The following is a 224,157-nucleotide window of genomic DNA, read 5'->3' as shown; positions in this document are numbered from 1 at the left end:
CCAGGTACCCTTGTGTGGTCCCTCCCTGGGGCGTCAATGTCCGCCATATAGAATTTGGCAGCAAACTCCTGATTTAAAAGAGCTTAGCGGTGTTGCTGAAATGGTTCAATAGCAAGGCATTCAGTGACTTGCCTCCTCAGAGCCATCTTGCCTCTGGCAAGATGGAGGTGCCCATTAAAAAATAAACACGTTTCTAAGAGAGTCCCTCCAGACCCTCCTAAGAACTCTGGGCTCAACCTGCAGGTTGAATACATGTACTGCCAATGGAAACCAGATTTTTAATCACAATGAGAATAGAATCGGGACCACAGATAAGGGAAGGAATTGTAGTTCAAAGAAACAATGTTTCAGTAAATCTTGGAGGAAACTTTCCTGATAAAAGTCCCCAAGAGGGATGGAAATATTTAAGCTTGTACTTAGCACTATGCTGATTTAAATGCAAAAAATCCTTGGTGTGCTCTTTTTTGATTTATTTATCTTGGCTTTAACATTTTTGCGGTGCTCGTGTTTAGCTATAATTTTCTTCTCTCTTGTTTAGTGCACCCACACAAGTTGTATATTTTTTTTTTAATGTATTTCAAACAGTTTATTCGTTTTCAAAAATAGTGCTTATTAATAATGCATTACTCTACTTACAGGAAGCAGTGTTGCTTATGAAACTGTTATAATTCATTGTTCATTACTTCTCTGAAGTTGTATATTTTTTTTCCAGAACAAGAAGGGCTTTCATTAGATACCCTTTTTTATCATATCTAATTTCCTATAAACAAATAATAAAATATGGTGACAATTTCAATAGAAAGCACTTTTTCTGACTTGTATTTAAAAAAATGTTTTTTACTCATCTACAAAAGCTAATGAAAAAACCTGCGGAATACGTTCTAATATTTGTCCTTAGTTTAGAAATACCAAATGCTTTTTTTGCAAGTCACAGGGCAATCAGTACAAATAGCATATTGCTATTTCAAAACTTTTTTTTTTCTCAAAACTGGTCATTCTGTCCCCATGTCCTACTTGGGACATCTTTCAAGCTGGCAAGTTTAATTAACCCAATCAAACCACATATGTTTGAAAACTAGACACCCCAGGGTGTTTCAAATGCTAGTATTTTTACTTTTTCCATGCACTTATTCTGCTACCAGCCTTTGTCAAAGCTTGTGGCAGTATTTTTTATTTTTTTTTCTCACACGCATTATACTTCAGGTATGAATTTACAGCTCCTGGTAACAGCAACATCTCCTCAGTACAGTGATACCACCCATTCTGGCAGGTAATGTTACAAACAGCTTGCTCCCACTGAGGGCAGCAGAAGGTGTTGTCTCCTTCCGCTGTAGAGAGAACTTTACATAAGAAAACAGATCCCTGAGTACCTCATAGGGAAATAATAAGTCACGAAGTAGAACCAACGTCGCACAGGTTACAATTCAAATTATATCGTAAAAGCATTGCGCCATGAGTAGAACACTGTTTCGCCTTAGCGGGCCTAATCATGAATCTGTTGATCTGTGATCACGTACACACATCATCAAAAGTGGTCCAAGGAAGGAAGGAAGGAAGGAAAACCAGTGAACTGGCCATGGTTCGAAGATGCACGAGAGGGTGAAGGTTGGCCCATCTTGTCAGTTAATGCTGGTTCTGATAGAAAGGTGTCGGAACGAACAGTTCATCACAGTTTGTTGCGTGTGGGGCTGCAGAGTCGCAGACCAGTCAGGGTGCCCTTGCTGACCCCTGTTCACTGCCTTTGTGCTTACAATGGCCATGTGAGCATAAGAGCTAAACAAAGTTGCAATGGAAGAAGGTGGCCTGGTCTGGTCTGGTGAATCACGTTTTATTTTACATCACGTGGATGGCCGGATGCATGTGTGTCACTTACCTGGAGAACACATGGCACCAGGAAGCATTCATGGAGGCCCCACCTTAAAGGATCTGCTGCTAACATGGTGCCAGATACCACAACACAGCTCCAGAGGTGTAGTGAACTCCATGGCTTGATGGGTCAGGGCTGTGCTGATGGCAAATGGGGGCCTACACGATATTAGGCAGGTGGTCATGAGTCACATTACACATACCGTCACATACACATAAAATACATTTTACATATATATATCCCACATAAGCACTGATTTACATGTGCACACCGTCACACACAAATACATTATATATATATATATATTTACACCGTATTTGTTCACTTAAAAGACGTTTTTTCTCAGAGCAAATGCGCTGAAAAATATCCTTCGTCTTATATTCGAGGTTGTCTTATAATCAGACCTCAAATAGAGGTGTGACTGTAAGACTAAGATCCAGATCCCCCACAGTGCTGCAGGGGACCTGGATCCTCCTTTCTGGCAGCCGGTGGGCATCTGAGTGATGCTTTTGTTTTTTGACAGGACCCGCATCCCAATGCAGTCCTTTACTTGGAAGTACCGAGGCAAGCTCCCAAATCCTGGGACTGTCCTGGGAAAACATGGACAGGTGGCAATTACGCTATGTGCACAACCGCAGACCCAGCCGATTTTTTTCTTTTGGAAAGATGTCCAGTAAATCATTCTTTAGGGTAATGCTTCATGACATAGTCCAGCACAGTTGACATCTACCCAGCACCATGTGTCCTTAAAGACATCACAAAGAGGGGTAAAGCTTCCCACAGTGCTTAACCCCTTAAGGACAATAGGGGTTATTACTCGTAGTATATTGCGGGACAATGGCTCTTTTAACGTTTTTCAGTGTTACTGTTTAGCTGCGATTTTCTTCTTCTCATTTCGTGCTCCTGTTTTTTTCAGGACAAACAGGGCTTTCTTTAGATACCATTAATTTTATCATATCATCTAATTTAATATTGAAAAAATGATAAAATATGGGGATTTTTTGTTAAAAAATAACTTTTTCTCACTTTTTAAACAAAAAACTTTTACTCATCTGCAAAAACGAATGAAAAAACCTGCTAAATAGATTCTACTATTAGTCCTGAGTTTAGAAATACCCAATGTTTTTATGTTTTTTTGCTTTTTTCTGCATGTTATGGGGCAATAAGTACAGGTAGCGTTTTGCTATTTCAAAACCTTTTTTTCCAAATCTGGTAATTCTTCCCCCCATGTGCTATTTCGGGTATCTTTGAAGCCGGCCAATGCAATTTACCCCATCAAATCATATATTTTTAAAAACTAGACACCCCAAGGTATTTGAAATGCTGGTATTTTAACCCTTTCTATGCACTAATTTTACCACCAGCCTTTGTGAAACTTTCTGGTAGTAGATTTTTTTTGTTGTTGTACTTCAGGTATAAATTTATCTCTCCTGGTTTATGTCTGTGCCCGACAACACCCCAATATGTGTTCGTTAACATCTCCTGAGTGCAGTGATACCCCACATGCATGGGTTTGTAGGGTTATTTGGGAGGTAAAAGGCCGCCTTTGTGAGGTGTGTAATTTTATGCCATCTGATCCTACTTCCCCCATGTCCCATATTTGTGACATCTTTGAACCCGGCCAATTCAATTTACCCCATCCACTCATGCATTTTTTAATACGAGACACCCTATGGGCATTTGTAATGTAATGTATTTTAACTCTTTCAATGCTGGAATTTTTGTAAAGATAAAGAATTTTAGGACTTGCTTATTAACAATATTTTTTATTAGTGAGCTGGGCTCCATTGACCTTGCATGGTTGGATGCAGTACCTGCATTCAACCTGCAGGAGGAGCTGGAGAGTTCTCAAATGTGTATGGATAGACCCTCTGTGAACTAATTTTCTATTGTTAATGCCATCCTGTGACTGACGGCAACGTCATTTACAGGATGGCAGTTGTGGTTGCTCCTCGGAGCAATCACAAGGCTATCGGGGTAGTGTTACTGACATGCCTCAATATCGAGGAATGTCAGCAACACAGTTTATGCTTAGGAAGCGATTCCGATTGGTTCCTAAGCTGTTTTAGCCGGGCACCGCCCCAATCTTTGATGATCGGTGCGGCGGCCATTTTTCTTCCGTGGAAGACTTTCCTCCCCGGATCCACGGTCAGCCTCACTTGTGAGGCTTCCGTGGATGCTGCAAAGCCGCCGATTGCTATTTAACGGCAGCCCATACATGTACGGGCATTGTCGTTATCTCGTTGCACGGCAACCCCGTACATGTACGTGGATTGTGGTTAAGGGGTTAAAATAAAGGATTAACAGTATTTGTTTACTATATTTAGCCATTAAGAACAGGGCTAGATCACACATAAATTACTAATATACAGCTGCCTCAAAACAGTGTATCATGCAAAAACTAATACGGTTTTCTAAAAGAAAAAAACAATGTTTTTGAAAAGCGGTGGACGGCAATTTTTGAGCCACCATATTTTAGCAAAATTATATATGATAAACATAACAATCTGAAAAGAAAGGCCCTCTTATCATTAAAAAAAACACCCCAATATAATTTTTTGGTGGGTACAGTAAATGGGAGAAAAGTATAGTTAAAATGATACCATTTATTGGCTAACTGAGAGCTTTCGAGACCAAGTTGTTAGGTCCCTTCCTCAGGCATTAATGAAGCTAACACAGACTATTCTAAATGGGAAAATACAGTAAATAATACAGTAAATGGGAAACAGGAAAATGACAGCTAAACATGAGAACTGCAGAAATGATAAAAGAGCCGTTGTCACGAAGGATACCCCCCCCCAAAAAAAAACCAGTCTTGTCACGAAGGGGTTAATCAGGTTAATTACTACAAGTAATATAAAAATTGGTTGGCGTTCCTCTTTAACTTTTCGTCTTTAAAGATTATAGCTCGTAATGTAAATCATAACTGTCAAAGCAACGCTCATCCGAACTAAACATTACCAACGTACTATATAACGTGCTCACAGGATGCAGAGAACCACTTCCTGACGGTCCTGTTTGTCGCACGGTTATGACGTCACCCAGAATCCGCCAGTACAGCTATACGGTACGTATATTACCGTACTGTGTGTTGCCGAAATTCGCGAATGAACAGGTTATTGTGAGTTGCAGGTAGGTAGCGGCAAATGTTAAAATAAGTTAAAAATACTTATCCCTAAGGACGTATTCATTTATTTTTATTTCGTAAATATAACGAAATAGGAATTGGTTCCCTGGCCGTGTAAGCCTTTGATTGCCTTGTCTTTATCCCTCGTTAGGGTACATGTAAACCCGTGTACACCTTTTACAGTGCGTTTTACTATGGCTGCTCAGATGGCTGTCCTCTTCATATGGGGTAATCATGAATAGTAGTACTGGCTTCATCTTCTAGCAGGCATCCTTGAAGGGTATAGTCTGTGCTTATCTTAGGGTCACATATTTAATGATTGTTCACAGGTAGAGAAATTGTGCCTTGGAAATTGGTTTGTAGAAGTCCTGGCTAAAAATATACTTTTAGCCTTTGGAATTAGTACCTGATATTCCAAATGCCGTTAACATTGCGATATTATAGCATGTTGCGAAAGTCATACAAATAGTGGCTGCTGTTTCCAATAATGCTTTGTGTGTTTTTGTTTTTATCTCTGTATGGTGAGCCTTATGTGGTATGGATGGGTTTAGTTCATGACATCAATAATGCAGAACTGTGTGTTAATTTTACCAGTTCGTCTCAATAGTATTATTAATGTCTGACACAGAATTCTTGCACGATTAACAGGCCTAAAATATCTAATTCCTTTTTTAAATATTGTCTGATTCTGTTAGAGGTCCAATTGCCAATATGTGGGATAGAGAGGAAAAAGTAAAAGGAATTCATAAATATGCATATTTTTGTTGTGTAGCCAGTATATGTCTGTGTAGATCAGAGGTCGTCGTGCTATGTGCACAATTGCAGAGCCAGCTGAGTTTTTCCTTGACATTGAAAACGGTTATCAGCTTTAATTTGTAGAATTTTGGAAAGGTGTACGGCAAATCATTCATTCTTTCTCACAACCTGGAGACCTTGTAGATGATATCATACCACAGAGCAAAGTTTACAATGGGCCATTGAAAAGTGCACATAGCCCTCGCCTGTCCTTTCCTAGCCGAAAAGAGTACGTGACAAGAAATGTCACTGGGAGCAGATATTTGGAAATGGGTCTGGAGAGAATACAATGTAAAAAAATTGAGGAAAGAGGAAATTAAGAGTGTTAAGCGACTCCAGTCCCTAAATATTTTTGGTGCACATGATGCTTCTGTTAGCATATATGGAGGTTTGTAAATTGAACGTCTGTTGAATTCCATGGAAACCCAATGTGTAAGTGATGCTGTTGTAGAAATAAATATTTGAAGGGACTCCATTGGCATTGTATACTGTGTACTGTGTATTTGAGTATGCAGTAGAATATAAAGAAAAGTGGTAGAATGTCAACATTTAAAAAAATATCAGAATTATACTTAAAAGTGGGCTTGCCTTGATGCTGCAGAGTTTGAAGATTTTCATTTTGCAGCCAAGTATTTTTAAGGACTTTAAATCACATTCTATGTACCTTGTGAGTGGCTCAGAATAAGATGGTTTAACAAACATGTCTGTTTAGCTTCTGCAGTCTACAGATCAATATTATAATATTTGTGTGATTTATTCCATTTTATTTTTAATACTTCTCTTTCAGTGACAAGGAACATGTACCTGAAAAACAGACCACCCGAAAAGGTTAGTTAATAAGGAACTCGGTGTGTGTGTGAATAGCTTTACGTAGTTCCTTACATTTTTAGCTACATTAACATGTTTCACAGTGTACTAGATGTTGGCATGTTGAAATTGTCAGACAGGGGCTTTTGTTTTTGTTGCATATATCAATGAAACCCAATCGTTATCTTTAGTTCTTAGTCCCATCCTCCCCTTTCCTCCTGTGCTTGTAGACTTGAAGCATTTCACTGGACCAGGGCCTGTCTCAAAATCCAATCCTCCTTTAAGCCTACATTTACCAAAGTAAATTCAGTTCTACAACATGAAAGAAAGCAACTTTGAATAAGATAGGAACCCCCCTTGACATTAGAGTATCCAGAGTCGTATTGTTGATGTCCTCTATCATATTGGTCTTTACAGCATAGAAAATTAACAGACTTGATGTGACAAATGGTTCTTATCTGCTGTCAAGCTTCATGTCATCAAGTGCACTTTAATGCATCTGATAGCTTAGCGGGTCATTTCAATTTATATTTAGCAAATGCATGGGGGATTCTGCACTTAGAGTACTTCAATATGCCTTGTTCGTCGGTTCGACTGTTAGGGGTTTTAAACTGTACGTTTAATACGCCCTGTGGTTTCAAAATGGAGGCAAATGGTGACTTGGTCTCCTATTTTCTCTGTATATTCTTTATGATGCCCTATATTTGTTAATAATGACTTTGGAATATGCTGGAAGTCAAAATCTAAATTATCATGACAGTTCTGTAGAACAAAGTTTGTGATGACATTTTTAATTCTTTTTCCACAGAAAAGTCAGTATGCCCATGTGTGTGAAGTAAGTACATTTTTCATCCCACTATCATATGAAATCAAGTACTTGGCTTATCACAGTGAGCTCACCCCGACATCAAAAAAGTGTCCTAACAAAGAGTTAGTGGTTAAAACGAGCAAGTGCTCCTCTTACACTGTCGTCATGGGGTAATAACTGTACAGCATGAGAGGACCGCACATGAGGTCAATTCTTCGCAAAATATCCATACATCAGCTGTCTATAACATGATGCAGTATACCACAATCCATAACAGAATCATAAGTATAGTTAACTGTCTTAAACTGAAGGTGAACAAATAGTTGGGGCGCAGGTACATGTAAGGGAAAAAATATAAAATATAGTGTGAAAAGTATAAGTGCTAATTGATTAAGTGATGTTGTGGTTGCACTCAAACGGAATGATGCTTCAAGCCCATCAGAGTATGTTGAAAAAGTGTCTTTAATTTGTCTTCATATGGAATCTATAAAAACAAAACTGAAAATAGTGCAGTATCTTCAATAAAAACAATTGTGGCTGATAAGAATGCACTCACAGTTTTTCCATGCACAGAGTGCATATAAAAGCGTAAGGTTAAAAGTCCACCAAAGCTCGATCGAAGGAATGTCCCGTGTGATCCTTTTGACGCGTTTCTCCAAGTCGGCTTCTTCAAGAGAAAGTAAATTCGATCGGTATGACGCATATAGATTCCATATGAAGACAAATTAAAGATACTTTTTCAAGATACTTTGATGGGCTTGAAGCATCATTCCGTTTGTTAGTGCAACCACAGCATCACTTAATCAATGTAATAATTAATAATTAATGTACCTGCTCCCCAAATATTTGTTCATCTATATATCTACACCCTGAGGAAGAGTGTTTTTTGGGCTGGTGCGGTCAGTGGGGAAGTATTGTATAAATGTATCACTTTTTATTTATTCTGAATAACACCTACACCCGCGAGAATTAGGTATACTACACTTTTCTGTATTAAACTGAAGGTGCCCTCATCATCTAGTCTAAAAACAATATATGGCAGAACTGCATAGTGGGAACAAAGCTAACCACTCACTCGTCATGTATATATGAAAAGAAGGTGCTAGTTCATTAGGTTTCTCTAAGCCAAAAAATCCATGTTATCTCTGGATTAAAAATGTCACTACTGATGTTGCCAGCAAATGAAAACTAATTATGTATGTATAATTTATACATAAGTAACAAGACGTCATCTGCTTACTAGGGAAACTGTCAACGGTTTTTAAATGCATTTATGAAAGCTAGTTATACATTTGTCAGTTGTGTAATAGTTTTGAAAATACGGGTATTTGTTTTTCAAAGCTGCATGAGATGGCCAAACTAGAGTATCTGATTAATTTCCTGAAGCAACGGCTGAGCTTTACAGGGGTTTAGAATCTTTTTAGATCGCTACTACTACGTGTTCATAATGCAGTAAAATAAGAAGTAACTGTATGTATTTCTTTTAATAATCTTTTCCTAGATTTGTAAAATTGGCTGCACATCTGCTATTCAGTTAGATGAACACTTTAAAGGAATGAAACATCGGGTGAGTTTAATGGAAGTTAGTTACATGCTTATTGGAATGAACATGATGGAAGTAATTATAAGTTATGACTGCAGCAACTTATAGCATGGGTACATTATTGAGCTGCCATGGCTGGTTTGGAGAGCAGTCTGCTAAAGTAAGATACATTTTAAAGAATGACCGTTACTCTGTATCGCATCCGTGGTAAAAGTCATCAATGCATTAACATTATATCCTTCTGTATTAAGTTAGATTGGAAACCTCTCTAGTGTGAACCAATCTGTTTATTTTTAGATGTGCAACTTTAATGTAGATATCATTTATTTTATCATGGCTGGCGACTGTCAGAGAAAAGAATTATGGTAAAAGCTTTTATATAATACTCTGGGGGTAGGACACTTAGAGTATGTATTATACATACATATACACATAGCAGCACATACAATGAACCCTGTGTGAGTAATATGCACGTAATAGAAGCTCACCTTTTATTAAGTACAAAGGTGGGTCTGATCAATTAAAGTGGAACACCCACCACACTTTTCTATGTTTTGGTGATTGTGCTATGGTTGTATGGAATATATGCTATTAACTTTTATAATTTTGTTTCTCATGAGTACTCGCCTACCCATTATCCATTTACGAAGCTAGTTCTCATAAATCGGAAATCTCTTGGATGTTGAAACACAACACTAATTATGCCACACATGACACCGCGTGCAGCATAATCACATAAATAGTTTATGCCACACATTTCACGTTGTCCTTATGCAAGCCACATATCTCAAAAATAGCAAAATATATTTTTATTTGGGATAGACAAAAATTTTAATCACAACACACAATTTCCATGGTAAAATTAGAGAATATTGACATCACTCTCTAATCAGGAACAATATGCCAATACATCAGGTATTAACAGAATATTCCTTTCTTGAGCCTCCAACAAAATGCACTTGGTCTGGTCGATAAAGGAAATATGGAGATTAATCCAACTGTATATTGTGGCTTTTGTTATCTTCATGCTTTTCCAATTAACTCTAGATTAGTCTGTCAATTCCAGTTTCAGCATACCCTTTGAATGTATGTACAAAATTTGTTGTCGCTATATAAAGAAGGCTGTTAGTAGGTTAGCCTTTCTCCAGGGTCCCTGGCTAAATAGATTTCAAATCAGACTACGCAGATGTTTATTTTTGTAAAATAGCTTCAACAATTGTAGGTCCCAGGCCCATGCTGTTAAGGAAAGAGTATATTAGTACTATTTTGATATTGTTTGGTACAGAACTTTTTCTGCCAGTTGCTCTAGATGCCTGTTTCTCGTATTTACCATATTGTTTTCTGATTGGAGAAGTAAAACTTTTCTCTGCGGTTGACTGCAATGATGCAAATTCCTCCAAACAACAAACACCACTAAATAACTTATGGGCAGATTACACTCTTGGATACTGAGGCCTTGCTGTCTTTCCTTCCATGTGTTCTCCCCAGCAAGAACATTGTCTACCCTCAAGTACTTTTGATGACCTGACTAAATAGGTACATGTAGCTATGAATTTTTCAGGTCTATAGTGCTCATGAAAGAATAAGGTGACATAACTTTCATTGTGAACTTCACCGTTTTCATCTGAAAGTCCTGAATTAAATGGTTGAAATGTCAAAGGACCACAATAAGTAAATGTGATTGGATCTAGGATAATAGGGGAGTTGTACCTTTTGCCCCTGATTTTATATTGTTCGGGACGCCCCGTACCCTGACTGGGTACTCCCTGCCACACGTTGCTTCTTCCTGCCAGGATGCCAACCAGAGCCAGTGTTGTAGAGAGAACGAGGGATGCCGCTGCATTGGCACTGGCTAGCCGAAGCTTAGCTACACAGTGTGACTATTGTCCTAAAAAGAACAATAAAGTATCATAGCAGCCCACCCCAAGCATCAGAGAGCACTCGTGTTGAGGTGAAAACAGGACTCAGTTTTATTGAAAACACACCAGTATTTAAACAGTACAAGGGGGTAATTTACATACAATAGACACGGCAAACCACACACAGTTTGCCATCAGGTCCTCCTTCGCACAGGGCTCCGTTTTTGTATTCGGCTCACCTCAGCCCAGTAGGGGGTCGCTATTGTAGTCTGTGGGGAGGATGGTAAACACGGGCAGTTCCCTGACTTTTGGCTGAAACCTGCTGGATATCAGATCCTGGTGCAAATACTGGCTATGGAGCTCTCTGTCATGTAAGTCCTGACCCGATGGAGACTAACACACCACACATAAACCCCTTCCCAAAATGCAAGTGCCCCAAATCTGTGTCTGAGCTCCACAGTCTTTAGAGTCTCTGTTTATTGGGAAAACGTGGCACTCGGTACCAGGGGAAAGAAGTAGTCCTAATGGACCCGGTGTACCCACCTCCCCAAAAACAGAAACTAATTAAAAAGTGGAAGATGTGATGAGATTATATTCTATAGCAGAATTGCATTTTTTGTAGGACCTAGGGGTGCATTGTTATATCCCAGAAGAACAGACAACCTCTCACAGACCTCTCTCAAAGAAGCCCAGAAAGTTCAGTAACATGTAGAATATACCCCTAATAACAGCAGTTTAATTAGCCACAAAATCAAGCGCACCAGCCTAGGCCTTTGGGCCCATCAGCTCTATATCTGTAGTGTCCCGAAGAAACAATAAGTACAAAACAAGAAAATGCTTAGGTAACAAAAAAAAAATACTAGTTTTGTATTCAAATTTGTCCCACCAGACACTTGAAGAAACAAAACGACAATAAGATGGATTGCCACACAAGGCCTTTTATAAACCACAAAATCAGTTCCTCTAGGGGCCATGAACTCTGGGCAGTTAGAGGGGGGTACATCATCCCTTAGCATCCATCCTTGGGTTCTATAGAGGGGCAGCGAATTATGATAAAACCCCAACCGAGGGGCTCCATAAATATACAAAAACAGAAAACTGTCAACTAGCAGCATGCCTTGTCTGTCTCACTTGTAGCAGGTGGAGCTTCTGCCTATTGGATGCCTATGAAATACCTATGTAAACATATGAACAATAATTAATTATTTAATGGTGGACAGTCTCATCATAATTTTTCTTTTTTCCAGCTAAGAGAAGACTTGATAACAAGTTCTGGAGGTAAATAATTATCTTTACATATCTGTCAATCCAATAACTTCTCTCAGCAAATTTATTTAGAAGAGATTTTGTCTCCTAGTTTATATCCTTGGTTGTTTTCTCATAGACATTAATATGGAGGTGGCCCCCACTTTGCAGCTGTAACAGCCTCCACTCTTCTGGGAAGCCTTTCCACAAGACTTTGGAGTGTTTTTTTGCCCATTCAGGAGGTTTTTTTTGCTCATTCAGCCAAAAGAGCCTTTGTGAGGTCAGGCAGTGATGTTGGACGAGAAGGTCTGGCTCCTAATTGGTGTTCCAATTCACCCCAAAAGTGTTCAATGGGGTTATGTTCAGGGCTCGACGTACAGGTCACTCTAGTTCCTCACCACTGAATGCTGGAACAGGAAAGGGTCTCCCCCAAATAAACTAGGTAATTAGGAGGGGAGTCCACATAATTTTGGCCATACAGTATATTTTCTCCTGTAGTGAATCTTGGTGACACTTGTGTGTCTTTTGTTAGTTTAACACCTTCTTTCTTTCTCTGTTTCCTAGATCCACTTACCAGGAAAAGAAGCAGGTCCTCATCAAAATCCAGTGATCTCCAATACTCATCCTATAAAGATTACAATAGCTATCCTGATCATGCTCGCAGTAGTGAGCATGCCTCATCTAGCTTTGGTAACTATAAATTGTAATGCTTTATATCTGACATTTTCAGATGAACACATTTACACGTAAAGCCATGACCCAATGATCCAGAGTGATACATCGATAAAATGTATAAAATGTATAAAAATGGATAAGAGTTTAGGAGGCGATCAACGATCATCTCCTAAACTTCAATGGTTTCCACCCCAGGACGCGTCGTGACCGCTCCGGAGAGAGGTCACAACTGCCACTGCAAGTGATTTTGCCACTCACAAGATGGCGGCACACTTTAAAAAAAAACAAAAAAACAATGAAGTTGAAAAGAATCCTCAGTAGAGTCTTTTCAGACCCTCCTGAGAATCTGGCTCCACTTGCAGGTTGCATACAGGTACTTAATTCAACCATGCAAGTCAATGAAGCCCAGCTTTTTAATCACAATGTGATTAGTAAAATATTCAAAAATAATAATAATGTGCTAACGTTTAAAAATAATTATGCAGTGATGTCACCAGAGGAACCATTCAGTACTAGCAAAAGTCCAAAAAAGAATAGAATAACTAAAATAAAAAGTTTATTATTTTGAGCAAGTGCTAAAATTTGTGCTTTATCTTCTCAAAAATCTCGACATAGAAAGAGTTAAAATAAAAGCATTTCAAATACCCAAGGGTTGTCTAATTTAATAAAAAATGAATGGTTTGATGGGGTAAATTGGAGTGGCCGGGCTCAAAGATAGGGCATAGGCACAGACTGACCAAAATGGAGAAAAAAAGCGCACTTCCCAAATGTGGCATTTAAAATTCCAAACAACCTGACAAACCCATGCGTGTGGGATATCACTGCATTCGGGAGATGTTGCATATGAAATACCTTGGGGTGTCTAGTTTTCAAAAATATATGGTTTGATGGGGTAAATTTAATTATCCAGCTTCAAAGATGGCCCGCTTAGGACATAAAGTTCCAAGTTGAAAAAATTTGGCATTTTAAATCCCAAACAACCCGCCAAACCCATGCACGGGGTATCACTGAACTCAGGAGATGTTGCTTAACACATATTGGGGTGTTGTTTGATAGTGACGCATACCAGGAGCTATGAATTCATTCCCGAAGTACAATTTGTGGGGGAAAAAATACTACCACAAACTTTGGCAAAGGCTGGTGGTAGAATATCATGCATGAAAAGGGTTAAAATACCAGCATTTGAAATACCTTGGGGTGTCTAGTTTTCAAAAATATATGGTTTGATGGGGTAAATTTGAATCAGCCGGCTTCAAAGATGTTCCAAAGAGGAGATGGAGGTAGAATGACCAGATGCTAAAAGTCTGTGTTGACAACCTGAATTACTCATGTCCCAAAAGTAGACTTTTACCAGCCAAACAATCTGACGAACCTATGCATGTGGGGTATCACCGTAGATGTTGCTGAACACATAGTGGGATGTTATATGGTTTGGGGATAAATTGAGTTAATGGCCAGATTTGGAAATCATAAAACGCCACTTGTACTTATTGCCCTATAACTTATAAAAAAAAAAAAAACAGCAAAAAAACATTGAGAATCTATTTCGCTAGTGTTTTTTACTTCCGTTTGTAGGTGAGTAAAAGATTTTTAAAATAATTCATAAAGGCCCATCTTGTCCTGGGTACACTAAATGAGTGAGGAGAAAATTACAGCTGAACACAAGCACCGCAAAAGTATTAAACAGCCTCAGTTCCAAGGGGGAACAAAAAGAAAAAGATGAGAGAGAGAACTTTGCTGTGTAAGACTGCCAATAAGCTATTCTCTGATAAAGTGACTGTTTACACTGTTTAACAAACAGAAAGCTCAGGTAGTTTTAAAAAAAATGTATTGCTTGCTACGTGTTATGATAGTTGCTCTTTAAGTTGGTTTACCCTTGTTTGCAGCCCACAGAGACCTTGGTTTTAATGTTTTGGAGAGAATGGATGCAGATAAAATGAAGCTGTTGTAAAAGTGTAGCTGTTTATTGGTTTACCAAATAGCCTTAACTGACCGTGAATATGATAACGCAAAGGACCTCTATCCTCTTGTATTTTATTAGCAAGTCACTTTCTTATGTTTTTTCCCTAAGATAAATCTCCCAGAAGAAGCTTATCGAGACACAGTTACACAGGTAAGTATATTCTATATCCTGCTATCAGTGTACCATATACAGTAGATGTAACTGTACAAATAAATGCCCTATACCCAGTGTAATATTTTATGGATTAAAGTGGTGCTTGTTGCCTAGTATTTTGTATTCTTGGTTATACACCACAGCAGCTGCTGGAGGGGAAATCCCAGGTTGAAATGGATGGACTCTTCCATCATTGCATGTCTGAGGTAACCTGGATTATGCAAGTCAAAGAGTAAAACTTGCTGCCAAATTGACTAAGGAACTATCTTTGTGGAATATAAGAAGATCTTTGTGTCCACCTACACGGTACACAAGCACACAAAGACTCATAGAGGAAAGGCAGTCCTTCTGGCTAAGCAGGCAGCTGCAGCCACTTTTGGGGCTGATGACATTCTCCATGTCAGCCTCCAAAAAGGTAGATTATAATTTAGATCCGTTTTTGTTCCCTTGTATTCTGGGAACAAAATAGCTTGAACATATTTTGTTAGTATACCAAAGCATGTCCACATAATGAGAAAACAGGACAACAGGACTGATAATCTACTGTTAATGGTGTGTGTGTGTCTTTAATTCCATCCTGCCAGCTGATAAAGGAGGGTGTACAATTTTATAATGCTGTCAATCCTCAAAATATATACTCAAGAACATTTTCATGGTACAGAGATGTGTCTAGTCACATCCCTACATGTTACATTGTTTTGTGGAACTTCAAATCATAGGACCTCTTTCGGTATCAGCCATGATTCCCTTTCTGAATAATAATCCTGTTTCCTGCTCCATACAAACTTCTATTTGTTCTGCATGTGGTTTTATTAATTGTCTCTTTTCTTGTATATACTTTACATAAGCTTACTTAGATGTTTGTTCACTTTTAAGACCGCCATTTGTGGAAAAAAAGAAAAATATCTTCAAGAGATGAGCTTATCGGAGATGAAGGTAATGCGGAGGGAGTAACGAAAGTGATGTTCCTGTTCTAAAAGTATTTCATTTCAATGTAATGCTTATTGTTAAAGGCAAATGTGTAATGAAACATGCATTGTTATAATTTCCCAGAGTTCATATGATAACCAAGAGAGTTTTGCAGAAAGGAAGAACATGACATTTTTAACAAAGATTACTAACCCCTTTTTTATTATTTTTTTGTACCTTTCGTGACAAAGGCTACTTTTACATTTCTGCTGCATGCTGCCAATAAGCTATACTCTTGTAAGGTGAACCTTTAGCTATTTTGGGAACATTTACACTGCTTAACAAACAGAAAGCACAGGTTTCAATTAATGTATTTGCTTGCTACACCTTATGACTCTCTTTAAGTTGGGTTACCCTTGTTTGCAGCCCACAGAGACCTTGGTTTTAACCTCTTTGAGAGAATGTATGAAGCCGTTGTAAATGTGTGGCTTTTGTTTATTAGTTTACTAAATAGCCTCTCCTGACGGTGAATATGACCTTTAATTAATCCTCTTGTATTTTATTAGCAAGTCACTTTCTTATGTTTTTTTCCTAAGATAAATCTCCCAGAAGAAGCTTATCATCGAGACATAGTTACACAGGTAAATATATTAGATATCCTGCTACCACACAATCTAATCTATTTTATGGCTTAGGGTGATGTTTATTGTTACAGAGGTATGTTGCCTAGTATTTTTCTATTCTTGGTTATACACCAAAGCAGCATCACAAGAGGATGGACTCCTCCATCAATGCATAACCCTGATTATGTAAGTCAAGGAGTAACATTTGCTGCTGAATTAACTAAGGCATCCTCTCTGCGGAATATGAGCAGGTTCCTTTGTCCAATTGACGCCAAGGGTACCTAAGGGTACCCAAAAGACTCGGTCACATGACACATGAATGGGTCTGTATTACCTGATGGCTTGCAATAACGTGGGTTTGCTTTTTCTGTGACAAGAAGACCAAACCCTTCACATTGTGAAACGCCCAATGAAAGTTTATTCTCTGTGAAGACACAATGGCTCTTGTTTAAGTTGATGGCCTAAGTCAGTTGCTCTGTAATATAATGTGTGTGGAGAGATAAAAGTTCTGGTCATTGGTCCATCAAGTGTTTAGAATATGTCTTTTTCCTTGCCATTCCAGGTGGCACAAAGGTCTGCGCCCCTCAGGTAATGCAGGGAACCTATAAAAAATTCAGAACCTCCCCAGGTCCCCAGTTTAGTTTCCTGCCTTGCTCAGGAAGGTACTGGGGACCAGGGGACATGGTCCCAGAAGTTTTTATTATTTTATTTGAGGACCCCTGGCGGGGTTCTTTGCTTTGTGATCTGGCTGCCGATCTCACGCGGCATAACGAGCCAGGACGCAGATGGTGGCTCGGCTCAACTTCCTTCCCTGCTACAGCGAGCATAGCGGCGAATGGATATTGCAACCGCTACTAAGCAGTGTTCTGGTTTCTATAGGCTTTTTTTCTGTTTCATGATGGCTGATAAAGCTCCTGAGACTCCTCTCCTCCACGTAAAGCTCTCAGAAAGTCTAAGCATAAAGTTTTGCTTCTTGCCGTAAGACTCTTCAGGATCCCTCTGCATCCCTCTGTATTTTCCTGTATTAGAGCCAGCCATTCCCCTGCCTCTGATTTATCTGCCTGGCTTAAGAGCGAGCTGCAAGCTACGTTTGAGTTTTTTTAAACCTATGGTTTCCTCTCAGCAAGCCCAGTCTCATCTGGTGGATCCCCATAGCTATGATCCTGCCCTCATGAGGCTTATTAAAGAAGAAGATGAGGACTCGGCTTCTAATACAGAATTTATTTATGCCCCACTCATCAGAGGAAGAAGGCGAAGTCGAGGAAGAAAATTTATTTTTTTTCCAGTAGAAGAAACAGGACGCCTTATTTCTACCCTAAATCTGCGGGAAGAAAAACCTTCCCGTACATGACTCCCCCTCTACTTTAATAACGGATCAGTGGAAACATCCAGATAAGAGGTGTGCATCATCAAATATATGTTTTTGAACCGATTTCCTGAGCAGACATTTAGTTCTCCCCAGAGAATGCAGCCTACACAAGGATGTCTTTCAGATGATAATAGACAAATGGGGGCCGCCCGAAATAGATCTCATGGCATCCTGCACCAACAAGCAGACAGATTTTTTTCTCCTTCTCTCCACAGGTACATCCAATGGGGATAGATGCTCCTGTGACAAATGTGGAATTTCAGTCTGGCTTGTATTTTTCCCCCCTTTTCCACTTCTTGCAAGAGTCTTGAAGAAAATAAGGGAGAGTGCCCTTCAAGTCGTTCTCATTGCTCCTTACTGGCCAAAGAGAGCTTGGTTCGTAGATCTGGTTCAGTTGGCCTGCAACAGGCCTTTTCATCTCCCAGTTTGGCAGGACCTTCTTCTGCAAGGTCCTATTTGTCATCCAAACCCGGATCACCTAAAACTTGCAGCATGGATTCTGAAAGGAATATCATGCAATCCAAAGGTCTGTCCTCAGCTGTTATAGAAACCTTGATCGCCAGCAAAAAAACAGCCACCACTTCTAGATATCATAAAATCTGGACTGTTTTTCTCTCCTGATCAGGGGCTCACTCTTCCTCTGCCGTTGACATCCACTCCGTGCTCGATTTTCTGCAGTCTGGTTTTGACCAGCCACCTTGAAAGTTCTTGGAGAAAATATAGTTCTTTGTTTCCTTTTCGGGTCCTCATAAAGGGAATAAAGTGCCTAGAGCCTCCATAGGCCCTTGGATCGGGGAGGCTATTTCTGAGTGTTAGGCCCGTGCAGGGTTGGAACCTCTACTTAATTTAAGAGCTCATTCAACTAGATCAGTTTCCACATCCTGGGCTGAACTGGCATGTTTAAACCCTTCAGCCATCTGTAGAGCAGCTACCTGGTCTAGTTCTCACACTTTCTGTAATCATTACCGTCTTGACCTCATGGCTGTGGAAGGGGCCGAGTTTGGCCGCAGAGTTGTTCAACAAGCAGTGCTCCCATCCCATTCTCGCTAACTCTCCTTTGTGTCACCTGGAATGGCAATTGAAAATAGAATTCTTAACTGGGAATTCCCTTTCCTTGTCCATTTACAGGTGGCACGCTTTTTCTTCCCCTACCCATGCACTGTTTGTCTGTTTATGATGTTTAAGTCTTTTTACCTAACTGGGGATCTGGGGAGGTTCCGAATTATTATTATTTTTTTTTAATAGGTTTCCTGCCTTATTCTATTTTCCATCAGAGAGAAAACTCTTTGAAACCTGCCTAGCCCTTCTTGTAAGTCTCCTATCATACCGATCCATAAATGAAACGCCCTCATCTAGCGGAAAGGCAGTCCTTCTGGCCTAGCAGATACCTGCGGCCATATTTGGGGTGGTCTCCATTAGGGCTGCAACAACTAATCGATAAAATCGATAATAATCGATAATGAAATTCGTTGGCAACGATTTTCATTATCGATTAGTTGAATCGATTTTTATCGATTATAAAATGAGGGTTTTTTCAGAGCAAACGCTCTGAAAAATACCCCTCATTATATAATCTGTTTAGTCTGACTCACAGCAGCAGTTCCTACTTACCAGCCCCTCCCTGTAATCACTGTGACAGCTGGCCCCGCCCCTTCCTTCTCCCAGAAGGCCAGAACCACAAGGCTGTGACACTCATCTAACTGTAAATATAAAATTAATATTTGGGCTGCTGAAAGTTAGGGGAGTTGGGGGTTAATTTAGGGGCAGTTATGGTTAATGGGGTGTTTAGGGGCAGCTATGGTTAATGGGGTGTTTAGGGTTAATTTAGAGGCAGTTATGGTTAATAGGGTGTTTAGGGTTAATTTAGGGGCAGCTTTGGTTAATGGGGTGTTTAGCGTTAATATAGGAGCAGCTGTGGTTAATGGGGTGTTTGGGGTAAATTTGAGGCAGTTGTGGTTAATGGGGTGTTTAGGGTTAATTTAGGGGCTGTTGTGGTTGATGGGGGTCTTTAGGGTTAATTTAGGGGATGCTGTGGTTAATGGGGTGTTTAGGGTTAATTTAGGGTAGTTGTGTTTGATGGGGTATTTAGAGTTAATTTAGGGATAGTTATGTTAATGGGGTGTTTAGGGTTAATTTAAGGATGAGGACTGAGGGTTAATTTAATTAATTGAATAAAGTTAACTTAAGGTGGAGTTAGAGGTAAAGGGGGGCAGACTAAAGGGAATCTAAATCCTGGGGGCAGTGAAGATTAACCCAGTGCTTATTTATAAAAGTATGGTGTCAGTGTGCTGTGAACGGGTCTGTGACTCTATGAGAGGACTATGAGATATCTGGGGGGTATAAGGCATATCTGGGGAGGATGGAGTGACATATCTTGGGGTATATACGGTATATATAAGGCATATGTGGGGAGCGTGGCATGTCTGGGAAGCAGTGTGGCATGTCTGGGGAGGATGGAGTGGTATATCGGGGGTATAAGGCATATCAGGCACAGTGGCATATGTGGGAGGCAGCGTGGGGTGGTATATGTGGGAGGCAGCGTGGAGTGGTATATGTGGGAGGCAGCATGGCATGTCTGGGAGGCAGCATGGCAAGCCTGGGCTCAAATGTGCATAAATTGGGGGGCCTGGTTGGGAAATAAAGACAAGAAATGCATTTTATCAAAGTTTTTTTTTTATTCTGCTGTTTGTATTTAACATCATTTGTTTATTAAATTATTTAAAATAAATGAAAAATGTACATTCATTTTTTTTATCCGATTAATTGAAAAAATAATCGGCCAACTAATCGATTATGAAAATAATCGTTAGTTGCAGCCCTAGTCTCCATGTCAGCCTTCAAAAAGGGTAGATGTGAACCAGCTTAGAATTCAGATACCCTTTGGCAAAAAAAATATCTTGACACTTGTTTCACCAACTGGAAGATTGGCTTCATCACTAGAGCGGTTTAATTTGACTCAGTAACCCTATGCTTGCCTTGTTTTTTCATATTTTGTTAACAACCCAAAAGAGAGCATGTCCTCATATTGAGAAAACTGGAAAATAGGACAGATAATCTACTGTTAAAAGGGTGTGTTTTCTCATAGTCTTTCATTCCATCCTGTCGGCTGATAAAGGAGGTTCTAAAATTATGATGTTGTCGCAGTATTCTCAGAATATATACTCAAGAACATCAATCCCCACAAGGTGCATTGTTTCCATAATGTGTTTCGCGGAACTCCAAATCATAGGCCCTCTTTCTGTATCAGCCATGATTCTCTTTATGTATAAATAATCATGTTTCCTGCTTCATACAGATTTCCATTTGTTCTGCATGTGGTTTTATTATTGGTCTCTGTTTTCTTGTATATACTTTACATAAGCTTACTTATGTTGGTTCCTTTTTAAGGCCGCAGTACGTGGAAAAAACGAAAAATATCGTCAAAAGATAAGCGTATCAGAGATGAAGGTAATTCATACAGAGGGAGTAACGAAAGTGATGTTCCCTTTCTAAAAGTATTTCCTTTCAATTTAATGCTTATTGTTAAGGGCAAATGTATAATGAAAAATGCATTGTAGGGATGCGCCGTGGGTTATGTTGTGGAAAGCCGCTGAATGTTTAGGGATGATTTAAATTAATTTTGTTGTGGTCCTATGTTGCTGCTGTCTGTACATTTTTATATTATCTTCATCTGAAGAGCACCGTTTCCAGAAACAAAGCAAATCGCCAACACACAGTGATGATACACACCGTGCCAAGGAGGAACCTGAAGATGAATATTCTGCTATTCCTGCATCTTGCGACTCTTCCGAATCTGAAGACTCCCCTTGCGGTCCAGGTAATGGTACAGGTTTCCTGTACATCTGGGCATGCCAGATGCACCATAACATCAAAACAATTGCTTTTCAAAAATCAGAGAGTAGCTCAAAATATATAAAGATAAACCATTGGAAATTAGGCACTGAAATATGTCAATGTGTTAAAAATGAGTGCATGAAGAGGACAGAATGCTGACAGGTTCTAGCTGTTACTGAATATCTTGGGAACACGGGCTATATAGCGCATCAAAACAAAATGTGAGTGATGGGGTGATTTGTCCCCACAAAAATGATTTATCAGTGTATGGCTTTTGTCTTTTTCTTATGTATTATCTGATAAACTAACACAGCGGTAGACAATGGCAAGTTGTTGCCATAGAAACGGGGGAAAAAAAACTCAAGCTCAATGTTTTGTGGGAATGGAAAATGTAACTTATAATTTTGGGTGGCATCACCATGTACTGGGATATGTAAACACCAACAATCTAGTAGTTTCCATTTCACCGAAATTATCACTTTATTAACATTTGCCATCTTAGTATGTATGTGCAACAACTTGTCATTTTTAAATCAATGTCCTTTTTTTTTTTTGTTTTCTAGACTAATTTGGTTTCTCATTTTCTCCCTGTAGGACCAGAAAAAAAGAAAAGACCAGAGGAGGACATGTAAGAAAGAAATCCTTTAATGACTATGGCTCTATTTATTCAAAGCTATCATTAACGTTTCACATCCATGGAAGATTTGTCATATGCCATGACACTGGAATCTATGCAAACTCTATTTGTGTTTGATTTTTTTTTATTTAACCCCTTAATGACAATTGCTGGTTCTGGCACATCATTTACTAACATCCGGTTAGTGACAACTGACGTGCCAGGACCGTCATGGCTTTAAATGCTTGCAGGAAGCGATCTACGCTCGCTTTATGCACCTTAACGGTGTTGCTGTAATGCCTCGATGTTGAGGCATTCAGCAACACCGAGATCTGCATCAGGGGCCATGTCTGTCCCCTTCCCGGGTGTCAACGTCCGCCATACACTGTGTGGCGGTGGATGCCCTTTGTAAACTCCCACCCCACTCGCAAGATGGCGGCATCCTTTAAAAAAACCATTGGAGTTGAAAAGAGTTCTCAGGAGGGTCTCTCCAGACCCTTCTGAGTATCTGGCTCTACTTGCAGGTTGAATACAGGTACTGCATTCAACCATGCAAGTCAATGGAGCCCTGCTTTCTAATCACTATGTGATTAGTAAAATAAATGAAAAAGAAAAAAAATAATATAATAATATGGTTAAATAAAAAAAGGTAACATGTAAAAATAACTGTCCACTTATGTCACCATCAGGGGAACCTTCCAGTTCCAAAAAATGTTATGATGATTTAATGGGGTAACTTGAATTGGCCAGGTTCAAATTAACACCGGGGGAAGGATGACCATATGTCTAATTTCCAATTTGAAAAATGCACACGTCCCAAACGTGGCTTTCAGCCCCCAAACAACCCAGCAAACCCATGCAAGGGTGGTATCACTGTACTTATGAGATGTTGCTGAACACATATTGGGGAGTTGTGTGACAGTGAGATGTACCAGGGCCTGTAAATTCATACCTTAAGTACAACGTGTGTGGGGAAAAATACACACAAAAAATACTACTGCTAACTTTGACAAAGGGTGGTGGTAGAATAAGTGCCTGGAAAGAGTTAAAATACCAGTGTTTGAAATACCCTGGGGTGTCTAGTTTTCAAAAATATATGGTTTAATGGGCACCAGACTCAAAGATGTACCAAATAGGGCATGGGCACAGGATCACCAAATAAAGTTCAACAGTGAAAAATGTGCATGCCTCAAATGTGGCCCTTTTGCCGCCAAACCCATGCATGGGTGGTATCAATGTACTCAGGAGATGTTACTGAACACATATAGAGGTGTTATGTGACAGTGACATATACCAGGAGCTATAAATTCATACATGAAGTGAAATGTGTGTGAAAATAAACCACAAAACAATGACTACCACAAAGTTTGACAAAGACTGACGGTGGACTTAGTGCATGGAAAGAGTTAAAATACTAACATTTGAAATACCCTGGGGTGTCTTCAAAATATATGGTTTGATGGGGTAAATTGTATTGGCCAGCTTCAAAGATACCCGAAATATTACATGGGGGAAGAATTACCAGATTTGGAAAAATGGTTTTGAAATAGAAAAACGCTACTTGTACTTATTGCCCCATAACATACAGAAAACAGCAAAGAAACATAAAAACATTGAGTATTTCTAAACTCAGGACAAATAGTAAAATCTATTTAGCAGGTTTTTTCATTAGCTTTTATAGATGAGTAAAAGATTTTTCAAGTAAAAGGTATGTGGGTTCAGTAAACGAGAAAGAAGAAAATCACAGCTAAACATGAGCACCGCAGAAATGTTAAAACAGCCTTTGTCACGAAGGGGTTAATAGTATATGGCCTTTTCCTTTCGTAAGGCTCTAACATTTGCTTTTTTTAATAACATCTAACAATTTTTTTTATTCTTAATACTTCACAGTAATAAGGCGGAGATCTGTCTGCCAGAAGACAGTGATGGTGATGAGGTAAGAAATTTCTACTTCTCTTGTCCTTCGTGCTTTTGTTACCTATGCCAGGTAATGTTCATACTGTTTAAGACACCAAAAACTTTACAAGTCACAAGTGATTTATATCATCAAATTTGTTCAACTCATGTTGTATATGGTCTGTTCTCGTTAATGCTAAACTGTTTGGTTTGGGCTTAATCCAATGCTTGGTTCAACAAGAGCATAATCAGGAATCCACTTGAGTGCTTCATCTCTCTATTGTTATGTCAATTGGTAAGCAAATGACGCTGCATAATGGAGAAGTCAGGAGAAAGTGTTACTGTCCTCTTTTACTTGGTAACGGACTGCGGCAGGCCAGTAATTAAAACCTGGGATGCTCTGATTTAAAAGTGTAATCCAGGGCTTGACACATTTGTTTTGAATCTAGGAGCCAGCTAAAAAAGTTAGTTTTATTTTCAACGACAAAAATAACATCTTAAACTTACACTTAAAAAGACTAGAACCAAACGTCATGGGCGTTTAAATTATGCAGATAATTTAATATATTCTGTGACAAATTTTCTATATAATATATTAGTGTTTTTTACTTGGCTTTTTGTGGCCATGAACATGCCTTGTTTTTGTCACTGCTTTGTCATTAACCCCCCTTTTATATGTTTGCCCTTTGTGTATTAATGCCCTAGCCAGGCCCACATTTAGTATTAATGTGTTCCGTCCCACAACCTTGTGTATTGCCCCCCCTTTGTGCATCTATACCACCGCACTCATGTGCATTGATTTGCGTTGCCCTCAGCCAACCCTCCTCCCTTGTATTGATGCCCCCACCCCTTTTATAGTGGTTAATGGGACGCCCCTCCTTTAGTATTAATTTATATGATGCCCAACCACCCTTTTGTCTATTGATGCACCCACTGCCATGTGTATTTGCCCAGACTGCCATGTGTATTTGCCCCAGCCACACACAGCCCTGTTTTATATTGATTTTGTAATTTCAAAACCCAGCCATCCCCCTTTTGTATTATTTAAGTTTTAATGATGTCCCAAGGGAATTCCCCCTCTCCCTTAAATAAAGGTCAACTTTCCTCGAACCCCCATTTTTTTTTTTAAAAGTGGCAGGCGTGTACACACAGCTGTCTTACCACCTCACCCCCACGGCTGCACTACTTGAACGTTGGTCTGCCGGCCCTGGGATTTGTCGAGCCCTGGTGTAGTCTACTTGCAGTCCTTCCTTTAGCCACATGGATGTCTAGAGTAACACAGTCCTAGTAAGGATGTTCTGTTCATTCCCGTTTTGGGTTGGACAGGAATGGATGCTGCTTCTCCTTTCATATAACTCCATATTAAGAAGTCCATGATATTACTATTGCTAGTTGTGTTGCTGCCGCACACTGGAGGGAGGGTAGGGGGGGGGATTATGGTTCTGGTAAATCTAAAAGCACTAAAACTACTTGTTTTTATAACCTCACATTTTTTTTCAAGTGCATATACAGACTATGGGGACTATGGGGTCTATACCTATACCCAATAAATGCATTATTCATGGACCTAACACACAGAGCTTTCTTTCCCCCCCTCTCTGTTTCTCAGTAAAATATTTTGTCTGGAGAAAAGGCAGATGTAATATAGAACTAGAGAGACTTGGCGACAAAAAATTGTACAAATACAGAAAACATACACACATACACACATACACACATACATACTGTAGGGGACAGCTCACGCATGGGGCGGCAATGACAGTTTCACACAGGTTTCCAACGTAAAAGCGCGTTTATTTAGATGTTGTAGTCACAGAGCACCTTGTAAACAAAACAAACTATAAGCCTGTCCGGCTCTAACTAAACAGCAGGATACCTCTCTAGCAGCCTAAGGTCTGTCACAAAGCAAAGTAACCAGTTTTGTATGGGGTAAAGCTTCATACCTGGTGGGCTGCAGCGCTGGCTGTAGCTGCTCCTTCATTCAGGTTCTCCCTCCACCTGCAAACTTAACAGCCCTCTCTTTTAAGGCTTCCTCCCCAGTAACGAGCTTAGGAAGCCTCACCTGAGAGCACCTGGGTTTGCTACCATGCCTGGCAGAGGTAACCAGGTGAGATATATATACCATCAACCACGCTCCCATACACTTTACCACATATCCCCCCCGTCGACTCCAGACCAGAGGTCTGGACAGCGTCAGCAACCATACAGTACACCCTGGACAACGCATCCGCATTCCCATGTAACTTCCCTGGTCTATGCTCCACTGTAAATCTAAAATTTTGCAAGGAGAGAAACCATCTGGTCACTCTTGCATTCCTCTCCTTATTCTGTTTCATCCATGCCAGAGGAGCATGGTCAGTCACCAACACGAATTCCCTGCCCAGGAGATAATATCTCAGGGACTCCAACGCCCACTTGATGGCGAGACACTCCCTTTCCACTATGGCATAATTTTCCTCGGCTGGGGTCAGTTTCCTACTCAAGTACAGCACTGGGTGTTCTTCCCCATTAACCACTTGTGACAAAACTGCCCCCAAACCTCTAGCAGACGCGTCTGTCTGAACCAGAAATGGTTTCCTAAAATCAGGGGAAACGAGCACTGGCTGGTCACACAGGACAGACTTCAGACTCTGAAAAGCCCTTTCTGCCTCGGGGTTCCACTTTACCATCACTGACTTACCACCCTTTGTTAAGTCTGTCAATGGTGTGGCCATGGAGGCAAAATTGGGCACGAACCGACGGTAGTACCCGGTTATGCCAAGGAAAGCCCTCACTTGTTTCTTTGTTACTGGCCTAGGCCAGTTCTGTATCGCCTCAATCTTATTGATCTGGGGTTTAACCAGCCCCCTACCAATGATATAACCCAGGTATCTTGCTTCCTCCAGACCCACTGCACATTTTTCAGGGTTTATGGTTAGGCCTGCATCACTAATGGAGTCTAACACGCCCTGTACCTTACCGAGGTGACTTTTCCAGTCAGACGAAAAAATTACCACAGCGTCCAGGTAAGCAGCAGCATAATCACGATGTGGTCTCAAAATCAGATCCATCAGCCTCTGAAAGGTAGCAGGGGCCCCATGTAACCCAAATGGCATCACAACATACTGGAACAGGCCCTCTGGAGTGGAACAGGCAGTCTTCTCTTTAGCCTCCTCAGTTAACGGTATCTGCCAATAGCCCTTTGTAAGGTCAAGTGTTGTAATGTACCTTGCCTTCCCAAGCCTCTCAACCAGTTCATCCACTCGGGGCATGGGGTACGCATCAAACTTTGAGACCTCATTTAATCTCCTGAAGTCATTACAGAACCTCCACGTCCCGTTGGGCTTTGGGATTAGCACTATGGGGCTTGACCACTCACTAGTAGATTCCTCAATAACACCTAATTCAAGCATGCGCCTGACCTCCGTGGATACCGCCTCTCTACGGGCTTCTGGTATCCTGTATGGCTTCAGGTTCACTTTACTGTGAGGCTCAGTTTTAATATGGTGTTTTATGAGGTGGGTACGGCCAGGTAGGTCCGAAAACTTTCGTCTGTTTTCCTGCAGGAACTCCCTCACCTCCTGCTTCTGGGGCACTGACAGTGCCTCTCCTATGGTTACTGGGGGAACTGGTTGCCCCACTTCTTTGACCCCTGCCTGGGTCGCCCCCAAAGACTCCCGATCTTTCCACGGCTTGATCAGGTTTACGTGGTAAACCTGGAAGGGTTTTCTCCTGCCCGGTTGATGGACCTTGTAGTTCACCTCACTCATCTTCTCTACAACCTCATAGGGACCCTGCCACTTGGCTAAAAACTTACTTTCAACGGTGGGCACTAAAACCAGGACCCTGTCCCCAGGATTAAAGGCCCTCAACCTGGCAGATCTGTTATAAATTCTGCTCTGGGCCTCCTGCGCTCTTTGCAGATGCGTTTTAACTATAGGCATCACCGTCGCTATTCGCTCCTGCATCTGAGCCACATGTTCAATGACACTCTTATATGGGGTGGCCTCGGTCTCCCAAGTTTCTTTGGCAATATCTAACAAACCCCGTGGATGTCGGCCATACACTAACTCAAAGGGGGAAAACCCTGTAGACGCCTGGGGCACCTCCCGGATAGAGAACATGAGGTAGGGTAATAGACAGTCCCAATCCCGACCATCCCTTTCTACCACCTTTTTTAGCATATGCTTTAGGGTTTTGTTAAACCTCTCCACTAACCCGTCTGTTTGAGGGTGGTACACTGAGGTACGGAGGTGAGTGATTTTAAACAACTTACACAGGTCTTTCATGACCCGTGACATAAAGGGCGTACCCTGGTCAGTAAGAATTTCTTTAGGGATCCCCGTGCGAGAGAACATGTAAAACAACTCCCTAGCAATATTTTTGGAGGCCATGTTTCTTAAGGGTACCGCCTCTGGGTACCGGGTAGCATAATCCAAGACAACCAAAATGTATTGGTGTCCCCTAGCAGATTTGACAATGGGCCCTACCAAATCCATGGCAACTCTCTCAAATGGTACTTCAATGATGGGAAGTGGCACCAAGGGGCTACGGAAGTGTGGTGTTGGGGCACTCTTCTGGCATGTGGGGCATGACTCACAATACCTTTTTACTTCTTCATATACCCCAGGCCAATAAAACCTTTGGAGGACCCTCTCTTGTGTTTTATTAGTCCCCAAGTGCCCCCCAAACACATGGTTATGGGCTATGTCCAGCACCAGGTGTCGGTATGGTTTTGGCACCAGAAGCTGTTCCACAATTTCCTTGTTAACTTTGGTGACCCGGTACACTAGATCCCCATTCATGGCAAAATGCGGAAATTTCTGGTCAGCTTCGGGTTCCTGTGGTACCCCATTTACTACCGTGACATTTGCCCGTGCAGTTCCCAGAGTGGGGTCTCTCACTTGCTCGGTCCCGAAGTTACCCCGAGACATTTCTAAATCTAAGACCTGTTGGCCGGGTAGGGAAGTTTCTTCTTCTTCCTCCCCAGCTAACACCTGCAAGGGGAAAGAATCTTCACTATACATTTCAGGTGGGCCTAGATCCTTTTCATCATGCCCCTTACTGGTATCATTGTTCCCAATGGCCGTCTCACCTGACCCATTATTTACAGGGAGGGTTACAGACTCTGCCGGAGTTTGTTCCCCAGCTGCAGAAACGTTCCCCCTTCTCCACAACTCCCAGAACAAGGGGAAATCGCGGCCTAAAATAACCGCATGCATAAGTCTTTTTACAACTCCGACTTCGTAGGTCACAGTTCCAGATGGGGTCACCAACTTAATGGGGGCCACAGGGTAAGCTACAATATCCCCGTGGATGCATAGCACTCTTATGTGCTTGTTCGGCACGTAGTCCATAGTCACAAGGCCAGCCCGAACCAAAGTCACCAGGCTACCCGAGTCCAAAAGTGCCTTCACGGAGCAGTCACCTATCTTCACCATACAAAAATGCGGCTCAGTCTCTGATTCTGGAATGGCTGCACAAACAGGTTCTGCAAACAGGGACTGACGCCGACTAGCGTCACACACCATGGGCTCTGAGTTAAGAGGGCAATAGGCGGCTATGTGTCCCCACTCATGGCACCTCCAGCACTGGGGGGTCCCTGGCCTCCTTAGTAGGGAGCCCTTTCTAGGATTGTGGGGTCCCAGGGGTTCAGGATCAGTCTTTTGCCCTTGCCCAAACTCTAGAGCCCTGCTCTCTCTCACATTTTTCCATACACCTCCAGCTGGAACTCTCTTACCCAAAGATGTCGCGGGTCTGACAGTCTTGGAAGGTGTTGGTGCCGCAGGGACCTCACGGAGGAAGTCCTCGGTTGCTATGAACCTTTCCACCATGTTGACAAGCTGCTCAGCAGTTCTGGGGTCTCCATGCCCAACCCACCGTTGTAGCTCCGCCGGGAGGGCGCGGAGGTAGTGGTCCACTACCACCTTTTCCACAATCTGGGCTGGTGTAGTGGATTCTGGTTCCAGCCACTTGCGTACAAGATGAATCAGATCATACATCTGGGACCTGGCAGGCTTGTCCATGGTGTATTTCCAACAGTGGAGTCTCTTGGCCCGAACAGCGGGCGTAACACCCAGGCGAGCAAGGATCTCCATTTTTAGTTTTGTAAAGTCCCGGACATCCTGCTCCCCGAGGTCATAGTAGGCCTTTTGCGGTTCACCAGTCAGGAAGGGTGCAATCACTTCTGCCCACTCTGCAACTGGCAGTCTCTCTCTCTCCGCCACTCTCTCAAATACGGTGAGGTATGCCTCAACGTCGTCGTCGGGTGTCATTTTTTGTAAGCCCCGCTGAACGGCCCTCCTCACGTTAACAGTCTCAAGGGGGCTTGCCTCCACTTGTTGGGACTGAGCCACAACAGTCTCTCTGAGCGCAGCAATCTGCTCCATTAACAGGCGATTCGTTTCCTGTTGTTGGGCCATAGTCTGCTGTTGCGCATGTTGCTGGGCGTGAAAAGCCTCTGCATGAAACTTCCGTTGCTGTTCCAAGGCCTGCTCATGTCTCAGGTTAGCCTGTATCAGCTGCTTTATCACTTCCTCCATTGTGCCGGATGGGCCTTAAAGTGCTGCAGCCTTCACTCAGGACATATGCTTCCGGCCCTTTAAATGTCCACAAAATTCAGATGCTGTGTTTTGTCCTGCCGTTGCTCCTAGCACAACTGTGCCCGCATTCTCCACCAATTGTAGGGGACAGCTCACGCATGGGGCGGCAATGACAGTTTCACACAGGTTTCCAACGTAAAAGCGCGTTTATTTAGATGTTGTAGTCACAGAGCACCTTGTAAACAAAACAAACTATAAGCCTGTCCGGCTCTAACTAAACAGCAGGATACCTCTCTAGCAGCCTAAGGTCTGTCACAAAGCAAAGTAACCAGTTTTGTATGGGGTAAAGCTTCATACCTGGTGGGCTGCAGCGCTGGCTGTAGCTGCTCCTTCATTCAGGTTCTCCCTCCACCTGCAAACTTAACAGCCCTCTCTTTTAAGGCTTCCTCCCCAGTAACGAGCTTAGGAAGCCTCACCTGAGAGCACCTGGGTTTGCTACCATGCCTGGCAGAGGTAACCAGGTGAGATATATATACCATCAACCACGCTCCCATACACTTTACCACAATACATACACACATACACACACACAAACATGTCAGCACCGGCATACTAACCAGGTCCACACCACAATTCAGGAGCGCGATGGCAGTCTTACGAAGATATATGTGGTGCAGATTTTGACATTATTAATGGAGTTACCACCTTTCAATCAAAATGTATTATGTATATACTTTTTGTTTACAGGACTATAAAATGTCATTATTACCACTGCAAAGCAAAGAAGAAGTGTTACTTTTTTTGGTATGTATTGATAGTTTTGTTAAACTTGATTAATATTGAAATTATTGTACCTTTGTACCATCTTCTCAATTCTAAGGTAGAGAATGTTGGCAACATTATGGAGCCCATAAGTTATGTGAATAAAATATTGTATCCATATCCTGTACAAGGAAATGTTTTTAGGTGCTGAAAACTACTTTTTTTCAATCTCTTATGGCATAACACTTTAACTCAATGTTATCATTTACCATTCATAATATAAATTAGTAGAATTTAGCTTTAAAATTCTTGATAGTATATATTTCTTTTCTTTACTTTCATTAGAAAAACTTTGAGATAGCAGATAATTCAGATGTGGAATTCCTTACAAATGTGACACAGTTTTTTTCCAAGGCTGTAAAGATGTATTGGACAGATGCTCATGGTAACAAGGTAAGGTTCAAATGCTTCTTTTTTCCTTAATGTGCCAACAGTATCTGCTAGAAGGATGGCCATGATTTTACACTGTTAAATTCATCAAATAAACTGTTTAAGATTCTTTGCTAGGAAGGTTGTTGTTACTTCACATTAGGGCTGCAACTTTTATCATAGAAACCTCAGCAGAAGTGCAGGCAGCAGCAGAGGTTGTCTACGTGCATCGCGCTGACATCCACTGGCTGCTAGAGAAGAGGATCCTGCAGCGCTGCGGGGCATCTGGATATTAGCCTTATAGTCACTATAGGACGAGGGGTATTTTTCAGAACATTTTTTTGCAACAGCTGGGCATCTGTCCTCTTTGTACCTGTAGGACACTGGATCTAAAAAAGCACCTTCCCACAACTATATACCAATTGCTTGTTTTTTTTGTTTTTTTTTTGTGGCCGTTTTCTTTTTTCAGCCTATTATAAAATACCCTCGTTATGGTAGTACTGGTCATTCTTATTGTCCATTTTGGCCCTAAGGGGTGTGTTTTTCCCATCTTCAGATAATAAAGGGGAATTACTGGACACCTCTCATTGTTAAAATTCAGCTTCACGCCCTAGATGGCATTTTGGTTCTGCATAAAGGACTACCGCTAACAACTTTGTTTCTGAAAGGAATTTATTAAGGCACCAAGGCTTATGCTTAAGGCAAAATAATTTCAACTTCTGGAGTCTGGATTTTATCAGTTTTGAATATGGGGCCCTTTAAGAACATTGCACAGTGTTTCAAGGCATAGAGCAAAAGTAAAAAGAATAAATCAATTTATAAATGGGTACCACAGACAGCTGTTTAATCTTTTGTTATGCTCCCTTGAGGAAAGAGTAGCAATTAAATTTTTCAGTATGAATACAAACGTTGTCTAAATATTGAACCGTGCATTTCTTCTATGTTGTTTTGATACACTTTTATTATTCAGTGTCATTATTTTATCACTATTCTTTACAGGAACATAACAAGGCTGATCTCATTACTGAAAAAGAAAGCTCCAGAGGCCAAACATGTATGTATCTTTTAAAATATTTTTGGTCTGTGCTATATATAATAATAAAAATACTGTTTGGAGCCTTTTGGATATTTTTTCTTTTAATCCCATATCTTTTTTAACATGTATCAGTAACTTTTCAAATTCTGTGTTCTGTGGCTTATTGTACAACAAATTTTCTTTGTTAGTAACATTCAATTGTGTTGAATATCCATCGTATGTTATGACCCACACATCTTGTTGAATGGCCTCCCTCTTCTGCTCCGTGGTCTGCTTTATTACATTTGATATGAAGATTTTTTCCCTGGGGTACAGAGATGTACACTAAATGACCAAAAGTATGCAGACGCCGGACCATCACACCTATATGAGCTTGTTGGACAACCTATTCCAAAATCGGCATTCGTATAGAGTTGGCCCACTATGCAGCTGTAACAGCCTTCCCAGAGGAGCAGAATGTGTTTGTGGGAATTTGCGCCCATTCAACCCAAAAGAGCCTTTGTGAACTCAGACACTGATGTTGGGACGAGAAGGTCTGGTTCGTTATTGGCGTTTCAATTCATCCCATAGGTATTCAGTGGGGTTAAGGTCAGGGCACAGTGTGCAGGCTAGTCAAGTTCCTCCAAACTATGTTGTTACAGAGCCTGTTTTGTGCACAGAGGCACAGTCATGCTGGAACAGGAAAGGGTCTTCCCCAAATTGGTGCCGCAAAGCTGGAAGCATACAGTAGTCTAAAATGTCTTTGTATGCTGTAACATTACCCTTCACTGGAACTAAGGGGCCTAGCCCAAACCCTAAAAAACAGCCCCAGGCCATTATCGCTCCTCCAAAAAACTTTACATCAGGCGCAATAAATTCCGGCAGGTAGCGTTCTGCTGGCATCAGCCAAACTCTGGTTTGTCCATCATCCCTGCTGTGTGATTGTGAGCTGTTACTCCTAGATGCTTCCACTTAACAATAATAGCACTTATAGTGGACCGGGTCAGATCTAGCAGGGCAAACATTTTGGTGGCATCTTATGACTGTGCCAGTTTTAAAGTCTTCCCCCTTTTGCAGCTATAACCGCTTCCACTCTTCCTGAAATTTGTGTTCATTCAGCCGAAAGAGCATTTGTGAAGTCAGGCACTGGTGCTGGATGAAAAGGCATGACTCGTAACTGGCTTACAAACACAAAGGTGTTTAACTTTCCCAGCTTGTGTGCTGATATTGCTTCCAGAGGCAGTTTGGGACACTGTAGTGAAAGTTTCAGAAGACAGGAGATCTTGGGAGGAGAACTCAATAATTATGAGTGATGTCCACATATTTTTGGTCATGTAGTGTATACATATATACATAATGTACGGTAATCATTTGGTACACAGTCAACTATTGGCAAATACATTGGCCAATAAATTTACTTATGGACAAAAAAATTGCAACAGCTTTGTATGCTTATTTTCAGATGATGTGAATACTGAAGTGGATAATCCATTAACGGAGAATGAAATCATGGGATGCCTAACAGCCGAAGCAGCCAGCAGTGATGATGAGGGTTGATAATGAATATAAGCAGATCCTGTCAATGCATATGCACACGATTATATTTTGTTAAGATTTCCTCTAGAAGTTTAACATGGATATCTGTCCAATCCATGTAAACACCCCCCCATGTTTGGGGGGTGTTCCCACAGAAAAGAAAAGAGGAAATATTCAACTGTCACTGATCCTACTGAATAAAAATACCTTTGTAATTGAACTGTTTTTAGGTCTCAGTGAGGAAGCATGCCCCGAGTACTTGCCATAGTCATAAAACAGATGGTTTTGGAGATAATTACCTAAAAGGTGTTTGGTAATTTTATAATTTGTCTTGTTTTTTCCCCCTATTTAGAAACTCTGCAAACTCATTTGGTAATTTGGTTTCCAGTGAACTTTTACACTGCGGCTCCTTAAACTCTTAATATGGTGAAATAAAGATCTTTGTCCCGGTTTTTGACAGGCCCACATAGAGATCTTGCATTACTTTAGGTGTATAAGATATAAATAGTCTGTTGTGCTTAACAAACACCAAACATAAATTGAATGGAGTTAAACAAATTAAGTGTATCACTTATGGTAAGAATACGTTTCCAGCATTTGATGAATAAACCCTGCAGTGTTTAATATAAAGTTGTGCGCTGAATTTAAGTTGCTTGGTTTAACAGTGGTTATATGTGTTTCTTTGGCTAGGTAGGTTGTCTATTTATTACAATAAGAAATATTTTATAGGTCGATTTTGTTACAATAAGAAATATTTTATAGGTCTTAATTTACATTTTTATGAAAATGGCAATCATTTAACCCCTTAAGCATCATGGCTATTTTACACCTACCAGATAGGAGCAAACTTTAGTGTTTTTCTGTGTGTTTATTCAATCTCAGTGTTTCCTTTTATTTAGTATGCCCACACAAATTTATACTTTAATTTGAAACCAAATGGATATGTGAGTCTTTAGTTGCAGTTGCTATCTTTTATTTGGTCAATTTAAAGGTGCTGTTGCATTTAGGTGACCTCTTGAAATATCTCCAGATAAGCTTTCTGGCCTCGAAGGTCTTTTTTTTCTCTCTCTGAGTATGTATATATTTTAACAATTGTTTTGTACTAATAAAAAAGTAATATAATGCGCCTAGAATTTTTACATACTTTGGCACTTATAGAACAAATATTAAGGGACATCTTACACACACACACACACACTGCTGCGAATTTCTTGCAAAGGATATGTGTAACAGGTAAAACACAAAAATGAAAATAACTCATTTTGTATACTGCTATATCTGCAGACTACGGGGATGGTTTTAAGTGTGGAGTTTGTTTGCTCTGATGGCCATATGATCCATTAGAGTCAACTTAACAGACCCCAAGTATATATATTTCTGAAATGTAGATATCTCAGGGGATTTCACTAGGGCCATCTTCCCCAAATACCTGCATTTTAAGTACCCAGGGGTGTCTAGTGTCTAGAACATGGGCATAGACTTAGCAGCCCCTCTTAAATGTGACCTCTGAGCCCAAAAACATGCTGAACGCATATCGCGGTATTGTTTGGCACTGGCATATACCAGGAGCTGTAAATGTATACCAGAAGTACAGTGTGTGTGTGTGTGTGTGTCTGGGGGTCCACTATCAAAAGCTGGTAGTAAAATTGGTTGAAATCTAAAAAACAAAACACAAAAAATGACTACTACAAACTTTAGAGATGGCTAGTATTATAATTAAATGCATGGGAAGAATTAAAGTACTAGCATTTGAAATACCCTGGAGTGTCTAGTCAAAAATATATGGTGTGAACTGAATAGGCTATGTACAACATGTCCCAAATAGGACATAAGGTTTTTTCATTAGCTTTTGTAGACGAGTAAGAGATTTTTCAAATGAGTCAGAAATTTTTTTTTTCCTAAATGTATCACATTTTGTTATTCTTTTAAAGTAAATTACCGTATTTGCTCTATTATAAGACAATACCCCTCGTCTTATAATCGGGGTCGTCTTATAATCAGACCTCAAATAGGTCTAACTATGAGACTAAGATCCAGATCCCCTGCAGCGATGCAGGGGACCTGGATCCTCCTGTGTATGCCCCCCCCCCACTTACCGGTGCGATTCGCGTAGAGCTCTGCACGCTGCCCGGACTAAGCACCTGGGACTCAGATGCAGGGGGACCTGGATCCTCCTGTGTTATGCCCCCCCCTCAACTTACCGGTGCATCTGAGTCCCCGGTGCTTAGTCCGGGCAGTGTGTAGAGCTCTAACACAGGAGGATCCAGGTCCCCTGCATCTGAGTCCCCGGTGCTTAGTCCGGGCAGTGTGTAGAGCTCTACGCGATTCGCGTAGAGCGGAAGTTGTCTACGCGAATACACGCTGCCCGGACTAAGCACCGGGGGACTCAGAAGCACCGGTAAGTTTGGAGGAGGGAGGGGGAGGGAGTGTTAAACGGGGGGGCATAAGGCATTTCTGGAGGCAGAGTGCTCTGTGAAATGCCTTTTAACCCCCTTAGTGCCACTCTGCCTCCAGAAATTCCTTTTAACCCTCTATACGCCACTCTGCCTCCTGAAATGCCTTATACCTGCCTATATGCCACTCTGCCCCATAATATGCCTTTTAACCCCCTAAATGCCAGTGGCATATAGGGGTATAAGGCATTTCTGGAGGCAGAGTGGCACATAGGGGGTCAAAAGGCATATCATGAGGCACAGTGGCATATAAAGGGTTAATAGGTGCATCATGGGGCACAGTGGCATTTAGAGGGTTAAAAGGTGTATCATGGGGCACAGTGGCATTTAGAGGGTTAAAAGGCATATCATGGGGCACAGTGGCATATGGGGTATAAGGCATTTCTGGGGCAGAGTGGCAAGCCTGGGGGCACATGTGCATAACTGGGAGGGGGGCAGGTTGAAAAAAAAAAGGAAATAAAAACAAAATATTTTTCTCAACCGTAGCTTTTATTAACAAACAATTGTTCACATAGTTTACATGAATTAACATTTACCGGTAAAACTTTTTTCCTATAGGGTCGTCTTATATTCAGGCTTTTTCTTTTTTTCATAAATTAATATTCAGATTTTGGGGGGTCGTCTTATAATCAGGGTTGTCTTATAATCGAGCAAATACGGTGTATGATGTTATGAAAAAAATGGTATCTAAAGAACACTTCTCATCATGGGAAAAAAAAACAATATGTAACTTGTGTGGGTACACTAAATGGGAGAAAAGAAAATTACAGCTAAACATAGCACAAATGGTAAAACATTTGTTAAGCCATTGTCACGAAGGGCAAATAGGACCTCGATCTTGCTGAATTACATGTGTATACGGTTCAGAGCTTCTATTGTACCATCCCTAGTCTCTCTTCTGTGAATGAACTCTACCTGGTCAGGGTGTGCTATCGGTGGTAATACTAGAGCAAGTCCGGTTGCCAGAAATTTTGGCATGTGTTTTACATGGTCTTATCCCTCCTTAGGTATTAAAATTATGTGCACCTCTGTTGATGTAGGGGAAGAACAGTGGCCATCTGTGACGGGATGCCTGTGTACTCCCGCCAAGCTGCACTTCTGCCAAGACACCAGTCGTTAACCCCTTTCAGGGGGGTGCCGCTGCGCTGGCACTCTGGCTAGCTGTTGCTTAGCATATTCAGCACATGTATTGTCCTAAAATGGACAGTGGGGTATTACAGCAGCCCACCCAAAGCATCAGACAACACCAATATTTGAACCACACTATTATTTAAACAGTACAAGGGGGTAATTTACATATAATAGTCACAGCAAACCACACATAGTTCTCCATCAGACCCTCCTTTTCACAAGTCTCTGTATATTTGCACTCAGCCCTCCTCAACCCAGTTGGAGGTAGTTATTGTAGTCTGTGGGGAAGATGGTAAACACACCACACATAAACACCCCCTCCCCAAAATGCAGGTGTCCCAATTGTTGTCCAAGCTCCACAGTCTTTAGTCTCTAGTAATGTGGCACTCTGTACCAGGGGTAAGTAGTCCCAATGGACCCTTTGCACCCACCTCCCCAAAAAGAGAACCCCTTCCAAGGCCAGGGCCCATAGTATGTAGGGAGGAGGCAGGGCTTGTATTCTCTTTATAACACCATGAAGATCAGCTGTATGCGTCGTTTAAGTCTGCAGAACTGTTAGATAAGATGCCCTTCCATAACACTCATACACTTCTGTAGAGTTATAGAGGAAATATCAGTGGATGTAATTTCACTAAAACAACGGTCTAGAGCTTCTTGTATTTTGGCGTGTGCAACTACATCATTCAGTATGTGCTTATTGAGTCTCAACATGCTTATTCTATGTGAAACATGAAGTGTTCACAAAGTCCAATTGGTGCACGATCCGAAGTGTGTGCAGAGGCTCCACCCTTTTGCAGAAGCAACCCGGGAGACCTGGGTAACGCAACGAAATAGCAAGAAGAAGCGAACCAACAAAGAAGACAGGAGAACAAGAAGAAAAGGCAACACTAGAAACACAGCTACAGGAAAGGAGACAGGTACATGGAAGTAGATGGCTAAAAGGTATGGACGCATTGAGAGAGATTGAGAAAGAAAGTGAAAAACGAAATGCAAATTTTTTTGTTTGCTTAGTTGAGGATCTCCTTGTTAGAGATTTGTACAAATCAACTAAACAAATCCAAATGCACAAGTCTATATATTATTAATTAACATTTAATAGACCCAGTATAACCTACAATGGTAGCAAACTTATGAGAAACTGTGAGACTCCCCTAGGGAAGTGCCAATAATTGTAACAAACCAATACACCATCATCTGTAATAAAACTATTAAATTATTTTATTTCCACAAGTTAGTTTAGCACAAGCATTAGTCTCTTTAGTGGAGAAAGAATACACAACTATTTAACTCATTCTTAAAAAGCATCACTGCTATTTTTGTGCTTAAATAATCAGAAAACCGAAATTGCTGTTGCAGGTTCAAGACATGTGAGACTCACAACCACCACACAACTAGCACACCTGCAGCTAGAACTTATGTTTAAAACAGAAACTGTGATGGGCCGCCCTGTACCCCGACTGGGTACACCCGCCAGTTGCTCGTTGCTTCCTCCGGAACCACAAGGGTTAACCGCTTCCAGCGCCAGACGATACTGAGAAGAAGGGATCAGGAACTAGCTTGGTGTCCTCAATGTAATAGCACCCACTGAGATGTAGCCAAATACGGTGCTATAATTGTCCTGAAAAGGACAATGAGTGATCTAGCGAGCCCCTGAAGCATTAGAGGAGACTAATGTCCAGGGAAATAACACTTTATTGGGAAGACGCATTGTTGTTGATATACAGTTTAACAATGAAAGGGACATAAATCACAGTAACATATCCCCACCCTGCCCAGACAGACTGACATTTTTGACGGGTTTTCATGGCCGTGTCACCACTCTAAGTAACATTCTATAACATCAATAGGGTAAACATTACACACACAAAAACTGTGCGGATGCGCTACTTAATAAGAAAATCATTATAATGTAGGACTGTGAAAACTCAGACTACTCTCTATTCACTAAAGAGTGTGTTGATGCATTGGCGGCTGGTGGGTAATTCCAGTAGGGGTTCACAATATATACATTTTGAAAATGAAATGTACATTTATGATGTAATGTACATGTTAAAATACATTTCCCTAAATTAACCCTAAAGACCCCATAAACCATAACTGCCCCGTAATTAACCCTCAAGACCCCATCAACCATAACTGCCCCTAAATTAACCCTAAAGACCCAATTAACCATAACTGCTCCTAAATTAACCCTAAAGACCCCATCAACCATAACTGCCCCTTAATTAACCATAAACATCCCATTAACCATAACTGTACCTAAATTAACCTTGAAGACGCCATCAACCACAACTGCCCCTAAATTAACCCTAAACACCCCATTAACCACAACTGCCCTTAAATTAACCCTAAACACTCCATCAACCACAACTGCCCCTAAATTAACCCTAAACACCCCATCAACCACAACTGCCCCTAAATTAACCCTGAAGACCCCATCAACCACAATTAACCCAAAACACCCCACTAACTATAACTGCCCCTAAATTAACCCTAAACACCCCACTTACTATAACTGACCCTAAATTAACCCTAAACACCCCACTAACTATAACTGCCCCTAAATTAACCCTAAACACCCCACTAACTATAACTGCCCCTAACTTTCAGTAGCCCAAATATTAATGTTATACTCACCAGTTAGATGAGTTCTTGAGCCATGTCGACGGTATACGAAATGGGTGGGGCCAATTGGCACCCTGGCCCTGCCCCCTTATTGCTCCCTGTCCCTCCCTGCAGTCACTGCCGATTGGCCCCGCCCCTTTCTCCCTGTCCCTCCTTGCAGCCAATCGGCAGTGACTGGAGGGAGGAACTGTAAGTAGGAGCTGCTGCTGTGAGTCAGGCACTAAACGGATTATAAAACGAGGGATATTTTTCAGAGCATTTGCTCTGAAAAAACCCTAATTTTATAATCGATAAAAATCGATTCAACTAATCGATAATGAAATTCGTTGGCAACGATTTTCTTTATCGATTTTATCGATTAGTTGTTGCAGCCCTAATTTTAATGAACATGTGTGTCTGGGTATGTTAATGAGTGAACATGTTTCCTTGAATATGTTAGTGTGTATCTGTGTATGTTAGTGTTTGTGTGTGTTAGTGCGGTAACATGTGCCTTTGGGTATGTTGCATGTGAACATTTGTCTTTGGGTATGTTACTGTCTGGGTGTGCTTGTGTGCCTGTGTGGGTCTGCTTGGGTATATTAGTATGTGTTTGGGTACATTAGGGGTAAAGTGGGTGCAATGGGAAGTAATTTTTTTTCGAAAAAAATGTGATGTGAAGCGAGGGTTAATCAACAGAAACAGAAATATGCATGTTTGTGTACATATAAGGGAGAGCAGGGGAGGGCTGGCTCCTGTGAGTTCAGTGGGCAAACAAATGGCCCAGAAGTAGGGCAGGCTTACATGGGTCCAGGCGGCACTTAGTTGGGGGCAGCATTGGCGGGGGAGCACCAAAGCAGGTGCATACCGCGGTAATAGGGCAGCAGGAGCTCGTGCGCTGCTGTTGACTCAATGAGAACCACATGGAATCATAAATATCAACTGAATATCACATGCGACCCCCGTATTGCTGGTATAGATCAAATGAGAAACATACAGGATAATAGCAATTTGTATAACTTTTTAAAAATAAATATCCTAACAAGATCTACAAACTTAATAAAAATACATTGTATGTATGTGTAAGTGTACAATGATCAGAGAGAGGGTGGGTACGTGTGCATAATTTTTGCCACTTTTACAGGGATTTGGTAGCTTGTCCTGGGAAATTGGTAGTTCCGAATGTTATTCCGTTTAGAGGGAGATATGTGAAAACTAAAGGAGCGCAAGGTTTGTTCCTTCAGACCTGTGTCAGCACTGTGAATATTAATTCACATATAAACTATATGTTCACATTTAATAAAAACTATGATTGAGAAAAAAAAATATTTCCCAAGCTGCCCCTGCTCTTAACTGCCCCCTCTTCTCACATGACTTGTAGAGGAAATGCTTCCCCCGTATTTTGCTTTTTGCCACTTTAAATGCAAACAATGTGGTGAATACAGACCCCTGTTCCCCAAAACAGTGATCCCCTGCCTGAGGCTGCACAGTGTTTGCATCAGATGCCATCACTAACTCCCTTTTAAGACATCTCTCCCTTTTATAAAATCTGCTTAATTGATTACTCGCTCTCACTTTCTCATGCATTCTTGATGTCTGCCAACCTTTGCTGCTGGCCACTTCCATGTCCCTGTCTCCTTTACCGGAGGCTCTGTTCTTTTGAAGAAGTTCTCATAGAGGCCTGATTCATGAAGAAACAGACATATAAAGAAGACGGAAAAAGAAGAGTACCAGTGGTAAAGGAGACAGGGACATGGAAGCAGGTGGAGGAGATGTAGTGCATTTTAATAATATGACTCCTGGGCCCTGTCCCGATAGGGTTAACTAGTTTAGTATAGTCATACGTTTTGTGACTTAGGCGTCAACACGTGTAGACCATTCTGCTAAATAGATAAGGGAACGCCCAGGCGCATAAGAACAAAACAACCTCTTTTTAAGGTGACCGGCCAGCATCTTAAGATGGAGGGCCAGCCTACGTCACAGAACAGAAGCCACCTGGAGATAACACCATGATGTAAAGATGCGCGTCACTGGAGGATTCTGGAAAGTCCCCACGACGACTATAAAAAGCTAAGGCCGCGACCACAATCTTTGGAACCTCACCTGTGGTGTTTGCAAGAACGTGCACGGGCAGCCCAGGACGGATCCAGAGATCCTTGCGTCCAAGACAAGTGGCTCTTCGTAAAGACTGTTCTGAGGGGTTTCCCATAGAGCCCTGCGCGGGACTGCTTTTTGAATCCCGCTCCCGCTGTTTTGAATCCCGCTCCCGCAATGTGGGTGTTCCGCTCCCGCCACATTTGTGGCCACTCCCGCCCGCTCCCGCCACATTTGTGGCCAATCACGCCTGCCTCCTTACCTGATTTCCCGCGCAGTCCCGCAAGGCTGCCCTCGAGTTGTTCCCTCACAGCGTCTCTTCTCTTGCTCCGCTCAGGAACAAGGCGGAGTCACAGGAAGTGACGTCACATCGCGTGACTCGGCCTTGTTCATGGGTGGAGCAAGGTAGGAGACACTGTAATGGAGCAGCGAGAAGGCATCCTTGTCCAATGCAGTCCTCTAGTTTCCTAGTCTCTGCCGAGTTTCTGATTAATCAGCTAGAGGAGTGATAACTACTTGGCTTTGTGATGTATTACTGTATTGACACTATAGCACTGCTATTGTAAGAGTTCTATATTTTGTTTTGCTTGATCAAATTGCTGTTTGTTGTGCTGTCATTCCGTATCCTCATTGATTGGGCAAAAGAGGAGAGGGTGGTGAGACATTGACAGAGAGGATTTCCGGGAGAGTTGAGACCTGTGTGTGCCAGTGTGTCACCCTGTGTGAGTGGCACTCGGGGTGGACCCTCCCAGGTATGCTACTGTTATTATTAATCCAGAAGAAGGTAAACACCCCCCCATTAAGGTGGTTTCCAATTCTGTCTCATAAATGAGTAAAATTCGGTTGTGTTGTCCCTGTATATATTTATATGATGATATTCTATGAAACTCACCTACTCTAGTCTCTCCATAACATTCTGTTCCTCTTATGAACTTAGCAGCCGGAGTCTGCACGTCTTTAAGCTCCATAATGTCCTTTTGTCTTATCGTTTACTTACACTTAAGCAAAACATTTTCTTTCCATCAGTAAATATCTCTCTTTATCCTGACATTGATAACTTAATGTAAAAATGTACTTAATGTAAAATTTGCACATTTATTTCCCCCCAAATGCATAACCTTGCACTTGTCAAAAAGTCCCATCTGCCACTTGGCTGCCCAGTCCTCCAACCAAATTTACTTGCAAGTAAAGAACCTTCAGTTTTGACAGTATTTCGTTATCTAATGTTTTGGTGATCTACACACCCAGACATCGCCATGGGAAGAACATTAATAGACATTAAATAGAAATGGGATGAAGATAGAGCCCTGAGGAACTCCATTTTTGTTCTGCTCTAGTTTCCCAGCTGATATTTTGATAAATTCCTATCACAACTACATATTACCACTACTCAGGACCGATTCAAGGCTCTGGTGGGCCCTGTCTTGTAGTGGGGCGTACAGGGGCTGTAGGTGGGGCGTACAGGGCTTGTAGTGGGGGGGCAGATAGGGGCTTGTAGTGGGGGGCCCACTAGCCCTGTTCCCCCCACTACTAGGCTCTATACCCCCCACTATAGCCAGCCCCTTAGGGGTGAGGGAAAATTAGTTATAACATTCAAAACAATTTTTTTGAAAAATAAATATTTGAAGATGGCCGCTGGACGTGTGGCCATCTTCAAATTCCACTGCCGCGGGTGATTAAAAGTGCAGAGGGTGGCCCCAAATAGAGAGCATTTGCGTTGAAAAAACCTTGTCTTATAATCGAGCAAATACGGTATGATTTTGAACTATGCAACTTGTTAACAGCTTGCCCCTTATACTGCTTATATCCTGAACTTATTTAGTAGGGGCTATGGAAGTGTTCAGCTTCTAGGGCAGAGGTGTGTGTGTGTGTGTGTGTGTGTGTGTGTGTAGACGACCTGACAGCAGACATGGCAGAAACCACTGCCTTACCACCCAACAATTCCAAAGGTTCTGCACTGTCACAGGTAGCTGTTAATAGGTTTGCACCCAGTGAGGATCATGGGCTAGTTGGGGAGATTTCATCTCCATTGACCTGCCAACAGAGCTGTTACATGAATGGAGGTCCGTGCTCCAGCTATACAGACCTTTACTGCAGCTGCCACGTGAAAACGTTAGGATGACTATTTGGGTAAGTGTTCTGATGCCTGGAAAATAATGTATTATAGCTCTTTTAATGTTTAACCCCTTTGCGACAATTGATATATATATTAACTAAAAGAAGACAAATGAATGAAACTCACTGTAGAAGAAGTTAAGCCTGGCCAGGCTGGCGCCAAAACGTAGGACGCGTTTCGTTTAGGAACTATGCTGCCTCCTGTCAGCAACGGAGGTTCACAAAATACCAGGGAGTCGGGAGAGAGGCAGAGTGGTGTATGGGAGGGGGGGAGATGTCAGAGGGGTGTATGGGAGCCACCCTCCCATACACCACTCTGGCTCCTCCCCCTCCCATACGCCACTCTGCCTCTCTACCGGGCTCCCTTGTGTCTTGTGAACCTCCGTTGCTGACAGGAGGCAGCATAGTTCCTAAAAGAAACGCGTCCTACGTTTTGGCGCCAGCCTGGCCAGGCTTAACTTATTCTACAGTGAGTTTCATTCATTTGTCACACAGGAGGCAGAGTGGAGTATGGGAGGGGGGAGGAGGCAGAGTGGAGTATGGGAGGGGGGAGGAGGCAGAGTGGAGTATGGGAGGGGGAGGAGGCAGAGTGGCGTATGGGAGGGGGGAGGAGGCAGAGTGGAGTATGGGAGGGGGAGGAGGCAGAGTGGCGTATGGGGGGGAGGAGGCAGAGCAGTATATGGGGGGGAGGCAGAGTGGTGTATGGGAGGGGGAGGAGGCAGAGTGGTGTATGGGAGGGGGTAGGAGGCAGAGTGGTGTATGGGAGGGGGGAGGAGGCAGAGTGGTGTATGGTTGAGTTATAGTGGTGTATGGGGGGTATAATGAATTTCAGGGAGGCAGAATGGCATATCTGGGGGAGTTAGAGTGGTGTATAGGGGAGGTAGAGTGGTGTATGGGGGGTATAATGAATTTCAGAGTGGCATATCTGGGGGAGGCAGAGTGGTGAATCAGGGAGAATTTCAGGGTGGTGCAGGGCATTTATGGGGAGCGAAGTTGCATATCAGGGTGCACAGTGGCATATAGGGAGGTATAAGGCATAAATGGGGGCGAGTGGCATATTGGAAGTTATAAGGCATATCAGGGGGGCATAAGCATATCTGGGGGTAAAAGGTATATCAGGGGGCTCAGTTGGATATCACTGGCATATAAGGAGTATAAGGCATATCGGGGGCACAGTGGAATCTCTGGCATATAAGAGGTATAAGGCATATATGGGGCAGAGTGGCAAGCTGGGGGTCAGATGTGCATAACTGGGGGCAGTTTGGCAAATAAAAGAAAATATAAACAAGGCTTTTTTCTCAGTTTTTATTAACCCCTTAACGACAATCCACGTACATGTACGGGGTTGCCGTGCAACGGGTTAACGACAATGCCCGTACATGTACGGGCTGCCGTTAAATAGCTGCATCGCCGCGATCGGCGGCTTTGCAGCATCCACGGAAGCCTCCCAAGTGAGGCTGACCGTGGATCCGGGGAGGGCAGCCCTTGGCAGCCCTCCCCGGAAGAAAAATGGCCGCCGCCGCACCGATCATGAAAGATCGCGGCGGCGCCCGGCTAAAACAGCTTAGGAAGCGATCTGAATCGCTTCCTAAGCATAAATGGTGTTACTGACATGCCTCGATATCGAGGCATGTCAGTAACACTACCCCCCTACCCCGATCACCTTGCGATTGCCCCGAAGAGCAACCACAAGTGCCATCCTGTGAATGACGTTGCCGTCATTCACAGGATGGCATCAACAATAGAAATGAGTTCATAGGTCTATCCAGACCCTCTTGTGAACTCTCGAGCTCCTCCTGCAGGTTGAATGCAGGTACTGCATCCAACCATGCAAGGTCAATGGAGCCCAGCTCACGAATGAGTGATTAGTAAAAAAAAAAAATAAAAAAAAAATTTAAAAAAATGTTTAAAAAAAAATAAAAATAATATGGTAACATATAAAAATCCCCACTGTCACCAAAAAAAAATAAAAAAAAAAAATTAATAAGCAAGTCCTAAAATTCTTTATCTTTACAAAAATTCCAGCATGGAAAGAGTTAAAATATTGGCATTACAAATGCCCATAGGATGTCTCGTATTAAAAAATGCATGAGTGGATGGGATAAATTGAATTGGCCGAGTTCAAAGGTGTCCCAAATATGGGACATGGGGGCAGTAGGATCAGATGTCTAAATGGCCAAAAAATACACACCTCACAAAGGCGGCCTTTTACCTCCCAAATAACCCAACAAACCCATGCATGTGGGGTATCACTGCGCTCAGGAGATGTTACTGAACACATATTGGGGTGTTGTTTGACACGGACATATACCAGGAGCGATAAATTTATACCTGAAGTACAACGTGTGTGAAAAAAATACAAAAAAATTTACTACCATAAAGTTTCACAAAGGCTGGTGGTAAAATTAGTGCATGGAAAGGGTTAAATTACCAGCATGTGAAATACCTTGGGGTGTCTAGTTTTTAAAAATATATGACTTGATGGGGTAAATTGCATTGGCCGGCTTCAAAGATACCCGAAATGGCACATGGGGGGAAGAATTACCAGATTTGGAAAAAAAGGTTTTGAAATAACAAAACGCTACCTGTACTTATTGCCCCATAACGTGCAGAAAAAAGCAAAAAAACATAAAAACATTGGGTATTTCTAAACTCAGGACAAATAGTAGAATCTATTTAGCAGGTTTTTTCATTTGTTTTTGCAGATGAGTAAAAGTTTTTTGTTTAAAAAGTGAGAAAAAGTAATTTTTTAACAAAAAATCCCCATATTTTATCATTTTTTTTATAGTAAATTAGATGATATGATAAAATTAATGGTATCTAAAGAAAGCCCTGTTTGTCCTGAAAAAAACAATATATAATATGTGTGGGAGCACAAAATGAGAAAGAAGAAAATCACAGCTAAACAGGAACACCGAAAAATGTTAAAATAGCCATTGTCCCACAATATACTACGAGTAATAACCCCTATTGTCCTTAAGGGGTTAAATATGAAAAATAGTTAACATGAATTAATATTTACTAATAACTTTGTATTAAAACCTAGTTTGAGAAACACTGTGTTTGGGTTCTTGTAGCTTTTATTATTATGTCAGTAAAATAAGAAGGTGAATCGAGCGAGAGAGGCCATTGCAATAAAGAGATGAAAGTGTAAATTGTACGTTTTTTATTACATTATTTTAAATAAAAAAAAAATTGCATTTTTTATCTGATTAATCGAAAAAACAATCAGCCAACTAATCGATTATTAAAATAATCGTTAGTTGCAGCCCTAATCCGATCTCAAAGTATAAAACAAAAAGTCACGGGAGAAAGACAGTCAGGAACCAAATGACAAATTCTTACGCACATCGGACATTCTTATTTTGTGTGGCTGTCTGACTTCTGTCAGTCTGATCTCCTAGCAGATCATGAAGTCACTAGGACCTGGTGACATCCCAGTTTCTGGAGGTCTGTATCTCCCTGTATGATTCACGTTTGGATTTATAGATCTGTTGTAGAGTGAAAACAACTCAAACACAATATGGATTCCATTAAAATATTGAGGGAATAATCCACAAATCCCATCTGCAGCATTCACTGGGTTAATAGGTGTTATCCAGGGACGTCTTAACGCACGGGGACAGTTGTCTCGGGGATACCAGCAATGTCATACGTGGGCCGGACTGGCCTACCGTGATAGCAGGAAATTTCCCGGTAGGCTGCATCACCTGGGGTCGGTCTTGAGTCCGGTCATCCGACTAAATGTGCGGCTACAACAGATTGAGGCACAAATCTCCCCTCCTGCATCTCACCAGAAATGACATCATATGTGGCGCTGACAGTCTTCGCGCAGTGGCAGGCCGCACTACCTATCGGAAGGGTTGCGACTAGTTCCTTTCCAATAGAAGCACCATGTCCTTTCCAGGGAAATAGCTTGCTCAGGGTGTGTGAGATATTTTTGCCCCCTAGTGGTCAGGTCCTGTACAGGGATAGGAACTATCCAACTCATGTAAAGAGCGCCGGTTTCTATCTCGGTAAAGGACCTTTTGCTCCATCGTTGCCAGGTCCTGTTAAAGGATAGGAACTAGATGGTTCATGGTAAGAAATATACCTCCAGCTCACACAGATCCTTATACAGCCAAGAGACAATTATATCTCCAGCTCACACATGTCCTTTACAGGGATAGGAACTTGACGGTTCATAGTGTGAAATCAAGTTTCCATCCAAGGACTTTTATACCTTCAGCTAACAATGGTCCTTTACAAGGATACGATCTCTTCTTCTTATACTGCAAAGAGACTCTTGTATCTCCAGCTAACACAGGTCCCTTACAGGGATAGGAACTAGACGGTTTATAGTGAGAAATCTAGTTTCCATCCAGCTAAAGGACTTTCATACCTCCAGCTAACAATGGTCCTTTACAAGGATAACAATCCCTAGTTCTTATACAGCAAAGGGACCTTTATACATCCAGCTCACACAGGTCCCTTACAGAGACATGAACTAGACGGGTTACAGTGAGAAATCTAGTTCCCATCCAGCTAAAAGGACCTTCATACCTCCAGCTAACAACGGTCCTTTGGAAGGATAACAATCCCTACTTCTTATACTGCAAAGGATTCTTTGAAGCTCTAACTCACACAGCAATTCCTAGTTCTTATGCTGCTAATGAACCTTTATCTGCTTTGATAAAGGGAATGATTTGAATTAATCATGCTTGCTGAGATCTTAGCTTGTTACATGCACAGACCTGCTGCCTTTGCAGCTCATTATGACCAGATCTACTCTCCGGTAGCTCGCTCTCGATCTGCACTTGCTCTCCGCTCGCTCTGCCCTGGTACTCTGTGCTCACTCTGCACCCTCTGCACTGGCACAGAGAGAGACACACACTCATTAGCACAGAGAGAGATACTCACTGGCACACACAGAGAGAGAGAGAGAGAGAGAGACACTCACTGGCAAAGAGACACACACACACACACACACTCATCGGCACAGAGAGAGAGAGACACTCATTGGCACAGAGAGAGAGAGAGAGAGAGAGACACACACACTCATTGGCACAGAGAGAGAGACACACACTCATTGGCACAGAGAGAGACACACACACTCATTGGCACAGAGAGAGACACACACACACTCATTGGCACAGAGAGAGACACACACACACTCATTGGCACAGAGAGAGACACACACACACACTCATTGGCACAGAGAGAGACACACACACACACTCATTGGTACAGAGAGAGAGACACACACTCATTGGCACACAGAGAGAGACACACACTCATTGGCACAGAGAGAGAGACACACACTCATTGGCACAGAGAGAGAGAGACACACACTCATTGGCAGAGAGAGAGAGACACACACTCATTGGCAGAGAGAGAGAGAGAGAGACACACACACTCATTGGCACAGAGAGAGAGACACACACACTCATTGGCACAGAGAGAGAGAGAGAGAGAGAGAGACACACACGCTCATTGGCACAGAGAGAGAGCGAGACACTTACTGGCACCCAGAAAGACTCACTCACAGATTCAAGTTTAGCTTCGAAGACTGCAGCGTTCAATTAAAGCTTCATCCTCACATCCCACGTTGTGAAGCAGCTATATCAGCTGGGCACAATATCAGCCCATTTGCAAGCATTTGCACGCCCCGCGCTGCCGCTTCTTGTAGTTCTTTGTACCATGTGACCAAACAGTCACATGGTCTGCTGACATCACCAGAGTCCTTCTACTGGGTAGGAACTTGCCGATACCCAGCCGGGAGGTTGACATCACCAGAGTCCTTCTACTGGGTAGGAATTAAGCACTGTCCCGGAAAAATGGGAGACTTACTAAATTTCCGGTCACAGCTATCAGATATACTTGCTGTCATTGGAATTGACAGCTCTTTGGTAAAGGGGTACTTCCGAAATGCTGTGTTTACTTCCGGTTGGAGTTGCTGCTATTTGCGTCCCTCGTGTTTCTGTGGGGCAGCAGTTGGGGTTCACCATACGGTTTTGGGTCCAGTTCTGTTGTTTTGTGATCCGTAACGAGTCGCCGGAGCTTATCACGCTGTATGGATTTTTACTTTTCATTTTAATGGCTTTCCATACCATTTCTTACCTTAACATTCTGTCTCTCAAGATAATACATTGTACAATTACAAGCTACCTTCTCATTCGCCTTTAATGTATTGCTAATTCATTGTTGTTCCAAACATTTAGCTGCGTTTCTTGCATGAGATCGTGTAATTTGATTTAAAACATCTGCAGCTTCAGTAAGATATAGAGTTGAGCAATAGTCCGAGAAGAACAAGAAATGTAATTTAAAAAAACAACATTTCTGCTGATTTGATATTTTATTGTGTGCACCGAGAAGAATCAAATATATTTGGCATAGTTCTTGAAAATAATATTCAGTATTCTAGTGTAAAATGTTATTTTTGAAATATCTGAATAACTGTTTTGACTAAATAACATGTAACATTAATTCCATTCATTCAAAAATTGATTTACACAAGAAAAGAAGGTTGCTTTTAAATGTATTGCCATAACAAAAAAATGACACTGTTATATGATTTATTTTTACACTTGTATACTATAGTTATTGCTTTTTAGCATGGTCAGTCCTATAACAGTGGTTCCGCAAATTAGGTGTGGAGGATAAAATATTCCTGCTGTTAGTTCAGATATATTTCATCATGTAAAACTTTGTCCTATGATGAGTAATTATTATTTCACGTGACGCATAAAGAGGCACTGCTAGGTTGTTGCCATAAAGCTGAAACACTTCTTCAAAGTTGTTATTTTCACGCGATTAGATCTTTAGAGTAAATAACACATTGACAGAGTTACAGTGTGGCTAAATGCTATAATGCTGGGTAGTCGAAACTTATATCTCAAAATAATATTTGTTTTTGTGTGTTTGGCTCTATGCAGTTTTCAACATAAGCATGGAACGTTTACTATCTGAAAATGATCCGCCCCCGTTTTGGTGTCATGTAAGTATCCTTAAAGATTCACATTAGAAATACATGCTTACTATATTATAGCTGTCAGTGTTGCTTTCATACAAGAGTAAGTAACGTGCACAGTAATTAATGCTCATGCTCAAGTCCTATACCAGACCTAATCATATCATACCATCATAAGGAAGATCTTCTCCCCTTTTTTAATGAAGAGGTGTGGATAAATAGAATACAACGACAGGAAACTGAAAATTGTCGTTAACAAACACTGTTCATAGCAACCTCGGTTTATCGGTGGGATATCTCAGCGTTGATTCATTGAAAACACATTAAATGAGACTCCAAATAATCTTACTCCGGCTGAACAAACAGCCTAGAGAACTTAAAATCCAGATTTGACATTGTTATAAAACCCCGTGACAAATGGGAGCAGGTGGTATTATTGTCACAATGGAAAGAGTACAATATATATGCAAATGTAAAAAAAGTTATAGTCGTTATGTAGCATGTTCTCTCTGGAGACAACTGCAAAACTAAGCACCTCTTATGGTATGCTATATAAATATTTGCCAGTTGGGTAAATATAATGATAGATCAATTTTATTACTGCAAAAAGTGCTTTTTTTAAAAAGTCATTAACCATACTCTAAACATTACACGGATGCATATGCATATATTATCCCACACTCTGTGATTCATGGTATAACATCTTCTGGGATGCATTTGCACTATGCTGTGCAAGTATTTTCTCAAAAATCACTTATGGCTAAATACTTTTTCTCTCTCTTTTTTTTAGATCTGTAAAATTTCCTGTGCATCAGCATTAAATCTTCATACCCACTTTCTGGGTGCAAAGCACAAGAAGGTAAGTCTTATTTATTTGTGTATTGCATTAATCATAATCTCAATTTGCTTAGGTTTCAGCATCTATTCTAAATATAATGATAATAAATATATATATTTTATATAAGCTGCTTTTGCATATATTTTTCTATGCCGTTTTTAAGTCAAGGACGGGAGATATATCCTAACATGATGTTGTACTAAGTAGCACCAACACAGTAAATAATAAAGTTATGTTCTTTTTCATTCAGGTGGAAGAATCTCTTAGAAGTTATGTATATGGTACGTGAAAAAAAGAATACCTAATAAGTGCATTTGCATGTGTAATAAAAACATGTACTAAACCTTTATGTGCTCCAAAACACTCTAATATTGTTAATTCATTCAATTTTATTGCATAAACTCTATTTTTGTTTTTTGTAATCATTCTAAAAAAAAGAAGAAGAATCAAAAAAGGAAGAAAACGAAGTAGAAAATAAAGAACTAGAGCAAGCGGCAGTGCCTGGAGAAACACTGATGGATCTTCTCAATGCATGCAGAACCACAGAACCTGCAGTTGGTATGTCAAGAAAAAAGTACCGTTATAATTGCCGTCGTTAATATCACACTGAAATCACTGCAACAGTAATAAAGTTCCTAAGCACTATAGATTTTCATAGATTCATTTAACAATTATTTTAATTGCTCATCCACTGCATCCACAGTGAAAACATGTCTTCTGTCATTCTCTAAAAAAAAATAATAATGATAATAAAACTCCCTGCAAACATATTGTCTCTCCTCTTACAGGTCTTGAGCACATCTATGAGTACCACACAGAAGGAAGGGAAGGATTTTGTATTTATGAGTGCCGAATGTGCCACTGCCAGACTGGAGTTTCAAACATGTTCATGCATGTAGTTGGAGCTAAACACAGAATTATGTACTTGGTAAGTTTTTATAGTTGAAAAGCTTTCAAAATTTCAGGTGTCCAAATTGAGACACCTGTGTTGGGTGGTATTTTTAGAGTCTGGAATGGATGGGGTTATGATCACCCACCCACCTTACCCGTAGAGCTCCATTGGTTGGCAACTCTCTGGGCTGATCAGGGGAGATCAGAGCATCTTTCAAACCAGCCCATGATCCCCACTGCCCCAAAAAAGCAGGATAGAGGGGCAGCTATTGGGGACATTGACACACTGGGAAGGGGCCCACACGGGACCCTGCAGTAAATTTTTGTGGGATCAATGCATTACAGCAATACCGTTTAAGTGACGAAATCAATCTTAGGTTGCTTTTGAACTGTCCTGTGAAAAAAGCACTTGGGAGGTATTCCATTTTTTAGGAATAAAATAAAATTAGGAAATAAGGAAGTTTCTAGACTAGAATATTGTAGACTGGGTTGGCAACAGTTATGGGTGATTTATTAGCCAAAAAGAAAGCTGTGTGTAGGTTTATAATCATGCTATGTTTTTCTGTGTGCTGGAGCACTAGTTTTTATTTTCAGGCACAAAATCATATATGTTTAGAATAACTTTTTTCTTAATATTGTGGCTTTTTTGTTTAGGGTTTATTTCTCTTGTAGAATCTACACAATGTGCCTTGCCTCCTAAGTGGGCAAGTTCTAATCAAAGCACAAAGAGACAGATATGTGTAAGATTGCTTTCTGTAACCACCTTCCTTAAGTCTTGGATGTTTAAGATTCTATATATTTAATGTTCTTCTTTTAGAGCAAATACCATCCTGATATGGATATCCCGAGCACTTTTCAAGTGAAAACACCTGCTAGAAACAAGAAATTAAAGGATGCCTGTGAAGCTGTTGAAAAAACTTTTGGAAGGAAGCAAATTAATGTAATGTTGTTGACTGCACACATGCATTTAAATTTGTACTAGTATAATATATATTATTTTATTCAACCCTGAGGTTCCTTCGAACAAACAAATTTGTTTTTATCTGAATTGATTTGTAGAATGTGTACCTACATGTATTTTAATATATAAGTGGATAGATTTTAAAGATAAAAGTTCAAACACCTAATTACTATTAAATCATTGCAAGATGACTTGATATCTGAGCAAGTCATGAACATTTTAAGCTTTTGCTTACATTTTGCTGCATACCATATGAATTCTTAGGCATTATTTTACTTGTAAAGAAAAATGTTTTGAATACTGAAGAATGCAATTGTTCTTCATTCATGGATTTGATAATTGAATAAATAATAAATAATCATGATTATAAAAGTGAATAAGTTCACATATCTGGGTTCTACTAGACCACAAGGTCATATCATCCGTTGTATCTGCAGTTTCCATGGATTCAATATACTAAGACTATAATGAAATTCAATTTATGTTTAATATCAGTAGTACACTGTGCAGCATATTTGAAGTCTTTTTATTTAGTTATTGTTTTGCTTGGACCAGGTCATGAAGGGATCACACGCTCCCAGGTCTTTCATTAGCGGTAAGTATTAAACCTATGGCTCAAAGCCATTCTATTTAGCCTTTTTTCTTTTAATTTGAATTACAAAGAATTGTTTTTCATGATGGGCAGAATCAGTATGTATGAAATTATGGGAGCAATTACACCCTGTACTGCTGTGTCTTTTATATAGCTTCCAGGGTATGTAGATGTTGTTAACCTTTAGGCAGCATTTACATTTCTGACATGATTCTTTCCATACTCACTGATCGCTGCTGACCTTGCAGCCCTCCTTGAACTGGCGCAAGATGCCATGCTACTACCCCACCTCCACAAGTGGGCTAGACAGAATCTGGACAATTGCACCCCTGCAAGCCCACCCCTGATAAAAATTCAGCCATGTATAAAACATTCTGTCAATGATGTCTGCCTTTAAACCATCTTTTTTTATCGTGCCCAACATCTAGGTCCCGAACCTTTCCCTGCAATTAATTATCGACCGAACAATGAGCTCCAGTACATTGACTTCACTGCAGATGACTTTGGGGTTAAAAAGAAGGATCCAGAGCACAAACGTGAAGCAACGTTTCGAGGTGATTCTTAATCATTTAGACTCTCCCTTTTCTTCTCTCTCTCTCTCTCTCTCTCCTCTCTCCCCCTTTTGTGTTCCAAGAGTCCTGTAAAAGCAGAAGAGTATTATATCGAAGTAAATATCATAAAAACGGCAATATCGCTTCTCCCACATCCATCCTCATTAGGTTTAATTACTTTCATTACTGAGTTTAGTTGTTTCTATCCCTCACAAATTGGTTGTTCTGTTTTAAAAGCCTAGTAACTTGTTTAAGATGTCTTTTTTTTTCTCCTTTTCTTTATATTACCTCAGAGTTAAAGGCAGCCCATGAAGCAAAACTACAAGCTAGGTAAATATGACAACATATCTTTACAGCATTTAAATATTTAAACATTTTTATTAAAGTGCATTTTAAACTATTTTTTCATAACAAAGAACTTATCTGTATTGTTTAACAGAAGAAATGTGCCTTCACTGCACTTAGATTTAAATTGAATTGAACTACTCGTTGGATCAATTCTGTACCGATTGATTACCTAAACATAGCAGGTATTCCTTCTCTATGTACAACTGTCAGAGTTGGATCGCCCTTGACTGGCTGCTAATGGACTGCAGCATTATTTCTGCCGGTTTTTTTAAAATATATATATATAACATTCAGGCCGCATATGATTTATTATTTTGTAAAGTTAGTAAAAAAAAAAAAAAAAAAAAAAACTCTCCTCTTAAGGGGAAAAATGTAAAATGTAAGTTTAAACATTAATATATTTCCTTCATTTTTATGTACCATATGTAGTGGAGGTCCAGCACAGTCCTGTACGGATGAACAAGTAAGTAGCACATTCCTCCATAAGGTTTGTTTTTTTCCACACTACAGATTTGAAACATAATGTTGACCATAGAAACAGAGATATAAACACAAGCATGTTTTTTTTTGGTTTTTTTATGGGGCGTATTACGTGTATTTAAAGTGTGATATGTTTGGAAGCGATAACTATTCAATAACAGTGTGCCAATAATGAATAATGTCCTTTCTACCACATGCATTGCAGGATGACTGTGACAGTGATCGTGAAGTCATCAGTATGGTAAGATGCAAAAATATAAATGTAAGAGCTGCTTCATCATACATGTGTGCTTTTATTTTTTTTGTAAATCATTGATTTTTTTTTTCTCGTCTTTCTTTTCTTCCTTAGGACCTTAGCGAGTGTGATCCAGATGAATTTCTGTGCAACAATGAGCTGTTTGATTTCTTGGTAAACTTTTTTTCTTTGCCCTTTCAGGACTATTTCCCCCAGTTACAATTGTTAACCCCTTAACTACCAATGACATGCCTGACATGTCATTAAATAAGCTTACAGGGAAAAGAAAAAATGTCGATGCGCTAAGCTAGTCTCAGGCTCAAATGATACAAATGTATAATACGAGGCCTACCAAAAAGGTGTAAGCATGCTGCAAATACAGTGTATTGGCTGTACAATGTATACAAAAAACAAAAACATAAACGTAATATAAATAAGCAGTTTTTTGTGCCCACTATGTAGGCGGTGAGAGTAGGTTCTTACCCTATTGAGAGTGCGCCTTGACGTGGCGGGTGAGCTTAATTATGCTTTGGCCAATTCATAGAACCAAAACCTCTCATTTATATTATGTTTATATATTTGTTGCCAACTTTATTAGGGTAAGAAGCAAAGACAGTTTTTGTTTTTTTGTATTAAATAAGCTTAGAAAGCAATCTAAGATCGATTTTATTTGCTTAAATGGTATTGCTGTAATGCCACTGAAATTTACTGCAGGGTCCCATGTGGCCCCTTCCCTGGGCGTCAATGTCCACCATATACTATATGGCGGCAGATGCCTGATTTAAAAGATCTTAGGTGGAGATCAATGATCGGCTCTTAAGCTTTAGTGGTGTTGCTGAAATGCCTCAATAGCAAGGCATTCAGCGATATTGAAAAACCACTCCGGGATGACCACTCGAGATTTTGCCTCTCGCAAGATGGTGGTGCTGTTTAAAAAAAATAAATAAATAAATAAAGAAGTTTCCTTCTCTTCAGACCCTCCTGAGAACTCTGCATTCAACCATGCAAGTCACTGGAGCCCAGCTTTCTAATCACAAAAATAATTAAAAAGAAAACAAGAATGGTAACATTTAAAAACAATTATGCAGTCCTGTCATCATCAGGGGAACCATCCAGTTCCAACAAAATAAAAAAAAAAGTCCAAAAACATAAAACAAAGTTTATTTTTATGAGCAAGTGCTGAAATTAGTGGTGCATCTTCCCAAAAATCCTGGCATGGAAAGAGTTAAAATACTAGTATTTCAAATACCCAAGGGGTATTGTCTAGTTTAAAAAGAAATGTATGGTTTGATGGGGGCAAATTGAACTGGCCAGGTTCAAAGATATCCCAAATAGGGGATAGACGCAGACTGCCCAGATGACACCTCCCAAATGTGGCCTATTACCCCCCAAGCAACCTAACAAACCCATGCATGGGTGGTATCACTGTATGCAGAACACAGATTGGGGTGTTGTTTGACAGTGACATATACCAGGAGCTGTAAATACCTAATGTACAGTGACTACCACAAAGTTTTGACAAAGGCTGCTAGTAGAATTAGTGCACAGGAAAGGGTTACATACCAGTATTTGGGTATTTCTAAACTCAGGACAAATAGTAGAATCTATTTAGCAGTTTTTTTCATTAGATTTTTTTTTTCATTAGATTTTTTTTTTTGTAAATTAGATGATATGATCAAAAATGGTATCTGAAGAAAGCCCTTCTTGTTCTGGGAAAAAAAATATAACGTGTTAAAGTGTTAAAACAAAGGGTACAAAAAATTAAAAAAAACAGCCTTGTCCTTAATACGTAGTACTTTTAACAGTTGCAGTTTTCTTTTATTTAACAGATGCTTATGGTCTTGTTCCTAAGACAGGCTTTTCGATCCTTATTTAATTATGAATGAAGTAGCAGATAAAATACATTTTAGTTCTTGTCTCACATACATAGCACTTAATTCAATCTGTAAACTTTCTCTCTTTTATGAAAAATAACATCTCATTTTAACAACAAATAAACGAATAACTTTTATTGTTTTATTTTCTTCAGGATAGTTTTAAGATACTAAATAATGGTGATGTTCAGTTTGTCTTGAAAGTTACAGAGCGGTTTTCACATGCTTTAGTAAATCACAAGAAATCTGAAGAAGTCAGGAACACAATGGTACGTACCTCATCAAAAGAATGACATGTTAATATGAACTGTTTTCTCTTGCACATTAGAAGGCATTTGCGGGGGGGGGGGATATTAATCAAAATTGTAGGCTATTTTGCTCTAAAGCACAAAATATATATCTAAGTAAAAGGAAATTGTTGTGAATTTTCCATTTTGTAGTTTGTTGCACTATTTGAATTAAATTAAAGAGTCTCGGCTCATAACTTATTCCTTCATTGGCATATAGTGTAAGCATCAGATTTATTAAATTTAAATTGAGGCTTGATTAAGGTAAAGGTGTAGAAAATCAGTAATTAAATCAGGAAATCAATCATGTTTGAGTAGGGTCCTGTGGTTGATTTACCTCTGGAAATGTTTATATAATGCACCACGTAATCTTGGTTAAAGTGAATATTTTGTCACTGAAAATTGATATTAGAAAATACTGTCTGTTGTGTTTTTGTAGATGCATGATGTTGGTAACAAACCTCCATACCAGCAGTCATATGACCGGTCAAAAGAGCGACTAAACAAGAATCCAGGTAAAGTATACTTTTTTTGAAAGGAAATTATATTTCTTGCATCATTACCCTTCCTTTCATATCTTGTATTGGTTACATTGAAGCTGCTCATCCAGACACTTGTTGCTCACCTAATGAGCCATCTTTTGTGTCATGCCCAGAAACTAAAATCTGTGAACCTATATATCAGCCATAACATTATGACCACCTGCCTAATATTGCATAGGTCTCCCTATTTTACTGCCAAAACAGCCCTGAACCTTTGAGGCATGGACTCCACTAGACCTCTGAAGGTGTGCTGTGGTGTTTGTCCAGCATATCCCACAGATGCTCGTTTGGATTGAGATCTGGGGAATTTGGAGGCCAAGTCAAAACCTTGAACTCGCTGTTGTGTTCCTCAAGCCAATCCTGAACCATCTTTACTTTGTGGCTGAAATAAGTTAATGCCATCAGGGAATACTGTGTCAATGAAAGGGTGTACATGGTCTGCAACAATGTTGTGGTAGGTGGTATGTGTGAAAGTAACATCCACATGAATGGTAGGACCCAAGTTTTCCCAGCAGAACATTGCCCAAAGCATCACACTGCCTCTGTCTGTTTGCATTCCTTCCATGAATGCGTCCTGGTGCCATGTGTTCTCCAGGTAAGCGACGCACACGCACCCGGCCATCCACGTGATGTTAAAGAAAACGTGATTCATCAGACCAGACCACCTTCTTCCATTACTCTGTGGTCCAGTTCTTTTGCTCACGTGCCCATTGTAAGCACTTTCGGTAGTGCACAGGGGTCGGCATGGGAACCCTGACAGGTCTGCGGCTACACAGCCCCATAGGCAACAAACTGCGATGAACTGTGTTTTCTGACACGTTTCTATCAGAACCAGCAACAACTTTTTCGGCAATTTCATCTACAATAGCTCTTCTGGGCAAGCCGTTGTCCCCAACGTGCATCAATCAGCCTTGGCGGCCCCTGACCCTGTAGCCGGTTCACCGCTTTTCCTTCTTTGGACCACAATTGGTACTGACTACTGTATACTGGGAACACCACACAGGAACTGCAGTTTGGAGTTGCTCTGAGCCAGTCGTCTAGCCATCACAATTTGGCCTAGGGCTGCAAAAACAAATCGATAATGAAAATGTCATTATCAATTAGTTGATTATCGATTATAAAATGAGGGTTTTTTCAAAGCAAATGCTTTGAGAAATACCTTTCGTTTTATAATCCATTTCATTCAGTGTGACTCACAGCAGTTACTACTTACAGTCCTTCCCTGCAGTCACACTGACGATTGGCCCCGCCCATTTCCTATAGCATTCACATGGCTCAGCAATTCATCTAATAAATAAATTTACATTTATTTTTTTATCCGATGAATTGATTAATCAAAAAAATAATCGACCAACTAATCGATTATGAAAATAATCGTTAGTTGCAGCCCTAATTTGGCCCCTGTCAAAGTTGCTCAGATCTTTACGCTTGCCCATTTTTAATGCTTCTGACACATAAACTTTGGGGACGAAATGGTATGGCTCATTGGTGTTCCTTGCTGTATATTAATTATAAGGGATTAGTTTAACATAACGTCAGAACGGTGGTCATAATGTAATGGCTGATCTGTGTTCCTTGCTGTATATTACCGTATTTGCCCGAATATAGGCCGCACTTTTTTCCCCCCACTTTAAGCCTTTAAAGTGGGGGTGCGGCCTGTATTCGGGGTCTAGCGCCTGGGACATGCAGTTCCAGGGGGCCGGGCAGGCGGGGGAGTGCCGGCACGGGAGGCTGTCTAAGTGCATCGCGCAGAGGTTCACCGACAGCGGCGATGCGCATAAACAACCTCCACTGCCGGCACGTCTGCTCGGTGTGCACATCTCGGTGGGGGGGGGACAGAGTGGCAGTATATCTAAGGGGACACACACACAGAGTGGCAGCATGTCTCGTTGGGACACAGAGTGGCAGCATGTCTTGGGGGGGCACCTAACTTTTAGGGTGCGGCCTATACGGCCAATACGGTATTTATAAGGGATTAGTTTGACATAACATCAGAACAATCTCATCTCTAGCTTACAATAAGGTCAATCTTTGACATATATAATTCTTTGCCTCTAAATGCCAAACAATGAAGATCTGTGTTAGTGTTTGGTGCTACATAAATTCTCACTCTCTCAGACTCTCACTCTCGTTCATGAGGTTTATTGTTGGTCCGGGTGGATTGCCTTGTTACTGTGTACACGCTTTTGTGTATTTGTGCAACATTATCAATGCCACTGTGGGGTGGGCAGCCTTGCGTTTTCTTTTTTTCTTTCTTAGAACACGTTCTTAATTTATAACAGATAGTTACCCACAATAGCTTACATACATTATGCTTGATGCAGGCATATTTCTGTCACATTGCTAGACTAGTTTATGTCTGAAAAATCTTATGACATGTATACATGTCTGAACATTTAGTTATGGTTATAATGTATTGCTTTAGGAACAAATTACCAACAAAACCTACAAACTGATTCAAGCTCTAACAGAGGACCTGTTAATGAACAGAGATTGCACACTCAGTATCCATCAGGTATACTTGGGGTATTTATCTGGTTCTTTATACAACTTATACTAGTTTTGTTGACGTCTGTTAACTCACATTTTATGTATTTATCTTATTTGCAGAATTTGGCAGAAATTACAATCAAAACAATGAGCAGCCCAATCCTCAATATCAAAGAGGACATGTTACAGGGCCAAGACCAGCAGGGAGGCTGTCTACAACAACACATGATGGTATTTATCTAATTGTTTGAATGAATGTATACATTAACCCCTTAAGGACAATGGGCAGTCCCTAAACCCATTGAAAACAATGCATTTTGAGCCCCTACATGTACGGGCTTTGTCATTAAGGGGTTAATGATGTACACAGACGTACATATTATACTTGGTTTCCATTTCCTTTGCAGAACTTGGAAATTTTAATCAAAGGAAAAAGGTTCCCGATTCACAGTTTAATGGGGGGCCTATTAGGGAGTCAATGCCTTTGTTACACACTGCCCGGCCACCTTCTTCACATGAAGGTATTTAGCCCTCCTTTAAATGACCATCCACTCTTTCCTATTGTGTACGTTTTGGTTTTTTACAACTTTGATTTATCACTATACAAAAGGTGAACCAAATTATGGAGTGATTGCCCATTCAAACTTTAACAAAGGGACTGACTGTGGACCAAGGCCTCAGTTTCCTAGCGGGAGACCTTCAAATTTACATGAAGGTATTTCATTTTTTGATAAGTATCTGCAACATCATCTATATTATATGTATTATTTTCTTCACTTTTTGTTTGTTTAATATTTTGCCGAAGGTGGGCCAAATAACAACCTTAACAAGCAGGTTCCCAATGCGGAGTTTAACAGAGGCCCTCAAAGAGAACCAAGACCTATATTTCCCACTGCACAACCATCTCATATGTATAAAGGTGTTTATGTTTTTATTATTATTATGAAAAAATACAAATTTTTGTTTTTTTATTGCTGAGTATTTTTTTATTTTATTTGTATTCATATTTTTCAGAAGGTGGGCTTTTTACTTGGCTAGAGAAAAATATTTATACTTTAATTCTTTCTTTTCAGATGGTGTAACAAATTACAACCAAAACAAAATGGTTCCTAATTCACATATTAACAGAGGTCCTACGAAGGAATCAGGGTCTCGGTTCTCGATTGAGCGGAATCCTGATATGCAAGAAGGTATCTTTTTTGTTTTGTTTTTTAAGTTTGTTTTTATATTTGCATTATTGTGTACTATTTTTATAGTTCATCTACTTTCATGTACCCCATTTGTTTTGCCAAAGGACAAGTTAGAATATTTAATATTATGTTAGAAGTAAAAGCCCCCTTCCCAAAAAGACCTGAGTGTGGGATATGGATGCAAAAGGAACTGAGTTCAGGTGATTATTGGATGACCCTGCTAATGCATTGCCTTTACATTAAGTATACCTAGCCAACCACTAACTGTTATGCTGTTTTTCACTTTCCTGTGGCCTACACTTTGATGGCTGCCCAATAAAAATACCATTGCTATATAACTACAGTGGAGAGTTTATCCTGTAGGATAAGCTTGGTTGGCAGTGTCTAATTGGTCAATTTCAGTTTAAAAAAAAACCTTGCTTATTGACCTATACATTTTGTAGGGCCTGATAACCAGACTTATCTGCACTGGCTCTTCATAATGCATTACATTGGTGCAAACTCCTTGTTTACAGAATAAGGACATTCAAAACATTGGTATGTTTTTATCAAGTCAGACAAGTACCAACATGGAGCATTTTTGTCCAACCTTAGTGCAACGTTCAGTTGTAGAATTAAGAAATAAATTATAAATTATCGTTATAATCTAATCTGTATATTTTTATACATGATATAACCCTGAATTTTTTTTTCTACTACTTCCCCAACTTCAGGATAGCTATTTTTATGCTAACTCTTGTACCTTAAAAACTAGGAATTCCAATGCCATTTATTTGTATTTTATTCCTGCAATTTCCATTACGCTACAATCAGATTTTTAAGAAATATTTATATTGTTCAAAATATTGCAGTGCTACACCAAGATCTCACTTCTTTTTTTTTTTCTTTCTTTTTTTTTTTATAAATTGATCTTTAGGCAAATCATGTCTTTTACATTTTTTTACAGATTCTAATTACAAACATAATGAGAGTTTTCAAGCACCCCAGTTAAATAACAGGCAGCCTACTGGACCAAGATTTCCATCAGTGGTACCTCGTGCCCAGGGGCCCAACCTAATGCCACCTCCTATAGGTTCCTTCCCTTGCAGAGCTCCATTTCCTCGTGAAGTACAAAAAGAATCAGTATTTCGACCAAAGGGGTTGCCAACAGGATTGCCCACTGGCAAAGATGAAAACACTGCCAGGTTTTTTGATAGTATAAAGAACATGGAGGTTTCGGAGGTGGTTTCCACACTGAACAACATAGCTGCTACAAATCCGGTTTTCAAAGGTAATCTCAAAAATTGATTAGCACACATGTGAAGAATTATTCATGATCACACTAGATTGCAGTGATTGGCACATTGCTCAATAATATATAATGCTGTAATTATGTTGATTTGTTTGACCCTTGTTGGTTGATGGGCAAGTGAAACAGTAGGAGAGAACTGCTTGGATGAGGATGAGTTGCTTGAGTCAGGATGAGCTGTTGAGGTTGTTCAGGTGGCTTAGACAGGATCCTGGCTGATAGTGTTAAGAGGAAAGTTTGTATGCTTCTTAAAAGTGGTGGGTTTTCCGAGAGCTCTTCAAATTTACATATGAGGGAGAAAATCTGACAGAACAGGGAAGGGAATTCCAGAGAAGGGGGTACCGCAGGGGTGAAATCCTGGATATAGGGAACAGGAAGAGGTAATGATGGTAAAAGAGAGATGAAGGTCATGAGAAGATGTATTTGGGGTGTATTTGCAAAGGATGGTAGAGATATAAGTGGGTGCTGAGTTGTTGTGGGCGCTGTAGGTCAGGGGTTTGACTCTGAAGGGTATGGGGAGCCAACACTGGCAAGTTTCTCCATCCCCAAGGGTTTAGCCGGCCCTGTATAATGCGTAATTTATTTGGTGAGAATGTCAGAATCATTGACTTAACTATGTATTATACAGGGCTTGCCAAGCTGTTGTGTAGTGAAGTCAAGGATTTGATTCAACAGGAATCTGAGGATATTCCATAAACACTTTTTTTTTCCTCACACAGGAATTCATGTGCCAACAGTGATAAATTATTTGAAAGAAACAGGGAAGCTGAAAACTTCACGTGGACCCAGAAATCTTCAGTAATAGTTACAAACTATTAGGTTTTTTTTTCCCTTTTTAATCAGATGGTGGGACAATTTGTTTGTGCTTATATCTTACCAACAGAAAACATCAAAGCAATTATTTGCCTTGAATTGTATTTAAAATGTAATTTGAATTTGTTTCAGCAAAATGGTTACAAAAACTGTATTTTTAAAGAACTTCATACCTGCAATTTCTTTCTTATATAAAAAGTTGAGTTTTTATTTTTTTTTATGGAAACGACGATGTGCTATCTCTTATGATCTCAAGGGAAAGCTGGGTTATGAAGGGAAAGCTGGGTTATGAAGGTATATAGCATTTTTTCTAGGTCCCCTAAGTCTTATTTTTTGGTTCTCCACGCATATATAAAATTGTTGAAAGCTAAACCTTTTCTACTCTTGTGGTGTCCAGATTTCTGACACAGTTGCTACTTGGTTTATATGTACATAAAAATACAATTCTTTACAAAAAAAAATTGATTTTCTATTTTAGTACAACTGGTGCAAATCTACATCTTTTAAGCATGCCAGTCAAGGCAAGGTGGTCTCATGATGCCAACCATATCTTACACAGTTTTCTTTTCTTTTATATAGTGGAGATAATTAAATGTCTGTTTGCCAACTTTGTACACAATTCACAACTACTGACAGAATGCGGTCCTAGTCAGCGCACAATAGGTGTACTGTATCCAGTATCTCCATGGGATGCAGTATGTGAGCTACAGGGGAAAAACACTAACTGCTCCTGTAGGTATAACCCCGGCAACTTCTTCTGTTCCTACTACTATCATTGGAGATAGTGCTATTGTATTCGGAGGTAAGAGCAGACCCAGACACGCTTCCTAAGCCCCCAATCCTCTCTCTTCTTGGGGACAAGATATGTCTTCACCCTCCTTTCAATTTTGATTCATCTTGAGCCAGAAAAGGTTAAAAATGTTGACTACAATAGGGGTCTCTAAACTTGCGTAGGTAGGCAGGGTTTGAAAGTGATTCTTTCCTCAGGACAATATCAACAAGCTGCATAAAATCTGGAACTTTTGCCAATCTATTCTTCCAGCGCTGCAGAGGCCCCCACCCAGCCAGGGAAATTTTACTCTGGAATCTGCAGTCATCTGCAGAAAGTCATCTATAAAGCAGACGTTTCCCAAATCAGTTTATTCCTCCCTTCTGCTTGGAGACCACCTTCTATTCATTCAAGAAGCAATGGCATGCCATTCAGGGCAGTTCCAAAACAAATGCTCAGGTGTTTACTTATAGGCGATTCAAACTCTCATGGGATTGAGCTCTAGATATGTCCCTATGTTTTCAAAGGTGGTGGCATCACATCATGGTATCATGCTGCTCTACAGCTAGGTCATTTCCATCATTCATTATTTAGATTATTTTATCAGGGCACTGCTGTACAAAATGTGCCTTTGGGCTATCCAGGCTGCCCTGTGTAATCAACTGGAAACGAATATTATGGTTTCACTCCAATAAATTACATTTCTGGGTATGAACTTTGACTTTTCTACTTGATGACAGAATGCCTTATTCTTAGACTATACGGAGGCAGAATTCCCTGGTCAACAAGACATTAACCTGGGGAAATGGCTGCCCCATGGCATCCAGGAGTAACCCTCAGTCTTCCCCTTTTTATATACACTGTGCCTGTGTCACACTTTCCCAGTCACATGCATATATGCGTGCACTATTATTAGTGATGGGATCATACGGCTGAAGGAATAGGTCTTAACACAAAGAAAGGAAAAAAAATATGCAAACAATTCCACGTTTTTTATTCTATTTAACATGCATTATTACTGGTTGTTTCAGGCAGAGTTTTCAGTCGACCAGTTTCTTGCAACGTTCTTATTACAGCATCAACATCTATCCCTGTATTTAAAAGAAGAAAAACTTTAGGTACAATACACATTTCCTATAGGACCATGCTCTGAAATCTAAAATAAAATAATGGTTCAATTTGAAATACATTCTTGTAATGTGTCATTATTTGTACTGGCTCTTTTAATAGCTTTAACTATTATATATAGTATCTCACAAAAGTGAGTACATCACTCACATTTTGTAAATATTTTATTATACCTTTTCATGTGACAACACTGAAGAAATTATACTGTCATGTACAATGTAAAGTAGAGTGTACAGCCTGTATAACTGTACATTTGCTGTCCCCTCAACATAACTCAACACACAGCCATTAATGTCTAAACCTTGGCAACAAAAGTGAGTGCACTCTTAAGTGGAAATGTCCAAATTTGGCCTAATTAGCCATTTTCCGGTATCATGTGACTTGTTAGTGTAAATGGGGAGCAGGTGTGTTATCGCCCTCACAGTTTTTTTTTCATGTATTTTATGGATCTGTTTTTATGCATCTGCATTGACTGATACACGTGCACTGTAGTATAGCTATATACTAATATATATTATACACAAGCATGCTATTTGATCTTAGTTTTTACTGTATTTAAAACCTCCTCTAATCTAGGTTTAAGATAAAACATCTTGGAAAATGCTACATGAATCACAACTTCATATTACATACCTTTAGAAGCATTCATTTTAGAAAGCGCAGAAACCACTTCTTCAATTTCCAAGTTACATCGGTTTCCAAAAAAATAGGAAATAATAATATGTTCAAAGCATGGTGTCTCCGACGACACAATATTTTTATCATCTTGAAGTTTATATCTGGAGTTTTTAGAAGAAAATGATGCAGAGTCCTGTTTTCTATCTGGAGACTCTTTAAAATTCTCTTCTCTATATTTCTTCATTATATTTGTCTCCGTTGATGGTGAAACAGGACGCTTTCTGCTTGATGTGCTGGTTACCAAGTTGCCTGTAATTATAAAATTAGAAACGATAGCTTATCCCATGTACCGTGGCATAAAGAGTAACAAACGTTACATTTAGAGTCTCATTTATCTGCTCAACACACACAGAAGATCATAAGGACACCATAAACCCTGAGCTGTTTAATTTATTAGAAATACCATTATCTATTTTCTTAAAATAATCTTAAGCATATTGTAGGCTCTGGAGAATTACTGTGTCTCTTCTGTATTTAACCCTCCTGGAGGATGCAAAGATGACCAATATATGACTGCATGTAACATAGGGTTAGTGTGAGTATGCCACATGATGTATCAAGCCATGTGCCAAATGTATCCATCATGCAAAACCTCATTAAAATAAACTAGAAACAGAATTATACAAACTAATTCTGGGATGGACTGTGATTAAAGAACACAATATCTTCCAAGTCAGCTGAAAGGTCACCAGAAAAAACAAGTCAGTGGGGATTGTCTTTTGTGTAGCTAAAATAGCATGTGTTGTTATATATAACTATATTGTATGCATTTGCAATCAAGGTCAATATAACTCTGATCTGTTATTTATGATCTTCATCCCAGCTAGTTATTCTAGTCTACACCTCACTTGAGAGCCAATAAAATGTTTCCCATATATAAAACCAATTGTTAAGCTTTCTACTCTATGGTTTCACTTTTGCAAGGAACAATTTACCTGTATTATTTATAGAAAGGTCTTCTGACAATAGTTCAGTGGTTGAAACATCATTACTGCCTTCATCTGTACTATGTACTGTACCTGATATATTCTAAAAGATAAACACAAAATGTAAGATCAAAAGAAAGTCAATGGCTGGTAACGTGCGACCCAATAAATAGTCCATATTTTAGGTATTTTGTAAGTACTTTAACGTTCATTCTTTAGCCAGCCCAGTCACCTTTAGTAGAAGCTGTAGTGCATGTAGTGATTGAAATCAATGGGACAGCTTTACGTGCATGCATGCGCAAGGGGGGGTGTTTTTTTAGACTCCGTGGAACTCTTGCGAGAGCCAGTGCTGGAGCAGGTTAGTGGTGAATATCCTGCAGATGAGCTTTGGTTGGCCAAACTCATCTCCTACAAGCCTAGGAGCTGGGTGGTGGGGAAAGGGGCAAATGCATGGCATAGGGGTTGTGAGGAATCCTCCTGTGTATCTACAAGGGGACACAGATGGAGGCTGGAGCGCCATCCTTCTATTTTATAAATCGTGGGTTAAAATTCCATCTTTATGCTAGAAGTTGCTGATCTTTAAGGTGCTGGTGATGCCCAATCTTGGCCCTACAGCACTTACCTTGGAGCTTAAACGATTTTCCTCATATTCTGTTAAGGCGGCGGTGATGCGGCTAATGACATGTAAGACGAATGAAACGTCTGAGCTTTTTGTAATCTCAAAATTTTCCTAAACACAAAAAAACCCCGCAAATTACTTTTAAGTATAATTCGTTCATGAATCTGTGATGAACAAGTGAGCTGAAGCACTTCAACTTTTGTGCGGCTTACAACACATCATGGATAACATGGCTAGATCAAGTAGAGACAAATATTTTTGACATTTATAACAAATGAATTCAAGCAGCAGTAAATTAAGGTACATTAAACTACATCCCATGCATGTTTAAATTCCTTCACTGTGTTAGCCTCTAGCGTTTTTGCTGCGGCACCGTCCCACTTATCTAACATCATCTGACTAAAATAAATGTTCTTTACGTTACAACCCACAAACTTAAATTAAATGTCCTTATCAACATGAGGTAGGGGATAAGGTTTATAGGATACTGAAAGCCAGTTATTATAAATAGAAATGCTGAGAAAACTTTATTCGTGTTTTTTTTTTTTTTAAATATATAAAATGTAAAATCCCTACGCCAAAAGAGAAAGAAAAGGCTGTACCATGGACCTAACACATAAGAGATCCCTTCCTCCCTGGACACTGTATTAAGCCTGCCAATGCTAACTGGATATATATCTGGGGCTCAACAAATCCCAGTTGCCAGGTCGCCACGATGACAAGACATCGTTTCATGGCTGAACCTCCCATTTTCCCTCCCCTCAGTCCCAGCATGTTGAGTCTGAAGGCATAGATATGACATCATTCCCAGTGGGAGAAATGAAAACCAAAAAACAGCTCCTACATTTTTTGACTGGCTCCTAAATCCCAACCAAAATTGTCCACCTGTATTTATATTTTAATTGCTAAAGCTATCGTATGAAAAATGTTAACACTAAATCTGAAGATCACTTGCTTTCCCTATTAAATATAAACCATGGTAGAAAGGCTGTTTGAGGGGTAGAGAAGAAAGCACAATGCACGTTTCACCACCAAATACTGTGGCTTCCTCAGGGGGAACTTAAAGCGTCCCACTCTTTTAAGGATATCAGGGCAATCATTTGTAGGAGGAAACATGTCCTCACAGCATAATTAAAGAGGTGTTGCTGAAACTAACAGCTGAGTTTAAATTACTTTATTTTATGTGATGATCAAGTATATACTACATAATGAGGAAGAAGTACTGTGACAGCCACTCTATAGGTAGTTATTGCACTGGTATTTTCACTTGGTTCAAATAATAAGCTCATTTCCATAATTGAAGGTGCAACCTCCTATTTTGCATTTTCAATTGACTGACCATAATGATTTTCAGCTAGAAAAGTCTATTTCTCACCATTATATACGTTGCTCACTAAGTTGCAGTTATTGTGCTTTGTTGAAATGATCACCTACATTAGTGTTTTGCCACACACAAACACAGCACAGAAACAGAGCGCATGCTCATGATTAATACGTCCCTATCCTGTGCTCATAAAAATTAAAAGAGGTAAGAAGTGGCGACACAACCCCATCCCAACAAAATAATCAAACACGCTTACCAAGAAGTCCTTTAAATCTTTATTATTTCTAATCGAGAATCCATCATCCTTATCAGGAACCTACAGGAGCATTGAAAACAGAAATGTGATAAACCTGTCCACATAAAAGCACAAACTATATTCTGGTGATAAACACAAGCATGTGCTACATGGTTAAATTGAACTTGGAGAGAGGAGCTGTTCCTGGCACTGTTTAATGTGACACTAAACTTTTAACTTAAGGGTTAGGGTAACACGCAGTCTGCCTGCCTGGTACGGACACAGTGAGCTTCGGTACAATTGAAGACCAACTTCTTCAGAGTACAGCAGGGAAAAGGTAGCAAGGGCATTAGCAGTTAAAGGGACAGTTTTACCTTCCTGACCCCCCTAATTAAAGAATAATACATATTAAACTATTCTGACTACTAGTACTACTAACTAGAAGTTGCAGCCGTTTTGCTCCACCTCTGTGGCTAGGCCGTTCTGGTCACTGATTGGGTGCTTGAAGCAGCCAATAAGCGGCAGGAAAGTGCTCCAACTGAAATCAACGGGATCACATAGCTATCATATGCATTAAAGTGGAACTATACTGCAAACCTTACTTTTAATATATAAGCAATGTTTGCTTAATAGTTTTCCTTAGGGTTAAATTGAAAGTTTAGTGCCACTTAAAAGATCAAGTATTTTTAAAGTAGGACAATAGAGTTAAATAATTGTACTACAATATATTATTTTAACCACATGCCAACGTAGTCAAGTGCAGTTCACATTAATTAAAAACAGTTATACATAAAAAGGTCAACTGTCTCACCAGACATCCCTAAGGGAAGAACATAAATGGAAATGAGCTATGTTGCCTAGAAGCCCTACATTTTGCCACTAAATGAAGCCCTCTCAAGGATTTCTTTAAGATGGGCAAAGTCAATATGCATGTCAGGCTCCATTTACCTCATTGTCTTTGTCTTTCACGCATGGAACCTCTGTGTATAACGAACTATGGACATAACAAAAAATACAGAATTCCATTACACGAAAATGAAAACATCACAACTATTTTACACCAATATTCTATTTATGTGGTATCTCTCTACGAGTGGTTTTAAAACATAGCTTAAAGGGAACATTTGCCATCACTTATGTTTATAATATCTTACATGTAGGTATTTAAGCTTCACTTGCAGAAAACATTATAACCAATTTATGTTATGACAACAGGACCATGTGAATACTATGATATTTCCATGTATAAAGAGAGCAACACCAATAGCCCATTACCTAATTTCATGGTGCCAGTGTGCTTTAAAGCCACAAAGCCTGGAAGCTAAGAAAATAAGTAAACCTTGACTTTACATCTCCGTTATCAAGGCATTTCGCATTGGTATAAAATATACTCTTAATACATAAGTTTAATGAAGTACAGGAACAGGTTGCCTATCATATAGGTCAAAAGAGATTGTGTAAAAGACTGAAGCATTCCTTTACTGAAGAATTGTTCTAAATGCTCTAACCCAGGGGCGTCCAACATGTGGCCCTCGAGCTGCCAGGGCAACCGATCTTACGCAGGACGCACCTCGAGCCCTGCTACAACAAGAGCCCTGCTACTTACCTGTGGGAGGGTATTTTGTACTGCACAGAGGAAGCGGAACCCAGCAGAGTTCACGTGACATCACATAACTCTGCTCCAGTCTTGCTTCCTCTGTTCAGTACCAGAGAACGTAGAGGGAGGCCGCGCCCCCTGCTGAAGTCTGTGAGCGGCATCGAGGAGCTGCAGTGCAGGTAAGGGGGTGGGGAGGGTGTTTGAATGAGTATGCGTGATTGAGGGAATGAATCTGAGAATGAATGAGTATATGAATGAATGAGTGTGTGTGTGATAGCATGGATGTGTAAGTGCTGGAACCTAGGCATGATGGGACTGTGATTGCTGTTAGCAATCACACTCCTATCACGCCAAGTCAGCCAGCACATGCTGAAACCTGGCTAGCTGCCCCCCTTGTGTATTGATGCTGCCAGCAGTATGGGGTCTGCACATCACTTACAGCCACCCTGTACCAGCATGTACTGGCTGACTTGGCATGATAGGAGTGTGATTGCTAACAGCAATCACAGCAAGCACAGTCCCATCAAGCCTAAGTACCAGCATTTACTGGTTGCCTGGGTATGATAGGAGTGTTAGCAATCACACTCCTATCATGCCAAGTCATATTGCTATTTTTTTTGTCCAATTGCGGAGTGTTACCTACTTTTATTAAAAATTTGAGTTTTTATTATTATTTTTAAACCGTGAATGTTTTGGTCCAGAATTTTCATTTTGGTGCATCCCTAGAATAAATAGAACTATTTCATTTTTAATTATCCTGAATTTGTAGTCACAACACTTTCTAGGCCCAGAAATCAGTGAGAGGAAAAGTAAAGGTTTTGTGTCATTTACTTTATTTTAATCTGCATATTTTATTAAAGGCCATATTTTCTCACAGTGAAAAATGAGTGCGGCCCTCGCACCCATACAATTCTGATGAAGTGGCCCACTGCAAAAAAAACCTTGGACACCCCTGCTCTAACCAAAACACATAGGACTATGCTTACAAACAATCATTTCCTCGGTATCAGAAGACCATCTTGTTGTATATTTTTTAAAATGTATAAATGGTGTCAAAAGTAAGGGATGCCAGGGTTTTTCTATTTTAAGATATGTTGAAATTGGTTAAAAGAAACATTAAGCAATATTAAGTCCAGACCAAATTTATCAGAGCAACTACCACCAAGTCAGCCCAACAAACCACTTCCTTAACCCGAAAAACACCCAATCCATTAGCAACATTTCAGTTTTACACTAAAACCTATTTTGTATAGTATTTTAAAGCAGACTTTATTTCTTACAGCAGAATTCTCAAATTGAAAAAGGAGAAAATTTCACCAGTCCCAACATAGGGCAAAATCAACAAAACACTCACTACTGTCTACAAATAGATCTTACGTTACCTAATTTCTTCTCTTTTATCTGACTGTGAAAAATCTAAGGAGAAAACAGAAAATTAATTGTGTGTGTGTGTATATATATATATATATATATATATACACACACATTTTTCTGCTATGCTTCTATAATGTTACATTTCCCCGTGACAAAGCACTATGTAACATATTTACCTGCTCTGGAAAGATTTTCGATAACTTGCTCTGGATAACAGAGAAAAGTAAAACACATTTATAAAAGACACAGAATGTATTTATTGACCAAAATATAAGATCAAGCTGATGGTGGCCTTTCTGATAACAACAAAACACACATATAGAACAACAGAACTTTATTTAATCTTGTTATTCGCATTTTTCAACAAAAACACACAACAGATGAAAAAGTCAAAGTTCAAAGGAAAAAAGAAAAGACCAATAACAGCAAGTACCTGCTGACACTGGAACCTTTTTAATTGGAGTCTGCAGGAGAGTTTGGATTCAACCGACAAACATTATGTGATAAGCTTACCTTGTATAATTCAACTAACAGCGTGACTTAAATCATAAGGGACCCGCAATACTTACTTAGAAGTAAATATAAAAATAATTATACTCTTAGGGTCAAGCTCACAATCACAGTGAGGAGAGACACAGAGAACAGACAAATCTAGTGCTTACAAGCATTGCCTTTGACATCTGACTGTATCCGTGCATGTGATTGGGTATAAAAGAAATCACATGCATTGAAATGCTTAGAATCTTCATGGATAGCAACTGTAGACCCACAATCGGAGTGACACAGGAGTGTTTTTAAACAATGACATGCCAGGTACATCATGGGTCCTATAGGGACATCTAGGTGCCTGGTACATAAGTGGTAGCAAAGGCCTTAATGTATGTGAGGTTAAGTCTCACCTTATATTTACCTATTGTTTGCACTGAAATGCATAGAGAGATTCATAAGAATCCTCCCTGAGCGCATCTCTTGCAATGTGAATGTATAGCCAGCCTGCACAGATCATCCCAGCCAGTCAACATCAACGTTGGTCAGCATGAGATTTCCAAAGTGCCTAACATGTCACACTGCGTGCACAGAAAGAAAGCAATCTCCTGTCGGTAGATGGCTGCTTCCAGTGAAGTGTGAAGGGTATGATATGCAGTAGCTCTGGAGCAGCAGATTTTAGTGCATGTTAAAGAATTTACAAAGTACTTAATACATATTCATTGTTGGTGAGGTTGTTTGGGGCAGGAGTCTATCCCTTTAAATTAGAACGGGGGTGATACACACCCAATCCAACAATCCAAATAATTCCTGGCCCTGATATATTAAGTAGTATATGCTAATATAGAGCATCCTAAATTTATTTCACCCGAGTTCCTTTTCATCTCTGTAAACCAAAAACAACATACAGAGGACAGCTATTCTGTGCTTACCTAGCTCAGCTTGCAACTTTAAATCCTTTAACTGCAGAACAAATGGAAAATGTTAAGTAAAGAGCCACTGACAATCTAAAATTGATGGGATGGATACAATTCATTTAAATTATCATCAGTATTCCATACTTTACCCTCTGTTCTTTTACAATGTTTTGATTATCTTAGGTTATGTACATTTTCATTGGATAATGTATATGATGCTGCTTAGTCTGTTTATTATGTTGTCAGAACATCCTATTGTCTGCATTCACTTTTATTTATCCATTCTTGCTTTACACAGGAAATATACATGTTGTTTAATGATGATTAAATTAATCTCATAATTAGTTTTATTAGTAAATATGTTGATTTTAGCATATCTTACCTTGTGCGTAAGAAGAGTACAATGACTATCCCGGTTAAACGTGGTTAAAAACCATGTCCTGCAGGTCTAGTTTGAAATAAAATACAGATATAGATTATTACTGGTTATTTCTATTTCTAGTCCCTGGCCTTTGAACAGGCACACTAAACATATACATAAAAATAAAGATTGACTGGCCAGTCAACTGTACAACTTGCAAAACACAGGTCATTTATAGCCTATAGCCCACGGACTGTCTGGGAAAAAGTTCTGTTGCGTTAAGTAGTGTAGAGGCATGTGATCCTATACAAAAAAACGGACAATATCTTCTATAATTACATGTTATAAAAAAACAAGTTTGAAAATAAATATTTTCTAGCCTAATACAATACAGTAAGAAGGGAAAAATTACAAAGTTGATGTTATGTCAAAAAATAGATGAAATATTCAAAATCATCTATGATCTTTCATATGAACTAAAGCATTACCATTTATTTCACTTCTCAACTCTTACACCACAGTAGGGCTGCAACTAATGGTTTTACAAGTAAATATTAATTCACATATGAACTATTTTTTTCTTATTTAATAAAAGCTATGATTGAAAAAATTGCATTTCTTGTTTTTATTTCCTTATATCTGCCACTCTGTCCCCCAGATATGCCTTATTTCAGCATCAGATATGCCTTATGCCCCCCCCAGACTTGCCCCTGTGCTCCATACTCCCTGGTGTCTAGTGGGGGCAGCCGGTGGACATCTGCGATGGGCGTAGACAACCTATGCTGCTGCCCGCCACTTCTATGACAGAGCAAGTCCGTCATAGAAGCTGGGGCGGAAGTGGCGGGCAGAAGCAGAGGTTGTCTAAATGCATCGGGCAGACATTCACCGGCTGCCAGAGAGGATGATCCAGGTTCCCTGCAGCGCTGCTGGGATCTGGATTTTCTAATTCCTAGGGTACGCTACCTGGAGTTTCCTCTCTTTATCAAAGTTGTTTTTTTGTGATGAAGCTGCCTCCTTGACTTGCAGGAATATACTTTGATTGAACACTACGACATGAAAACTAATTGAAACGTAAAAGCATTCTTCTACATGTAACATGAACTACGCTCAAACAAAAACTAACATAATATTACATTACAAATATTACTAATTACATTATATTTATTTGTAAAGTGCCGTCCGATTCTGCAGCGCTGTTACATTGATTAGAACAATTTATAAACACATACAATAACAAACTGGTGCAAAGGAGAAGAGACCGTGCTCTTGCGAGCTTACAATCTAGTCGGTGGTTGTGGGGAGTGAGACAATAGGAGAGGAAGCAATGAACTTCTGTTCTGTTTCCAAGCAAAACACTATCTCAATGTAAGCTCAATAAGATGGTCAAACATTGATATTCAAGTAATTGGCAACAACTCCTTAGCAGGGACATAAAATAAAAAATCACTGTTAAAGGAATTTTGCAATAAAAAATACTTACAAAACAGGGGAATCCTTCCTTTGTTACTTTATACTCTGATATGCCAGATTGTTGTCTATGTTGACTCTACATAAGACAGAGATAGGAAATTTCAATACACTTACATAAATTATCTTTCACTAGGCCAAGGCGTAAATTTTTTTTTATTATAGTATAAACATTCAATAACATTTTATTGCCCCCCCTAAAATAACTTTTCCTGATAGGATATCAAAGAAACTGAAAGCCCAGAGATAACTTATGAAATGAACCAAAAAAAAAATGTGATCATTAGGTCTCTAGTCAAAGAGAGACTGTTCCCAGTCTATTCATGTCTCCCTCTTGTTACATCTGGCCTGTATAGGCTCCCTAGGTAAAACTAGGATAAAAAGGATTCGTAAGGTTTCTTCCGGTTCAGCATTTTTTTCAGCACTAAAATCTATGGTAATGGTATTTGCTGAGTAAAAGAAGCAATGAATATATATATACATAATAAGCCCGTTTTATATAAATGACAGCAGTCATTGACTGATTAACAAGCCACAACTATCCCACAGAAGCAACATATAAAAGATAAAAAGATGCATGGAAAGCGAAAAAAAAAATGTAAAAAATAAAATAAAACAATCACACGGACCTATACAAAGGAGCTGCTGAGCCTTACTTACGTCCACTATTTTCTGTTTTTGTTCTGTGTTAGAAGGAGTCTTGTTAAATTTGAATGAGATGATGGAACCAGCTGTAGATGTGGAAGGTGCATTGCTGTTGGACTTCCGGTCCATTTTGTGCCCACAGCTGTCTAGGTTCAGGATCCGGATTAGGAAATCTGATTTTAAAGCTTTTGCTGTCTCCTGGAGGACTATGGTGGGTTTGCTTTCATTAGCTAAATAACAGAATGAAATAAAAATATTCACCAGCCAGGATTGACAAAGCGTTACCGTGTAACTATTTAACACAAAAGACTAAATAAAAGGCATGACTACCATAAAAACGAAAACAAATGTTGTCTCTACAACGTGACAGGGTGTGCAAAGGCAGAGGGTGTGCGTTTTTTTTTAACCAGTGTGTAACAGGGAGAGATTATAGCTACTCCCAAGTTAATTTGCTCTTTCTTCCCTTCATCTCTAGACTGTTTGGCGGGTATGTGAATCACAATGTAACACAGCACTAAACATTGCAATAGTGAGTATAAAAAGAGAAAGAAATATGTTTATAAGTACAATTGTGAAAATGGGGGAAAAAAATCGAATCAATTAACATAACTGGCTGTTAAATAACATAAAAACTGAGGAAAGCTCACATAACCTAAAAGAAGAGTTCCTGACAATCCAAAATGTAAAATATACCATCAGAGCTCAATCCAAATATATTTGTTATAATAAAAATATATATTATTTAAATATTGAAGAACTATTACTTCCGAAAGAAAGGTTGCTGTAACAACCACTAGGGCGTAATATTCCGTACTCCCAATATTATATCTTCCCAACACATGGGAAATGAGGCTGTTTGCGAACAACCAGGACTCTCCCAAGACAACAGGAGTCAGAATTGCTGGCTTCAGTGCAAGTGTTGGAAAAACTCAGGACATTTCAACATTTAAATGGAAGTTTCCATAGCAACAGTGTCACTGCTAGGAGTGCTGATATCTGTAGTTGATGACCCACTGGGTCTGGACAGACACTGCTTGTGACTCCACCACCACTGAACGCATAGTGCTCTGCCACCGAGTGATCGGCTACAGGGAGGTCAGAGTCAGAAGAAGGGGGGTGGGGGGGCAAATATAACAGTGGCACTCATCATTTTGTCCAGATTTATCTATTCACGTGTTTTTAAAAGAAAACCTTGTAGTGATTTACGCAATAACATGTGTAAACTAATCATTACCCAGCTGGTATATTCCATTAGGGGACCGATTTACACCAATATACCACCAACTTACCTTCAAATGTAACGCGATGATGATTTCCTGTCTAAGTGTCTGCGAAGCGTTCACACTGTGTAGAAAGGCATTTAGCGAAACCGAGGTATTCACTTTCCGTTATAATCCGGAACCAAAGTTTGTCGTTCAGTTTTAGGAAGTAAAGGTAAACAACAAAAATGATGGGATACCGGAAGACGTCATCATCTTGTGCGTCTTCCGTAATGCGCCGTAAGGTATATTCCGGATGTGGAATGTCACCGTTTAGTGGTCCGTTTTTACTAGGCTTATTGCCACGGTTTTATATCACTTCATCAGAATTAAGTTTCGGTGATGTAGTATTATAGCTTGTAAAATGTACTAGTATATTATATAGCGCTATAGAATAGGATGGCGCTAAATAAAGCCAATAATAACGTATACAAAGAAAACATTTACTGCTCTACTGCAATAGTTTAAGGTTATCCTAATCGAGCATATGTATAAATAGGCGGTAAAGTCATTAAAAGGCCTTAGGGTATAGTGGCCAGTTAACAGCGTAAAATCTTGTAACGGTCATTGTTTTATATATATATATATATATATATATATATATATATATATATATATATATATATATACACACACACACACACACACACACCCTGTTGCTGTCATCGAGACATACCTGCATGCCATACCTCCTAACAGCCCCAATTACCGGGCTGTCCAACTCCCCCGGGTACTTGCTCAATAAAACTACATTTGTGGGCAGTGGGGATCATAGGTCAGTAAGGAAGATCTTTGTATATACCATAAGCGGACTATGGAGCTGTAAAATAATGGAGGTACGTACCACGTGACCTCACTTTACTAAGCACTGTGAGGGTGTGTGAGTTGACATACCTCTGGCCCCACCAACTCTCAGCACTGGCACTGCCTCTCTCACCTTTTGCCACGACCCTCAACACCGATGTCCCAAGCTAGACACCTGAAACTTGTGGGTTGTTTAAGATGACATGCATATTTCTGTCTCTGTATTCCTCACTTTCTTTTCTCTTTCTTTGCCTCTTTCTCCTCTTTCATTCATGTGTGTACATGTCATCTTGTGTTTGTAACCCTTTTGAGTACAAGATGCTGGGAAAATGTTTCTCCTTTTTGTTGGAGACAGGGATATATATATATTATGTTAGTATGTAAACATGTGTCTTTGGGTATGTGTGTGGGTATGTTAGTGTGTGAACATGTGTAAGCGTGTAAACATGGATCTTTGGGTATGGGTGTCTGTTAGTGTGTCTGTATGTCGGTGAAAGTGTGTTAGTGTGTAAACATGTGTCTTCTGGTATATTAGTGCATGTGGGGGTATGATTGTATCTGGGTAGGTTAGAGCAGGGCTCGACAAATCCCAGGCGCCAGGTCGCCATGGCGACAGAGAATTTTGTCCTGGCGCCTAGGTTTTGTCAGCCTCTTACATCCAGAAGAAATTGTGGATGTAAGAGGCTGAGTCACCACACGGGGGCGCTGCTGCTACTGTCTGCCCAGAAGTCTGGGCAGACAGCCCAGCCACTCAGAGCCCGCCCCCGAGCCTGAGATCACTCCCACGGAGTGATCCTGTAGGCTGAAAACGCGGTTGCTGGAAAAGCAGCAATCGTGTTTTCAGCTGCCACAGGCAGCCTCAGGGAAGGGGTTTGTGTGTTGATTGGGTCCCCACACAAGTCTGGGGACCTCACCCAACACCCGCCAGCTGCCTGATCGCTCCATGGGAGCGACAGCGCAGCGTTAACCCCTTCAATTCCCGTTTTGGGGGCTTTGCTGCTGGTGGTCTGCCTGGAAGCTCAGACAGACCAGCAACAGCAAAAACGAGCCCCCACAAGCCCTTTGATGACTCCTGTAGGTATGGAAGCCTACAGCAGTCATCAAAGAGACTCCCTCTGCAATGGCTGGTCCATAGACCAGCAATTGAGTCCCAGCTGCCAGAGGCAGCTTCAGGGACAGGGGAGAGGGTTCTTCGGTCTCCACATGAGTGTGGAGACCAGCCCCAACACCCCCCGCTGCCTGATTGCTCCCTGAGAGCGACAGTGCAGCGTTAACCCCTTCAATGCCGCGATCGCGGCGTTTTAGGGGTTAACTCCCGTTTTGTAAGGGGCTCTGCTGCCGGTGGTCTGCCTGGAAGCCCAGGCAGACCAGCAACAGCAAAAAAACGAGCCCCCACAAGCCCTTTGATGATTCCTGTAGGCATAGAAGCCTACAGCAGTCATCATAGACTCCCCCCTGCAGTGGCTGGTCTATAGACCAGCAATTGCTTCCCAGCTGCCAGAGGCAGCTTCAGGGACAGGGTGAGAGGGTTCTTTGGTCTGCCATGAGTGTGGAGACCAGCCCCAACACCCCCCTGCTGCCTGATCACTCCATGAGAGCAACAGTGCAGCGTTAACCCCTTCAATGCCACAATTGTGTATGACACATTCGTGGCATTGCAGGGGTTAACATTTGTCCCCACAAGCTTTTGGGGACTAAATATCTGTCAATGCTGTGCTCCAATGGAACATCAGCATCGAAAGAGTTAAAAAAATGAAAAAAAATGTATTTAAAAAAAAAACAAACAGCACTGACCTGAAAGTCCAGGGTGCTTCCAGGTCAAATGCTGTGAGTTTAGTAAGTGGGCTGATGATGATCGGATCCCTCCTGACCAACTGTTAGTTTAAAAAAAATCCTGGCTCCTAACTTTTTTACCTGGCGCCTAGATTCACAACAAATTTGTCAAGCCCTGGGTTAGAGTGTGTGTGTGTATGAATGTGTTACTATGTGTGTGTGACAAAGTATGTCAGTGTGTGGGGATATTTTAGTGTGTGAACATGTCATGGGTATATTAGTATGTGCGTCTGGATATGTTATTTATTTTGTGTGAGGTTATGTTAATACGTGTATATGTGTCTACGGGTATGTTAGTACAGTCGTGTGAAAAAGAAAGTATGCCATCCTTGAAATCTATGGTTTTACATATCAGGACATAATAACAATCATCTGTTTCTTAGCAGGTCTGAAAATTATGTAAATATAACCTGAGATGAACATCAACATATAACATATTACACCTTGTAATTATTTATTAAACCGCAATAAAGCCAAGATGGAAAAGCAATGTGTGAAAAACTAAGTACATCCTTACTGCCTCTATTCAAATTAAGATGCCATATAGCAGGCAGGTGTTGTTGTAGACTTGTTACTCACCTGCCGCCACTGAGGAGATAGAGACTCCCTCCTCTCAGCCGCAACAGCAGCCGCCATGGAGGAGACTCCCCTCCTCCTCTCAGCCACAACAGCAGCTGCCATGGAGGAGAGGGAGACCCCCCTCCACCGCATGACTGCCGCCACAGCAGCTGCCAGGGAGAGGAGGGAGACCCTCCTCCACCACACGACTGCCGCCACAGAAGCCGCCAGGGAGACCCCCCTCCACCACACGACTACCGTCGCCACAGAGGAGAGGGAGTCTCCTCTCAGCTGCAACAGCAACCGCCACGGGGGAGAGGGAGACTCACACCCTCCCCTCCTCCTCCCTTCCACCAATGGGTTCTGCTGAAGAGCCGCGCGGGAGAGGGAGCCCCCCTTTCGTGCGGCAACCAGCTTCAGTGCTCGCGAACTTCCAAACTACAGGTCTTTAAAATGAAAGATTACGCCACACTCAAGATGGCTGGAAATCCTGATTCTTATTTAAACACCTCAGTCTGAAGGATCCTTGCCTTCTGATGGTCATCTATGTCTAGTGCTAGTCCTCAGAGTGCGTTTTCTCATATCAGTCCTTTTGTGTTTGACCTCAGCCTTGTTTTTCCACTACATTATTCCCTGGCATCCTGACCTTGGCGTGTTTACTCGTTTATCCTGTTTTCCGGCAACATGTCTCCTATCCAGCTGTGCGTGACAGGACTGAAGCAATGTTTTAAAGAAGAGTGGGCCAAAATTCCACCACAACAACGTGAGCGACTGTTTTTCACACATGGCTTCTCCATTTTGGCTTTATTTTTGTTGAATAAATCATGACACTGTGTAATATGTCATGTAGTGTTGTTCATCTGAGGTTGTATTTACCTATTTTTTACACCTGCTAAGGAATGATTGTTGAGATGATTGTTATTATTTCCTGATGATTGTTATTATTTCCTGATATGTAAAGTCATAGAATTCAAAGAGGCTGTAATTTATTTTTCACACAACTGTATGTGTGTGTCTGCGTATGTTAGTGTGTGAACACGTGTATTTGTCTGGTTGTATTAGTTTACGTACTTGGATATATTTGTGTGATACGATAAACAGGGCGAGCTAAATTTTGCCAAATATGTGTTGTTTCACAGTGGGCGGAGCTTTGGGGCAGCATGTGTGGTACATTTTCAAGTAAGTAATTGATAGCTGTGCTGCAAAGTGTACCTGGATTTGTTTTTTCAAATGGCAACTATGTAACTGTGATGGCCAGGTGTCCACATACCTTTGGTCATGTAGTCTGTGTGCCTATATATATATAATTTATTTTTAAAAGCAAGTAACCTAAAGCTTTAGTTAATGTAAGGGCCAATTTATTAAAACAAATCTATCTGGTTAGTCTTTATGTAATGTAATTGTCTCTATTCTGTGGTATTCCTTGAAACTTTATCCCCGCAGTAAATGTGTCTAATGAGCGTTTCTAAATATAAGGGCAAGGTGACCATGTGCATTCAATCAATCACTGGAGAAAAGAAAATCTCTATGACGTTGCTTTTGGCCAGACATTTCAATCATCATGATCATGCATAAAAGGCGATCCAAGAGAACAGAAATAGACAAGCTGTGTTACATAAACAGATGTAATCAAAACTGTGCTGTGGAAGTGTTCGTCAACAAGTAAACGATCCAGTAAATTGTGCATTTTGCATTCATCTGTAATATCTACAGTACTGCCGTAGTAGATTTCGCAATATTGACCATGGATCTGGATGCCAAGCCAACTGTTAACTTCACTGTCCTAAAGTGTAATGTGAAAGAGATGGATGTTTCTAAAAGGGAATCCTGCACATGGCTTTGGAATGACCTCACACTAGAGAGCAGACCAGAGGAAAGGTATATATTAGTAAACATTTAGATTACTTTTGTTAATTGTGTTTCTTACAATGCTCAAAAGGGGTATAAATTAGAGGAGTTAGGAGATTACATGTTATTTGCACCTCAGTCTGCTTGTTGAATGTATTCTTCAACACATTTTGGGATAACCCTTCAAGCAAACGAAAAGAGGTTGTGGTCGCATTAGTACAGCAGTATTATGATTGCCATGATGCTCAAATTAATGTTGAGCATTATATCTGCAAATACTACGCACGGGTGAGAAAATGGCAAGGTTAAAAAAAAAGGGATGATAAAACCATTATTGGATATATAAAAAAAAAATAGCCAAGGAATATAAGATTAAACACAAAGGGAGGTTTTTTTAACCTTTTCGTGGCACAGGGTTTTAGCCCCTAAGTGACAAGAGCTTTTTTTTTTTAAAACTATTTTTAGGATATCTTTGTCCACCCACACTTTTTCCATGATATATCGCTTTTTCAAGAACAGATATACCACTTTTTGTATGACTCAACAATGAAAAAAATAAAAACATTTGAGAGAAAAAAGCATTTTTGTTTTTTTCAATTTCTTCCACAAATTAGGCCCCACTGATAATAAAAAAATGATTTAGGTTCAACTTTATAAGAGATCAAATACTTCCTACATACTGCACTGTTTCTTTTTTTTTTTTTGTTCTTCAACTTTAAATTGTGGGCCAAAAACTAATATATGTTCTATAGATAGTGGGAGGGACAAAATGTTTTTGGGCACCTATATAATTTTGGGCTAATTTGTTACAAAATTCCATTTATTATCATCATTATTAGTTTTACTTTTTACATATTTTTTTGGTTTACTGGCGATCCTTTGCGCTCTTTAAAGACCTCAGGGATCTCTCTTGGAACTGGATGGTACCCTATATGATGTCATGGTGACCTCACTGGAGTCTGTTTAACTATTTAATTGAATCTTTTAACACTTTTTTCCCCTCTCTTTTCACATTGATCCCCAGTGCTAGTAATTACACAGTGATCAGCAAGCAGGGCTCACTTGGGAGCTCATCAGAGGTTTCAGGAGGGTCTGGATAGAGTGTGTAGCTTCTGACTGGACTGGATATGCATGGCTGCACACTATGATATGTAAAAATGCAACATACATAATTTATTTGGTGCCAGGGTCACTTTTCATCCCCAGTCCAGCCCTGCTTACAATAAAAAGTACCACATTACTGCATCCATCTTTATAAAAATTAGACGATGACAACATGATTGCTAGGACATATAAATTAAACTATAACCCACTTTAAGCCTGGTGGGTGTTTGCCAATCGCACATACAGAAACATTATGCACAGCATGCAAAGGCTTAATGTATTTCATTTAAGAAAGTAATCACCTAGATCGTAAGTTCCTTTCGGGAACAGGGCCCTTGATTCCTCTTGTATCTGTATGTCAATTGCTGTATTGTACTTGTCGTTATCTGTAACATTTTCTTCTTTGCATAGCGCTGCTGAATCTGTTGGCACTTTATAAATAAAGTATAATAATAACATTAATAATAATAATTGATGTGTCTGTATCTTTTTGATTTCACAACTTGCTGTTTTTGTTGAAGTGCTATTTTTGTTACTGTTTTTGAAAACCATTTTAGAAAAAAAAACTGGAAATAGCTTGAAAACTAATGCATTTATTTATTTTTTTGCAGACAAACTTTACTAGAATGTAACCGTGAAGCCAAAGAAACATTTGAAAAGAGAGAAGAAACCATTTTCATTATACAGAGATCGCCCCTGCAGACCATCAGAGTAGGAAGACTTGGAGGTGAAATAAGAGATTACCATCTGCCTTACAAGACTGTATTTCCAGTCCCTCTGTTTGTACCAAGCAGAGTCCAACCACTGCCTTCTGACGTACCTCCGACTACCTCGAGAATGGTTTCTAATGGCTTGTGCTCGGAGAAAACTGAAGTTATTGGGCTCATTGGTAATTTGCCTCAGGTTGTACAACCTACTAAGATGGCATTGAGGGTTTCCAGTTTCATTTCTCCACCACCAAGTTTACATGATACTACTAGGCATTAATATATTTTAGATAAATGACCGCCTGAAAAATAAGAACATTTTGGATTTTCAGCAAAATCCATTAGACCGTATGATTGCATGAAATTAAGAGTTTGTTTACTCCAATTAGTACTAATGAGCAAACAAAAATGTTTTTGTTTTAAAAAAGGCTTTATACCAGTTCTAACTTTCTATATGCTTGGAGGCAGAAACATTGCTATGCTATGCCTGTAATGATAAGAAAAAAGCCAAAACATCAGTAATATTACAGATGTATTTGGCCTTTTTTTCAAGGATCCAAAGCACATGGAAAGGTATTCACTGAATAATCCCTTGTAGTCTTGTTTATAGTTTAAATAAAAATAAGTATTAGAAACCCACATTTGTACATCATCCCTTTTCTCATGATCTGCATGATTATTTATTCTCTGCTATTGTTCAGTTGCTGACTTTATTGAAAATAATAAACTTTAGAAGTAAATGTTGACAGAGGAATAATACCATTTATTTTTTATATTTCAACATAATACAAGGTCATAAGAAGCATAAACTGTAGTAACTTTGGACACGGTTTTACTATCGGACAAGGTTACTATTACTATTGGACAAGGTTTTCTCAAAAATTGCATTTTGCCGTTTTTTTTTTCTGGCAAAAAAGCTACATTTCCTTTTTACCTAACATAGATGCTTCAACATGTTTTAACTTTTTAAGTTCCACTGCCAGCTCCCAGTATCTCAGATATACCCACATTAACTTGCCATTCTGACTCTTATTGGTGTTCATCAAGACAGCACAGTGTGTATCATGCTTAAATATATCATTCAAGCCATCCTGCACGTCCAACTCAACAGCAACAGGATCAGTAGCAGCTTTGATCAGCATTTTCTTTTCTAATTCTAGCCTCCTAGCTTTTGGTACCATCAAGCTGCAGTAAATGTTCTGTCTCTCTTTAAGGTCATCTTCAAATTCCCTCAACAAACTTTTAGCCTTAATCCGCCATTGTTCCTCTTTTCCAAGGTAGGACGAATACAAGGCTCCAGCGGTCCCTGACTGTTGCACCACTTGCATTTCCTGCATCAGTCGGACTTTCTCTTGCTCCATAAGTTTCCTTTCCTCCACAAGTTTCTGACTCTGGGAAACGAGAGCCCTGCGATAACTCAGAGTTCTGTTCTGCTCCTTCTCTAGTTCAATTTCCAAGTGTGCAACCGTACGGCGATTTTCTGAGATGATGTCCCGATATTTGGTTTCAAGATCTTTTTCTATGTTCGATACTTTCTGGGTATACTCCGTTTTTGCCTGAGTAATTTCTTTTTCAGATTCTTTTGACCAGATCCACCCTGAAGTTTAAAAAAAACAAAAACACACAAACATTGTCAGAATTGTTTAACCCCTTCACAACCAATTAACGTACCAGGTATATTGTGACAAGATGTCCCTATAGGACCAATGGAGTACCTGGTACGTCATAGGTTAAAAGCGATCTCACGCCAAAACGATAGCGTGGTCATCGGAGCAGTCAAATCATAGCAGATCCCCTAATCTTCTGTCCATGTGATTGTTTCTACAGCCAATCACATGCACTAATACATTCAGATGACAATTGCAAGCACTTATTTTTTTAACCTGACCCTAAGGGGTTACTTTTTCTAAATTTACTTTTTAGTTTATATTGTGGGGTGGATGTAAAAAAAAAAAACCCTTGAATAAATAAAAAATAATAATTTTTAAAGGACACAAAATCTGTTCTGGCCCTGTAGTGTAAAATAGCCTTGACCTTAACGGGCTAAAAGACACTTTTCTTCTAATGCAACTTAAACTCTGGTTCAGATTTTCTCAACTTCTGATTAAGCACTTTGCAAATAAAGACTTTTAGGAAATAGCAATGGAGTATTCGTTAACAACATCTTTACTGAGGGCTTTGCCAAAAAACTGATTCTTTTTCAGCTCCTCTTTCATTTTTCTAGCACCCAGACAAATTATATATTGAGTTTTCAAGCACAGATAGAGCTCTCCTTTGACAAATTTTTAGGCTGTATTGCCCAACATTAAGAACGAAAAATACATTAAAATAGTGAACATATTTGAACAATAAAACATTTTCTAATATTTAACCATGAAAATGGTCTCCAAACTAATTCTGTTGAACAAAATATCAATATATTAATGTGAAAAAAAAAAACCTGTTTTTCTAAACTTGAAATTTTGGGACTGTTTAGCAGCCTAGCTCAAAATATCAATCCAAAAGCATATATTTTTGGAGAGAAGCATAGGTTTTTGTATAGTTTTTTTTAAATGTACACTACAAGAGATGCTCATTTCACTGCACAACAGCACACAGAATAGGGCAATGAAAGCACACAGAAAATAAGAGGTTAAATGATAAGACAATATACAAACTCAGTTTAGATAAAGATACATTTTCACAATAATAGCCATTAATTCTTGTATGTCCGCAGGGGTCACAGTTTTTTTCATCATGCCAGCCAGCTGATCTGTTGGCACATTTTTTTTTTTTACCGTTTTATTTATTTTAGCTTTACTCAGTCTCTGGCCGATCAGCATAACTAAGCGGAGCATTGCGTTCATTCAGAACACGATAAATCCATTCGTAACGGAAGTCTCACGTGACGATGTAAGACTTCCGGCACTGTAAATGGTTAATAGGGGTTCCTGAAAAAATAATTATTTTATTACTTTTACAATTATTTTTTTTGCCTTTACTGTTGCTGCTCAATTTACACAAATGGACCATTCCATTTATTTAGAAGGTGATGCATCCATTTATAATTCCTTCGTGTGGTCATAAGTGGCGGTTCTTGGGGAGTATACTGCTGCTTTCTTCATGATGTTCCATGTTTTTTTCATGATGGCATTGAAAATCATGAATCTTGAATGTCCCAAGGACAGGGGAAGCCAAATGTCCCCATTGAGCACTTGTGAACCCCCCTCCCCCCACTGGCACACATATTTACACTGACACACAATTATACATTCATGCCAACACATATAACACACACATTTATGTTCACACACAAACCTAAACAATTCATGCTAAAACACACTTCCTTCTCATACACATGAACATATACACACTCATACATACACTCTCACTCATACATACTCCCTCCCTCCCTCTCTCTGGCAGCCTCAGCTTTGCCACAGGGGTGTTTATTCTCCTGGGGTGTTTCTAGGATCTACAATTTCCTATAAAAACATGCGTAGTAAAACTCACGAAATGCAGCAAGCCCCAGCATTGGCACCAACAGGGCATAATTCCATTTACTTCCATCTCCACCGTCATCATTTGGACGGATATTCCAGTTGGGTGGATTATTTAAATTATTCATCAGTCCGTACCTATAATAAAGAAAAAAAATATTGGATGTGGCAACAATTTTACGACTAAGATAAAAACAAAAGAAAAACAACAATAATCCTATGAGCATGCACGCTCCGTGCATTAAATATATAGGATAATATGATACAAATTTGCTTTATTTTCCTAAGTTACGCGAGCATAACTATATTGTCTTTTAATGAATGTTGTAATTATTTTTTTTATCCCACTGACATAGGGACAGGTGTGTGACAGCAGTTATTCTCCTAGTTTGAACTATAATACATTGGGGATTACGTATAGAAAATGACCACTTGGAAAGTGGTTTTACCACCATCGAAGCCAATGAAATATTTTTACTGATTTGATTATCCTCTTATTTGCTAATATGATAATACCATGTTTAACCCCTTGACTGCTAACGACGGCATGGTGCCGTCGCTAGCAGTCCCAGTCAGGTGCTAACGACGGCACCATGCCGTCGCTAGCACTCTCCTACCTTGATGGGGGTCTGTGGACCCCCATCACCACCTACCCCGGCGATCTGCCCCTCATTTTGAAGGGCATCACTGGGACCACCCGATCCGGCCGGTAATGACGCGATGACGTCACCGTGCAACTTTATTGAAAACTGACAATTGTCAGTTTTCACGGTATGGGGGCATGCTGCTTAGATGCCTGTATCTCAGGCATCTGAGCAGCTACAGACCCCCAACATATACCGTTGGAAAGGTAATCGCCTCACCTTTCTCACGGTATAATGCTTGTAAAAAGAGAATAAAAAATATTATGTTAAAAAAATAAAAATGTACAAAAAAGTAAAAAAAATGATTTGGGGGTCTCTAAAGGCAGATAAATAAAGATCAAAATTGCCTAGAGACCCCCAAATTAAATTATCTAAACATAAACTGGTTTAACTTTAAAAAAAAAAAAAAGTTTAAGTATTCTAGCTAAATGATCACTGTGGTAGCCAATGTTACCACAGTGATCATACAGCTATAAAAAGTCACATTCCCTTTTTAAAAATGGCCGATACTAAATTTTAACCCCATGATCCCTTTGATCATGGGGTTAAATTTAGCCAATGGTAGAGGAAGGCAATTTTTGAAATCCAGATGAACTGCAAAAATCAGCCGTATAGCCTGTAGTACGTAAGTTAACCATGTCATCCCTGGAGCCCCTTGCATTTTTACTGCAAAACTTATTTTTGCTGTAAAAGTGATTTTTTTCTCCCTTTACGATCATCTCTTTGGGATTGTAAGGGGAAAGAATGGTGTGTGTGCTTCTGCGAGTGAATGTATGGTTTGTGCTTCTGCGAGTGAATGGAGATATGAAAAGCGTGTGAATGGTCAGTAATTAGGGTTGAAGCCTTGACGTGGCATTACTGCTCACGTAAGAAGTTAAATTATGGCACAAAAAGTACATATTTTCAAAAACTACACCCCTCGGCGCATCAAATGAGGGGCTGCGTGTGTTTCTAGGACAAACCTGGAGTGCGCAAGACACAAATGAACATGTCGCTATGGTTAGAAAAAACATATTTTCTAGCCAAAGCGACATATTCCATCATTATCTGTGAACTTAACTTTTGTCCTAGAAATACATGTAACCCCTCATTTGAAAAGCTCCAAGGGGTGTAGTTTCTTGAAATGTGTACTTTATGTACCCTAATTTAACTTCCCAGATGTCTAGACCACCTTAACTTCAGATATGGCAGATTGGAGAATCTTGTTAAAAAATTGTCTTAAAACATTTAGGCGTGATGCCTGCAATTAGACAGCTCTAGACAGCTGGGAAGTTAAGTTATGGTACATAAAGTATATATTTTCAGAAACTACACCCCTTGGCGCATCAAATGAGGGGCTGCGTGTGTTTCTAGGACAAACCTGGAGTGCGGAAGACATAAATGAACTTGTCGCTTTTAATTTTATTTATTTATTTTTTTATTTGTGTGATATTCACTTATTTGTTGTGCACGTCAGTTTTGTGATACAAATACAAATAAGACCTCATTTGCTGCAGATGGGGGTGTAGTTTCTAAAAATATATAGTTTTGTTGGCATATTTTAACATCCCGGGCAGCTAGAGCTGTTTAATTGACGCAGCCATGCATTAAATTTAAAGATGAATTTTGTGATAGTCTAATAAATGTAACTTTTAGCAATAAAATATTAGAAAAACACAGTCTACTGTTCTCAATGTCTGTTTATTTTAGACCGGTTACCTACTACAAATATTTAGCAACACAGGTTTTGATATTAGAGTTTAGAAAAATAACATTACGAACTAGTTTTTATTGAGTTGGAAGTGAAAAATTACACCTTTTTCCCATTTTTGGTTGTATTTTGCAAACCTAATGAGACATACACATATAAAAATGGTATATTTGGAATCTGCTGGGTGTGCTGAAAAAAAACAATAGATGGTTTGTATAGTTTATTCCCAAGAAATTTACTTGAAACACGTTTAAACGTGAGATGCACCAAAATGCCGAAAACTAGCTTAGCACCAGGTTGTGAAATGGCTTAGCAGCCAAGTGGTTAAACTCTGCACTAAGATCATTTTATTCAAAAACCTTTAAAGTAATTTGGTCACTAAATTGAAACCATGCTCATTGTATTGGGCTATAAATTCACTAAACTATTTGTTGCATTCGCATTTCCAGTGGCTTACATCTGCTACTAGAGGGCCCATATTGTAGGGCTGGCAACACTTACATGGGGAAAAGACCTAACAAGTAGCCCAGTAATAAACAAGCCTCAAAACAATAATTAGGTTTAATGCTCACTATCTGGTCTATTCAACATTCACTTTCTAAAGTCTATGTTTCTAGAAGTTCTATGGAGCTGTAATGATGACCTTCCTAAAAGTTACCTCATAATTGCCCTGTGTATTAGCAAGTATCCCCATGAGAAGCAGCACTTATTTCTTATCGTATGATAGGCATCTCACTCATTTGAACAGTTTCGATATACTCTCTAAAGTTCATTTATTGTATTGATCTCTCCAACGTTAACGGTTTGTGTCCTTTACATAGTGGATTTAAATGGAATATGAGGAAGCGGATGTAAATTGCATTTTTATACAGATGTATTTTCCACCCCAAACTCAAAAGACTTTTTTTGGACACAGCAACTTACCTAAAGATGTCCCTTTTCGTTGGAGAATGGTGTGAAAGTTGAACTTTGTAAACAACTGCATTTGGGAGTTTCTAAATAAAAAAAGATTTACGTTTATTAAAGAACATCACAGGTGTAGGAAACAGTAGCATCCAAATGCATGCCCGCACACACTCAGTGCCAGCCAGTTCCAGCTGTGGTTTGTCCAAGACGTCCAACAAGACGGCACAGACGGGCAGCAAGTGCACCGTGTGATGATAATAGAAGTGCTTTCCCGCATTTTCACCAGGTTAAGAATTTTTTATTTATTTTTACAGGGAATTAATCCATATTACATCCTTACAAAGTACTTTTATATGTATTCTTCATTGGTTGGGCTGTAGGGCACATTAGACTTTCTCTTTAAAGGCCAACCATAAAAATAACACACATCATGGATGGTTCTCTTACCACAGATGGGACAGCTCCACTGCTATATCCATAGTCTGCTACCTACATTTCTTAGTATATTATATACAACACTTACAATCAGGTTCACATTTCATCTCTACAAACACAGTTAATGTTGAACTATCCTGTCAGTAGCGGTTCTTTACCCTAATGTCAAACCGCAGTGGATTAGGGAACCTAGACATGAGAGATATATGACCTATAAACCATTTAAGTTTTAAGTCAGATAAACGGACTTTAATTAGTGCCATTAAATGCACCTAATCCGCTGGTGTGCTTGGTGCAGTAGCACATGGGGAAAGGTGACATAGCTTAGGACATGTTGAACTAACTTCACTACCTCTTCTAAGACGGCAAGAACTAACCATACTGTTCATTTAATATACCATCCCCTGTGGTCTCTCTTCTACGTGAAGCTAAATGGCTCTTAGTGTCACATTGTGCCGGGTTGCTCTTAATTGGTTCAGCTATCCTTTGAAAATGGTGGCGCGAGGAATAGGAACATTCACTTGGAAACCTCATCAATACCTTGGAGGGGAGCATAGTAATGTTTCTACAGTTCCCATGATGGGATCAAGCTCCTACTTACTAGTTACAATCCGTGATATCTACCAAACGTCCAACATGAAAGGTTATAATTGGAAAATTCCTTTTTGCGTCACTTGCTACTTCTAAAGTAAATCCTCACAACAGTGCTGAACCTAAAATTCTTCATTTCTACTGGCTTAAAGGGTTGAAAGAGGAGAACAGGTTTCTTGATGCTGGAAAGGCTGCATGACAATTATGTTCAAAACAACCGTGGTGGTCTCAGGAACACCTTCTTGTTGGAGGAATCTGCTACGGATGGTCCTTAACAATAAATAGTAATATTATTACTAGCGAATAAGCTCTAGCAATAGCTCTGTCTGTATGAGACAGCACACTTAGATCACCTTGTCCAGGTGTCAAAAAATATTAGGTGTTGTCTAGGTGTTATGTAACCATAAGGCCCCAGTGTCCGATGATCATCATTCAGGTCAGGCTATACTTTACAGTCACGTTTTAATTTTGTTAAATGATGCTAAAAGCCCTGAAGGTGACAATTCACTTTTGAGTCATTTAGCTTTCTGAGAGTTGCCATATGGAGTGGTTGCATATTTATATTAACTACGGACCAGTAAAAAACAACAACAACAACAACAACAACAACAACAAAAAACAAACACATGACCTATTCTGTAACGACCGGTGTGGCTATTACTGTTAAACATGTACCGGTGGAACTCGGTCCTGTGAGGAACTTTAAGCGCGCATTCTAACACTGGAGCGCCCACACTCACCAACCCGCTGCCTTCCCAGCCAGCAGCTACCTGTTAGCGGTAACCACGCCCACTCACCTCTGGCTGAGGCAGAACGAACCACTGATAAAGAGGTGTGACACCTCTGCCATAAAAGGAACGCGAATCCCCAGAAACGGCTTCTAGCCTTTACAAGTCTCGAATACTTATTAGTGAAACAAGTCTGTTTTCCACACTGACGACCAGCATTAGTTATACGCCACCATAAATTGACACAGTAAAAACGTTATACCTCCCCCAGTGTCGTTTATCGGTCGCCCAGGGGGCGGTGCCTACCAAAAAAAAAAAGTCATCACTATAATTATCAATGATTAAATTAACGGCAGGAGCTATGCGTTATTTTTATTATAATCATACAGCTGGTGGGTCACGTGGCCTTCACGATTTTGAGTTTTCTGTTATAACATTTCGCTTTGGAAGAGGTGGTGCTACGACATTGACATTCGCGCGTGCGCCTTGAACTTCTGACTGACAGTCGCTCTGGCTGTTTTATGCAACATGGCAGCGCTGAGTGCAGCCGCTTCCAGGCTTCTTGGGACGAAGTTGTTGGGTGGACAGGTGAGTTTCATTCCCAGGATTGCTATGTGGCAGTATAAGTCGTTATGTCACTGTTACGGGGGGAAAGTTTTTGGAGTATTAGGGGCTATAACGGGTTTTCGGTTTTATAATATTAGGGTTGTATAATAATACGGGGCGGAGGCCGATGAAGGTCACCTCCTTTCGTTTTTTGTGGTTGGACAGATAATGTCACATGACTTTACTTTTGCCTAGGTGGCAAGTGTGATTGGCTACGTTTAGGCGAGCCTATAATGTGACCTTTGCGTTTAATTGGTTGGTGATGGTCTTGATAGAACGGTGGTCCGGGTAATGCCTGCGGGAGATTTTTTAAACTTTGACAGGACGGCACCCTTCACATGCGGTGTCAGGGAATATGCTTTTTGGCAGTAGGCAGAGAAACCAGAATTGTCATTATTAATAAAATAGAATTTGACCTCTCATTACTTTGTAATCGTTATGTTTGTGTATTGATCCCGGTTCTGATCTGTATGACCTTGATAACTTCCTTATTTTCATAAAATGAATTCAAGGACCCAATACCCTTTAATGACACACAGGATTTGTAAGGTGTGGGTTATTTAACAAACCATGTTTTTAAATAATAATAAAAAAACTAGATACAAGAAATGGTCATTATTGAAAATGTCAGGCTTTTTTGTGGTTTATTCACCCAAGGGAGAGCTTGCGGGAGAGTTGTGGGTTTAAGGCCCTAACATCAGTATACATTATGAAGGACCAACACTGACAGGGTTCTCCAGCAAAAAGAGCTGAGCTGGCTCTGTATACTGCCTAATACTGCTCCATATCTTTGTTCAGTTGTGATTGCCCTTTTTCTTGTTTAATGAACCCACATAAATGTTATATATATATATATATATCTATGAACCCAGTAGCCAGCAATGCTGGTAGGGGAGACCCCATGCTTTCTAGCGACGGCCTCATCTCCCATATACTGGCGAGTAAACATTTTTGTTGTAGCAAAAGTCATAGTGCGTACTATTACGCCGTGTGGCCATTTAGAGGTAATAGAATGTCCTTAGATCTCAAAGGGGTTTTAAAAAAGAAAAAAAAAAGGTTGTGGCAACGTGATCACGGTCACTTGTATCCCTTGTATTTGCCGCGTTCAGGTACCTTAGATTGTGCTATCCTTCCTATTTATCTGTATCTCTGTATTTTGGCTAGCTCTGCCATCTCACTATGATTGTGGTGCCCCGACTTATCTACGAGACCATGCTGCATGTTCACTATTATTTACTCGGACTGTTGCTTATGATTTATAGACCGCATATGGCACATCACAACAACCCGGACTTAAAATAACAATATGGGGGCCCAGCTCACGGAAGCTTAAAATATAGAAGGACGCATGGGTGCTAATGTTTGATTTCAGTGGGAGCGCTGAGTCTCCTAGCTCTGGTATTTTGTTGTTATTATTACGAATGAATATTAAAGGACGCATGGATTAATTACATTAAACTTTCCCTTTTAAAAGTCTGGAAATTAGTACGTTTTATAAAACAGGGAAGGACACTCCAAGAGATAGGTTAACCCTTGAGAAATCTTTTAGAGACTGGAGCAGAAGACGTGTGAAGATTATTAGATGAGTGGAGGGTCCTGGTAGGTGCCTTTTTAGAGGTAAGCGAGGAGGTATAAAGAGCTTTGTAGGTGAGAATTAGCATTTCAAATTAAAACCTGATAGCTTGTGAGGGCATTGACAAGTGGGAGATGTGTTAGTAGACCGATGGCTAAGAAATATAAGCCTGACAGTAACATTCATGATGAATTGCAAAGATGCAAGAGGGCTATGAGGGAGACCTGCTAAAACTGTCCAGAAGGTAGACGATCAGAAGAGCTTTAGTTAATGCTTGTGTAAAGAAAAGGGCGAATACAAAGTAAGAGAAGTTGCATTTTTTTTTCTCCTCTTCCAGAAATGGTCTGCCATATCCCCAGCCGTTTCACGCACTTTTCACTTCACTGTGTATGGGAAAAAGGATGCATCTGCTAAAGTTTCAGATTCGGTAAGTAAAAGGCAATTGTCTTCTGTACAATTAACAAAAGCCTTTCTAGTATTCAGTTAGAAGAGTGGTGTTCCTTCAGTCATTATTATATGTGTATATAATAACACATCATATTTTTCCTTTCATAAACACTATAACCATTTTCTTACCTGGTGGAGCTTCTTGCAGTGTATATGTATTGATATACAGTTATGTTCAAACGTTTGCATACCCTGGCAGAAATTGTGAAATGTTGGCATTGAGTTTGAAAATATGACTGATCATGCAAAAAAACCTGTCTTTAATTTAAGGCTAGTGATCATATGAAGCCATTTCTTATCACATAGTTTTTTGGCTTCCTTTAAATCATGACAGATATCACCCAAATGGCCCCGATCAAAAGTTTACATACCCGTGAATGTTTGGTCTTGTTACAGACACACACAGGTTAAAATGGCAATTAAAGGTTCATTTCCCATACCTGTGGCTTTTTAAATTGCAATTAGTGCCTGTGTATAAAAAGTCAATCAGTTTGTTGGCTCTCACGTGGATGCACTGACCAGGCTAGATACTGAGCCATGAGGAGCAGAAAAGAACTGTCAAAAGACTTGCGTAACAAGGTAATGGAACTTTATAAAGATGGGAAATGATATAAAAAGATAGCCTTGAAAATGCCAGTCGGTACAGTTCAATCACTTATTAAGAAGTGGGAAATTAGGGATCTCTTTATACCAAGCCAAGGTCGCAATACGTGCTATCAAGCAGCATGTGTTCCACGAGTGAACTTCTGGTGGTTGTCGGCATTGACACCTTCTGGAAGTGAATGTAGCACACGATCGGTCAGCAGGACCCAGCAATACTGGCTTCTGCCGACAGGTAAAGGTTCCTTGGCACAGATTTCATGGATGAACCAGTGTGTCCTAAGGGGACTGAACAGGTTAAAACGTATAAAATATTGTGAACAACATTTTGGCAAAACTAAACAAAAAGTAGTAGGAGGCGGCCTGAACGCCCCACTGAGGGAAGCACACACAGGGAAAAATCACTAGGTGTGATCTGTTGAACGAATAGGAAAAGCACATTTCATATAGGAGTATTATTAATAATGCTTTCTTTGATATTTTCTCTCCTGTCAGATTTCAACCCAGTATCCCGTTGTAGACCATGAATTTGATGCGGTTGTTGTTGGGGCAGGTGGAGCTGGGCTTCGAGCAGCATTTGGCTTGTCTGAGGCAGGGTTCAACACGGCCTGTATCAGCAAGCTCTTTCCTACAAGATCTCACACCGTTGCAGCCCAGGTTAGTGAACCAAAGGAAGTCTCACAATTCAACTTTAGTGAAGTCAGCGAGTTCAAATGTCTTGCTTCATCTGCAAACTTAATATTTACATATTAAACAAAAGCACCAACACTACTTGTTTTAGGTGAAAACTGCCGTGTAGGCAATACTCAAACTGTGGCACAGGAATAGCACATAAATAAAGCAGCTAAATTATTCACTAATTTTAACTTCCGCGTGAGCTTCTGTTTGTTATGCTGTTGTTTAGACTTGCCTAAAATTTGAAGTTGCAACTTGAAGTGCTTGCTGGTTCTCAACACATATAAGGTCTTCTAAATGTTTTCTGGCATAAAAAGTAGTGATTGACCAACTATGCACACTCGCTGCAGTCCCATTTTACTTATTATTTCACCAACTAAAGTATTTATTTCTAAATATATAATTTAACTTAGGGTGGTATAAATGCTGCTCTTGGAAACATGGAAGCTGATGACTGGAGGTGGCACTTCTATGACACAGTGAAAGGTTCTGACTGGCTTGGTGACCAGGATGCCATCCATTACATGACCGAGCAAGCACCTGCTTCCGTAATTGAGGTGAGTTTTTGGACAATGTGTGCTTGCATAGTAATTAATATAGAGAAAACACTATATCTTTGCCGCAAAAGAGGGACAGGAGATTTTAACTTTTCGAATCTAGAATCTAGATTTCTTGTTTGATCCATTTATTTAATATATGTGTTTAACAGCACTTAAATAGTGAATTTTGCATCTTTTTTGTTTTAATACAGACAAAGCAAGTGATGGCGTATATAGACATTATGTCATGCTGTTCCTTGCAAATATTCAGTTTCAGGTGTTCTTGGTGTTTAACAAAAGGTCCACTCCAGCATATATGGTGATATTTTTGAAGAAACTTCAATGCCTTTTACTGACTGCAAATTGGTGCTGGAATTTTTTTTTGTTTAAAAATGTCTCCTCCCTCGGCTATCTAATGATGCATTTGCATGTATACTTCTTGGACATGCATAGAACCATTCCCGTTCTAGTTAGTAGCAACCATTCGTATGTACGCTTTCGAAACCCTGAACGTTTGTGGGATGCACACAGACAACTTCTGCTGCTGCCGGCACTGTTGCTGGGACTTCTATGACAGACCACCGGCATGACATGACCTACCGGTGCTCAGTCGTAGAAGCCTAGCGGTCAGTACCGGTCAGCAGCAGTGGAGGTTGTCTGCGCGCATCGCACAGACCTCCACCGGCTGCCCCATTGGAATGAGCTAAAGTGGTGTATAAGGAATATCTGGGAGACAGTGTGGCAAATAGTGGGTTAAAAGGCATGTAAGGGAGGCAGAGTGTCATAGTGGGTTGCAAGGAATATCTGGGAGGTAGAGGGGCAAATAGGGGTTAAAAGGCCTTTCTGTAGGGAAGATGTGCATAACTGGGGAAGAGTGGCAAATAAAAGGAAATAAAAACAAAAAAATAATTTTCTCAATCATAGTTTTTATTAAATATGAAAAAAAAATAGTTTACATGTGAATTCATATTTACTAGTAAAACTTTTTTCCTATAGGGTCTATATTCTATATTTTTCCACGTCTTATATTCAGGCTTTTTCTTTTCTTCTTAAATTCATATTCATTTTTTGGGGGGTCGTCTTATAATTGAGCAAATTCGGTAATCTTCATTGTAGAGGATTGCTTCAGTGCTGGACTGTCCAATAAAAGAGTCCATCAGCATGCTGAGAACCAATGTGGCAGATTCTATCCTTGCTAAGTATTTTGGGAATACACGTGTTGTTGCAGCAAGATGCTGGCATGTGAGATGACTTTTCTGTCAATGACTTCCCTTTTGTCCTTGTGAGGATCAGAATAGCTCAAGACAGTTGTTATTCAAGCATTATTTTTTTTAAAAAGCCTGTGTATAACCCAATGTTTTAAGCATTTACGTATGTTAAACTCAGAGTCTGCAGTAATTATTTTGTGCCTGACGCAGCTGGAGAATTATGGAATGCCTTTCAGCCGGACAGAAGAAGGGAAGATCTACCAGCGTGCTTTTGGAGGACAGTCTCTTAAGTACGGAAAAGGAGGGCAGGCTCACCGATGCTGCTGTGTGGCTGACAGGACCGGACACTCGTTGCTTCATACTTTGTATGGGAGGGTAAGAAAACATCAAAGCGCTGTTCCCACAGTAATGATAGTAACGCATATTTTATCACTTTAAGAAACGTTTGCTTGTGTAAATTGTGTGTGCTGTGTCAGTGTGCTCAGCGGATCCATATTTGTGTTTATTATATGTGATGTATCGTATTCATTTGCAGTCACTGAGATATGACACCAGCTACTTTGTGGAGTATTTTGCTTTGGACCTGTTGATGGAAAATGGGGAGTGTCGTGGTGTAATCGCACTATGCATGGAGGATGGATCCATACATCGTTTCAGGGCAAAGAACACGGTTATTGCTACTGGGTAACATATCACCTTACTGGTTATTTTTTATGTTTGGTGAACAGAGCGCAGATGATCTCCACAATAACTAGGGCAGAGCCAGTTGAACCGGGGATCAAAGGGAGCAGGCTCTCTGTTGACAGGGGCACGCAGTTTCACGGACAGTAAAATAAACTGGAGTGTAAATAGTGTAATAGTCTGACTGCCTCTACTGAAAGCAGGAAGCATGCTTAAAACCTACATGTTGTAACGTAATGTAAATCTATGTGTGATCTTACAACTGTCCTCCATGATTCCCCTTAATAAAAAGGTAGGGGATGTGTTACTGTAATACAGTGAACACTGTCAGATTTAGATGATTATGTACTCGTATATATATACATTACAGGGTAAATAAATGTATTTACCTGTAGTCCTTATTATAGCAGAAAGCATCCTTTGACTCTATAATATTGTCTTGTTCTCCCAGGGGATATGGCCGAACCTATTTCAGCTGCACTTCTGCCCATACCAGCACTGGTGATGGCACAGCCATGGTGACAAGAGCTGGGCTTCCCTGCCAAGACTTGGAATTTGTACAGTTTCACCCAACAGGTAGTTTAAAAAACAAACAAACAAGGCATTAAGTACCATTTCGAAAATTTGTAGCGTTTTGTGTCGCCAGCTTTCTGGGTTAATAAATATGCCATCTTTTTAGACGGCTGAGAAAGTGCGAGCAACAACTTAATTTCAAATCTATAATTTCAGGTATTTATGGAGCTGGCTGCCTAATAACAGAGGGCTGTCGTGGAGAGGGAGGTATTCTTATCAACAGTGAAGGGGAACGGTTTATGGAACGATATGCACCGGTAGCAAAGGACCTGGCTTCACGTGACGTGGTGTCCCGTTCTATGACCATTGAAATTCGTGAAGGAAGGTTTGTGTTCAGTAGCATATGACTTTATAAAGCTGTTTTCCTTGTATACACAACTTAAATTGTGACTATCCCCATTCACTGTGAAAATCAAACAAAACAAAAAGCTTCCATATAAGTAGAAGTTCTATGTTGAATTAACATGCCACCAGCTAGTGCATATAAAGACATTTTACTTATATTATGAAGAAACCAATGATGATCAGTTGTGTACATTTTAAAATATACACAATATAGCACAATCTGTAAGCTATATGAATAACAAATAATGTTATGCAGAGCACTACATAGTCATGAAACATCACAGTAATAAAAAATCTAAAATGCTTACAAGATAAAATAGTGAATACTCCTCTTGGGTCTCACAAAACCAGTATGGTCAATGGAAATGTCTTTTTTATGTACAGTAGTTGGTGATGTGTTAACATAGAACTTCTGCTCACCCCATACTTTCTGTGTTAATCACTTGATGTAGGGAAATATATATATTTCTGTCCATTTAGTTGATTTTTGTAATTTGCCATTTAGTTTCATTAAACAAATACGTTTGCTTTGCAGAGGCTGCGGCCCAGACAAGGATCATGTCTATCTTCAGCTTCATCACCTCCCACCCCAGCAGCTGGCTACTCGCCTGCCAGGAATTTCTGAAACGGCCATGATCTTTGCAGGTGTCGACGTCACAAAGGAGCCTATTCCTGTCCTCCCAACCGTCCATTATAACATGGGTGGGATCCCAACAAATTACAAAGGCCAGGTACACCAAGCACTGTGATTGCTGCCTATGCTTTGCTGTAATCTGAATGGTGGCATGAATATTACCATGTTCGTACTAGTACAATATACTATAACAGTGTTAGCTTTCAAGAGAACCATAGGCAGACTGCGAGAACACTGTAGATAAGATTGCGTACATGAAATATTTTTCTGGGCTTGCCTACACAAATATTTAGGATGTGTCCACAATCAAATGTGCTTAATACAGTTTTTTATTTTCTTTTAAACTAAGCCTTGTGATACCTTAAGAAAACTATCTTGATCTTTAGTCATGCACTCGGGCTTAGTTCCCTGATTTAACATGAATCACATGTTTCGCTTTTTGTACTATACACATCTAGCTGCATTCTGTGACTGGCACATTTAAGAGATGGACGCAAAAGCACTACAAACAAATGCATAGCCACTAGGGTTTTTTTTACTTAATGACTGTAGTTATGCTAAAAGCTGTAATGGCAACAGTTATCCTTTAAATCTGCCATCCATGGTGTTGTGAATCTAATCTTATTGTATGCCTGAACATCTATTCATACAATGATACATTTTATTTGTTAAATTCCAGGCTATTATTCACGTCGATGGGGAAGACAAAGTGGTTCCTGGTCTATATGCATGTGGCGAGGCTGCATCAGCTTCTGTACATGGAGCCAACAGACTTGGTGCAAACTCCCTCCTGGACCTGGTTGTCTTTGGTCGTGCCTGTGCTCTGAGCATTGCAGAGTCATGCAAGCCTGGTAAGAGCTATAATAAATAGGGATGTACTTGTGGCTAGCTTATCTGCGAAATGATGATGGAATTCGCATTTGATTATACTTAATGCACCATGCTATATAACATGGATCTTTTTGTTTTATACAAAATGGATGTATTGCACAGTTCTTTTACATTTTATAGGCCATACCTTGGAGTAATTTTGTAAATGGGCCTTCAAATGTGTAACTTTTGCTATGCAGGGGCTAATTAAAAGGTCCTTTTTAGTGCCAGGGGTTTTCACTTGAACATGCCCCTTATTCACAACAGCTCCAAAATGTAGAACTGGGTAGATGCAAATGCATCTATAATATATAAATATAAATATATATATATATATATATATAATTTATTATAGATGCATTTGCATCTACCCAGTTCTACATTTTGGAGCTGTTGTGAATAAGGGGCATGTTCAAGTGCATCTTATAGCCTTGTTTAAATAGAATGCCGTTTGAACAGATTTTTTACAATGTTAACTCATTCTTATTATAGTATTTGACGGCAAATAACCATTCAGGCCAACTAGTTGGGCCATTTTTTCTCCTTAGGTATATACCTAAAACTGTGTTTGATCCCTGGTCTTGTCTTATTGTAAGTATAAGGATAGCCTTATGCCCGTCAATCCATGTGTTTATTTCTGCATGGACGGTGTTCAACTTATAGAGAAATTGGAGTGTTTCGTACATTTGCATTTTATTTTGCTTCAGTGGTCTTAATACAAATTTAGCGTTGTATTAATAAATGTGGCATTTTAATGTTTTAGGTGAGCCCATACCATCCATTAAACCAAATGCTGGAGAGGAATCTGTTGCAAATCTGGATAAATTACGTTTTGCCAATGGAAGCACAAGAACCTCTGAGCTTAGACGTAACATGCAGAAGGTCGGTACCTGTTCTTCAGTGTCATAAACTGCAGAATGTCTTATAAGCCCAGAAAAATGGTGATATCTCAGAAGATTCTTGTCATTGAGTGTCATTGAGGTTTGTAGGGAGAAGTTGATTGTGGACAGGCAAATAAACTGTGCTTTAGTATACCGTTAAAGAGTAGTGCGTTAAGACATAAAATGAACAAGGCTTCTCATCACTGGGCAGCTAAAAGTTCAAATATAACTCTTTACAGCTGCTAAGGCAATTGACTTAAATACTTATATTGTGGTTGATGAGATTAATGTTGTTAGTGCACATTCCAATACTTAATTTCCTAATACCGTTCCCTTTAACCAATGTATGTCTATTTCTCTTTGTCAGTGAACTGTTGGCTTCAAGGATCCCTAAAGGGAAATCTAAGCATCACTGCTCTTTAATTTGTTCTTAATATTTGTTTAACATTGAAAAAATGCATCCAAATACAATGTGATTGTTGTGAATCATTTTATACTTTTTTTTTTTCTTCTTCTCCATTGGGACATTAGACTATGCAGGATCATGCTGCGGTCTTCAGAACTGGTTCTATATTACAAGAAGGGTGTGAAAAGCTGAGTCAAGTTAATGCTGCCATGGATGATATAAAAACATTTGACAGAGGTAGGTATACATTATGTTTGTTTGTGCCATATGATGGAACAGATTCTGAGTGATAGCCAGTTTCATCTCTTCAGAGTTTTTGTGCTGGGTGCTGCTTAATTGCGATATTTGCATTAACCTAGAAATAATGCAATATGTTCAGTAGGCTGTGCTTTGCTCCTGATATAGCCTGATGGGTGGCAATAATTAGTTTTACTTTCTCCTGACCTGTACCAGTACATTGAAGTCTTACACTCAATATTGAAGTTAATGTTCAGGACCAGGGTGAGTAGACACTACCAGACCAGTGCAATTTTCATGTTTTTGCTGGGTTCCCCTCCCCCCAATTGTAATTATTTTCTTAGTGTACCCATACAAATGATATCATTTTTTTTCAACACAAGTAGGGCTTTCTTTTGAAGCCATATTCGTATATGTGATACATTCTTTTGTATGAATAACATTTTAAAAAGTGGTGTTATATATGTATATCAATTGTACACGGCTAGCACCAAACGGAAAAAATGTACAGCGATGGCTCACATGCATATACATTTGGCATGTTTTGGGGAAGCTATGGGGCCAAAACTGGAACATGCACATTTTCTTTTTCAAATGTGGATTTTTCAGAAATTGCTTCTCTGGGCCATTATCCCATTTGGGGATATTGGTTTTGCAACCCCCAATTCTATTTACCCCAATAAAAGTATATACTTACAAACAGCAGACAACCCAGGGTATTCAGCTAGGGTCATTTTGATACTTTTCAGGGAAGCATTTCATCACCAACCTCCCCTTTGTTCTTAAGAGATTTGTCTTTTTTATTGTCAATAAAATGCAAAAAGTGAAGGAGAATATAATCTATGCCTTTGTCGTATTATGTGGAAGAATTTAAAGAGGGCTTTTTAATTATTCCCATTATCATAATGGCCAGTTTATTAACTCTCAAACACTGGTGGGATTCCAGGACGCTTGCCTTGGCACATAAAGTGGTTGTTTTGAGAGGATATCACTCATGAACAGTGTCATAAACTGACATGGGTTAGATTTGGACACTTCCCGATGAATGCTGGCATTGGCAGTGGAAGGGGGAATATCTGAAAAAGCCATATCTGCAGGGATCAGTACTTGGATCATGGATGGTGCTGCATCTGAAGTTTAACATCTCAAAGACTGAGCTGATAGTGTTATAATTATCACCTCCGTTCCACAACTCCAGACATCTCTATAACTGTTGACAAGGCTACCAACTGACTGACCAAGTTCCCTGCCTTGGTGTCACACTTGACTATGCTCTCCTTCATGTCTCACATCCAGTTCCTCACCAAATCCCGCCTCTTTCACCTGAAGAATATCTCCCAAATTCATCCTCGCACAAGAAACAACCAAAAAACGTTCACCCACTCCCTTGTGATATTATTATTGTTATATATATATATATATATATATATATATATATATATATATAATATATTATAATATATATAGCACCTTCATATTCTGGATTGTTACAACTCTCTACTAACTGGTCTCATCTGCCTTTCACTGCTCCAGTCCGTCCTCGACACTACAGCTAAGCATAATCTTTCTGTCACCATTCCCTATCTGCTGTCCTGATCACTACATCGGCCTCCCCCATACCCTTCGGAATAAAATTCAAACTCCTAACATACAGAGCCCTTAACAAACCCTTATTTATCTACCCTCCTATCCAAATACACCCCTACCCGCCCTCCTCGTTCCTCTGGGCTTCTCTTCTACTATCATTACCTCTTCCCACTCCCTCATTCAGAATTACTGCAGCCAACATCCTAATCAAGCCATTTGAACAACCAACAACTTCCAGGGATCATCCTAACTCGACCAAATCATCCCTATCCAAGCAGTCCTCTCCTGTTTGACCTCCCCTCAACCACCGACTAGATTGTAAGCTTGCAAGAACAGGGCCCTCTTCTATTTTTGTACCAGATTGTTATTGTTTGGGATTCTAATTTATTTTACTGAGTCTGTTGTAAATGCGTTATAGGATCTGCTGGTGCTATAGAAATAAATGTAATATACTTGAGTCTAGGGCTGCAACTAACGATTATTTTAATAATCGATTAATCGGCCGATTATTTTTTCGATTAATCGATTAATCGGATAAAAAAAAACAATATTTTCAAAGTACAAGAACCCAAACACAATATTTATGAAACAAAATAACCCCAAACATTCTGAAAAGAGGTGGACTATTACTGTTCAAGAAACTTTGCCCCAGCACTTTGCACTTTGCACCCAGCACTTTGCACCCAGCACTTTGCACCCAGCACTTTGCACCCAGCCCTGGCACTTTGCACCCAGCCCTGGCACTTTGCACCCAGCACTTTGCACCCAGCACTTTGCCCCAGCCCTGGCACTTTGCATCCAGCACTTTGCACCCAGCATTCAGCACTTTGCACCAGCACTTTGCACCCAGCCCTGGCACTTTGCACCCAGCACTTTGCACCCAGCCCTGGCACTTTGCACCCAGCACTGGCACTTTGCACCCAGCACTTTGCACTGTGCCCCTGCACCCAGTCTCTAACTCTGCCCTGCCCCCACATTCTGCCCTGCCCCCACACTCACACTCTGCCCTGCACCCACTCTGCCCTGCACCCACACTCACACCCTGCCCTGCATCCCCACCCCCACTCTGCCCTGCACCCAGTCTCCCACTCTGCTCTGCACCCACACTCACACCCTGCATCCCCACCCCCACTCTGCCCTGCACCCAGTCTCCTGCCCTGCACCCCCCACCCCCACTCTGCCCTGCACCCCCACCCCCACTCTGCCCTGCACCCCCACCCCCACTCTGCCCTGCACCCACACTCACGAACCGCTCTGTGCGAATGGAGCCACTCGCACAGAGCGAACCGCTCTGTGCGAATGGAGCCACTCGCACAGAGCGAACCGCTCTGTGCGAATGGAGCCACTCGCACAGAGCGAACCGCTCTGTGCGAATGGAGCCACTCGCACAGAGCGAACCGCTCTGTGCGAATGGAGCCACTCGCACAGAGCGAACCGCTCTGTGCGAGTGGAGCCACTCGCACAGAGCGAACCGCTCTGTGCGAATGGAGCCACTCGCACAGAGCGAACCGCTCTGTGCGAGTGGAGCCACTCGCACAGAGCGAACCGCTCTGTGCGAGTGGAGCCACTCGCACAGAGCGAACCGCTCTGTGCGAATGGAGCCACTCGCACAGAGCGAACCGCTCTGTGCGAGTGGAGCCACTCGCACAGAGCGAACCGCTCTGTGCGAGTGGAGCCACTCGCACAGAGCGAACCGCTCTGTGCGAGTGGCTCCATTCGCACAGAGCGATTCGCTCTGTGCGAGTGGCTCTGTGCGATCCGTGCACATAGACATGAAGAATACTTACCTCCGGAACGCGTCACATCCGTCACGTAGCTAAAAGAAGGCGGAGACTGCAGAGCGTGTAGCAGAAGCGGGGAACGCTCGCGGAGGTAAGTAAAAGGAGCCGAGTGCTCCAACAACGAATTGATCACTCGATTAATCGATAACGGAAATCGTTATCGATGATTTCCGTTATCGATTATTATCGATTTTATCGATTCGTTGTTTCAGCTCTACTTGAGTCAATGCGGCTCTTCTTAACTTGGGGGCCCAACATTATCAGAGCTGCTAGATGTGTTGCTAAACTGACCCTTATCAACATCTGATGAAGTATCATCAGAAGCCGACGCGGAAATAGCTTATTCCTTTTCAGCATTATACAACCTATTTGTATTTATCCCTACCTAGTATCAATACCAAATTGCCCACTAACCACTCAGCCTCCCTAACTAATGCCAATGAAGAGTAAAAAAAAAAACAAAACAAAAAAAAAACCTGTTAGGGTCAAGCACAGCTGATCTGTTTGGTCGTTTACACATTCCCGCTTTCATTTAACCCCTTGATGACAATTGCCGGTCCGTGAACGTCACCGAAAATCATGTCGATAACGACAATTGACGTGCCAGGACCGGCACGTCTTTAAACGGGTGCAGAAAGCGAACTATTTTCGCTTTCTGCACCGAAACGGCGTTGCTGTAATGCCTCGACCTCGAGGCATTCAGCAACGCCATGATCGGCACAAAGGGGCCATCTCTGGCCCCTCCCCGGGGCGTCAACATCCGCCATACTTTGTATGGCGGTGGACGCCCGTTTTAAAAGCGTTTAGGAGCCGATCAACGATCGCCTCCTAAACTTAAATGGTGTCGCTGGAATGCCTCGATCAGGCATCCAGCGACACCAAACACTTACCTTGGGATGGACTGTGACCGCTCCGGAGAGCGGTCAAAGCCGCTGCAGGTGATCTTCGCCATCAAGCAAGATGGCGGCCGCCCTGTAAAAAAAACAATAAAGACTAAAAAGTTCGCTAGACGGTCTCCAGACCCTCTAGAGAACTCTGGCTCCACTTGCAGGTTGAATACAGGTACTGCATTCAACCATGCAAGTCAATGGAGCCCAGCTTTCTAATCACAGTGTGATTAGTAAAAATAAATTAAAAATAAAATAAAATTAATAATAATTAGAAAAAAATAGTAAAAAAACAGTAAAATGTAAAAATAATTTCCCACTGATGTCCCACTGATCAGGGGAACCTTCAAGTTGAAAAAAATGTAAAAAAAAATGTAAAAAAAACATATATATATATATATATATATATATATATATATATATATATATATATATATATATATATATTAGGGCTGCAACTAACGATTATTTTAATAATCGATTAATCGGCCGATTATTTTTTCGATTAATCGATTAATCGGATAAAAAAAAACAATATGCAAATTTTTCGTTTATTTAAAAGAATTTAATGAACTGGATGTTAAAAAACAACTTAAAATTTACATTAACATTCTTATTTTGTTATGATGTAATAAAAAACAATATTTTCAAAGTACAAGAACCCAAACACAATATTTATGAAACAAAATAACCCCAAACATTCTGAAAAGAGGTGGACTATTACTGTTCAAGAAACTTTGCCCCAGCACTTTGCACTTTGCACCCAGCACTTTGCACCCAGCACTTTGCACCCAGCCCTGGCACTTTGCACCCAGCACTTTGCACCCAGCACTTTGCCCCAGCCCTGGCACTTTGCATCCAGCACTTTGCACCCAGCATTCAGCACTTTGCACCAGCACTTTGCACTTTGCACCCAGCCCTGGCACTTTGCACCCAGCACTTTGCACCCAGCCCTGGCACTTTGCACCCAGCCCTGGCACTTTGCACCCAGCACTGGCACTTTGCACCCAGCACTTTGCACTGTGCCCCTGCACCCAGTCTCTAACTCTGCCCTGCACCCAGCCCTGCCCCCACATTCTGCCCTGCCCCCACACTCACACTCTGCCCTGCACCCACACTCACACCCTGCCCTGCATCCCCACCCCCACTCTGCCCTGCACCCAGTCTCCCACTCTGCTCTGCACCCACACTCACACCCTGCATCCCCACCCCCACTCTGCCCTGCACCCAGTCTCCTGCCCTGCACCCCCCACCCCCACTCTGCCCTGCACCCCCACCCCCACTCTGCCCTGCACCCCCACCCCCACTCTGCCCTGCACCCACACTCACGAACCGCTCTGTGCGAATGGAGCCACTCGCACAGAGCGAACCGCTCTGTGCGAATGGAGCCACTCGCACAGAGCGAACCGCTCTGTGCGAATGGAGCCACTCGCACAGAGCGAACCGCTCTGTGCGAATGGAGCCACTCGCACAGAGCGAACCGCTCTGTGCGAATGGAGCCACTCGCACAGAGCGAACCGCTCTGTGCGAGTGGAGCCACTCGCACAGAGCGAACCGCTCTGTGCGAGTGGAGCCACTCGCACAGAGCGAACCGCTCTGTGCGAGTGGCTCCATTCGCACAGAGCGATTCGCTCTGTGCGAGTGGCTCTGTGCGATCCGTGCACATAGACATGAAGAATACTTACCTCCGGAACGCGTCACATCCGTCACGTAGCTAAAAGAAGGCGGAGACTGCAGAGCGTGTAGCAGAAGCGGGGAACGCTCGCGGAGGTAAGTAAAAGGAGCCGAGTGCTCCAACAACGAATTGATCACTCGATTAATCGATAACGGAAATCGTTATCGATGATTTCCGTTATCGATTATTATCGATTTTATCGATTCGTTGTTTCAGCTCTAATATATATATATATATATATAATATATTTTTGTGAGCAAGTCCTAAAATTAGCATATTAGCTTAAAACAATTCTCGCATAGAAAGAGTTAAAATACTGGCATATTAAATGCCGATGGGGTATCTACTTTTAAAAATGTATGATTTGATGGGGTAAATTGAATTGGCCGGGTTCAACAAGGTCCCAATTAACACGGGGGGAAGAATGGCCACACATCTAATTTCCAATTAGAAAAATGCACACGTACCAAATGTGGCCTTTTAGTTCCCCCAAAAAATGACAAACCCATGCATGTGGGGTATCACTGTACTCAGGAGATGTTGTTGAACGCATATTGGGGTGTCGTGTGACAGTGGCATATACCAGGAGCTGTAAATTCATACATAAAGTAGGTGTGTGTGGGAAAAATACACACACAAAAATACTACTGCAAACTTTGAAACAATGCTGGTGGTAAAATGTGTGCATGCAAAGAGTTAAAATACCCTGTGGTGTGTAGTTTTCAAAAATACATGGTTTTGTTGGGCACACTGAAATGGCCCGGCTCAAAGATGTACCAAATAGGGCATGGGCAGTGGATCCCCAAATGCCAAAGTTCAACATTGAAAAATGTGCATGCCCCAAATGTGGCCCTTTTGCCCCAAACAGCCAGGCAAAATTATTCATGTGGGGTATCACTGCGCTCAGGAGATGTTGCTGAACACATATTGGGGTGTTTTGTGATAGTGACATATACGAGAACTTTTTAATTCATACCTGAAGTAAAATGTGTGTGACAAAACAAATGCAAAAAAATGACTACCACAAAGTTTGACAAAGACTGGTGGTAGATATGGTGCATGGAAAGAGTTAAAATACTAGCATTTGAAATACCCTGGGGTGTCTAGTTTTCAAAAATATATGGGTTTATTGGGCACACTGAAATGGCCTGGCTCAAAGATGTACCAAATAGGGCATGGGCAGTGGATCCCCAAATGCCAAAGTTCAACATTGAAAAATGTGCATGCCCCAAATGTGGCCCTTTTGCCCCCAAACAGCCAGGCAAAATCATTCATGTGAGGTATCGCTGTACTCAGGAGATGTTGCTAAGCACATATTGGGGTGTTTTATGATAGTGACATATACCAGAACCTGTTTATTCATACCTGAAGTAAAATGTGTGTGAAAAAACAAATGCAAAAAAATTACTACCATAAAGTTTGACAAAGGCTGATGGTAGAATAAGTGCTTGGAAAGGGTTAAAATACTAGCATTTGGAATACCCTGGGCTGTCTAGTTTTCAAAAATATGACTTGATGGGGTAAATTGCATTGGCCGGCTTCAAAGATACCCGAAATGGCACATGGGGGGAAGAATTACCAGATTTGGAAAAAATGGCTTTGAAATAGCAAAACGCTACCTGTACTTATTGCCCCATAATGTGTAGAAAAAAGCAAAAAAACATAAAAACATTGGGTATTTCTAAACTCAGGACAAATAGTAGAATCTATTTAGCAGGTTTTTTTTATTACCTTTTATAGATGAGTAAAAGATTTTTCAACTAAAAGTTAGAAACAGTCATTTTTTTCTAAATGTTTCACCATATTTTATACTTTTTTTAATAGTAAATAATATGATACAATCAAACAATGTCATCTAAAGAAAGCCCTTCTTGTCCTGAAAAAAACAATATCTAATGTGTGTGGGTTCAGTAAACGGGAAAGAAGAAAATTACAGCTAAACACGAGCAGCGCAGAAATGTTAAAACGGCCATTGTCACAAAGGGTACAAAAAGTAAAATCAGCCTTTGTCACGAAGGGGTTAATGTTGTGTGAGGAAGAACAAACATTTCATGATTACTCATCCGGTCTGGAATTGTGTATCCTGTATGGACCATTTGTTAGGTTGCAGTCCCTTTTTAATCATGTTGTGTTTTTGTTCTTGAATTGTAGGTATTGTCTGGAACACAGACTTGGTTGAGACACTTGAATTGCAAAACCTGATGCTGTGTGCTCTCCAGACTATTTATGCTGCAGAGGCTCGTAAAGAAAGCCGCGGGGCTCATGCCCGAGAGGATTTCAAGGTGAGAGCACCATGACTTCATTTCTCAATTTGCATATTTTGGTATAGACATAGTATAATAGTCTGCTTTCTTTCCTTTACTTATTTTAGCAAGTACGTTTTGTTTTGTTTAAATGCATGTTTTTTTTTTTTTTTTAGTGTATCCTATTATTTGATTTGATTAATGGTATCTTTATTCACTTAGCCTAAGTTTGTGAGTAGAAACCTTTTCTATTTTCCTTGTTTACTTATGTCAATATAATTTACAGTGGCTCTGTGTCCATGTAACATTCCATCACTTTGCTATCAGACTTAAGGAAAATCTAGGAGACTGGCTCTCCAATATTTTTCCCCTTTTTTACTGTAAATATTTCAATTATGCTCACTTTATGTCTTGTTGCTATAAGTGATATTTACTTGCTGAAAATACATATTTTTATTTAGGTTAGGATAGATGAGTATGATTTTTCAAAACCACTCCAAGGACAGCAGAAGAAGCCTTTTGAGGAGCACTGGAGGAAGCACACACTATCATTTGTTGACAAGAACGGCAAGGTACGTAGCAAAATATTGTAATTAAAAGTGACTGTAAAGAAGGGGTTGACAAATTTTGGCTCTAAGAGCGAGGCAAAAAAATCTGGGAACCAGGCCTTTTTTCCCCCCTGGTCATGTTTCTCATGTTTTAGACTTCCGGTCATATCTCCCTTCTAAGGTGATGCTCCGCTGTTTTCTCCTTAATATAAAATATTATATGAATTGTAATTAAGAAGTATGTCCCATTCTAAGGATCTCCCAACATACACCCACTTGCGACTTTATTAGCTACACCTGTTCAATTGCTTGTTAACACAAACAGCTAATCGGCCAATCACATGGCAGCAACTTAATGCATTTAGGCATGTGGACGTGGTCAAGACGACTTGCTGAAGTTCAAATCGAGCATCAGAATAGGGAAGAAATTGGATTTAAGTGACTTTGAACGTGGCATGGTTGTTGGTGCCAGAAGGGCTGTGTATTTCGGAAACTGCTGATCTACTGGGATTTTCACGCACAACCATCTCTAGGGTTTACAGAGAATGGTCCGAAAAAGAGAAAATATCCAGTGAGCGACAGTTGTGTGGATGAAAATGCCTTGTTGATGTCAGAGGTCAAAGGAGAATGGGCAGACTGGTTTGAGATGACAGAAAGGCAACAGTAACTCAAATAACCACTCATTACAACCAATGTGTGCAGAATACTATTTCTGAACGCACAACATGTCGAACCTTGAAGCAGATGGGCTACAGCAGCAGAAGACCACACCAGGGGCCACTCCTGTCAGCTAAGAACACAAAACTGAGGCTACAATTGGGGCCCCCAGGCTCACTAAAATTGGACAATGAAAGACTGGAAGAATGTTGCCTGGTCTGAGGAGTCTGAATTCCAGCTGCGGCATTCAGATGGCAGGGTCAGACTTTGGCCTAAACAACACGGTCACCAGATCTCAATCCAATAGAGCACCTTTGGGATGTGATGGAACGGATGGGTCACATCATGGATGTGCAGCCAACAAATCTGCAGCAACTGCGTGATGCCATCTTGTCCATATGGACCAAAATCTCTGAGGAATGTTTCCAGCACCTTGTAGAAAGTATACCATGAAGAATGAAGGCAGTTCTGAAGGCAAAAGGGGGTCCAACCTGGTACTAGCAAGGTGTACCTAATAAAGTGGCCAGTGACAGTATATTATATGCAAATCTTGTTTCATTATGAGATTAAGAAACATTATAGTTTCTTTCCAAGAATAATACTACAGTAAGATTTGGTATAACAAAAAAACTGGCTGCAACATTTTCAGTTTTCACTTTCATTTTTTTTAAAACGGATTACATAATATTTGATAATAAAAAATGTTTTTTCTTTTTTTTTAGGTTACCTTGCAGTACAGACCTGTCATTGACTCAACCTTAAATGAAGAAGACTGTGCGTCAGTTCCCCCAGCCATCCGTTCTTATTAATAATATTTCTGCTAAACATGTTGTGAAATGTTTCATTTAGCACTTGGCAAAGTATAACGGTGTGGTCCAGCATTTTGCACATAATGCTGGTGCTTGGTAACCTTGAAGAGCATTGAAATATATAACTATTTCTCATTAAAATCTGTTTATTTTTGAGTTTCAATGTTGTCCGTTTTCGATTTAATTTTGCAATGTTTTTTTACTGTCTCTGAAGAAGAAAAAAAAAAGATTTGCAGACCAAACTAAATCACAACCCGTTATTTACAGTTCTGTGTCTGTATTGAAAACTCAAACTCTACATGGTGTACACAAAACAAATAGTTTTTGTTAATGACATCATGGAACACATGGTGCATAAAATCAAGAGGCAATGTAAAGCAACTCAACTGTGCAGGACTTTCTTCTGGTAGAAATGCATCAGTTACAATACTATCTTGCAAGACTTGGCCGTGTCTGTTTAGTATCACAAAGTATATATTAAAAAAACATGTTTTTCTTTCTTGAGATCTGTTAACTTCATTAGAGGAATTACCTATTTTACATACAGTAGTACTATTCTTACTGATGTGCAGTTTGGATTAATGATCAAATAAAATTGCAAGAGTGGAGTTTTCTATATTGACTGTGTATTGTTTGTTTTTTAATTATTTCTATGTGTTTGCATTTTGTATAACCAGATTGAAGAGGACCATGTCTTGATTGTGCATATGGTCCCATCATCCTATGATAACATTGACAAAACTATGGGTGTTCTGTGATACCAGTGATTTAGCATTTATGTGGGGTCTCTGGCAAAATTTGAATGTATTAAATGGAGTTATATGGGTAGCTTGTCCTACACAATTGAGTTGCTTCGAGAAATTGCAGTGGATGCCCCTGTTTGCGGTTGCAGGGAAGCCATGTAAGATTTTCTTTGGTTTACCTTATAACAACTGGAGTGGCTAGACAAAATCTACCTTCCTTGATACAGTAAAAGTTGCTAACAACATCATCTAATAGGTGTGGTTGGACACCCCTGTTTAAAATCCTTTTATAAAATGGCACTGGCACAAAAAACTCCATGGTTGCTGGTAAAACCACCCAGTACTGAGCATCCATGGCAGAAGTCTCATGCTTTTATGTGAACATGCAAGACTTCCTGCAGGTATGGAGCCCTAGTGTAAATGCTGTAAATACTGAACGTAGAGGTTCAAGCAGCTCATCAAAATCTCAGCCGCTAGTAAAGGAAAAAAAAAAAAAAATCTAATAGCTGCCTAAAGGCAAGCATCGGTGCATGGAGCAGGCAGCCCAATATGACTTCCAATTCCATAAGTAACACTTTTGTTAGAGTAGATGCTCAACATCCAAGAAAAACTGTCAGATCCCTGCTATCATGGAAAGAAGATCAGGCATTAATGCCGTGCCTGGTTCTCTATATCAAATAATAAAAAAAACAATATAGATGCAAAGCTTTTTATATAAATAAATATATATATTTTTTTTTTTTAACTGACAAATGAGCTTTCGTGGACCACATTTCTCCTTAAACGGTACTGTAAAAGGGTGGCATTCTTGTGGAAATGGGAATTTATGTATTGTGATACATGGTTTGTTGGACTATACATATCAAAAACAAAGCCCCAATATAGAGAATGTCACATGATTACTGCGTGCTTGTAGAAATGTCTTACTCATATGTGGTGTTTGTTGTTAAATATCAATTATACTTAACCTTGCCTTATATGTACCAACCCTTTGATATGTTGTGTGCCATCATCTATATCCGTTTTGGGTGCTTTCTGCATGTACAAATACCGTACATAATTTTATTAAGTTACAATAAAAATATAAATTTATTGGATGTGATGTGACGGACACCTGACTCTGGCATTGGAAATCCTCTGAGGCAATTATTCACCCCATATAACTTGTCCTAGAAAAAACAATTTAGGTTTATATGTAAAATGTAAGCTGTTATAAGGCTGTCATTTATATTTACATATAGTAAAGCAACAAAAATTCATTTGTAGATTTTCATTTGCATTTTTTATTTAATTCCATTCTTAAAATAAATAACAGAAAAGGAAACAGCCCACTGGTTATAATGTATTGTCAGTAGAAAAAATGTCAAAATAAGGTTATTTTTTTACCGGGGAAACTAATTCCAATACCGTCAGTAACATACCATGTAGTTAATGTAATGTGGGATGAAAACTACAACTCAAGACAACGCAGTGGAAGAAAGACAGAAGTTACCGCAACGTTACACCGACAGATGTAAGCGCTGGTTACAACGAAAGCGTTTGAAAGCAAAAAATGGAGAATCGGGGATTCCCTTCATGCAGTGTCAAAGGTAAAGATTGGACTCTGCTAGGGATCACCTAAGGTGATCTCTGGTCATGTCGTACTGCTCCATGATAAACGTGCACTGATAGAAAGAAAATATTAAAAAAGATTTTTCTAAAAGTAAACAAACGGTGTGAAACATTCCTAACACATCATACACCTCTCCGTTGAATTATTCATTTTTTAACATTCCCTGCCAAACAACCAGAATGTATGAAAATAAAAACAGTATAGTGTGTGAGCCCCCCAAAAACTATGCGTTTATAATTCTATTTGGGGACTATCCGATGGGAGAAATTACATATATAGTCCAAAAAAACGTACACGTAGCTTTAAAACTATAGATCCATACCTGGGCGCATCTTTGAGCCCAGGCTCACATAAAAGAATGTAAAAGGGCACCAAAAGGATTTCTGCGGAAGGCAGGAGACAATTTATTCACACATAGTGGGTAACTATATAAATATATATATTTTTCTGGGTGCACTGAATGAGAAAGAGGCATTTATCAACAGTTCTAGTTTTTGCATACTGTTTTCAGGCAGCTGTACATCTGTCCATCTATACACCATTAGGGCATGATACGGCTTGAGCTAAACAGAATGCCCCAGTCTTAATCACCCAGCCATATTATCTAACTAATTAGGGGGAAATTACTTCATTGTACCAACTGGACTAGATTAGCATTGCCAGAAAGAATACGCTCAGTGTGGTGTTTGATCAGTGATAATGCCGATCACATGACTAAAAACAAAGACTGCAGATATAAGAAGTTGCGGGAACAAAATGAGATAAAACCAAGTTTTTGACAATGCTGTATTTAACCCTCAAGGAGAAAAATATTTTTCCACCGGGTTAAGTGTTTGGGTCTTGAGTGATGCATATAATTAATAATGCCCCCGGGGGGGGTCGTGCCAGGCGCTCAGAAACTTCACTATCGCGTTCCGTTAAATGATTGCTGTAACTCCCTCGATATGTACCTTGGCAAAGAAGTTGGCATAGCTTCGTGCATGCGCAGTGCTCTTTAAACTGACAGGTCTAAACTGGGTTATCAGTATGGCAGCGCTGCGAACAGCCGCTTCCAGACTTCTTGCGTGGAGATTGCTGGGAGGAAGGGTGAGTTTCAGCACTACATAGAGTTCTTTTTATTTTACCGGAGAAGCCAGAGGTTACCGGATTCACGAGACGGTCAGCTTACAGAACGGGTTTGTTTATATAATGCTTGGCACAGGGGGCGGTTTATGGGCGGGGTCTAACGACTGTTGCTTCCTTTCCTCCGCTGTGGTTGGGAGATCGAGTCACGTGATTGTTTTTTGGCTTTAGTAGCGGGTGCGAAACATTAAACCAGCGTGATTGTGCGGTCCTTGCGTTTGACCTGAACAGGGGTTATTTAAGTCGAAGCTACGCATTTGGGCGGAGATGTGGCCATAAGGGCGGGGTCTATCATGGATCGCTTCAGGCGGCTTACCCCCGGTACCTGCGTTTTAACTAGCTGCTGGCTGACACGTATAAAGCATTTCCCTGCACTCTCTGGACGCGCAGAAAGATTACAGTTAATCATGGATCGCATATTCACCGCTTTACATGTCCTGCTCAGCATTGCGTGAAAGTGATGTGTCAGGGAAAAATGTCATCACAATAGAAACCAGACCTTGTTGTTGAAGTAAAACAGATTTGAGTTTAGCTCATTATGGCTCGTGTTTTTAGCGCACTTGACAGGACAGCATGCTCCTTCATGGCGTATAAAATGTATTCATTTACAGCTGAGGCAACTACAGCGTTTAATGGTTTCCTGTCAGAAGTAAGCACTCTACTATGCTCAAGGTAAAGGTTCTGTTATATTATAAAGCTGGTATCAACGACTGAAGTAAAGATAATTACACATTAGATAAACCTCCTGATAAAATAAACAGAACACTAACAGTATGCACAGCGGGATGGCAACATTGTAAGAAAGTGCGGGCATAAACTAGAAACCATAGTGTGAAAATTGCCCCCCCAACAGCTGGAATGTGCCAACATTGCCCCCTCCTCAACATACACTCTGGCACACACACTCACTGGCCTCTTTATTAGGTACCCCTGCTCAATTGCTTGTAGCTCACAGAATACCATCTCTGAACACTTAAAGCATATGGGCTAAAGCAGCTGAAGACCACACTGGGTGTCATTCCTGTCAGCTAAGAACAGGAAACTGAGGCTACAATTCGCACATGCTCACCAAAATTGGACAATGGAAGAACGTCTGGTCTGATGAGTTTCGATTCAAGCTGTGACATTCAGATTAGGTGTAAACTAGATGAAAGCATGGATCCGTCCTGCGTTGTATCAACAATAAGGACTGGTGGTGGTGTAATGGTGTGGGGAGACATTTTCTTGGGCCCCTTAGTGTACTTAGTTTATCCATCTTCTGATGTATACTTCCTGCAGGATAATGCACCATTTCACAAGACCGGTTTCTTGAACATGACAACGGGTTCACTGTACTACAATGGCCTCCACAGCCGATGAATCTGCAGCAACTGCATGATGCCATGGTGTCCATATGGGCTAAAATCTCTGAGGAATGTTTCCAGCACCTTGTGGAAAGTATGAATTCCACGAAGAATGGAGGCAGTTTTGAAGGCAAAATGAGGGTCCAACCCGGTACTAGCAAGGTGTACCTACCGTATTTGCTCGATTATAAGACAATGTTTTTTTCAGACAAATGCTCTGAAAAATACCCCTCATCTTATGATCAAGGTCGTCTTCTAATCAGACCTCAATTGAGGTCTGACTATGAGACTAAGATCCAGATCCCCCGTAGCGCTGCAGGGGACCTGGATCCTCCTGTCTGGTAACCTCAGCTGCTGCCGGCACTTACACCAGGCGCCTATCACCGAGTGCCGGCAAAAGTGTCGGCAGCAGGGGAGTTGTCTACGCGCATACCTTCCCCAGCTGCCAGAGAGGAGGATTCCCCGCAGCGCTGCGGTGGATTCTCTTCTCTGCCAGCCAGCGAACGTCCGCTCGATGAACGCAGACAACCCCCGCTACTGCTTGTAGCTTCTATGACACACTACCGGCATCACATGACCTTCCGGTGCTCATAGAAGTTCCGGCGGAACACCCGCTGCTCCCGCCAGACACCAGGGAGTCAGAAGCACTGGTATATCCCCCATATTCCACTCTGTCCCACGATATGTATTTTAACTCCCTATATGCCAGAGTGGCATATAGGGGCATAAAGCATTTCTTGAGGCAGAGTGGCATATAGGGGTTAAAAGACATTTCTGGAGGCAGAGTGGCATAAAGGGGTTAAAAGACATTTCTGGAGGCAGAGTGGCATATAGGAGGGTATAAGGCATATCAGGGAGGCAGAGTAGCAAGCCTTGGGGCAGATGTGCATATCTGGGGCTGGGGGCAGGTTGGCAAATAAAAGGAAATAAAAAACAAAAAAAATATTTTTCTCAATTATAGCTTTAAATTAAATATGAAAAAAATACTTTACACTAATAAATTTTTACTTTTTTCATATGGGGTCGACTTATATTCAGGCTTTTTCTTTTTTTCCTAAATAAATTTTCAGATTTTGGGGGGTCATCTTATAATCAGGGTCATCTTATAATCAAGCAAATACGGTAATAAAGTGGCCAGTAAGTGTATATGCGGACAGGCTTACACAAATTACACATGCATGCTCACATATACACAATTAGACATCCTTGCTAAACTATTTTGAATCGGTACAAAGAGACAAAGGGTCGCACCAGGCCCCATCCCAGCTGCGACCCCTGTAGTTACGCCAGCGGCTGAAAGATGTTTAAATAAGTGCAGCAAGATTATACAAGACTTGCTTAGGGGTCAACAATCACCTTACTCCATGTATTCAACATTGTGGCATAATATGGACCTGTGTATATATGTGTATGTTATACGTATAACCATATCTGGGAACTCTCTGGCCCCGGCTACACGGAGTCCCCTCCGGTAGGAGGACCTGCTGATGTCGTGGGGTACATGCCTTTTTTTGGCAGTGAGTGTGTTGCATAGCTGCTGCAGTGACCTAGAGAAGCTGTGCTTCCCCTGGAGTATGTGGTGTGAAAACCAGAGAATTCCCAGGTATGTACTGTATATGCAGTAGCACACCTAAAGGGAGGCGTGGTTCTGTCCAGGGTGCCACATACGCCAGGTATGCACCTGTGTATATGGATGTATGTATAGAGTTTTGCTGTTGTAATTTCTGGCATAGTAGAAAGATACTACTGGTCTTCATGTTTTGCAGTCCCTCTGCTGCAAAAACAGGAGCAGATCACTCTATTGGACAATAAGGCTCAATGGACTTGTTACAAGGATCTTGACAACAGTCCATGTATGGCCTTCCTATCGTGCTGTATCCTACATCATTAAAAAGACATATGATGTAATTCCTCAGCCAAGTAAATACACTACTGGAGATGCTAAGTTTTGCAGTGTCATTGTTAGCCCTGTTTTTCCACTGCTAAATAATATGAAACAGCAGAGTTGGGATGTATGGCTTTATGGTGCATGCCTTACCTGTTATCTTTGCATGTATGACCAGAAACACCTGACCCTGGGTACAAGTAAACAGGAGTATTCCTCCTACATGTTCAATCATAGGGTATATCTGTAATATGACATACTCGCTTGCCAGCTTCCACAGTGACAACTAATCTAAATAACCAGAATCGTTTCAATGCTTCCCTTTTTACTGTTAGACAAGTAGGAAATGTTCAACGTGAAAACAGAGTGATCCCGGTAGTGTCTTGGAAGAGTCCGACAAGGATATGAAAGCAAGGATGTCACTGCTTAATGAAAAGCCAGACAGTAAGAAGAGCTCAGTAGAGGAAGAAATAAATTCTGCAAGTCTTTCTGAAAGAATACCAAATGAGGATTTACTTACAACACTCTATAGGCACTTCCTACCATGCCCTGTGGAGATTTCACTGGAGGCACATCATCCATTATGCCATCATTTCAGTTTCTCAATCTGGCCCAATGAAATGCTGGATTCATTACTTACAATATGAATTGTCCAATTATTGTATAGTTATAATTGAAATAGTAATTTTGGGGGTCTAATTTGAGATTTTCCTAACCTTGGTGACAGAAAATATGGATTTTTACTACTCATAGCAGCAAGAGTTAACAAAGTAAAGTAAAAGTTTTTTAAATTAGTCAGGTGTGTAACAGGTAACTAGTAACCAATCAGCATGTAGCCTAGGTAATATAACATCTGGAGTCCTCTTTCACTTCCTCTTTCCTTGATGTGATATGGTGGAAGTAGGAAAAAAAACTGTAATCAGAAGAACTGTCATAACATCGAAACTCAGGTAGGTTGGATCTTGAACCTGGAAAAACTTCTGTTGTCGGCCATTAAACTATAGGAAATGAATAAGGGTTTGGTTAATTGGGTGGGATAATATTCGCCTCCTGTCTTTAATAAAATCCATATTTTCCGTCACCAAGGTTAGGAAAATCTTAAATTTTATGGCAGACAGGAGGCTTCATATTATGCAAGTTTAAAGCTAAGATCTGTAAAATACGTTCATTAATTTAAGTATCATATTTCTAAAGAATAGACATAGACACATGAGATTCAGGTCTAAAATAAAAGTTTTAAGTGTTGATTCAGATGACCAATTGGCTGCTTTAAGAATATCCGATAGGGAACCTCCTGCTTGAAGAACTTTGGTGGACATGGCTCCTCTAGTTGAATGGGCGCCAAACTTCTTGGTATCAATACCTGCTAAGTTCATAGTTTGTCTAACCCATCTAGCTAAAGTAGGAGAAGATACGGGTAAGTGTGGTTTACAATAGGAAATGAGTAATTGAGAAGATTGGGTACTAAGATTAATAGTTTTTGATTCATATGTTTTTAAGCAGCGAACTACACACAAGTTATTATGGTGAGGAAATGCAGGGTAAAAAACTGTAAATTTGTTTTTGTACGTCTAGATATAGAAAAATGAACCCCTTGAGGAGAATAGTGTCTACGGGATATGTCTAGCGATTTTACATCAGAAACTCTCTTAAAAGATATAAGACATGGTAAAACTGTAAGTTTAAATGAAAGTAATTTTAAGGTTAATGAGTCATTATCTCCCCATGAGATGATAAGGTTTAGAAGAACACTAACATCCCAAGTAGATTGATATTTGGGAAGAGGGGGCCTCTTGAAGCGAATTCCTTTCATTAATTTGCAATTTAGGGGGTGTTTACCTACAGGGATAGAATCAATCGGTGAATGATTAGAAGAAATAGCAGAACGATAAACATTTATTGTACGATATGCCTTCCCTTCATCAAAAGAGAAAGAGAGAAAATTTAAGCTATGGGAGATAGATGCATGAACGGGATCCAAATCCTGTTGCATGCACCAATGAAGCCATAATTTCCAGGCTGATCTGTAAGCTGTCCTGGTACCTGGAGCCCAGGCCTCTGAAAGGATGTCTCTAGTTGATTGTGAAAATTCTGTTGTCCTGAGATTAACCAAGCAATCAGAGAAAGTTGTCCCGATGTAATTAGAGGATGAGGGTTCCCCTGTGGATCCCGAAGGATATTGTATATTGCTGGTAGAATACGGGGAAAATCTATGGTCATCCCTAGGAGTTGAGGGAACCAAGTTTGAGTGGGCCATCGTGGGGTTATTAAAACTAGAGTTGATTTCATGGCTATTGTATGAATCAGGACTCTCGGGATGAGAGCAAATGGAGGGAACGCATATAGGGTCATGGTTGGCCAAGTTTGAAGAAAAGCATCTACTCCCGGTGCTTCGGGATCGGGGTGCCAACTGAAAAATTGAGGAAGTTGGCGATTTAAACGCGAGGCGAATAGGTCTATATGAAGAGGGCCCCAAATAGAAAGGATTTGGTGGAAAATCAAGGTTCAGATTCCAGTCGCTGGTATCTACCAAACATCTGGAATTCCAATCCGCTATGGAATTGGAGAGTCCTGGGAGATATTCCGCTCTCAAAACAATATCCCTGTCCAGACAAAAATGCCAAAAGTTTTTCGCAATGTCGGCTAGAAGTTTTGATCTCGTACCTCCCGATCGATTGACATATTGCACAGCAGACACATTGTCCATCCGTAAAAGAATGCAGCAATGCGATTTGTTTTTCGCAAAACTCTTGAGAGCAAAACACCCCGCCAGGAGCTCCAAGCAATTGATATGGAGATGGGATTCTTTTATGGACCATTTGCCCCTGTGGAAAAAGGTCCACAGCGAGCACCCCATCCTGATAGACTCGCGTCGGATTCTATAATTAGGTCTGGTAAGGAGTTGAAAATGATTTTTCCATGCCAGGCTTGGATGTGTTGTAGCCACCAAAGAAGTTCTTCCTTGGTGTCTGAATCGAGGGTTATCTCGTCCAAGTAACTTAAACCGTCTCTTAAATGTCGGGTTTTGAGAGGTTGAAGGGCTCTGTAATGCAGAGGGGCTGAGAAAATGGCCTGTATTGAGGCTGAAAGTAGACCCACAACACGAGCAATTGTCCTTAAGGAAACTAATTGTTTGTTTAGTATGGAGTGAATCTCCCTTCGAATTGTTTTTAGTTTCCTGGAAGGGAGACTGAGAAGAGCCGATTGGGTGTCTATTATAAAACCTAGAAATTCTATAGTCTTTCCTGGGGTTAAAACCGATTTTTGGATTGATTAACAATCTGAGGTCCGTGAGTAATGATACTGTCCATTGCATATGTAGATGAATGAGTGGTAATGATTGGGCCATTAAGAGAATGTCGTCTAAATAAATTATAAGACGAACCCCTCGTCTTCTTAGAGTGGCTGCAGGAGTTTTGTAAAGCACCATGGTGCTGAAGAAAGGCCAAACGGTAGGCTGGTGAATTGCCAAGTTTGATTTTCCCAACAGAATTGTAGTTAGGGTTGAGAAGAAGGATGAATTGGGACTGTGAGATAGGCATCTTAGAGATCTATTTTGACCAACCGATCCCCTTGAATTAAAAGGTCTCTTAAAAGATGGATCCCTTCCATTTTGAAATGGTGATATCTGACATAATTGTTGAGGCTTCTCAAATTTATGACGGGTCTGTAACCTCCGTCCTTTTTTACTAAAAATAGGTTGCTCAGAAACCCAGGGTATTGAGGTGGGATTGGACAAATTGCTCCCTTGGAATGTAATTCTTTGATTTCTATTCTTATTAGATTTTTATATATTTTTGAAAATATAATAGGTTGAGGTTTTGTTAGTTGTATAGGAGGGGAGACAAACTCTATCTGATACCCTGAGATGGTGTTTAGAATCCAGGTGTCTGACGTAATCATAGTCCAATTGTGGAAAAAATGTGTGAGCCTTCCCCCTAAGGGAATATGGGAAAAAAGTGGAATTAGAGCACCCACCTGTAGGAGGTCTGGATCTGGGGTAGCCTCTGTGACCTCTGGCCCTCCAAGGGCGTCCTCGTGAGGGAAAGAAGGGTGTGGGTTGAAAAGTGTTTGTTTGAGTGTAGGAGGGTCTTTCGGAATGGGTAGGGCCTTTGTAGTATTTTCTGTCTTGGAATTGGCGGCTGGGAAAGCGGCCCTTTCCTCTCCCAGCCCTGCCAAAAACTCTATTTTGAAACACTTTTTTCAGAGAAGTTTGAGCTTTATCAAGTGAAGAAAATATGCTTACGTATTTACTTATTTCCTTAATGAAGGAACTACCAAAGAGTAAACCTTCAATAGATTTTGATTCAGTACTAGCCAAGTGTATGAGTTGAGGATCAAGTCTCATAAGGATAGAGCGTCTCCGTTCTGCACAAAAGGCGGCATTAGTGTTACCCAAAAGACATACTGCCCTTTGGGCCCAGCCTTTAACCCCTTCGCGACCTTTGCCGGTTCAGGACCGTCATGACATGAAGGTCGCTAAATGACCTTTGACAGTCCTGAACTGTCATAAAATTAAATAAGCTTAGAAAGTGATCAACGATCACTTTCTTCGCTTAAACGGCGTTACTGTAATTCTTCCTTGGTGTCTGAATCGAGGGTTATCTCGTCCAAGTAACTTAAACCGTCTCTTAAATGTCGGGTTTTGAGAGGTTGAAGGGCTCTGTAATGCAGAGGGGCTAGGAAAATGGCCTGTATTGAGGCTGAAAGTAGACCCACAACACGAGCAATTGTCCTTAAGGAAACTAATTGTTTGTTTAGTATGGAGTGAATCTCCCTTCGAATTGTTTTTAGTTTCCTGGAAGGGAGACTGAGAAGAGCCGATTGGGTGTCTATTATAAAACCTAGAAATTCTATAGTCTTTCCTGGGGTTAAAACCGATTTTTGGATTGATTAACAATCTGAGGTCCGTGAGTAATGATACTGTCCATTGCATATGTAGATGAATGAGTGGTAATGATTGGGCCATTAAGAGAATGTCGTCTAAATAAATTATAAGACGAACCCCTCGTCTTCTTAGAGTGGCTGCAGGAGTTTTGTAAAGCACCATGGTGCTGAAGAAAGGCCAAACGGTAGGCTGGTGAATTGCCAAGTTTGATTTTCCCAACAGAATTGTAGTTAGGGTTGAGAAGAAGGATGAATTGGGACTGTGAGATAGGCATCTTAGAGATCTATTTTGACCAACCGATCCCCTTGAATTAAAAGGTCTCTTAAAAGATGGATCCCTTCCATTTTGAAATGGTGATATCTGACATAATTGTTGAGGCTTCTCAAATTTATGACGGGTCTGTAACCTCCGTCCTTTTTTACTAAAAATAGGTTGCTCAGAAACCCAGGGTATTGAGGTGGGATTGGACAAATTGCTCCCTTGGAATGTAATTCTTTGATTTCTATTCTTATTAGATTTTTATATATTTTTGAAAATATAATAGGTTGAGGTTTTGTTAGTTGTATAGGAGGGGAGACAAACTCTATCTGATACCCTGAGATGGTGTTTAGAATCCAGGTGTCTGACGTAATCATAGTCCAATTGTGGAAAAAATGTGTGAGCCTTCCCCCTAAGGGAATATGGGAAAAAAGTGGAATTAGAGCACCCACCTGTAGGAGGTCTGGATCTGGGGTAGCCTCTGTGACCTCTGGCCCTCCAAGGGCGTCCTCGTGAGGGAAAGAAGGGTGTGGGTTGAAAAGTGTTTGTTTGAGTGTAGGAGGGTCTTTCGGAATGGGTAGGGCCTTTGTAGTATTTTCTGTCTTGGAATTGGCGGCTGGGAAAGCGGCCCTTTCCTCTCCCAGCCCTGCCAAAAACTCTATTTTGAAACACTTTTTTCAGAGAAGTTTGAGCTTTATCAAGTGAAGAAAATATGCTTACGTATTTACTTATTTCCTTAATGAAGGAACTACCAAAGAGTAAACCTTCAATAGATTTTGATTCAGTACTAGCCAAGTGTATGAGTTGAGGATCAAGTCTCATAAGGATAGAGCGTCTCCGTTCTGCACAAAAGGCGGCATTAGTGTTACCCAAAAGACATACTGCCCTTTGGGCCCAGCCTTTAACCCCTTCGCGACCTTTGCCGGTTCAGGACCGTCATGACATGAAGGTCGCTAAATGACCTTTGACAGTCCTGAACTGTCATAAAATTAAATAAGCTTAGAAAGTGATCAACGATCACTTTCTTCGCTTAAACGGCGTTACTGTAATGCCTCGATGTCGAGGCATTCAGTAACGCCGAGATCGGCATCGGGGGCCATGTCTGGCCCCTCTCCCTGGGGCGTCAACAGCCGCCATACATTGTATGGCGGCGGACGCCCGTTTTAAAAGCGTTTAGGAGGCGATCGACGATCGCCTCCTAAACTTAAATGGTGTCGCTGGAATGCCTCGATCAGGAGGCATCCAGCGACACCAAACACTTACCTTTGGATGGGCTGTGACCGCTCCGGAGAGCGGTCACAGCCGCAGCTGCCGGTGATCTTCGCCATCAAGCAAGATGGCGGCGGCCCGGGAAAATAAACAATAAAGATGAGAGTTAGCTAGATGGTCTCCAGACCCTCTAGAGAACTCTGGCTCCACTTGCAGGTTGAATACAGGTACTGCATTCAACCATGCAAGTCAATGGAACCCAGCTTTCTAATCACTATGTGATTAGTAAAATATTCAAAAAAAAATAAAAAAAAAAAAAATGGAAAAAAAAAAAAAAATGTGCTAACATTTAAAAATAATTATGCAGTGATGTCACTAGATGAACCATCCAGTACATTGCAAAATGTGTAAAAAAAATATAAAAAAAGTATTAAAAAAATAAAATAAAATAAAAAAATAAAGTTTATTATTTTGAGCAAGTGCTAAAATTTCTCAAAAATCTCAACAAAGAGTTAAAATAAAAGCACTTCAAATACCCAAGGGGTGTCCAATATATAAAAAAAATGGCTGATGGGGTAAATTGGAGTGGCCAAGCTCATAGATAGGGCATAGGTACAGACTGACCAAAATGGAGAAAAAAAGCGCACTTCCCAAATGTGGCATTTTAAATCTCAAACAACCCGACAAACCCATGCATGTCGGGTATCACTGCACTCAGGAGATGTTCCTGAACACATATTGGGGGGTTGTTTGACAGTGACATATACCAGAACCTGTATATCTATAACTAAAGTACAATTTGTGTGAAAAAAAAAAAATACTATTACAAAGTTTGACAAAGTGTAGTTCTATAATTGGTGCATGGAAAGGGTTAAAATAACAGCATTTGGAATACCCTGGGGTGTCTAGTTTTCAAAAATATATGGTTTGAATGGGTTAAATTGAGTTAACCCGCTTCAAAGATATTCCAAAGAGGAGATGGAGGCAGAATGACCAAATGACCACCTGGATTACGCATGCCCCAAAAGTAGCCTTTTACCAGCCAAACAATCTGACAAACCCATGCATGTGGGGTATCGCTGTACTCAGGAGATGTTCCTGAACACATATTGGGGGGTTGTTTGACAGTGACATATACCAGAACCTGTATATCTATAACTAAAGTACAATTTGTGTGAAAAAAAAATAAAAAAAAATTACTATTACAAAGTTTGACAAAGTGTAGTTCTATAATTGGTGCATGGAAAGGGTTAAAATAACAGCATTTGGAATACCCTGGGGTGTCTAGTTTTCAAAAATATATGGTTTGAGGGGGTTAAATTGAGTTAACTGGCTTCAAAGATCTTCCAAAGAGGAGATGGAGGCAGACTGACCAGATTTGTTAAAAAAGATTTGGAAATCATAAAACGCTGCTTGTACTTATTGCCCTATAACTTACAAAAAACAGCAAAAAAACATAAAACATTGGGTATTTCTAAACTCAGGACAAGTAGTAGAATCTATTTAGCTAGTTTTTTTACTTGCTTTTTTAGGTGAGTAAAAGGTTTTTCAAATAAAAGTCATAAAATGTGTTTTTTTTCAATTTTTCACCATGTTTTTTTTATTTTTTTTATAGTAAATAAGATGATACGATCAAAATAATGGTATCCGAAGAAAGCCCATCTTGTCCTGAAAAAAACAATATATAACTTATGTGGGTACACTAAATGGGTGAGGAGAAAATTACAGCTGAACACAAGCACCACAAAAGTGTCAAAACAGCTGCGGTCCCACAGGGTACAAAACGAAAAATGAGCCCGGTCCTCTTTGTAATTGGACCTAAAAGGTCAAGAAATTTGTCTTGGCACGATTTAAATGACCTATCAATGCCTTTTTGGGATTTTTCCCCGTTTTCATTAAATATTTGACTAGAATGGGGTCTAGTTCGGGAGTAGAGGCTGCATTAAGAGGCAATGTGGGTCTAGGACATTCTGCTCTCAATTTGCTCCTAGCTGATTTTTCTAGAGGTTTTCTCATCCAAAGGGATAAAAATTTTGCCACTTGAGGGTGAGGGACCCACTCTCCCGATCGTGGGTGTTTTATGTGCCCTGGGTCAAAGTAGGGTTCTCCTGTGCTGTCCAAAATTGTGGCATCATCATCAGTAGGCATATTATTAACATCTTTATCTGAAACCTCCTCATAGTCCGAAATTTCATCTATATATGAGGAATCTGATTCCTCCAAAAAAGATTCATTTGATGAGGTTTCGTTTAAGTCTGGTTCAAGCCGACAAGGGACTTTGATTGCCCGTTTATACATTTACTTTTGGACACCTGCAGAAGAGCTAGCTTTAATGTGCGAGCTATGTGATTTTACCTGATCCTATTTTTTGGACATTAATTTTTTATGTTTAGGGGAAGAGGTATCAGTATAACAAAAATGTCTCTTCTGAGAACATTTACCAGACTTTTTTATGCCTTTAGCCATAGCTGTGGTAGAATCCTCAGTGGACCAGAATAACTCAGAAGGAGTAGATGGAATTTTCTGAGGGGATTCTCTAGGAGTAGCTTGAGCAAAGGCTAGTGTTACTGATTTAGAAATCGTGTCCTGCATGGTAGACATAGCTGAACGGATAGCAGCTTGGACAGATTTGTTAACAGACTTTTCTACAAGACTGTGAATTTGTTCTTCAGTAACGTATTCATAATCTTTTTCCTCAGAAATATCTGAAGAAAAGGTTTTATATTTGCTTGTTCATTAGCCATAATGGGGAAAATAATATATCTCTGTAAATGTATGAATTAAGGATAATGTATATTTAGTTATGTTGTTTTACAAGAGAAATACATATATACAAGACACCTACATGCATACTGTACATATATGCACTTACATACATAGATATACCCACATACATACATACATATATAAATATATATATACACATATATATATATATTTCTATTCTACTAAGGATATAATGCAGAATACTGTAGCTAGTATTGTCCTGAGGAGAATAGGTGGCAGTAAAACAGCGAGAGAAAAAAGCGCGCGTCTCATTGTCTGAGGACCAGCCAGTACGTAGTCTCACGAAACTTAGCGCGTGCATCTAGAGAGACGGGCTTTCTGTGTAGTAGAAAGGATAAGTCGGATGAAGAATGAGAAAGGGTAAAGAGGTAGGATTTATACAGAATACTATATATAAACTGGTATGGGGGGAAAAACTGTGTGTAAAAAACCACAGTGGAAAAGTATATGTGTATATATATATATATATATACACAATAAACGCACGCATATGACTACACACACGTTACGTATATGCAAACACATGCGCACAAGTAACCGCACAATGTAATTATTAATATTCACAGAAAGAATAAACTCTTCATAAGCTTCTTATAAAATATAGTACTTATCTTTACAAGAGCAGCAAAGAAAGAGGAAGTGAAAGAGGACTCCAGATGTTATATTACCTAGGCTACATGCTGACTGGTTACTAGTTACCTGTTACACACCAGACTAATTTAAAAAACTTTTACTTTACTTTGTTAACTCTTGCTGCTATGAGTAGTAAAGAAAGATTTAATGCATAATATGAAGCCTCCTGTCTGCCATAAAATTAGGCGTTATGAACTCAAACACAATACCATGAAAAACACAGGATGTCTTTATGTTTGGTGCATCTAATACTTTAGGGCTTAGTTTACCGAAATCATGATAAATGTATTCATGCGTGGTATTGCTATACTCAGAGGATGTGGCTGAACACAAATTAGGTATTTTTTGCTGTGTAGTCCCCCAGGCTACTCATATATAAGGAGTTTATCGCTTAATATTTCAATGAAGCAATGAGACCTCAGTTAAATTGTAGATGATATTTGCAAAGTGATAAACTCATTCTAGTTGGTGTAAATGAACAGTATTTCAAACACACAATCTCATCTAAAAGTCACTTGTAGGTATTTAAGATAATACTGTACACGGGTGTACCTAGAGTCTTTGGCACCTGGGCGGATCCTGTATGTGGCACCCCCCACCCCCCCACACAAACTGCATAGCTTCTATCATTAGGCAAACATTGACAGGGGTACAACATAACTGTTTTCATTATATACTGAGGCAGACATTGATGGTGGTACAGCATAACGGCTATCATTATATACTGAGGCAAACATTAACGGTGGTACAGCATAACTGTGATCATTATACACTGAGGCAAACATTGACGGTGGTACTGCATAACTGCTATCATTATATACCAAGGCAAACATTGACGGTGGTACAGCATAACTGCTATCATTATATACTGAGGCAAACATTGACAGTGGTACAGGTTAACTGTTTTTATATACTGAGGCACACATTGACGGTGGTACAGCATAACACCTATCACTATATACTGAGGCAATCATTGATGGGGTACAGCAGAACACCTATCATAACACCTATCACTATATACTGAGGCAAACATTGATGGTGGTATAGGATTACTGTTATCATTATATACTGAGGCAGACATTGACAGTGATACAGGATAACTTTTATCATTATATACTGAGGCACGCACTGAAGGTGGTACAGCATAACACCTATCACTATACACTGAGGCAAACATTGACGGTGGTACAGCATAACACCTATCACTATATACTGAGGCACACACTGACGGTTGTACGTCTTAATCCCTATCACTATACATTGATCCAGACATTGACAATAATGCAACATAACCCCTATCGCTATATACTAAGCCAAACATTGATGTGGTGTAGGCCTACCACTTCGGTGTCTGGCTTAGTATATAGCAGGGATGCACTGAAATGAAAATTCTGGACTGAAACCGGAAGCATTCACTTGGCCAAAACCGAAAATGACCCCCCCCCACAGCTTTAAAAACAAAAAAACACTTTTATTAAAAGTAATTAACACACCAAAATTAGACCATATATATATATATACCGTATTGGCTCGAATATAGGCCGCACTTTTTCCCCCCACTTTAAGTCTTTAAAGTGGTAGTCCCGGGCGCCAGGGTTAGGATACAGGCAGCGGGGTTAGGATACAGATCCCCCCCAGCGGTGCAGGGGACCTGCATCCTACTCTCTGATACGCTCAGACAGCCTCCCCTGCCAGCACTTCTCACGAGGGGGATGCCGGCACGGGAGGTTGTCTAAGCGCATCGTGCGGACGGTCACCGGCTGCGGCGATGTGCATAAACAGCCCCCGCTGCCGGCACATCTGCACGTTGTGCTTTAACAATCTCCCTTGCCGGGAATTCCCACGGGGGGAGTCCCGGCAAGGGAGATTGTTAAAGTACATCGTGCAGATGTCCCGGCAGCGGAGGTTGTTTACCCGCATCGCCGCAGCCGGTGACCGTCCGCACGATGCGTTTTAGCTCTGCCCCCAAGACTTACCAGAGCAGACTCCCGGGTGTCTTGCGGGGCCGGCGGGGGACATCTACGCAATACACGTATACAACTTCCAGGGGCCGGCACATCCGCTGAGTGCCGGCACCGGAAGCTGTATACGCGTATTGCGTAGATGTCCCCCGCCGGCCCCACAAGACACCCGTTAGTCTGCTCTGGTAAGTCAGGGGGGGGCAGAGTGGCAGCATATCTCGGGGGGGGGGAGGAGGAGGACAGTGGCAGCATATCTCGGGGGAGGAGGAGGACAGTGGCAGCATATCTCGGGGGGGAGGACAGTGGCAGCATATCTCGGGGGGGGAGGACAGTGGCAGCATATCTCGGGGGGGAGGAGGACAGTGGCAGCATATCTCGGGGGGGAGGAGGACAGTGGCAGCATATCTCGGGGGGGAGGAGGACAGTGGCAGCATATCGGGGGGGAGGAGAGTGGCAGCATGTTTTTTTTGGTGCTTTTTTAAAGAAAAAAACGTTTTCTTTAAAAAAGCACCAAACTTTTAGGGTGCGGCCTATATACGGGGGCGGCCTATATCCGAGCCAGTACGGTAATTGTTAACAGCAATCACAATCCTACCATGCCCAGGCATACACAAATTCCAGCATGTACTGGCTGATTTTTCACTGTCACTTTCCCTCCTCCTCTTCGTTCTTCCTCTTGGCTCTCCTTCCTCTTCTTCTGTGTCCTGTCCTTCCAGTGCAGTGAGTGCGGAAGGCGGTGGGTGCGGCTTCAGTATTGTGCGCCAGGATATGACAGCAAATCCCGACGCACAGCATCAGTTGCCTCGCGAGTCGCAAGGGAGCAGGATCGGAGGTCTGCATTAACAGACCTCCTGTTCCCTTGATTGACTTCAAGCCGGTTGGACAGAGATATTTGATCTCCCCAACCGAGCATTACTGTCCGTCTCTGGAGGGGTGCCCGCGTGGTGGCACCCCCCTGATGAGCGGCACCCGGTGGAACACCCCCCCCTGGCTAGGTACACTACTGATACTGTAAAGCTATTCTAATTGCTGATGAGTTACCATTTAAATTAAAATGAAGTGGGGAGGATTGTTCCATAAACAGACATCAGGCTAATGTAAAAGTCTGGTCTTCCCTAGTGTTATATTATTATTTATTGTTTTATATAGCGCCATCAAATTCCGTAGCGCAGTACAATGGGATAGGAGAAGGTCTTAATGGGACACTCGAGCCATCATATGAACATGATCAGTGTGTTTGGTCTTTTAACCCCTTAACGACAATCCACGTACATGTACGGGATTGCCGTGCCACGTGTTAACGACAATGCCCGTACATGTACGGGCTGCCGTTAAATAGCTGCATCGCCGCGATCGCTGCGTTTTCGCCGTGATCGGCGGCTTTGCAGCATCCACGGAAGCCACGGACATCCACGGAAGCCAAGTGAGGCTGACCATGGATCCAGGGAGGAAAGCCCTCCCCGGAAGAAAAATGGCCGCCACACCGATCATCAAAGATCGCGGCGGCGCCGGCTAAAACAGCTTAGGAAGCGATCGGAATGACCGTCATTCACAGGAGGGCATTAACAATAGAAAATCGAGCTCCTTCTGCAGGTTGAATGCAGGTACTGCATCCAACCATGCAAGGTCAATGGAGCCCAGCTCACTAATCAGAGTGATTAGTAAAAAAAAAAAAATAAAAAAAAAAAAAAAAATTGTTGTTCAAAAATGTTACATTTTTTTTTTTTTAAAAATATGGTAATGTAAAAATCCCCACAGTTTTTCATAAGCAAGTCCTAAAATTCCTAAAAAACTCCAGCACGGAAAGAGTTAAAATATTGGCATTACAAATGCCCATAGGGTGTCTCGTATTAAAATATGCATGAGTTGATGGGGTAAATTGAATTGGCCGGGTACAATGATGTCCCATATATGGGACATGGGGGCATTAGGATCAGATGACTAAATGGCATAAAAATACACACATCACAAAGGCGGCCTTTTACCTCCCAAATTACCCTACAAACCCATGCATGGGGGGTATCACTGCACTCAGGAGATGTTACTGAACACATATTGGGGTGTTGTTTGACACGGACATATACCAGGAGCGATAAATTTATACCTGAAGTACAACATGTGTGAAAAAAATACAAAACAAATGTACTACCATAAAGTTTCACAAAGGCTGGTGGTAAAATTAGTGCATGGAAATGGTTAAAATACCAGCATTTCAAATACCTTGGGGTGTCTAGTTTTTAAAAATATATGGTTTGATGGGGTAAATTGCATTGGCTGGCTTCAAAGATACCCGAAATGACACATGGGGGGAAGAATTACCAGATTTGGAAAAAAAGGTTTGGAAATGGCAAAACGCTACCTGTACTTATTGCCCCATAACGTGCAGAAAAAAAGCAAAAAAACATAAACACATTGGGTATTTCTAAATTCAGAACGAATAGTAGAATCTATTTAGCAGGTTTTTTCATTCATTTTTGCAGATGCAGAACAAAGCGGAGTCATGTAATGCAAACTTCCCTGACCCCACGGTAAAAGTGAGGCTGCTCACACAGTGTGTGTGCAGCTAGTGTGATGGGTCCACACCTTTCCTCCCATGCAATGTGGATAGGCCTCACATTCAATAAATGAAGTCATGAGCACAATTATAAGAAAGGACTGAGAGTTCAATTATAGTTATTATTTACTTATGAAAGATTACAAAAATTACATAAATTAAGCATTAAGTACTATTTTTGCATAGTTGAATTATTGACCGTACTTTTACTGAGGCCTTTTATAGAAAAATCAATATCGTGACTATTCAGTCCAGTCAATGGCATTAATATAGAAGTAAAATTAGGATCACCATGTTCTGGACCTATTGGTGAAAGATGTGTTTCTGCCATCAAATTCATATCATTAAACACAAAACATTTACAATTTGGCCACCATACATGATCATGAGAACTTTGGAATTGTTAAAAATCACGGGAGGGTGATAGAGAATCTTTCATGTTTGTTGGACTCGTTTCATTGTCGGAGGTGTCAGCATCTGTTATAGGTATGAGTACATCCTTGTTTCGTAAACTTTGAGATACTATCTGCCTGGGAGCCTGGGGGAGATATTGCGATTCTGTTTGTTGTGAAGAGGTATCATTGCAGCGATTGTAATGATTCTAAAGAATGCCCCAATATTTCTGTGATATTATGGTATATAAATAAATAAGGATTATTATGGTGTTACATTTCTTGCAATGGAAAAAGAGTTCATACATTTCTATGTCTTGATTTTACATCGATTAGTAACTGGAAATACGTCCATACATCAAATAGTATTCTGGAAGTTAAAACAGGTATGTTAAGAATGCTTGTAATGAGCATGTCATAAGTCGCAGTATTCATCTTCTTTGGACTTGTTTACCTTTAGGCAAAAGAGAAAATAATCGCCATATGATACCAAATAAAAAGATCCAAGTATTAACAGTAACAGTGGTTTTAAGTATCCAAAAATACAGAATCTGTTACCAATGCCTCTGAATATTTCATTTCCCATTTTTCCTAAAGAGGAGATTGCTTTTCCCATTCCGGGCAATAATTATTTTAATGCTTAACAAAGGTTTTGCATCCATTTAGGAAAATCACCTTGAATATCTATACCTAATATTTTTTGGCGCTAATATATTTATAGCATTATGGGTGGTACCCATGATTATCTTCATAGATTTCAAATGTGCTAAAATGCAGTCATATATGAAAGCATCAGAAAAATGATCATGTTGATCTTTTAACAGTAAAACATTTCTTTTAAACTCTTCATCATTAGCATAAGAGACATGGCTAGTAAAAGAAACAGCATCACTTAGCAAATGACCAGGACCTATCCCCCCCATAGGGGATTCTTGGGATGTGTTTTTTGGAACGTCCATAGGGGACTGAAGGGGTTAATATCTGCTCTAAAGTGGCAGTGACTAGATTCAGTTCTCTTAATAACTGTTCTCTCTCTAGCCGAGAACACAAAAACATCAATTCTTGCCACTGATTTGCTTTTTCTTTTCTCTCTCTCTTTCATTAGTGGGTCTTTCAAAACTGGATTTTTTTTGCCTGGGTTTGTAACCTAAACAGTGTTGCACAAATATAACCAATGTTTATGATGGCAGGTATGAAGTTACTTTCAATCAGTTGTAATGTTTCTTTTTTCTTCCAGAAATGGTCTACCATATCCCCAGCTGCTTTGCGCTCTTTTCACTTCACTGTGTACGGGAAGAAGGATGCATCAGCTAAATTTTCAGATTCGGTAAGTAAACAGCTTTTGTTTGTACAAATAACAGGAATTTTAGGTATTCTTTTTTGGGGGAATACAGTTCCTTCATTTCCTTCAATATGAAGGTCCTTTGTGATTTTTTTGTTCAATATTTTTATGGAGAACACAAAATACATAGAGAGACAATAAACTCATTGAAACATATTGTACCCCCAATTAAATGCAGAAAAGACTAATAATGTTCTTTTAGATACCATTATTTTCTTCATAGCATATAATGTATTATAAAAAAAAGTTTTTTTTATAAATTATAATTGAAGAAAAAACTTTTTCTGACTTTTATTTGAAGAATCTTTTACTCATCTCCAAAAATAGATTCTAATATTTATTTATAAAACCCAATAGTTTTTTTTTTGCGCAAGTTACAGGGCAATAAGTACAAGTAGCGTATTGCTATTTCAAATTTTTTTCCCAAAATTAGTGATAGTAACATCATAGTAACTGATGTCTGTCACAAATCCCTACATCATCTCCACATATTTTTCAACAACCCAGGGTATTCAACAGTTTTCATGCAGCTATTTTTGCCAAGTTAAAGTTAAAAAATAAAAAAATTGAATCAAAATAAATCTCTATCTGCCCTTGAAAAAACAATTTATAATGTGTCTGGGTGCACAACAAATTTAAAAGAAGAATTATGGTAAAGGTAACAGTGTAAAAATGAAAAAGTCTTCAGGCACAAGGTTTTCAGGCACAAAGCATCCTCAGTAAAGAAGGGAGTAATATGTTTTTTTTGTTGTTTCCAGATACATTGAAAAAACAAAACAAACTAAATTCTGAAATCATTAATAGCTGTAGACCACAGAGCCCAAATTGGATCAAATATTTTTACTGTGTTGTGAATTTAGTGTATCATGTATTCCATATTTTTAATGTCTAATAAAATGGGCTTAATTTCTGGAAGGTTGGTTGGTGCAATTTCAGCAGCAAAAAGTATATACTCATTTATTTAGAAAATCTCTAAGGAATTCTCTAAGGAATACCTGGTATCCCAGGAAGGCTACCTGTGGTGGAGCAAGAACCACAGTTTGTAGAAATTAATTGAAACGCAGTATCCCGCATTGATTTAATCTTGTGGCAAGTGCAAAGAATGTATAAAAGTGTACCGTTTTCTCCACACTCCCTCCAACATGCGGATGGTATGGCTAGAAACATACAATGCAATTTTTTCTGGGAAACCATCATAACAAAACTTCCTTAGTATTTGCTATATCTGGTATATCTGGATTATTAATGATCTCTCATACTGTATTTATTTTATCTCTTATCAGATTTCAACCCAGTATCCCGTTGTAGACCATGAATTTGATGCGGTTGTTGTTGGGGCAGGTGGAGCTGGGCTTCGAGCAGCATTTGGCTTGTCTGAGGCAGGGTTCAGCACGGCCTGTATCACCAAGCTCTTTCCTACAAGATCTCACACCGTTGCAGCCCAGGTTAGTGAACCAAAGGAGGCCTAACAATATAAATTGTACATCCTATGACATACAATGTCATTTTTCTCTCCTAAAAGACCAAGACTACATGATAGGATATACTACTATTTTTTAAAACGATACATGCCAAATGATAGCAATAAGGCCTTGTTATGTAATCTGTTTATACTGTATATGTAGTTAAAATAGGTGATATGAATACATAAAGTTAATGGTGCAAAATATTAATTTGTGCTAAAATATATAACTTAATTTAGGGTGGGATAAATGCTGCTCTTGGAAACATGGAAGCAGATGACTGGAGGTGGCACTTCTATGACACAGTGAAAGGTTCTGACTGGCTTGGTGACCAGGATGCCATCCATTACATGACTGAGCAAGCACCTGCTTCAGTAATCGAGGTAAATATTTTATCAACATTGAATACAATGTTTCAAATACAATCCTTTATTTAGATCTTGTCAGACTTGTACATGAAATAAAAAATCAAGAAAGTAAAAAATAAAGTCCAAGGCAACAAATCCAGACAAAGGTTAGACAAGAAGCAGGGTCAAGATAACCCAAAGGGTCAATATGCAACAAAGGTTTGGAAGCAGTGTGACAAGCCATGGGTTGCCATGGGAGGGTGCTCCTTGTGACGGTTCTAGCACCCGGCGGCGGGCGGACTGCCTCCCGCAGATGTTGGGTGCCCGATCTCCCGGCACCGGCGGGCGGATCGACACTCCCGGATGCCGTTTTCCCGATCCCACGGTTCCCGGTACCGGCAAGTGGACTGCCGTCTGCGGTTGCCGGAAACCCGAGACTGCATCCCGGAGCTCCGTTGCTGGCAGGCAAGGACTCTGCCACCGGCGTGGGACTCAAGGGGTTGAGTCTGGGGATTCCCCTGTCAGTGTACTTACCTCTTCTCCTGGCGTCGCCTGCTGGAAGTCTAGGGGCGTGGCTAAGCCGCGTGGCTGGTATCGGGGCGGTGATGGACGACTGGAGGCTTGGTTGTGACGTCACCATGGAGGCGGAGTTTTTGTATTTGGCGCCGGCTTTAAAAAGCCGGAAATCCTTTTCTCCTGCACCCTGTTGTGGTGTACCGTGTACCAGTTTGGCTTGGCTGACTTCCCGCTCTGTGTCTCGACCCTCTGGCTTGTACGACTACCTGATCCGTGTACCAGTTTGACTTGGCTGACTTCCCGCTCCGTGTCTCGACCCTCTGGCTTGTACGACTACCTGTTCCGTGTTTACCCCTTCGACTCTATTCTACCTGTGGGGTTCGTCTGGAGATTCCTTCACCTTATCTACTCAGTACCTATTTCTACCTGCCCGCATTAGACCCCCTTGCTGTTGGGATCCTCTAAGTCCTGATTCTCTGCTGCTAAGGGCCCCTCTCTTGGTATCAGGGAATTGAGCAGAATAACTCCTGCGGTGAGTGCCATTGTGCGGGTGGCTGTGACACTCCTTTCCTAGCCACAGGGCATGGTTTGAGTGTGCATGTCTCCCTGGCGTCTTGTGTTGCCTGGGAGACGTGATCCGAGTATGTTTGGAGGTTGCGGTCCGCCCCAGTATTCAAGCATGTGTGTGTTCGGGTGGCCATGGTTCGGAGGGGTCAATGGAGCAGAGAGGGAGCTGAGGTAAGTCGTGACATTGCCATAGGTTAGCTTTTCCATTAAAGACAAGAAGAGTAGGCTAATTTGTGCAAGTGCAGGGAATGGCAGAAGAGAATAACATATTAATGGTGATGACACCACACCAACTCCTAAAGCCCCATCTAGGAGTCTTTAAACCAACAATTTGACAAGAGAGCAGAAATACAACATTTTCTCCTTAATTGCATAAACTATACATTATGAAGGGCCATCCCTTAGGCAAGTAGTAGAATATTGGCATAATTGGGTTACTAGGTAAAACACATGTGTCTGTTTTGGTAACAATTGCTCCTGTGAAATGTTTTTAACAAGTGCTTACTTATTATAAACTATTACTAGTATTAGATTAAAAAAACTGATATGGCTGTAGATAACTGTGATAAATACATAACAATAGGACATTATGTGAGGAAAGAGTGACAGAGGTTTCTGGGTGCCATATAGCCACTGTGCCTAAAAAAGAGGACATCCAGCGTCATCCTATTCAGAAATAACTAACCAACAACCGCTGTTACAAACACTGGGTAAATGGTAAACCCACTTGCTCTACATTATGCATCTACATTATGCATTTTGTGCCTGACACAGCTGGAAAGTTATGGAATGCCTTTCAGCCGGACAGAAGAAGGGAAGATCTACCAGCGTGCTTTTGGAGGACAGTCTCTTAAGTACGGAAAAGGAGGGCAGGCTCACCGATGCTGCTGTGTGGCTGACAGGACCGGACACTCGTTGCTTCATACTTTGTATGGGAGGGTAAGAAAACAAATTGGATCAAAGTGCTTTCTTCACAAAAATGACAGAAACAATTATTACCGGTAATCCTTTTGCACAAAAATATATATTGTATCCCAATGATAATAATAGGAATACATTTTAAATTATTTCAATAAATAATTGCTTTTTGTTTGTAATGCAGTTATTGTTATATGAATATGTATTTTTAAATGTTTAATAGCAACATTTCTTCTTCCTAATTAAGTTGCCTTTGCTGCCTTATGGATATTTAATCTGTTGTATGTAATATAAATTCCTTATAGATCTGATGTTTGTAATATTTGTATACTATATACATTTCCAGTCATTGAGATATGATACCAGCTACTTTGTGGAGTATTTTGCTTTGGACCTGTTGATGGAAAATGGGGAGTGTCGTGGTGTAATCGCACTATGCATAGAGGATGGATCCATACATCGTTTCAGGGCAAAGAACACGGTTATTGCTACTGGGTAAAATGTTATTATTAACTATTAATATCATTCTCATTATTTTGTGTAGATGCATGTTTGCATCAATGCAACCTTCTTAAAAAAATAAGGTTTGCAGAATACATAGCCTCGTGCTTCCTGAACATATTACCACCAAGCTCCTTATTTATTATTCTGGAGGCAAAGCGCTGTAAGAAAAGATATATTTAGCCACAAATACTTTGAATCTGTGCACTTAATAGCACTTTGCCTAGCACAGTGCATAGGTAATCTATTACAAAGTGCACTTCTATTTTGCATGTAAGTTTTTCATTGAGGTGCCATTTGTTTATACGTTATTGGAAAGAAGATATTTTAAAAATACTGCTGTTAACCAGTTGGTGACTAATAGATTATGTAGATAATTTACATAACGCACCCTAATATAAATAAATTTTTTAGCATGAATCCATATATAATCCAATGATACTAATGTTGCCCTTAAGAGGAGAGTGTTTTATTACTCTTTTATGCTGTTGAATAATAGTCTCTGATATCATCTGATTCTCCCAGGGGATATGGGCGAACCTATTTCAGCTGCACTTCTGCCCATACCAGCACTGGTGATGGCACAGCCATGGTGACAAGAGCTGGGCTTCCCTGCCAAGACTTGGAATTTGTTCAGTTTCACCCAACAGGTATTAACCCGGGTCAGGGTGGTCTACTGCTTCATTATTCCCCTTCCCAATAAGTGGCTGATGCAAGCGCGCTCCAGCCTAAATTTCATTCTTTAATTGCTTACTTGCTCTGGTAAGACAGAAAATGTCTGTGTTAGTGAAGGCAAAGATCGATGCTCTGTCAAGTCAAAACACAAATGTTAGGCTCTTTGCTCACAACCTAAGTTTACCAATGGGATTTTGTCTTTTAATTCTGATATTTATTGTAGATACTGAAAGTAGAATACAAAAGTTCTGAAGGCATTAGAGAGAGTAGCGTGTCATGAGTAAGAAGGGGAAGGGAAAAGAGACTGGGATATGATGCATTATACCAGAGAGTCTAAGAATAGATTTGTGGCAAAATAAGGGGTAAGACTGAGGAGGAGGAAAAAAATCTAGTGTGGGGCATGGCCGAGGCACTGCATCGATTTAGTAAAGAAAGGGACAGTTTAAGCTAATAAATAAAAATAAACTAGCCATGATTTCCTCTTTAAAATTGTTGTAGTAATTTCAGATTTAAAAAACTTTTTTAAAAAAGTAATATTATTAAAGAGAGATGAGATATCAGGTACACAGGAAAGGTTTGTAGGACATTGTTTTTACTCTATATCAGTAGAATGTAGTACACCAATTATTTTCCTGCAGACCAAACGGTGGTCTTACCTTGATGCCACACAATGAATCTCTAGTTGTGAATGTGAATTTTGTTATTGTTATACTGTAGATCTGGATATTACTCGACCCAAACTTAATGCTCCTCCTGTTGCTTAGCAATGATATAGAGCTGGAGATGGTAGTTATGGATTGATGAAAGCACTCTTTTACTTGCTTGATTTCCAGATGTAATCAATTATATTGTAGGTATTTATGGAGCTGGCTGTCTGATCTCAGAGGGCTGTCGTGGAGAGGGAGGTATTCTTATCAACAGTGAAGGGGAACGGTTTATGGAACGATATGCACCGGTAGCAAAGGACCTGGCTTCACGTGATGTTGTGTGCCGTTCTATGACCATTGAAATTCGCGAAGGAAGGTACACTTGTTGGAATGTATTTAGTGAGATTTTATATTTTCAGAAATATGTGTCATAGTGCATAGTTATGAAAAACTCCCCAAATATTTGAGTAGGGTATAACAATTTTCTATTCTGTAATAGAAGAAACATGCTGTTGTGGGCACTCTCCTAACTTTTGTGTAATTTTGCCTCAGCTAAAAGCACAATGCAAGACTTAAATGTATTATGCAACTTTTCTTTTATTTATGCATAAGTATCTCTTAACATAGACTCACACAGGTTAATCAGTTCTCAGTATTTTTTTTACACCTGATATTGCCGATGATTATTTTCTTTTTGCAGAGGCTGTGGCCCAGACAAGGATCATGTCTACCTTCAGCTTCATCACCTCCCATCTCAGCAGCTGGCTACTCGCCTGCCAGGAATTTCTGAAACGGCCATGATCTTTGCAGGTGTCGACGTCACAAAGGAGCCTATTCCTGTCCTCCCAACCGTCCATTATAACATGGGTGGGATCCCAACAAATTACAAAGGCCAGGTAGAATAACCTGCAGTATCTGCATAAAAATAATACTTACATAGCATTGAGTACTTGGGCTCTGGTCCTTGTAGATTTTTGTCTAAGGCCAATCTCGTAAAGGTGCATATGCTGCTACACTGGAACATTCTGCAACTCCATCTTTCTTTTACTCCTTCTTACTTTTTTAGTTTTTGTTCTGTTTTGTACAGGTAAAATATTTAAAAATAAGGAAGAAGCAGAGTCTAAGATGGGTTTTGTAAGAACGAGACTCCCTATGAATCTGAATGAACCATGAAAATGATCTTGTAGTGTACATTCATTTTGTATACAGTTGTACATTAACTTGTTTTATTTCCAGGCTATTATTCACGTCAATGGGGAAGACAAAGTGGTTCCTGGTCTATATGCATGTGGCGAGGCTGCATCAGCCTCTGTACATGGAGCCAACAGACTTGGTGCAAACTCCCTCCTGGACCTGGTTGTCTTTGGTCGTGCCTGTGCTCTGAGCATTGCAGAGTCATGCAAGCCTGGTAAGAGCTATAATTAAAAAGGGGTACATCTGTCACGGACAGCCATCATTCTGTCCAAGGACAATACTGATCATTTTCTGTTGCCATTTTAAGAAATTATCAAGAAATGGTCTACAGCACTTGCGGATCTACCAAAATATAATACTGTGAAAAAGTATCCTTTCTGATCTGCATATTGTTTTAGAAGTTCAATATGCCCAGACCTGTGTAGAAGATTGCACACTGAACTGTATCTTGTAGCTATTCGTAGTTCTACACTGATAAGTGTTATAAAATGTGATAGAAATGTTACTGGTAAATGTCTGTGGTTCAGGACACTAAGTAGTTTTTATTAAAATCAAGACAAGACATCTTCTGATCCATCCCAGTGTCACACAACTTGTAATTACTGCACAAGATTATTATATAGCATTAGGGCTCCCTTGTACCTTTGGACTGCCATGCATGCAATCTAATATTTTTCTATAAAAAGGAAACTGTAATCTACCTTGGAGGCTGATATGGGTCAGTGGATATTGATTTTATGAACATAAACACGGTATAGGGGGCACACCAAATAACAGAGACAATAAAAACTAGAAATAGGCACACAGTAAAAATATAAATATAAAATTCAATATATATGGACCTTAGCCTGTTGTCTTTTTGGTGGCTATTGCCTTTTTTGGATTATCTTTAAAAAAACCTCAGCACCATCCCAAGTGTAATTTTATGTGTTGCTGTTAATACATTTACTGCTTATGTTTTATAAAAGGATTATTTACTTTACTGTGTATTATATTGTTTATATTATTCCTTTTTTAGGTGAGCCCATAGCGTCCATTAAACCAAACGCTGGAGAGGAATCTGTTGCAAATCTGGATAAATTACGGTTTGCCAATGGAAGCACAAGAACCTCTGAGCTTAGACTCAACATGCAGAAGGTGGGTATCTGGTATTAAGAGTGTCTTATATTCTTGTGCGAAAATTCACTGCTATTGTCGTTATGATCGTTTGTAAACCAAAATTAGCATGTGATGAACTGCACATCTTGTTTAAGCACATTCCTAGAATTATGCATGGACGAACTGGGAATCAAAACCAGCCCTGGAAATAATTAAATACATGCCCCATTTTTCATGGTGCCATTTTTGTGCACACTGAACATGTCAGGTCTTGGCCCCAATATTTTGTTCTTTATAAGGAGACAAACCATGCATTTTAAAGTTTATTTGAAAAACACATTAGTCTTATTAAGATACATATGAAAACACATAGTTCCTAATATCATCGTGGTCCATGATATGTAACGGGCTGGAACCATCTGAGAAAGCATCGCTTTAGTCCATAAAATATGAAAAAACATCTTAGGTATGAACTTAACTATTTATGAAGGAAGGTACACATTTTCTTGTTGGAATATACTTAGTTGTATTTTCTATCAGTAACACCCATATTCTAAGTGAACTATCTAAATGAAATCGGAGGTGTAACCATGTTAAGTATGTTTTCTAATTACAAAACGTAAACAGAAATTGTGTTAGACAAATAAAAGTGCTTAGACACAAGACTCCAATTTATTAAACCATTCAGAAAATGAACCAAAGTACACCTCAAACAAAAAGCTAACAAGCTGAATTGATGTTTTGAAACAACAACAGCGTGAGGTAGGCACTGACATAGACATTATTATTGCCTGTGGTGCACCTGTATACAACTACAAAGTACCCATGGGTTGTATCTTAGTACAAGGACTTATTACTCAGAAGGCTATATGAATTACTAGAATTGAATTTGACATAGAAACATAGAATTTTATGGCAGCTCATACAGTCTGCCCATTTTTCACGATGCAAAGACTTAGACCTTAATCAGTCGTTGGTCTCATCTTAGAATTAGGATAGCTTTATGCCTGTCCGACGCATGTTTAAGTTCTACCACCCAGTTAGTAAAGTCAAACTTTACCTTGCGTTATAAAAATTGTATTTCCTAAAGAGACTTTTGTTTTTTTGTGACAACGAGGCAATGTATGTTCCTTGTTCATGGTAGCATATACTTGCAAAAGCACATCTTGATTACAATGCACTTTATTTACGCATTATTTTGCATATATGATAGATACCAGCCTCTGAAATGTTATAACGTAAGAAACACATTTATTGGACTTTTCATTGGTCCGGTGCTAATAATTAACTAACATTTCTTTGCCCATTGGGACATTAGACTATGCAGAGTAATGCTGCAGTCTTCAGAACTGGTTCTATATTACAAGAAGGGTGTGAAAAGCTGAGTCAAATTAACGCTGCCATGGATGATATAAAAACATTTGACAGAGGTAAGCATGCATTCTGTGCGATTTTGTGATACTTGTTGAGGATAAGCACCATGTGATTACTTTGGAAACTGGCATTGAGTGGCGTTTGCTAAAAGTTCTAATTTAAAAATAACTTTATACCTGGTTAAGGGACAACCTAGTTACCTCTCCCCATCTAGCTGTAAGTAGATGCATAGTGATAGGCAGTATATAACCTCTCTGGTGCTATCACCTACCTTCCTACTGATTTTGAATGTGTCCAAAAACAATGCTGAAAGTTAAGATGCATAAAAAATCAAAAGATGATCTCAACAGTGCTAAATGTAACATGTTAAGCCAAAGTCTACTTATAATATCATTTTTATTGTTATTCTGGTGACACTGAAATTCTTGTGGTGTTGAATCGAATAGTCAACATTCATGTTGTGTAACACAACACTTTATTGTACATGTAATTTCCCATACATTTTATGTTTGCTGTTTTTTTTACCTACGGGTGAGCAGTCATTTGTCTAACCAAGCCCCAGATTGTGACTTATGTCACGTTTTCTGTTTGGTAACATACGTGCTTAAGGTCAATTATGATGTATTGCAGTTCCTTTTTAATCCTGTTATATTTTTGTTCTTGAATTGTAGGTATTGTCTGGAACACAGACTTGATTGAGACACTTGAATTGCAAAACCTGATATCGTGTGCTCTCCAGACTATTTATGCTGCAGAGGCTCGTAAAGAAAGCCGCGGGGCTCATGCCCGAGAGGATTTCAAGGTGGGAACACCATCTGAGACACTGAAATGCCAGGAACTTATGGACATAGTTCACCTTCCCTATTTACACAAAAATAATTCCACCTGCTAAAAACAAAACAATTTGAGCTGGGCAGGTTGTCTATCATTTTAATTTAGATAATGGCTGCTTATTATTTCACAGTATAATTTACCATTGCAGGGCAAGGAAGGCTCTAGGTGCTGAATTCATTGTGAGTTGTCAATCATGTTCAGAAATAATACAAAACAATATCTAGTCAAATAAATGGCCCTTTTTCAGGTGCTACCTATTCAAGCATATAACAATAGAATGTAACTATTTCCTAAATATAGATATTGTCATATAGTTCCCTCCTGCATTACTTACTACATGTGTCCATCAAATTCAAGAGGGACAAGGTGGTTACAACTAGTTACTTTCTCTGGATCCATCCTGGAAGCTTCCGCTCTGATGGAACATGCTATCTCAAGACCATTTCCTACATTTGTAATCGTCAGTGGCTTCTTTTCCGCAATTATCGCCTTCCTGCTAGAATCAGTAAATGGGAAATTGCCATGGAATAAAATAATATTTTTGTTTCACTATTCAAGTTAGTGCTATGTACAGCAACATAGATATCATTGAAGGAAAGTATGTTTCCATGTGCTGCAAACCCGTGATATTTTGAGTGACTCCTTTTGCCCAATCACCACCCTGAGCTCACTATCGCAGTGTCCATCTTATAAAGTCATTTTCTCCATAGACTTTCATTAGTCAGAGCAACCAAACTATTATATTATTTACCACAAGACTGTGTGATAAGAAGTCAGTGTGAATTGTCTAGTAGATTGGGCTAAACTAGCAGAGCTAGAACATATATATCTAAAAAAAATAAATCATTATGTGAGCAATAGAATTGTTTTAACTTACCACCTGTTTAATTTGTTATTGAATATAGGTGTTTCTACACGTATGCTCTACTGAGCCCTCTAAAAGCTGGTTTGGACAAAGGCCTTTCCATAAATACTATTTCCTTTCATGTTTTAGCCTCATCAGTTGTCTGGCTGCCAATCCAACTGTTTCTTAGATTCCTTACAAGGAAATGTCCCCATAGCCTTTATAGGTATTTCCCTAAACCAAATTATTTGTAAAACTCTATAAGTTCTGGTGATGGTTGCCATTTCTTTAACCACATATGTCTCTGTGGAATACGAACTGTGTGCAAACAGTGAACCAATCCAAATGCGTGTGTCCAGAAGTCAACCATGGTGTAACACTTTTTATCTGTTTCTGGTCCCTTTGGATTTTTACAATGGTCAGGTAGGAGATGTATCCATATTGCAGGCATGTCTTTCTTCCTATAACTTACTTTGAATGGTTAAATGTAAGATGAGGAAAGGAACTGATATTTTTCAATACATTTTAGATGCATGGGTTACTGTTCTTCTGGCAGACATATCATTCATCTTTTTGTGTAAACAGTGGACCATTGTGTTACATCTATATATCTGGAAGTTAACCCTGGAGTCACACTTCTCTTCTGTCCCTGAACCTTTTATGTCCTATTGTTAATATATTAAACACTATACCCCCCCTTCTTTGTCACCTTACCAATCCACTAAGGGAAATCAAAGGCTAAACGATTTTATTACATGTATTTGAAATTAGAATGCCTTATATGTCTTCGATGTTAATATGTACTCGCTCAAAAATGGTATTTCATTATTTTAGGTTCGAATAGATGAGTATGATTATTCAAAACCACTCCAAGGCCAGAAGAAGAAACCCTTTGAGGAACATTGGAGGAAGCACACACTCTCATTTGTGGACAATAAAGGCAAGGTGGGTAGCAAAACATGTATGACTGTAAAGGTGACGAGCTTGCTGATCAAAATGACACTGGTTGCTATCTTTAAAACAAGAAGAGAACATAAGGCTATGGCAAAGTTATCTCAGATATTAGCTCTATGCTTAATAAGGTAGGAATTGAGCAAATCTGTCACTGGACTTAACTCTGAACCAGGTAGGAGTTTCTAGGGGAACCTTCCGGGTCCATGATTAAAACTGAGCTGTTTGCTATCCAGATTTGCCTGAAATATCAGAAATGTGTTTCCTTTTGATTAAAGGATTGTCTAAAAGACATGATCTGGCGGTCTTGAGGTTTTATGGGCAATTGTACATGTAACAGTATACTTGACAAATATGTAACTCTTATTAAATTAGGGTAGGACACACTGCTTCATCTGCATCAAACATGCCATCAAGTGGTTTTCATAAACGCAAAAGGCTGCCTGCACAACCATGTAGGCAACAATCACTGGGAAACAACCATCCAGTATTTAATCCAGTTTATAAATAAAATTATACTGCATCTTTGCTTACAAAACAGAAGTTGTATGAGTAAAATGTATTCTAAAAGCATGTAAAATAAAAGAACTGTGTATTCAAACATAATCCAATCCAATGCATTTCTTATCAAACAGTAAAATTAAACTGTAATGTATTAATGGAGTTGTTATATTTTAAGTTTGCTTTATTTTCCAATAATTATAAAAATAAAGTATATATCAGAAACACATAACTAGTCAGTCTGTGGACACAGCAAAATGATACTAAAAGTTGAAAAGGTTTAACAGGCCGTCGACATGTTTTTAATTGTTAGTACATTTTTGAAAATGAAGCAGATTTTTTTTTTATTTCCCTCTCTAGGTCACCTTGCAGTACAGACCTGTCATTGACTCAACTTTAAATGAAGAAGACTGCGCTTCAGTTCCCCCAGCCATCCGTTATTATTAGTTCTCCTACCACGTTTCCTGAATTGCTTAGTTCATAATATATAATAATCAGTGTGTTTTAGTGTTTCTTTGCACATAATGATGGTGCTTGGTAACCTATTAAAGAGCATGTTCATTCAAAGGCACACAGTCATATTTGACATGCCTTCATATGTCTAAGCATTGCAAATTCTGTATGATTCTCTATAGTGAAGGGTTAATCCACACAAAAAAGTGCTTAGTCAAAATCCTATTTAGGCTTTTCCTGTGCAGCAGAAAGTTAACCAGCATCATAATATACTGCAAAGTTTGTTTTTTTGGATGCCTCTTGCTATCCTGCAAAAGGTAAGCCAATATACAAATATGCTAACTTTTAACCATTTCCCTTTTTGCAAGTTTGAACAAATGTGGTATAGGAAGGGAATATGCCCCTAACGGCTTCCACCCAATACATAGGACCCACGTTAAGAACAAAACTTCAATATTATGTTTAAAAAATAAAATAAAAATGGGTATTACTAAAAAAATAATGCATATTTTTGATGCTAAAAAAATAACTTGTGAATGTTTAGTCTAACCAAACAAGCAACATCAGTATATCTTGTCATGGGCTTAATAATAAATTTGTGCAAGAGATTACACATTTAAGATTCCTCCTTCAGTAAATCCTCCCAGGTTTAAAGATGTGACTTTGGATAGTCATGTAACATTTAGTACCGATCTTCTTGTGCTACACCTCATGTGTTCTGTGCTGCCAAAACCCGTACTGATAAAATTCATTTCATTTTGAATAGTTAGAGAGGAAATGCGCTGTATAGTTAGTTATGTTTAACTGAACTCACTGAAATAAACTTTGATTAAGTTTATATGTGTTCCTATTGTATGTAATTGCTGTAACAGACCTTTCCTCATATAGGGAAACATCTAAATAATCGTGCACTAGATATTATAGGGAAAAAAAATTGAAATCACAACACACCTTTATTATTAAAACTAAAACACAACAACTACTTGGCAAGGAAATTGAATCAATGACATTTATGAAATGAATATGCTGAGCTCAGTCAAATACCAACTCTAGCTGCTTACTTTTTTGATTTATATTCCCATCTATGGCTGCTGTGACTGACCTCATCAGATGAAACCATATCATTGAGGACAACGTTTTTGGTTTCTGTTTTGTGCTATTTTACGTTACTTTTCTAGAATGGCATTGTTTTCCCTGTAACTAAACAGTAGTCACAGTAGTAATACTGAAATACGAAACATACATTTTTGTTTGACATAGTTATTCTTAAATAAAAGAGAGACACTTTATACATTGACTACCGATATTTTCAATTTACCAGTATTGTTAAATGTGGAATGCTAGCATAAATGCTTACCACGTGGGGATGAGTGACATGTTGTTCAGCTTGTGTTCTCTGAGTTAAGCAACACATGTAAGCTCATAATGCTGTGTCATCAGTTTATTCATTTAAATTATTCACTTAAGCTAGAGTTGGTGGAAGACTTGACAAGACAGCTATGGTTTTTATGAAGGCCTAACCCCAATGCTTTCAGAAGGGCTTGGCTGGCCCTGTATAATGCATATTTAAATCAGTGAGATCACTTTAGTGTCCTCACTCATTAAATTAGCTCTCCTGCCAATATACTCTGTTGAAGGGGAACTCATTTTTTTTTAGCACAAGCACAAAGAGATTTTTTTCTGGTTGAGAACTTTCTCATTCACACAGATGAAGCACCTGCCCATGTGAAGTATTTTTATCACTGAATTTTTGTATTAACATATCCATATTTCATATATACAAGATGGAAGTTAATGACTGTGATAATGCCATTATAAATGGAAGCTTTAATATAAGAGGTAAAAACATAACTTAACACGTTTCCTATGATCTGCCTGAAATGCTTCAGCAGACTGCACATGGGTCTCTACTGCTAACACTGTTTAAACAGTTCCTATAATGTAAATTAGGGCACTTATTTAAAACCTGATGTAGTGGGAGAATTGCACCTCCCACATGGAAACCAAGAGGGTCATTTTTATAATAATACTTAATAAGAAAAAGGCACAAAATCGTGATAAGCAAATTAAAACCATAGCTTGCCTGGCAGTATTAAATCGCTCAATGTGTAGTCAGCCTTTCGTATCTGCTTACATTGTGTTCGTGTACCAAGACGTAAATGGTGCCTCAAAGGTGTTCAGTTATCTCAATAAAAAAAAAAAAAATAGAAACCCACTGAAAAATGTTGCTTGATATAAAACATAATACATTGGTATTGTTAAAGGATACATGTATGACATATCATTTTTTAAAAGAAATACCAATAACGCATTAAACCAAATACTCATCCTAGCCATTGCACAATGTTTCTAATGAATGAGGTAGCAAATAACTGCTCATATTGTTTAAGCCTAAACACTGATGTGGTGTCTCCTAGAGTGAGCCGAGATAACTTTTCGTTATTAACATCAGATCCAACCGCAACTGCGCACGTTACAATGTTATTGGCGCGGATAAAATCCAGAGCCTGGACAAAATTCTTATTATTGCTCATGCCATCCGTTACGAACACAAAAGAAATCTCTGCATTACTTCTTGCACCTCCATATTGTCTTTGCACTATGTTTTTTATAGCATAAAGTACAGCTGAACCAACATGAGATGACGAGTCATAGTACACGGCTTTGGAATGCAGTTCTTGAAGGCTTGTTCGGTTGTATGTAAAATCCAAAAGGACATTTTGCTCATTTTCAGCTCCATATTCAATCACAGCAATTCTGGCTCCGTGTCTGTCCTCTTCCTGTGTTGCTAGTTTCAGTTCCTCTGATATATGCTTTATAAATCTAAGAACTTGCATAAAATTCTCTTTACCTGTTCTCTCAGAACCATCAACAAAGAACACAATATCCACTGGCCGACCTACCAGTGGTCCAAGCTGGATGGCTGCAACAAGAAATAATGTAGTTGGCTTTTATAAGTTCACGGGCATTGAGAAATCATTTTACATGACATTATTATTATGTACATTACATAAAGCCTTTCTTAAACACAGTAAAAGACCAAAGACAAATATGTAACTATGCAATGTGTAAATGTGTCATTTTTTTCCGCTAATAGAAGGGCCTGTTCCTAGAGTCATTATTGAGCTACAGGACATTGACACATGAAAACTGCATTTTTCCTAAGGATATATTATTAACCAGGAGTATGCATTTCTTTTCCTAACAGTACCTATATAGTACCAACAGGTGGCAGTAAAGTCATACCTGTTAGTTCAATAAGCCAAAACAAGGCATTTTTAAAAGAAAGGAACTGTGGATATATCCCATACGATTATGTAACGTTCAGTGGCTAGTTCATTCAGTCCCCATACTTCCTCCATCTTACATAAAAACAACTTTAAAAAAGTGAAAAAGCGAAAAATGGCAGGTATTTTTCTTATGTGAATAAGTAATTGGTAGCTCAAGTACAGAACAGGTAAAAGGTGCATGGGAGGACGTCAGCATTGTAAGGTGATCAAACAATAAAGCATGTCTAGCTGTGGTATGCATCTAATAATATTCAATAGACTTACTTACCTTGGGTACACATATGGTCTGGACAAACAATTTCAGGTTCTATAAAAAACAAATTACATTTTAGATATGTGCGTCATATGTTATTCCAGACCTTCTGAACCCTGTAATGTACTGGTAATTACATATAGCTTTATTTGGTAAGCTATCTGGACCAATGAAAATAGTAATTTTAAAAAAACACTCTACAGGCTAGGACTAAAGTCATGTAATTCATCAATTTTAACGATCAACTATTAATGGTCTAACTAATTATCATAAAGTAATAATCATATGTTTCAGCTTTTTTGCAAAGCATTAGTCTGAGAACCACAGTCTTCCCTGAAATGAAGGGGAAAAAATAAATAAATACAAATAAAAAACCAAAAAACAAAATCAGGTTAATTTTCAGATACACGTAAATAACCAGACACCACCATACCTGGACAAAGCACAGCCTCAATGGTTTCCAGGAATTCTTCTGCTGCCAGCTCAGCATACACACTTAGATTCTTCACCCTACTCCGTACATTGCAGGCTATTGCCTCCAGATCGTTTTTCTCAGCATTGCTGTTAAACATGTCCCCTACTCCTATGGCGTACACTTCCGCACCTTTACATAGCGCTTCCAACTTGTCTATATCCTTGGGATCATAACGTCCATCTGTGATTACGATGGCAACCACTTTGCTCACCATCCTTTGACTTGGGCGTATTAATTGTTCATAGGTGTATTTCAGCGCTGAAGGTGTCCATGTGCCGCCGGCCAGCCACTCCATTGACTTCACCTTATTTATGAAAGATGCCTTGCAGGTTATACTAGGGTCATCCAATCTGATTGCTTGGATGTTACCTTGATGGCTATACTGAACAACACCAAAACGAGAACCTGTACAGGAGATTTGCAACATTGATTAAGATACAAAACGACAAAAAATGTTTTTTGTTTTAGACTTTATCTCTAACAACTAATGAAATGCTACTGTATAACCGTAACCGATTCCCTTCTGTGAGCACAGCATTTTATATGTGCTGGTTAACGGTGCGTAAAATGTATGTATGTCCTTGAAAAAATGGCTGAATGTAGCAACAATAATTCTGACTGTTATGCACTAATTATTAACCCTTTGTTTTGAGAGGATATCCAGAACTAATGCCCACTGGGTAGAACAGGATTTGCATGTTCTTGACCATACATACCGTATTTTCATGCTATCACTTACAGCCGATTAATGGGGCATACCCGACAATCATTCTACCAACCACTGATAGCCCTGATTTTGTTATGTGATTCATCATATCACGTTAATTAATTGATTACCCACAAATGAGAAAAATAGTTATTTTCTAACAGAGGAGTTTGACTCTGTACACCCCTGTTTTGGAATCGTTTTTTTAAGAAACATTTGCATAGTACTTCTTACACTCAAGTACTGAGGTGTTCTGCTTTTGTAGAGCTAAGGTATTTATTAACAAGCAGTGTGGAAAGTTTAATTAAAACACAGCTACTTGTTAAAAAGTCATCCCCTTAAGTTATAAAGCAAATTAAAACATTTTACTTTATTTGCTTGCTAGTGTCGCAGCCTCTGAAGTTACAGTTATTAGTATGCAGCGACAGAGTTTGATGACACTTTAATTGCTTGCAAAAGTATTTAAACGGCAATGGTATTGAATATATACTGCATTTGCTATGGTATAACTAGCTAAGCATACAGGTAAGCCACAGGCATTTTGATTATTTTTTATAGAAGTCAAGAAACGTTGCGACAATGATTATTGATATAACTTGTAGGCAGTCCTCTGATACTGCAAATCTTTGGGGGTCATAGTTTGGAATCATTTGTCATATAGATACACAATAAGTGCACAGTAGGTTTTTTTTTTGTTTGGGGAAAAAAAGTCAAGTTACCTGTAAAATCAGAGGAGTTTTTGGCCATGTTTCCGATCCGGTTAGCAATATTGATTACAACATTTTTTGCAAGGCTGAAGTTTGTTTTGCCAACACTTTCAGAGCTGTCAATCACAAATATCACATCAACTGGCTTACACGACCTGTAACAGTCTGAATAGAATGCAAAAGAAAATGTGAGGATATGCTATGAAATCAGTTTAGATCAATGTATATATGCTTTTAGCGCAGCGTGCGTACAAAAAGCACCAAATCAAATATATAGTTTGAGCTACAACTACCATATAGGAAGTGTGTGACAAATACCTGTATATTATAATGTTGGTATACTTAACTTACCATGTATGTCCAATGTATTGCAAGTACACATATAAAAATGTACCTGTGGTGATACCCCTTAAATCTGTTCCTGAGCGAAGGAACAATACATCTTTTTGATACTTATGGCATTTATGTATTAAAGAAATGTATGCAAATCCAAGTCCCCAGTGTGAAACAGTGATCATCCTCAGTCTTAAAACCTTGTTTAGCAGTTCCTGATTAGTTTCTCACAGCATCGTGGATGAATTTTGGCTAATTCCTCCACCCAGGACTGAATTAACTCAGTTTGAGAAAGCTACTACTTCCCCAAACCTTTTCCAATTAGTCAATAGTGGTTTGATGGAGGCATGAAGCCACCAGAGAGATGACTGTGTAACCCCTTCCAGATACATCAACAACAGAGGTGTTCAGGAATGTATTTTGAACGTGGCATGATGTGGCTTTGGGAACTTGTGTGCTGCCAACTACAACCTGGTAGCAAAGGGCAAAGTCAGATTTACTGTATTTTGGACAGGACTGGTCCTTATCAGGTTTGATTATTTACCAAGCTCTAAAAGCTACTGATCCCAATAATCCTTTCCATTTAGGCTTTAGGCCAGAGTTTGCTAGGCAGGAAATTACTTTTTTGAAATACCTAACCTTTGCATGTTTGATTATTTCAACCCACAAAAGTGATCTGTCCAAAATGTGCAAAATATACAACAATTCTGCAAATCAGATATTGGACAAAAAGTTTTTCACACTGTCACACAAATGCATTCCTTAGTCTGTTATTCCTTCTTTTTTAGATTTGCAGTTGCAGCAATAATATTTGTGTATAACCTTGTACATCTGCTTTTGTAAAGCACTGAAAAACATTATGCACTCGACCTTCCTGTTGCCAGCCTCATCATCTATTTACAATGTCAGGAAAATACATGATTGTCTTCTATGGAGGCTCTGACTCATTGTTTTATAATAGGAAAAGGTGACTGGAAAATATTTCACTTCAAATGCTTTTTATAGCCACCATTTTTATCATACACTAGAGAAGGTTTGATTCAGTACATTATATCGTAGTTTTCTTTCTAAACAATTATCAAAGTCAGATTGCTTGTTTTATGTCTTCAAGTAGGTGCTAAAGTTGCTAAGTTCCATTAGGTATTTGTATAAAGCAGACAAGTACATACAGTTGATATAAAAAGTCTACACCCCCTGTTATAATGCCAGGTTCTTGTGATGTTAAAGAATGAGACAAAGATAAATCATGTCAGAACTTTTTCCACCTTTAATGTGACCTATAACATGAACAATTGTAGAAGTTGGCCTTTGAGGAATCAAGGAGTATTCCTGGCAGAATGACAGTATATGGAGTATATTGCGGTATTAATTGTATATATTCTGGAGTTATGTCCATACATATTTTAATATAATTATAAATGGCAAAATCAGAATATTCACTTATGTCAGGAGAGTTGTGGTTCCATCTCCCTCATTTGACTATTCATTACAAAAAGGTCAATGCTGGCATGTTCCGCCAGCTGGAAGTTTTTGAATTGTGTGGTAGGCCTGAAGCCTGTAATCAAGTGATTATGAGGTGTATACCTATAGGAACTTGCTTTTCACTGAGACACCAGATTGAGCATGGCTGTATGATAAGGCCCTAACACCCAACAAGACATTGATTTTAAACTATAACCTCAATTAATTTAAGTATTGCCCAAATTATGTTATATTATGTTTTTATGTGTATGTAATGGTAGGCACCTAGTCCATAACATCTTGTGGTGCATATATTTAGAAATGGCCCAAATGTGCATTATAAGATATACAGTATGTAGACATCAAATTTCAGGTCAGATTTGTACGTGCTATAAAGAATATAGTACTGCATAACACTGCTTGTAAAATATGTCATTACTACAAAATAATTGTCTGCTGCAAACAAATGACTTAACTTTTGTAAATGTAAACCCAAGGTACTCACCGCAGCATCCACATATCTCTTCAACGTAGCTTAAAATTTCGCATTCCTGTTTAAACAAATGTTATAGCATCAGTTTAGAATGACCAAATTAATGTACAATGGAAAGTAAGCATTAACAGATTGCCCATTATAAAGTTACCGTGATGCCTGGGTCGCCACGATTTCCGGGTGGACCCTGAAAATACATACCGAAATATAAGCTCATCATTAATAAAATAAACTGCTGATCACCCCAAAGAATAAAAAATACGGTAATAGTATGGTACAGAAAAATTGGTATTAACAAAAAAGTGAGTATGAGTGTGTAAGTTTCTGGGTTTCCACATCTACACACAATTTGTCTTGCCCTTTCACAAAACTGCTTTGCCAGAAGAGTAAGAGATCCATGTAGCATACCCTGGGAAGTATGCTAATCATGGCAGGACGGGTTAGACATACAGAGGGATGAGGCTAGTCTCGTTTGGTGGGAAAGAGTACTGCAGGTGGGCAGACTTGGGGTGTACTCCCATTTATCAACTAAGATTCCCTAAGCTTCATTAGGAAAACCTAGACAATCCCCTGGTATACAAATGTCACCAGTGTGAAAAGGATTCAGTGTTATTTTTTTCATTATATATATATATATTAAATGAATTACAGATTACAAAATAAACAAAACCATAACAGTAACATGGGTATGCGTGCTCTCTAGTCTAAGTGTGAGCACTGAATTGAACCATGACATCTTAATATAAAGCTGCCTTCCCATGCTTTTTTACAGTCTATCAAAGCCATATGTTATTAAGTACATTCATTCTATTTATATAATTACATTGTATTGCTCTTTAAAAATAACCAGATGATCTTAACTGGTCAACTATAAACATATGTACAGTCTTGGAAAAATATTATTAAGTTTTAACTGCAAACAGAAAAAGATAGAAGCCAAGCAGAAAATGATACTAGTCAGGGTTAAACCCACCCGCTATTAGGCATATAGAAAATCCAAATCTTTTGTGCTATATTCTATTCATCTGTTCAACACAGCCAAGTGGTCTAGTTGAAATATCCAGCCCTTCATATATGCATAAGATTACAAAACACCAGAAATAATGCAATATTACTTATCTGGAAATAAGTAATGTTCACACCTATTGGATCTCCAATCTATCTAATCTAATCTATGTACGGTAATTCCCTCTATTCCAGCTATAGTTTACATTTTACTGTATAGGTTCCGATAGAGAGAATGCCTACCGTTAGATCAGGACATAAGTGGAACTCCATGCTGCATAAAATGATTTCCACAGCAATACAAATTACAGTAATTACAGCAGGAATCCACTCTCATAGATATCAAAAGGAAAATAATCAGTGAATTATAAGAAACTGTATGGCATGTACACATAAGCTAAAAGGCAATATACATATAAATGATTGATAATGCATTAGATTTTAAAGTTAATACTTACTGGAGAGCCCGATATGCCAGTAGGACCCCTCTCTCCTGGTTGTCCATTAGGCCCATATTCACCCTAGTTTAAATAGTTGTGCAGTTAAATATAATAATATGTATACAACTATTTTCAGAAAACTCTATTTCTTAATGGTGAACATATGTTTAACCATGGCAGGATTTAAATTCAAGGAATAAAGACCAGAACCTCAAGTTAAGAACTTGAGGGTCTTTGCCTGTACAAGAAAATGTCTAGATTAAAGTGATGATTGGGTAAAATTATGCTTTACAAGCAGATTTAATTTTTCACCAAACCTCTTGACAATTTTCAATCGTAGAAAACAGGTCCTAGACTCCTAGTTTAAAAATGATGCTCCACAAAATAACACTTGAGTTTTCCATTAAATGACTACCATGCTCCTCGGGCATTCGTTGGATAGGTTTAAAGCCTATATGTCTTTGCACATCACTTCTAACATGGCATCACATCTTATTGCCATGGTTCACCGTTTACACACTAGTTGGCAAAGTGAGCAATGTATACAACACAAGACACAACACTTTTTTCTAAATTTTTAAGCAGTTGTAAGATTATGTATTTTAGATCTGCAATATGTACAGCATCCTAGACATTTTAACGGAACTGTGCACATGAGAATCCCTCCCGCTAATTAAAAAGAATTTATGAAAAATGTCACTGCTTTACACCTCCTCCTACAAATTCCCCTGTGTTGCAAAGTGGATGGACAGTATGCTCTTGGTTGTCTACTGTAATACATATAAGTGATGTCAGAGAAGTTAAATAACCCCTAAACAACTGTATGGTGACACAACTGTCAAAAGCTAAATTTATTCATGAGCACAGGCAGATTATTGATTATCTGTACTTCTAACGTATTATAGGTTTTTTGGTTGCCAGAAAACAACAAAACTTTGAGAAAAATACAATATTTCAAAAATATTTACTGGGTTTCCTTTTGATCCTTTTGGCCCCTGCTCTCCTTTCTCTCCAAAGTATCCTCTTGCACCCTGGTTAAATAGAGAACATATTACCAAAACAAAATCTATGTTTTCCTGGACAACACTGTCAGAAAGTGTAGCCACAGTTCATTTCATGCTTAGTCTGGGAATGTCTTTGTCTGACTCACTCTCTTAATTATACACATTTCCTCCACAACAGTAAGATAGATATAGCTTTAGTTCAAGAATACGTGTTATCTCGCATTTGAGAATAACGTTTTGATTTTCTTCATGGTTATATGTTTGCCAATGATGCAAATTAATGGCTTTAAATTATATATGTATATATATAAAAAAATATTATATATATATATATACACACACACACACACACACAAACACTTGCACCATTAGAAACAGCAGAAATAATTATGTAATGCAATATTTGTTACCAGGAACACATTTGGAACACATAAAGCAGGCACTGATATTTTGTTGCCATAGTAATAGGAAACGCTTCTTGTATATTAAAGTTTTTTTGAACAAACGTGCCATTTAAAGTTGAAAAGGGCTTGTTCACACTGTCAGAAGAAAAGTACAGGTTTCAAAATATAAACTAAACAATGAACAAGATTAATTTTGTATTACCGTATTCGCCCGAATAGGTGAGGCCTCTATTCGGGTTTAGCACAGGGATGCGCAATTCGTATCGCCCGACGCCCGGGACAAGCAGTTGTGCGGGTGCGGGGCAGGTGTTTTTCTTCTTTTTCATTTACCCCTGCTGTGGGTAAGCAGCAGGGTTGGGATCCAGATCCCCTGCAGCGCTGCAGGGAAGCTGGATCCTTCTCTCCAGCAGCCGGTGGAGGTCTGAGCGATTTCTAGGGGGCATAAAGCATATCGGGGGGGGGGGCTGGCATATCTGGGGAGCAGAGGGGAATATCTATAAGTAAAATGCATTATGAATTAAGGGGGGGGGGGTGTGGGCCTTAAAATGACTGCTGTTTTTTATAATAATTCCTGTTTATATATAACCTATGTTGACTAACTGCATAATAGATGCCAAAAATGTTAAAATACATGTATACATGTAAAATACTGTTTTACTATTACACTAATGTGTATTTTTTCTTAAAAAAAATGTTTCTTTAAAATAATCGAGCCAATACGGTATATCATTTTAATATTGAATTCTAAATCATAGATATATATTTTTAAAAAACAGAGGAAGTCAGTAGGATTATGTAAAGAGGACTGATGATCCAACAATATTTGAAAACATTTTTTTCTTGGCTTTATTTCTTGAAATTTAGAATCTCTTTCTCGCATAGCATGCTACTTAGATTTCACTACTCTGCATTGCTTCGACTGTGAATGGTAAATTCCAGAATTATTGAAATACATTAATATCACATTTGCTATATTAATAAAATATAATAATAAAAAAACAACAATTTCTATTGCTTTGTCTATGATAAGTTTCTTACTGGAAAACCAGGAAGTCCTACATCGCCTCTGTCACCCTAGATGCAGATATAGGGAAACAAAACAGATCAGATTTTCATTTATGTAACAGAAAAACAAGAATAATACAAATTTATTCATGGAAAGCCATAAAAAAGAAATAAAAAATGGGATTCTGCGTTTACATCTTGAAGCCTAAACTAATTGACTACCGGACTGGTTTATGTACCATCTGTAGCTTTGTATATTTTACCAAATATGTATTCATGTATGTATACCTTCACATTCTTACTTATATCCTGTCAGTACTAGGGCCAGACTTGCCTACCAGGATACTGGGAAATTTCCCACTGGCCACCAGCCTTGGGGCCGGTCTTCAGCCTTTCCAGCTTTTCCCTTGCGAAGTCGGGAATGAGGCAGAGTCTCATAACGTGATCTTATATGACCCCGCTGTGAAAGAGCGGTTGCAGCTAAAAGCCAGGTCAGAATATATGTATGTTACAGTGAATGTGTATGTGTAAGAGTGTGCTAGCAATGGTTATGCATAAGCGTGTCTTAGCATGCGTGTGTATGTATTAGTGTGTCTGTTAGCATGAGGGGCATGTGTTAGCATGAGTGTGTTTGCATAAGTGTTTGTGTAAGCATGAATGTGAAAGTGTGTTAGCATGAGTGTGTATGTGTGTTAGAGGGAATGTCTGTATGCATGGATGTGTATGTGTAAATGTGTTAGCATTCGTATATATGTGTACATGTGTGTTAGCATGACTGTGTGTATACTATGAGTAGGCATGTGTGCGTAGGTATGCATTACTGAAAGAGAGCTGTGTAAATATGTGTGCCATATGTGGTGTAGTATGAGATGATAATGGTAGGGAATGGAGATGATGGTATGAATATGGGGAATAACGATTGTGGTGGGGGGATGGGAATTAATTATAATGTGGGTGGATACGATGATGGTCAGGGGAAGCTGTACACTTACACATACATACATACAATTGTGCTGGGCGGGTTAAATTACCTTAGATTAAATATGTTTGTATTTGTCCCTCTTGATATATTAGACAGGTTTTAGGTAGTTATTAGGACATATAGAGACAGGGTGCAGATAGTGACTAGGTATAAAGGAAGAGACCACACGTGATTGTTGGACAGGAGTCGGCACCTGAGGTTAAAGGATCTGTAGCTGCAACTCTGCAGGTCTAATTAGCAAATATTAGGGATACAATACAGATTTAGGTTAGGGAGGGACCATATGTTGTTTTTGTCTGATTAATATGTATGAATTTATTTGTATCTTATTCAATGTTATAATTTAACAGATTTTAACTATAGCACCATACACTTACACATACATACACACCCATCCAACCACCCACCCACTCACTCACTATAACACTATGTACATACGCACACAGGCACAATTAAATATATATATATACACTCACTCTCTCTGATCATCCATGCAGCTCACACACTTCCGCCTTCTATCAACCTCGCTCTTACGTTTTTAGCTTTTTTCAGGAGAGCTACAGGCTTACTTTTGCTGTTTATTATCTTCTGTGAAAGTGAATTCTTGGTTTTAAATAACTTTGTTTTTAGCAATTTATTTAAAAAACTTTCAAAATTGTTAATTTCATACTTAAAGGCTACATAGGTGCTCTCCCAATATGTCATGGGACACAGTAATAATAGGAACTATGTGTTTTTATATGTGTCCGATTATTATTATCTTTAATTTATATAGCGCCAACAATCTACGCAACGCTTAATACAATACATATATTCAAGGGGTATGACAAGACGGGAATTGACAGACTAAGACAAACCAATATATTAGGTGGAGAGAGCCCTGCTCGCAAGTTTAAAATCTTGTGTTTATGAATAATATACTTTAAACATGCATGGTTTATTTCTATTCTAAACAACCAAATATTGGGGCTGTGACACCACATACGTGCCATGTGCACAATAATGACGCCATGAAATATGGGACTGGTATTCAATTATTTCCTGGGCTGTGTTTTTTTTATTATTATTATTCCCAGTCCAGGCCTGGCCATTATAAACCTACTTTGGAAGCCACTTTACTTATTTGCATATACTGCAGAGAATTAGAAGAAATATTTCCTTTTTTCATAATCACAGCTATTTCAAAGCTGAAGCTAGTCCAACTTTGAATAGGCCAGCAATGTGTTGCTCATAAACCCACTGGCACTGATAGGCTGTTAATGTGTTTAGCATTTCCATCGAGCCAGATAAATTAGAAATATCCTGTTCATTGTTGTGACATAGTCAAACTGCTATAAAATATTATCTGTTACTCTATGCCTAATATTGCAGTACTTTGGCGCTATGCAGTAATGCAGTTTGTTATGTTTTGTTTTTACAAAGTGATGTGCCAAATTAGGCAAAATATTACAATGTTCAGATTGAAGCAGATGATGAATACCCAGTTTTAAAGTTTTGGCTGTAACATATACAATACTGGATCGGGGACACACTACACACCAAATATTTTAACTAGTTATCCCACTCTTTGTACTATAGAAATGAGCTTTATCTTGCATATAATAATGGAAAGCATAACCCGGGAGGTAGACTTGTAATGTGGTCATAGGTGAACCTCATATATTACTTGAATATGGAAAACATTAATCTGATGGTTAAGTTTAGCAGAACTGGATCAACAGGCAAATACAAAACATGATAAGGGTAAGAGATGGCTATGGGATCAAACTATGTTTTCAGACGTCCCTCCATTCACTTGTTTTCTAACAAAGGGGAGAACCTGGTTGTGGCATCCCCCACCAGATCTGTGCACTAGGCAGACAACTAGGATACTTAGTGGGACCATCCAGGATCTGTGCTGGGTAATTTTACCATTGGGCAATTCAAGGCAAGTGATTTAAAAATCTAATCATTTTCTGGGTTGTAGGCTTATTCCTGAATATGAAATAAAGTTACAGAAATGTACCCAGTTTTAGTTAAAGGAGAGCAGAAGGAGCTGGTAGTTGTAAGTCAATGGTCAGGGGCAACCTGTTTCCATTTTTCATACTTATAATAATAATTAATGTTAGTATGTGTTCTAGAAAAGTAGTGTCCAGATCACCAGCACTATACTCCCAACATTTCAGGTGTTCAGGGATGTGCCTACAGATTTATTTTCTTACAATATTGCATGGCACAGGAATACTTAATATGAACTTCCTTGCATAGTCAACAAAACATAGTCAACATTGTACAATCTATAATAACCCCCCCCCAAAGAAATAGCAACACTTTACCTGAATACCTCTAGAGCCAGGATAGTTATTGCCAGGTTTTCCAATGTCTCCCTAGAAACAAAAAGTAAAATGAAAAGTTTGCAGCCTGTAGGCATCTGGATTTTACAGCCTCTTCCAAATTCTTGTAAAATGTTTTCTTTTCTGACATATCATTGTAATCATAAAACTTTAACAAATGGTTTTACAGCTTCATATTGTTAGTATTACTTTATAACAGTAGAGGTTACACTATACACTATATGACTAAATGTATGTGAATACCTAACCATCACATCTATATGAGCTGTTTTGTACATCCCATTCCAAAACCATGGCCATTAATATGGAGTCAGCACCCCTTTTTGGCTATAACAGCATTTACTCTTCCGGGAAGGCTTTCCAGGAGATTTTGGAGTGTGTCAAGGCTCCGTGCAGGCCACTAGAGTCCCTCCACACCAAACCTGTCAAACCATGTTTTTATGGACCTTACTTTGCGCACTGTGGCACAGTCATGCAGGAAAAGAAAAATGGCCTTCCCCAAACTGATACCACAAAGTCGGAAGCATACAATTGTCTAAAATGTATTGTATGCTGCAGCATTAACAATAAACTTCACTAGAAATGAAAAGGCCTACTGTAAACCCTGAAAAATAGCCCAGACCATTATCCCTCCTCCACCACAGTAGGCACTATGTATTCCAGTAGGTACAGTTTTCCTGGCATCTGCCAAACTCAGATTCATCCGTCAGTAGTATATAGTAAAGGGTGATTCATGGGAACACGTTTCCACTGCTCCAGAGTCCAGTAGTGGTGTGCTTTATACCACTTCAGCATTGCGCATAGTGATCTTTGGCTTGTTAGAGAACTGAAAACCCATTTCTTGAAGCTCCTGATGCACAGCAACTGTGCTGATGATGCTTCCAGAGGAAGTTTGGAACTCTATAGTGAGTGATTCTACAGTGATTCTGCACTTCAGCATTAGGCAGACCTGCTCTGTGAGTGCGAATGGAATACCACTTTGTGGCTGAGCTGTTGCTCATTGATGCTTCCGCTTCAAAATAATAGCAATTACAGTGGACCAAGGCAGATCTAGCAGGACAGAAATTCCATGAACTGACTTGTGGCTGGCATCGTATGACATGCTCTTTAGTACGATCATTTCTATTGCCAATGTTTGTGTATGGAGATCACATGCCCATGTGTTTGATTTTATACATACAACAATGGGTGTGGCTGCAACAAATAAATTCAATCATTAGGAGGGGTGTCCACGTACTTTGATGGACCAATTCAGTGCCCCGAGCCAACCTCTGCAGGTGCCACCACTTCATATCATAAACTTAATTAAGTTTAATTGCACAAAACTATTATATGATTACAGGGTTCATTTGGTTCTAATAATGCATAAGGGTATATGACACAGCACCTTCAAAGCAGGATGATAAGAGACTATAGTTAATAATAAAATGTTTGATTTGGTTTTCTTTTATACATACTGGAGATCCAGGCAGTCCAGTATCTCCTCTGTCTCCAATATTTCCAGCATCACCTGGGCTTCCCTTTAACATAAGAATGAATTCTAATTAATATCAGAATAACAAATCAACATATACACATCATACTACATAAATTGATTGAAAGGTTCTTCTGTTCTTCCATTTCTATATACTGAAAAATAAACCACATTGATTTATACTTCTTTTTTTTTATATATGTTCTAATTCTGTCTTCCCTTCTCAGTCTCCAATGCTTTTCTGTGAAATCTTTAATCATCCTATTTTCCATTTAACAGTTTTACTCTGTTTTTCATGTAATCTTTCTGTCTTGCAACATTCTGTTTTTCGACCAAACATCTATCTTAGCACTGTGAATTTATCATGGTGGCCCGTTCACGGGGATGCTGGCAACGGTGTTCTTAAAGAATTCACAGCATGACTATGTGTAGGAAACCTACATACACAGCCAGTCAGAGGCTATTTCAGGGTCACAGGGCCTATTAGGTAGCCATTGACAGTAAGAGATTAACCCAGAGGCTGATTAACTTTGTTTACTGGTGGTTATAGAAAATAATTAAACTGGAAGAAGATATAGAGGTCTATGGGGTGGTGTGATGAGGTATGAGATAATGTTAGGATTTTGTATGAGATGGTAAGGCATGGGGAATTCAAATGAAGGAAAATATAACTTTTGAAATTAATTTAAAGAAAAATTGTGACCTATGTCACTGCAAATTGCCACAAGCAACCTATTTGCATTCACGTTTTTTTATCCTTCATCTCTTTTAATTCCCCAACATTAAGTTGTAAAACAAGCTAATTAAAATATATGATTTGTCAATCCAAAACATCAAAAAATAATAAAAAAAAACAATTCAGATGATATACCTCTTCTCCTATAGGACCAATCTCTCCAGGGGGTCCTCGTGGGCCAGGAAAGCCAGGGGCTCCCTATGCCAGGGTACAAAAAAACAGATCAATGACATATCACATTACTTTTGCAGATACTCTGGACACTATATAGGCTAAATGACTGTTGCCTGCTACCATATTTTTGGTTTCTAGGTACTGACTAAAACAGACACCAATAACACATTTAGGAGATTACTAGTGACTATTTTAGACATTAACATATGCATTATATTTCTAAGCAAAGACAATGAGGTGTACTTAATAAAGACAGAAAACAGGAGACATTTTAACTCCAATATCACTATAGATTACCAAAGAAAACCCCCCAGTGTCATTCTTCAAGAGTGTCTGCATGGGCCACTTCAGCCCTTCTTAAAGAATAATCTCACTGGGGTTTACTTTATTGTGATCAGTAGTGTAACTACAGTGCGACCACTTATTCCTGTCTTCTCGTATCAGTTCAAAAATTGTTTAGAAAGGGCTCTTCTGACCTGGACCGCTTTCGAAACTATTTTGATCCGGCACAGGGAAACAGGAATGTATTGGGGTCACATGACCCACGGTGAAACCGAGGCTGATTATTGTGTGTGAGCAGCTGGAGAGAATACCGCAGGAGTGCAAAGAGATAAGTGGGGGCGGGTGTATGCATATTTGTATGTATGTATGTCTGTATGTATGTGAGCATGGATGTCTATGTATAAGTGTGTGTGAGCATGAATGTGTACTTGTGTGTGAGCATAGATGTGTAATTATGTGTAAATGTGTGTGTAATTGTTTGTGTGCGCATGGATGTGTACTTGTGTGTGTGAGCATGGATGTCTAATTGTATGTGTGAGCATGGATGTGTACTTGTGTGTGTGAGCATGCATGTGTAATTGTGTGTGAATATGGATGTGTAATTGTGTGAGTATGGATGTGTAGATGTTTGTAAGCATGTATGTGTAAGTGGGGTGAGATTGAGTGTATGTTAGAATGAATGTGTATGTGCGTGTGTGTTAGTGAGTATGAGTAAGTGTGTGTAAGTGTGTTTACATATGTGTGCCAGAGTGTATGTTGGAAGGGGAGGCAAGGTGTAAGGAAGGCACAGACAAGCTGTTTTGGGCAAATATGGCACATATATAAGCGGTTTGAGGGCACTGATAAGCTGGGGCAAAGATGACACAAATAGGCTGTGCCTTTTAGAAGCTGCTTGGGGCAAAGGCACTCACAAGCTGTTTGGGGCAAACATGGCGCTCACAAGCTAGTTAGAACAAAGGTGGCACTGTGGTGCATGTTGCTTGTTGAAGTGGTTAGGCCCCTGACTGTGATGTAAGAGATTTGAGAACTTCAACTCTCCAGTCTTTCTTTAGTGAATAGATCCCAATATAATGTTTTCATTATTTTTAGTTAAACTACAAATTAGACAGTAAACACCTTGGTCCAATTGCCATGTCAGAGAAGAAGTATTATTATTATTTTAATCACATTTCTACAGAGAAGTGAAAGCCCAAACTCTTCTTTAAAAAAGGACACATGTAAATCTCCTATAGTTTCAGAATTTAAAATATTTGTACATTGTGCTTACAGTTGGAAAGCAGTACATGTATATCTGTGAAAGTTGTAAGTTTATCCTATATGCACATTTTTATATTTATCCTTTCTAAAAACAAGGCATATTCTAGTTGTTTAGTCCTAGTTTGGCAACTGGTTAAATACGTATAAATAGCTTATGTTTATGTAGAGGTTTGGTTTTGTCAGAAGAAGTGTATCTTCTTGTGGTTATGCAGCTGAGTGTATACTTACTGCTCTGCCTTTATTGCCTATTTCACCAGGTGGTCCTCTTTCGCCTTCTGTTCCTAATTCTCCCTTTTTAATGAAATGGTAACATATAAATATAGCCATTAAAATAGCAAAGATACACTGTACATACATAGAATTTCAGATCTTGAAACCTTACTAAATGTACGAGCGGCATGCTTTGTATATGCAAAAATTCACATAAAGGATAGTCACCTGTTGTCCCTTAATTCCAATACGGCCACGTGGACCAGGAAGACCGTTATCTCCATGAATACCCTGAAATGTAACAGTTACAATAAAATGTGCTGTGATAAAGCAAGCATTTAATTATAATACAGGCAAACTATGTTAGAGACAAGGAATTTGCTAGAATATATAAAATGAAACACGAGTGTGGATATTTTCTGTTTTTGAAATCAGTCAGAGCCAAATATGCAACATAATTTGATACATAGGCAAAATATTTGTAATGCTAACAAAATAAACTATCCAATGTTATTTCCTTATTTCAAAATGAATATGTACAATACACGTGATAAGAAGTTAGCAATCAGATTGATTGTCATATTACTGGTAGTTGAACAACTGTAACCATTTGACCAATGGTGTTAATAATAGCTGTCTATTGTATGGGCCATACAAATCTTTTTGGCCATCTGCGTAATAAGACAGCCACAGTCTAAGAACAAAAAGAGCCATGGGTTACGACATAACTTAGCAACTATGACCAAAAGCCTTTGTTATTAGCCCTTACATAGCGTTGCTTTTAGAATTAACAGGATTTATTACAGTAGAGCAGCCCTTTAGTTTAATCACTAGAAGGTGTAGCTCCATGTGTCTACCTTATACCTTTCTTTAAGATCCGATCATGATCCAAATTACTCTGTTCTCATCTCTTACCCTCAAGTCTGCCTTTAAGCATGGGCAAGCAAGGCACACTTAGGAGGGTCCTGTAAAGCTCCGGCTTACTGCCCTCCGGGTCTCTCTCCAGAGACCTCAAGCATGAGTCCCACTTGCCCCTTTGCAAATTCTGCCTCTGATGTCCCTGCTTCATAGAAGCTCAGAATGTTTGATGAATATAAGTGCATCGCAGTGTTTTTCAGCTCTAAAAGGCTCAACACACAATGTACATATACTGTATTTGAAAATAATTTATAAATTAAATTGTATAAATAAATTACTTTAGTTTCAATGGTTTACTTGGTTGAATAAAGTCACATAAAAAGGCTTCAGTGGAGTATTGCTGGTAGCCACACCTCTAACCATACCCCTTCAAACAAAAGTGTCTCTCTTTGGCTAGTTGATGGGAGATATGTAGTCCTTTACCATTTAGAAAGTTACATTTTTTTCTATTGGATGGATTGGTGTATATGCCAGCTGTAGTGCACAAAGTTTCTTGTATTCTTGACTAGTGTTCTGCCCTTAGTTATAGTTTACATTTGATTGCTTTAATGCTGAGTATCGCTTTTTTAATTGTGTTTCTTTTATATGAAAATGCATAAAAGGGATTCCTCAGACTCCTCTGTGAAGCATTATGCATGTTTCTCTGCACCAAGCTCCTACCCTTCTTAGGAGATACATTCTCCAGCTGAGATTCTGCACACACCAAGTACTTGTCTATGACCAACTCCAATGCTAACTTGTGCAAGATTTTCAAGGGGGTCTAACAAGAACTACTGTATTTCCTAAAGGTATATTCATATGCATTAATTTATGTGGGCAAATATGATTGAAGGGCAGGCCTGGACTGGCAAGTGCCTGGGGGGCTGCTGGCCGTTGCAGTCTGGCCCTGATGAAGGGTGAATGTGCATTGTTGATAGGAACCCCTTTTAAAACATGGTACTGTTTGATAAGTTGTGTCAAAGTCTTCAATAAATGTATCACCTCCTTGATTTCTGTATTCTCACTTCTTACAAACAATATTCTTTTGCTGTGTTAGAATCATTTCAACCCCAGCTGCATGTGGAAATAGTTTGTTTCAGTATCCTGAGAAAATAATGTGCTTATTCCCAAAGGTAATATTTATTATGAGAACTTGACTGCACACAACAGCTGATAATAAAGATGAGTAGGGCTATTTTCCACAGGAAAGTTAAGTTATGCAGCCTCGTCAGTAGAAAAATAAATACAATTATCTGGTTTGTTATGGAGGTTTAAAGCTCAGTTTTAGAGATCTACTGTACATTATGGCAACATTTTTATAAGAGGCGTGTAAAAGGGGAGTGCGAGAAATGACTGTGAAAAATGACAAATTTAATCTGCAGTAATTCAAAACATGTACAGTCCAAAATAATAGTTCCCCTATAACTTTATTTGCAATATATATATATATATATATATATAAACATAATTGTGCCATCTCCTTCGTTATGACGGTAACAGTTAAAATATGCAAATATATTGCATATAGTGTATAAGTATTTGTCTGCATACATCTTGTCAGTGGAATGCAATGTGAAATGTTTTAGAATGATAAACACGTCTCATATTGCCATATTTTTCAGCACATCTCTTGTCTAACAAGGTTTGGTCCATGTTACTGGGACTGGAACTCTGTATTAACTGTGCACTACATGTATATTTGGTTGTGTATATATATATATATATATCTACCTACCGGTATATATATACTGTATAAACACACATATTTATTCATATATTTCACCTTAACAAAAGTAGTGGTCTGCAGTTACACAGCCCCATACGCACCAAACTGCGATGCACTGTGTGTTCTGACACCTGCCTATCAGAACCAGCATTAACATTTCAGCAATTTGAGCCACAATAGCCTGTCTTTTGGATTAGACCACGTGGGCCAGCCTTTGCCCCCCACTTGCATCAGTGAACCACCTTAACCAAAGATCTGCTTGGCTGTTTGCCCCTTTCCCAAAAAGGGTTAATCATAGCTACCCTATCTAACAAAAATAATAAAACAAAATGAAAACGTACTTGATCACCAAGAACACCTGGAGGGCCTGTTTTCCCCTAAAGACAGAAAATAGTTTTAGTATATATCAAATTACAATGCGTAACAAAATAAATTATGGTAATTCAATTTCAAATTTATTGTTCTGTTGTATCTAGAAAACACAACTATATTGAAATGAAGTGAATATTAAGTTAGCTTGTTAAGTAATTATTGGTCAGATCAGTTGTTCCAACTTGTTTAGTACAGCTTATTTTTTCTAGATTTTTAGAAGTTTAGGAGTGGCCCATACAGCCACAAAAGCATCAGAACGGAAGACACCTATCCGAGTAGGATAAAAAAATGTTGAGCAAACGAAAACACATATGAAGAATCGTGTAGGTTATGTCTCCTGTTAGTTGCAATACTATTTCAATAATCAAGCCCATTGAGATGTTTACTACCTGTTCTACAATACAATACCATCATTGCCATTAAGCACAGCTTATATAAACAAAAAGCAGATAAAATCTTAACTAGAAGAATTATCACATGAATAGAAAACATGGCTACTTTCAGCCGTAACTTTTATGCATTTCAATGGCTCTCACTACTTCAGCACAGTTCACATGTTGCCAGTATAACGAGGTCCATAGAGCTTTCACCGTTTGTCATAATTAAACATCACTCTAGCACATTTAGAACATTTTTCTTTTAAATGTACATATCTTGTATAAATGTACATTTTTCTTTTAAATGTACATATCTTGTATAAATGTACTTCATATTCACCTTCAAGCCTTTTATTCCTGGAAGCCCGATATTACCCCTGTATCCTGGAGGCCCCTAAAGAAGACATTTTTTTTAATAAATGTATTGCTTTGAATACTACAGACACAATACAGTACATAGTGAAGAGTTTAGACTCAAAAGTGCCGACCAACATAAAAAAAAACATAAAATACATTTTGAAAATTCTAGATGACAGACCAGCTCGAGATGTTATCAATTGATTTATAGATGTGCCTTCCAAATGCATTAACTATGCCACTAAGATATTTGTGATAGAGTAAGATATTCTAAGGTAAATAAGACTGGCAATGACTAATAATGTAGATTGTCATGCGTGTAAGACGGGCCCCACACAACACACCAGACCCCGTATTTACCAAAACATTTATGTCATTCCACAATACACCCGAAGGTATAATCAAGTGACCTCATTGTGGTAAAATCACTGGAAACACATCCAAGAAGTATGTATATGTATATCTAGAGCCATATATTTGTGTTTTTTTGTGGAACTGCACTCATTCCACTAATGGGCCATCAAAATAATACAATAGTATATCTACAGATTTTTGTAACTATTTGCTTCGCAATTGGGTGTACTATAACATCAAGATGTGAGGTGCTACTTACTTTTAGTCACAGTTAGAGAAACCATGGGCAAGGGATAGAGGGTTTGGCTAATATGTGTATGGGTCAGAGACTGGTGAATGAAAGGAAGGACTATAATGAAAAAGTATAATAGCATCAGGTAGACCTGAAGGTTATAGAATAGAAATATTTTTTAATATACAGTATTTTGTAATTCTTTAGCAAGTCCATACAAATGACATGTAAATGTGTTTTATTGCTGGGCAGTCTTCTGGAGAGAAGTCATCTATACTGGGGTACAATCAGGGAACCAGTAATGGCACATGGTATAAACATAATGATTTCATTGCTATGAGAAAAAGTAGTAATTTTCAAGAAGATAGGCACTTTGTTCACAATTGTTATAAACTGAAGTATTACAATGAATTACCAGAGATGCTAAATTGCATATTTGCAGTCAGGGGCTATAAGATATGAGGAGTTTCGTAATCATAATGTTATTATTAATGTTCACAATATTATCAATAAAATAATATTTTACTTAACACCATGGGCCTAGGAGGATCAACTATAGGGAAACCTAATCCTCTCACTCTAAAAAAATGTTAGCCCTCATATGGACTGTAGGAAGTACATATGTAAAGAATTGATGGTTGGAATCAAGTTTCCTGCCCAGGGCACGGTTGCATCTTAATCAAGAATTGAAAGTGGTATTATTTCCTGAACTGTTCACTCCAGTTACAAAAGCCCTTAATATTACCTTGTCACCTTCATCTCCCTTTATTCCCGGTGCGCCAGAAAGCCCTTGCCTTCCAGGAAAACCCTATAAATAAATCAATAAATAAAATATTGCACAGCCATGATCTTTTACTTTCAATGAATCTGTGAATTTTTGCATCTTAGTTCCAAACAAAATTATTTCTGAACAAAGGTTATAGAGAATCACATTAAAAAAAAAAAAAAAAAAATCAGACGTGACAAAAGATAAAATCTTAAATTACCTTTAATACAATAATCTACAAGCCATTTTGTAGTATTATAGACTCAGGTTTATGATAGTACATAAATCTAACCAAGTGTATGTTCAAAGATTTATGGCCTTTTTTTATAAGTGTATAAGGAGCAATTAAATTAGAATTTGCTGCAAAAGTCAACTATTGCAAATAAAGCAAGCCAGATGTGTAGTATGAGTAATTATCAGTAGTGGCGGGCGAATATTCTAAAATTATGACTAGATTTAGTGCTTTCTCAATAACTTAGATAGCACTTTTTAAGAGAATAAAAATAAATGGGGTGCTCTTGTATAAATTTGACACATCATATGTTACTGTGATATATTTTCTCTTAACAAAAACAGAACAAAATATCTTTTGAAAAAAAAAATGAAATGCTGCTGATAAATTCCCTATAAAGATATTAAAATGAAAAATGCTATACGGTATTCCGCTTAAGAATTTTGCACACAGTTGAAGCTTTAATCACGTACTAAATCAACTATATATTTTTTGTTAGACCATAAGCCATCAAAGATACTTCATCCCTGATCTTCAAACCCTCCTACTTATTTATTTGTAAGCCAAGACTGTGCATAGAATCTATTACATAAGCCATGGAAAATGTAATGTCTTCTGCAGGTTCTGAGTTAGATTTACCTTGTCTCCTGGATCCCCTGGCAGTCCTTTTAGTCCAACATTACCACGTGATCCTTCTTCTCCCTTATATGAAAATAAAATGATTCATTTCATCTCATACCTCAACCCTGTCACCCACTTAGATGTGTGGATTTGGAAGTGGGATTTTAGATTATCAGAGTACAAGTAGTATGGGTATTCTAGTCATGACATTATAATGAAATAATTTTTGGGATTTATTAGCCCCAACTTAACCTTTTTATGTAGACTACTTTGTTACTCTTGCATATAGGTCGGGTTGTGTTTAAAACCTTCTTCTTTTTCCTTAGCACCAGCATATACATGTATAATAGATATATAATAAATATATATTTATAATGTAATCTGTGTATATGATATCTGCAATAACATAACAAGTGGGATTTATTATGTTGAACACATGTAAAACATGTTACCATCTTGTGTGAAAATTTCTTCAGATGGGACTCTGAAGCATATTATTTTTTCTTAATTCCCTACATTCTGGTTTCTATGAAAAAGGGATTACAGTGAAGAAACTGACCAGGCCAAACCCAGAGAATTCCGAGGTGTGTGTGCATGTGAAGGCCCATATTGAGCAACCAAGATACAGAGAGTATAAACGGTAAATAATTTCATGCCATTGTTATATTACCATAGCGAGAACTCTTTACCCCCTCCCTAAGAAAACTAAGCTTTTTTTATTCAGCTAATGAATCTGCTGGATCATGCATTTCTGATGCAAAGACCTGAAATAACTTTGCAGAAAAATGTGTTTACTTTATCGTATAAACACTGAGGAAAACAAAATGGACTAGAAGTTTGATCTGCTGACTATTTCATAACTCGTAATACAAGGACATTATTAAACATACATCTGTTTTCCTCCTAAAAAGATCCAAAGAGCTTAACAATTTTAATAAAACCACTATTCAAACTAAACACACAAAAATGGGCTCTATAGGTTCAATATCAAGTAAACAAAACATAAAAAAGGGAAAATGATAAAGAACACTGTGTATTTATTTCTCTTTTAGACAGTGTGACATGGCATGAGTTTTGTGCTGGAGGAGTTTGGCAAACTTAGCCAGCCCTTGTGAAGAATTCATGTGTATGTCATCACAGAATGTTTTAAATGTTAAGGACATTACACAAGCTTCCCTTTACTTTTCCTAACTGCCCAAACCCTCCCCATTCATCATAAGATTACATTTTAATCTTCTTAACATGCATATTTATTCTTAGTCAGAGTGGGTTCTATATTGGCTTCATACCATTTACAATGTACCCCTGTCTACCATGCTAAGGTGTTATATGCCGCTACATGCCATCATATCACGTTGTACTGCATGTTGGGCACGGAGTAAGGTCACCGCAGAGGCTGTGTCAATCTCTGACCTCCCCAACTGGGCTAAGGAGGAGAGGTTCACCAGCAGCTTGATCGCCCACTAGTGTGAACTGCATGCAGTTTTGAGGGAGAGGGTCTGGTACCCCCTGGAACTGCCTCCCAAGGCCTAGCGACACATCATTGCTGGGCCTTAGGGTTAGTAGTATCCTAGGCAATATGTATTACTTGCACCTCTCCTGCAAGCACATTGGCAAGAACCTGGATGTTAGTGTCCCCAGTAGATTGGAACCCAAAATATATATATATATATATGTTTTGTTACCCTCTAATAGCTCTTCTCCCTGGTCCTTTTTCATCCCATTATCCTCCCCAACACCTCTTCTTGTACATTTTTAGCCAATTTCTTTTCACTTTCCATGTACCCACTTATTTATATTTTTATATATTTATATCTACCATTGCTGCAATACCATTTTTACCTAATGACCATCTTTCATCTGCCTCTTCTTTTCCCACCTTTGTTTCTATCATATCTATATGCATTCCAATGTCCTTTTTTACCTTTCTTGACCCATCTGCCACTTTATGTTCATCGCACTCACCAGTTTTTTCCTGTGCCTTCTACAACTTTATTCTTTTCACCTTTCACAGATGAACCCAAGGGAGTTCATAGTTCAGCAGCAGAAACTCACCTGAATTCCTACTCTTCCTTTACAACCTGTTGACCCAATTCGACCTGGTTTACCCTAAAAGAAAAATGTGGGGGTCATTAGCATATACTTCAGTATTGCACAATGTGTCAAGAACAAAACATTAATTTGCTTTTGGTACCTTCTCTCCTGCAATCCCGTTGTATCCAGGAGATCCGGGTTCCCCCTTTAAAACAATAAAAAGATTATATGAGTATATAAATATAATAGTAATAATAAAACATTTTCCTACATAAATGTTCTACTGTATCAACACATTTCAGTAGTCAACTATTTTTTTCTTTATTTACATTTATATTTCTCTTGTTTTCAGGTATTACATAACAGCATAAACAAGTGTGATTCAGTTTTTCCATACCTTGACTCCTGGCACTCCAAAATCACCCTGGAAAATACATAAAGTATAGATATGTCAGCTTATTATGTGGTGGGAGTGATCAATACACAAAATAAGGGTTGAAATAAAACTTACTCTTTCTCCTTTCTGTCCTTGGTAGCCCTTAAAATAAAAAGAAATAAAATATTGGCATAAGCAATTTGGCTTTTATCTGGCAATATGCTGTCCTTAATTTTTAGACAGTGCCAACACTTGACAAATATATTGCTGAAATATGCATAATCATTTTTAGATGACCACAAAACCCATCTCTGGCTCAGTTCCTTGTAGCACAAACACTTCATAACACAAGACAAAACTTGCTATGTTCCCCTCACATTGCTGGACACAGTGTGGCAGTGATATAATATGTGGGTGGAGATTTAATGTCACCTAAAGCTTCGCCACATTACATGGCAGTAGCCGCACTGAGCATATTGAAAGCTTTTTTCTCCTTAATACTAGCAACACATCAGTGCACCAACCTGTCAGGACATAATAGGAACTCTATTGGCAAAATCATGATAGTTTACTGAATTTTGGTAAAAAAGCAAAAAGCTCAGAGTTTTTGTCCAACATTTGTGGGCCCACATTCATTTACACTCCCTCACACCTTCCCTCTAACACTCTCATTCTTGTTCAGGATGCGCTTCAGTATGCGCTTCTCACCCTAATAAAGTTGGCAACAAATAAATAAACATAATATATATGAGAGGTTTTGGTTATATGAATTGGCCAAAGCATAATTAAGCTCACCCGCCACGTCAAGGCACACTCTCAATAGGGTGAGAACCTACTCTCATCAGTCTGGTTGCAGCTTGCTGTCCAGGGGTTAAGTGGGAGGAGGTTTAACTACACCTCCCCCAACACATTAATAAGGTTTTGGTAGCAGTATAAACTGCTTTGTGTGCCCACTATGTAGGAGGTGAGAGTAGGTTCTCACCCTATTGAGAGTGTGCCTTGACGTGGCGGGTGAGCTTAATTATGCTTTGGCCAATTCATATAACCAAAACCTCTCATTTATATTATGTTTATATATTTGTTGCCAACTTTATTAGGGTGAGAAGCGCATACAGTTTTTGTTTTTGTAAAGAAAGAAGATACCAGATTAAGGACTGAAGATTGAAGAGAGAAGGGAGAAGATAGAAGATGCAGAAGAAGAAGCGGAAGTAGAAGTGGTCGGCAGAAGCGAATATGTAGGGAAACATGTGGGCGACAGTGCGAGAGAGAGAGAGTGGGCGACAGTGCGAGAGAGAGAGAGTGGGCGACAGTGCGAGAGAGAGAGTATGGGCGACAGTGCGAGAGAGAGAGAGAGTGTGGGCGACGGTGCGAGAGAGAGAGTGTGGGCGACGGTGCGAGAGAGAGTGTGGGCGACGGTGCGAGAGAGAGTGTGGGCGACGGTGCGAGAGAGAGTGTGGGCGACGGTGCGAGAGAGTGTGGGCGATGGTGCGAGAGAGTGTGGGCGACAGTGCGAGAGAGTGAGAGTTGATACCGTTTATTGGACAAACACAAAAAAAGGATGTAAAGTTGCACTTTAAGGACTTCAAAAGTCTTCTCTCAAAATGAAACTTTCGTTTTCTCATTAAAAGGCTGGATGTGACAGAATGTAATTACGGTAAGTGATGTAAGTATTTTTACCCCACCTTTGAACCAGGGAATCCAATCTGACCTTCTATTCCTGGATCACCCTAAAAATAAAGGGACAAACATTATTAATTTGAACTTATCAAGTTATTAATAAGAGCTAGTAGGTGCAAAATTGAAACATAGTCACTGATTTCTAGGGCTGTATCAATTACCCATATTGGAACCAAAACGATCCTTTAAAATATATCCCATTTTTACGTGTTAAAGCTGATTAAGGATTATTACCTGAGGTCCTGGTATTCCCTGATCACCTGCAGGGCCAATACTTCCTTTTAAACCCTGAAAGCAGAATGGTTAGAATGAAATATAAATATCAAGAATAACGTTACCCAAAATTAATTCTAATATGTTATTTGCAATTATACTTAAGGTGGATCAGTAACATTTTATATCTAGTGGCATATTGAAATAACATTTTTTGGGGAAAAAACATGAAACTAAAATACAGAACCAAGAATATCTATCCTGTCAATGCAATTATTATCATTATTAAAGAAGCCATGATTAAGAACCGTAAGGTTTGAAACGCGTTGGCGTATTTTCTTTCAATCACTCGAGCACGTCTCTTTTTTTGTATATCATGTTTTAACTGGTCTAATTAAAAGTTTGAAGTTTTAAACCCTTATTTGTGGAGCTGGATCTTCTATCTATATCGTTATTATTAAAGAAAATTACTATGTTTCTACTCACAATATATTGTAGTTACCTTATTGCCTTTCATGCCTTTTAATCCTGGCGCACCGGTCTTTCCCAAACAAATTGTTCCACCGCACTGTAAATAATAATACTCATAATACCATATACAGTAGTGTTAGTTATTCATTATTACAATGTATTTATCCAAGGCATAAAAAATAAATATGCCTCAATTTAATACACAAATTTTATGATTTACAAGCCTTACTTTCACTCACTATGATTAATGGTTCATATAGACTGTATATATATATATATATATATATATATATATATATATATATATGTATATACATATTTACACACACACAGTATATGAAGGCTGTTATCAGTCTGTATTTATGGGAGGGGTCTTAGGGGGGTATCTCATTCAGGGTGCTACGGTTGCGTTCTTCCGGCCTCTGTGCTCCCCTCAGTTCCTATTCCTCTTCCTTCTGCTTTCCGTGAGGTAGGCCTCTTTCTATCTACATAAGGGGGTGTTTTCTGGGTCTAGGTACCTATCCAGACCCACTGGGCGTATTGCGAATGTTTTACATCTATTCAGATCCTATGGTAGTATTGTACATGTTTTACATCTATTCAGACCCACTGGGCATTTTGCTCATGTTTTACATGTAACCATATCCACTGGGCGCTTTGCACATGTTTTACCCCTACCACATATATATATATATATATATATATATATATATATATATATATAAAAGAAACACAATTTGTAATGGACATTATAAAATGATCATGAATATCTATATCTTATAGATTCAAATGTATAAAATGTATAAAAAAAAGTTTACAAGTGTTAAATGCTAAAAGTCTCAAATTAACCATACTGCTTACTAAATTCTACACAAAATACTGTATAAAGCAAACCTGGGCTTCATCATGGATAGGCACTAACATTGCTCGTGGTGGACATTTACTGTGGTCTGCTATGGACCTTCACAAAACTTGCCAAGGACACTGGTGTCCTTATACAGACACTTCGCCTATCCCTGGGCCTCATACACATTCTGAATGTCTGTGATGAGCTTTTTGGGGTTCAATTTAATGTTTGTTTTTCTTGTGTGAGAAAGCATGGTCTGTTATGCTACCAATATTCATCATTTATTTTATAAACCTTTATTAGTACTGCTTTTTATACATTTTAAAATCAAATTGTATATAATAATCTAGATTACAGTTTATATATTGTTTACCTCTGTTTCTGCTTCTTTTACCTAGAAAAATGAAATTGAAAAAAATAATATGGTATTACATTTCTTGGATTTACTTCCTCCTCAACATTTACATAAAGACCTGGATTGTATGTTAAATCCATAAATGTGTTAGGGCATCTGTAACCTTTATGCTCATACCTGGAAATGTATTAAAAAAAAGTCTTCAAATATTACCCCCTTTAGGGGAAGAGGGTGTGCCTGGAAGCTCTGCCATTATGCAGAAGTTCACCAGTAGGCCAGAATAATGAAGACAGATTTGCTGAGAAAAAGAAGCCTTTATGCACCTCTTTTTGTTGACCAATCTATCTACATTATTCTGACCTCTTTGTGCACGTCAGAGCCACGGGACAGCCTTTTCCCCTTTCCACCAATTGGGTGGAAACTCACCAGGAGGTCATGTCAATGGAGAAGCAAGACAGGGATACAGAAGTGTTGAAGATGGTAGCAAGACATTCAGAGAGAGTGTGATGGAATGTGAATGACAGTGTGAGAGAGAGTGGGTAAGCATATGAGTGACCGTGAATGAGAGTGAAAGAACCAACAAAATGTAAACGAATATTCAGCTTTCTTTGCTTTGTTTTTATTTCTTTCATTGGGGGTCCCTTCTCGTTTTGCATTAGCAAAGATTTTGATTCTTAATATAAAGGTCGAAAACAATGATCTAAACTATGCTCTAAACCATGATAGGTTTACACAAATCCACTATGCTCCCAGACACATGGAAAACGTTACATTACTGCTATGGAAATAGAACCTCTACTGTATAACACAATAATAGCAGCGGAAAATAATCACAGGAAAATATGACAAACCATAAGGATAATGTGCTACCTAGAGCCAATTTATTGTTTTCTACTTTAAAGCTTCCAAAATAAAACACTAAAATGCTTTATATATAAATTTGCCACCTCATACTTCTTATACCCCCCACAATCCAGCATTACCACTTACCATTAAATTAATGATCGTACTAATAGTACTATCCCTTTGGTTACTTGGGTTTGCCAAGTAATTATTACGATAAATTTCAGCCGGTGAGCTGGCTATAGTGAGAAGTTCACTTTCCATCGTGTCTCGACTTGTAGCCACAACAAATGTTTTAACATTGGCAGTTCGCATTGTCTCAGCTGCATGTATGATACCACCACATGGGTTTCCTGTAATGTGGCCATCAGTAAGGACAATAGCAAATTTAATATCCCCTTCAGACTCTCTTTGGATGGCTTCAGTCATATTATTTAAAGCACAGTCAACATATGTGCCCCGACCAATGTATTTGACCATGTTGATTGCTGTGATAAACGCAGAGGTTTCCTCTGTTAGACCAATGATTGACTCAACGTGATCAGAGAAGTGCAGAGCACCATATTTCCATTTCACTTGGCTGCCTCTTATTTTGACTCCTTGTAACTTTGTTACAAATGTACTGACAAAGATCTTCAGTTCATCCATGAGACTTCCCATGCCAGAATTCAAAGCTACGCTTTCTGATGTGTCGATTGTAAAATACACATTTATAACACACTGGAATTTACCTAAAATAAAAATATTGGAATCAAATAATTTATCATAACCATTATAATAACATAGTATTAAAGTATGCATGTGCACTATTTTGTAATGATTGCTGTTTAATGATATTATTATTGTGAAGTCTATACACATTAATTCATTATACACAAGTACATTTTGAGTAATGCATTTGCAGTATATGGCATATTACATAACATACTGTCAAGGTGATGCCATGTTGGAAATTTAAGATGCAGTGGAGTGGCAAGAGGTGTTAGTATACCAAATGGACACTTTGAATTTTCCTACTGTTGGGCTTGCTCCAGGCTTAAACCTGCTAGCCGTCATACATTTTCTTAGTTCCTACAGGAGGGCTGCAACCTGTAAGACACAAATTGTAATGTAAAAACTTACCAGCACTTGTCACTGATGAGTTGGTGTTATATCCTGTTTCTAACTGTCCAAAGCACTGGACCAGCCAGGAAACTACAAGAGTGATCTGTAAAATGTTTCCAAACATTGTGCCTTTTCACAGCCTAAATGAAAAAGATTTAAAAACATTCATATTGATCTATATTTTGAATAAGAGCAATAAGTACAAGTAGCATTTTATTCTTTTCAAATCTGGTCATCATGTCCCCATGTCTCATTTAGGACATCTTTGAAGCCAGCTATCAAACCTTATATTTTTTGAAAACTAGACACCCCAAATGCCCAGATTATTTCAAATGATGGTATTTTAACACTTTCCATGGACTAACTATTTTCATGCCAGGATTTTTGGGACTACACAGTTAATATTTATTTTTTTATTTTTATTTATATATGTATCAGATTGTGATTAGAAACATGTGGCTGCTGTCATATTGTATGTGGTGCAGATTGTCGTCCTGTGAAATGATTACATGTGGCCCCTTCAGCAGTTTTCAGTATTGCTGAATGCCTTTATATTGACGCATTACAGCAACACTGTTTGAGAGCAGAAAGCAATCTCAACCTAATGACGTGCCAGGCATGTCAATAATTGTTAAGGGGATGCATTTCAGTGACGTGGCTATCATGTCAATTGTCATCAAGGGGTTAAATAAATTTTAAAATAATCTCTGTTCATATAAAAGGCATGTTACCGTGGGAATTATCTGTCAAGCCTGGTGGGGTTAGAGCTAACATTTAATTATAGTGCAGCATTCTCATTCTATTAATCTCGCTTTATGTAGCAAAGATGGTTTACAGTGGAGAGGTTTGCATTATTTTCTACCTTTGGGCATTATTCATGTAAAAAACAGTCCTGATTTTCAACTTCTACATACTGGCATCAATCTCACCTTATGCTGTGGTCTCACTTACTACAGACTTTTTCCTATGTTCCTGCTTGTATAGAAAATTAGATCAGTTTCTATGGGATGTATGGGATTTATCGTGAGGGGTATGGGTAGCAAGCATTGCAAGTGTTGAGGTAGTCGTTAGAGACATTGTTTGATAACATAGATGGCTGCAGGTGTAACATTCCACCCTTCGCAGCCTGGAATACACACAACCTTGTGCTGCTCATTTCCATCAGCATCCACTAGTGGCCACCCTTGTCACACTGAACCACTCAGAGTTGTTATCATGTCCAGCTGCACCTTATTACCTGATCAAGCCAGCCTTTATAAACCTACCCAGCCCTTCAGTCTGGGCCTTGACATTAACGTTATAGGAGTGCCAGTTTTCGTTCCTGATCTGTTCCTGAGTTACGGCCAGCGCCCCACAAGTGGACTCCAAAGCTGAGTGCCCTGCAAGTGGGCTTCCTGCCGTGTGTGCCCCATCCAGAGGGCTTCCTGCCGTGTGTGCCCCATCCAGAGGGCTTCCTGTCGTGTGCGCCCCATCCAGAGGGCTTCCTGCCGTGTGCCCCGCCAGCGGGCTTCCATCCAAGAGACTTACCATTTGTATACATTGTTTTACCATCATCTGCAATACAGATCTTATCTGCATATTCTGTCTGTGATTTATTTCCTCCGCCTGTCTGGAACAACCCCAAGCCATCATGCATCGTGGGGTACAGATGGAGCCCCTCGTATCCCCTGCACCTGGGCTCCTATCAAACCTGTTCACTCGGTTCGTGACAGCAGGTTAGCCCATTGTAGCTCTTATGTAGTGCTTCTTAGAGGGAAGGGGTGTGTGGAGAGAGAAGTTCAGAGGGAAGAAAGGATAAAAGAAAATATGTTTTAAGGCAAATGTTGAATAAATGTGGGGAGGGGGCATACATCAATGGTCCAATCATAGTTGACTTGCTGTCCTGCTAAGTGTTTCAGTTCAAGCTGTGTCAAGAACAGCCCCGGAGGGAAAGAATGGGCCGGATGAGGTACCCAGTGTGAATGCCTGGTTTAAGGGTTAAGGGATAAGGGATGACTAGGCAAAATTTTGGCACTGAAAGTGTTAAGTTTAGTGGCATGTGCAGGGCCAGATGGGAGGGGGTAATTGCCCTCCCTGAGGGGTATATATTAAAGGGGCTTTCACTATAGGGGCAATTATTTTCCCGCCCGTCCCCTATTTTTCGGCATTTGCCAGGTGCTCAGGTTTTTTACGCTGGTATGGTGCAGGAGTTAACCATCTATAGGTATGGTTACTTGTGGTGCACAGAGGTGTAAGTGCAGGACACTCCAGGGGCATTCGCCCCGTGAATCGTATGGCCGTGCTAGAGGACGCCGGCCGTTCCAGCAGGGATACAGGTGGATACACCCATACCAGCAGGTTACTTAATTGGTTATTAATTGTTTACAAGTTTGCTTTCATTTTGACAATAAATATTTATATACTGTTGCAAAATGTGTTTGGCTAATAATGGTTGAAATTTTGTAAAACATTAATAAAGGTTGAGTGTCGCGGTGCTGCAGTTATATGCAGTCCGCACCGTGGACAAATTAAAATCCATATCTGACGATTAATAAAGTTTTGAAATAAAGAAGTGTCTCTTGTCTTACTTGTGAGAGGGACTGAAAACGGGCCGCTACTTTATTCATGTCACTCCATGTGTAATAGACAGTGTCAAGTTCATCTTCTGGACATGATACATAGAAAAAATGTTAGGTTTTTCAGGTTACAAAGACTCTGAAGAACCCTCTTTATTATTAGATTTTACTAGACACAAGTCCAGTGATCTGTGGGCTGTGATATATAATGTAGCATGTTACCACAGCCTTGAAATACTAGAGGCCTGCTTGGGTAGGGAAGCTTTAGATGGTTGGCATATTACTTAGTAATGTCATGATACAACTTACTAGTGATGTAGTTCAGGAGATATTATTACTGAACAAGATGTCACATTATTTTCATGATGTGGATTTACACTAGTTATAATAACAAATCATGGTCAACATGGCAACACATGGAGATTCCTTCTAAATCACTTTACACACGGAAAGCAAATTTAATTCAGATGAAATTTTTTTTGCATTGCAGGACCACGACCAGCAACATCATCACTGCCCCAATAAATACCCAGATCCAAGTGCATGCTGTGGGACTAAATTTCACCAAACATTGGACCATTTTGGTGAATTGATCCCTCAGAGTAAGGAAGGTGACAAGGCAGCAGCAGTAGTAGAAGTCGGGCACTGGGTAGACACACACATCCAGCCCCATAGTACAGGGCACTGAATTTTCCCCCAAATTAGAAACATATTTCTATTAGTGCATGAAAAGTCCCCTATCCTGCCTAATTTGCCACCAATATTAATAACATATTAATTATATTGTGTTGTCCACAAACTAGAGTGTTTTGCAGGTAGCGTAAATTGAACTGTCTTAATTAAATCCACTTAGGAACACTCGTTCAAGAACTAAAACACACTATACACAAGCGCAGTCAAATTCTTTCACCATTCTTTATCAATTAATATAATTGTTTTGTGTTGTCCACAAAATAGGTTTTAGGAACAGTATTTTAAGAACTAAAAAACAGTCCCAGGCCCAGTCAAGTACCCAATTTTGTCACCAATAGCAATGAATATAATAATTTTTGGACATTTAGGACATCTTTGAAGCCAGCTATCAAACCTTATATTTTTTGAAAACTAGACACCCCAAATGCCCAGATTATTTCAAATGATGGTATTTTAACACTTTCCATGGACTAACTATTTTCATGCCAGGATTTTTGGGACTACACAGTTAATATTTATTTTTTTATTTTTATTTATATATGTATCAGATTGTGATTAGAAACATGTGGCTGCTGTCATATTGTATGTGGTGCAGATTGTCGTCCTGTGAAATGATTACATGTGGCCCCTTCAGCAGTTTTCAGTATTGCTGAATGCCTTTATATTGACGCATTACAGCAACACTGTTTGAGAGCAGAAAGCAATCTCAACCTAATGACGTGCCAGGCATGTCAATAATTGTTAAGGGGATGCATTTCAGTGACGTGGCTATCATGTCAATTGTCATCAAGGGGTTAAATAAATTTTAAAATAATCTCTGTTCATATAAAAGGCATGTTACCGTGGGAATTATCTGTCAAGCCTGGTGGGGTTAGAGCTAACATTTAATTATAGTGCAGCATTCTCATTCTATTAATCTCGCTTTATGTAGCAAAGATGGTTTACAGTGGAGAGGTTTGCATTATTTTCTACCTTTGGGCATTATTCATGTAAAAAACAGTCCTGATTTTCAACTTCTACATACTGGCATCAATCTCACCTTATGCTGTGGTCTCACTTACTACAGACTTTTTCCTATGTTCCTGCTTGTATAGAAAATTAGATCAGTTTCTATGGGATGTATGGGATTTATCGTGAGGGGTATGGGTAGCAAGCATTGCAAGTGTTGAGGTAGTCGTTAGAGACATTGTTTGATAACATAGATGGCTGCAGGTGTAACATTCCACCCTTCGCAGCCTGGAATACACACAACCTTGTGCTGCTCATTTCCATCAGCATCCACTAGTGGCCACCCTTGTCACACTGAACCACTCAGAGTTGTTATCATGTCCAGCTGCACCTTATTACCTGATCAAGCCAGCCTTTATAAACCTACCCAGCCCTTCAGTCTGGGCCTTGACATTAACGTTATAGGAGTGCCAGTTTTCGTTCCTGATCTGTTCCTGAGTTACGGCCAGCGCCCCACAAGTGGACTCCAAAGCTGAGTGCCCTGCAAGTGGGCTTCCTGCCGTGTGCGCCCCATCCAGAGGGCTTCCTGCCGTGTGTGCCCCATCCAGAGGGCTTCCTGTCGTGTGCGCCCCATCCAGAGGGCTTCCTGCCGTGTGCCCCGCCAGCGGGCTTCCATCCAAGAGACTTACCATTTGTATACATTGTTTTACCATCATCTGCAATACAGATCTTATCTGCATATTCTGTCTGTGATTTATTTCCTCCGCCTGTCTGGAACAACCCCAAGCCATCATGCATCGTGGGGTACAGATGGAGCCCCTCGTATCCCCTGCACCTGGGCTCCTATCAAACCTGTTCACTCGGTTCGTGACAGCAGGTTAGCCCATTGTAGCTCTTATGTAGTGCTTCTTAGAGGGAAGGGGTGTGTGGAGAGAGAAGTTCAGAGGGAAGAAAGGATAAAAGAAAATATGTTTTAAGGCAAATGTTGAATAAATGTGGGGAGGGGGCATACATCAATGGTCCAATCATAGTTGACTTGCTGTCCTGCTAAGTGTTTCAGTTCAAGCTGTGTCAAGAACAGCCCCGGAGGGAAAGAATGGGCCGGATGAGGTACCCAGTGTGAATGCCTGGTTTAAGGGTTAAGGGATAAGGGATGACTAGGCAAAATTTTGGCACTGAAAGTGTTAAGTTTAGTGGCATGTGCAGGGCCAGATGGGAGGGGGTAATTGCCCTCCCTGAGGGGTATATATTAAAGGGGCTTTCACTATAGGGGCAATTATTTTCCCGCCCGTCCCCTATTTTTCGGCATTTGCCAGGTGCTCAGGTTTTTTACGCTGGTATGGTGCAGGAGTTAACCATCTATAGGTATGGTTACTTGTGGTGCACAGAGGTGTAAGTGCAGGACACTCCAGGGGCATTCGCCCCGTGAATCGTATGGCCGTGCTAGAGGACGCCGGCCGTTCCAGCAGGGATACAGGTGGATACACCCATACCAGCAGGTTACTTAATTGGTTATTAATTGTTTACAAGTTTGCTTTCATTTTGACAATAAATATTTATATACTGTTGCAAAATGTGTTTGGCTAATAATGGTTGAAATTTTGTAAAACATTAATAAAGGTTGAGTGTCGCGGTGCTGCAGTTATATGCAGTCCGCACCGTGGACAAATTAAAATCCATATCTGACGATTAATAAAGTTTTGAAATAAAGAAGTGTCTCTTGTCTTACTTGTGAGAGGGACTGAAAACGGGCCGCTACTTTATTCATGTCACTCCATGTGTAATAGACAGTGTCAAGTTCATCTTCTGGACATGATACATAGAAAAAATGTTAGGTTTTTCAGGTTACAAAGACTCTGAAGAACCCTCTTTATTATTAGATTTTACTAGACACAAGTCCAGTGATCTGTGGGCTGTGATATATAATGTAGCATGTTACCACAGCCTTGAAATACTAGAGGCCTGCTTGGGTAGGGAAGCTTTAGATGGTTGGCATATTACTTAGTAATGTCATGATACAACTTACTAGTGATGTAGTTCAGGAGATATTATTACTGAACAAGATGTCACATTATTTTCATGATGTGGATTTACACTAGTTATAATAACAAATCATGGTCAACATGGCAACACATGGAGATTCCTTCTAAATCACTTTACACACGGAAAGCAAATTTAATTCAGATGAAATTTTTTTTGCATTGCAGGACCACGACCAGCAACATCATCACTGCCCCAATAAATACCCAGATCCAAGTGCATGCTGTGGGACTAAATTTCACCAAACATTGGACCATTTTGGTGAATTGATCCCTCAGAGTAAGGAAGGTGACAAGGCAGCAGCAGTAGTAGAAGTCGGGCACTGGGTAGACACACACATCCAGCCCCATAGTACAGGGCACTGAATTTTCCCCCAAATTAGAAACATATTTCTATTAGTGCATGAAAAGTCCCCTATCCTGCCTAATTTGCCACCAATATTAATAACATATTAATTATATTGTGTTGTCCACAAACTAGAGTGTTTTGCAGGTAGCGTAAATTGAACTGTCTTAATTAAATCCACTTAGGAACACTCGTTCAAGAACTAAAACACACTATACACAAACACAGTCAAATTCTTTCACCATTCTTTATCAATTAATATAATTGTTTTGTGTTGTCCACAAAATAGGTTTTAGGAACAGTATTTTAAGAACTAAAAAACAGTCCCAGGCCCAGTCAAGTACCCAATTTTGTCACCAATAGCAATGAATATAATAATTGTTTTGGGTTGTTCACAAACTAGAGGTTTTGCTGGTAGTGTATATGCGCTGCTGTCTTAAATCCAATTCTGGAACAGTATTTCAAGCACTAAAACATGCTGTGTGCATTCATACCCTGCCCTGTCACCTATATTTGATTATCAATTAATTATTAGTTTGTGTTGTCCAACAATTAGAGATTTTGCTGGTTGCTGGTGCAACTGGCTTAACCCCTTCAGGACCGGCGTCCTTGTACTGCGTCTTCCCTTGAAGACCGCAGTTTTATTTAAATATTTTAATTCCATGCTCGCGATTCCCTTCAAAAGCGATCACGTGCACGGAATTGAGGGGGAGTGGCTGCTACGGATCACTGGGGACACCCAGCGGTCAGTAGCAGCCGCCCTTCGTGATCCCAGCGTCCATAGCGACGCTGGATCGTGCATCATCGATGACGTATCGTCTGGACGGTGAAGGGGTGACCCTGAAGGGATTAAACCCAAGTAAAAATGAATCAATTATTAGATAAAAAAATAAACATAAAGTAAGCTGCAGTCCCTGTATATCAGTAATGAACTAACACTATAAACTACTCCAATCCACCTCACCCCAGTAAATCTCTGCTTCAACACTGTCTGTTACAGTAACTGACTCACACTCTCAACTCCCACCAGTCTATGGCTGCTACTGACTAGCTAAAATGGCGTTAGCACACACACATATATAAAATGCTTGTCCCTTCCCCTTGAAAATGCTAATTGGCCAGAGCGAAAAAAAGTAAGAAAAAAAATCCACAGCTTGTTGGACCCATCAATCACAGCCATAGCCATCAATGAGACCCCCCCCTCGTTTCTTTTGGCCTATTCATGTATGTATTCAGTCATGTATATGTACCCTCCTACACTTTACCTCAACAGGTTGTAATGGCGCCAAATGTCTTGCAATACCGCCAAAATGGGACAAATGAATTGACGAATTTTAACAAAATCTCAGTGATTTTGGCATTTGTTTTCCTTTGTCTCATTTGGGACCCTCCTTGTTATCAACGATTTGTACGAACGCACTAAACTGTCAAACTTTGTAAAAAATAATGTTCGTACAAATCCGAATGCACAAGTCTATTTACTATGGGTCTTGTGCAGTTTAATAAACATACCACAAAGTCTCCCTTTCTTTTAAGAGATGCTGTAGTATTTGTACTGAATTCTCTAAACTTGGAGTTTGCATGTGTCATGCAGGACCAATTAATTTCACTGGGTTAGCTGCTCAGGTACGTTTCTGTTATCTTCTGCCAGCATAGCACTTCCTAATTCAACATCTCATCCTCCCAAATCCAATCCCACCCAGCCTGCTACATTGTACCACAGTTTGTAACGCATACTAAAGCCAGTGAGCTGTAAAATGTTCACCTGCAAACTCACAATGCACCTGAATATATATATATATATATATATAAATCTTCATATACGGTATACTGTATTATTGTTTTATGTAGCGCCATCATATACACACACATTATTTTGTAAAAAAAAAAGACACGACATTTGATAAAATAAATAAGAGAGATTAATATAGGGGATTAAACTCACTGCCTTACGCAGCCAAAAAATACTCGTACCTTGAATTTTGCTTAAAAAAATATTGTATGTAAATTGAATTTGCCTCCTGACCTAATGTCCTATATGTTGTATTTTGTTATTTTTACTAGTTTGTTTGACATCACATGTATGGAGAAATAATGTTGGGTTTTTTTAGCATTATAGCATGTGACACAATGTTTTTCTTAGGCTAACTATCTATGAATAGCTAACTTTCCCTAGGTAAAGTGTAAGCTGTTCTTAAGATGGTCACCTAAAGCTAACAATAGCAAAGCTGAAAAATGGCCTTGCCTCCCAGTGGAAAGAATGTGCCCGGAATAGTACCTGTTGTCCCACATCAGCCATGTGTTCCTGGACACATATAATTTTTCGCATATTGCTGACCAGCACTGGAAAATGTTGCCTTACAGTATGCGGGATGTATAAACTCATGGAAAGGAACCGATTACTTAGTTATACATCCCACATACTGTAGGGTAACACTTTACCTGTGCTGACGAGCAATATATGACAATGCTGCATCCTAGAAAACACAGCTGAACCCCTGATGCAGAAAGACGTAAGCCAATTCTTCCTATTTTTTATGATTTTTACATAAAGTTATGAACTAGAATAAAAACACTGCCTACCAGGTGCTCTGAATTACACATTTGTGCCTGCGTGCCCCCAGCTTGCTTTGAATGCCACCCACTTGGAGCTTTAACACCTTTAGTGCTAGGCAGCTGTGCCTTAGGTAAGCAGTTAAGGAGTATCTGTCTCTTTATAGTGTACTACAAAATATAAAGAGATCTTGGAAATTGTTATAGTCAGTCCAAAACAGTTTAACAATCCAATTGTGTATTATTTAGTTGAAAGTGGCTTTTAGTCATGTAAACTTATCATAAATTCTCCAAAATAAATATACTTTGTGAACTGTGGCAAATCTTCAGAATTTAGAGCAAATATATGTGCATATACATTAATCTCACTGCAGTGTTTCTTTGTGTTTATATGTTAAATTTCTCTAGCCCTGTAACTGGCTTCATGTTCTGCATCCTCTATTCTACAGATGTATTCAAAAGTATTTTTTTTTAGAAAACATTTGAAGATTTCCTACCTTGTCTGAAAGTTGCTCAGCTGCATCAAAGCATTCAGCTACAAGTGAGTTCTGCTAAAACACAGTTAATAGATGCATTCTTTGTGAACACCTGAAGAAAGTTGATCTTTTCAATGATCTTTTTTGGTATGTGCCTGCCTTTACTACCTGTCTGGACTTGAACAGCTTAATACATACCACGTATTCTGGTTTGCCTCCTCTTGAAAAAAAAAATAGATTTCTTGTATACAATAAATATTTACATTTTTGCAGACCCAATGCTACGTATCATATAAAAAGATAATTTTTAGACTTCAAAGTTTGGATGAAACATTGACCATTATTCTTGGGTGTTTTTATAAGCATGCAACTTACTTTATTAAAGTTAATTAAATACTACAGCTTATAGTTCAGTATACTAAAAAACATGTGCAGTGGTGTTTCCAAATTAACATAAGCAATGTATGTTTCTTGGTATACAATGGGAAAAGTCATCTAGCAAACTAACAGTTTGTACTAAAGTAAAAAAAACTGCAAATTTACTAAAGCTTATTTCTTGACGTACATGTCCTCAACTGCAGCAGTGTTGATGTGAGTAGAGAAGACCAAGCAACTCATTAACACATAAGTTCCTCGCATGTTGGATATTAGAAAAGGAAAAGGTGTGATAAAGAAAACCGATATACCTACAAGATGTAAAAAATAGGTGGAATTGAAGACAAAGTTAAATAAAATGAAATACAATACCTTCCCTGTAAATTTTGCTTACAGCTGCCACCCGAAATCAACACTCTCCAAATGTGGGATTAGGTCATGATGATGACATGTGAGCCCATGACTTGAATGAGGCCAATTCAAATCAATGGAGGATGCAATACATCCTCCTACCACTTGGAGGTACAGATTTAATTATTTTTGTTTTTAGACATTTTTCTGAGTTCTTTGGCAGTGGACAGTGATTTTCCAGTGATGGGAGTTGTGATCAACAAAAGATAATCAACTCATTTTTTTAAATTAAATTAACTTATATAAATAATTATATGTGTTCTCATTATTTTCTTATTTTTTTTGGAGTGGAGGGGCTTTTTATACAGGAGGGCACCTGTAACCTCTACAATTCCTAATTCCTGCATAGTAACTGAGAGTAGGGCCTTTTCTAGATAGAGAGCAGCATGCTGGCACCTTTAGTGTTTTTTACTATCGTTGGTAACCATGGTAGTAAGCCATATTAGGCCGCCTTCTCCATGTGCAATGAGATCTTCATTTTACTTGTTTTATGCTTAGAGAAGCTGGTAATCAGTCTATGAAAAATAATATATGAAAGTCTCCATGTTCATCAGTAAACTGCAACTTTTCTGTTTCAGGGAAATCTTGCGCAATTTAACCTCCCCACCTTACAGGATGGGGGGGTGGGGGGCACAGGGCTTAGATGCCCCAGAAGATTAAAATCCCACCGGGATGGTAGGTGAGCTACACAATGAGCTTGTGCCTCCCATAGGGTGTATCACTAAAACTTTATCTCCACATCACTGAGTAGGGGATAGGAATAGAAGTAGTGGTTAGTTGAGTTAACTCGACATTAGTCTCAAGCCCTCACATGTACATGCTCACAAAACAACTTGCATATTCACTAATATACAACTATTATTATGATTATTATTTATTGTTATATATAGCTCCATCACATTCTGCTGTGCTGTACAATGGATAACATAACATAACATAACATAACAGTTACACGGGTGAGGCGGGCCCTGGTCAAATGAGATTACAAATATTTAGTGAGTATGCTAAAGTTATGTTGTGAATGTTGACATGCAAGGGCTTGAGACTAATATCGAGTTGTAACTCAACTGACCACTTGACTTCTTAGTGAACAAAGCCAAAGGTGTTTCATGGAGGAATGCCCTATGTTCTCATAACTCTCCCACATAATATAGACAGAATGTAACATGAAGTCCAAAATCACTGGTATATTGTGAGATATCTATGACCAGGCATACCTCTTCAAGATGCATATAAGGGAAAAAAAACCAATAGTGTAGAGTGTAAAACCAATAGTTATGTGTGGATTAAATGTTGCACTCACAAAGAAAATGGATGATTCAGACCCATCTAAGTTGAATGCAAAGTGTCTTTAATATTCTTCGTTGATTCTAAAAGATAAACTTAAAATAGTGCAGTATCCGAGAAAATGGTTAAAATCGCCAGTAGAAGATACACTCACATTTAGTCCGTGCACCCAAAGTGCTTGAAGAGTGTCAATAAAAAGTAGTAGTAGTGTCAATAAATAAGACGGGACAATAGGAACAAACGAAAACGAATCAACGAAGAATATTAAAGACACTTTGCATTCAACTTAGATGGGTCTGAATCATCCATTTTCTTTGTGAGTGCAACATTTAATTCACACATAACTATTGGTTTTACACTCTACACTATTGGTTTTGTTTTTTTCCCTTATATGCATCTGCGCCCCATAATTTTTTGGTTCGTTTGACTTTCTACACCCTGAGGAGGAGTGTTCGCTTTTGGGCTGCTGCAGTCTTATTAGGGAAGTATTATTTGTATTTATTGTCTACTTTATTACACAGCACGTGATTTTAGGTCTATCCACGTTCTTCATACCTCTTCAAGATGTAATGAAACAAACCACCAATTCTCTAAATTGGTAAAGTGGAACACCTCCCCCAGCATACTTTCCTGCACACTCCCCCTCCTGCAGGCATGCTGTCTCCATACACCTTACCAGGGACCTCAGCTATACTCTCTCTGCACCCCTCCTCTAAGGTATGCTTTTGCAATCTCTGCATGCAATGTGCTATTTTAAATAGAAGGGTTTATACAGAGGAAAATAACATCCCACACTGCAAGGGTCAAGTTTTTTTTTATATATATCTAAAGGACATTTTTTTGGACAAGACTGTATGGTGAACATGCAGCACATTATCTGCTAAATGTGCTTTGTGCTACATTATTACACGGACACTTAGATGATCTTTCTGGCTGGATACTTTCAGTCCTACTTTCTGACAAGACTATTTATGTGAAACAAGGACAGCTGTCCTGGATCCAGACTTCATTAGCAGATGTAACTTTGGTCCCCTCAACATCTGCTATATTTTGGTGGAGGTTGGTGCACCTGCCATCACAGAGTTATCTTAATCGTTCCTATCTTAGGGCATGCATGTCCCTGTTGTTGGAGAGAACCTGAATATGTTTCTTTTAATGGCAGATAGAATTAATAAAATAGTTATATGTACGGTATTTATTCTAGGTATACTATATACTGCAATCTCCCACAATGGGCCAACATGATCAGAGACAATGGAAGAGGTCTGTTTCTGGTATTGAGAAAAGGGACCGTCTAATCTCCCTAACACCTCTATTATATTAAAGTACCCTGCCCAGTGGCAGGACAGTGGTCTTATTGAAACAAATGAAAAGTACACCTGTGCACTGGGTTCTAAACAGACCCCAGCATGCAGCGTTCAGCAGAACCAGTGCAGGATCTGACTGTACATCATATGCTGGGATATGCATTTGGCCAAATGCATCTCCTGCAGGACATTTAGCTGGGGGGTAGAGGCAAATGCATTTGGGGGGGGGTTACAGAATCCCCCGTACATTTGCAAAACAGACCACACAAAAATTTAGGGGCCATGCACCTAACATACACATTAAAGGGCATATGATGGCTGAAGTGTCTCTTTAACCCCTTAAGGACCGTGCTCATTTTTTATTTTTGTACCCTGTGGGACCGAGGCTGTTTTAACACTTTTGTGGTGCTTGTGTTCAGCTGTAATTTTCTCCTCACCCATTTAGTGAACCCACACAAGTTATATATTGTTTTTTTTCAGGACAAGATGGACTTTCTTCAGATACCATTATCATCTTATTTACTATAAAAAAAAAAACATGGTGAAAAATTAAAAAAAAAACATTTTATGACTTTTATTTGAAAAATCTTTTACTCACCTAAAAAAGCAAGTAAAAAAACTAGCTAAATAGATTCTACTACTTGTCCTGAGTTTAGATACCCAATGTTTTTATGTTTTTTTGCTGTTTTTTGTAAGTTATAGGGCAATAAGTACAAGCAGCGTTTTATGATTTCCAAACTTTTTTTAACAAATCTGGTCAGTCTGCCTGCATCTCCTCTTTGGAACATCTTTGAAGCTGGTTAACTCAATTTAACCCCGTCAAACCATATATTTTTGAAAACTAGACTATTTTATTTTTATTTTATTTATTTTTTATATTTTTTTTACACATTTTGCTGGTACTGGATGGTTCCTCTGGTGACATCACTGCATACTTATTTTTAAATGTTAGCACATTTTTTTTTACATTTTTTTTAAATTATTTTTTGAATATTTTACTAACCACATTGTGATTAGAAAGCCGGGGTCCATTGACTTGCATGGTTGAATGCAGTACCTGTATTCAACCTGCAAGTGGAGCCAGAGTTCTCTAGAGGGTCTGGAGACCATCTAGCGAACTTTTTCAACTTGTTTTTTTTTACAGGCCGCCATCTTGCTGATGGTGAAAATCACCTGCAGTGGCGGCTGTGACCGCTCTCTGGAGCGGTCACAGCCCGTCCTGGGGTAAGTGTTTGGTGTCGCTGAATGCCTCCTGATCGAGGCATTCCAGCGACACCATTTAAGTTTAGGAGGTGATCGTTGATTGCCTCCTAAACACTTTTAAAACGGGCGTCCGTCACCATACAATGTATGGCGAATGTTGACGCCCCGGGGAGGGGCCAGACATGGCCCCCGATGCCGATCTCGGCGTTACTGAATGCCTCGACATCGAGACATTACAGCAACGCCGTTTAAGCGAAGAAAGTGATCGTTGATCACTTTCTAAGCTTATTTAATTTAGTGACAGTCCTGATCCGGCAAAGGTCGCGAAGGGGTTAATATTTAGATCCATTTTAAGTGCGACATAGCTTTTATGGTGTATACAAATGATCATTCTGCAATAAGAGCTGGCCCAATTTGCTGCCCCAAGACATGTTCTTGCATAGATTTGTGGAGAAAGAGAAGCATTTCTGCACCTCTTTCTCCACAAAGAGGTGCATTATTCTAGCTCCCCTATTGTAACTCCCCAGTTCCTTCAATCAGGGAAGAAGGTGTGCCCAGAAGCTCCACCTTTTTTTGGAAGTGCACCAGGAGCAGAGGCGTAATGCATTATCCTGCTTAAAGACGCCAATGCCATCAGGGAAAACCATGTCCATGCTTAGGTAGCCATTACGTGTCAAAGTTACATCCACATGAGTGGCATGACCCAAGCTTTCCAGGCAGAATATTGTCTCCGCCGGCTTACCTTCTTCCCATCCTGGTGCCATGTGTTCTCCAGGTAAGCAACACATTAACACCCGGCCATGTAAAAGAAAACATGATTTATCAGACTGTAAAAAAACATGATTTATCAGACAAGCCACCTTCTTCCATTGCTCTGTGGTCCAGTTCTTATGCTCATGTGCCCTTTGTAGGCACTTTTGTCAGTGGACAGGAGTCAGCATGGGTACCCTGACAGGTGGCATTGTGTGTTCTGACACTTTTCTATCAGAACAAGTATTAACTTTTTCAGCAATTTTGAGCTACAGTAGCATGTCTGTTGGATTTGGCCACACGGGCCAGTCTTTGCTCCCCTAGTGCATCAATGAGCCTTGGCCGCCTATGACCCTTGGGCCTTCCTTGGGCCACTTTTGATCACTGACCACAGCAGACTGGGATCACCCCACAAGAGCTGCAGAGATCCTCTGACCAAGTCGTCTATCCATCACAATTTGGCCCTTGTCAAAGTCGCTCAGATGCTTATGCTTGCTCATTTTCTTGCTTCTAACACATCAACTTTGAGGACGTAATGTTCACTTGCTGCCTACTATCCCCCACCAACATGATGAGATTATCAGTGTTTTTCACTTCGCTTGTCATAATGTTATAGCTGTAAGTTACAAAAATGCTTTCTCTAAATTGTCTAGACAAAAAACAAAAACTGTCTGCGCTTCTTACCCTAATAAAGTTGGCAACAAATATATAAACATAATATAAATGAGAGGTTTTGGTTATATGAATTGGCCAAAGCATAATTAAGCTCACCCGCCACGTCAAGGCGCACTCTCAATAGGGTGAGAACCTACTCTCACCTCCTACATAGTGGACACAAAGCAGTTTATACTGCTACCAAAACCTTATTATTGTCTAGAACCAGGGAAAATCTGTCCCTGGGATAATATACATGGGTTTAAGAAAAAACAGGCAGATGGGCAAACATACAAATTTACCTACCTGTAAAAGTTTGCTATAATCACTAGTCACAGATTTACGGCACTTTTTTTCTCCAAGATGTTAAATGACCCTGTGTAACACTAACATTCCTGGTCTCATATGAAAAACTACATAACATAAGAGTGGCAAGGCATTACAGGATTGGAGAGCAACCTTGTTACAGTAATAAAGATCATATTTTGGTAATTGGGTGAAATTGTGAATTTCATGTTAAGCACCATTAAAACATGTCCTCTCTAGCTGTCAGCCAAATATGAAGAATATATCAAATAAGGACATGCGTGCTCAAAGGCAGCTGTTGCTCTCAATTATTAGAAATAATAGAAGAGTAAAAACTCTGCCCAGTTTGGCATCAAATTGATGTGAAAATTACCACAAACCAAACATCTGTTCTAATTTCCACAGGCATAAGCCCAGGGTTTTTGGACTAATAATTCATAGACACAATTAAGCTTGAGGGGATTGATAGCATTAGAGCTCATATTGCAGTTATAAAGTGTAAAGTCAAATGATAATAAATCCAATGTGAAATATTAGGTTTCATGCATTACTCACAAATTTCTAACACAATTAACAATGAGATACTTTGTTTGTTTATACATATATGTAAGGGGCTACAAGCAAGCACACTTGCACAGTTTCACCATTGGGTGGTAGTGTGGCACTAGATGTACACTAACCACACCTTTCCACAACCCTGTGGCTACATCTGTTATGGGTAGGCACTAGACAGGAATACTGTGGCTGTAGAAGAACCTTGATTACCAAACTGTAGGAGTTCTTTACCTACAGTTTCCTGCAGGAATATCTAGGAATATATGGTGTGAGAATGATTTAAGTGGGTTAGTGTATGCTTTGGAAAACACCTGTTTTCAAAGTGCATCTAACTTATCTAGACAAACAAACGTGCTTGTGAACTTTGATATGTCTTCGAGCCATCAGTTATGGCCATCACCTGCCTTATTCTTTTTCTTTTCCCTGTCCAGTGATTCTCCCTGGATACATTAACAAACAAATACAGAGTCTTCCCAGCAGTCCGGGGACGCAATTTACCTCTGCAATTGTCACTTCCTGTATAAATATCTCAAACCAGACCTACGTTGCTAAATAAATTCAGTAAATTAATTAGGTACAATTTTTCAATTCCGCTTTACCGCAACACAGTTGTACTTGGTGAGATATTGAGCAAAACCTTAACTAATTACTTCCTTGTCGTGAAACAAGCTCTCTTTTCCTTATACCCTTTTAATGCTACTAGAAGCAACCATCTATGAGCTCCTCCTTCTATAAGGCCAAGTCTTCTCAGCATAACGTATAGCGATATAACTGAGTTTAATCTTTTAACTCACAAATCAGTCACTGCAAATTGACACTAATTGGGTCTTGGAGTTCTTTAACTATATGCCACTAGGTAGTGTTTACATTGCATCTGATGATAATTCAATATTGTGATTAATTAATGTGCATTATTTGTTTATCATGAGGTATACTTTCATCCTTAAGAAACTGCTTTAGAATGTATTTAGAGTAATTGCAAAACCACTAGTCAATTGATCTTTTTAATGTTACTATTTAAATTGCTTTCAAAAATTGTTATGGTGTTTAATTTTAACTACCTTACACCTTGTGCTGGTAATTATTTGCTCGGTATTAGTTTAATTATTCTTCCTCATTAGAATATTACTCTATGTTTGTCACATTTTTGCTTCACCTTGGTGGCAGCTCACAGCCTATGTAGAATCAGGCAAGGAGATCGGAAAGCGTTTTCAGGAAGGGAATTGTTATGCTGGTTTTGGCACTGATCTCATCTTCTCCGAGGTAATCTAATCTCCCTTAAACCAAATACCTTTAAAACAGTTACACTATTTAAAAAAAAATCAGAAGCAGTAAATGAACCGAGCTAGGCTAAAAGCTAGATAGTTCCCTTTTAAGTGAGTTAGAATGCTTTACACTTCACCATGTAAAAGAAATGCTTGAATTGGGCTAACATTTCATTTAAAGACAAGCTTTCGAGAGTCTAAAACATTCCCGTGGCTACCCCAAACTACACAGACTTAAACATCAAACATTTGCTTTAGAGAATAAACTTATCTAGTGCCCTATTATATAAGAGAAAAATATCTTTTAATGTTGTTTAACGGCTATGATTACACGTAGGAAGAAAATTCAGTTTTCCTAAACATGTTTTCAAGAAAATACAGCAATTTACACTTTGGGCAGAATAAAGTGACTTTGTCAGCCTATAACAATGAATGTTCCTGGAGATTATTTCCCTGTTTTCCACTGATGCTTGCATCCATAGATACTTGGCTAAAACTTACTCTTGGCAGGAAGATATTTTTCAACACTGTTCATTTGTTTTCTGTGTACAGATGGATGCATATGCTCTCATGTCAGCCCCACAATATGTATATCAGTCAATAGTCTTCTGTGATGTACTCCCCTGCTTTTTTCTCATGTGAACGCAGTCCTCCTACTGCCGAAACATCTGCTCTAGGACATTCCTCAGGATGGTTTTTCCTTTTGTTTAATATATTGTTTCACATTTTCTTAAACTGCTGTGGCACATTATGTTATTAAAAGTCCTACACACACATGCATGGTAACTTTCAGTAATGGCACCTTAAAAATGTTCTTTTCTCCATAACTATGTAATCAATGGTTAATGGGCCAACTTCTGATAAGACTGAGCAAAATGGCACAACTTCCAATAGAAATGATTCTCAAAAAATAGTACAAACAATACTTTTGAGTATCTCTCACATAAACAGACATTCACTGACAGATGCTCATACATACTCTCCATTATTTTCACATACTAACACTGATACTTTCTTGCATGATGCTCTTGTTAGACATTAGCTTGAAGATGAGATGGTGCCAATCAGAATAGATCATGTCTGTGCTCTCTTTTCTTTAAACACATTTTATTGACAAAACAAGAAATGGCAGACAGGTTCACAAGGTTGAACATTTATACTTGCTAATTGCTAATACACAGACAACTCTGTCCAGTGGGAATTGTGGATGGAAGCGTAATAGGACTCAAGTCCCTATTTCCTGTCTTAAGAACATTACTTTAGTTGGCTATTAAATAAACAAAACACAAACTGTAATATTAACATTATTGTCTCCTTACAGAAATACCTGATATATCTCACATAAAGAAGTTGGCATCCGGGTCCCGACCATCTGATCCAGGGGGCACTCAAACCCCCAAGATGTCCTGAGTGTGGCCACTCCCCTCCCTCCCTTCTCGGAGCATCTAGCTGTCAGACATTGCCCCTGATGGAGTTGTTTGGCAGGCCACCATTTTGTATATTGAAAGCTTGTTTGGATCTGATGTCTTGTTTGTATGTCAAGAGTCTTAATAAAGAGTTCATGTGTTGTAAAACTTTGGCCCGTCGTGGTCTTTGTTCGCCAGTGCTGATGTTCATTCTATCATCAAAAAGTCATGTAATTTAGTTTTGCACAATGTCAGGGGGCTCAAAGAGCAACCAGGTAGTCAAAATGCATTTCAGAGCAAACAGAACAATGGCATAGTGGTAGGCCCCACTATGAAGTCATGGGTAGTGGTATCTATGTCATAGTCTACGACTGGCCTGCAGTAATGCCTGAGTTCCAACCAGAAACCTTGAATCCATAGATTATGGAGAAGGTCTGTGTCTGGGGCTTTACATTTAAAACAGGAAGTGTTTCTCTTGATACTTGTCGTCCTAGCTAACTTAGTAGTGACATAACAACCTATGCAAAAGTTTGTACAATAGTTTCCGGAAATACACCATTGAAAGTGATCTGCGTTGCCTATTAAAGTCAGCCATTACATCTTGAAATGGAATATGCGTTATGTATTCCATCCACTTGTCCAGTCTCCCTGAGAGGGCCTCACAGTCCTCCTGTCTGAAGTAGGAAGTTGCATACATTTACTAAGGGTTTTCAATATTTGTAAAATTCCAAGGGAAGGCCATGTGGGCTGGGGGCCTTGTCTAGTTTAAAGTGTTTAAGAGTAAATAAAGTCTTCCTCAGTTATGGGAACATTCTGTGTTCTCTTTTAAAGTTACCATCACTATGAAGGCTGTTAGCAATTAACTCGTTATTGCACTTGGCAAAGCTACATCACCTCACCTTGGGTGCACACTTTCTGTTAAGACGCTCATGTTCAAAGAGATTGCCTGGCTGGTGGCTTCACGCAAATGGCCTGGTTGCTGTACTTCTTAGACACTGTTCAAGATTTTTTAAAGAAAGTTTTGTTAATTATTCACGAAGCACAAACATATGTTACAAATTAAATGGCAGAACATAAATGCTGACTCTTACAGCAAGGGATGCTGTGGAAACAGCTTCATCAACTTTCTAGTATAATAATTGCAATTTTACCTAGGACATGTTATGTCAGTAAGACATAAATAATCAGTGAATGGAAATCATTTTAAGAAGCTTGCCTTCAAATTACTGGTAATTCAAAAATTATGTTTCATGTATTAATGAAGGGACTATTGTGATGTTGTTAATTGTTTCAAATAATAAGTAGCTTAATAGGACAAATCATAGCTGTGGTTTAATTTAATTTAATTTATGTGATATAATGATATCAATAATTAGTGTTAGAATGCAAAGTATATTTAATTTATTAAACAGATAATGGAATTGTATTATATAAAAGTGCAAATTATTCAATAAAGGATGGAATTAAAATAACAATGGAAGAAAAAGTTGGTACTAAAATCACCTCTAAACTTAATAATTATATGCACTACAACTGAACATCCTTGGATAAAAGTATCCTCATTAAAGCAGTTAGACATTTTTTGAAATACTTCATACTTTAAAGACAAACAATTTAAATACTCTTTCCATTTTACATTGCATACCTAATTCTACCTTGCCAGTTAAGTATATCTATAGATTTCCATTTTTGCTATATGTAATTTTATAGCTACTATGGTGTGTATCAATAAATATACAAAAAGGGGAGCGCACTACCTGAAAAGCATAAAAGGTATACACATTCAAATTCCCAGGTGGCTGCTAGTACAATAATGACCAATAAATACATAAAACAAAGCACAAATTCAGTGCATACCTAGTGAATACCCATCTAAGGCATAAATATTGGGGATTCCATATGGCCATATATTGCTTAACCCGCCACTACATCAATGTACCCAGGGTTTGGAGTCCTAATTTTTCATGGCTATATAGCTTACCAAGGAGCTTAATCAGTGTGACCATGCTGCATTTTAACCTAAAAGAGACTCTCAAGCAATTTAACCCCTTCGTGACAACGGCTTCATGATGATAACATTTCTGCGATGCTCGTGGTTAGCTGTCATTTTCTTCTCTCCTCTTTACTGAATCCACACAAGTTATCCCCTTAACAACCTTTGACGGTTCAGGGCCTTCACACAAAAACTGTCACTTAACTACCTTTGATGGTCCTGAGCTGTCATTAAATTAAATAAGCTTAGAACGTGATCAACGATCACTTTCCTCGCTTAAACGGTGTTGCTGTAATGCCTCGATGTCGAGGCATTCAGTAATGCCGAGATTGGCATCAGGGGCCATGTCTGGCCCCTCCCCGGGGCGTCAGCATCCGCCATACATTATATGGTGGCGGACGCCCGTTTTAAAATCGTTTAGGAGGCGATCACAAATTTTTTTTACATTTATTTTATTTACACGTGATTAGAAAGCAGGGCTCTATTGACTTACATGGTTGCATGCAGTACCTGTATTCAACCTGCAAGGGGAGCCAGAGTTCTCAGGAGGGTCTCGAAACTTCTTTATTTTTTGAAAGAATCTCTCTGGATTGGTCCAGCGCATCCTGGGGTGGGTGTTCGCTGTCGCTGAATGCCTCGCTATCGAGGCATCGCTATCTTATCGGTGAATCAATTCCTCGTATAAAATATGTCTTTGTAATTTGAATTATCAGTTGGACACATGCTCAAACATTAACATACCAAAACACACAATAAGAAATCTAGACAAACACTAATATACAAACACACACTAACGTATCTAAAGACACACGTTTACATGCTAACATAACCAAATATACATGCTAACATAACCAGACACCCATTCTAACATACACAGACAGACACACACTAAGATAACCAGGCAGACCTATAGCGAAAAGAATACCATTCCAACCGTGAAGCATGGTGGTGGCTCACTGATGTTTTGGGGGTTTGTGAGCTCTAAAGGCACAGGGAATCTTGTGAAAATTGATGGCAAGATGAATGCAGCATGTTATTAGAAAATACTGGCAGAGAATTTGTATTCTTCCACACTAAAGCTGCACATGGGATGCTCTTGGACTTTTCAGTACGACAATGACCCCAAGTACAAGGCAAAGTTACAGCATTGGTTACAGCAGAAAAAAGTGAGGGTTCTGGAGTGGCCATCACAGTCTCCTGACCTCAATATCATTGAGCTACTCTGGGGAGACGACCAAAGACTTTACATGACCTGGAGGCATGTTGCCATGATGAATGGGCAGCTATAGCACCTGCAAGAATTTGGGGCCTTATAGACAACTATTACAAAAGACTGCACGCTGTCATTGATGCTAAAGGGGGCAATACACAATATTTAGAACTAAGGGCTATGCAGACTTTTGAACACGGGTAATTTTTAGACTTGGGCACCAGGGGGCTCTTCGTCTTCGTGCTCGTCTTCGGCAAAAAAAAAATCTTCGTATTCCGCGAATATTTGCCCGTTCCTGTCTTCTCTTCGGGCGAATATTCGTGGACAGTCTTCGTGTTCGTTTCTTCTTCGTTTTTTTCCGGTTAAGGGGTTAATACAGGGTTAACGCATACCGCAGCAGCTCTGGCGCCAGGAGTTTAAATGTCCGTACGAGCAACTCTATTGGCGACCAATGAGCACACTACCATATATGGCTAATATATTCTCGGGCAGAATGCTGCCATCTATTGGTAAGATACACTGAGTAGCATTGTTGCATATGCTTGAAATCCAAAGTTATTATGCTACTCAATGTATCTTACCAATAGATGCCAGCATTCTGTCCGACTTTTAACTGTTGCAGCAGGGTCCCAGGTTGTTTTATTTTTTTTTCTGCACAGCAACCAGTGGTAAGGGGCTGTGCGAGTGAGCCTATTGGTTGCTTGCACGGCCCTTTAACCTACGGATTTCTGCTTCCGTTATCCAACGCAGCATCGCAGGGGTTAACGGGAGCGGAAATCCGTAGGTTCGCTGTCAGGAGTTAAAAAGGCCGTGCGAATGAGCCTATTGGTCACCTGCAGGGTCTTCCTCTGGCATCAACCAATTGGTTAATGCCAGAGGCGGTCCCTGCAGGCGACCAATAGGCTCACTCGCACTGCCCTGTAACCCCTGACGGCGAACCTGCGGAATCCGCTTCCGTCAACTCCTGCGATGCCGTGAAGATAAGGTAGGCTAGATGGGGAAGGGACCGGGGAGATTAGTAGACGAAGGCGAAGACGATCACGAAGATTCTTCGTGTGTGTGTCTTCGTCTTCACCAACGTTTTACCGCCGCTCTCTTCTCTTCTTTGTGTCTTCGGAACGAACACGAAAACACACTCTTCATGTTTGTTTTCATGTTCGCCGAAGTCTAGTCATTTTACTTTTTTCATTGTTGCCATGTTTTGTTTTATGTGCCATTTTGATATAACCTACAGTTGAATATGAATCCCATACAAAATAAAATAAATGTGTTTTGCCTGCTCACTCATGTTTTCTTTAAAAATTGTATAAATATTACCAATTCTGCAAATATTACCAACATCTCCAACGGTATTATCCAGAAGTATCTATGGTTTAAAAACTCTATGGCATTGTTCAAAAAAACCTGATCATGTATCTGTATTAATACCTATTTCTTACAGGAAATACTTCAAAAGAGTCTCTAGATTTTCCTGCTGGCATCTTCTAAATTGATTATCTTAATTTCCAACTCTTCTATTTTTTAGTTTTGTATTTTATTTATTTCCTGTTGTACTGCCGATGTCATTTGGAGACTTTATATTTTTTCTTCATTATCTTGAACTCTTTTTTTGCCAATGAGAATAGTTTTAAATTTTTTTTTCCATAATATTATTCTGTAATTCTGTTTAAATGTGTTTGAATTGGAAATTCATGCATACTTCTAGTTTAATTTAATTGGCATATTCATCTGTGATTTACTCATGAGTTTTGGTGACTATAGAGAAAAAAAATTGATAGCCTCTTATCTTGTTTTGCATGCAATTTATTTCTGCTCTTTTAGTATTTTATTTTTGCTCATGAGCTTTTCCAGTGCCCATTTAATAATCAGAGAAGCAAAAAAATCTCTCTTGATCTTTATATATTTAGTCTACAACTCCTTTTCTGACTTTTTGTTTTTTCCTTAACCAGCTGCTTTGGGCGATCCACTTCTATTCTACTACAGTAGAATTTTCAAATTTATATAATCATTCAAGTGATAATCCCTTTAAAATATTTTAATTGCTAGCATGGTTGGTTGAGACCTCCCGCTCTGGGATATGATTTAGTATGCACTTCACATCAAAGTTTTTTGCTTAATAAATTGGGTTGTAGATATTGGTTTCATAATTAGCATCTGCGATACCAAACCCCAAATTAATTACTTTTAAACTCAGTGATAACTAGTGTACTGGGGGAGACTTTTTTCGGACTCTTAGTTTCATTAAATTCACATTGTGTTGTCCTCTTAGCAAATGTACTTAAGGGTTAACTATTCCATATTGTTTCATGCAGTCTCTTGGTGGACCTCTCAAGTAGAGCCCTGCGCGGGACTGCTTTGTTAATCCCGCTCCCGCCCGCTCCTGCTGATTTTTAGTCCAATCCCGCCCACTCCCGCAATGTGTGTGTTCCACTCCCGCCCGCTCCTGCAACATGTGTGCCCAATCCCGCCCGCTCCCGCCACAAATGTGGCCAATCACGCCCACCTCCTTACCTGAATTGCAGATTTCCCACGCAGTCTCGCAAGGCTGCCTTCGAGTTGCTCCCTCACAGTGTCTCTTCTCTTGCTCCGCCCAGGAACACAGCGGAGTCACGGGAAGTGACGTCACATCACGTGACTCCGCTATGTTCCTGGGCGGAGCAAGAGAAGAGATGCTGTAAGGGAGCAGCGAGAAGGCAGCCTTGCGGGACTGCACAGGATTACCGCGACCCGTAGGTACAGTGCCTGACCGCCCACTCCCACATGCAACACAAGCAAGACGGCCCGTGCCCGCAAGTTTTTGTGTCCCAATGCAGTCCTCTACTCTCAAGCTGCCCAAGCAAATTGCTTCAACATTTGCGATAGTATAGTTATTGAATGCAGTATGGTACTTCTGGGTGTAAATGCTTTTAATTCTGGACTCATGACATCATTGCATTGGATTGATATCATGGTCATACTGAATGTTATGTCATTGATTTCATCATTATTCTTGTCCATCAGGTCCAGGCAAGTAAGGTGACTCCTGAGGGCTTGAAGCTGGTAGGGGCATCACCATGTGGTTCTTTCTTGCTTTAGCAAGAAGGTACATGGAGGAGAATGCCCCAGAAATGCAGTTCACCTAGGACACAACAAAAAGATTGTAATCCTAGGGTACCACACACACTCGATAAAAGATAAATGACTAGGCTGTAGAGAACAGCAAAAACATTGTGGGGTTTCTGAGAAAAAACACATTCATTTAAATGTTACACTCATATGCATGTGGACTAGAGTGTACCTTTAATGATGCTTTTGGCTTAAGAATATGTGACGGTCTAGAAGTGGACTGTGGAAGTTTTTTTATGTTATGATCTTATTATTTAAGTTCTGGGAGGACTGTGACAGGTGTTCTGTAAGTAGCCTGTATCAAAATCGGGATGAAATGCTCAGAAAACATAACTGCACCATAACATCATTATAAATGTTATATAATACCACAAATATAGTCTTTTTGTCTGAACTGGCTTGTCGAAATGCAGTTTCCAATAAAATTTAAGCTTACACGAAACAAATAGAGGTGTTATAAAGGATTTTAATAAGTCTATGTAGAAAAAAAAAGCAGAACAGTTTTGCAAAATTTAATACATTCATCTGTGAACTCTCAGCTATGTCGATAACTTTCCTTTGTTCTATTAAGGTCATCGCAGAATAGGCATTTCAACTGCAGGAATGTGCTCAAATAAAATGAGTTGCATTCATTGTTAAGAACTATAAAGCTTAAGTACTATCTGGCACCAGTGTCTGCCTCCTCATGCATTATTTACAGGTTTATTATTATTTTGCATTATTGTTCATGTTTGCTTCATCTGTTGTTCAGATTGATTTACACTTCCATTAGGACTATTGCACAATTACAAACACAGAAATTGTCTTAGATTCAATATAGCCGTATGCAGGGGCATACCTAGAGTATTTGGCACCTGGGACAGATCCTGTATGTGGCACCCCCCCACACACTTTAAAACTGCATAGCTTCTATCGTTAGCCAAACATTGACGGGGGTACAGCCAGAGCCGGCCTTAGGCGTTGTGGCGCCCTGTGCGGACTACTCCTCTGGCGCCCCCCCTCACTACCCCCCTCTCTGCCCCTTCAAACTACCCCCCCTCTCTGCCCCTTCAAACTACTCCCCCTCAAACTACCCCCGCCCCTTCAAACTACCCCTCTGCCCCTTCAAACTATACCCCCCTGCCCCTTCAAACTATACCCCCCCTCTGCCCCTTCAAACTACACCCCCCCTCTGCCCCTTCAAACTACACCCCCCCCACTTACCTTGTTGCTGGAGTCCTGCGGTGAGAGCGGGAGCCATCTGTCTTCTCGCTCTGCCACGGTGCCGGCATTTCATGTTGAGCGCCGGAATAGTCCGGCGCTCGACATGAGATGCCGGCACCACGACGGAGTCACGGAGAGTAAGGGGCGCCGAGCGGTTGCTGAGAACTTCACGAGCAACCGCTCGGCACCCCTGCCCGGGACTTAGATTAAAGCATCGTTTTTTTTAACATGAATGATGTTAAATAAAGTTTAAAAAACAAAACAAAACGATGTTTTAAGTTAAGTCCCGGGCAGGCGCCCCTGCTACCATGGCGCCCTGTGCGGTCGCACAGGTCGCACACCCCTAAGGCCGGCACTGGGTACAGCATAACTGTTATCATTATATACTGAGGCAGACATTGACGGGGATACAACATCATGCCCCCAACTGTCCCGATTTAGGCGGGACAGTCCTGATTTTGGGTCTCTGTCCCGCCTATCCCTTCCTCTGTCCCGCTTTGCAGGTGCAGAGGTGGGGTGAGGCGAGAGCCCTCTAGTCAGCTCAACATTAGGGAGCACGAGGTCTGACACTTCATCTGTTCCCTAATCACCAAATAATGCTGAGCACGGGGATATGACATCATACCTGCGCTCTGCAGCAATAGCCGACGCGTAGTGATGAGGGAGTAGTAAAGCGAGGTCTGAAGTGACAGACCTTGCTCTCCCACCACAGGATGCAGGATACAGGATGGAGGCAGAAGGATGAAGGATGGTGGAAGAGATGGGGAGAAAGGGGTGTAAGTGCAATTTATGTATGTGTGTGTGTAAGGGCACTGTATATGTGTATGTGTTTAAGGGCAGTGTCCATGTAAATGTATGTGTGTTTAAGGGCAGTGTACATGTAAATGTATGTGTGTGTAAGGGCAGTGTACATGTATATGTGTGTGTGTAAGGGCAGTGTACATGTATATGTGGTTGTGTAAAGGTAGTGTATGTGTATATGTGTGTGTGTAAAGGCAGTGTAAGTGTATATGTGTGTTTATGGGCAGGTGTGTGTAAGGGCAGTGTATATGTGTGTAAAGGCAGTGCATATGTATATGTGTGTTTATGGGCATTTGTGTGTAAAGGCAGTGTGTGGAAGGGTCCTGGGAGGGAGACAAATTAAAACTAACAAAATAGCGCAGTAATGTGTAGAATAAAAGTAATTATACCAAATTTATTTACATACACTCAAGCAACACTGGTCTCAAGCAACACTGGTGAGGTGTTGTACAAAATACATAATGCCTAAAATCACCCTTGTTACATAACGATATTATAATGATAATAACCAACATATACCGGTATACATAATTCTGAAATAAATGCAATACTACCTCTTCATATATGGCTGTTGAAAACCTTACAAATACTTAATCATTCAATGGGCCACTTGTTATGATGTTTTATTTAGCTTTTATTCATACATCTAGTTTTTTTGTGAGACTCTTGGGGAAATTTTTTTTGGTGTTGACACTGTGGCGCAATAGCAGTTTTGCATTTCCCCCATTTACGCCCACGTTCAACACTTTTAAAAATGGCCCAGTGTATCTATACATTCAATGGAGGGACTGAAAACCTGAGATTTCAACTGTATGCTGTTATTCGTCTAAGTATATATTTTTGTGTCCAGGCCATTACACATTACACAGGCCATTATTTACTCCTTGGATCTGTATCTGAATCCGAGTATGTGTGTATACAGTATGTGTGTGTGTGTATATATATATATATATATATATATATATATGAAACGTGCACTTTAAACTCAGGAATATCATTAATTTAGATTGCCCACGATTAAAAACAAATTCATTGTGTTGAGCTCATTTATAGTACTTAATTACTTTAAGTATATATGGCATTTAAAATTAACAAAGGGACCTTAAAAAAACATTTGATTATCTGAAAATGCTGTTGTTTACTTTCACAATAGGACGCCACATTGCAGATTGCTCGCCATTCAGAAAATTGGCTGCTGTGTTCATTCTCCTGCTAAGTGACAACAAGTCTGTGAATTAGTCTTGTTTTAAAACAGTAAAACTTTAAATCACCAGATGGGTTTGTGATGCCTTGCAAAGCATAGTGTGTAATAATCCTAATTGTGGGAAGATGTAGAGCTTTTAACTCCACAGTGAGAAAATTCTTGGCTTTGTTTAAATTTCTAACAGCGTGAATATTTACAGAAGTGTCTCAAGGACAACATTCCGGTCTGTTCTTGGATTTATCAGCTGACATGTAGCTAAGCAATCAACACTGTGTATTGCTGAATTTCGTATATTGAGTATTATAGTGAAAACTGTTGTATTATTTCCTGGTTCCCTGTTTGCTTCTAATGTGTGTATTTCTTAGTCTATTTCTTAGTTTAGACTGTCTTAGATACAATTCACTGTTATGAAGCCCATGGACCGGATGCTATAATCAAATGTCATTTTTAGTTAATCCACCATTAATGGTTCAAATTAGCTTAAACAGAGTCTACTTTGCCACCCATAGGGTTTGACTGGTATGGAGTCAGCAACTTTATAAAGATGGACACATTCACACAACTTAAAAGTTGTTAGTGAGTGCCATGATTGGATTAGTTGACTAAAATGTATGTCACTTTCCCAAATCTTACCATGACATCTTATATTAAACTAATGCAGTAGAGTTTGCAAATTAAAGCAAACTATTTGTAACACAACCCTACTTTGTGTTTCATGGAGAAGCCATCTTAACTTTGTGTTCTTACCATGATTTATTGATGGAAACTGATCTCACAAAGAACAGTAAAGAAAAGTTGGCAGACTTAAGGTGTCAGGCTCTATGTTTTACATGCTGCCACAGTAGTATGCATCGACTTATGGGACTCTCAACCAATTGAAATCCTTCTGTGTACACCTTTAATGAGGCACCTGTGTGGCAGGAGGGGCTGCTCAACCCTAAGATTTGGTCAGAATCCACAAATATGCACAGCCTCATTTTGTGCTACAATGATGTGTAGTCCCACTGATTAAGCTTCTTGGTAAGAAACATAGCCATGAAAAGTTATATAGGGCACTCCAAACTTGGGGTGCTTTGACGTGGTGGCGGGCTAAGCAATATATGGCCAAATTGTGATGAAATCCGCAATAGATAATAGTCTTAGATGGAGTTTTTTGAATAGTATTCGTTGGGTACGTGCTGAATTCGTTCTTTGTTTCATGTATTTGTTTGTCATTATTTTTCTAGCAGCAATCTGGGAGTCTGAATGTGTATGTTGTTTATGCTTTTTAGGTTGTGCATACCTTCAATTATACTTGAAAATACAGAGAACTGACAGTTTACAGATGATAAATAATTTACTCATTTTACTCAAATTGTGATCAGCTCTATAAAGGAAATACAGTATATTATGTTTATAATTGTGTTTAAATTAAAGGCTGTGTATATTTAATTTTCAAATTTACCGATGTTTAATACAAACAACAAGGAAATGCTTAGAGTGTTTCAGAAAATCACAGCAAAATAACACATTCTTTCTCCAGATGGACAGGGCCTAATTTGCTTTTCAGACAAGAGTACTAATTGGAACAAACACCCAGCTCAATTCCACATCCCGGGAATATCTGACTAGAGCATGCAACTGCTTGTTTTCCACTAGTTAGTTTACTCATCTGTCTCTTAATTATTTTCTTGATCATTTTCTGTGATTAAAAAAGGTTTGTTATATTTTCATGACTCATGAAAGAGAGTTACTTCAGCAGGCATAGGAAGTGTTATTGTAGCGTTAGGGTTCCATCAATACCTATATTTACCTTGTTAGGACCTCAGTGTACCACCAGCATATTGGATATATGTATAAAGTACTTTTTTGTTAAGCAAAGCTAGTATCCTTTTTTTTCAAATAAGTGTTTTTTAAAGCCTTCTCATTTTATTTGTGGCCTCGGAAAAGAGTGATAAGGTATTAAATAATATATTGGGGGAGGGTACCTGGGAGGAAAGCAAGAAAAACACCTTGGGAAAAGGAGTGGCATTATAGTCTTAAAATGAGAGCAATAAAACATGGCAGATGTTAATAATGGATGACAAAATATTAAAAAAGAGAAGTGGGAAAAAGAGGAAAAGAATAAGATAGGAAAGGTAAAGAAATGGGGCAGAAGGGGTACAAGTTCTCTGCAAGAGAGAGCATGAGTTAGGTAGTGCTTTAGCTTTATGGATCTTCAGGGCAGGTTCTTACTCTCAGATAATGAGTTATTCTCATACCTTAGAGTGAGGCTCTTTCTGAGATCCAGGGTGGTCCACCCACCTTCAGAACTTGACACATTTATTAAAAACCAGTATAAAACGAATTTCATTTCTAGGATATTACAATACCTTGATATGCATAAAAGTGATATACTACCTCTGTCAATAGAGAAATGGCAAAGTGATTGCAAGATTACTTGTCCCATGGAAAGCTGGTCTAATGTATGGCTACAGGTTAGGAAGGCAGTCCATTCAGTTAATCTTCAGGAGATGTCTTTTAAATATCTGCATAGATGGTATCTAGTTCCCTCCCGCTTAAACAGATCCTCTAATTCGACCTCTAACTTATGCTGGAAATGAGTTCGTATCTGGTGGGCATGCAGTAAATTAGCCAATATTAAACTCGAAGCTACCAATCTTCTTTGCTATATATTAAAAACTAAAGTCTCGCTGCATTCATATACCTGGCTTTACTTACTTTATACTTACCTAGCAAACAAATTTGGAAAAATACCCCAATGGGATCGCTGTTCTGCTGACTTTACCATATTGCTGATCGTAACCTTTGTGGACTTCTGCCGTCTATGGATGTATGTGTTTTGTATTGTTCCTTGGTGTGACTTTTATTTTTTATGTTCAATATAATTTCAATACAGCCCTCAAGGCCCTAACTTAACACTGCATTGTATATTCAAATGCTACCCTAACTACTCGTCAGGGACATATGAATACCTAATTCTTAGGTCAGATTTGTAGAGACCTTGATATATTATTAATTTAGTCGATGGTCTAAATTTATGGCTGTTTAAAAAAAGCCAGTAAACAAAAAAATAAAATAACAAGATTAGATTTTTACCGTTTTATTGTCTAAGTAGCAGCTGATTGGTCTGTGATCTGCAGATTTTGGTTTTCATCTTGTTCCATGATGCACAAGTTACATGGTTGGTATCCTGGGTCCGCTTTGCCAAACATATTAACACTGATTGGGTTAAGCAAATAAGGCTTAGTAGCCTTAGTTTTAATGACATAAAATAACACACTAAAGTTACAAAGGACCTCCTCACTGCTTAATCAAAGGGCTACTACTCTATGCTAATCCTACTGGACCTTTCCGCTGCTTTTGATACTGTGGACCACAATCTTCTTCTTAAAGCCCTTTATGATATTGGTTTCCATGACACTACTCTCTCCTGGTTCACATCTTACCTTTCTGACTGTACCTTCAGCATCTCCTTCTCCAATAACACTTCTTCTCCACCTTCTTCTGAAGGATATCAGTCAGGAGAAGGGTACAAAAGAATTTCCAAAGCATTGGATATACCATGGAACAGAGTCATCATCAAGTGGAGAAAATAGGGCACAACAGAGACATTACCAAGAACTGTGTTATGGCCTGATGAAACCAAGGTTGTACTTTTTGGCCATAATTACAAAAGGTATGTTTGGCGTAAAAACAACACTACACATTACCCAAAGAACACCATACCCACAGTGAAGCATGGTGGTGGCAGAAATGTTGGCACAAAACCTTCAGGCGTCCATTAGGAAGATGAAGAAGAAGTTCACCTTTCAGCGCGACAAGGAACCAAAGCACACATCCAAATCTACAAAAGCATGGCTTCACCAGAAGAAGATTAACGTATTGGAATGGCCCAGCCAGAGCCCAGACCTGAATCCAATTGAACATCTGTGGGGTGATCTGAAGAGGGCTGTGCATAGGAGATGTCATTGCAATCTGACAGATTTGGAGCCGTTTTGCAAAGAATAGTGGGCAAATATTGCCACATCAGGATATGCCATGCTAATAGACTCCCACCCAAAAAAGATTAATTGCTGTAATAAAATCAAAAGGTGCTTCAACAAAGTATTAGTTTAAGGGTGTGCACACTTATGCAACCAGGTTATTGTGAGTTTTTTTTTAATCATTTTTTCCCCTCAAAGACTTCAGTTTGTTCTGCAATTGAATTGTTCACGTTATAGGTCACATGAAAGGTGGAAAAAGTTCTGACATGATTTATCTTTGTCTCATTCCTTAACATCACAAGAACCTGGCATTTTAACAGGGGTGTGTAGACTTTTTATATCCACTGTAACTAACTGCCATCTCTCTGTCTCTAACTGGATGACTGCACGTTTCAATGAGTCAAGACCACTTGTAAGTCTAAGTATCTTACTAAACAGACATTCTAGAATTTATTTGAGGCAAAATGGCAGATACAACCATCCATTAGGTTGAGTAGTAGTTAAGCATGCCAGCACTTGACTGTTGCCATAAAAATATTTCATTATTGCAAATAATTCCAAATGAAAATATTCTGAAATCGACTTTCATCATCATTTGTACTAGTGAGAAAGAAATAGAATATATTTTCTGTGGGGAATTATAAACTATCTCTTTAAATATTTTTTACAGTTTTTTCACCACACTTAGAAAGTGTACTTCTATATGCTTGTACAAGATAACAGCTGGATGCAATTAGCAATAAAAATGTGAACATAAATAGCTAGATTTTGCTTTCCTTTGTTCTTTTTTTAAGACCAAGATCTTTTTCGAGATTACTTGGAGTTTCTTACACGTGGCACATGCGACAAAAAATTATGAGCACAGAATATATTTAGGTTTAAATCTACAATTTGCATATTGAGAATGAAATATGGTTGACATAATGATGGTTGTAGGAGTAGGAACCAAGGACCATTAGGTGACTCACTTTACATGCCGGAATAGTGATATAGACACAACTGAATAGTTAGCGAGGGGAACAAAGTAACAGGAAGGCTAGTCGCCTCCCCTTTCCCCACTAAGCTGATGGTCAGTATGTACGGTTGTGTGGGCAAATAATGATTGAGGCATCTAACAGTATCTCAGACAGTGTGTGAGAGGCAAAATAGTGAATTGTTTACGTTGTTCAAAATGTTAATACTATAATCTATTTTAGGTATGAAAGTTTGATGTTTTACTTGGGTTCATTAGGATCAATCCAGTAGATTTAGGTTTTATATCCAGAAATGAGCTTCATGGAAGTAAAAAGCTTGAATTTTCAACTACCATTAAACATGTATCTAAATGTCTGATCTGGACATAAAAGGCAAGGGCAGTCTACACAAATGAGCTCAGCATTTTAACAGACACCACTAATGCAGAAGCATATGAGAAACCACCATACCTGACACTCTGCACAAGTGCAACTCACAAATTTTGGTAGTTAAACAAAAGGAACTGATTTAGAGTTACAGAAAAGATGTAATAGTATTGGAGGGGTTGAATTAAAACAAAGCTCTTTGCTGGTTCAAATCAAAATTTACTTAAGCATGCCTCCTACCAGTTCAGGTGTATGTCCTACCTGTTAGCAGTCCCAAGCATTGTCCCACTTATAAGAACTGATGGAAGGTTTGCAGACACTGCAAGTGAATCTGGTGGAGATGTGATCCATACTATGAACGTGAGTGGTGTGCATTACAGTGGGCAACTAGGCCTAGAGTGGCAGTTTCTTTGCTGTCTAACAAAGAGCCTGGTTAAATTATTGGTCAATTAGGCTCCCTGTATCACCACATCACATTGTGTCTGGAAAAAAAAGCAGATCCCTGATCTACCCAATTGGCCTGTTAACACTATGGAGGACGTCCATAGGATTCAGAAGAAGGAGGGTCAGTGGGAGAGGCTGACTGCTGAGAGCTGTGAGGGATACAGATGAGAGGCACCCCAGAGAGGTGTTTCTTCCACCTTGCTTTTTGGGGCCAGGATACAATCAGTCATAAACTACAGTCATGGCCAAAAGTTTTGAGAATGACACAAATATTACTTTTCACAAAGTCTGCTGCCTCAGTTTAGACTATAGGAATTTGCATATACTCCAGAATGTTATGAAAAGTAATCAGAATCAATTGCAAAGTCCATCTTTGCCATGAAAATAAACTTTTCCACTGCATTTCAGCCCTGCCCCAAAAGGACCCACTGACATCATGTCAGTGATTCTCTCATTAACACAGGTGACATGCACAAGGCTGGAGATCACCCTGATATGCTGATCAAGTTAGAATAACAGACTGGAAGCTTTAAAAGAAGAGTGGTGCTTGACATTATTGTTCTTCCTCTGTTAATCATCGTTACCTGCAAGGAAACACGTGCTGTCATCATTGCTTTGCACAAAAAGGGCTTCACAAGCAAGGCAATTGTTGCTAGTAACACTGTACCTAAATAAACCATTTATCGGATCATCAAGAACTTCAAGGAGAGAACTACATCTGCAGCGGATCCACAGAGCGCTGTGCCCGAGGCCAGGAAAAGAATCTTCCCCCCCAGGGGCATTGTTTTAAAATGTCACTATTATAGGAGGCGATCCTGCGCGCTACGTGGAATGTTTCACCTACAATGGACGGCATTACCGCTATTTGGAATGCTGATATTTCCCCCTCCACCCTCCATAAGCGCCGGACCTTAAAACCCTTGACCCCAGATTGATTGATTTCTCCTGATTTTATGTTCGTTGCCGGGGGAGTGTTTTCGCCATCTCTCTACCTAGTTACCCCTTGATTATCTACTATAGACATAATTGAGTTTGTTCTATCGTATCTGTGCTGAATTGATCTATCTCTGGTGGTCTTTCCCACCAGCGTTTGCTCTTTCCTTCCTGGCCTTCTTTATCCACAGAAACGATGGCTGGCGGTTCGACACTACCTCAGATCGAGGGTTGATATTATTCTTCATTCCGTTGCATCTGACAAACGAAATACACAAACAACTACATTTTCAAGTCCTTAAAATATATTCGGATCCTGATGGTAGATCTCTTCGATTAGATGGACTGGTCCATGACCAACCAGTAACGATAGTAAATGTCTATGCACCCAGCCCTCTGAATTCTAAGTGTTTTAATGGGATAACCCAGTCTCTTCTTACAGCACCACCAGGAGGTCTTATTGTGGGAGGTGATTTTAACTCTGTGATGGACCCGTACATGCATAGAACCCTATTGTCCGCCTCTACGTGCCCAAAACTCCTTCACAAGCCATTGTAAGATTTTGTTAAATCCCTTGGATTGTTTGATGCCTGGATACTCCTGTACCCCACAGATAGAGATTATTCTTTTTCCTCTTACCCCTCATAAAATGGGATTGGACTATTTATTCCTTAACCAACGTCTGCTTCCCTCGCTCACCAGCGTGAAGATACACAAGATATCCTGGTCAGACCATGTGATGACGGAGCTATCCTTGTCAGGTTTCCAACCGCCTAATCTATGACCTTTCTTTTTTTAAGGTTTTATTCGAAAATTCAAAATACACAGATGAGTCATTTCTTATTCAATATATCCTAATCTATGACCTTTCTGGCATCTCAATGACTCCTTACTCCTTGATTCTGAAGTCAAAGATACAATAAATAAATCTCTTACCAACTATTTTGCAGAGAATTTAAGTCCGAATGTCACCCTGAGTACTACATGGGATGCACATAAGGCAGTACTTAGGGGACAGTTTATAGCAATAGCCTCTGACAAGTGGAAAAAAACACTTACTACAAATTAGAGATCTCGCTACCAAACTGGCTAAACTGCAAGCTGACCATTAGTTGATCTAGTGATAAACATCTTCTCCACAAATTGTTACTACTCAAGGGCAACTGAACCTGTTATTAACTACAGACTCTATCAGGGCGATTCTTTGAAAAGGCCAATAAGCTGGACACTATAATGGCGACGAGACTTAAGGGCCTTACCCGATCCCGAACAGTGCGAGTGATCAAGACCAGCATAGGCTGCCTGACCTCTGACCATGAAGCTATTTTGGACAAGTTTGCCAAATATTATGCTTATTTGTATGATGGCAAGAAAACCGCATCCTCCTCTGGGATGTAAGTTCCCTTTACTTATAACCTTAACACAAGCTGACCTCAATGACCCTATCACACTGGACGAAGTTTCGATAGCTTTGAAATTTTTTAAGAACCCCAAGGCTCCAGGCCCGGATGGTCTGACTGTGAGTCTTTTGCCGCATGTCTTCTCCCGCATCTAACCTAGCTACAGACGCATTTCCTTCATTAATATAGATATGAAAACTTTTGCCAAGGTCCTTGCCCTTTGATTGAACCATGTTCTGCCCGGCCTGGTCCATCTGGACCAGGTGGGCTTCATCCCGGGTCGGGAGGCTCTGGATAATGTTCGACAAATGCTGAACCTGATCCACTCGTGTTCAAGGACCAAGACACCAATGATCTCTAGATGCGGAAAAGGCCTTCAACCGCGTGGACTGGGTGTATCTATAGTCCACTATGCTGGATTTAAGGGGGCCTTCTTGAAGTGTGTGCAAGCCTTCCATACACAGCCCCCCGCTGTTGTGAATATAAGCATTCCGCTCTAAACCTTTTTCAATTATGGAAGGGACCCGGCAGGGATGCCCCCCTTTCGCCTCTGTTATTTGCACTGGCCATTGAACCCTTAGCACAAGCTATCTTTCTACACCCCGATATTGAGGGCCTAACAGTAGGAGACCATATCTACAAGCTCAGTCTGTTTGCAGATGATGTCCTGTTATCTCTGACGTCCCCCTTAACATCACTGCCTAATTTATACCATTTGGGAAACTCTGATAAGTGTGAAGCCCTGAATGTAAATCTCTCCCACCCCATGGTGAAACTTTTAACCCTTAATTTTGATTTTAAGTGGCAACCTACTACCTAGGCATTAACATCACCACTTCCCACCAACAGATGTAGTCTGCTAATTATCCGAGATTACTTTTAGAGCTGAAACAAGATGTGGTCTTTTCTCCATCTCATTGCCAGTACGAAGAATGAAACAACCTTCAGAGGGCCATTGAAAGATTCATTTGTCAGGCTTGAAGAAGTAGATTCGCTAAAGCCACTCTCTACAGATGAAAGACGGCCGGCAGGTTGTCTTCCCCTCTTCTTCACATATAACGTAGCTCAATTGGCAATGCTTCTATCTCTCTCCGTTGATCCCTCCATGGTAAGCTGGGTTCAATTGGAATCAGATCTATGTGCTGGTGCATGCTTGGGATGAATGATGTGGCATTCAAATCTGAACAAAGCAGTCGCTTCTAACAGTTCCACCCTCTCCCATTCGCTTACCTTATGGTAATGGTGCAACTCACCAATAAAGGCACCCGTTTGACTCCACTATTCCATTCACCCATTTCAGTGGTGGGTTGCAAAAGGACTTCATAACAACAAGCCCTATTCCTTCCAACAGAAGTTCCCGCGACAGAACCATTTTGTTTCCATCAACTTTCACTATTTACATTTCTTTCTCAAACAACACCCTATAAACATATCAACGTTTTATGAAAGGGCTTGTCAGCAATCCCGTAAGCCCAGAGGGTTAAACTCCCTACCCCGCCTTCGTTTGAACAGAAGTGGGAGTCAGACCTGGCTCAAACATCTGGAAAGTCACCGCATGTACTCTCGTTCAGGAGAATTGCTCCGACGTTGGCACCTTACACCTTCAAGACTGCACCACAAGTTCAAACCAATCTGGTCACACTTTTTCAATAAACTGAGTGAGGCTCTCTGAGAACCCCTACAACCGGAGCCCAGGATGGCCCTTCTCTGTAGATTTTACCGGCTAAACCGGCTCATTGATTAATTTTTCAGATATGTACAGCGGTCCGTCTGGCAATAGCTAGGACCTGGAAGATAGATGTCCCCACGATTCCCGTTATTGAAGCTAAAATTTGGCATATACTCAAAATGGAAAAAAATACTGCATATATATGTATATACATAAAACATCACATTTGTTCCACCTCACCTGGGAGCCTTAGATGGAGAAGTTTGCTCCGACGGATGCCACATTGGCTTTGCTCTGAGAGTGAGAGACAATACGATTGGGACCAGGGGCTGGAGGCCGGGGTTGAGGGGCTTCATTAATCTATAATTTTAGGCTTTTTTTTCTCCCTTTCCTCTTTTTTTCTTTTTCTTCCCTTTACTACCATGATTTTCATTGCTTGAGTTATCAGTTATAGAACATATTGCTAGCAGCTGTATACTGTCAGGCTTTCCAAGGACAAATTGTGACATGATCAAGTTTGTATTACCACGTGCACAGAATAATTGCATGGATCTCATTGCATAACTCGACTGCTTTGGGGTGTGCAACCTGTGAGCTATGCCTGTAATTTAGTTTTTTTGTGTTATTCTGTTAATCTTTATCTGCTATGCCATTTTTCCATACATTATTTATGTTTACCTGCAAATACAGGATTTGTAGGTATTATTCAATTGATCAATACACGGAGTGCTGTTGCCATGTGTTGTTTATTTAATCTATACCTTCAGTGCTGAGTTCACATGTGATTTCCAGTTGATCCATACCTGCAAAGCTGGGTTTGTGTGTTCTGTTGATGTATACCTGCAATGCTATGTTTCCATACATTATTTATACCTGCAAATACATGTTTATTTATGTCTTATTCAGTTGCACGTGCTGTTTCCATGTGTTGTTTATTTGATCTACACCTGAACTACAGGGAGTAAGTAAAAGAGAGGTATGGTTTATTGAATGAGGGGACAAAAGGGACTCTGGGGATTATTACGGGGGAGGTGACCTCTCAATGTCACAGTGCAGTCACAATATTAGCAGGGGCTAATATTTATATTTATTGGCAGCAGTGGCTAATATTAATATATATTGGCTGCAGGGGCTAATATTAATATATGTTGGCAGCAAGGGCTAATATTAATATATATCTGCAGCAGGGGTTATTATTAATATATATCGGCAGCAGGGGCTAATATTTATATTTATTGGCAGCAGGGGCTAATATTAATATATAATGGCAGCAGGGGCTAATATTAATATATATCATCAGTAGGGACTAATATTAATATACAACTGCAGCAGGGGTTAATATTAATATATATCGGCAGCAGGGGCTAATATTTATATATATTGGCAACAGGGGCTAATATTTATATATATATATATATATTGGCTGCAGGGGCTAATATTTATTTATGTTGGCTGCAGGGGATAATATTTGTATATATTGGCTGCAGGGGCAAGTATTTATATATATATCGGCAGCAGGGTATAATATCAATATATATCGGCAGCAGGGTCTAATATTAATATATATTAGGAGTAGTGTCTAATATTTATATATATCGGCAGCAGGGTATAATATTAACATATATCGGAAGGAGGGTCTAATTTTTATATATATTAGCAGTAGGGTGTAATATTTATATATATAGGCAGCAAGGTATAATATTAGTATATATTGGCAGTAGGGTCTAATATTAAAGAATTAAAAATAACTGCCAGTTCAGCTATTATTTTTAAATCATATTTCAATCAAGGTCTTTACTTCAAAGAGATAAGTACATATTATGTAGTTAAAAATGGATGTCTAATGCATATATATATATATATATATATATATATATATATATATATATATAGTGTATATTTTGCGTTTTATAATTGCCCCCCCTACTTTGGTCCCTGTCCCCCCCATGTGCCCCCCTAAATATGAAAGCTGGAGACGCCACCGAAGATAAATAGTTTTGCAAGAGACGTTCTGTGTAGTTGGTCAGTTTTAAATAATAATATTAAATTATTAATTGTCAAACAGCTAATTTATTTAATATATTTCAGTTTTTTGCTTGAATATGGTTAATATATTTGCATACCCATATATCATTAACATCTACAGTATTAATTATGCACACAATGAAGGCCAGTTTAACAGTGCATTTTGATTTATTCTCTATAATAATATTATGTGTTTTGTGGTTATATAATGATTTGTTTTCATGGGATTTAAATTACCCAGACATAAAAGAGTCATAGATTAGGAGTAAGGAATTATTGGATCGTAGGAAAAACTGCATAAAAACTGCAAAAAAATAAAAATATTTTTTTTGAATACTTTTTTTTTGAATAATACAAAAAATACCTACCATTGTCTGTAAAAAGGAAAAGAAATTGTGTCTTAAGCATAGTGTAAAGAGAAAAAGCCTAAAAAGAATCACTCCTTCAGTTTGGATAAAATAGAAGGGACCATTATTGCTTTTGTAAGTGATGAAAAAAAGCAATCATGTTGCCTAAAATAGAACATGAAACTATGACTGCCGAGCAAACTAGGTTTAATCCTCAACAATTCTTCAAATACATTAATACACAAAAATG

At 39.5% G+C, this 224,157-nt stretch overlaps 9 protein-coding genes across 14 annotated transcripts; 6 read left to right on the top strand and 3 right to left on the bottom strand.

The window, feature by feature from the left end:
* The first annotated feature begins 4,914 nt into the window (after window positions 1-4,914).
* LOC128496920 (uncharacterized) lies at window positions 4,915-35,472 on the top strand. The gene is made up of 18 exons (XM_053466751.1): window positions 4,915-4,934; window positions 6,577-6,617; window positions 7,405-7,431; window positions 8,906-8,971; window positions 12,054-12,084; window positions 12,616-12,741; window positions 14,798-14,839; window positions 15,719-15,778; window positions 16,348-16,392; window positions 21,131-21,190; window positions 21,420-21,560; window positions 22,172-22,205; window positions 24,084-24,129; window positions 31,358-31,414; window positions 31,718-31,825; window positions 32,801-32,855; window positions 34,279-35,049; window positions 35,082-35,472. Exons 2-17 carry the CDS (start codon window positions 6,588-6,590, stop codon window positions 34,371-34,373), a joined length of 1,023 nt encoding a protein of 340 aa, XP_053322726.1. The 5' UTR covers window positions 4,915-4,934; window positions 6,577-6,587; the 3' UTR covers window positions 34,374-35,049; window positions 35,082-35,472.
* Window positions 35,473-50,418: 14,946 nt separating this feature from the next.
* On the top strand, window positions 50,419-55,927 carry LOC128496924 (uncharacterized). Its single transcript, XM_053466759.1, has 10 exons — window positions 50,419-50,535; window positions 51,661-51,722; window positions 52,486-52,554; window positions 52,784-52,814; window positions 52,972-53,091; window positions 53,322-53,461; window positions 54,242-54,364; window positions 54,941-54,980; window positions 55,406-55,531; window positions 55,822-55,927. The coding sequence occupies exons 2-10, from the start codon at window positions 51,675-51,677 to the stop codon at window positions 55,860-55,862; spliced, it is 738 nt and encodes a 245-aa protein (XP_053322734.1). The 5' UTR covers window positions 50,419-50,535; window positions 51,661-51,674; the 3' UTR covers window positions 55,863-55,927.
* Window positions 55,928-56,534: 607 nt separating this feature from the next.
* LOC128497657 (uncharacterized) lies at window positions 56,535-62,313 on the top strand. Its single transcript, XM_053467821.1, has 7 exons — window positions 56,535-56,597; window positions 56,706-56,765; window positions 58,621-58,734; window positions 59,192-59,267; window positions 61,720-61,809; window positions 61,905-62,015; window positions 62,192-62,313. The coding sequence occupies exons 1-7, from the start codon at window positions 56,535-56,537 to the stop codon at window positions 62,311-62,313; spliced, it is 636 nt and encodes a 211-aa protein (XP_053323796.1).
* A 4,504-nt stretch (window positions 62,314-66,817) lies between these two features.
* Window positions 66,818-79,328, bottom strand: LOC128496919 (uncharacterized). Of its 2 annotated transcripts, XM_053466749.1 has the most exons (13): window positions 78,891-79,148; window positions 77,617-77,831; window positions 76,970-77,035; window positions 75,511-75,576; window positions 75,144-75,174; window positions 73,902-73,931; window positions 73,734-73,767; window positions 71,703-71,748; window positions 70,776-70,835; window positions 69,199-69,306; window positions 68,586-68,679; window positions 67,606-67,899; window positions 66,818-66,935 (listed from the first exon to the last, which is right to left on the bottom strand). In XM_053466749.1, exons 2-13 carry the CDS (start codon window positions 77,728-77,730, stop codon window positions 66,847-66,849), a joined length of 1,032 nt encoding a protein of 343 aa, XP_053322724.1. In that variant the 5' UTR covers window positions 77,731-77,831; window positions 78,891-79,148; the 3' UTR covers window positions 66,818-66,846. The 2 variants fall into 2 exon arrangements, with proteins under 2 accessions (XP_053322724.1, XP_053322725.1); XM_053466750.1 differs by lacking the exons at window positions 66,818-66,935; window positions 67,606-67,899; window positions 68,586-68,679 and adding an exon at window positions 68,895-69,053 and having other exon boundaries at window positions 78,891-79,328.
* A 4,321-nt stretch (window positions 79,329-83,649) lies between these two features.
* On the top strand, window positions 83,650-86,456 carry LOC128496925 (telethonin-like). The gene is made up of 2 exons (XM_053466760.1): window positions 83,650-83,933; window positions 85,619-86,456. The coding sequence occupies exons 1-2, from the start codon at window positions 83,800-83,802 to the stop codon at window positions 85,992-85,994; spliced, it is 510 nt and encodes a 169-aa protein (XP_053322735.1). The 5' UTR covers window positions 83,650-83,799; the 3' UTR covers window positions 85,995-86,456.
* A 15-nt stretch (window positions 86,457-86,471) lies between these two features.
* CCDC127 (coiled-coil domain containing 127) lies at window positions 86,472-94,606 on the bottom strand. Of its 5 annotated transcripts, none has more exons than XM_053466755.1 (4): window positions 94,450-94,606; window positions 92,452-92,522; window positions 89,207-89,331; window positions 86,472-87,311 (listed from the first exon to the last, which is right to left on the bottom strand). In XM_053466755.1, the coding sequence occupies exons 3-4, from the start codon at window positions 89,319-89,321 to the stop codon at window positions 86,632-86,634; spliced, it is 795 nt and encodes a 264-aa protein (XP_053322730.1). In that variant the 5' UTR covers window positions 89,322-89,331; window positions 92,452-92,522; window positions 94,450-94,606; the 3' UTR covers window positions 86,472-86,631. The 5 variants fall into 5 exon arrangements, with proteins under 5 accessions (XP_053322730.1, XP_053322729.1, XP_053322728.1 ...); XM_053466754.1 differs by lacking the exon at window positions 94,450-94,606 and adding an exon at window positions 94,257-94,423; XM_053466753.1 differs by lacking the exon at window positions 94,450-94,606 and adding an exon at window positions 94,200-94,260.
* A 40-nt stretch (window positions 94,607-94,646) lies between these two features.
* Window positions 94,647-114,812, top strand: LOC128496917 (succinate dehydrogenase [ubiquinone] flavoprotein subunit A, mitochondrial). Its single transcript, XM_053466747.1, has 15 exons — window positions 94,647-94,775; window positions 96,704-96,793; window positions 97,909-98,070; window positions 98,502-98,645; window positions 100,046-100,210; window positions 100,371-100,519; window positions 100,968-101,092; window positions 101,246-101,414; window positions 101,970-102,165; window positions 102,748-102,919; window positions 103,702-103,820; window positions 104,351-104,462; window positions 112,544-112,674; window positions 113,097-113,207; window positions 114,563-114,812. The coding sequence occupies exons 1-15, from the start codon at window positions 94,716-94,718 to the stop codon at window positions 114,647-114,649; spliced, it is 1,992 nt and encodes a 663-aa protein (XP_053322722.1). The 5' UTR covers window positions 94,647-94,715; the 3' UTR covers window positions 114,650-114,812.
* A 3,206-nt stretch (window positions 114,813-118,018) lies between these two features.
* Window positions 118,019-151,099, top strand: LOC128496918 (succinate dehydrogenase [ubiquinone] flavoprotein subunit, mitochondrial-like). The gene is made up of 15 exons (XM_053466748.1): window positions 118,019-118,090; window positions 137,274-137,363; window positions 138,662-138,823; window positions 139,081-139,224; window positions 141,046-141,210; window positions 141,536-141,684; window positions 142,216-142,340; window positions 143,220-143,388; window positions 143,713-143,908; window positions 144,249-144,420; window positions 145,225-145,343; window positions 146,623-146,734; window positions 147,350-147,480; window positions 149,191-149,301; window positions 150,169-151,099. Exons 1-15 carry the CDS (start codon window positions 118,031-118,033, stop codon window positions 150,253-150,255), a joined length of 1,992 nt encoding a protein of 663 aa, XP_053322723.1. The 5' UTR covers window positions 118,019-118,030; the 3' UTR covers window positions 150,256-151,099.
* Window positions 151,100-151,982: 883 nt separating this feature from the next.
* LOC128496916 (collagen alpha-2(VI) chain-like) lies at window positions 151,983-183,281 on the bottom strand. The gene is made up of 28 exons (XM_053466745.1): window positions 183,158-183,281; window positions 182,183-182,766; window positions 181,211-181,231; window positions 180,022-180,087; window positions 179,541-179,594; window positions 179,312-179,356; window positions 177,765-177,791; window positions 177,651-177,677; window positions 177,414-177,458; window positions 177,275-177,328; window positions 175,238-175,300; window positions 174,346-174,408; window positions 172,998-173,051; window positions 172,250-172,285; window positions 169,514-169,576; window positions 169,304-169,366; window positions 167,498-167,560; window positions 166,610-166,672; window positions 165,135-165,185; window positions 161,871-161,906; window positions 160,393-160,455; window positions 159,443-159,505; window positions 158,131-158,166; window positions 157,992-158,037; window positions 155,705-155,857; window positions 154,238-154,684; window positions 153,820-153,858; window positions 151,983-153,184 (listed from the first exon to the last, which is right to left on the bottom strand). Exons 1-28 carry the CDS (start codon window positions 183,261-183,263, stop codon window positions 152,586-152,588), a joined length of 3,030 nt encoding a protein of 1,009 aa, XP_053322720.1. The 5' UTR covers window positions 183,264-183,281; the 3' UTR covers window positions 151,983-152,585.
* Between the last annotated feature and the right edge of the window lie 40,876 nt (window positions 183,282-224,157).

This window comes from Spea bombifrons, chromosome 5 (genome assembly GCF_027358695.1).
Source record: "Spea bombifrons isolate aSpeBom1 chromosome 5, aSpeBom1.2.pri, whole genome shotgun sequence".
Classification (NCBI taxonomy): domain Eukaryota; kingdom Metazoa; phylum Chordata; class Amphibia; order Anura; family Pelobatidae; genus Spea; species Spea bombifrons.
Note: the sequence above shows the minus strand (reverse complement) of the source record. Positions and strands in the feature narration are given on the sequence as shown.

Coding starts and splice junctions, on each gene's coding strand:
- CCDC127 (XM_053466755.1), bottom strand. CDS start 89,321: ATGAATAATTTAAATAATCCACCCAACTGGAATATCCGTCCAAATGAT. Junction 87,312..89,206: donor GCTGGGGCTTGCTGCATTTC/GTGAGTTTTACT, acceptor TTTAAACTTCAG/GGTGGATCTGGTCAAAAGAA.
- LOC128496924 (XM_053466759.1), top strand. CDS start 51,675: ATGGAACGTTTACTATCTGAAAATGATCCGCCCCCGTTTTGGTGTCAT. Junction 52,555..52,783: donor TGGGTGCAAAGCACAAGAAG/GTAAGTCTTATT, acceptor TTTTTCATTCAG/GTGGAAGAATCTCTTAGAAG. Junction 54,981..55,405: donor TCCCAGGTCTTTCATTAGCG/GTAAGTATTAAA, acceptor CCCAACATCTAG/GTCCCGAACCTTTCCCTGCA.
- LOC128496925 (XM_053466760.1), top strand. CDS start 83,800: ATGGATCTGGATGCCAAGCCAACTGTTAACTTCACTGTCCTAAAGTGT. Junction 83,934..85,618: donor GAGAGCAGACCAGAGGAAAG/GTATATATTAGT, acceptor ATTTTTTTGCAG/ACAAACTTTACTAGAATGTA.
- LOC128497657 (XM_053467821.1), top strand. CDS start 56,535: ATGTCCTTTCTACCACATGCATTGCAGGATGACTGTGACAGTGATCGT. Junction 56,598..56,705: donor ATCGTGAAGTCATCAGTATG/GTAAGATGCAAA, acceptor TTTCTTCCTTAG/GACCTTAGCGAGTGTGATCC. Junction 56,766..58,620: donor ATGAGCTGTTTGATTTCTTG/GTAAACTTTTTT, acceptor TATTTTCTTCAG/GATAGTTTTAAGATACTAAA.
- LOC128496916 (XM_053466745.1), bottom strand. CDS start 183,263: ATGTTTGGAAACATTTTACAGATCACTCTTGTAGTTTCCTGGCTGGTC. Junction 172,286..172,997: donor CAGGAATAAAAGGCTTGAAG/GTGAATATGAAG, acceptor TTCTGTCTTTAG/GGGAAAACAGGCCCTCCAGG. Junction 158,038..158,130: donor GTGGCGACCCAGGCATCACG/GTAACTTTATAA, acceptor TTGTTTAAACAG/GAATGCGAAATTTTAAGCTA.
- LOC128496918 (XM_053466748.1), top strand. CDS start 118,031: ATGGCAGCGCTGCGAACAGCCGCTTCCAGACTTCTTGCGTGGAGATTG. Junction 145,344..146,622: donor TTAGACTCAACATGCAGAAG/GTGGGTATCTGG, acceptor TTGGGACATTAG/ACTATGCAGAGTAATGCTGC. Junction 149,302..150,168: donor TTGTGGACAATAAAGGCAAG/GTGGGTAGCAAA, acceptor TTCCCTCTCTAG/GTCACCTTGCAGTACAGACC.
- LOC128496920 (XM_053466751.1), top strand. CDS start 6,588: ATGTACCTGAAAAACAGACCACCCGAAAAG. Junction 21,191..21,419: donor TAAGCGTATCAGAGATGAAG/GTAATTCATACA, acceptor CTTCATCTGAAG/AGCACCGTTTCCAGAAACAA. Junction 31,826..32,800: donor CAGATGCTCATGGTAACAAG/GTAAGGTTCAAA, acceptor TATTCTTTACAG/GAACATAACAAGGCTGATCT.
- LOC128496919 (XM_053466749.1), bottom strand. CDS start 77,730: ATGGACCGGAAGTCCAACAGCAATGCACCTTCCACATCTACAGCTGGT. Junction 77,036..77,616: donor AAAAACAGAAAATAGTGGAC/GTAAGTAAGGCT, acceptor TGTCTTATGTAG/AGTCAACATAGACAACAATC. Junction 69,307..70,775: donor AAGATTTAAAGGACTTCTTG/GTAAGCGTGTTT, acceptor TTTTGTGTTTAG/GAAAATTTTGAGATTACAAA.
- LOC128496917 (XM_053466747.1), top strand. CDS start 94,716: ATGGCAGCGCTGAGTGCAGCCGCTTCCAGGCTTCTTGGGACGAAGTTG. Junction 96,794..97,908: donor CTGCTAAAGTTTCAGATTCG/GTAAGTAAAAGG, acceptor CTCTCCTGTCAG/ATTTCAACCCAGTATCCCGT. Junction 104,463..112,543: donor TATAAAAACATTTGACAGAG/GTAGGTATACAT, acceptor CTTGAATTGTAG/GTATTGTCTGGAACACAGAC.